General features: G+C 43.8%; 2 protein-coding genes across 2 annotated transcripts in view; both read right to left on the reverse strand.

Moving 5' to 3' along the window:
• Positions 1–65,597: 65,597 nt before the first annotated feature.
• On the reverse strand, positions 65,598–222,765 carry LOC122927500 (uncharacterized protein KIAA1958-like). Its single transcript, XM_044279393.1, has 7 exons — positions 222,491–222,765; positions 170,542–171,742; positions 102,517–103,559; positions 73,264–73,364; positions 73,007–73,062; positions 72,660–72,832; positions 65,598–70,997 (listed from the first exon to the last, which is right to left on the reverse strand). The coding sequence occupies exons 2-7, from the start codon at positions 171,716–171,718 to the stop codon at positions 70,194–70,196; spliced, it is 3,354 nt and encodes a 1,117-aa protein (XP_044135328.1). The 5' UTR covers positions 171,719–171,742; positions 222,491–222,765; the 3' UTR covers positions 65,598–70,193.
• A 53,675-nt stretch (positions 222,766–276,440) lies between these two features.
• The window catches only part of LOC122931902 (hydroxysteroid dehydrogenase-like protein 2), a 15,853-nt gene continuing 3,935 nt past the window's right edge, over positions 276,441–288,358 (reverse strand). The window contains exons 4-7 of the mRNA XM_044285974.1: positions 286,260–286,331; positions 282,513–282,656; positions 278,583–278,711; positions 276,441–276,874 (exon numbers count right to left, since the gene is read on the reverse strand). Coding sequence (XP_044141909.1) covers positions 276,762–276,874; positions 278,583–278,711; positions 282,513–282,656; positions 286,260–286,331 — 458 coding nt within the window. The 3' untranslated portion in view covers positions 276,441–276,761. The remainder of the gene's footprint in view (positions 276,875–278,582; positions 278,712–282,512; positions 282,657–286,259; positions 286,332–288,358) is intronic.

Here is a 288,358-nt window from a genome sequence, read left to right on the forward strand (position 1 = left end):
TTCGTAAAGCCGGCATATTTGAGCCAGGTTGGTCTTTGTCTGGTAGCAGATATATAAAGGGATGGAGACAAGGAGGCTGCAAGAGACGGCGGTCGTCTCGAGACCACCCTCTGGCCATCCTTGAGTAAAGTAGAGTACAGAGTCTGGTCCTCAAATAGCACCGAAATACACCTAGAGAAAATATTTTTAATCTTATTAAATTGGTTACTATAGGTGAGAACCAGTGTCGGTACATTTTTGCTCTGGAATTCATATTTTTTTTCAAATTTAGGTTTTATTGAAATTTTTTGGTACAACCAAAATAGAGACATGGGCAAATTCAAACAGTGTTAACAGTTCAAACATGATGTCCACAGAACTGTGTTGGGTATACATCCGTCATCACACAGTATAGCTCACGGGAGAATATGAGTTAGACATATCTAAATGGACATGTAAAATTGCAGTAACATATAGACAGACAAGACAATGGACAAGGAAGCAGGGGGGAGGAAAGGAAGGGGGAGGGGTACAATTTCTACTGAAGCGGTTAAACCTGCGCATCACGAAATGCGGCTGAAGAGCGAAAGACTTCCCAGGGGCCCCATATTTTCACATATCGTGCGGTGTCTGCGGGCGTAATACTAATGAGATCTTCCAGCCTCTGATACAGAGCAATTTCGTCAAACCACTCCTCAGGCGAAGGGGGAGAAGGGGATTTCCAATGCCTGGGAATCATAGAAACATACATAGAAACATAGAATGTGTCGGCAGATAAGAACCATTTGGCCCATCTAGTCTGCCCAATATATCTGAATCCTATGAATAGCCCCGGCCCTATCTTATATGAAGGATGGCCTTATGCCTATGCCATGCATGCTTAAACTCCTTCACTGTATTTGCAGCTACCACTTCTGCAGGAAGGCTATTCCATGCATCCACTACCCTCTCAGTAAAGTAATACTTCCTTATATTACTTTTAAACCTTTGCCCCTCTAATTTAAAACTGTGTCCTCTTGTGGTAGTTTTTCTTCTTTTAAATATGCTCTCCTCCTTTACCGAGTTGATTCCCTTTATGTATTTAAAAGTTTCTATCATATCCCCTCGGTCTCTTCTTTCTTCCAAGCTATACATATTAAGGTCTTTTAACCTTTCCTGGTAAGTTTTATCCTGCAATCCATGTACTAGTTTAGTAGCTCTTCTCTGAACTCTCTCTAGAGTATCTATATCCTTCTGGAGATATGGCCTCCAGTACTGCGCACAATACTCCAAGTGAGGTCTCACTAGTGATCTGTACAGCGGCATAAGCACTTCACTCTTTCTACTGCTTATACCTCTCCCTATACATCCAAGCATTCTGCTTGCATTTCGTGCTGCTTTATTATATTGTCTTCCCACCTTTAAGTCTTCTGAAATAATTACTCCTAAATCCCTTTCCTCAGATACTGAGGTCAGGACTGTGTCGAATATTCTATATTCTGCCCTTGGGTTTTTACGCCCCAGGTGCATTATCTTGCACTTATCCACATTAAATTTCAGTTGCCAGAGTTCTGACCATTCTTCTAGTTTTCCTAAGTCCTTTTCCATTTGGCGTTTCCCTCCAGGAACATCAACCCTGTTACATATCTTTGTGTCATCAGCAAAAAGACAAACCTTACCATCGAGGCCTTTTGCAATGTCACTTATGAAGATATTAAACAAAATTGGTCCCAGTACAGATCCCTGTGGAATCCCACTGGTAACATGACCTTGTTTTGAATGTTCTCCATTGACTACAACCCTCTGTTGTCTGTCACTCAGCCACTGCCTAATCCACTCAACAATATGGGAGTCCATGCTCAATGACTGCAGTTTATTGATAAGTCTTCTATGTGGGACAGTGTCAAAAGCCTTACTAAAATCTAGATATGCGATGTCTACTGCACCTCCACCGTCTATTATTTTAGTCACCCAGTCAAAAAAATCTATAAGATTTGTTTGACATGATCTCCCTGAAGTAAACCCATGCTGTTTTTCATCTTGCAATCCATGGGATTTTAGATGTTCCACAATCCTATCCTTTAATAGGGTTTCCATTAATTTGCCTACTATTGATGTCAGACTCACTGGTCTATAGTTGCTCGATTCCTCCCTACTACCTTTCTTTGCTGCCTGAACCATGTATTTTAGGAGGGATTTCTTATATGCCGGGACATTCAGGACACTGTCGAACAATAAAAGAGCTTCTGGGGAATTTTGGATAGGGACACCCGTGACTTCTTTAATTATTCTATGAACGAAGTTCCAGAAGGGCCGTAAGCCGCTACAGTTCCACCACACATGAACCATCGTGCCTTCCTCCGTAAGACATCTCCAACAACGGTCCGTTAATGGTCGGGAACCATTTGTGGAGTAGTGTTGGTACTCTGTACCATCTAGATATAATTTTGTAGCTCGTTTCCTGAGCTTTGGCCGAAACCGTTGATTTGTGTGCTAGAAGGAAGCATCTGTTCCACTGGGCTGGGGTATATTGACTCCCCAGATCCCGCTCCCAGGCTTGACAATATGGAGGAAGGCACGAGGATCGCTGGTGTATCAGTAGTTTGTATACTGAGGATATGGGGTGTAAGGTCGCTGAGGAGGAGACACACACCCGCTCAAAATCAGTGAGTTTCCTGGCCAGAGTGTGGGTTCTACTCAGAGAGGTGTAAAAGTGTTGGAGCTGCAAGTATTCAAAGGAATTGCGGGTTAGTGGAGCCTCTAAAATCTGGGACAGGGGTTTTAGTGCGGGACCAGAGAGAACCTGGCAAAACCTGATCGGTCGGGTTCTTGAGCCTTGAAGAAAATGTTTAGAAGAGCGTCCTGGAGGGAATCTAGGGTGATCCGTGACTGGTACCAGAGGGCCTTTAGGGTCAATCAGTGAAGTTGAGCGACTAATGGATGCTAAAGTTGCAAGGGTATGGTGAGCAGAGAAGGACAAATGTGACGACGTTTGGCGTGGAGAGCCCACTAGCAATGGGAGGGTTGATACCGCGCACAATTAAGTATCCCTTGTAATTTGTACCCACGACTTGGGAGAATCAGCACGCGTCAAGTCCAACAGTCGGGCATATGCTGCAGAGTGATAGTATAGTCTACAATCTGGAAGACCCACCCCTCCCGTTTCCTTGGTGCGAGTCATTATCTCCCATTTTATCCGCGGTCGGCCAGGGGCCCATACAAAGTGCGTGAAGCACCTACGGAGTTGGGACCAAAAAGTGGACGGTATGTGAAGGGGGATAGTCTGTAAAAGGTACAGTAGTTTTGGCAAAAGGGTCATCTTTACTATACTAATCCTTCCAAACCAAGAAAAGTCCCGTTTACGCCATCCGTCTAAGTCTTTTTGGAACTGTAAGAGGAGGGGCGCGAAGTTCAATTTATGAAGTCGTGAGAGGTCTGCTGTCACTTTAATCCCCAAATACGTTATGCCTTTAGGTGGCCAGGTAAAGGGAAAAGAAGCCTTAAGAGCAGGGGTCAGGTCACTTGGCAAAGTGACGTCTAAGGCCTCTGACTTGGACATATTAATCTTAAAATTGGACCAAGTACCAATAATTGAGATATTTCCCGAAGTAAGGACGGCAAAGAGATACGTGGGTTGGTTATGTAGAGAAGGAGATCGTCAGCAAACGCCGCGCATTTATACTCTTGTGATCCGATCTTTATTCCCGTTATGTCTGGATTGGCACGAATAGAAGCCAGCAGGTGTTCCATAACTAGAACGTACAATAAGGGGGACAATGGGCAGCCCTGCCGTGTCCCATTATGGATTGGAAAGGGGGGGGAGAGGGCACCATTTACTTTGACTCTAGCGGTGGGATGTTGGTACAGTGTCAGGATCTTTGACAGGAATATTGGGCCCAGACCTATATGTGAAAGAGTCTCATGGATGGCGCGCCAAGATATCCGGTCAAAGGCCTTTTCTGCGTCTAGGGAAAGCACCATAAGGGGGACCTTTTTAGATTTGGCATAGTGGATGATGTCTAGGGTTTTAAGAGTGTTGTCCCGGGCCTCCCTCCCCGGCACAAACCCAACCTGATCAGCGCAAACCAGGGAAGGCAGATAAGCGTTCAATCTGTTCGCCATTAATTTGGCGAAGATCTTGAGATCAACGTTTAAAAGGGAAATAGGACGATAGCTGGCACACAGGTGCGGGTCCTTTCCTGGTTTCGGAATGACCGTAATATGCGCCTCCGTGGTCTGTGCCGGGAAGGGGAGCCCAGGAGACACTCCATTGAAGACTTGGAGCATAATAGGGGAAAGATTGGAGGAAAAGGCATTGTAAAACCTAGCCGTGAACCCGTCAGGGCCTGGGCTCTTGCCACCCGGGAGCGACTTAAGTACCGTATGAAGTTCAGCGTCTGTGAATGGAGCCTCCATAGTGGCAGAATCAAGCGCAGAAAGCTTGAGAAGTAGGAGAGGTAGGTCGGGAGATTTGCCCACTACTTGAGGGGATGTTTGGGGCAGGTTGTAGAGCTTCGCGTAGAAGGAGTGGAAAGTAGCCGCGATATCAGCGGTTGTGTGAATCATACGATCCTGGGCATTTTTGATAGCGGGGATATGGGAGGCTGCTAGTCTTCCCTTTAGAGCCCTTGCCAACATACGGCCACTTTTATTCCCGTGTTCGTAGAATTTACTCCTGCAAATTTGTACCATACTTTTGTAGGATACATCTAGGAGGCGTTTAGCTTCAATACGCGCATTCTGGAGATCATGCAGGGTTTGCAGGGTAAGTGCTCGTTTGTGGGCAAGTTCCAGGGAAGTGACTCTTTGTAGATCAAGCTTAAGTGAATGGGCTTTCTCCTTCTTGAGACGGGAGCCGTGCTTAATGAGTACACCTCGAAGAACACACTTCAAGGCCTCCCATTGGATCGGTATTGGGGTAGAATCCTCCTTGTGATCTGATAAGAAGTTTGTTATATTGCTAGCAAGGTCAGCAGCGCACCCCGCGTCAAGAAGGAGACTTTCATTTAATCGCCATGTCCATTCCTGTCTAGAGAGGAAGGGCAAGTGCCCATTTTACCTTTTTAATGGTGGAATATGTGAGGGAGGCACGTCCAGTCGAATTGTCAATCGTCGGGTCAAGCGTCAGATTAAGGTCACCACATAAGATAACTGTCCCCCTGAGCAACGGTATGACGTTATTAATGAGGTTTACAATGAAGGGAGCTTGATTTTGGTTAGGGGCATATACGTTAAGGAAGGTTAATTCCTGGCCTCCAATAAGTAAAGCGAGGGCCAGATACCTCGCATCTGGGTCGGCAGTACATTCCAGCACTTGATGGGGTAAAGACTTGTGGATCGCTATGGCGACTCCTTTGGTCTTATTTACCTCATTATTTGCAAAGTGCCAGGTGGTGTAGTGTCGATGTCGTATGTTCGGGGCGCTACCCTCCTTAAAGTGCGTTTCTTGGAAACAGACAATATGTACCTTTTGGCGATGGCAGTGATGAAGTACCTGGGCCCTTTTTTCGGGAGTGTTGAGACCCTTCGCGTTGAATGATGCGATCTTCAGAGACCCCATTGCTGTGGGGGGAGGGGGGAAGGAAAAAAACACAAGGGAGGCACAGGGAGACAACCAACAAAAAACAAAAAGAAGAGAGAAAAAAAAAACTGTTAGAAGTAAACAGACAGGAGGAAACCCCTGAGAAAGGGAAAATAGAGTGGTTTTATGTGACCCGAAGGTCCAAAGAGGCTGTCACTTGGGGAAGACACCCCAAGGGAAAGTCTCTACTTATTTGGGGGAGAAAGTGTCAGCCGGACAAGAGCTGACCCTCCACAACACCAGTGGATGCAAATGGAAACTTATAAGCACCAGCAGATTTAGAGCATAAAGACAGATAAAGAGAATGGGCAAACAACTAAGAACCAATAAGGAACATTCAGTACGTTAAAGCTTTAGTGGTCCCAGGCAGGTTAAGCAGGGAGCCCCTCAGGTGGTAAGACGAGGTGGGGATCTGCGACTTGAGTAGCCCGGTCCTCTCTGGCGTCGTCCTCTTGAGGCCTGAGCAGAAGAACTGGACGCTCTTTCAGCAGGCGGTGGACGCTGTCGCCCCTTCGACTCAGAGGCAGGTGGGAGGAAAGAGGGCCAGGGTCCCAATTCAACCAGTGGCAAGTCCAGCTGCTGTAGAAAGTGGGGGAGATCTGTAGGGTCCTGCAGGGTGACGACTTGATCTTTAGGGCCCGGAAGTAGAGCAAAAGGAAAGCCCCAACGGTAAGAGATACTGCGCTCTTTGAGGAGGTGCAAGAGTGGGCGCAAAGCAGCACGTTGGGCTAGGGTGTAGCGGGATAAGTCCTGTAGCAAGATAAAGGGGACACCGTCGTAGGACAGAGACGACATCTGTCGGGCCTTGAGCAGAATCTGATCTTTGACGGCATAAAAGTGGACTCTGCAGATGACGTCCCTTGGCTTTGAGGGGTCAGGGTTGGGAGGTCTCAACGCCCTATGGGCTCGGTCGATTTCGATGTTGGAGCTTGGCGGACGTCCCAGGAGGTCATTGAAAATCTTTACAATGGTAGGTAAAAGAACCGCCTGTGTTATTGACTCAGGGAGGCCTCTGATCCGAATATTATTGCGACGGCTCCTATTTTCGACATCATCCAGATGATATTGCAAGGCGTGCAGCTGTGCATCGTGGGATTGCAGTTTGTCTTTCAATACCTGCACATCTGCAGACAAGGAATCATGTTCCTGTTGAACAGTGTCCACTTTTGTATCAATCAAGGCCATATCAGAGCGCACTTGCGTGAATTCTCTTTTACATTCTTGTAAAATGTTAGCTGCAAAACTGGAGAGGTCTGCCTTGGTGGGAAGTGAGCACATCAGGTTGCGTAAGTCCGCCATGGTAGGTGGCCAAGAGTCCTCGTCAGGTAGAGGAGCATGGGGCACAGCTCTCTGGGGCAAAGGTGGAGAGCCCCATGAGGCTGACGCTGCAGGGGCAACCAGGGTCTGTGTGCCTGATGAAAAGGTGCCCTCATGGCGTGGGTGGGATCCGTCCCACGACGAGCCCGTGGACCAGTGTGGGGAATTTGCCAGGGACGGCTCAGGAGAGCGAGTTGAGGGGGGCTCCCGCAGTGTGCACAGGGAAGAGGCCGCAGCCTGTGGTGAGTTTGAGGCCCTGTCATTAGCCTTTTCAGGTTGCCCCCGGTGAGAAGTGTCTCTCTGTGGCTGGGAATGTCCCATAAAGCTGGCTGGAGCACCCGACCAGGGGGACCCAGTGGGAGATCCCACCCCTGGGCTCAGTGAGGCTGCAGGCGAGGTGGGGGTTCTAGGACCCCAGGCGACAGGGTGAGGGGCCAACTGAGGAGCCCTCTGTAACGGGGGGAACTCCTCCTCACTAACCTGAACCGCCGGACAGCAGGGAGACATCGTGGCAGCTGGCAGGCCTCCTCCCTGGGCTGAAGATGAGGGATCAGCGTGCGCTCTAGGGCCCTCTTCCTCCTGGGCATGAGACACCTGGGCCCAGAGACGGCACAGATGCGGACCGGACTCTTCGTCGATCCGGTAAGTGCGACAGCTGTTTCGGGCGCTCAGCTCCAGGCTCAGCTAGTATTGCTGTGAGCGGAGTTGTGTCAGGGCCGGCGGCGCCATCTTGGAACCGCTCGGCGCGCTCGGTCATGTCGGGGCCTGGTGTTGCAGGCTGCCTGGCGAAAAGCCTGGGTATGTCCCCCTGTGAAGATGTCAGGGGGGCCACAGAGCGGGTCCTGACCTTTTTAGGAATGGCGGTGGATTAACTCCGGTGCTGTGGAGGAGCTCGCAGCACACACGTCTTCACTCCTGCATAGCTGGCCACGCCCCCCCTGGAATTCATTTTTTGATGAAGATTCCCTGTGGGTCTTTTTTTGTGCTATTGTTTGTGCTCGTCTGAGCATCCAACCAGGATAGCCTCTGACTGAGAGTCGTTCGAATATGATCTTACTTTCAGTTTGGAAAGAATTCTCATTGCTACAATTGCGTCTGGCTCTGATGTATTCGCCGACTGGTACAGCCTTCACTGTATGGATAGGGTGGTGGCTGTTTGCACGGAGAATAGTATTCCCTGCAGTGGATTTATGGTGGGTCGCAGTCTCGATGATAGTTTCCGTGATACCTTTGAGGGTAAGATCCAATAAACTGACTGAAGCCGCATCATGGGAACATACCAACCGCAAGCCGTAAGGGTTGTGGTTTAAGTAAGATTCAAATGAGGGTATGGCAGATACATTGCCGCACCAAATGAGGAGCAAGTCATTGATGTATCTGCCATACCACTCAATGTCCATCAAAAATGGGTTGTCTGTGTCATATATATAGTGCTCCTCCCAATATGACATGGTGATATTAGCAAGGGAGGGGGAGAATTTAGCTCCCATAGAGACACCTTTTATCTGCACATAATACAAGTCATCAAAGCAAAAATTATGTGACAATAAAAACGATGTCACTAACAAAATGTAATCAATAAAATCATTGCCATGTGGGCTGTATTTGTGCAGATGGTATTTCAGGGACAGCAGGGCCACTGAATGGGGTATAGATGGATACAAACTGATAACATCTGATGTGATCCAGGTAAAATTAGAACACCATTTTTTATGCTCTGTACACAAAAAAGGATTCCATATTTTTAATAAAGACCAATTAAAAAATTTTTTTAGCTCAAAATAAGTACAATGCAATAATAAGAAAATGCCCCCAAAGGTGTACATAGCCTTTAAGCAGCCAATGGCTGTTGGGGCTTTGGAAGGACAAGGGAGGAGCACTGTGGAGAGGGAAGAGATCCAACATTATTGTGCCATGCTTGCTTCATCAGCACAGTCAGAAGCACAACCAGCAGGTAATTAATTTGAATTTCATCACATGAATTTCATTAGAGTAAGGGACATTAAAACAGGTCATTTATATTTTATAAATTGGGGGCATAATTTAGCTAGTAGGGGTCAGGGAGTCCACACATGTTGTAGATGCTGCGGGTTTGTGTAGTGATCAAAACAGCGTACTACAATGCATTCAAATATATTATGGGGAAAGGGGGAGCCTGATCCAAAGTTTGCCCTGAGGCTCATTGAGCTCTAGTTACACCACTGCTGGACGCCCATAGTGGCCTCCACGGATTCTATCTTCTCACCTTTAGCTATCTACAGTCAGGTCCATAAATATTGGGACATCGATACAATTCTAACATTTTTGGCTCTATACACCACCACAATGGATTTGAAATGAAACGAACAAGATGTGCTTTAACTGCAGACTGTCAGCTTTAATTTGAGGGTATTTACATGCAAATCAGGTGAACGGTGTAGGAATTACAACAGTTTGCATATGTGCCTCCCACTTGTTAAGCAACCAAAAGTAATGGGACAGAATAATAATCATAAATCAAACTTTCACTTTTTAATACTTGGTTGCAAATCCTTTGCAGTCAATTACAGCCTGAAGTCTGGAACACATAGAAATCATCAGATGCTGGGTTTCATCCATGGTGATGCTCTGCCAGGCCTCTACTGCAACTGTCTTCGGTTCCTGCTTGTTCTTGGGGCATTTTCCCTTCAGTTTTGTCTTCAGCAAGTGAAATGCATGCTCAATCGGATTCAGGTCAGGTGATTGACTTGGCCATTGCATAACATTCCACTTCTTTCCCTTAAAAAACTCTTTGGTTGCTTTTGCAGTATGCTTTGGGTCATTGTCCATCTGCACTGTGAAGCGCCGTCCTATGAGTTCTGAAGCATTTGGCTAATTATGAGCAGATAATATTGCCCAAAACACTTCAGAATTCACCCTGCTGCTTTTGTCAGCAGACATATCATCAATAAATATAAGAGAACCAGTTCCATTGGCAGCCATACATGCTCACGCCATGACACTACCACCACCATGCTTCACTGATGAGGTGGTATGTCTAGGATCATGAGCAGTTCCTTTCCTTCTCCATACTCTTCTCTTCCCATCACTCTGGTACCAGTTGATCTTGGTCTCATCTGTCCATAGGATGCTGTTCCAGAACTGTGAAGGCTTTTTTAGATGTCGTTTGGCAAACTCTAATCTGGCCTCCCTGTTTTTGAGGCTCACCAATGGTTTACATCTTGTGGTGAACCCTCTGTTTTCACTCTGGTGAAGTCTTCTCTTGATTGTTGACTTTGACACACATACACCTACCTCCTGGAGAGTTTTCTTGTTCTGGCCAACTGTTGTGAAGGGCATTTTCTTCACTAGGGAAAGAATTATTTGGTCATCCACCACAGTTGTTTTCCGTGGTCTTCTGGTGTTGCTGAGCTCACCGTTGCGTTCCTTCTTTTTAAGAATGTTCCAAACAGTTGTTTTGGCCACGCCTAATGTTTTTGCTATCTCTCTGATGGGTTTGTTGTGTTTTTTCAGCCTAATGATGGCTTGCTTCACTGATAGTGACAGCTCTTTGAATCTAATCTTGAGAGTTGACAGCAACAGATTCCAAATGCAAATAGCACACTTGAAATTAACTCTGGACCTTTTATCTGCTCATTGCAATTGGGATAATGAGGGAATAACACACACCTGGCCATGGAACAGCTGAGAAGCCAATTGTCCCATTACTTTTGGTCCCTTAACAAGTGGGAGGCACATATGCAAACTGTTGTAATTCCTACACCGTTCACCTGATTTAGATGTAAATACCCTCAAATTAAAGCTGACAGTCTGCAGTTAAAGCACATCTTGTTGATTTCATTTTATGTTTCAATGATGTTTATTAAAGTTTTTCACAATAATAAGGCACACAGTACTTGTGCATAAAATAAAGGACGCAGCGTCCAGTCAAGTAGGTGTACACAAATAATACAAAAAACAGAAAGACAAAGAAAAAAAAAAAAAAAAAAAACAACAATCAAAAATAAAGAAGATGTCAAGAAGTCAGGGGTAGCAGTCATGCAGTTCAAAATTGCATAAGTTAAGTCTCGGATGGCGATCAACAAGAAGAAGGCCCATATTTACTTCCATCCCATAATTGCTTATGTAATATACCGTAACCTATCAAAGCTCAGAATAGAGCGAAAGGTTGGCCGAGTGAGGAGAAGATGACCAAGGTTCCCAGACATTCTCAAATAAGGGAAATGTATCGGAGCGGATAGCTGACATCCGTTCGCATTGGTAGATCCTGTTAACCCTATCAATCACCGTTTGGTAGCTCAAATTAGAGGTACGCCACTGGGAGGCAATATGTATCCTTGTAGCAAGCAAGATGAACTGGGTTAACTTGAACCTAGCATTCGGTAGTTTAGATGGCTTGTCTCCAAGCAAAAACACCGGGGGAGTAAGGGGGAGGGCGCGCCCCAACAAGGATGAGAGCAGATCACGAATGCGACCCCATAGTCTGGACACCATGAGACACGTCCACCACGTGTGGAACATCGTGCCCTCCTCCCCACAACCCCGGAAACAAGTAGAGGGGACCTCTGGGTAGAAGTAGTGCAATTTGGCAGGAACCAAATATGTCCGGTGGAGAATTTTAATAGAGGTCTCTGCCAGGGTAGTCTGCCACGACCCTTTAGAGAGCGTCTGGGAACGCTGGTGCCACCTGGATACACTGAATTCCTCCGACAGATCTGCCTCCCATTCCAACATGTAGCGGAGCTTAGAATCCTCTGGAGGTGCAGTAAGAGCCGAGTAAATCCGGGACAGTAAACCCTGCTTATATAGAGAGAAGGACATTAGTCTCTCAAAAGGAGTATAATCAATAGTATGTGGACCACTTTTTAGGGAGTGAAAAAAGGAGAACACTCTCCGGACATTGAATTGCTCACGAGCCGGAGGCGTGAATTTTTCAAGGAAGTCAGACATGGTTAGGATTTTACCCCTTACTAGGAAATCCCGGAGGGAGCACAATTTTTTTTCGGCCCACCATGAGAAAGCCCCAGATTGAAGTCCTGGGGGGAAAGCCGGATTACCCAAAAGGTATTCTAAGGGGGACGGTTGAGATTGAAGGGAGCGCTTGAACCTAATAGATCTCCATAAAAGCAAAGCATAGTATGAGAGTTGGGATTTGGTACGGAGTGAGGAGGGCAGTGAGGATGTGGTCCAAATAAGAGCTCTCCAGGAGAACATCCCCAGCAGCGATTGTTCAAGGGAAACCCATATAGGTTGAGCTTGTGCAGGGAGATGAGTCAGAAATAGCTGAGCTAATCTGGCAGCCCGGTAATACTGAGCTAAGTCCGGCACTGAAAGGCCACCCTGAGTCTTATGACGACACATAACAAGCTTAGAAATACGGGCTCGTTTATGGGCCCAGATAAATTTAAGAATGTCCGCCTGGAGAGCCCCCAAGTCTGACGCTGGGACTGGGATTGGCAAGGTGCGGAATAGGTATAGTAGCCGTGGAAGGACCACCATTCTTACTATATGGATCTTGCCCACCCAAGAGATTGGAAGAGATTCCCATGACTGCAGATCCCTCCGTACTTGAGCAAGCATGGGAAGATAATTATATTTGTACAGGGTGGAAAGTGTCTTGGTCAGCGATATGCCCAAATATGGAAGGAAGTGCGTGTTGTGTAGGAATGGAAACTCGCTCTGAAGAATCTCAGAAACCTGAGAGGTGACATTACCCAACAAAAGCTCCGACTTAGACTGGTTGACTAGTAGGCCTGATGCATCTGAGAAAATTTTTAGCAGGGACATAAGGGAGGGAAATGAGATGATAGGATTGGTGACTGTTAACAAAAGGTCGTCAGCAAAAAGGCTCAATTTATACTCCACACCCCCAACCGAGATTCCTGTTATGTCTGGGTGAGATCTAATCTGTAACGCTAATGGTTCCATGGCTAGTGCAAAAAGGGCTGGGGATAGGGGGCAACCTTGGCGCGTTCCTCTAAAAATTGGTATAGAAGACGGGCGAGAGGAAGGTAGTTTGAGACTAGCCTGAGGCGAAGAGTACAAAGCCTGAATAGCAGAGAGAAAGGGGCCTCTAATGTTAAAGTGGGAGAGAGTCCGCCAAAGATAGGACCAAGAGACTGTATCAAAGGCTTTCTCTATATCCAGCGCTAGTAAAGCTACCGGAGTTGAAGTCCTGTTCGCCTCATGAACTAATCCCAAGACCTTCCGTATATTATCTGGGGCTTCCCTGCCGGGAATGAAACCCACCTGATCTTTGTGTATCAGGCTAGGAAGAATCCTATTGAGTCTGCGCGCTAAAATCGAGGTGAACAACTTGTTGTCTATATTCAAAAGTGAGATGGGTCTATAGTTGGAGGGTAAAAGAGGGTCTTTATGGGGTTTGGGGATCACAGTAATTTTGGCAGCTAAGAACTCGGGTGGGGGTGTGGAGCCTTGCAATAAGTGGTTACAATATTTAGTTACGAAGGGGATCAACTGGTCTGCAAATTTTTTAAAATAAAGTGCTGTATAGCCATCAGGACCAGGGGCCTTTCCCAGTTTCAGGGCTCTAATTGTGTAAGTCACCTCCTCAGCCGTGATGGGGCTATTAAGTTCAGCTAGTGCCGCAGACGAAACCTTCGGGAGGGGAACAGAGGAAAGGAAGTCCTCTGCCTTAGTATTGGGGTCACCTTTCTGCTCCGAGTATAGTTGTTTATAGAAGGATTGAAAGGTATCAAATATGACGTCTGGGTGGGTGGTAGTTCTACCAGACCGTGTACGGATCTGGTAGACTTGGTTAAGTCTCTGCGTGGCTTTGAGTTGGCGTGCCAACATCTTATCTGGCTTGTTGGCATATTTGTAATAATAGGAGGACGTCCAGCGGAGCGCTTTTTCAGTATTATTGGAAAGTAGGGCATTCAGCTGGGTTTTAGTATCTTTAATTTCCTTTAACAAATAAAGGGTTGGTGTTTGTTGATGGGCTCTCACCAATTTGGCCAATTTAGACTCTAGAGTAACCTGAGCTAAGGATCTGTCTTTTTGAGCCTTGAAGCTACCTGAATGAGTTTGCCCCGTATGACAGCCTTGTGAGTCAGCCACAAGTTCATAGGGTCAGAATCCGGAGTGTTATTCAGCAAAAAGAACTGTTTAAGGTCATCCAGAATCTCATTAAACACAACCGGTCGAGTCAGCAATGACTCATTCAGGCGCCAAGTGAAAGGGACACTAGAATTGTTGACTAAAGCAAATTCAGCTAAAACCATGTCATGGTCCGACAAGGAGGACACAACGTGTCTGGAGTAGGTTAGTGAGGGGAGGAGAGAGGTGGAGGCTAGGACCAAATCAATCCGGGTGTATAGTTGGTGGGAAGGAGAATAATAGCTATATCCCCTTTGGGGGCCATTGTGCTCCCTCCAGGTATCCGCCAGGGACAGGGATTCCATCACATGCTTGATTTTAACATTGTGGGACGCAGGGCGCATTTGAGTCGGAGGGGTGGAGCGATCAAGTACATGGTTAGGTACAAAATTAAAGTCACCACACCACAATAACTTGTGATAGGTGAGAGGTGCAATAATGGAATGCATAGCAACAAAAAAAGAAATAGGATCCTCAGTAGGCGCATACACGTTAACAATACACAGAGTTTCTTCTTTGTAGGTGCCTAGGAGGATTACATATCTCCCATTAGGATCTATTATAGAGCGCAGTAGTGTAAAAGGAAAGGAGTTACGTAATAAAATGATAGCTCCTCTACTTTTAGAAACATAGGTAGACGAGTAGTAACGTGTGTAATGCGGATGAAAATATTTGGGATGAGAGGTGGGCGTGAAATGGGACTCCTGCAGGCAGATCACATCGGGCGCATGCTTAATATATGTAGAGAAGGCAGACTTACGTTTTCTGGGGGAATTAAATCCCCTTACGTTGTGTGTTAATATCTTACACATGATCGGAGAGCAAGGAGTATGCAGGAAAAGCAAAACGAACCCGTGCGATCCGCCTCAGGAGCGCCATCTCCAGCCGTCATCCATACATGAGAACAACACGAGCATATCCCCTGACATAAGTAGGAAAATAAATAAAAGAAAAAGAGAAAAAAAGAAAAGGGAATGAAAAATTGAGAACAAATAGAACAAAACATAACTAAGCCTAAATAGGCCAGAGAAAAATAGGTGGGTGCAGTAGAGCGGGATGAGGACTCTAACGGAGTCTCCCAATCCAGCCCAGAGAACCCAAACATGGAGGTAAACATGACAGTCCTTCACGCCAAATCCCTAGAAGATGGCAAGCTTCGGGAAAAATGGCAGTCAGTAATAGAGGGATTACATAATGGAGGCTAATGTCCTGCAATACTGAAAAGGGGAGTAGGGGTATGGAGCGGAACCGCAAGGAAGGATAACAACGTTCCTAAGTGCCTAGAAGATCAGGAGCAGAAGTCCCGGACTTAAGTTGAAGATGACGGAGTCGGTCTCCGTGGAGTCGAAGGCACCGTCGTCCAGACTCTGGCTGGCCGCTGTGGCTCCGGAACGGCCACTGGAGCTGGATCATGGTCACAGGGAACTCCTGCTTTCCGAAGGATCTCGATTCCCTCTCCGGGTGAGTGTATAACATGGTCCCGAGAGTTAAGACGGAAAGAGAGGGAAAAAGGGAACCCCCATTTGTACCGCACCTGGGCGTTTTGTAGGGCCGAAGTCACCGGCTTCATGTCCCTGCGTCTGCGGAGGGTGGAAGGGGCCAAGTCGGCATATAGGTGTACCGTGGAGGGGAGACCAGGGAGCTCGGTAAGATTACGGGCTGCTGCAAGGATTTGATCCCGTGTGCCCGGATGATGAAATTTAAGGATGACATCTCTCGGCAAGGCATCTGAGCGTGGTCTCCCTAGGGCTCTATGGGCCCTATCCATCAGGAGTTTCGCTGGTTCAGCTAACGGCAGCAAGGCCTGAAACAAAGCCGACAATGTGGCCGGAAGGTCAGTGAAGCTTTCAGGCAGACCTTTGATCCGGAGGTTACCCCTCCTGGTTCTATTTTCTAGGATCTTCTAGCTTGAGCTCCATCGCAGCAATTTGCGCCGCCTGAGACAGAATATCCGCCTTATCCGAGTGCAGGGCGTCCGACAGATCATCGGTGCGCGTCTCTAGGTCAGAGACCCGGGTGCCCAGGTCATGAATCTGGCGGGAAAACTCATCCACCGCTTGGGACAGTTCTGAGCGGAATAAGGAGGCTATATTTTTATAAAGTTCAGCCTGACCTGGATCTTGAATGTCCGGTGGCAGCGAGGTGTTGCTGGCTTCAGAGGACGTAGGGCTCCGAGATGCAGGGGCCTGGTCCGCCATACTGCCGCGACCTGAGTTTCTGAACAGCTCCGGTAGGGTCTGTGAAGGCACGGGTGTTCCCATCGACTTTGACTTCCCCTTGTTGCGGGTCATCATAGGAGTCCCTTGCATGTAGGTTCGAGCCCTTGGAGCTGAATAAACAGCGCTAAATGCGGGAAAAGTTCGGCGTGAGGAGCGGAGCTCAGGGGAACACGTCCGCCATGCGAGCCTCGCGCATGCGCCCTCCGTTGATTTCATTTTAAATCCATTGTGGTGGTGTATGGAGCCAAACATGTTACAATTGTGTCAATGTCCCAATATTTATGGACCTGACTGTATATGGAAAAAATCCTGACATCCTTGATATCTCAATCATTCAATATTATATACCACTGATTTTCTATCTTCAGCAACACAACATACCAGGACGTCTATTAGTTACTTTTGATGTAAATAGCCTATATACATCTATTGAACACTACAAGGGAATAGAGGCATCGTCCCGTCTACTGAACAACCACATGGATGAAAGTCATGCATATCCACATCCATTATTTCAAAAAACATGCCATCATGTGACTGTGCTATAGATGACATTTTCTGCATATGGAGGGGACCCGAACCTACTGTCCAACAATTCTTTGAATTTATGAATCAGGTACACAGTTGGGCTTTACAATACATGTGAACGACAAGGAAATTAACATTTTAGATACTCTGATCAGGATTGATGACACTGGCAGGATATCTGTTGATTTTTACTCTAAACCCACTGATCATAACTGTCTTTTACGATACAACAGTTGTCATCCACAAAGAAATATCTACCACGCTCCCAACTCACAAGGGTTAAACACATTGTGTCTGACCCACACGTTAGAACAGAAAGATATACTGACATGTCCAACAAGTTCCTACAGAGAGGCTACCCTGCTCAAAACCACCCTCTAAAATGGGGAAATCCTCTCATCACAATGAGAATAACTCCCAGAGTGTTCTTGTGTCACCACCCACCTTCCCTTGTTACCCAAAATCCACCAGATACTCAGACAATATTGGTCACTACTGACACGGGTCTACCCACAAGTTGAAGAGTTCAAACAACCTCCACTGACCTGCTATAAAATATTACCTAATATTAGGGACAAGTTAGTGAAAGCTGACATTGGCAGCCTCACTAATGTCCCTAGACAACAATTCATACGTAGTCAGCGCCACGGTATGTTCCTCTGTCTCAGTTGCGCACAATGCTCCAACATAATCAAGGGCAAGCACGTCACCCACACACAAACTAGTAAACGCTTTATGATTGATGGTTTCTACACATGTGACTCTTCTTTCATGGTATACCTTCTGAAGTGTCAATGTAGTCTCGCCTATGTAGGCCAGACTAGAAAACACATCAAAGACCAGATTTCAAACTACAAATCCACAATCAGACAGGAACATACCCATTTACTGATTCCATACCACTACGTCAAGAAGTGACATAAAGTTGCACAGCCAAGGTTTCAAGTACTGGAACAAGTGGCTCAACCATGATGTGGAGGCAACAAGATATGCTTGTTGAAACAACAGAGTCCTACTGGATGCATAAACTTGAAACACTGACACCAAAATGGTTAAACAGAGAATGTGACATTTTTATTAATTTATGACCAGCACTACTGTGATTTATGTTTGCTTTATCCAGACTCATTAAATCTCCATACATAGTGGTGAGGGTGAGATCCTCCCCCTTCCCTCCTCTTCTCACAATTCTCACCACCCCACCCCACCCCACCACACCGCACCCCACCCCTACTCCTTCTCATCCTTCCCCTCTTTCAACTTTACAAGAATTCCATTTTGGTGAAGGCCCGGGACTGTGCCACTACGAATGCCTGACCAGAAGTCTCAGTGATGGGATCAGGAAAAAGCTGCGGCTAAATATTAATTTTACAGAAGAATTCAGTTTTGTTAAAGTTGTGGAACTGCGCCACATTTACCACAACTTAGTAGTACTGTAGCAACTGCACTGCCAGCAACTTGACCAGGTGGAGGTTTAGCTTGCACACAAGCTAATTGATGATCAAGAATAGTCTTCTCATGGTCGCACATTTCGTAATGGATGTGTCTCACGATAGAACAGAGGACAAGGTGGAGGAGGAGCCTGAGCAGGAGAAAAAGCAGCTGATCAGGAGAAGGAGGACACACTTGTTCTGATTCGGAACGCTGGATGGCGCAGTTCTATTTTCCCACAGGATCTAGTGATGCCGCTTCATGTGGTGCAATACAGCCATGATACCTATGTTAGGTGTTTGAACACCCATGCCATATTTTAATCCTACAAATCTTACACAAGGCTGTGGTTTTGTGTGCCAGCTTTGTGGAGAAAAAGCTTGCACAAAGTTAGAGACAGTTTTTGAGCCTATGCCCACAGTATCAGTGGTGCCATTAGACAGTACAACTTGTCCTGCAAAACTCAAGACCTAATATGGCTATGTGAGAGGCAGGTATGGTTGTCTGTGACAACGGCAGCAACCTACTCACCTCCCTCCATGCTGGCAGTTTTACCCACGTACCCTGCATGACACATCTCCTCAACCTTGTGGTACAGAAGTTCCTACGCACATACCCAAGGTTGAGTGACATTGTTCAAAAGGTACGGAGGATTGCCAGCCACTTCTGCCGCTCCGCAACCGCGGTGGAACTCCACCCTCCACATGCTGGAGAGGTTGTGGGAGCAGCAACGGGCAGTGAGGGAGTACCTGCTGGAACAAGGCACTCCAGGGCCATCACACCCACTCCCCTACATCACTAATGCGGAGTGGGGGCAGATACAGCAGGGCTGCCATGTGTTGGCCCCATTCGAGCAGGCGACAAAGATGGTCAGCAGGGAGCATGTCGGCCTCAATGAGGTTCTCCCCCTAGTGTTCCTGCTGGACAGGACACTAGATCGCCTGCTCGAGGCTGGGGAGAGTGCCTTGGTGGAGCAAGAGGAGGCAATGCTTAACCAGGACCAGGCCCAGGACGAGGAGTAGGAGGAATTAGTGGACGTCCAGGAGTCTGGGCCTGGTCAGGAGGGAGAGCCGGTGTTGGGGCCACCGTTAGTCCGGGGGTGCCGGGGGTGGGGCAGCTCCGACCGGGAGCAACAGCAGCAGGAGGACCAAGAGGTCATGGTCCAGGACAGCCATGAAGAGTCACAGCGGGCTGTCCTCTTCCCCATGGCAGCCCATATGGTTGGCCACCCTTTTAGACCCACGCTGCAAGGGGAAACTGGAGCAGTTTATCCCAGCCAGCTGCAAGCAGGCCCGTATGGATTAATTGCGGGCCTGTCTGATCATCCTGCTGGAGCATGCAAGCCCTCGGCCTCACGCTCCAGTTTCCCTCGCCCATCTCACCCAGCAGGTGGCTGGCCCCAGCAGCACCAGCCGAGCAGGTGACCTTATGGGTTTAATTTTTTAAATGTTTGTAACATACTTATTGAGCTTTTTAATTATTTATGTATTTATTTATATTTTTATTATATTATGAATTTCTTAATTTATTCACTCATGTTTTTAATTATTTATGTATTAATTTTTATTATATTATGCATTTTTTTAATTTATTCATGTTTTTAATTATTCATGGTTTTATTTATATTTTTAATATATTATGAATTTCTTAATTTATTCACTCATGTTTTTAATTATATATGTATTTATTTATATTTTTATTATATTATGAATTTCTTAATTTTTTCATGTTTTTAATTATTCATGTTTTTATTTATATTTTTAATATACTATGAATTTCTTAATTTATTCACTCATGTTTTTAATTATTTATGTATTTATTTATATTTTAAATATATTATGAATTTCCTAATTTATTATCGCATGTTTGCAATTATTTATGTATTTTTTATATTTTCATGACATTATGAAATTGTTTATTTTCTAATATTTTAAATTATTTATGTATTTATTTATATTCATAATTACTTATGAATTTGTGTAATAATGTCTATGTAGATTTATCATTGTATACGTAAGCCATACTGTAAAATAGATATTTCATAAACCAATTGGCACACAGCACTCCACACGCCGACCGCACCTGTCTGTTCTCTTTTTACATATCGGGCAGATGGAGTATGTAGCAAAACACTAAGGTAACGCAGCATGCCTCACCGTGTGCTGTTTCCTCCAAGCCAGAGGGCAGGAGGAGCGGCAGGGTTTAGCAGCGGCTCTGTCCTCCTCCTTTTGTCTGTGAGGATGCATGTGTACCGCCACTCTCTCCACCCATTCACGATCAGCACCGCACACACGCTGTCCTCCAGCCAACAGCGGGACATATCCAGTGCACGTCTGAGCACAGAAGCCAGTGATGAGCCAGCTTCCCTCGGGCCAGGTCTGGTAGTGTCCACGGCTCTCCCGCCGGGATCATTTCCTATTCCCGACTGTGATGACTTGTGCCACGGTCCACAGTTTCTGGCCGGGTGCTCGGCGGCTGCCTCCAGTGCCCAGCCTGCATTCAGCGATCGCAGGTCAGACTGCAGAATAAGCCTTCAGCTGCTATGCGTGACTACACACGGGAGTTTGTAATACACAGCCCGGGACCGACATCCCTACAAAAGGGTTGACAGGCACCGAAGAATGCTGACACTGTCATGCAGCAGGCGGCGTTTGTAATCTGTTCTAAAGCCACCATGTATTGTACAAGACATCCAACTGGAGGTATACTTAATTCCACAAATCAATGCTGCTCTGCTTCATCTCTGTCGACCTGACATTGAAAATGAGATCCTGTAGGTTCATTAGAAACGTATAGTATTGGACCGGATTGCTGTGAGGATGCATGTGTACCGAATTTTGATTCTGCCCAGTGATGCTCATAATTGGTCATTTTTATGACCTATGGTATCACACGGATCGGGCAAAGTTTACCCGAGCCCTGGTGACAGTTACTCATTGGTGGGTCAGTAAAGTAAAGGGCTATAAATGTCCAGGCTCAGTGGGCCAGTTTGCCGCACATGCCCTTGGAGCCTGGACCAGTTTTTACCCACCCCTTTAATTTTGTCATGTCGAGGTCTGTTCAGGGTGGTTAATATAGTCATCCCATGATTTGATGGACTCTGATGTATTGATGGTTTAAACGAGTCTGAGTTTATGACTAGGCTGATGTTTTATATGGTTAATTTGGTTATATATTGAAGTTGGTTTGAGTTTAAATAAACAGGCCTCGGCTTATCTCCACTCTCTAGTCTTGTGTTTTATTTCATTAATGTTATAGTTGGAGATTTATTATGTATTTTGGTGAGCATATTCTATGTATTGCCAATATGGATGGTCGATATGTCTCACTGAGAATGTATGCCTCAGTGAGATGATTCCCGGGAATCGTTAAGCCAGTAACATTAGGTTACTGGGAGGTTTACATTTAAGATTTATTTTAGGGACGGTGTTTTAGGACTGGAGTGACCTGAGAGATTGGGTGGGACAGTTCACTCCTATACTCCATCCTGGCTTTTCATAAAGGTGTTTCTTAAAAAGGCTGGGAAGATGCAGTGTGGACAGTCAATCTGAAAGCTGAACAAGCTGACAGGGGAACCAGATCTATGAAAACCTGTAAACAGTGTAGAGAGTCTACAGTTTAGTTACCCTGCTTGGACGGAACTCAAAGTGTGTGACTTTATGTTATCCAATATGTGTGGGCTGAAGAAAGATTAAAGGTAAAGCTCGAACGTATTTATTATTGTTTGCTGCAATACAATGTGCCTGTGGTAAAGACTACACTGACACCTGTGTGTGTGTGAACACTGACTGAGTTAAAACACCCATAGCACATATTTACCCTCCTGGCTGGGGGTGGTCACAAGCTCCTCCTCGTCCTCATCCTCCTCATGAGAAGCTGGGGGAATGAAGCGGGGTGGTGTGAGGGTTTGCCCTCTTCACCTACATCCGGTGGGGTAGGGGCATTCTGCTGCCCAGAGGGTCCGGCCTGCTCTCCGTCCTCCTCTTCCTCCTCCTCCTAAGAGACCTCCACCACTGTCAGATCCTCTCTCGAGGTTCTGTGGTGAACGGACGGACGGAGGAAAGGGGCACGCCTGTAATAATTACACAATGGTTAGAAATCTTACAAAAAAACTTAACTCATAACAAATACTAATTAAGTGGTGGATTTATGTAATGTAATGATGGACGGGGCCTTTTACTATAATAAAGATTAATGATTGCAGTTTATGTATATTATGCAAATAATTATTTCATCCACTCACAAAAGATTACTTAGTAGTACCTGGTGTGGCAATTACTACATCAGACAGTTACGGTTACATCATACATCTCTAACCTCGCTGTAAGTATATATATTTATACACAGCAAAGTAGAGATATATGATGTAACCGGCTGATTTTGTACGTTTTACACACACATAAATATCTACTGTATATACGTGTGTGTGTGTGTATATATATATACATTACACAGTGTTGACAAAAGATACAAAAGTAATGTAAGCACTTTACCTCGCTGTGAGTATATATATTTATACACAGCAAGGTAGAGATATATGATGTAACCGGCTGATTTTGTACGTTTCATACACACATAAATATCTACTGTATATACGTGTGTATATATACATATATATATATATATATATACATTACACAGTGTTGACAAAAGATACAAAAGTATTGTAAGCACTTTACCTGGGCATTTTCTATCACGGATGTCTCTGATCCTCTTTATATCGGACCATCTTTTGATGATGGCCGACTTCTTGTGGCCTTTATTAAATTCCCGCTACAGCTCATAGCGGATCCCCCTGACGATCCTTTGGTTTTTTTCATGGGACCGGGTGGTATCGTAGCCCCGCTCCAACATTCGCTGCAGGATAAAGATGCAAGCATATAATCCCAAATTAGTTACATATATGGATTGTAAATAATGGCATCAACAACACAGGCAAAAATATATAAGGATTTAATGGTCACATTTTGGCTTAATGGGATCATGCAAACGAACGTGTGCCGCCCCTTCCGTCGTGCACTGGGAACACAATAGCGTTCCCCAATGCATGGGCAACATCCATGCGTCTGCTGCAGACGGATCCCAGACCCATTCACTTGAAAGGGTCTGTGATCTGTCCGTTCCGCAAAAAAAAAGATAGTGCCCTAACTACTTTTTTGTGTTTCAGAGGCACAGCCAGAAACACCACAGAAGCACTCTGAGGTGCTTTCACGGGGTTCCGCACCGCATCTCCTGGATCGCGGACCCATTGAAGTGAATGGGTACGTGATCTGTCATGCAAGTTGCACACGGCCGGTAGCCGTGTATACCGGACCCGCTGTATGCAAGCCGCAATATGGCCACAAGCGGCACACATTCATAAAGTTAACATTAAAAGATCACATTGTATTGCTTTGGTATGTGTGTGGGGTCTGAGCAATCATCTATTGCCCAGCTGAGCAGATGTACTTGTCCAGTGAAGGGACGGTACGTTATGGGGTGGTGCACCCTGGGTAATGCTAAATTAACCAGCAAATTATGGCGGTCTGACTAAGAAAGCTTCTCCTCCTGACCAACAAAAACTTTAATCTATAGACTATGTATGTGTGGGGAATATAGTGTGGGGTATATAGTGTGTGTTATTAATATACACTCACCTAAAGAATTATTAGGAACACCTGTTCTATTTCTCATTAATGAGATTATCTAGTCAACCAATCACATGGCAGTTGCTTCAATGCATGTAGGGTTGTGGTCCTGGTCAATACAATCTCCTGAACTCCAAACTGAATGTCAGAATTGGAAAGAAAGGTGATTTAAGCAATTTTGAGCGTGGCATGGTTGTTGGTGCCAGACGGGCCGGTCTGAATATTTCACAATCTGCTCAGTTACTGGGATTTTCACACACAACCATTTCTAGGGTTTACAAAGAATGGTGTGAAAAGGGAAAAACATCCAGTATGCAGCAGTCCTGTGGTCGAAAATGCCTTGTTGATGCTAGAGGTCAGAGGAGAATGGGCCGACTGATTCAAGCTGATAGAAGAGCAACGTTGACTGAAATAACCACTCGTTACAACCGAGGTATGCAGCAAAGCATTTGTGAAGCCACAACACGCACAACCTTGATGGGCTACAACAGCAGAAGACACCACTGGGTACCACTCATCTCCACTACAAATAGGAAAAAGAGGCTACAATTTGCACAAGCTCAACAAAATTGGACTGTTGAAGACTGGAAAAATGTTGCCTGGTCTGATGAGTCTCGATTTCTGTTGAGACATTCAAATGGTAGAGTCCGAATTTGGCGTAAACAGAATGAGAACATGTATCCATCATGCCTTGTTACCACTGTGCAGGCTGGTGGTGGTGGTGTAATGGTGTGGGGGATGTTTTCTGGGCACACTTTAAGCCCCTTAGTGCCAATTGGCCATTGTTTAAATGCCACGGGCTACCTGAGCATTGTTTCTGATCATGTCCATCCCTTCATGACCACCATGTACCCATCCTCTGATGGCTACTTCCAGCAAGATAATGCACCATGTCACAAAGCTAGAATCATTTCAAATTGGTTTCTTGAACATGACAGTGAGTTCACTGTACTAAAATGGCCCCCACAGTCACCAGATCTCAACCCAATAGAGCATCTTTGGGATGTGGTGGAACGGGATCTTCGTGCCCTGGATGTGCATCCCTCAAATCTCCATCAACTGCAAGATGCTATCCTATCAATATGGGCCAACATTTCTAAAGAATGCTATCAGCACCTTGTTGAATCAATGCCACGTAGAATTAAGGCAGTTCTGAAGGCAAAAGGGGCTCCAACACTGTATTAGTATGGTGTTCCTAATAATTCTTTAGGTGAGTGTATATATTTAGTGTTGCAGGGGGGAAAAAAAGTGCAATGTGCATGTCAAAGAGATTTCTCTGCTGTCCATACATACATGCAACAGACATAGTGCTATAATGTCCCCACAATACTAAGTTCAACAATCAGTATTATGTTGTCAGACCTGATTAAATTCGAATTGCAAGTAACGCGCTAAAATATTTGAATCAATCTTTAGAGGGGAATTAGCGCATAGCATAATCGTGAACATTTTAATAACCTCAATCTGCATATAAAGCTACTGCAGTGCTAAGACATGTATAGAATTTAAATTGAATACAATTCTGAAATGTCCAATTACTTACCGTGATCAGGACTTCTTCCTCAGCTTGTAAAAACTTGCTGGCAACCATTTTCAAATGTAATAATTAGCTATTGCTAAGCCTGCGTGAGTACGTACGTTCACATGCACATAATAGCGAGCGACATAGAAAAGAATTTAATGAATATCACGAAATCACGATAACTTAGTTTTTTTTGAATATTACGAATATACTAAAATACGAAGTTATAGCAATATAGAGAACATTCGTATAATACACATAGACATAGCGCCATAGCCAACAAAGTTGCCTTTATGCCTTATACGTTAAAATAAAATCGCAATACACTAATAATTAAATCGCATATTATTTGCGATAAAAAGAATAATGACGAATATTCGATTTTGACGAATAAAAAACTAATATTCAATCGAATATTCGCTAAATATTGCGACATCGAATATGGCACCTCCCGCTCATCACTATGCACCAACAGCCAATGGGAGTAGCAGGGTGCTTGGTGTCATGAATGCCGGTATATGTAAGATAAAAAAAAAAGCATTTAAGTTGGAGCTAAAAGATAGATATCCTAGCTGAAGATAAATGGCTCAATTTGATCGCAAAAATGAATACGATTTCCTGTTCCCAACATTCCCACGTACTCCTACCTTCTACTGTCTACCAGAAGTACACAAGGGTCTCTCCTCTTTGAAGGAAAGACCCATTCTATCAGGAATAAGTGGGCTTTGTGAGAATTTAGGCACATACATTGACCGCATTTTGCCACCTTTCATCATGGCACTCCCCTCATACACCCACGTCACCACGGACTTGTTAAAACAATTAGAGGGAAAACAAATAGGGGCTGACTGCCTCTTGGTCAGTGTTGACATAGAAGCCCTTTATGCATCTATTCCTCATGAATTAAGCCTAAAGGCCGTCAGCTATTTTTTACAGAGAGTGGTTGCCAATACCATGCCCACAATTTCTTTGTCCTCCAAATCCTGGACTTTGTCCTCACACAAAAATGACTTTCTATTTAACAACAAATACTACCACCAGCTCAGGGGCACTGTGATGAGGAGTTCTTGTGCCCCGTCATATACAAGCGTGTCCCTGGACTGATAGGAGGCAATAGAAAAGTCACTAGTACCATCACATTCTGAGCGCGGTATATAGATGACAATGTTATCATCTGGAATGGCACTTGGGAGGGGTTTACGTCGTTTGTAGCCAGTTTTAATCACTATGACTTTGGGTTGAGATTAATTTGTGAATCTAATATCACATCACTGGCATGAGGCGGAACTGCTCAAGTGAAAGATACCCTGATAAAATTTTGCGACCAGCCTTTAACCACTTTAAGTCCGCCCATAGGATATAAACGTCCTATGGGTGGACCTCTATTTCTGAAAGCACGTTTTAAAACGTCCTTTCAGAAATAGCAGCTGCACGCTAATCGTGCAGCTGCTGATCGTGTTGCCCGCTGTCAGTGACAGCAGGGCAACCCAGAGATAAGGCAGGGACAGTTCCCAGGTGTCCCTGCCTTCCGGATCGCTGCAGACACAGCGCTCACCGAGTATGCAGAGCAGGATGCGCTATGCGCTTCCTGTTCCGGCCCGGCGGTCATGTGACCGCCGGGACCGGAGCGTGCAGGAGCTGTGTGAGGTCTCTCACAGACCTCGATAAGCCCTGCTCTGAGGCTGTACAGCGCAGAATCACGCTGTACAGCCTCTCTGGGGGGTGCATTTCTTCTGTAACTGGGGCTACTATGTCAGCCCCAGTTACAGGAGAAATCAACAGTGTATGACCTTATGGGGGACGAAAAGTGTAAAATAAAATAAAAAAAAATAAAGGGTTGAAAAAATAAAAATAAAAAAAAAGTTTCACATGTAAAAAAAAAAAGGTCCCCAAGTAAGGAATAAAAAAAAAAATTTAAAATAGAAAAAAATTTAATAAAATAGACATATTTGGTATTGCCGCGTCCGTAAAAACCAGCTCTATAAAAATATCACATGAGCTAACCCCTCGGGTGAACACCGTAAAAAATAAATAAAAAAAATGTGTCAAAACAAGCAATTTTTGTCACCTTGCATCACAAAAGGTGCAACACCAAGTGATCAAAAACGCGTATGTCCCACAAAATGGTACCAATAAAACCGTCACCTCATCCCGCAAAAAATGAGCCCCTACATAAGAAAATCTCTCAAAAAATAAAAAAACTATAGCTCTCAGAACATGGACACATTAAAACATCATTTTTTGTTTCAAAAATGCTATTATTGTGTAAAACTTTAATAAATGAGAAAAAGTATACATATTAGGTATCGCCACATCCGTAACAATCTGCTCTATAAAAATGTCACTTGACTGAACCCCTCAGGTGAACGCTGTAAAAATAAATAAATAAAAACTGTGCTAAAACAACCAATTTTTTGGTCACCTTGCCCCATAAAGTGTTATAATGAATGATCAAAAAATCATATGTACCCAAAAATAGTACTAATAAAACTGGCACCTTATCCCCTAATTTCCAAAATGGGGTCACTTCTTGGGAGTTTCTACTGTAAGGGTGCATCAGGGGGCTTCAAATGGGACATGGCATCTAAAAACCATGTGGAGTTCCTTTTCTTCTGCGCCCTGCCGTGTGCCCATACAGCAGTTTATGACCACATGTTGGGTGTTTCTGTAAACCGCAGAATCTGGGTAATAAATATTGAGTTTTGTTTGGCTGTTAACCATCGATGTGTTAAAGAAAAAATTGGATTAAAATGGAAAATCTGCCAAAAAAGTGAAATTTAAAAATTTGATCTTCATTTTCCTTTAATTCTTGTGGAACGCATAAAGGGTTAACAAAGTTTGTAAAATCGGTTTTGAATACCTTGAGGGGTGTAGTTTCTACAATGGGGTCATTTATGGGGGTATCCACTATGTAGGCCCCACAAAGTGACTTCAGACCTGAACTGGTCCTTATAAAGTGGGTTTTGGCAATTTTCTTAAAAATTTGAAGAATTTCTTCTAAACTTCTAAGCCTTCTAACGTCCTAAAAAAATAAAATGACATTTCCAAAATGATGCCAACATAAAGTAGACATATGGGGAATGTTAAATAATAAATATTTTATGAGGTATCACTTTCTATTTTAAAAGCAGAGAAATTGAAATTTAGAAAATTGTGAATTTTTCAGATTTTTGGGTAAATTTGGGATGTTTTCATAAATAAAGGTGAAATATTTTTACTTAAATTTATGACTATCATGAAGTACAATGTGTCACGAGAAAACAATCTCTGAATGACTTGGATAAATAAAGGCGTTCCAAAGTTATTACCACATAAAGTGAGATATGTCAGTTTTGCAAAATTAGGCCTGGTCAGGAAGGGGGCAAATGGCCCAGATGGGAAGTGGTTAAGGCCGCTCTGGCAAACACTAGATCTTATCTTCTGATCCCAAAGGACAAAAGTATTATTGGAACAAAAAGAGACAAATACGTTTCATCACCACCTATGATGCTGCAGCTAATGATACCCATGCAATTCTGATGGATCCTGATATCAAAGAAGTGGTAGGGGAGTACCTACAAATCACCTATAGATGGAGCAGAATCCTCAGAGATAAACTTGTCAGCAACTAATTTGTACCACCACAAAAGCTGGGTTGTTGGCTCCAACAACAAGTGCTAGGATGCTACCAGTGTGGAGGATACATAGCCTGTGATTATATTCAGACATGCAAACCCTTCACCAGCAACGTTACCCATAAAGAATACTGCATTAATGATTTCATTAACTGTAAATCCAGAGGAGTAATCTACAAGGTCACATGTGAATGTAGACTGGAATATGTGGGCAAAACTATCTGGGAATTTAGGAGAAGGATAGTGTCACGGCCATGCCCATGACAGTGACTCCTCAACCGCATGCGGTTGCCTGCGGTTTGGTTTTAGTGTTCAATCACAGGTGAGGGCCGCTGGTGTGTGGCCTCACTTGTGGTTGCCGCGGGCAACCTGTTGTATGTGTTGGTTTCAGCAGAGCAGCCGAGCGGTGCTGGGCAGCTTGCTGTATGGCATGCGGTTGCACCTAACAACCTTTCTGTTAGGTGTGTGTGTATGTATGCACTGTTGTTTGTCTGTGTGCACTCTGTGTATTGTGTGGTGTGCACTGACACCTTTCCTGCACTGTGGTTGCCCGTGGCAACGTTTGGTTGTGTGTACATGTGGTGGCAGTGTCCCGGCCTTTGGGCTGACTCCCAGGACACGGTTGCCACCCATGTCGTTGCCAGCGGCAACAGCCACAGTGAGTTTCTTGTGTTGGACACTTTTCCTTTAAGTTGGTGTTTCCCTTCCCTGGTGTTGGAAGGGTTAACTCCCTTCCCAGTGTGTGTGAGAGTCACTGGGTGTGTCTGACTGTGGGGTGTGGTTACATGGGCTATAAAGTCTCAGTCCAGATCAGTTCTCTGGTGGGGTACTCCAGGCATGTTGCTGGAGTCGTCCTCCTGTTACCCTGTAACCGTCCTCCTTGTAAGGGCCACCCTTCCGGTCATAAAACCCTTTACCTTGATGTTCTGTTGATGTCCTTTGTCTTTGGTTTTTAGTGCAACTATGGATGTCCTGGTCCCTCTGTGTCTTTATGTGTGTGCTGTTTACCTATGTTTATGTTGACAGCGATTTCTGAGCACGGGTTCCAGTCAGCAAGGCTGTGACAGGTTAGTGTGGAACTGTTGGGTTCACCTGTCATGTCCACAGTCCTGTTTATGTTCCCCATCTTTATGCTGCTTGGCCAGTGAGACTCCTGCTCCTCCGTGCCTAGGAGGAGTGGGTTGTCTTACCCTGCTCCTGAGTCCAGGGCCATACTGAGGGCTGGCAGGGACTATTAGGTTCCAGCGTATGAGCCCTCCTACCATCAAGGTCGGCTCATACAGATAGGAGACAGGGTCAGCGTTAGGGACGCAATAGGAGGTGACCTGCTCCCTAATTCTGTGGTCCTGGCCGAGTAGCGACCGGACATCTTCTGGCATCACACGGCTGAGGATTTCCCCCATCCTCAGCCGTGACAGATAGGTGAGCACATGCATTCTCCAATGGGGAGCACGCTGGATACACCATCTAAAAACCAGTGCCCCCCCTCGGATTAAATGAACAGCTAAATTTGGGCTGTTTCATTTAATTCCCTTCCCCTCCCCCTCCCTTGAGAGGGAGGGACTGCCATTCAAATCTAAATGGATTTCATCTAAATTTTGCTATTATTTCAATCTAATCAGCTTTACATGTACCCTGATTAATACAAACTTATTTCCGTTTTTCTTGTATTGGTGGGGGGTCCTTTGTTGTGGACATAGTAATCCCTGCGGTAACTATTCCCCCCCCCCCCATGACATATATAGGTACCTTCTATCCACACTATCCTACTATCTGTAGTGTGGTTACATTTACAGTGAGTAGTATCATATTTGATACTTAAAACATTGCTCCATATTAGGAGCACTTTACACTCCCTTCCTCAATCTTGAACCTTTACCAGTTACAACTAACCTTGTGTAAAGAGAAGACATGGAAAACCCATTTTGGTTTATCATATATATATTGGTGTGCATGACACCAACCACTCCACTGGTTCCTAGGGAGCTTTCAGCATCCTAGCTACAAGTCACTGCTACTCCCATTGGCTATTGGTGTGGCAGCGGGCTTACGCCAGACGCTGTGATGTCATGCAGCATCGGGCAGAGCCTGGAGAAGGGCTAGGACCTGGGAGACCGGCATTATTTAAATACCAATGTTTATTCTGGTGAGGAGCTGCTGAGATATAGTAGACATCATCGCTATTGGTGATTTTGTACCTGGCAGGGATGACTCACTGGCACCCTGTCACTCCATTATTAGGCTACCTACTGCATTGAGTGTAGCCATTGTATTGATTTGTATTGATGGCCCAATCATCATGTACTTTACCTGCTATAGCCTATGTGAAATATTAGCACCTCTGGCAGGCAGTGAATTGTGGTCTTTTTAGGGCAGTGAATTAGGGTCTTTTTTAGGGCCACAGTGTTTCTAGGGGCAAGTTTCGGACCAGTAGCCCCTATCGGGTTGGGCGCTCTGTATAGATAGGTAGGGCATTCTAGGTCAGCTATTACCAATTTTTCATCAGGGTCTAATAGGGACAGACTCCTTTACCATCTATGAACGTCAGCACTGGCAACAAGACTTAGTTGTCAATTTACCCAACGGGACCACTCTTTTGCTTTAAAGTGGTACCTTATTTGAAACGGTTTCTTCTGGAATCCGGTAAGGCTATTTATGTTATCTAGACTCTGATTCCCAGGATTGACTTACTTGATACAATTGGCAATAACGGGTGTTTTTGTGACACTATTTTATGTGTCACATATGGAGACATGAATGCATATTAAATCAATTAGAAACATTGGTATATCAATAATTGATTCTATTAAAACTTATGTTTCAGTAATTATTTCTCACCCCACATGATGCATCCTACCAGTTGTAAATACCAGTTGACTAGACCCCGTCAGTAGGTGGAGTGTGTTTTCGGGATAATTTCCACCAAGAGGAGGGTATTTATGTCATCTCTACAGATGGATATGAACAATACGACCCTTGTGATTCAAGCCTGTGTAGTCCTATGCAACTTAACCAGGATTCATGATTAGTGATGGACGAACATCGGCCGGAACGATTCGCGAATGCGATCGCGCGATCAAATGTTTGCAAACTGCAAGTTTGCAGCGGGCCCTATTCAATTTAATGGCAGGCGAACCAGAAAACCCTTCAGGTCATATTTGCAGCCACAAAATACTTAGTAGAAGTGCACAAATAGTCCCACAACATGGACAGTGACATTCTAGAGTTGGATCAATGAAAAAAATTCCCTAAAAAAATATGTATCTTAATCAGGGGACATTTTTATGCCTCTTAAAGGGAAATTCTCAGAAATGTGCCCTACTGGAGCCTAGAAATTTTTTATTTTAGGCCACGGGAGTACGGGCCTTAAAAATTAGGCATTCACCTGACATAAAAGAAATTCTGATTATGTGGCTTGAGGTACATTATGCTGTCAATAGATAAAAATTTTACTGTAGGCCACTAGAGTACAGGTCCCAAACATTAGGCATTCACCAGACAGAAAAGAACAAGTAATTATGTGGCTGGAGGTAGATTACACGGTCATTGGATATCAATTTTACTGCAGGCCAGTGGAGTACAGGCCCCAAACATTAGGCATTCACCGGACAGAAAAGAACAAGTAATTATGTTGCTGGAGGTAGATTACATGGTCATTGGATATCAATTTTACTGCAGGCCAGTGGAGTACAGACCCCAAACTTAAGGCATTCACCGGACAGAAAAAAAACAAGTAATTATGTGGCTGAAGGTATATTAGACGGTCATTGGATATCAATTTTACTGCAGGCCAGTGTACTACAGGCCCCAAAAATTATAAATTCACCGGACAGAAAAGAACAATTGATAATGTGGCTGGAGGTACATTAGGCAGTCACCGTATAACAATTTTACTGTTGGCCAGTTAGAGTACAGGCCCCAAAAATTATGCATTCACAGTACATAAAAGATCAATTGATTATGTGGCTGGAGGTATATTAGATATAAATTTTACTGCAGGCCAGTATAAATACATGTCAAATACATATGTTTAAAATAACTAAAAATATAAAATTGGATTAAAAACATGGCTAAAAAAAAAAAAAGATAATAGTTGAAATTCGATAAACTTGTGGTCGTCACAGGTGTTGAATTCCTCCAAGGTCCCAAACATTAGGCCTTCACCGGACACAAAAGGCCTTTTATGCGGCTGTATTTAAATAAGACAGGGAACCCCAAACTCAGGTTTATGCTTGATTGGGAGACAGAATTGGGTGAAACATTTACGGGGGATCAATGGAAACGTTCTTTGCTTCTTACGCATAAGATCTCTATATCGTGTAATCTACAAGAACTCAATTATAAAATTCTCACCAGATGGTATCGGACACCGGAAAAATTGCATAGGTTCTACCCCTCGGTTTCTGACCTATGTTGGAGATGCCATAGTGATAGGGGGACCATGACCCATATATGGTGGGGTTGTCCGAGGCTTCACCCATTGTGGTTGGATGTCCTCAAACTGTATAATTTTCTATTCCGGGCCTCCATAGCATTTTCCCCTTCCATCGCTCTGCTATCTATTTTCCCGGGGCGGATCTCACATGTTAAAAAAGGTTCATTGAGGCTCTTTGTGCTGGCCATGAGACAAATTATCCCGCGTAATTGGAAGTCAACTGAGAGATTGAAAAGGGTCACCTGGGCATCGGCTCTAGATGCGCTGCTTCACACGGAAGAGATGTGTGCCTCTGATCGTAACCAGGTTCCGGCGTTTCTCCGGAGTTGGGAGCCATGGTCCAGGTTTAGATCTTCTGTTTCGTTCTCGGGTTGGGTGGCATCCGGGGTGCTCCCTGATTCCCCTCCTTAATACTACCCAGCTATTCTCTAGCTATGCCCTACAATTTCTCCTCCCCCCCCCTCCTTTTGTGTGTCGTCCTGTCTCCCCACATGTTTGTCTAGATGGTCTGGAATTATTGGCCCTTACATAATTTGCTTGAGGCCTTGTTGAGCCCTTCAGGGCCTATGTCTCCGCCGTCTTCTGTAAGCTGATTGTTTGCTTGCTTATACTAATACAGTTACTTCCGCGAGCCTTGTCCTTGATGCGGTTTTGCTGTTTACAGTTGCATGTCGCAATGTAACCTTATGTGCGGTTTGTATACTGCAATGTGTGATGTTCTTTTATGAGTACAAATGATAATTATATCAATAAAATCTTATTGAACCATAAATAAGACAGGGACCATTATTTGTTCTGGTTGGTGGCGCATATGTGTGGGCTGGCATGAGGAAATTCAATTAAATGTGGTCGTCACAGGTGTTGAATTCCTCCAAGATCCATGCCTCATTCATTTTTAGAAATGTGAGGTAGTTCACACTGTCGTGAGCTAGGCTAGTGCGCTTATCGGTCACGATCCCCCCTGCTGCGCTGAACGTCCTTTCGGACACGACACTCGACAAGGGGCAAGCCAAGAGTTCCATGGCAAATTGTGCCAGCTCTGGCCACAGGTCAAGCCTGCACACCCAGTAGTCCAGGGGTTGCTCGCTTCTCAGAGCGTCCACATCGGCCGTTAACCCGAAGTAGTCGGACACCTGTCGGTCTAGGCATTCCCTGAGGCTGGATGGGTTGGCTGAAAGAATGATCTCATATCCGAAGTGACCAACACATGTTCAAGCTGCCCTCTTCTTGCATGCGCTGTAGGATTGGTACTCGCAACTGTTTCTCTGTGGGTTGAAATTTCTCTGCCAGTGCCTGCAACAGCAGAATGCAGCATCTCCCGAAGCAAGGCCTGGAAGTGTTGCATTCTGACAGCCCTGTGTGATGCTGGTAACATGTCCGCCATTTTGTGATTGTACCGGGGGTCTATGTACATTGCCACCCAGTACTGGTCCTTGCCCTTTATGCTTTTTATATGGGGGTCCCTCTTCAAACGCTGGAGCATAAAGGCCCCCATTTGCACTAAATTGCAAGCGGTGGAGCGGCCTGGCTCCTGCTCATCGTCCAGGAGAATGTCGTCCTCGGTCTCCTTCCCCCAACCACAGACAACACCAGGGATACCAGAAAAGTTTAAAGCCTTGCTCCTCCTCCTCCCCCCAGCACTATCCTCCTCTGCCTCCTCTTTAGACTCCTGCTGACTTGTCCCAGATGGAGTAGCCCCCTTAGAAATTTATTCAGCATTGCGACTTCCTCATCTTTCTGCTCCTGCTCCTCGACAGCTTGATCAATGACACGATGCAATGCACACTACAGAAAGAAGGCGTAAGGTACGATGTCACTGATGGTGCCCTGGCTGCGACTGACCAGTTTGGTGATCTCATCAAATCGCCGCAGAAGTCTGCATGCGTCGGGCATGAGCAGCCATTGGTGAAAAAATCGGTGAAAAAAAACAAGCTCCCCAGAACCTGTCCTGCCGCAGAGTTCATACAGGTAGTCATTAACGGCATGTTTCTACTGGAGCAGCCTATCAAGCATATACAAGGTGGAGTTCCAGCGCGTCAGGCAGTCACAAATCAGACGTCTGACGGGCAAGTGGTGTCGCCACTGAACGTCAGCAAGGTGAGCCATGGCCCTGTGAGAACTTCTAAAATGGACAGAGATTTTCCTGGTCTGCCGCAAGAAGTCCTGGACCCCGGGGTATTTGGTAACTAATCGCTGCACGACTAAGTTCAGGATGCGTGCAATGCATGGCATGTGTGTCATTTTGCCCTGTTTCAACGTGCTCAGCCGATTGGCACCATTTTCAGACACCACTTTACCAATTGTCAAATTGAGCGGGGTTAGCCACTGATCGGCCTGTGACCGCAGAGCTGAAAAGAGTGCAGGACCGGTGTGGCTCTTGGCTTCCAGGCACAACAGCCGTAGCACAGCATGGTAACGTCTCAACTGGCACGTCGAATAGGTTCTAGGGGGCTGGGGGGGTGCAGCGGAAGAGGCGGTAGCAGTGGAAAAGGAGGAGTCAGCCAAGGAGGAGACGGAGGATGGGGTAGGAGGAGTAGAAGAAGAGGCAGGCCTGCATGCATTCCGTGGCAGTAACACCAAATCCACACTGGTGCCACGGGTTGCATGCTTCACAGCCGTCAAAAAGTTCACCCAGTGGGCAGTAAAAGTTATGTACCTTCCCTGCCCGTGTTTGCTAGACCACGTGTCTGTGGTCAGATGTATCTTGGCACTGACACTGTGTGCCAGAGATATATTCACTTGCCGCTGAACATGGCCATATAGCTCTGGGAAGCCCTTCTGGGAGAAATATTTACTTCTGGGGACCTTCCATTTCGGTGTGTCAATGGCCTAAAATTTTCTAAAGGCCTCTGGGTCCACCAGTTTATATGGCAGTAGTTGGCGGGCTAGCAGTTCCGACAAGCTGGCAGTCAGTCGTTGGGCAAGAGGCTTATTCGGCATCATCAACTTATGCTTAACATTTGCTTGAACATTTGGGCCACGGAAGCCTGCCTTTTGCCAGATGAACATGACGACGGCAGGGTGGAAGGTGGAGTGGAGGACAAATGGGAGAAGAAGGAGAAGAGGCAGGACGTGGAGAGCCGGGAGTGTGGCTTTGTAGGTTCTGACGGTGTTGCTCCCACTGGCTCGGTGATGGGAGGCCAGGTGCCTTCTTATGGTGGTCGTCCCTAGGTAAGTGTTGGGCTTACCGCGACTTATGCGTTGACAGCACAGGCTGCAGATGGCAACACTATTGTCAGCAGCGGACACGTTATAAAAAGCCCACATTGCGGAGCCATGTGCCCGCGACCTGGGAGCGGCAGATGTGACAGTGCATGGTGGATGGCTCGCTCCAGATACATTTGCAGTCTGCTTTTTGCCTCCTGTGCACTGCGAGTTCTGCCTGCTTCTCCTAGTTCTATCCCCTATCTGCTGCTCTGTCTCTCCCTCTGAACTCCCCTCCTCTTCCTCTCTTGTGGGCACCCACGTGACATCCATCGACACGTCATCATCGTCACCAAACCGTAACAGTGATATATGAAAACCCCAAAGCACAAGTCTTACATGTGTTCCTATTGAAGAATATCATCTTCTCCACCCCTGTCAGGCTCGAATAAGCCGACCGCCAAGGCTCGAACAAGCCCGACGCAAGGAACCAGTAAGCGCCTACCACCCACATCATGTGGGGCGCCACGTATAACGTCAGGGACACGTGGGACGCCTGTCACCACCAGACATCTGAGAAGCTCTGACAGACGTCTAGAACCTCCTCCTTGAGGTTCCTTTGTTTTGCTTTAATTTTCTCATCTCGTTAGCCTCTCTCAGCTGTCATGTAGTTGCACTGATTGCATCCCTTTAAATCCTTTTCCCATAGTGCATCACTTTGCGGTTTATACAACTTCCTGGAGTGTGTGCATGTTGTTCCTACTTCTGAGTCTTCTACAAGATAAGTTTTGTTCATTTATTTGTGTCTTTCTGTTTGCTGGATCCCAGGTGACCCTGACTCCCTCCGTACCTAGAGTAGGGAGCCGGTGGTCGTGTCCCCTCACTATTATAGGGTGTTCAGGTGTTATACAGTCGAGGTACGAGGATATGCGATCATCTACCATTGGGATTTTCGCATAGGCTGAGCAGTCAGGGAGAGAGCCAGGTCTGATGCAGGGCTCTCCCTTTTTGTTCCTTAGTTTTGGATCCAGTCAGTCGTATATTCATTTTGTGTTTTCTAGTTTCCTGCACACCTTCCGTGACATTATAAACCGTCAAAACCGTCTCAAGCATGGATCCGGTTTCACTTTTGACTGAACGCATGCAGGGTCTTTCATTGGAGGTAGCAGATCTCCGTAAGACTCTTTCTCAGTTTCAAGTGACCGGTTCAGCTTGCGTTCATGGAGCTTGTTCTGAGCCTAAGATCTCGCTCCCAGATATGTTCTCCGGGGGTAGTGAGAATTTTGTGCGTTTTAGAGAGGGTTGCAAACTCCATTTTCGCCTACTTCCCCATTCCTCTGGTGATGAGGAACGGAGGGTGGGGATCATCATGTCGCTGCTCAGGGATAACGCTCAGTCCTGGGCCTCTTCGCTGCCGGTGGGGGCACGGCCCCTCCGTTCAGTGGATGAATTATTTTTAGCCCTGGGTCAGATATATGATGATACGGATCGTGTTGCTCTGGCTGAGTCTAGACTACGTCTTTTATGTCAGGGTAAACAATCCGCAGAGATATACTGTTCAGAATTTTGGAGATGGGCAGCTGATACTGGTTGGAATGATGCTGCACTCCGAAGTCAATTTTGCCATGGTCTTTCAGAGGGATTGAAAGATGCATTTGCCTTTCATGAGAGGCCTACCTCCTTGGACTCTGCCATGTCTCGGGCCGTTCGTATTGACAGGCGTCTTAGAGAGAGAGGAGAGATAACTCCTTCCTGTCAAACTCAATCCCAGGACAGTGCGGCGGTCTCATTCTGTGCACAGGGGTCTCAGTTGCTGTCAACCCCTTCTGAGCAGGAGCCCATGCAGCTGGGTTTGATTGCCTCTAACAATAGAAGATTCAGCTCTCATGGGAAGGTTTGTTTCTGTTGTGGAGGTATAAATCATTTGGCAAATGTTTGTCCCTCTAGGAGATTCAGGCAGTTTTTTGAGAGTAATAAAGAAACAAAAAGGAAAAAATCCTTTAAAAATGTTCCATCTGTTACCATTGGCAAGGTTGATGCGGAAATTGAAGGTTTTCCGTTTGCTTGTAGTTCCCGTTTTGTCCTACCTGCCAGGGTGGCGCTAGAGAGCAAGAACATTTTTTGTGAGATTTTTGTAGATAGTGGAGCAGCTGTCAATCTCATTGATAATCAATTTGCTATAACTCATGGTTTCCAGGTATGCACTTTGGGAAAGGATATACCTGTTTTTGCTATTGATTCCGCTCCACTTTCTCAGAAATCATTAAAGGGCATAGTTCACAATATCCGTTTGATTGTGAGTGATGCTCAAGTTGAGGATGTGTCATGTTTCGTCCTTAGCGGGTTGCCTACTCCTCTAGTGTTGGGGCTACCCTGGCTCACTAAACATAACCCCACCATTGATTGGCAAGCAAGGCAAATAAATGGTTGGAGTGACTTTTGCAGAGAGAATTGCCTCACGACATCTGTTTCTGAGGTTTCTACTAAGACTGTACCATCTTTTCTCTCTGAATTTTCGGATGTCTTCTCTGAGAGTGGTGTTCAGGACTTGCCCCCGCACAGGGAGTACGATTGCCCTATTAATCTCATCCCAGGCGCCAAGCTGCCTAAATCTCATTTATACAATCTCTCCCAACCTGAAAGGGTCGCTATGCGTGCTTATATCTCTGAGAGTCTGAGAAAGGGACACATACGACCCTCGAAGTCACCTGTTGCCGCTGGTTTTTTCTTTGTTTTCTTTAAGACCATGTCTGGATTTCAGGGAGCGGAACAGTATCACAATTCGTGACCCTTATCCGCTTCCTTTGATCCCGAACCTGTTTAACCAGATTGTTGGGGCTAAAGTTTTTTCCAAGTTGGATCTAAGAGGGGCATACAACCTGGTCAGGGACAGAGAAGGAGACGAATGGAAGACGGCCTTCAATACCCCTGAGGGCCATTTTGAGAATTTGGTTATGCCTTTTGGTTTGATGAATGCTCCAGCCGTCTTTCAGCATTTTGTGAACAGCATTTTTTATCATTTAATGGGGAAATTTGTATTAGTGTATCTGGATGACATTTAGATTTTTTTCTCCTGATTTCAAAACTCATAGGGAACACTTACGTCAGGTCTTGCTCATCCTGCGGGAGAATAAATTGTACGCTAAACTGGAGAAATGTGTGTTTGCGGTTCCAGAAATTCAATTTCTGGGGTTTCTTCTCTCTGCTTCTGGTTTTCGCATGGACCCCGAGAAGGTCCGCGCTGTGCTTGAGTGGGAGCTTCCTGAGAATCAGAAGGCGCTGATGCGTTTTTTGGGCTTTGCCAATTATTACAGGAAGTTTATTTTGAATTATTCCTCTGTTGTTAAACCACTCACTGATATGACTAGAAAGGGGGTAGATTTTTCCTCCTGTTCGGTAGAGGCGCGTAAGGCCTTTTCTAATATCAAGGAGAGTTTTGCTTCCGCTCCCATCTTGGTACAACCTGATATTTCTCTACCCTTCATAGTTGAGGTTGATGCTTCTGAGGTGGGTGTGGGTGCGGTCTTGTCTCAGGGTCCCTCTCCTGCCAAATGGCGACCGTGTGCCTTTTTCTCGAAGAAACTCTCCTCCGCAGAGAGAAATTACGATGTGGGAGATAGGGAGTTGTTGGCCATCAAATTGGCTTTTGAGGAATGGCGCCATTGGCTAGAGGGAGCCAGACACCCTATTACCGTGTTTACTGACCATAAGAATCTGGCCTACTTGGAGTCAGCCAAGCGTCTGAACCCGAGACAGGCCAGATGGTCTTTGTTCTTTTCCAGGTTTAATTTTGTTGTCACGTTCCGCCCTGGGGTTAAGAATGTGAAGGCGGATGCCCTTTTACGTTGTTTTCCGGGAGGTGGGAATTTTGAAGACCCGGGTCCCATTTTGGCTGAAGGTGTGGTGGTCTCTGCTCTTTATCCTGAATTAGAGGCAGAGGTTCAGGTAGCCCAGTCAGAGGCTCCTGATCTTTGTCCTCCTGGGAGGTTGTTTGTGCCTCTCGCTTTAAGACACAAGATTTTTAAGGAACACCACGATACTGTCCTTGCTGGGCACCCGGGGGCAAGAGCCACAGTGGATCTCATCGCTCGGAGATTCTTGTGGCCAGCGTTTCGTAAGTCGGTTGAGTGTTTTGTGGCAGCCTGCGAGACCTGCGCTCGTGCCAAAGTCCCTCATTCACGGCCATCAGGTCCTCTCCTTCCCTTACCCATTCCTTCCCGTCCTTGGACACATCTGTCCATGGACTTCATTACAGACCTGCCTCGTTCCTCGGGTAAGACGGTGATTCTGGTGGTGGTGGACCGTTTTAGCAAAATGGTGCATTTCATCCCTTTTCCTGGCTTGCCCAATGCTAAGACGCTGGCGCAGGCATTTATTGATCACATTGTCAAATTGCATGGTATTCCTTCAGACATAGTCTCTGATAGGGGCACGCAGTTTGTTTCCAGATTCTGGAAGGCTTTCTGTTCTCGCTTGGGGGTTCGGTTGTCATTCTCTTCTGCTTTCCACCCGCAGTTGAATGGCCAGATGGAGCGCGTCAATCAGAATCTGGAGACATATCTGCGCTGTTTTGTGGCGGAGAATCAGGAGGATTCGTGTTCGTTTTTGTCTCTTGCTGAGTTTGCTTTAAATAACCGTCGTCAGGAGTCCTCTGATAAGTCACCATTTTTTGGTGCATATGGGTTTCATCCGCAGTTTGGGACATTCTCGGGAGAGGGGTCTTCTGGTTTACCTGATGAGGACAGATTCTCTTCGTCGTTGTGATCTATTTGGCAAAAGATTCAGGATAATCTAAAGAGCATGAGTGAGAGATATAAGCGTGTGGCGGATAAGAGACGCGTGCCTGGTCCGGACCTGAATGTTGGTGATCTGGTGTGGTTGTCTACTAAGAATATCAAATTGAAGGTTCCCTCCTGGAAGTTGGGTCCTAAGTTTATTGGGCCTTACAAAATCTTGTCCGTCATCAATCCTGTTGCCTACCGTCTTGATCTTCCTCAGACTTGGAAGATCCATAATGTTTTTCATAAGTCCTTATTAAAACCTTATGTCCAACCCATTGTACCCTCGTCTTTGCCTCCTCCTCCGATTGTGGTTGATGGTAATCTTGAATTTCAGGTCTCTAGGATTGTGGATTCTCGTGTTGTCCGCGGTTCTCTCCAGTACCTCGTTCATTGGGAGGGTTATGGTCCTGAGGAGAGGATGTGGGTCCCAGTGACGGACATTAAGGCCACTCGTCTCATAAGGGCTTTCCATAGGTCCCATCCTGAGAAGGTAGGCTCTGAGTGTCCGGAGTCCACTCGTAGAAGGAGGGGTACTGTCACCACCAGACATCTGAGAAGCTCTGACAGACGTCTAGAACCTCCTCCTTGAGGTTCCTTTGTTTTGCTTTCATTTTCTCATCTCGTTAGCCTCTCTCAGCTGTCATGTAGTTGCACTGATTGCATCCCTTTAAATCCTTTTCCCATAGTGCATCACTTTGCGGTTTATACAACTTCCTGGAGTGTGTGCATGTTGTTCCTACTTCTGAGTCTTCTACAAGATAAGTTTTGTTAATTTATTTGTGTCTTTCTGTTTGCTGGATCCCAGGTGACCCTGACTCCCTCCGTATCTAGAGTAGGGAGCCGGTGGTCATGTCCCCTTACTATTATAGGGTGTTCAGGTGTTATACAGTCGAGGTACGAGGATATGCGATCATCTACCATTGGGATTTTCGCATAGGCTGAGCAGTCAGGGAGAGAGCCAGGTCTGATGCAGGGCTCTCCCTTTTTGTTCCTTAGTTTTGGATCCAGTCAGTCGTATATTCATTTTGTGTTTTCTAGTTTCCTGCACACCTTCTGTGACAACGCCACGATCCCTGAATCCAGCTACCAAGCACCAGAGAAAACCTTCAGGAGTGGTAAAGTACTGTACTTAAACTTTGATTTTATGGCAATCTGGCCCAGCGATATGATACATGACTAACTACTTGGGGTATAAGTAACAGTGTATCAGCTTAATCAACAAGTCTTGCTTCTGTTCAATTTCTTTGATATTGGGAATGACTATTTACAAATAACACGCTGTTACCCTGCGCAGTGTACTAACTACTAACAGGGAATTATTGAACAACCTATAGACTTCACCCTTGTTCTTACCGCTTACAATAATGGCGTGACCTGTTTATCACAAACAAGCCAGTAGTTACCACTGAACGGTATCCTCTCCCTCTATATCTGAAATTTAAGAACTATTTCTTCAGTCCAGATAGGTTCTCTACAGCTTCTAACTTTGTTATTTGGGCACTACCGCATGCACTACCTCGCGTTCTAAAGATATCTCTATATCATGCCCATATCTATTGTCCATTGTATCCGACTGTGATTTTTGTTTTAACTTGTCTGCAGCCTTGAATATTTTTAGTCTGTGATATTTTTAGCCTGTGCTATCTGTTCTATGCTTTTAGTCGTACTATTTTTGTATGTGATTTAGCTAACATCTGATTGTCTACACCCACATTATATGTGCTACTTCTTTTAATAATTAATGTACCTCCTATTTTTGTACTAAATCTTGTTTTAGTAGTCCATGTAGTTTACGGATATTTGAGTGCCCCCAACCGTTTTTTCTTATTTATCCATTTTTCTAAAAGCTGTGATGGCAGACTTAGAAATTCTTGACAAACTTAACCATACCATTTTAAATATTAACCACAGGAAATGAAAGTCCTACCTAGCAAAAAATGTATCATGAGCCCCCCCCTCTTAGACACGTGGGATGCCAGTTATATCCAGATAATGGTAGGGCACTGCACAGAACAAGAAACAGAAGTCAGGTAACGGATTCAAAAAGCAAAGGTGTAGTCAACCAGCTCAGGGGCACCATGATGGGGAGCCCTTGTACTCCTACTAAGGCTAATTTGCTTCTAGGCTTGCAGGATTATGTTTTACCTTTGAAATGGATCAGTTTTCAATTCCATTCCTAGATGTCACATTAAATAGAGGTCATGATCATGAACTCAAGACCACCTAATACTGAAAATGTATTGACTACTCCCTGTGTAAAAAGAATCTCTAAGGGGCAGTTCCTGCATGTACGATGGAACTGTTCGAGGGATAACTTTTTTCTCATTTTCGCCAGAAAGGACACCCAGTTGACTTAGAACAGCTTTTGAATAAACTCAAAGATCAAAGATCAGAACGTAGAGTACGCCTAACCCCATACAGCCAGAAAAAAGATACAGGGTCGTGTTGTCCCAGCATCCTGCAATCAGATATTGCAGAGGACGTAACATCAAGGACCACATAATGCATAGCTACTTTAAACTACCAATGAAAGCCACATTAACTAACTTGGAATCAAGGGTAACATACTATTCAAGAGATTTTGCTTACTGTAGAACACAGGGTTTTGTATACATTTACTTTTATGTATGTTGGAAGTACTATGTTGGGAAAATGATCAGGGAGTTTAAGGCCCATATCCTAGAACATGTGGGAGGCATAATCAAGAAAAGGGATAAACTACTGTCGCTAAATGTAAGAAAGCACATCTTGACTAGAAATGAGCAAATTTCTGTTCGTTCTGATTGTATTGATTCGACTGTCAGATTCAATTTGGTTAGAATAAATTCAACTCAAATTGAAGGTGCCCCAATTGCCCTGAAAAGTCGCATATGACACTCTGGGGTCTCCTAGGTGGTCCTGGTGGTAACAAATAGTCTCTTTAAAAACTGTGCTTTCTAAAATTAAAAAGGGGCCACAAATTATTCCTCTTTCGGTGCAGATGCCTGCTATGTTAATATATATACACACACGCAGTAAAATCAGAAAAAGCATTGACTTGTTTTTAACAAGCGGTCCAAAAATTATCCCTTTTTAGGGGAGTAGCAACAGGCTTGATGTTATTTTGTCCTGTAAAAATAACTGTTCCATCATGTTCAGCAAACTGTATTGCGTGATGCTGAAGCTGTTATTTCTGGTATTTGTTGTTGCAGTAGCACTGGCAAAGACAGTGGAATGTTGACTAATTGGGGAGCATGTGCTGTTAAACTTTTGAGTTATGAACATCTGTTGGCTGGGAGAAGTCACGTGTTAATTCTGAGTTGTTTTGTTTCCTTATTCGGTGTGTTATTGATAAGATACCCATTTCATTAAAAATTTTATTTTATTGTGCGTATATATATATATATATACATATATATATATATTTATCATAGTAAGTGCAGTGAGATCCCTGGGCGCCGCTGTACATATTATGATACTTAGTTCAGAATTTTTTGCCAGATGAAAGGCCACAGGGTCCCCTCCTCATTGGTGGCAGCTTCTGATTGGAGCCCCAGCAGTGTAATCCTGGGGCTCCGATCAGTTACCATGGCAGCCTGGACGCTACTGAAGCCCTGGCTGCCATGGTGAGCTCCCTACTGCTGTGTGCACTATGCACAGGACAGCAGGGAGAGTGTGAAGTCCTATTCACCCTAATAGAGCTCTATTAGGGTGAATATGACAAGGGATTTAAAAAAATACCAGGTTTTAGCCCCTAAGGAGGAAAATTGTTATTAAATAAAAAGTTTTTAAAAAAAAGTAAAAAAAACATCAAAATATTAAGTATAAATTACCCCCTTTCCCAATTTTACATATAAAATATATAAACAATAAATAAATAAACATATTTCATATAGCCACGTCCGAAAGGTCCAAACTATTAAAATATAAAAAAATATCTCCTATGCGGTGAACGCCGTAAAAGAAAAGAAAAACTGCGAGATTCGCAATTTTTTTTCTAGTCACCTTGTCCCCCCAAAAAATAGGATAGGACTGTTCGATTATGGGCCGGAGATTCCATAAAATGCGGAATGCACGCAGATTTTTTTTTTTTTTTTTTTTTTTTAAAATTTGCGTGGTATTGAATGGTATCGAGTATCGCTATACTTTTTTATGGTATTGAAAACAAATCAAATTTTTTGTATCGAAACAACCCTACTCCCCTGTGTATACATTGATGGTTGTGCTTATCACACCACCTAGGAAATGAGAGAAAACTAGTGGCAGGTATTGGAATTACTTGGGCAAGTGAATTCCCAAATGTCTCAGTAGGATACAGTATTGGTGCTAAAAGTAGCCAAGTGGCAAAATTATTCGCTGTGTACAAAACTGTTCAAATTGCTCTAGAGCACAATATTACAGAATTTGTTATAGTCACAGATTCCAATTATGTATGGAACAGTTTTGTTGAGTATCAACCTACTTGAAAAAGAAATAACATGTTGCCGCCTAATAACAAAGATGTGAAACATGCCATATTGTTTTGTACCATAGATGAATTAGTGAAAAGTAATGGTTTAACCATTTATTGGAAGAAAACTAAAGGTCATTCTAAAACCCAGAACAAGGACAAGGAAGGTAATGCTCTAGCTGATAAGCTTGCCAAACAAGGGGCCGTAAATGGTAATAATATAGATATAGATCATCTACTAGGAATGATACCCATATAAGCTGTCACTAGACGCCAAGCTAGGGCACAAACTGCAAATAATGTGGCTCAATAGAGTCAAGAGTCTACAAGTGAGGTTCTAATTAACCGCTACAGGACCGCCGTACGCAGGATTGCGTCCTGCCGGCGGCCCTGCTCTTCTGGGTGGACGCATATACGCGTCCTCCCGCGAGAGCCGAGATTTCCTGTGAACGCGCGCACACAGGCGCGCGCGCTCACAGGAACGGAAGGTAAGCGAGTGGATCTCCAGCCTGCCAGCGGCGATCGTTCGCTGGCAGGCTGGAGATGTGATTTTTTTAACCCCTAACAGGTATATTAGACGCTATTTTGATAACAGCGTCTAATATACCTGCTACCTGGTCCTCTGGTGGTCCCTTTTGTTTGGATCGACCACCAGAGGACTCAGGCAGCTCACTAAAGTAGCACCAAACACCACTACACTACACTACACCCCCCCCTGTCACTTATTAACCCTTTATGAACCACTGATCACCCCTGATCACGCCATACAGACTCCCTGATCACCCCCCTGTCATTGATCACCCCCCTGTCATTGATCACCCCCCTGTCAGGCTCCATTCCGACGTCCGTATGATTTTTACGGATCCACGGATACATGGATCGGATCCGCAAAACGCATACAGACGTCTGAATGGAGCCTTACAGGGGGGTGATCAATGACAAGGGGGTGATCACCCATATAGACTTCCTGATCACCCCCCTGTCATTGATCACCCCCCTGTCATTGATCACCCCCCTGTAAGGCTCCATTCAGACGTCCGTATGATTTTTACGGATCCATGGATACATGGATCGGATCCGCAAAACACATACGGACGTCTGAATGGAGCCTTACAGGGGGGTGATCAATGACAGGGGGGTGATCACCTCATATACACTCCCTGATCACCCCCTGTCATTGATCACCCCCCTGTCATTGATCACCCCCTGTCATTGTGTTTTGCGGATCCGATCCATGGATCTGTAAAAATCATACGGACGTCTGAATGGAGCCTTACAGGGGGGTGATCAATGACAGGGGGGTGATCAATGACAGGGGGTGATCAGGGAGTGTATATGAGGTGATCACCCCCATGTCATTGATCACCCCCCTGTAAGGCTCCATTCAGACGTCCGTATGTGTTTTGCGGATCCGATCCATGTATCCGGGGATCCGTAAAAATCATACGGACGTCTGAATGGAGCCTTACAGGGGGGTGATCAATGACAGGGGGGTGATCAGGGAGTCTATATGGGTGATCACCCCCCTGTCATTGATCACCCCCCTGTAAGGCTCCATTCAGAAATTTTTTTGGCCCAAGTTAGCGGAAATTTTTTTATTTTATTTTTGTTTTTTCTTACAAAGTCTCATATTCCACTAACTTGTGTCAAAAAATAAAATCTCACATGAACTCACCATACCCCTCACGGAATCCAAATGCGTAACATTTTTTAGACATTTATATTCCAGACTTCTTCTCACGCTTTAGGGCCCCTAAAAAGCCAGGGCAGTATAAATACCCCACAAGTGACCCCATTTCGGAAAGAAGACACCCCAAGGTATTCCGTGAGGGGCATATTGAGTCCATGAAAGATTGAAATTTTTGTCCCAAGTTAGCGGAAAGTGAGACTTTGTGAGAAAAAACAACAAAAAAATCAATTTCCGCTAATATATGCAAAAAAAAAACATTTCTATGAACTCGCCATGCCCCTCATTAAATACCTTGGGGTGTCTTCTTTCCAAAGTGGGGTCACATGTGGGGTATTTATACTGCCTTGGCTTTTTAGGGGCCCTAAAGCGTGAGAAGAAGTCTGGGATCCAAATATCTAAAAATGCCCTCCTAAAAGGAATTTGGGCCGCTTTGCGCATCTAGTCTGCAAAAAAGTGTCACACATGTGGTATCGCCGTACTCAGGAGAAGTTGGGGAATGTGTTTTGGGGTGTCATTTTACATATACCCATGCTGGGTGAGAGAAATATCTCGGCAAAAGACAACTTTTCCCATTTTTTTATACAAAGTTGGCATTTGACCAAGATATTTATCTCCCCCAGCATGGGTATATGTAAAATGACACCCCAAAACACATTCCCCAACTTCTCCTGAGTACGGCGATACCACATGTGCGAGACTTTTTTGCAGCCTAGGTGGGCAAAGGGGCACACATTCCAAAGTGCACCTTTCGGATTTCACCGGTCATTTTTTACAGATTTTGATTGCAAACTTCTTCTCACACATCTGGGCCCCTAGAATGCCAGGGCAGTATAACTACCCCACAAGTGACCCCATTTTGGAAAGAAGACACCCCAAGGTATTTTGTGATGGGCATAGTGAGTTCATGCAACTTTTTATTTTTTGTCACAAGTTAGTGGAATATGAGACTTTGTAAGAAAAAAATAAAAATAAAAAATCATAATTTTCTGCTAACTTGTGACAAAAAATAAAAAATTCTAGGAACTCGCCATGCCCCTCACGGAATACCTTGGGGTGTCTTCTTTCCAAAATGGGGTCACTTGTGGCGTAGTTATACTGCCCTGGCATTCTAGGGGCCCAAATGCGTGAGAAGTACTTTGCAATCAAAATGTGTAAAAAATGGCCTGCGAAATCCGAAAGGTGCACTTTGGAATATGTGCCCCTTTGCCCACCTTGGCTGCAAAAAAGTGTCACACATCTGGTATCGCCGTACTCAGGAGAAGTTGGGGAATGTGTTTTGGGGTGTCATTTTACATATACCCATGCTGGGTGAGAGAAATATCTCGGCAAAAGACAACTTTTCCCATTTTTTTATACAAAGTTGGCATTTGACCAAGATATTTATCTCCCCCAGCATGGGTATATGTAAAATGACACCCCAAAACACATTCCCCAACTTCTCCTGAGTACGGCGATACCACATGTGCGAGACTTTTTTGCAGCCTAGGTGGGCAAAGGGGCACACATTCCAAAGTGCACCTTTCGGATTTCACCGGTCATTTTTTACAGATTTTGATTGCAAACTTCTTCTCACACATCTGGGCCCCTAGAATGCCAGGGCAGTATAACTACCCCACAAGTGACCCCATTTTGGAAAGAAGACACCCCAAGATATTTTGTGATGGGCATAGTGAGTTCATGGAAGTTTTTATTTTTTGTCACAAGTTAGTGGAATATGAGACTTTGTAAGAAAAAAATAAATAAAAATAAAATCATCATTTTCCGCTAACTTGTGACAAAAAATAAAAAGTTCTATGAACTCACTATGCCCATCAGTGAATACCTTAGGGTGTCTACTTTCCGAAATGGGGTCATTTGTGGGGTGTTTGTACTGTCTGGGCATTGTAGAACCTCAGGAAACATGACAGGTGCTCAGAAAGTCAGAGCTGCTTCAAAAAGCGGAAATTCACATTTTTGTACCATAGTTTGTAAATGCTATAACTTTTACCCAAACCATTTTTTTTTACCCAAACATGTTTTTTTTATCAAAGACATGTAGAACAATAAATTTAGCGAAAAATGTATATATGGATGTCGTTTTTTTTGCTAAATTTTACAACTGAAAGTGAAAAATGTCATTTTTTTGCAAAAAAATCGTTAAATTTTGATTAATAACAAAAAAAGTAAAAATGCAATGAAATACCACCAAATGAAAGCTCTATTAGTGAGACGAAAAGGAAGTAAAATTCATTTGGGTGGTAAGTTGCATGACCGAGCAATATAACGGTGAAAGTAGTGTAGTGCAGAAGTGTAAAAAGTGGCCTGGTCATTAAGGGGGTTTCAGCTAGTGGGGCTGAAGTTGTTAAAAGCCAAAAGGAAGATCCTATACTTGGAATCTTATATAAACACATTGAAGATCCTAGTAACAATCCCATATCGGAGGAGGATTATGCCCAAAAAGAAGACCTCCGATTACTAGTGAAAACCAAATCTCAATTCAGTATTCAAGATGGTTCATTGATGAGGACCTCAAAGAATGGTATTTAACAGTGGGTAGTTCCCACTACATTTAGAGGCCTAATGTTACAACATGCTCATGATGCCCTACAGCAGGTCACAGTGGGGAGATTACCTAGGAATCACTACGTTTATTATGCTTCATATGTTGAAAGATGTCCAAACTTACTGTCAAGGTTGTTTGGTTTGTGCTCAGTTCCAACCTCAAGATCCCACACATTGTGCCCCACTTCAGAAAAAGGGTTTCTCATTACCATGGTCCGATATACAGATTGACTTTATAGGTCCTGTTACAAGGTCATCCAGGGGAAGTAAATACATGTTAACAGTCACTTGTGTGTTTACCAAGTGGGTATAATATTTATCGGCTCGTAATAACACAGCTAAAACATGCGCCACTTTACTTATTAACCATGTATTTTCCATATTTCGGCTCCCATAAGTATTGATACGGACCGTGAACCGCATTTCATAAGTAAGGTAATGTCTAAGATGTGGAACATCTTGGGTGTCAAATGGAAATGACTCATTGCTTATCGACCAGCATCTAGTGGATCAGTAGAGCGCTATAACCAGTCAATTGTCAACATCCTTAAGAAGTACATTAAGGAATCAGGTAAAGACTGGGACATGAAATTGCCTTTAGTCCTCATGGCTATTAGAGCCACTCCAAATGCTGCTACTAAAATGTCACCCATTTTGCTGATGACCGGTAGGAGAATGGTACTTCCACATCTGTTGTATCGTACATCTGATCACAATTTGATCAATGCAGCCACGACACACCAGTATGTGGAGAACATTCGTCAGCATCTTTAACAAGCTTTTTCTTTCGCACAGAAGAATCTCGAGAAAGCAGCAGTAAGTAATAAAACGTATTATGGTCTCAAAACCACTAAGGAGTATGAGATAGGTGATAAAGTGTATCTTTACAATTTTGCTCAGGACAGGGTAAAAAAAGAAGTTTCTTCTGTCGTGGAAAGGTCCTTATAACATCATCGACAAAATCTTTTACAAAATGGTTTACAAAATAAAGATAGTTAAGAAAAATGGTTTTGTAGAAAAATGGGTTCATGTCAATCAATTGCGTGCTTGACATCCTAGGTCTCAACTGAGAATACTGAAAGGTGATGCCGAAGAAGAGAAGTAATAAGTATCTCTAGAAGATGTGATAAATGATTTGACATTGTGATATTATCTCTCAGCTTACAGATTTTCAAATCTTGTGCTTCTATGTAAAAACTGGAAATATCAATTGATAAAAACATTTATTCATACTATCGGTTTCTTTATGTTTAATAGAAAAGAGTGACAGTCTAAACCAAGTCGATTCGCAAAGACGATGATGACTACCCAAAGCCACAGCTATTGAGGGGATGGTGTTGATCCTTGATGCCGAGTTTAGGACTGAACCTGTCATCGAACCGGGTCCTTCATCAGGAATTATGTTGCAAGACGTTCCAGGATTCTTATTGATGGAGAGGAAGATTTTATCTCAGAAGATCTTTGAGTTTGGATCCAAGGATATCCATTGAAAGGAAATACAATATATCCCAATATCAGTTTGAAGAGTGCAAGATATTTTAGCAAATTACATTTCTTCTGACCTACTTCCCAGATATGTCTAAGGTTTTACACCTGAATAACATGGGGGAAGAAAGGGGGGGGGGGGGGGGATTTGTCAGAAATATTAGGCAGAAAAGAATCAATATTGTAAGGGCCTATACATCTTGCTTTACAGATTGGTATATGGACATTATGGTAGCCATTTTTTTGTCTGCTTTCTAGAAGGCCAATGCAAGTTTAATCTTCTTGGACAGAGAATTACTAGGAAAGAGTTAGAAACGTCATGCTTTTACAAAAGACAATTAACAAACGACGGAATGTTCTAAAAAATTTTTTTTTCTATCAATGATTAGAAAAGGGGCTTATTATTGTATTATGATATCATAGGCAACATTTATATGTTTATTTCATTAAAAAGTATTAGTATGTATTATTAACATGGGGGTCTTATATTTTGGAAATACATAGAATTAGGTGGGATATACTAATGTAATTTTTGTTATGTGTAAAAGGATAATGTGTGAAACTCATTAGCTCATTTTCAAAGTATGTGTTTTGGTAAGAGTGTTCTAAAGTAAACAATCTATACGCGGACTAGATGTCTGACAGTTGATATACATTAATGTCTCTTCTCCCTATATTTAGGGCTTTGTCCAGATCCTAAGTCAAAGGTTATCTTCCGGTTAGATATTTGGAAAATATAAGAATTAAATGTAATTACACAAACTTTTATATAGAACACTAGTGTCCCCTTGTGGTGTTGGTGGTGGTAAGTAAAAGATAAGTGGCCAATTGATGCACTATGATCTCATTAGTCATGTGGAAGAACAGACCAAGCCCACCTTACAGGGGGAGGGGGGGATAAAAGATAGCAGGAGACAGCAAGGGGGATGAATGCAGGGAAAATCCAGCAAAGACGAGGCAGAAAGAGAATCTGACCATCCCTCATCTCTGAACCGTGACCGCTGACTTCTTTCAGACAACTAAATTCTAATTTGCTGGTATTGTATAGATTTATGTCTTTATATACAGTACAGACCAAAAGTTTGGACACACCTTCTCATTCAAAGAGTTTTCTTTATTTTCATGACTATGAAAATTGTAGATTCACACTGAAGGCATCAAAACTATGAATTAACACATGTGGAATTATATACATAACAAAAAAGTGTGAAACAACTGAAAATATGTCATATTCTAGGTTCTTCAAAGTAGCCACCTTTTGCTTTGATTACTGCTTTGCACACTCTTGGCATTCTCTTGATGAGCTTCAAGAGGTAGTCACCTGAAATGGTTTTCACTTCACAGGTGTGCCCTGTCAGGTTTTATAAGTGGGATTTCTTGCCTTATAAATTGGGTTGGGACCATCAGTTGCGTTGTGGAGAAGTCAGGTGGATACACAGCTGATAGTCCTACTGAATAGACTGTTAGAATTTGTATTATGGCAAGAAAAAAGCAGCTAAATAAAGAAAAACTAGTGGCCATCATTACTTTAAGAAATGAAGGTCAGTCAGTCCGAAAAATTGGGAAAACTTTGAAAGTGTCCCCAAGTGCAGTCACAAAAACCATCAAGCGCTACAAAGAAACTGGCTCACATGCGGACCGCCCCAGGAAAGGAAGACCAAGAGTCACCTCTGCTGCGGAGGATAAGTTCATCCGAGTCACCAGCCTCAGAAATCGCAGGTTAACAGCAGCTCAGATTAGAGACCAGGTCAATGCCACACAGAGTTCTAGCAGCAGACACATCTCTAGAACAACATATATATATATATATATATATATATATATACATACATACTACCTGAAAGTGGTGGAAGTTTAACTTTACTTTGTATATAATATTGGCTTATAGCCAAACTTGTGCATGAGGAGACAATTCTGCCATGCGCTGTTAAACATTTGAGTTATGAACATCTGTTGGCTGGGAGAAGTCACGTGTCAATTCTGAGTTTTTTTTTTCGTTATTCGGTGTGCTATTGATAAGATACCCATTTCATTAAAAAATTTCTTTTATTAGGCGTATAAATATATATATATATAGCCAGAAAAAGGACGGCACTCCGGTCTTGTGAAGCCGAAACGTTGCACCGTATGGTTGATTAAAGAATAACTTCACCTTCACAAGACCGGAGTGCCGTCCTTTTTCTGGATATATTAATTGGGGTAAGAAGTCGATTCCCCTGGAGCGTGCACCCATTTTTTCTACTTGCAGTCAGTGCCGCCATTTTTCGTATATATATATATATATATATATATATATATATATATATTATAAGTTATCTATTTTTCCAGATGATTGAACCTAATTGATCATTATCTTTTGTTTATCACCAATTTTATACTTTATTATTTTGCACTAAGATTGTTTATAAATAAATATATATATTTTGTATACAATTGTTTCCCTCTTGTCTTCAACTCAGCACAGATAACGAATTCTTGTTAAATTTTGATTTGTGGAAATAAGTTGGAATCTCCTTCATTACAGATCCTGGCTTGTTTGCATAAATATAAATAAAACTGTTTATCAAAGCAGTATAAACATTCTGACAAATTTACAACTAAATAAATAGGCATCCTTAATAGCTGAAAAACAATCAAAATTTGAAACTGGGGAAAATGTCTCCAGAACCTCCAATTGTACTTTGGTCAGAGTAATATTGGAAAGGTTGATTACCTGTAGCTGAACTTTGCTTTCTTGTATCTGAGGTTCATACCTCAATTTTTCCATTTGATTCGACCGTTTCTTCCCTGTAATCCTTTGGACCTGGATCACGGCCTAAAAAATGATCCATTTGATATCCATCACTCCATGAAATGGATATATGCCTAGATCTTGATCATGACTGCATAAGGTGCGTAAATTGTTCTGGTAGTGCCACATACCACTTTAGAACTTCTTAGGTTTGAGTTGTCGTATGTCTTACCCCCACTACTGGAAGTTAGTTTTCAGTTCCTTCTCAAAGGCTTTAAGGACATCCTTTAATAATTCCTGTTTTAATCCCTGTAGTAATGCCTTTTCACCCTATTTCAGATTTGCCTCTCTAAGCCAATCAGGAATCCTAACATGGTCTTGGAGCATGTTTCACATTTATTAGCATTTTTTTGGTCCCAATACATACTGGTATGTTTTTCACATACCATTAAGCATAGTTACAGTGATATATATATATCTTTTTTCATTAGGGGTTGCTATTAGGGTGTAATGAATTTATACTTTTCTTGTTATATAATTAATATAATTTGTTACATAATTAACATAAAATATTTTGTGTGTATGTATATATTTTACTCTATTCACAACATTGCCCCACAGATGCACTTAATAATTGTACATGAGGATGGTGGTGGTGGGGGATTTACTTGAAATTGTTGTCAGATGTTGATCTATGTGTTCTATAGTTTTGCTGTTATCAGTTGTTTGGGATAATTTATATTTATTTATTATGTATGAATTAAGTATGTTATACATGTTTGCTGCCATATTTCTATGTCTGCGTTGTAATTTAATGCCAATATTTGTTTTTTTTACAGCAGTCACTAACAGACTTAAAACCTTCAAAATCGTCTTTGTACAGTGGTGCATATTTAGCCCAGCATTGGTGTCCTGTGCTGGGTGGAGCGAGTGTCTGGATGTTTAGTGACAGTTGGGAATCTCCTCAAACTGCCAGAAATGGAGAAAGGTCTAATCCCGGCTGCTTAACAGCTTAGATGCCGCTGTTAATAGTGACTGCATCATCTAAGTGGTTTCAGAGGAAAGGGGCTCCATTGGCAACCCATTAATGCGACTGTGGCAGCTGAAGGTCTAATGAAGGTCCCAGGTCACCCTTCTGCATATACCTAGTAGATAAGAACAAAGAGAAAATGGAGCTCAAGACGCCAGAAATAGAAATAATTATAAATATTTATTTATGTCGTAAAAAAATTCATCAAGATTACATATAACAAAATGCAATGATACAGGGACAAGAAGAGAACAGGGAAAAAATGGCTAACAGCGCCACCCTGGATGGAAGGCTCTGGTCATGAATGTAAAAAAGGCACAATCAGCGAACTGGGTACATAATATGTTGGTACATAATAATGGCATAATAGCACCGCAGATGTCAATAATTACAGTGGTGAGGGTGAGTCTACAGGTATAGATAGAAAAGATGGGTCAGAATAGAAAAACCCATATCCCAAAGGGCAGAAAGCATCCAGTTTCTAAGTCAATGCCTAATGGCACAATAGAAGTCCATATGAAAAAAACCGGAATGCACATAGTAAGGAGGGACTCACCACAATCACGAACCAAGAGAGAACCAGCCAGGATGGCGCCACCCCAACGCGCGTTTCGGCGTACCTTCGTCAGGGGGTAGCGCCATACTGAGGATCAGACATTTTAAAATCATAGTGAACCAATCACACCCCAGCATTTGCTCGTCCCCAGGTGCGCTGTCTCAGGCGCGCAATCACTCCGGGCAAACCACATCCGGACATCCCGAGCCCGGCGTCAAGTCAGTGACACGCCCCCCACGTGACAAGGCACATGATTGGGCGTGAATGACGTATAGACGCACAGGCCCGGGACGCCGGAGGCGGCCCCAGATGACGCGCGCACGCATCACACTAGGGGAGGAGCTGCAGACACCCGTCTGCTGCGATGAAGGCCCAAACCTGAGAGCGCTCCTGCGCACAAGAACAAAGGACAGAAGGAGACCAAAGGGAGGGGAAGGAAAACAGAGAGCAAGAATGCCGAGTGTTATAGGTGGGCAACCAATGTGATGCATACTTGCATGAGTATAAATAACTCAAATACATGCAGTAGTGTGCCCAATACAATAAACGGCATCCGTTGATATACACATATATAGAAGATTATAATATACTTAACAAATGCAAGTACCCACTAAGACAATATATAAAGTGCAAGTGCATGTATGTGCATATTATACATAAATTGGCCTATACATGTCAAAACATTATTGCCCATATCAATAAAATCCTATATATATAGTGTACACCCACAATTTAGTAAGTCTTGAATATTCGGACAATGATGTCACAATAAAACATGAACATGTATAAAGACATATATATAATTCTAAAAATAGACCATATAATAAATTCATAATATAGGAAAGGAGAGAAAAAGTGAGACCAGATGAATGTGGTAGAGGTGATGAACATTACGCATGAAGAGGATCATACCCTGATCCATGTAAGGGTGGAAACTGGTGAACTAAAGAAGTTAATTAAGAGGTTTACAAGAGAACCTATATGTTATTTATGTAAAGTGCAAAGTGCAATATAGCAAAGATGGTAAAAGTGTGGGGAACACCGGGTGAAGAACAGCCTGGAAAGGCATATGTCCGAAAGGTGTGGCAGAACATGAGTGCAGGAAAGTGGGGTGAGAAGAGGAAGTAAATAGAAGGGAAGTCTTGATGCGTCAAGATGTTGGTATAGCTTCAATTGTAGATATTTATAGCTTCAACCATATATTAAGAATGTTCCCAGCCCAATACAGAGGACCAATGAAAGACCCAAACAATCGAGCGTCAAACTACTAGGAGGGTATAATGTAGATGGCTAGTGCACATATAACTATGTATTCTTTATGGATCCAGGATGTATTGCAGATATTCCGAATTCATTGGGACTGGACTGGCCAAAGAAGAAATCAAAGACTGGAACAGACATCGACATCAGCAGAAGCGGTGTCCTAAAGAAGACTCAAAAAATGCTGGGAAGAAGGGAACACATAAAAAGTGAATTAATGACATATGTTCATAAAAATAACATGCTAACTGTTAAAAGAAAATGGAATCCACAGTTGTGGACCCAGCGACTACAGAAAAGCGGAGAACCCCAGATTTTCATTAAGTCCCCTGGGGCGTAACGTCCCCAGGGTCCAAATCCAGCGGCTCTCCCGTTGGGCCAGCCGTTTGGATGTATTACCCGCGCGCAGGTCTACTTGGATGCAATCAATGCCTCTCACTTTGAGGAGCCTAGGATTGCAGGAATGATGTAGTTTAAAGTGTCTTGCTATTGGTTTAGAGATCTCGGTCTCCTCCATTTCCTGTGCCTTCAGAATGTCCCTCACGTGTTCCCTCACGCGGACCCGCAGTTCCCGCGTGGTCAGCCCCACATAGATCATGGGACATGGGCACCGGGCATAGTATACCACCTGAGTGCTGGAACACGTGAGGGAATGCTTAATTCTGAAGGTACTCGTACCAGAAGAGTTCGCAAACTCCAAGGCCCGTTCCATATTTGGGCACGCAGCGCATCTCCCGCAAGATCTGAACCCAATCTTGGGGCCACCCTGTCCGGCAAAAAGTTGGGAGGGGATTGGCTGTAAATAGCCCCTCACCAAATTATCCCGCAGGGTATTAGCCCTGCGTGCCGTGACAAGTGGTCGTGGCGGTAAAATTTTATCCAAAATTGGGTCTGTGCGTAGAATGGGCCAATGTGTGGCCAGACAGGACCTCATATCATCCCAATAAGAGTGGTAGGTGCTGACAAACCGTATATTCCCATCCGGTATTCTTTCTTTTTTAGTCAGTAGCAATTGGGGCTGGCTTAGTTTTTTTGCCCGTCGGTAGGCCTTTTTGATGGATCGATGGCTATATCCTCTCCTGAGAAAACGATCCTTGAGGTCTCTCGCCTGTCTCTCAAATGTTTCATCATCAGAGCATATCCTGCGAATACGCAGGAACTGGCCTACCGGGATCGCCGAGATAGTGCTTTTGGGGTGAAGAGAGGTGGCATGGAGATATGTATTTGCGGCCGTCTCCTTTCGGAAAACATCCGTCCTGAGTTGACCACCACAACCCCTAAACACTGATACATCAAGGAAATCCACCCTTTCTCTATGATGTATATATGTTAACCTGATGTTTTTGGAATTAGTGTTCAGGAGTTTGAAGAAATCCTCAAGTTGTACCTCAGTTCCCTGCCAGATCAAGAAGACGTCGTCTATGTACCGCGCCCATAAAATGGCGCGGTCCATAGCGACGTGTCTATCTGACAGGAACAGGTCCCTTTCCCACAGCCCCAGGAACAGGTTGGCATACGCGGGCGCGCATGCTGCCCCCATAGCTGTCCCCTGGAGCTGCAGGAAAAAGGACCCGTTGAACGAGAAAAAATTCCTCGTGAGTACAAACCTGAGGAGTTGGAGTAGAAACGATGTAAAGTCTCTCGGTAGACTGCTGGTAGAGAGAAAAAACTCCACTGCCAGCAGACCATCTGTGTGTTGAATACTCGTATAGAGAGACTCTACATCGCATGTGACCATTATATGGTCCTCATCTAAGGTGATCCCCTGTATCCTCTGTAGGAAATCGGAGGTATCTCTGATGTAGGATGGTAAAGTTTCTACGATTGGTTTGAGATGGTGATCCAACAGTCTACAAATATTCTCCACCATACTATTACAGCCAGATATAATGGGCCTACCTGGGGGTACTGAGGCGTTCTTGTGTACCTTCGGTAAAAGGTACAGAGTTGGGATGGATGGATCCTGGATGATAAGAGTTTCGTACATTTGTTTTGAAATGATGTTCTTCTCAAGGCCTTTATCCAAAATTCTCATTAACTCACTTCTATAGGAGATAGAGGGATTAAAAGTAAGTTTTTTGTAACATGTTGAATTATTAAGTTGGCGGTACACCTCCGTCAAGTACATGTTACGTGGCCAGACTACCACGTTCCCTCCCTTGTCAGCTGGTTTGAAAATTACATCATCAATACTCTTGAGTTTATTGAGGCTCCGGCGTTGATTTTTTACAAAAAACTTACTTTTAATCCCTCTATCTCCTATAGAAGTGAGTTAATGAGAATTTTGGATAAAGGCCTTGAGAAGAACATCATTTCAAAACAAATGTACGAAACTCTTATCATCCAGGATCCATCCATCCCAACTCTGTACCTTTTACCGAAGGTACACAAGAACGCCTCAGTACCCCCAGGTAGGCCCATTATATCTGGCTGTAATAGTATGGTGGAGAATATTTGTAGACTGTTGGATCACCATCTCAAACCAATCGTAGAAACTTTACCATCCTACATCAGAGATACCTCCGATTTCCTACAGAGGATACAGGGGATCACCTTAGATGAGGACCATATAATGGTCACATGCGATGTAGAGTCTCTCTATACGAGTATTCAACACACAGATGGTCTGCTGGCAGTGGAGTTTTTTCTCTCTACCAGCAGTCTACCGAGAGACTTTACATCGTTTCTACTCCAACTCCTCAGGTTTGTACTCACGAGGAATTTTTTCTCGTTCAACGGGTCCTTTTTCCTGCAGCTCCAGGGGACAGCTATGGGGGCAGCATGCGCGCCCGCGTATGCCAACCTGTTCCTGGGGCTGTGGGAAAGGGACCTGTTCCTGTCAGATAGACACGTCGCTATGGACCGCGCCATTTTATGGGCGCGGTACATAGACGACGTCTTCTTGATCTGGCAGGGAACTGAGGTACAACTTGAGGATTTCTTCAAACTCCTGAACACTAATTCCAAAAACATCAGGTTAACATATATACATCATAGAGAAAGGGTGGATTTCCTTGATGTATCAGTGTTTAGGGGTTGTGGTGGTCAACTCAGGACGGATGTTTTCCGAAAGGAGACGGCCGCAAATACATATCTCCATGCCACCTCTCTTCACCCCAAAAGCACTATCTCGGCGATCCCGGTAGGCCAGTTCCTGCGTATTCGCAGGATATGCTCTGATGATGAAACATTTGAGAGACAGGCGAGAGACCTCAAGGATCGTTTTCTCAGGAGAGGATATAGCCATCGATCCATCAAAAAGGCCTACCGACGGGCAAAAAAACTAAGCCAGCCCCAATTGCTACTGACTAAAAAAGAAAGAATACCGGATGGGAATATACGGTTTGTCAGCACCTACCACTCTTATTGGGATGATATGAGGTCCTGTCTGGCCACACATTGGCCCATTCTACGCACAGACCCAATTTTGGATAAAATTTTACCGCCACGACCACTTGTCACGGCACGCAGGGCTAATACCCTGCGGGATAATTTGGTGAGGGGCTATTTACAGCCAATCCCCTCCCAACTTTTTGCCGGACAGGGTGGCCCCAAGATTGGGTTCAGATCTTGCGGGAGATGCGCTGCGTGCCCAAATATGGAACGGGCCTTGGAGTTTGCGAACTCTTCTGGTACGAGTACCTTCAGAATTAAGCATTCCCTCACGTGTTCCAGCACTCAGGTGGTATACTATGCCCGGTGCCCATGTCCCATGATCTATGTGGGGCTGACCACGCGGGAACTGCGGGTCCGCGTGAGGGAACACGTGAGGGACATTCTGAAGGCACAGGAAATGGAGGAGACCGAGATCTCTAAACCAATAGCAAGACACTTTAAACTACATCATTCCTGCAATCCTAGGCTCCTCAAAGTGAGAGGCATTGATTGCATCCAAGTAGACCTGCGCGCGGGTAATACATCCAAACGGCTGGCCCAACGGGAGAGCCGCTGGATTTGGACCCTGGGGACGTTACGCCCCAGGGGACTTAATGAAAATCTGGGGTTCTCCGCTTTTCTGTAGTCGCTGGGTCCACAACTGTGGATTCCATTTTCTTTTAACAGTTAGCATGTTATTTTTATGAACATATGTCATTAATTCACTTTTTATGTGTTCCCTTCTTCCCAGCATTTTTTGAGTCTTCTTTAGGACACCGCTTCTGCTGATGTCGATGTCTGTTCCAGTCTTTGATTTCTTCTTTGGCCAGTCCAGTCCCAATGAATTCGGAATATCTGCAATACATCCTGGATCCATAAAGAATACATAGTTATATGTGCACTAGCCATCTACATTATACCCTCCTAGTAGTTTGACGCTCGATTGTTTGGGTCTTTCATTGGTCCTCTGTATTGGGCTGGGAACATTCTTAATATATGGTTGAAGCTATAAATATCTACAATTGAAGCTATACCAACATCTTGACGCATCAAGACTTCCCTTCTATTTACTTCCTCTTCTCACCCCACTTTCCTGCACTCATGTTCTGCCACACCTTTCGGACATATGCCTTTCCAGGCTGTTCTTCACCCGGTGTTCCCCACACTTTTACCATCTTTGCTATATTGCACTTTGCACTTTACATAAATAACATATAGGTTCTCTTGTAAACCTCTTAATTAACTTCTTTAGTTCACCAGTTTCCACCCTTACATGGATCAGGGTATGATCCTCTTCATGCGTAATGTTTATCACCTCTACCACATTCATCTGGTCTCACTTTTTTTTCTCTCCTTTCCTATATTATGAATTTATTATATGGTCTATTTTTAGAATTATATATATGTCTTTATACATGTTCATGTTTTATTGTGACATCATTGTCCGAATATTCAAGACTTACTAAATTGTGGGTGTACACTATATATATAGGATTTTATTGATATGGGCAATAATGTTTTGACATGTATAGGCCAATTTATGTATAATATGCACATACATGCACTTGCACTTTATATATTGTCTTAGTGGGTACTTGCATTTGTTAAGTATATTATAATCTTCTATATATGTGTATATCAACGGATGCCGTTTATTGTATTGGGCACACTACTGCATGTATTTGAGTTATTTATACTCATGCAAGTATGCATCACATTGGTTGCCCACCTATAACACTCGGCATTCTTGCTCTCTGTTTTCCTTCCCCTCCCTTTGGTCTCCTTCTGTCCTTTGTTCTTGTGCGCAGGAGCGCTCTCAGGTTTGGGCCTTCATCGCAGCAGACGGGTGTCTGCAGCTCCTCCCCTAGTGTGATGCGTGCGCGCGTCATCTGGGGCCGCCTCCGGCGTCCCGGGCCTGTGCGTCTATACGTCATTCACGCCCAATCATGTGCCTTGTCACGTGGGGGGCGTGTCACTGACTTGACGCCGGGCTCGGGATGTCCGGATGTGGTTTGCCCGGAGTGATTGCGCGCCTGAGACAGCGCACCTGGGGACGAGCAAATGCTGGGGTGTGATTGGTTCACTATGATTTTAAAATGTCTGATCCTCAGTATGGCGCTACCCCCTGACGAAGGTACGCCGAAACGCGCGTTGGGGTGGCGCCATCCTGGCTGGTTCTCTCTTGGTTCGTGATTGTGGTGAGTCCCTCCTTATTATGTGCATTCCGGTTTTTTTCATATGGACTTCTATTGTGCCATTAGGCATTGACTTAGAAACTGGATGCTTTCTGCCCTTTGGGATATGGGTTTTTCTATTCTGACCCATCTTTTCTATCTATACCTGTAGACTCACCCTCACCACTGTAATTATTGACATCTGCGGTGCTATTATGCCATTATTATGTACCAACATATTATGTACCCAGTTCGCTGATTGTGCCTTTTTTACATTCATGACCAGAGCCTTCCATCCAGGGTGGCGCTGTTAGCCATTTTTTCCCTGTTCTCTTCTTGTCCCTGTATCATTGCATTTTGTTATATGTAATCTTGATGAATTTTTTTACGACATAAATAAATATTTATAATTATTTCTATTTCTGGCGTCTTGAGCTCCATTTTCTCTTTGTTCTCATTTATGCTCGGGAGCTTTAGCCGAGTTACTCTCATTAGGGGTGTCATTTTGGGTATATTGGGGGAGCACTGGCCCCCCTGGACCTCTTGTCCCCATTTTGGACGCCCCCAGGGTCACCCCCCATCTTTTCTACCTAGTAGATAGCCTGAACTTCTGAAGAAAAACATGGCTGTCCATGGGTTGTGTCTGGTTTTGCAGATCTCTTCTGTTGGAGTCAATGGGGCAGAGCTGGAATATGGCACACAACCTGTGAACAGGTATGATGCTATTATTGGAAGAAAGCAGCCATGTTTTTTTGTTTAAATTCTGGATAACCCTGTTAAGTGGTAAAAAAAAAAAGCTCAACTAAAAAAAAGAAAAATCCCCTCCTATTTTGCATTGCTACATGCGTAATGACTGGAACTTTACAACGATCATGTACTTATCCTGAACAGTGAAAGGTAAAAAAATAAATAAATAAAAAATTAAAGACTGCTGTTTTTAGCTTATATGCCAGCGATCCCCAACCACTAGGTCATGGACAAGTATTGAGCCATGGATCATTTGATACCAGGCCACAAGGGGTGCCGGAGTTGAACGGTGGGGACAGGAACCATTCAAAGTGCAGTGGGCAGGGAGAAGCTGGAGACGCTGACTGTACTGGAGAGCAGGGAAGCTGCTGTGTGGATTGTAGGAGAGAGAACATGTGCAGCAGAGCCACATAGTGGCCACTGTTTTATTCTTCCTGTCCACTTCTGCGGCCTGTGTGCCTGTCCCTACCTCACAAAACGCTAGGCCAGGGACAAGAAGGTGATGATGGATTTCGAGGAATGTCTGAAGGACTTGCACCGGTTTAAGTAACTCTCTTCTGTTTGTATGTGTACAGTATCATTGGGTGGGGAAAGAACTCTGAAAATGGCTGAAAGTAGCCTGTGGTCACATGAGGCTTCTCTCTGAAAGCGATACTGTGATCTCTGTGATGTTATAGGGTACGCTGTGACTTGTAGTGCTACAGGTTGCAACAGTGTGTCAGTGAGGTGCTCCAGGGTGTCATGTAGTGCTGACACGGTACAATATAAGGAAATCTTCTGCTGGCTCTGGTACAATGTGACCAGGCAGCTGACTGTTCAGTGTAACACATGGGTGTAAGCAGGAGGGGGCAGGGTACCATGGATTTGACCAGGATGCAGACAAATACCTGGTTCTGGAATCTGCTGTGATGTAGCCATAGTGGTAGAAGTTGTTACAAAGTAACATTTGTGTTTCTTGCAGTGTACCCCCCTCCTGATCTAAATGATTTTACTGAGGTTACATTCAAAAACTGCTTTGTGTGGCAGCACCCTTAGGGCTGGTATTAAACTGGCTGATGGTCAGCTACATCACCCAATGAACGAGCAGAGCAAACACTTGTTCGTCGGGCAATCAATGATCGTTTGCCAGCAACAAATTGTGTCTAATCACAATCTGCTGCTGGCAAATAATGATTCTGTATGGGGACGAGCGATGGCACTAGCGATCGCTCCTCCCCATACTGTGAAGGAGATCGCTGCATGTAATTGCAGGGTTCTCCTCAACTAACAAGCAGGCGTTTGCTGAGAAGGAACACTTCCTTCCCGACAATTGCCTTCAAAATCTTTTATGTAATACAGCCTTTAAGGTGCGGGCAGCGGCGCAGTTGTGATTGTCCCAGCAAACATGCATTCACAATGCAGTTATAGAATTGATCTAGTTTAGAACCGAGCACACAGTTTTCAACTGCGTCAGAACTGCGCCGTGTGCCAGCTTTCTGGGGGATTAGAAAAGGACCCATTCATTTTAATTGGACCTCAAAAGATGCGGACAATACACCGTGTGCTGCCTACACGACTGTTCCGCGGTCCCGTTTTGCAGACAAGAACAGGACATTTCTATTGAAGTGAAAAAGAAAACGTCAGAATGCCTAAGGCAATTTGCACACCGCAAAACACTTACAGCTTGTGTGCAGGGTGCTGGAACACAGCGCAGTTTTGACTGCATCAACAAACATGCATTCACAATGCAGTTTTTGATTGTAGCCATCTTAAATAAATGAAATCATTTAGATGATTTCTACTACGCAGAACACCAGGGTTTAATGAGGCTGCTAAGCTGGCTTAATTGAATGCATGTTTGTTGATGCAGAAACTGCATCACAACTGCGCTGTGTGTCAGCACCCTAAGGCCTCATGCACACGACCGTTGTTTTGATCTGCATACAAGCCACATTTTTTGCGGCTCGGATGCGGATCCATTCACTTAAAATCGTGCCGCAAAAGATGTGAACAGCACTCTGTGTGCTGTCTCCATCCGTTGCTCCGTTACGCAGCCCCGCAAAAGAATAGAACATGTCTTATTCTTGTCCGTTTTGTGGACAAGAATAGGCATTTCTATCATAGGGCAATTTGCGAACCGCAAAACATAGTACGGTCATATGCGTGAGACCGAAGTGAAATTTATCAGTTAATTTCCTGGTAAGCTGCCTTTAGCTAGTAGTTACGCATTTCCTACCTTTCAGTTCTATAGATCTGTGAATACCAGATCTGCAAAAAGGACCCTGTCCAGTCATATTAATTTAGAATGATTAAGTCCAGGATGGGTAAAATATGGAGCCCAGAGAACAGAGACAGAACAAATTTTATTATCTTGAACATTGTAGTTTTTGTTAAGCTTCAGCAGTGCGTGCAGATCCAGTGTACAATTCATGGAAAACAGATTCTCCTCCAGACATGAGATGACAGACAGATAACAGTTCACACCATAATATCTGGATATTTACACAAAACTGAGGCACTTCTTTGTAACCTTTTATTATCCTATAAGGTCCTGTCCAATATGTTCATATTGTCCAGACTTTCCAGTGAAAGTAAAGCTATAATGTCTACACATAGAAGATGTTCTTATCTTTTTCAGTATATCACAGTGGGTAACAAAGACAACAAAAATGCAGTATTCTGAAAAAGGAAGGAAAGTATATTTAGAGCTAAAAATTAAAAGCTGTTCAAACTGGTGCTCTACAGTGGATCTACTGTATAGTTTGGTTCCCATCAGAAGATAAATATCCTGCTCCTCTGCTCCTTCTTGTCCTACCAGGGAAATCTTTTGTGCTCCTGCATAATTTGGTAATGCAACATTTAATATTCAAGTACAAAATCTAATTCTTGCAGATGTGATTTTTTAAGGAGTTATCTGACTCTTTGTAACCAATCAGCATCTGATCGGTGGGGGTCTGATATACGGAACTCCCACTAGTCAGCTGTTTGAGAAAGTCTTTGAGCTCCTGAGAGTGCTGCGGCCTTCTTGGTGCTTATCCTAGTACAGTGACGTCATGACCAATCGGTCACGTGGCCTAGGCACAGCTCAGACCCATTCAAGTGAAGAAAGTTGCTTGGGGTCTTATAATCATAGTGTTTCAAGTGTCAGGTAAAATTTACTGTACTGTGGCATAAATTAGTGTAAGATACTTAAAGGGAATGTATCATCAGAAAATTATATAGTACACATTAGGGCCCATTCACAAGACTGTATGGTCGTCGGGCCCATGTTGTGGACCGCAAATTAACTTAGAAAGGGTCAGCGGTCCGCAAGATATGGCAAAAGACATGTCCTATCTGTTTCGGTGCAGACGCATGGAAACACTCAGAAGCCCTTTCGTGGGCTTCGGGGTCCATGCCTCCACACCACAAAAGATACGACATGTCCTATCAGGGGCTCCTCACGGCTTACCAAGCACAGCAGTGTCCATTGGATAGTGGCTGTGCTTGGTATCACAGCTCAGCCCCATTCCCATTGAATGAAACTGAGCTATGCTTAGGCCATGTGCTTAGGCTGCAGCCTCTTCATGCAGGTGATCGGCGGGGGTGCCTGGAGTTGGACCCCCGACGATCTGATATTGATGGCTTATCCTGAGGATAGACTATCAATATGAAGATCTCAGAGAACCCCTTTAAATATTAAAATTTTGAAGCTAAAGCATCTGCAATAAACTGATATTTGTGTTTGATGCTGTAGCTCCCTTTAGCTTTGCTGTATGTCGATGCAAGATGAGTGGAATCAGTTCATTATTATTAGAGGGTGGGTTATTTATTAACATCTGTTTTGTACTGCTGGATGGCTAGATGGCTGGCTAGCTCCCCTATCACACCTTTGTTCTTTGGGGGAGTAGATTATATTCTATGACTTCCTGCAGACTATAAAAAATCTATGACATTTTTCTGTCAATTAAATCCTGTTCATTTCAACTGCCATAAAGTGCACATACACTGTTGATATGTCTATACTGACAGTACTTAATGGAAGTGTATGTCTCCAATATGGCCGTCCCTAAGGTAGTCTTTATGAATAAAAAAATAATAATAATTGCAATATTTCAAATTAAAGAAACACTCCATATATTTTTTTTTTATATTACATATATTATTCATATGTAACTCACCACCAGTATTCTAGCAGTCTAATTTGCTACAACCTAACCCAGTTGCATCCATACATTTTGAACCTTCTCATTATGGGAACCTGGTCATGTGACCTCAAGTCTTACCACCAGCCCCGAGCTTGCTCTCATGTGTAGACAGCAGTGGTCAGTCTCCCAGCTGTCTCTCTGTGTGAGATACATGATGACATCATCCCCATTTAAATTGCTCCTGGCAGGTCTATTCTGCTGAAGATATAATGTCTCCTCAGACTAAAGGACCAGGGCTGCAGATATATAGTAGGTAAGTGTATACAGTGATTAGCTACAGTTATAGATGCAGTACCCCAGCAGAACAGGGTACGTGCAAACTGTTCTTGCTATTTAATGTATTAATACATTGTATAATACCAAGTATAGCTTTTGCATGGATGAGATGAGGTTAATTACCCCTGCAAGAAGTTAGGTGTAGCTCCTGGGTCCTTCACTATCTCAGTCTAGAGTCTAGTTTGTTGTCTAGAGTTAGAGGAGGAAGGGGGAGCTGTGCTATGTACTCTACTCCTCACAGGACTGGACCAAAGTTACATAGAATCACCTGAGGACAGGGGCGTAGCTATAGGGGGTGCAGAGGTAGCAGTCGCTACCGGGCCCAGGAGCCTGAGGGGGCCCAAATACCCTTGTGCTGCATAAGAAGACACACAAAGCACTGAGGGAAGGGGGGCCCAAGTCTAACTCTTGCACCAGGGCCCATGAGCCTTTAGCTACGCCCCTGCCTGAGGATTATATACAGAGGGAAAGACCTCACCATTTCTACAGTACCTCAGATAGTGATAAAGAAAAGAACCAAAAAGGTGCAGAATCTGCATGGCTAAGCACTACAATATTTGCTGATCAAAACTACTGACTTTACTGCAGTAAGAGAGGGACATAGACCCTTCATATTTAGACACGACCTGGCCAGTCATATCTTATTCCTGTATCCCTCAGTTGGAAATTACAGCCATCACTGCAAACATAATATTGCCAGCCACAGATTCTGGGCAGATACAGAGGAAAGAGTACTATAATTCCCTTCCTTACTCAAATCCATACATTACTATCTGGGAGATTTGCACTGTGAATTATTTGGAACTGTGTTTGATGCCATTGGATATACTACAATTCCCATTCTGCACTTTAGTAAAGAGTAACGTTTGTTTTATACATCTGGCCTGGTTACTGACTCAGGCACCATATGCTGGACAGTGCACCCTACACCCCTGCCTTGCAATCCCACTAAACCTATAACGTCAAGAGCACCCCAACTACCATCAGGCAGGAGCCCCAACATAAAGGTGTGCCCCGATTGAAGAAAGGGTGCACCCTCCTTTCACTGCCCTGGCCCTATGGAGCATCAGTGTGAGGGTTGTCACTGTCATTGACTGTTACAGACAGAGCCACTACCACTCCCATCCTCTGCTCCTCCTGGTCTTGTGGCATATAAAACTCCCAGCTCACACTACCTGCCTGTCTATGCCATCTGTGTGTGCTGACTCTCCAATGTAGTTCTATGATATAGCTTTACACAGTTTTTCCTGCCTCCTACATGTAAGCGCTGACAGGGGAGAGATAGATGACAGAGCAAAGAGAACAGACAGCCTGAAGCTGTATCACATAGGAAAACATGGAGACCCTGCAGTGTGAGGCGACAGCAGCTCTGTGTCATGGCTGCACTGTGCACTGTGGTAAGACTCCGTCTCCTCTGTCTTTACAAAGCCAGGCATGATGGGAAATGTGGAATTGATTAGGAAAACCATATCTAGGGGGAGAAGGAATCAAGTCGATGGACAATCGACTAATAGCACATTATATAAAACAGGTATACGCAAGGCAAACACAACAGTCTGCATCTTATTCTTTAATAAAGGCCTATCCTGAAATATATGGGGGAAAAAATCCTGGAGTGCTTCTTTAATATCAAACTCATTATTTATCACCTAATTGATGAAACTAAAATCACAACACATTCCCTTTTTAAAGTGGGTTCCAACAGGTCTGCAAATATGTGCTGGGTCTCTAAATTTACTGTAGGAACCCAGACAATATCAGAATAAGAGGCAATTTGTAGGCCCAGGTTTATTGTATAACGATGGTAAATCCTATGCAATAGAGTCTAGTCTGTCTGGATTAAAATGCAAAACAAAAGATTATGTTCATGAGCTATAGTAAAAGGCGTGTTAAATATGTTGCTATTGTATTAATCAAAGTTGTGTATTGCTGGTAAGTCTCCCAGTGGAGTGGTAGGCATGGCCTCTTTCTCTAGTACTGTTGTATATCACATTAATAGTAAAGACAAGAAAGTAAGAGACGACCTAGCCGGTAGGCTCACTAATATCAGTGTGTAAAAAGGATGCTATGGGGCTCCTCAACATTAACAGTTGTATTACTAGAGGTACCAAACAGACTTAGTAATGTCTTTCATGAATATCTGTGAAATATCACATAACAAGTATTTATTGTATTACATAGTAGCTCTGAGAAAGTTGTGCTATTGTGAAGTATTTTCACTCTCCCTATTATGTGGTCTTCTTATGTGGTTGTGAAAAGGCACTATTTTTTATTTAACATGCTTGAAAAATGATCACAGGTTATAATGTGAGATTCGTGTTAACCTAATCCAAACAATAGTGAACAGTTTACAAAAAAGAAATTGTATGACAAAGTGTAGGTCTGGCTCGAGGTCAATGACACGACTTTGACATGTTCTTTAGAATATCCTGCTGGTCATCATTGTGCAAGTAACCTATTGAGTGTGTTGTGTAATTCTTAATAATTGTTGATGGGACCAAACTTTCTGAATGTCTGTGTAAATGAAACAAAAGTGTAATTGTCACATTGGTCTAACTTAACACGTTTTGCCAGCTTTGGGACAACGCCACGTAGAGATCTAAGCCCCATTCTCTGTTCCTCATACCAGACATTTTCCATTCCACTGACCTCTTTCCGTGCAGTCAGGTAAAATGGTGTATTTGCTTCTATCTGAGATGGTGGACGATGGGTATACATGTACTTATACAGAAGACAGTAGGGACACCGTCTGGGTCCTTTTGAATGTTCATGGTAAATCTGTCCGTAGCACATCTTATTAGGGTTTGCTTGTTTGTCTCTTTTAACGCTGTCTGTTCTAGCAAAAAAAGATTGATTATTTCCATCCGTCAGCAATTCGATGTCGCCATACATTAGATCTGCATGCTCCTGCAAAGTCCTCATGTTTAGAAACTGACTATTGTATTTTACCACTGAAGACAGCAGTGGCACAGGCCCGTCATCACCTAAACACCCAATTCTCCACATTTCCTCTTCATCTGCTAGCGTGAAGTAGACAATATTGCGTGACCGGGAACCTGACATTCCAGCTTTGTTAAGCATTCTTAGTTTTTCCTTGAGTTTCTGTGAGGAGGAATTGAAGACACTGCTGGTGATAGAGAAGCCAGCTCCAGCATTCTTCAGAATGCGGTCTAAGCCTCTGCGTATTGCATGGAGAGATGTAGCCAAAAAATCAGATCCATCAGTTTTTTTCACAGTCACGTAAAAATCTTCCAGAAGCTCATTCAGCTTAACTGCGGGGACCTTAAACACAAAGCAAGAACAAATGCTGTACTGATCAAAGATGAGGATTTTTACAAAACTGATCATATTAAAACTAAAACAGAACACCAGGATAGGGGTATCCACAAGGCAGCCTAAGCAGATGAGTATGGATCTAAACACTGAAGATTACTGACAATTAATCAAAAATACAATTATATTGGTTTGCTAGGACAAAGGGCAATATATGAATCAAGGACATAGAAAGCTGAGGGTGACCACAAGAATGACAACTCTTTCTCCACCCCAGTTTATTAGCTGAAAGTGAAGTAGTCATCAAAAACCACCTCTCTTTTGCAACCACTTTACTGGTAGATTACAATAAAACACTATATAAGAAATATGAACAATATTGGTACAGACCATTTGTACTCTATATTTCAAAGGACCTAAGTTTAGCTGCACATTTTAGGATCTGCACTGGAATAAGTGTGGTATACCAGGAGTGGTATGGCTTCCAGAACTATTCTAACCAGAGCCCTGGAGATAAAAGGGAATTTAAACTTCTATATGGTAGTTTCTAACTGTCCTCAAATTAGGGGAACAAACTTCAGATATGGCCATCTGGACAACCAACATCTGCTAAAACCTTAGACCTGTGATGGCTAACCTCCGGCACGCCAGCTGTGGTACGACTCCCAAGATCTACACTTGCTTGGCTGTTCTCAAAACTCCAAATAAATAAATGAAGCATGCTGGGAGTCGTAGTTTCACCACAGCTGGAGTGCTGGATGTTAGCCATTAGTGCCCTAGACCAGTGATGGCTAACCTTGGCACTCCAGCTGTGGTAAAACTACAACTCCCAAGATGCCCCCCTTGCTTGGCTGCTCTTAGAACTCTATAGAAATAAATGGAGCATGCTGGGAGTCGTAGTTTCACCACAGCTGGAGTGCCAAGGTTAGCCATCACTGCCCTAGACCATTAGCTATTATTAGTGGGGACAGACTATTTGAAGGGAATCTGTCGCCAATATTTGGCCTATATAAGTAATGCTACGATTCTGTTGTGCAATGGAACTATAGGGGACCTGCGCACCACAGTACATAGTAAGGGCATGTACCTCACTGTATGTACTGCATATGGCATATGAGCAGCGCTATTGGCTCCGTCACTGCAAGACTGCGGCACTCCTACAGTGACGAGGCCAATGCAGTACATACAGTTGGGCCAATGCTCTTACTATGTACTGCTGTGCACAGACCCAGGGAGAGAGGCAACCTCAAAGGCAGAAGGGGAGGGCATTGGTGACATCGCAGGAAGTTAGGAGTGCACTGGTGAAGTACTAGGCTCTCTAAATAGGTGGCTTGAGCTCATTAAATAGGCAGGCTTAGGCTCTTTGGAAGTTTGGAAATTTGCATATAGGCACAAACATCATTTTCTGGTGATAGCAAATGCACAAAAGAATACCAAAACTATCTTTTAAACCATATTTCAGTGCACAACAGCACCGTAGCATTGCCTATATAGGCCAAATATTGGTGACAGATTCCCTTACAGATTCCATACTCTCACTACTCTTACAGTATAGAATCCCTGTCTATGCGACTCCAGATATAGCAGATGCCATCTTGTTATAGTTACAAATAAATATCCTGAGACAGATCTCTAGATTGACCATTGCAACCTGTCGATGTGTAAACTCACCTTGGTAAAGTCCATACAGTCTTTAAGTCCCCTGGTCATACACCAGTACCTCCAGACATTCAAAGCATACAGAGTAGCTTTGGTTGTGTTCGAGCTCACAGCGCTGATACAGAGATCTTTCATGTCATCATGAAAATGAAAGATGGGGAACCTATTGAGTTTGGTTGAGTATGCTGCAAATAGTAAACAGACATCATGTATCATGCACGTATAACAATAGTTATTCCATGTTTTTATCAGCTATAAAAATATCACCAATATCCACAAAGTGAGTAGTACATATCAGAATAAGAACATTGTATAACAATACAGAGTCAAGAAGTTACAAAATGATAAAATAACCTTACATACGTAATGCTGTTTTCCCATCTCATGAAGTGAACAGGGCTGTGCTATAGTACACCTGCAGGTAGGAAAACTGTAAAGGAGACACTGCATTAAACCACCCTGCACCCCCTTAATTCTCAGGATATGCCATCACTTTAATTTAAAGATCTGTCTAAAGATGCAGAAGGGATTTATTTGTACGTTTCCTAAGTCCTTACAGTGAAAAAGTTATAAATTATGTTAAATTAAAATTTTCTTGCTGGCTGGGAAATCTTACTGGATAACATAGTCTACTGTGGTTTTCACTGACCCATACACTTGAATGGATGTGATAGGTCTGCAACATGGCCCAAAGTAGACAATGCTTCCATTTTCTGCCTGTGTTAATGAACGAGTGTGTAAATGAACACATTAAAATCAATGGATCTGTGTACTGTCCACAGACATGAAATACTGACATGTCAGTAAGGCCTAGTTCACAATACAACCACCTATTATTATATGGCAATAAAAAGTGAAAAGTCTCTGATAATAAAGAAAAATTATAAAAATAGACTTTTAGAGTTTTTGCTATAATTGATCTACATAAACTAAAAAAATGTATCCACAAATGTTAAATGCACTATTATTTGATATATTGCATGTATTTACCAGCAATACACAAGCTTTTCTGCCAACTTCTATCTAGATAACCAATACTCCAGAACATTTAGGTGTGCCTGGTTTGTGACAAGCAATCTTATTGTGAATAAGTTAAGCAGACTTAAAGGCTATGTACACCTTTGGGGGCAGTTTGTTTTATTATTGCATTGTACTCATTTTGAGCTAAAAATAATGTTTTACATTGGCCTTTATTAAAAATATGGAGCCATTTTTTCGGTACAGGGCTGAGATGCTCTAATAGTGGTATCTAAATTTTCTCTCTGCTCTGTCAGCCAGCTATCTCTACTCTCTGACATTATAAACACTCATTATAGCATAGTTCTTATCTTACTGATAAGAATGTGTCTTAAGTAAGTGTTTATGACCTCTTAGTAAATCATAGATAAGGTTTATTAGATGACCGGCATAAAATAGCTAGATAAACAGTTAACTCTCTGTGACAGAACGGCTCAATATTTTTTTATAAAGACCAAAGACCAATTGAAAAATGCTTTTCAGCCCAAAATTAGTAAAATGCAATCATAAAAAATTTGACTCTGACGGTGTACATAGCCTTTAAGGTCTTGTTAGATGGCAATTATCTCCAAATATCCCCATTGCCGGATTGTTAAACAGAGGTGATAACTGCATTTAAATTCAGCAATCATCTCCCCTGAATGGGGATGAATGATTGTTATTGAGATCACTCGTCCCCATAAAAAGTCATAGCACATCCCTGTTCACCTGTTTATTGGCTGATTAGCAGCTGTTTTACACAGGGCAAATTTCGAGAATAAGCACTTGTATGTATACTCATCCCCGATAATTTCCCTAATCCTCTATCATATTTGCATATTGTAGTCAGTATTCTGCATCAGTGTTTATATGCCAAAACTAGGAGTAGCCATAAAGAGAAAAAAGTATTGTGGAAAGATTTGCACCTATTTTGTAATTTGGGCCCACTCCTGCTTTTGTCTTACTGAACTATACACCACCATGTGAAAGGGCTATAGGTGCAGGGTTCCAACTTTGGGGCTTACATCTATATCAACCAAGTGGTCTTGTAACTGCACATTCCTTAGCTATGGAAATATACTAATACCAGTATGATAGTACCTGTTTGTTTTGGGATGATGCAGTAAATCATAAACGAAAATGAAAGTGCAATAAAATAGTGCTAACACTGTCAATAGCAGTTTGTTATATGTTGGTCATCATCTGGAAGTAGTTCAGTAGTTAATTTGTTTTTCAGATATGTAACTCATCTTTTTTACGCTTATTGTAGTTGTTTTATATTATGTGTGTACAACCCTTTTCATATGTAAAGCGCCATGGAATAAATAGTGTTTCAATAAATAATATTAATAGAACTTTCTGCTGTGAGAGAAGGATTCTTTCCCACCGGTAGCAGTGCTGCTCGCATAACTGCTGCTACAACACAGAATACACAGGACAGCAATCATTTGAAAAAGTCTTCTGTTTATTGCCTCTGGAGACTCACTCAATAGCTGATCTGATAAAACCCAGGAACTCCTGCAGTTGCCCAGCATCAGTCATGAGCACTTACTCAAGTACACAAGCTCATTTCGCTGAGTAATAAACCATCTCTGCCTTCTCTATGAGGAGCGACATGATCTCTGTGTGGATGCAGGCTAAGCAAGGATGATCAGTAGCGTCAGAGTTACATACAGATCTACTGAATGCTTTAAGTCATCCAGCAATCGGCAAGTATTGAAAGTGAACCTGTCAGGTGTGTGTGGAGTAATCTGGACTATTACTATATCACGTAGGAGTCCTGTCATGATTTACTCTGCTTTATACTAAGAAATTGCAGGATAACAGGCCGAACTGGATGGACAGATGTATTTTTCCAGCCTTATAAACTATGTTACTAAATCCAGCTCCAAATCATATAAATCTATATATCACAGAGTTCAGCTTCTCCCTGTCATATCCTGCTATCAGACAGGGCAACAAAAATCACCTGACTGATTTGCTTAAGGGCTCGTTCACACTTCAGTGTTTGGTCAGTGATTTCCAACAGCGATGTATTAGCCAAAACCAGGTGCGGGTCAACAGTGGTGTAGCGTGGGTTGACAGCACCCGGGGCAAGCCATGTATTGCACCCCCCCCCCCCCAACCTGTAGACACGCCCCTTTAGGATGTTTAAATTAGGGAGCTGTGTACCAAATGGTTTGAACAGGAAATATGATTTGGTCCTTAAATATCGATAGAATGTCTTTAATATATAGGATCCCTTTTGGATCGCTATTTTTTCAGGTTTTGGTTAACATGTGATGGGAATTACTTAATTGTTTTTGACCCACCCCATGGGGATCTATTTTTATTTCTGTATGTCAAGATGAGGGACCAATATGTGGAGGTCCGAAACGCGTAGACTGTACTTGTAGTAAATAAAGATTTTTTTTTATGGGAAGCTGGATCTCACTACTTCTTCATAATTGGCCATTATATATCCTAATAATGAGGGGGCCATTATATATTATAATAATACTGGGAGGGGGGTCATTATATATAATAATTTTACAGAGGGGCCATTATATATATGTAATAATAAAACAGAGGGGGCCATTATATATCCTAATATTACAGGGGGGCCATTATATATAATAATTATATAGGGGGACCATTATATATTAAAATTATACAGAGGGCCCATTATTAATGTAATGTATAATTATAATGTATAATGGCCCCTCTGTATAATATATAATGGACCCCTGTATAATTATTAAATATAATGGCCCCTCTGTATAATTTATAATGGCCCCTCTGTATAATATAAATTAGTCCCCCTGTATAATTATAATATATAATGGCCGCTTTTTATAAAATATATTGGCCCCTCTGTATAATATGTAATGGCCCACATTCTTTCCCCCACTTCCATAGTGCCCCTAGTACAAACCGGATTCCAAAAAAGTTGGGACACTATACAAATCGTGAATAAAAACTGAATGCAATGATGTGGAGGTGCCAACTTCTAATATTTTATTCAGAATAGAACATAAATCACGGAACAAAAGTTTAAACTGAGAAAATGTACCATTTTAAGGGAAAAATATGTTGAATCAGAATTTCATGGTGTCAACAAATCCCCAAAAAGTTGGGACAAGGCCATTTTCACCACTGTGTGGCATCTCCCCTTCTTCTTACAACACTCAACAGACGTCTGGGGACCGAGGAGACCAGTTTCTCAAGTTTAGAAATAGGAATGCTCTCCCATTCTTGTCTAATACAGGCCTCTAACTGTTCAATCGTCTTGGGCCTTCTTTGTTGCACCTTCCTCTTTATGATGCGCCAAATGTTCTCTATAGGTGAAAGATCTGGACTGCAGACTGGCCATTTCAGTACCCGGATCCTTCTCCTACGCAGCCATGATGTTGTGATTGATGCAGAATGTGGTCTGGCATTATCTTGTTGAAAAATGCAGGGTCTTCCCTGAAAGAGATGACGTCTGGATGGGAGCATATGTTGTTCTAGAACCTGAATATATTTTTCTGCATTGATGGTGCCTTTCCAGACATGCAAGCTGCCCATGCCACACGCACTCATGCAACCCCATACCATCAGAGATGCAGGCTTCTGAACTGAGCGTTGATAACAACTTGGGTTGTCCTTGTTCTCTTTGGTCCGGATGACATGGCGTCCCAGATTTCCAAAAAGAACTTTGAATCATGACTCGTCTGACCACAGAACAGTCTTCTATTTTGCCACACTCCATTTTAAATGATCCCTGGCCCTTTGAAAACGCCTGAGCTTGTGGATCTTGCTTAGAAATGGCTTCTTCTTTGCACTGAAGAGTTTCAGCTGGCAACGGCGGATGGCACGGTGGATTGTGTTCACTGACAATGGTTTCTGGAAGTATTCCTGAGCCCATTCTGTGATTTCCTTTACAGTAGCATTCCTGTTTGTGGTGCAGTGTCGTTTAAGGGCCCGGAGATCACGGGCATCCAGTATGGTTTTACGGCCTTGACCCTTACGCACAGAGAATGTTCCAGATTCTCTGAATCTTCGGATGATGTTATGCACAGTTGATGATGATAGATGCAAAGTCTTTGCAATTTTTCGCTGGGTAGCACCTTTCTGATATTGCTCCACTATCTTTCTGCACAACATTGTGGGAATTGGTGATCCTCTACCCATCTTGGCTTCTGAGAGACACTGCCACTCTGAGAAGCTCTTTTTATACCCAATCATGTTGCCAATTGGCCTAATTAGTGTTAATTGGTCTTCCAGCTCTTCGTTATGCTCAAATTTACTTTTTCCAGCCTCTTATTGCTACTTGTCCCAACTTTTTGGGGATTTGTTGACACCGTGAAAATTTGAATCAACGTATTTTTCCTTTAAAATGATACATTTACTCGGATTAAACGTTTGATCTGTCATCTACGTTCTATTACAAATAAAATATTGACATTTGCCATCTCCACATCATTGCATTCAGTTTTTATTCACAATTTGTTTAGTGTCCCAACTTTTTTGGAATCCGGTTTGTACTTACATTTAAAAAAAAAATAATACTCACCTCTCTTCATCCTCTTGTAGCCTTCGCTCGGGCGTCCCGGCGCAGATGGTCAGGAACAAATCACCATGCCCTCCTGCGCCGCGTCATCACATCATCTCGCGAGACCCGGCGCTGGAGGTCACGGTGATGTAATAGCAATCTCCGGCGCTATTCTACTGCTTCATAGGCTTCAGGCCTGGCTTGAAGTCTATGAGGCAGAACATAGGGGATGGGAGCCATAGGCTTCCATCACCCTCATTATACTGCCTGCTGCCTGGCACCCCAACAATTTGGCGCCCGGGGCAACGGCCCCCCCACGCTACACCACTGCAGCTCCAAACCACAGCACAGGTGCAGATCTTCCCATTATACCTTATCTCGGTGTAGGTTCTGCTTCTGGTTTTGGGTCACAAATCACTAACCAAACACTGAAGTGTAAATGAGGCCTAAAACATGTTATGTCAGGTGGCCATAATGCAAATGTAGGGAGAAGAAGGTTCTGTATGTAGATGTGGATAGTATTTAGACACTAACAGCAATAATAATGCTAATAATTAATCCAAATCTATAACCTGTAAAAAGCATTAAAGTTTGGAATACGTAATGAGTATAATTGAGGTACAGATAAAAGAAAAGTTAGTCAAAAGAGACTGCTCTATTCTTATACATATTATCAGTCGTCAGCCGAAAAAAGCTTTAAGCGCCATCAAAGTTAACTTGCCACTTGTTTTACAAGCTAAAGTTACTAATGAGATGAATAATTATTTATGCAAGCATTTTTAATGCACATGGGAGCTAGATATTTCAAATATTAATCAGTTTCTTGGCAATTCACACAGTGGCATACAGATGAAATACATCAGTGAGCACAGTCTTTCCACATCAATATATCTATTTGTCAATTTAAACCAAGGTTGTTAATAACAGATGGCAAATATTTTAAGAAAATTAGAGCAGATCTTTCAGCTTTCCTATGTTGAGCTATCTGAGGGGAGCACAATATACAGGAAGGGTAATGTATTTAGAGATATATCATTTTCTAGGATTGGATGCTTTAAAAAAGCCCTGCAATGCCATCCATTCTCACGGAGTGATCCTGTCTCCCCTACCCACACAGAGTGAAACATGGTGTATAAAGGGAAATCTGTCAATCACTGGGTAGACAGGAGAAGCCAGTTTTGACAGCAATTACACTTAATTACGCATGAAATCCTTGGTAACTATATATGTCCAAGTTCATACTCCCTCCTCATTCTATACTCCACTCTAACCGAAATTCAAAGGAGTATTACCGTCTCATAAAGTCATTGCTAGTGGTTCAAATGCCAGAATTCTGACTATGAAGCAGCTTAAGGGCTACCATGCAGAGGTGTTCCCAGCATGGAACTGCAGCATGACCCCATTACATTTATGGGCCATGCTGCAGCTCCTTGCATAGTACAGAGATAAACAGTAAATTGCATGAGCCCATATTAATCAATGTATTTGTGCTACTTCTGGGTGCAAGGTGCACCAAAAATTGTTGCAAATCATTGCATGCGCAATTGCACCTAATTCAGCAAAGTTTGGCCCTATCACTGAAATAGGCGTGGTCTCTTTTTTGGGACAAATTAAGGTAAAGGCCAGAAAATAGCATATTTTTTGTGCAAATCTACTCCAGTGCAAAGCGGCATAGTAGGTACAGATTTCATTTTCTGACCTTCAGGTGGTTCAAAATGCACTCAATTTCTATAAATTTGCCCTTAGAGATATTTATTCATAGTTATTAGATCACCTGAGCTGTCTTTTTTCTAAACGAAATATAGTAAACCCATTCCATTTATTACTTTAGTTGCACGCCTTTCAATCCGTTCAAGATCTACTACGTCTTTCTTGTGTACTGGTGCCCAGAAATGAACACAATACTCCATTTACGGTGTGACTAGTGATTTGTAAAGTGGTAGAACTACACTGCCTGTCCAACAACAAAAAAGTCGTCACCTGGATTTAACTAAGCAAATAGGTCTGAGCCTCCTATTGGATAATTACTGCATGGGCGATTATCTTTCAGCTGGCAACAAGTTGTTTAACCCCAACTGCTGCAATGAGTTGCTTCTCATTTCTTAAACAACCATGTCGAAAGACACATCTCGTGGTCGTGGAAAAGATGTTAGGCTACTTTCAGACTTGCGTTCGGGGTTCCACTTGCGAGTTCCATTTGAAGGCTCTCACAAGCGGCCCCGAACGGATCCGTCCAGCCCTAATGCATTCTGAGTGGATGCGGATCCGCTCAGAATGCATCAGTCTGGCTCCGTTTGACCTCCGTTCCGCTTAGCAGGCGGACACCCGAACGCAGCTTGCAGCGTTCGGGTGTCCGCCTGGCCGTGCGGAGCCAAACAGATCCATCCAGACTTACAATGTAAGTCAATGGGGATGGATCCGTTTGAAGTTGACACAATATGGTGCAATTTCAAACGGATCCGTCCCCCATTGACTTTCAATGCAAAGTCTGGACGGATCCGTCTGACTAACTTTAAGACTTAGAATTTTTTCTGAAATATAATGCAGACGGATCCGTTCTGAACGGATCCCATTGTTTGCATTATAGGAGCGGATCCGTCTGTGCAGACACCAGACGGATCCGCCCCGAACACAAGTGGGAAAGTAGCCTAAGGCCTCCTGCACACGACAGTTTTTTTTCACGGTCCGCAAAAACGGGGTCCGTGGGTCCGTGATCCGTGACCGTTTTTTCGTCCGTGGGTCTTCCTTGATTTTTGGAGGATCCACGGACATGAAAAAAAAGTCGTTTTGGTGTCCGCCTGGCCGTGCGGAGCCAAACGGATCCGTCCTGAATTACAATGCAAGTCAATGGGGACGGATCCGTTTGATGTTGACACAATATGGTGCCATTTCAAACGGATCCGTCCCCATTGACTTTCAATGTAAAGTCTAGAGTTCTTTTATACCATCGGATTGGAGTTTTCTCCAATCCGATGGTATATTTTAACTTGAAGCGTCCCCATCACCATGGGAACGCCTCTATGTTAGAATATACTGTCGGATATGAGCTACTTCGTGAACCTCAGATCCGACAGTATATTCTAACACAGAGGCGTTCCCATGGTGATGGGGACGCTTCTAGTTAGAATACACTGCAAACTTTGTACAAGACTGCCCCCTGCTGCCTGGCAGCACCCGATCTCTTACAGGGGGATATGATAGCACAATTAACCCCTTCAGGTGTGGCACCTAAAGGGGTTAATTGTACTATCATATTCCCCTGTAAGAGATCAGGGCTGCCAGGCAGCAGGGGGCAGACCCCCCCCCCCTCCCCAGTTTGAATATCGTTGGTGGCACAGTGTGCACCCCCCATCGGGCCCCCCTTCCTCCCTCTAATGTTAGAAATCGTTGGTGGCACAGTGTGCGCCCACCATCGCCCCCCCCTCCCTTCCTCTATTGTAATAAATCGTTGGTGGCACAGTGTGCCGCCACCATCGCCCCCCCTCCCTCCCTCTATTGTAATAAATCGTTGGCCACAGTGTGCCACCACCATCGGCCCCCCCTCCCTCTATAGCAGTAACAACATTGGTGGCAGTGTGCGGCCTCCCATTCCCCCCCCCCCCATCATTGGTGGCAGCGGAGTTCCGATCGGAGTCCCAGTTTAATCGCTGGGGCTCCGATCGGTAACCATGGCAACCAGGAAGCTACTGCAGCCCTGGTTGCCATGGTTACTTAGCAATAGTACAACAGTATAAGATTCATACTTACCTGCTGGCTGCTGCGATGTATGTGACCGGCCGGGAGCTCCTCCTACTGGTAAGTGACAGTTCTTTAGCAATGCGCCGCACAGACCTTTCACTTACCAGTAGGTGGAGCTCCCGGCCGGACACAGACATCGCAGCAGCAAGCAGGTAAGTATGAATCTTCTACTGTTGTACTATTGCTAAGTAACCATGGCAACTCCAATCCGATGGTATAAAAGAACTCCAGACTTTACATTGAAAGTCAATGGGGACGGATCCGTTTGAAATGGCACCATATTGTGTCAACGTCAAACGGATCCGTCCCCATTGACTTGCATTGTAATTCAGGACGGATCCGTGCGGCACCTAAAGGGGTTAATTGTACTATCATATTCCCCTGTAAGAGATCAGGGCTGCCAGGCAGCAGGGGGCAGACCCCCCCCCCTCCCCAGTTTGAATATCGTTGGTGGCACAGTGTGCGCCCACCATCGCCCCCCCCCCCTCCCTCCCTCTATTGTATTAAATCGTTGGTGGCACAGTGTGCCAACCACCATCGCCCCCCCCCTCCCTCTATAGCAGTAACAACATTGGTGGCAGTGTGCGGCCTCCCATTCCCCCCATCATTGGTGGCAGAGGAGTTCCGATCGGAGTCCCAGTTTAATCGCTGGGGCTCCGATCGGTAACCATGGCAACCAGGACGCTACTGCCATGGTTACTTAGCAATAGTACAACAGTAGAAGATTCATACTTACCTGCTTGCTGCTGCGATGTCTGTGTCCGGCCGGGAGCTCCACCTACTGGTAAGTGAAAGGTCTGTGCGGCGCATTACCATCGGATTGGAGAAAACTCCAATCCGATGGTATAAAAGAACTCCAGACTTTACATTGAAAGTCAATGGGGACGGATCCGTTTGAAATGGCACCATATTGTGTCAACGTCAAACGGATCCGTCCCCATTGACTTGCATTGTAATTCAGGACGGATCCGTTTGGCTCCGCACGGCCAGGCGGACACCAAAACGACTTTTTTTTCATGTCCGTGGATCCTCCAAAAATCAAGGAAGACCCACGGACGAAAACACGGTCACGGATCACGGACCTACGGACCACGTTTTTGCGGACCGTGAAAAAAAACTGTTGTGTGCATGAGGCCTTAGTCTGTTTGAGAAGGGTCAAATCATTGGCATGCATCAAGCAGAGAAAACATCTAAGGAGATTGCAGAAACTACAAAAATTAGGTTAAGAACTGTCCAATGCATTATTAAAAACTGGAAGGATAGTGGGGACCCATCGTATTCGAGGAAGAAATGTGGCGGGAAAAAAATCCTGAATGATCATGACTGGCGATCACTTAAACGTTTGGTGAAATCAAATCAAAGAAAAACAACAGTAGAACTCAGGGCTATGTTTAACAGTGAAAGTAAGAGCATTTCCACATGCACAATGCGAAGGGAACTTAAGGGATTGGGACTGAACAGTTGTGTAGCTGTAAGAAAACCACTAATCAGTGAGGCAAACCAGAAAAAAAGGCTTCAATTTGCTAGGGAGCATAAAGATTGGACTCATATTGGTAAGAAGAGAGGCAGATGAAGTGATGCACTTATCATGCCTAGTGCCTACTGTACAGTGGCGTCTCTAGCTTTCAAATTTTGGGGGGGCACACTGGGGGCCAGGACAAAAGTAGGGGGGCAGCTATAACAACGATACATTTACACAAGTATGCTTAGAAATGCTGCAATACTTTACCCAATACCTAAAACCGCAATAGGGAAAAAAAAAAACAATCACTCAGATTTCAACATCTCCTAGCTGCCTGGGGATCTGTGGATGACACTTATGGAGGGGGATCTGTGGATGACACATACCGTTTATAGCATCTTATGCTATGTGTCATCCACAGATCCACCCCATATCAGTGTCATATCGGGATCCCTCTCCCTATAAGGCCCCATTCACACATCCGAAAATTTGCGTAACAGAATTGCGGACCCATTCATTTCTATAGGGTAGCACGACGTTCCCGAAAAAAAAATGCGGACCCGCACATTGCCACTGTTACGGACGTTTGAATGGAGCCTAACAGTGTCATCCACAGAGTGGCACAGATCCCCCCCCCCCATAACCGTGTCATCTACAGATCCCCCTCCCTATAACAGTGTCATCTACAGATTCCCCCCCCCCCCCGTAACAGTGTCATGACATCCAAAGACCCCCGATCCCCCTCCCTATAACACTATAAGAGTATCATCTATAGATCCCTCCCGCCCTATAACAGTGTAATGACTCATGACATCCACAGACCACAGATCACCCTCCCACCGCTCACATTTGAACATGATTTCTCTAAACGCTAAAGTAAACACTGTAATCATCCAGGCTGCACTGACAGTAACTTTAAAGGGGTTCTGCACTTTCATTTAACTAGATGATCTATACTCTGGATAGATCATCAGCTTCTGATCGGTGGGGGTCAGACACCCGGGACCCCCGCCGATCAGCTGTTTGAAAGGGCACCGGCGCTCGAGCAGCACCGCGGCCTTCTCACTGTTTACCGCCAGCCCACTGACTGTCATCACGACTAGTATCAACTAGCCTGAGCGCGGCTAAGCTCTGTTCACTTGAATGGAGCTTAGCCACTCCTACGCTAGTTGATACTAGTCGTGACGTCAGTGGGCTGGCGGTAAACAGTGAGAAGGCCGCGGCGCTACTGGAGCGCCGGTGCCTTCTCAAGCAGCTGATCGGCGGGGGTCCCGGGTGTCTGACCCCCGCCGATCAGAAGCTGCTGATCTATCCAGAGTATAGATCATCAATTAAATTAAATTAAATTAAATTAAAGTGCAGAACCCCTTTAACTTTTAAATCAGGAAGATTCTGGGGCAGCCGCCAGCCAGCTCTCCTCTCAGACTCAGTCAGAGTCAGATCTAATCTCTCTAGGTAGAATAGAAAGAGACTTAGTCAGTCCACTCAGTCACTACTTGTAAGTTGTACCTTATTATTATTAAGTTAACCTGCTACACACCGTCACCACTAGGTCAGGCTCAGTCCAGTCTGTTCGGTATCGGTAGGTTAGGGTAGGGTAGGGCCACGTCACGCCATGCCACACACTGTCTGTTCTCTAGTCTGGGCCTGGCTGGCTTAAAGGGCTTCTGTCACCCCACTAAAGTCATTTATTTTTTTTTTGCCAACTTAAATTCCTTATAATGCGATATATCAATATATAATGCTCTTACTTGCTCGGCCGCTCCTTCCTCAGTGCACCTGCGCCGGGTGTAGATGTGATGTCATCGGCGCAGGCGCATTGAGGAAGGAGCGGCCGAGCGAGCGTCCTCCTCTCAGTGCGCTTGCGCTGACTGAAGACCGGTACGGCGCAGGCGCCAGATTTTGAACGCAGACAGGGCCAGCCAGAGGACGAGCGCGTTCGCTGGCCCTGTCAATCAACATGAGGAGGGGGCATCTTTATGAAAGGAGGATGCGGCTGCTATGAGCAAGTAACCGCCCTACTTGCTGGTAGAGAGCTCATTTACATATTATAAAAGTCTGTTTTTTTAAGAAACTGCCCAACCAAAATGAGTAAGAGCATTATATATTGATAAATCGCATTATAAGGAATTTAAGTTGCCCAAAAAAATAATAATGACTTTAGTGGGGTGACAGAAGCCCTTTAAGCAGCTGCTGCCAGTAGTTGAATGAATCAGAATCAGCTAGTCTCGACTAGCGGCATGCTGATTTATGCACAGCACTGCCACTGAGTTTGACTGAGTCTGACTCAACTTGTCAGGTCCTGGGGCCGGGGGCGGAGCTGGGGGCGGGGCCGGGGACGCGGCAGCGGTGGGTGGAGACTAGAGAGTGAGACCGCAACGGCACCAAGTCCGAGACTCAGGTCAGATCATCAGATGTGAAGAAGATGTCCGGTAGGGCTGCCTAGTGCCTACACAGTGCACAGCAGCGCAGCATAGACCATCCACCACCAAAATGAATGGGGGGACATTTTAGTTGGGGGGGCACATGGGGGGGCACAGCTTGATGTAGGGGCGGCCGTGGCCCCCTCTGGCCCCCCCCCCTGGCGACGCCACTGCTACTGTACAATCCTGTGGGGGCAGTGCTATGATCTGGGGTTGCTGCAGTTGGTCAGGTCTAGGTTCAGCAACTGTATGTGCTCCAAAAATGAGCATGAGACATCGTTTTCACACATGAATTGGCCACCACAGAGTCCAAATCTTAACCCCATTGAGAATCATTTTTTTTTGGTGGCGACTTTTTTTTTGGACAGGCAGTGTATGTTCTCATCATGTGATTCCATTCTCCTTTTGATGCTCCCCATGATCTAATTAGCCTTGGTTGCAGCTGCCTGACATTGGTTGCTAGCAGGTCATTATATAAAGTCTAGGGCAGAAACCATGTGCTTTATACAAATTATGGTGTCTGATTGGCTTAGTTGCTTATCGCTCCATGACCTTCCATAAAAACACCCAATGCATAATGGTATAAAGACTGTTTGTACATGTTCCTTAGTAAAAGGGTTCTGTCTGGTGACATGCTCAGCTGCAATTCAGCTTCAGAGAAAACAAGGATTGTGTGATATAATCAGATTTATCACTGTATTCTGCCTTAGTGGCCAGCATACTGAAGCAGCATATTATGGCAGATCGCCTTCAGGAGATTACAATCACCTACTTGACTCTTTTTTGTTTCAAAATGCAAATTGTTCTCCAAATGAACAAGTGAGACAAAGACCACAGTATACAAAGTAATACTAGTTGGACAAAATAAATTACAGGGTGATTGTCTACAGTATTGTTTCAATTGTTTGCCACCATATGTTTGCATCCCCTGAGTTCTAGAAGTCTTATTCTTATCCCATTACAGAAATTTAAACTGGGTGCAACAGTCCAAAACACACAATTTTGTCCATTTCTGCCAACTATCATTTGAAAATGTTGATTGCTCGTAATGGCCAAAATGTGATTTGTCAGGTTGTAACATTTTGGCTGTAGCCAACTGAAACTGTATCTGCATGGCAAGTTCAGACAAATTCCTACAATTTCTAAGCAAGCGCACAGCACTGTGTTCATTTTTTTTTCTTTTATAAGTGTTTGATCAACCAGCTTAGTTCGGCATGTAGTTGGTGGAATCATCCTTTCATACAATCCTACGGATGAATGATTAGTATGGTTGACCAAACTGTTATGTGTAGTCCACCACTGGAGATAATAATGTGCCACTAACCCATGAATCAATTCTCTAATTCAAAATAGTTGTTTACACTCAGGATGTAGAACAAAGCTAAAGCAGTTTCCTGCATATCTGCACTTCGTCTGACCTTCTCCTGCAAACTCTGGGTGTATGGCCAACTTTAGGCTGTGTGACCTGTCAACAACATATTACTCACCCTAGTTTACTAACCACAATTATCGAAAAACTCATTTTGCCTTAGGACTTTAAACTTCTGATGTTTTGAGGAGAAATACAAGCATGGCACACTCTGAGTGTTTTGTGTAATTATGACCAAGGCTATCTAAAATATTTAGTTGGAAAAGCTTAATCTTTTTTTTAAATTGCTGACCTTATTTGACTCATTAACTCTTCACCCACACAGTCTCCTTGAAAAGGTTTTCCAAATCCAGTCACACCATTTACCATGCTGATAGGGCGTGCTATTAGAGACTGATCATAGGGGTCTGAAAGTTGCGTCTTTTCCGCACTGAATGTATAATTTATGAGAATGGGTTGGTTTCAGATTTTTCAATTGCAAAATAATGCTGAGGAGCCCACACTGAGACATCCTAAAGGCATTGCAGTAAGTCCCTAAATATTCTTCTAACTATGCAAGAGGGAAGCATTAAGGAAGACATAACATTATTATGACATCACATAAAAAAGCCAACCAAGTGGACCACTGCCCTAAAGGATAGACTGGGAGATTTGGAAAATGCAGAACCTTCAAAGAAATAAGATCTCCATAGGTATAAATAGACCATCACAACTAAACAGGATGACTTGGAAAATCGTTTACGTAGACATATGACTGGTTGGAGTAGCGGAGGAGGTGGAGGGCAATATTTCGATAAACATCTTTGAGTCTTGGCTACGCGATACCTTTGACAAAGATACACAGTTACAATAGAAAGGGCACACAGAATATTTCCAGACTACTCAATGGAAGTCCAGAAGAAGAATGTGAGATTCATAGATATCAAGCGCCTTTTTTTTTTTTTTTTTTTTTTATTTTTAAATTTTTTATTGGGAAAACTACATACCGTTTACAATAAAAAATTTATTACAATCTCTCAATTCTTAGTAACCCAAGTAATTATATGTGCGTATATTCCACTCATCTTTTCAAAATATTTAGAAAAACCCTCCCCTCCCTCCCTCCCAGTTTGTGGTGCGTCAAAGTAGGACCCCTTATAAATAAAACAACTTGATCTCAGCTAACCAGACCTCCAACCACCCCATATCCTGGTCCATTGGTATTCATTTTCCCTCCGTCTATATAAAATTTTTTCGTAGTTCTTTACCTTATCGATTAAATTTATCCATGTGTTTTTATTTGGAGTGGATCGGGCAAACCAGGTGCGGCTGATCAAAACTCTAGCCAACATGAATACTCTACTCAAGAAAATCTTTTGATAACTATGAATTTTTAATTTGGAGAGATCATTGAGAATAAATACTTGTGGTTCAAAAGGGATTAGAATTTTTAATTTACACATAATATAGTTATTGATACCGTTCCAGTAGTTTATAAGTTCTGGACAGGTCCATATTATATGGAGAAAGTCTGCTCCTACAGTGTCACATTTGGGACAATTGGACGTGTCTCTTAACCCACATTTGTTCATCCACAGTGGAGTAATATATAATCTGTGGCAGATATAAAATTGTATCAGGACATGGTTAAAGTTCTGGGATAGTGAAGATAGATTCCCAAAAATATTATCCCACCCTTCTATTTGTACATTCGGACAGTCCGCCTCCCACGCTTTTTGTCCTGGAGAGTGTATATCACTAAACCGTGCTTTAATTAATAACTTATATATATTTGAGATTTTTATTCTAGAATGTGTACCTCCTACCCAATCATTCAGAAAGGAAACATTATCTATATCCAACAGCCGCTTATCATCCAAGCTGGATAACACAGAACGCAATTGGAAATACCTAAACCATGAAAGATTTTTTAAATTTTGTGTCATTTCCATATAGGATTTAATTTCTCTATCTTTAGCTACCTGTGAAATATATAAAATTTTATTCTTCTGCCAAAATGTGTCAGCTGCAATTTCATCCAGCCTTTTTAAATACAAATTGTGCCAAAGAGGCGTAAATGTAAGTGAACCCTTAACTTTCAACCATGTCCTAGTTGTAGCCCACACCTTAAGGAGTAGTTTTATAGTCTCTCTATAGCCTTGCTCATAACTCTTCAATAGGCCAGATTCCAACAAGGAAAAAATATTATTGTGGGCATGACTAGTTACCAACTTCCCCAGAAGTGCGCTATGCTCTGATTCATAGCACCTCAAGAGCTGGGCTGCAATAAAGTATCCCTTAAAGTAGGGGAGATTTAAACCCCCACACTCCACTGATCTATACAAATACTCCAACTTAAGTCGAACTCGCTTTCTTCCCCATATTAAATCATTAATTAGACTCTCTATAAGTTTAAAATGTTTGTCTTGTATCCAAATAGGTGTATTCCTGAGCACATAGAGCAATTGTGGTAATATCACCATTTTAACTAGTGAAACTCGATCAGCTCTAGATAGGGGAAGTTTCAGCCAAATTCCTATTTTAGCTCTAATCTTTACCATGATGGGAATCAAATTAAGTTCTACAAAATTTTCGACCCGAGGCGATATCGTCAAACCCAAATATTGGAAGGTATCAACAATATCCAACTGTGTAACAGGAATCTCTTTCTGTGGTAGGGGGTCTATTGGAAGCAGACTAGTCTTGGTCCAGTTTATAAGAAGACCAGACACCTCACCAAATAATTTAACCATTTGAATAATCCTAGGGAGAGTGGTTTCCGTATGGTCTATAAAAAACAGAACATCGTCTGCATATAGTGAGATACGATCTTGTGTTCCCAGCGTACCAAATCCTTTGATCTGATCGTCCTGCCTAATGGCCATCGCAAGGGGTTCGATATATATATCAAATAGTAGGGGAGATAGTGGGCAACCCTGACGGGTGCCTCTATTTAACTCGATACTGCTACTCAAAATTCCATTAAGACTCAATTTAGCCCTTGGAGATCCATACAACAACCTAAGAGTGCGTATAAACCTCTCTCCAAAGCCCATCCTAGCAAGAACCTTCCAGAGGAAGCGCCACTCCACCCTGTCAAAGGCCTTAGAGGCATCTAATGACAGGATGGAGCGGGCGGTCCCCCCAGGGGCCTGGATATTAGAAAAGAGCCGGTGTAGATTATAATGTGTACCCTTATTTTTCATAAAACCGCTCTGATCCGGATGGACTATGGAGGAGATGACCCCAGAGAGCCTTGTAGCGAGGACCCTCGCCAAAAGTTTTACATCTGCATTAAGCAGTGAAATTGGTCTGTAAGATTCTAAATCTAGAGGGTCCTTGCCTTTTTTTGGAATTAATATCACTGTAGCCTCCATCATTGAATCCGGCAACCTCCCATCCTCCACTGATTCAGCAAAGACCTCCAGTAATCTAGGAAAAATACAGTCCCCATATTTGCTATAAAATTCATATGGAAGCCCGTCTGAACCAGGAGTAGAATTGGGTGAACATAATTTAATAGCTCCCTCAAGTTCCTTAATTGAGACCTCCAGTTCTAATGCTTTCTTTTGGTTCTCACTAATAGTTGAAAAGTTGATCCTATCTAGGTAAAGATCTATCTTATCGTCTGTAATATTAGAATCAGCCTTATACATATCAAGAAAATAATCAAAAAAGGCCTTCTCCACCGGACCCTGACCAATAGCTATTCTACCATCCCTCACTCGAACCCTCTCTATATGTTTTTTAGGTTGTTGATTGGAGATTACTCTGGAGAGTAGCCTACCGGGTCGCCCAGACTCTGTAAAATATTTTTGCCCTTTAAAGAAAAGATTCTGTTGAGCTTTATCCAGTAAAAAATTAGCATATATTTGTGTAGCTTTTTGCATATTTTCCCTATTTTTCTCCGTCTTATTTATATGAAAGGATTCTGTCGCTGTGATCACATGTTTCTCTAGATTCTTCTGTTTTTTCCCATATTCTCTTCTAAGATTCGTGATATTACTAACCATCAATCCCCTCATGTAGGCCTTAAAGGTATCCCATACCACTTGAATTTTTGCCGAGCCGTCGTTGATATCCCAGAATCGGCCTATTTCATTTCGAATTATTTCATGTGTCTTTATGACTGATAGCCAGTAGGGGTTTAATCTAAAGGGAGGTTTTGATATATATCTAACCTGAGAGAAACATAGTTCAAGTACTAACGGGGAGTGATCGGATATTGACCTTGTTTCATATTTCATTCGTTTTATCAATTTCATATATTTGCTATTTATCAGTACTAGGTCAATTCTAGACAATGATTTACCTGCTTTACTAGAACATGAAAAAACCCTTTTCCCCTGTCCCAGATATTCCCAAGCGTCCTCAAATCCAGCCTCCAGGCAGAATCGTGCGAGGGGGGACCCCTGAACCGTACTGTCCCCCTTAGCACTCATAGAGACCCTATCACGTAAAGGATCGATGACACAATTAAAATCCCCAATAATCAATGTTGGACATTCTGGCCATTTATCCATGAATACTAGAAGAGAATTAAGAACCAGCAGAGAAAATGGCGGAGGAATATAGACAAAGGCCAAAATACATAACTCTCCCCCTAACCTGCAGTATAGAAAAATAAATCTTCCCTGTTGGTCGACAGAGGATGCCTCGCAAACGAAGTCAATAAGTCTATGTATCAGCACCGTAACCCCTCTCGAGTAATTGGAGAGGGTAGAATGATACGTATGCACAGCCCATCCCCTGTCGACCACTCTAGTGGTCTCCTCAGTAAGATGGGTCTCGAGCAAACATATTATTGCTGGTAGATGGACCTGAGTCAAGTCAAAAACCGCTTGTCTCTTACCTCTTTCCCCCAAACCACGTACATTCCAGGAAAAAATTCTAATCATCGTCATCACCAGTGGTTAAATGGAAGATTAGGAGAGAGGGAAAAAGGAGAAGACAAGATGAAAAGGGAAAATAATAAACTGAAAAAAAGGGAACCACACCTACTTTGACGCACCACAACCCAACCCCCCCCCCCACCCCTCTCCCACAGGCAACCCACCACATATTGTAGTAGATTTCTTTCCTAAGACCAACCCTCGACCCTCCCCCCAGTCAAAGGCTAAAAAAAATAAAAAAAAAAAAAAAAAAAAAAAAATAAAAATAAAAAAAAAAAAAAAATAAAAAAAAAATAAAAATAGATATCAAGCGCAGACTATGCACTCTTCATCTTCCATACTCCATGATGTACTCCGCAAAGCTTCACATTATTGCCCATTGTTGATTCTAAAAAAATATCAATGCTTGATTTATTGTCTGCAAGAGACACATATGGTCCCTGAGAGCATTATACTTCTATATAAGTACTAGGTGGGTCCGAGCTTCTATTCTATTTACTCCACGTATTCTCGTCAGTATTCTTATACACTGTTATGTCAACTTTGCATGCATTTCATCTGAAATAGACAATGCTGTGCATTATGTATGTCTTTATGGCACACTATATACAATTCCCTTCATACTTGCAGGGCTTTATATTTCCCCTCCATTTATGGCGACAGTTCTCCATAAAGTGTTACTTTTTGCCAGCTGGGTCCCCTCTGTCCCCATTCTTCTCATGGTAGACTTCAATAACTTTATTGACTATGCCTTAGACAATTTTCCTGGCATAGAACAGGTGGATATTATTTAACACCTTTTGGAAAGATGTTCCAAAATGTTGCTAGACGTATGGAGACTTAAAATCAGGACAGTGAGACAATTCCATTGCCACTCTGTAACTCACAGATGTCACTTGTTTCTGTTGCTGCCAGGGGTTCAATTTGCTGGCAATTTAACCCATACTGGATTAATGTCATAAGTACCCATAGTAATATACCTAAGCTGTTTTTTCAATGAAGACTCAGGGTCTAAATTGGTTGTCTGAAGGCATACCTGATTAAGACAGTACATAGAATTAAATTTAAGTCCCCAGGGCTTTTAAAGATAATCTGATTGCAGCGGCCTAATATGCAGAAAATACCTGTATTTTAGACCCCCTCGGAGATAAATGCTCATAATTGGCATGATCCCCACAGCCAACTTAATAAACACCTACTAACTATTGCAGAAAATAGGCACAGCATTATTATGAAGGGGGAGAAAAGATGTGACACTTGTTGGCAATTGTTTAGCTAGCAGCATCTGGGTCTACTTATATACAAATGGCTACTGTTAGGCAGAAGAGGCAGTAATGTCTACGTCTCCAGAGATTTTAGATATTCAGAACTTGTATTCCTCTAAAGTTAACCCAACAGATGGAGACCTAAGTGATTTTCTAAACTAATTAAATCCACCTTAAAAGGGTTCTGTCATCAGATACATTGCAATTAAACCATTTCACTCGGAGCCATGTGTGCTTGACAGTTGAACATCATGGTCATGGTCCCATCTTGCTAGATGTCCACATTCTTGACAAAATGGATGTTTTATGATATGCAAATGAGCCCCTAAGTCACGCCACGCCCACTGACTCACAGGGCCAGGCATTAAAGATGTACTCAAGCCTGTCCCTTGTTCGGTGGACAAGCAGTACAGGGATGGAGCTGTTAGCAAACCCCATCCCTGTACAGTGCGTGCGCTGAACAAACCTCTTCAAGACTTCAGGGCCAGGCGTAAGTACGTCCTGTCACAGTTATCGGGAGCCATGCTGACTGAGGTGTATCCCACAGCTGCTGGAGGGTGCATGGGGGAGGATCCATAGAGTCAACATGACAATTAAGGTGGTCCCACAGATGCTCAATTTAGTTCAAATCTGGGGAATTCCACCTGGATGATTGGGGCCAGAAAATGCCACAAAAACATTCCCCAGACCATAATGCTGCCACCACCAGCTTGTGCTCTTCCAGTAAAGATTGCAGGTAGTTTGTTCTCTGAAGTTTCTCACCTGACAGACCAACGTATATCCCTTGGAGACAGAAAATGTAACTCATTGGAAAAAACAACCCTTTGCCAATCAGCAGAGGTCAAATTCCAATAATGCAGTGAAAATTGAAACTTTTTTTCTGACAATGCACCTTCGTTGGCTAAGGTGTAGTGACCATCTGTCTGCTTCGGAGCCCCATACGCCATAGGGTTCACTGTAATGTTGTTTTAAACACACGTCTGGTAGATACCACTGTAGCATGTCAGTCTGCCCTTGCTCACCTTCGCAATGGTGTCAGCTGTCCACTTACAATATACTTTCACCAAACTGTACATTTTCAGAAAACCTGCCACCCTGGGCATGAAAGCGAATAATCATCCCTTTTTGCAAATCTGATAAATTGTCCTTTTAACCGATAACAGTAACGAGGGATATGTGTGCAGACAGCCTATCACACACCTTATATACCCACCAAGACAGCTCACTACATGTGACTTCCTTCATGAGGAGCCAATTTAAAAAGTAGAAAGTGGACATAGGCAGTACAGGACCCATTTCATTACACTATAAGTGTTTATTAGAGGCTCATTTAAAGCAACACCTTTTGAACATTAAAGTGTACCTAAACCTATAAGTACATTTTAATAAAGACTATAGGAAATTGGCTAAAATAATATTTCCATTGTACTTTAATTGTTTATTTATATTTTTTTTACAAAATAGGTACCTGTTCACACTTTAGAATCCATACACCCATACACAGGCAGTGGAGCAATGTTTTATATCAGCTCCTGCCCTGCGCTCGAGTGCAGAGCGGAAGCTAAAATAAGACATCGCTCCTCTGCTTTTGCCTGCTGTGGTAAGCCTGACATACCGCTAGTATGCCAGGCTTTAGCTTGCATCGCAGCAGGGAGAGAGTCCGTACTCCCATAGAAAGTAGTGTACAGATTCATAAGTGCGAATAGGTACCTGAACTTCAGGTGCCTATTTCACATGAGAAAGAAAAATTAATAAAAAGTACATTGCAAATATCATATTTCCTGTACGTTTTAATAAAGTGTACTTAAAGGAGTATTCCTATCACAGACAATGGGGTCATATGGGACCCGCACCTACAACGAAAATGGAGCAGGGAAAGTTGTGCCCTTATTGTCTCTGATGGCAAAACCCCTTTAAACATTTTGGTACACTTTAAAGACAGGTACACTGTAGAAATAGCATTAATTACTTAAGACCAGTGGCCGGAAGTTTTTCTTAATATTCTTCAAGTATTGTTCAGTAAAACACATTGACTATCACGGGTTTATCTCCTGTTCATTTATTAAAATATGTGATTTGATGATCTATGTAATAGATGTCAGGCGCACGAGTAGGACCGATTCATCAAATGTGGAATTGTGTCCAATTAAGATGATAATAATTGGACAGAAATGATAGAGCTTATAAATAAAAGTCTATGCAACAAAACTACGAAGAGTTCCATTATTGTGTATTCTCGGGGTAGTGTCAGAAATCGCTGTACAGGAAAATGATTGCTTAGCTATTCTCCGGTTATTATATTTGGCCAGCAAGCTTACTGCATTTTATTGGAAATCTCAGTCAACACCCACTCTGGTAGAATATATTGCTAAAGTAAGGCCTCTTTCACACTTGCGTTGTCCGGATCCGGCGTGTACTCCACTTGCCGGAATTACACGCCGGATCCGGAAAAACGCAAGTGTACTGAAAGCATTTGAAGACGGATCCGTCTTCAAAATGCTTTCAGTGTTACTATGGCACCCAGGACGCTATTAAAGTCCTGGTTGCCATAGTAGTAGTGGGGAGCGGGGGAGCAGTATACTTACAGTCCGTGCGGCTCCCGGGGCGCTCCAGAATGACGTCAGAGCGCCCTATGCGCATGGATCATGTGATCCATGCGATCACGTCATCCATGCGCTTGGGGCGCCCTGACGTCACTCTGGAGCGCCCCGGGAGCCACACGGACGGTAAGTATGCTGCTCCCCGCTCCCCACTACACTTTACCATGGCTGCCTGGACTTTAGCGTCCCGGCAGCCATGGTAACCATTGAGAAAAAGCTAAACGTCGCATCCGGCAATGCGCCGAAACGACGTTTAGCTTAAGGCCGGATCCGGATCAATGCCTTTCAATGGGCATTCATTCCGGATCCGGCCTTGCGGCAAGTGTTCCGGATTTTTGGCCGGAGCAAAAAGCGCAGCATGCTGCGCTATTTGCTGCGGCCAAAAAACGTTCCGTTCCGGAACGGAAGACATCCTGATGCATCCTGAAGGACGGACTGTCCATTCAGAATGCATTAGGATAATCCTGATCAGTATTCTTCCGGCATAGAGCCCCGACGACGGAACTCTATGCCGGAAGAAAAGAACGCAGATGTGAAAGAGCCCTAAACCAACATCTACGCCTAGAAAAATTTGTATGTTTGAAATGTAACAGTCTACAAATATTCAATAAAATCTGGGGTCCATGGTTAAATTCACAAGGCCTTGCCCATCTAACCTTACTAACAGAATGATTTCCTGAACTTCTACAGGTCTTGACAGTTAGGATGAATAGCTATACATGATTATCATTTTTAATCCAATTGCATATGTACAGGTGCATCTCAATAAATTTGAATATCATTGAAAAGTTAATCAGCTAAAAGCTAAAAGTCTAATCAGCTAATCAACACAAAACACCTGCAATGTTTTCTTAAGCTTTTAAATGGTCCCTCAGTCTGGTTCAGTAGGCTACACAATCATGGGGAAGACTGCTGACTTGACAGTTGTCCAGAAGACAGTCATTGACACCTTTAACAAAGAGGGTAAGCAACGAAAGGTCATTGCTAAAGAGGCTGGCTGTTCACAGAGTGCTGTAACCAAGCATACTAATGGAATGTTGAGTTGAAGGAAAAAGGTGGACAAGCAACAGCGATAATCGCAGCCTTGAAATGATTGTCAAGAAAAAGCCATTCAAGAATGTGGGGAGATTCACAAAGAGTAGACTGTGGCTATAGTCAGTGCTTTAAGAGTGACCAGACACAGATGTATCCAGAACATGGGCTACAACTGTCACATTCCTTGTGTCAGGCGACTCACGACTCTGGGCTAAGGAGAAAAAAGACTGGACTGTTGCCCAGTGGTCCAAAGTCCCGTTTTCAGATGAGTAAGAGTGGAAAGGTACACAATCCAAGTTGATTTAGGTCCAGTCATGGTTACCAATTGGAATTTTGAATTTTTCTGGACAATCACAGACAGACAACATTTTTTACGGACAAATTGGAAAACCATAATGAATGATAGAGATATATGTCTATAGCTCAATACACTGATAATACCTCATTACCAATATTTACTGTGAGCTGTAAAATGATGATTATTACCACCAAAATAAACTAGGCAAGTACCACCAGTCTAAAAAAAAATCACAGACATGTCTATTTTTTTCACGGACACAGGAAAAGTTGCCTATTTTTATGCACTGTCCAAAAATTTCTGGACGGTTGGCAACCCTGGGTCCAGTGTGAAGTTTCCACAGTCAGTGATGGTTTGGTGAGCCATGTCATCTGCTGGTGTTGGTCCACTGTGTTATAACACGTCTAAAGTAAGCGCAGCCGTCTACCAGGAAATTTTAGAGCACCTCATGCTTCCCTCTGCTGATAAGCTTTATGGAGATGCTGATTTCATTTTGCAGCAGGACTTGGCACCTGCCCGCACTGCCAAAATTACCAATACCTGGTTTTATAACCACTGTATCAATGTGATTTATTGTCCAAACTCGCCTGACCTAAAGCCCATAGAGAATCTAATGGGTATTGTCAATAAAAAGTTGAGAAACACCAGACCCAAAAATGCAGACTAGCTGAAGGCCGCTATCATTGGCTTCCATAATACCTCAGCAGTGCCACAGGCTGATCGCCTCCATGTCACTACACATTGTTGCAGTAATTCATGCAAAAGGAGCCCCGACCAAGTATTGAGTACGTATACTGTACATACTTTTCAGTAGGCCAACATTTCTGTATAAAAAATATTTTTTAAATTGGTCTTATATAATATTCTAATCTTCTAAGATACTAACTTTTGGGTTTTCATTAGCTGCAATCATCAACATTAAAAGAAAAAAACGCTTGAAATAGATAACTCTGTATGTAATGAATCTATATGAATGAGTTTCACAGTTTGAATTGAATTACTGAAATAAATTCACTTTTTGATGATATTCGATGCTTCTATTACTCAGACGCACCCGTATCTCCCAGTGAAGCACTGGTTATAAAAATGTTATGTAAACTGTCTTGACATATGTAATACACTGTAATATACTGCTGCTATATAAAATGAGAGGGGGCGATGGGAGATCTGTTTGATATGCTAATGTTTTCTTAACTTCCAATCAAAATGTATCTGATAAAAAAAAGAATGGGAGCTGGAAGCTTTAAAGAACTCCTGCAAAGATTTTTATTCTCTGACCTGTTAGAAAGGTACATGATGTAAACTATAGTGAAGGTAGTTTTCTTACCAGTGTATGCATTTGTGAGCTATCCACTCCTTTCTGCTTCTCGGCTGTCTCATGTAACCAGCAATAAAACTTTCTAAATAACATAACTTCTTTATGTGTGGACAGGAAGTCAGTTTCTTTATGTATTCCTATGGGAGCCTCAATGTCAGTCTCATAGGAATGAATAGAGAAGTAACTGACCTCCTGTCCTGTGTCAGTTGGAGATGAGTGGTGGTCACATGACACAGCTGAGCATCAGAAGGGAGGTTATAACTCACAAATACAGTCACTAGTAAGAAGATTACCTTCACTTCAATTTACATCATGTACCTTTCTAACCGGTCAGAGAATAAACATTTTTCTGGGAGTTTTTTTAATAAGAATAATCAGAACCTGATTGGAAGGGGTGTGTGTACAAGGGGCTGATTTCAGTAATTTAAAAAAGATCCATGTTGCCATCTTGAAAGTGGTTCCCTATGAGTCAAGATCCGACTTTCCAACAAGCCTTGAGATTTCACAAGGGAATATAGTCGAGCCAGATATCCATCTGTCCAACTTGTTTTGGAATGCTTGCCCCTCATCAGTACAGAGTAGGATTCTGGCTGGCTCAGTGTGATGCCTTGAAAGCGGCTTAGGCAGGGTCCTGTATGGAGAATTACTACAAGTACTCCATGGTATGGAGACTTATTGGCAATGTACTTCTCATAAGTCTCCATAAAGAACTGGACTGAGGTCTCTCATGACCCCAGACCCGGGGGATTCATCCATGCTGCCCTTTCCTTCAAATTACGTGAGTGTCTGAATGACGCAAATTCAGGGTGAGCTGTGCAAAACCAGTTTTTTTCTTGTTATCAGTAACTGCTACACATATATTGAAGCAAATAAACCTCAATAAGGGACAATACTAATATTTCAATATTAATAGATATTTAAATATACTTCTGTACTTTAAACATATGCTAATACAGATGGCACATAGTTGTCTACCCATTTACTCCTTCTTTTCAACATTTTAGAAATGATTCATTGTTGAGGCCTAGATTCTTATGTTTAGCAAAGTTGTTTTCAGGATACTAGAACTTTTTTTTCAATTTGCATATTCAGTCACAATGGAACAGGATTGTTATGTAGTCAAACATTCTAGTGCCAGGCAACGTGGAGAAGGGACCCTTGCATAATACACTGTATTAAAATAATATCTAGTAGCCTACCTGTTTAACACTACTAGCATTTAGTATTGCACCACACAAAGTATACTGAAAATGAGTTCTATTCACTTGAATAAAACTTGCAGAAATCTATGTGCTTGCTGCCAAAACACCCTCATTCAGATAAATGAACCAAATTTTTAGTTGCAGATATTTCTGGAAAAAAAATCTGCTGCACGTGAAGGCGCCCTAATACTACTGTTTTCACAGCTCATTGCAAAGGGTTTAAAAAATTTTTAAGATGAGGCAATCAATGGAAAAATGTCTCTTCCAGAGCTCTGCCATATGCATCTTCCATAGAAGATAACAGATACCAAATTTAAAAATGTCGCTGTAATGCCTTTTTTATGCTGAGAATATTTATGTGGTATTCATTCCAATAAACTAGCTGGCATCACAGCTACGTTTCTGTAATCTGATATATCATCTTTTAAGGAATACATACAACAATGCTATGAAAGAGTTATTTTTCCACTGATGCTTGCATTTCATTGAGGCACTGTACCTGCGAATAAGGAGTGTGGATGTTGTCTTCTTCTGGAGCTGGTAGCTGTTCCCCTCTCAGAGTCCAGTTGACAAAATATGCCAACTATCTAGTTGTGCCAAATGTCATGGCACAACCTGGACAGTCTGCATTCCTATATGAGAGTCGGCATTTTACTTATTTTGGGCTAAAAATTATTTTTCAATTGGTGTTTATCAAACATTTTTTGACATTTTTCCTTTTACAGCTTTTAGCTTCAGTGAATTTGAAGCATAGCAGGCTTTCACACTGAATCAACCAGGGAGCTGTTCTGACAGCTTGATCTGTAGCCCTTATCCCTGAAATCCTGACAGCTCCTAAACACTCATTATAGCTAAATTCTTATCAGTCTGACATGAATTTAGCTTAAATGCATGTGTATGAGCTGGAATTTAGAGATAAGGGCTACAGATCCAGCCCACAGACCAGTTCTCTAAGGGATTCCGTGTGAAGCACAGAGCCTACTACTCTACAAATGCTTTGAAACGGAAAGATGTATGAAAAGAAAAACTGTTGAAGATATTTATTAATGACTAATTGAAAAAAACAATTTTAAGGCCAAAATGACTAAAATGTAATGATAATAAAATGTCCTCAAAGGTATCCATAGCCTTTAAGGATAGTCAGAAGTGAAGCGAGCCTGTCGTAGACTTTGATACAAATTTGAAAATTTGCAGTATGTCCACAAATCCCAGTGGATTTTTCTGATGCATGTGTTCTGTAAAACCCAGTTCATTTGCATTGTATTGTCATATATGTTACATAGTTACATGTTCTATAGTTACAGATATTCGTGCTGAAAATTGCTTCTGAAAATACTCTAACCCACATATAGCTTGTTGTAGGTATAAGTATATATAAGTAATACATAAGTATTCAAACAAAAGAGATTAGTCTGATATTGTACCTTTTTTAATAAATTATAACTTTCCCACCATTTTGTTGCATCAGGATTGTAAATACTGCAGTAATTTTAATAAGTTAAAATTAAATTTTAAGAGAAAACAGATTTCAACAGTGAATACTTTTCACAGAAGAAACTTGGTATCACACAAAAATATGCAGATTTTCATCTGTATTTTGAAGGTCAAAAACATAACATTTCAGTAGTTTCACATGCCACTGTGATAGCAGTTTCATGAATGACATACATATACAATATGTGGCTGTGGCCTTGCTCAGGCTCACAACAGTGCAGATGAATTGAGGAACAGTCTTCACGCCATAAACACCATTGCATATTGCTATAAATTATATTTTGCATTCACATCACTGTTTAGCTTTCCAGTCTTCTGATCTGTCAGAAGAAGAGAGAGAGAGGGGAAAAAAACTGGATCCAGTAAAAAAACGGATCATGTTGCATCAGTTGTCATCCGTTTGAGCCATTTCCATCTGAGATCCGTTTTCTACACAGGAAAAAACTGCATGCAGTACTTTTGTTTCCATCTAAAAAACGGATCTCAGACAAAAATGGCTCAAACGGATGACAACTGATGCAACAGGATTCGTTTTGTTACAGGATCCTGTAAAAAAAACGAATCCTATGAAATCCTATGCCTAGCTGATGCAACAGGATCCATTTTTTTCTCTCTCTTTCTTCTGATGGATGAGAAGAACGGAAAGCTAGACGGTGATGTGAATGCACCCTTAATGCTACAGTTGTACAAATTCTACATTTAAAATCCTACATTTGTCCAAAAAAATAAAAGAATATTAATTAAAAAAGTTAAAATGCATCTCAATGTTTTCAGTCCATGAAAGGCAGAGAGCTTAATTAATGTAATCAAGTGCAGAAGACAAAAGGCCGCTATACAGACTTCTAGGTCAGTACTGTCTCAGTGTTTCAGGTCACTCAGGCATTCAGGAGCTAGAGGACTGGCTGCAGCATGAGCCTACTTCTAGTAATACTTTGAGGATCATATATTCAAATTATAGCACCCTTTCTTGAAAATGTAGCCTGTTCTGTGCTCACCACTCAAGGGATAAGTATTATTTCAAAAGTAATTTTCCAGGCTACAACATGCATTTTGGTTGACCACTACAGTATAAACATTATTGTAGGTGCAATACAAAAACTAGTTCAAATAACAGACTTGTAATGAGAGAAAACACAATAAAATATATTACATAGTTTTTTGCTTCTAAGGTAGCTAACAGTAAAAGAGGGCCAGACTCAAACATTCAATCACAGCTTAATTCATAATGCTAGTCTAAAATCCTAACTAGGCCTTGTAGTGATCTTTTAACAGTTCCATGTCAAGCTGTGTCTGAGGAAGAGTCATAAGAGGCTGAAACAATAAAGTTTCCAGGCCCCGAGTGAGTTGCCATAGACTGGGCAGCTTGTTGGCTTAAATTGTTACAGATTAGGACCAGTTGATTACTTTGAGCTTCCGAAAGAGTACTACAGCTTTGATATACACTAAAGTTGGTTTTTCTTCCAGGGATGTTACCCTTCTCACACATTGTTTTCACCATTTTGGCCAGTTTGTTTTTACCAAGAGCCTGACAGTTGTACCAGTGAAGGGCAGCTAGGTTAACAACTGGCTTGATGGACAGATAGAAAGGAGCATCTTCATAACGCATTGCTGGAGGTCTTCTCTGTGCATATTCTTTGTAGTCCTGCACAGGACAAGTTTGTGGTGAGTGTGGTGTGGCATATACTCTACATTCTGTCCCAGCTCTTTTGACCTTTGCATCAGGGCTTTCCTGGCCCATCCACTCAAGAAATTCCAATCCAGTCTCTAATATTCGAAGCCTGACATCCCCCCATTTTAGTGTGGAACCATGAAAACCAGTACAGTGTCCAAAAGCTTTGGTGTTGTTCAACCAGACAAGATTCAGCAAACCTTCAGGATTGTAGCGACTCAGAAGACCTCTCTTGCGAAGAATAAGTTCATCAGCAAAGGTGAGCTTCATAGATTTATGGGGTTTGTTCCCTTTTCCTTTACATCGTAGTTCAATTTGCTTTTGTTTTAAAGCTTCCTGTGACCTCCTAAATTCCTTGTCTCTGGTAATGCTATAACCATACCTGTGCTCCTTCAGATACCGTTCTAGGCCACACTGATAATTGGCCAGACTGTTTGGCTCATACTCTGACCCATCTTTCTGCCTGGCATCTACAAAGAAAGACGCCAGGTAATCATCTAGTTCTTTGCAAGGCATCATGTAGATTTCTCTGGTCTCCATTGGGTATTTAGAGATGATGAACTCTCTAAAGTTTCGCAGAGCTGTCTGTGTGCTGCGAATTGTTTTCTCATTCTGCTCTCGGTTCAACTCAGCTGCAACATCATCTTCGTCTAAAGAGACTATAAAAGGAGTACAAAGGGGGTACAAGGAAAAAAGGAAAACAAAAAGGAAAAAGGGAAAGGAGAAAAGATTCATAAAAAGAAGCAAAAAAAAAAAAAAGGAAGCATGTAGATAGCATAAAATGAAAAGGGTATAATGCAATTAACGGAGCAAGAAGGGAAAGAGGGGGAAGAAAGAAAAGAAAACATGGTTGTGAATTTTACTGTATCTGTTTGGTTTGTAAGAAAAACAAAAATGCATTTTAGAACATTAATACATACCTGTCTGGACAGCCAACTTCAGTAGTTTCACAAATGATGTACTAGAGCATAAAAAAAAGAATTCCGTAATAGGTCTTCAGTCACTGGGCACTGATAGTGCATGTAGATTGGCAGGAAAAAAAATTGATATTGATGATAATCCACATTTTGAGAAGAAAAAAAAAGTGAGATAAAAGCTTTTACTTTTACACTTTATCCCACTGCTTCATGTGTGTCAAATGAACTGTTAAGCCCATTTGTACAGTGTATGTGCTCCATTTGTGAAACCAGAGGTTGTACTGGTTCCATTTCATACATTTCAGCTTTCAAAATCTTTTCCACATTCATAATGATTATTAGGCAAAATGTTAAAAAGCCATCCACATGCAGCTTAGACCGAAGCAGATTACATTGAAACACCAGCATGAAATCTAATGGTATTGTGTAAAGCAAATATGTTTTAATACTATTCCACATGACAAAGGGTCATCTCTAGGTAATCAATAAAAGCACTAACACCAAACATGTCAATGCTTTTACTGACTACCTGTACTACAAACATCCAAGTACCAGCAATAAATAAGGCCAAGGTTTTCCGCTGAAGACAGTGATTGGCTGCAGTGGTCACGTGTAATACACCTCTGCACATCACTGTGCGAGTTAATGTCACTGTGACAGCTGCAGTAAAATAATGCGTTTGGCAGCAGATGCTGTAAGTGTTCCATAATTTTTTTTGATCTCACACCATTTTGGGTGTCCGACACCCAGCACCCCCATGATCAGCTAGATGAAGGGAAGGCCGCGCTCCATGCGAGCATAGCCTTCTCTTGTTTGTGTACATGCTGTCTGTAGACAGCGCAGTAGCGAGCAGGTGTAACTACAAGCCGTCCCATTCTTTTCAATGGGACGGCTTGTTCCTATAAACTTGAATAGGAACAAGCTGTCCCATTGAAATGAATGGTACGGCTTGTAATTACACCTGCTTATCGCTGCAACGGCGAGCAAGTAAACAAACAAATAACAGCTGTAGCCTTCCCTTCATCCAGCTGATCGGCAGAGGAGCCGGACCCCGCTGATCTGATATTGATTACCTATCCTGAGGAAAGGTCATCAATATTAAAATCCCAGAAAACCCCTTTAAGTTTTCAAGTCTGGCTAAATCGTCATCTTTTTACATAATTGGTACCACAATTCTGTGTGGATTAATTTCTTAATATATCTGTACAGTGGTCAGAGCGCACTAGAGCGAGCTTAGTAGCTACATACCATGGCTGTAGAGTTGGAGTCGAAGCTAGTTTTGGGCGGAGTTGGAAGAAATGTACCAACTACGACATCAACTTTAAAAAAATACTCTCTCTTATTAATATAGTTAGGGCTCTTTCACACCTGCGTTCTTTTCTTCCGGCATAGAGTTCCGTCGTCGGGGCTCTATGCCGGAAGAATCCTGATCAGGATTATCCTAATGCATTCTGAATGGAGAGAAATCCGTTCAGGATGCATCAGGATGTCTTCAGTTCCGGACCGGAACGTTTTTTGGCCGGAGAAAATACCGCAGCATGCTGCGCTTTTTGCTCCGGCCAAAAATCCTGAAGACTTGCCGCAAGGCCGGATCCGGAATTAATGCCCATTGAAAGGCATTGATCCGGATCCGGCCTTAAGCTAAACGTTGTTTCGGCGCATTGCCGGATCCAACGTTTAGCTTTTTCTGAATGGTTACCATGGCTGCCGGGACGCTAAAGTCCTGGCAGCCATGGTAAAGTGTAGTGGGGAGCGGGGGAGCAGCATACTTACCGTCCGTGCGGCTCCCGGGGCGCTCCAGAGTGACGTCAGGGCGCCCCACGCGCATGGATGACGTGATCACATGGCACGTCATTCATGCGCATGCGGCGCTCTGACGTCATTCTGGAGCGCCCCGGGAGCCGCACGGACTGTAAGTATACTGCTCCCCCGCTCCCCACTACTACTATGGCAACGAGGACTTTAATAGCATCCTGGCTGCCATAGTAACACTGAAAGCATTTCAAATGCTTTCAGTTCACTTGCGTTTTTCTGGATCCGGCGTGTAATTCCGGCAAGTGGAGTACACGCCGGATCCGGACAACGCAAGTGTGAAAGAGGCCTTAATTAGTACTTTATTTGTTAACTTTCATACACATTTAGAAACGTTAAAGGAATGGCAACTTTCTGGTTACTGTTGACCAATGTGTTTTTAAGATGATTATATGACAGTTACTAATATAGTCTTTATTGAAATTCTTCACCATTTTCTATGTTTCATAAGGTATGCCCCTGTGTTGACAAAATCTTTTGTGCTGTCCATATAGAGGTCCTGTCCATAAAATGGCTGCTGATGGAGAGTCATATGACCAGACAGATCACCTCTATGTGCTGCCTCCTCCATTCAAATACACTGCACCTGCTGTCTGCACTTGTTTTGTTGGAAGTTTAGTGCAGATGCAGTGTGGCATCACATGGAGGTGATTTGTCTGGTCACATGACCCTCCATCAGAAGCCATTCTATGGACAGGTCCTCTATGTGGACATTAGGTATCTTCATGCTGCTCCAAGGCCCTCAGTTACAATGCCTGAAACTGTGCTGCACATGCTCAGTAGTGAAGACCAGGGGAGGAAGTTCACTACTGGGCATGCCTGCAGTCTGCCTGCATCTTGGAACTTTCACATTAGCGTTCGGGGCTCCGCTTGTGAGTTCCGTTTGAAGGCTCTCACAAGCGGCCCCGTCCGATCCGTCCAGCCCTAATGCATTCTGAGTGGATGCGGATCCGCTCAGAATGCATCAGTCTGGCACCGTCTGTCCTCCACTCCGCTCAGCAAGCGGACACCCTAACGCTGCTTGCAGCGTTCGGGTGTCCGCCTGGCCGCGCGGAGGCAAACGGATCTGTCCAGAGTTACAATAGAAGTCAATGGGGGCGGATCCGTTCGAAGGTGACACAATATAGTGCATTTTTCAAACGGATCCGTCCCCCATTGACTTTCAAAGTCTGGACGGATCCGTCTGAATACAAATCACACTTAGACTTTTTTTGTAAAATATAATGCAAACGGTTCCGTCTGAACAGATACCATAGTTTGCATTATAGGAGCGGATCCGTCTGTACAAATACCAGACGGATCCGCTCCAAACGCAAGTGTGAAAGTAGCCTTAGACAGGTAGACTGAATTAAAAGGGCTGTCTGGGAATAAGTAACTTTTCACAGGAGCCTGCAGCCTGCCTCTGCTATGGAAAGAAGGATATTTACCTGCTTACTGCTGCTCTGGTCCTGCGTGCCGGCACCCAAGTCTCTATTTTCTGGTCTGCAGCTTGTTTAATTCATCCCTTGCATGGGCATAATTATGTTCTCATCTGCTGTGCTGCAGCCATTAACTGGCTTTAGTGGTAATTTTTATTTTGCGGATATGTCACCGCTGAAGCCAGCCTATGCTGGACAGGAAGTAAACAAGTCGCAGACCAGAAGATAGACACACAGGAGCCAATATGCGGGACCGGAGCTGCAGATAGCAGGTAAGTATGGACATTTCCATAGTGAAAGCAGGCTGCCTGTTCCTGTAAAAAGTCATTTATTCCAACCACTTTTTTACAAGTTTATTTTATTCCCACTTGATTCTCTGAATTTCCAGGAAATATATATACAGCTTTTCTAACTTCTTCTAGGGACACACTCATAGGTTTCCTACAATTGATAAGTGTATAACAGCGTTTCCAAGTTTCCAGTAATTAAATGCATAGTGAATTACCTATTAACTGAAAGGAATATAGAAAATGTCAGGAAATTCAGAAATTGTACTTCAATAAATATAGTTTAAGTTTCATCTGAGAAGCCTGATTACTTACATAAGAGTAATAAAACATACAATATTACCATTTATTACTAGATTATTGGCCATTTGGAGTGTGATAAAATGCAGGAGTCAGAGCTATGGCTTACTGACTACCACTACCTGTTGCTGTATCCAAACATACCTATGATGAACTTCTCTTTCTGCCACAGCTCCAGCACCACCCTTTAAGTGTCAAAACTAATTTTTGTTTTCCCTTGTCACCACAGTATATTTAAAAAAAATGTATATAATTCTGCAGTTTTCACACTGAACACTAGGCCTAAAAGTTAAAGAGGTTGTCCGGTCCCAAAATCAAAATTCTTTTTATGTGCTCTTAACACGCCTCACCATGCCTACATATGCCCCCAATACCTGTTTTTCATGTCTGAGCTTTCTTTCCCCCCTGGAAGACATCACATTATCCTGGCAGATCTGTTTACTTTCTCCCCTTCTTGTTTTGTTGAATACATAACTTTATTGATACACAAGCCTGGCTACACTGCACAGTGATGAGTCACAGGCTGGACACGCCCCCCACACTGCTCTGTCTGCAGCAGCCACACCCATTACAACTGCTGTGTCCATCTTTCTGCACAGAGACATGAATCTACTTCTCACCCAGTGTCTAAATCCCATCACTGACCGTCCCCAGTGTGATAAACAGCTGGAAGCAGCAAGCACACCCAAACACATCTGTATCTAATCCTATCCTGTGTTATACAGCCTGCTGAGCTGTGTATCTAAACTCATCACCGACCGTCCACGGGCTCTTCCCTCACCATCTCCAGAGTGTGATAAACAGCTGGATGCAGCAAGCACACCCAAACACATCTGTATCTAATCCTATCCTGTGTGATACAGCCTGCTGAGCTGTGTATCTAAACTCATCAGCGACCGTCCACGGGCTCTTCCCTCTCCATCTCCAGAGTGTGATAAACAGCTGGAAGCAGCAAGCACACCCAAACACATCTGTATCTAATCCTATCCTGTGTGATACAGCCTGCTGAGCTGTGTATCTAAACTCATCAGCGACCGTCCACGGGCTCTTCCCTCTCCATCTCCAGAGTGTGATAAACAGCTGGAAGCAGCAAGCACACCCAAACACATCTGTATCTAATCCTATCCTGTGTGATACAGCCTGCTGAGCTGTGTATCTAAACTCATCACTGACCGTCCACGGGCTCTTCCCTCACCATCTCCAGAGAGTGTGATAAACAGCTGGAAGCAGCAAGAACTTCCAAACACATCTGTATCTAATCCTAACCTGTATGTGTGCCTTATACAGAGCCTGTTGCGTGCGATACTGCCTGCTGAAGTATGTATTTAATCCCATCTTCTATGATCATTTTGAGGACCAGAATCCATGTTCTGTCTTTACTAAAACTGACATATGGATGTAAAAAACACACTGATGACGTCCATGTGCTTTCCACATTTGTATATCAGTTCTGCGAAAGATAGAACATGCCCTATTCTGGTCCTCATAATGCAGATCTAAAACCCATAGAACTCAATGGGACTGTAAAAAATAAAATAAAAAATGTGAATTGCAGACGGACAGTAACCTTATTTAGTGGAACTTGCAGACCGCAAAACCTAAACCGTGCGTCCATAACAGTGACATCCACAGCGCCCCCATAACAGTGACATCCACAGCACCCCCATAACAGTGACATCCACAGCGCCCCATAACAGTGACATCCACAGCGCCCCCATAACAGTGACATCCACAGTGCCCCCATAACAGTGACGTCAACAGCGCCCTCATAACAGTGATGTCAACAGCGCCCCCATAACAGTGATGTCAACAGCGCCCCCATAACAGTGATGTCAACAGCGCCCCCATAACAGTGACATCCACAGTGCGTCCATAACAGTGATGTCCACAGTGCCCCCATAAGTGACATCCACAGTGCCCACATAACAGTGACATCTACAGTACCTCCATTCTGCCATCCATTGCCCCCCTTGTGCCATCCAGTGCCCCTGTTTGCCATCCAGTGCCCCCATTGTGCCATCCATTACCCTCTTGTGCCATCCATTGCCCCTTGTGCCATCCAGTGCCCCTATTTGCCATTCAGTGCCCCATTCTGCCATCCATTGTCCCCTTGTGCCATCCAGTGCCCTCTTGTGCCATCCAGTGCCCCATTATGCTCCCAGTGCCCATTGTGCCATCCAGTGCCCCCTGTTTGCCATCCAGTTCCCTTATTGTGTCATCCAGTGCCCCCTGTTTGCCATCCATTGCCCCTTGTGACAAGCATTGCCCCCTTGTGACATCCAGTGCTCCCATTGTGCCATCCATTTCCCCCTGTTTGCCATCCAAAGTGCCCCCTGGGACATGCACAGCATAGCGATCAGCCTCTGTGGCTGATCGCTATGCTGTCACTCCTGCACAGCGCTTACATCATGCTGTGTAGGAGTCAGTACAGGCTTCACATAGAAGTCTGTACACTGCAGAGAGCGGCCGGCAATCCCACGCATGTGTACTACGATTCAACATAGTGCGCTTGCGTTGTAAGTGAAGACGGCCAGGCAGAGCTTTCTTTTGCAGGAGGCGGTGACGTCATTCATGATGATCTGTCTCCTGCACAAGAAAGAAAGAGAAGACAGGACGAGAAGAAGAAGACGGAGACTTACCGGAAGACAAGAAGCTATAGAAAAAAAAAAAAAACTTATAGCTCTTGGAACACGACGATGAAAAAATGAAGAAAAACGCTTGGTCAGTAAGGCCCAAAACAGGCTGGTCACTTAGGGGTTAAGTAAAGGACATTGCAGTCTGAAACATCAGCACAACATTTTAAATTCAAGGTAACCACCAACACACACTTTGTGGACAAAAGTTTTATTACACATCAAGCTTCTTTGACATCCCATTCTAAATACATAGGCTTTAATATGGAGTTCCTGCTTTGCAGCTAATTCAGCTTCTGGGAAGCCTTTCACCTTTCTGTCTGTGGGAAGTTTTGCCCATTCATCTAGAAGAGCATTTGTGAGTCAGACACCAATGTTGGACAGGGAGTTGCTTGCAATCTCCCTTCTAGTTCATCCCAAAGGTATTCAATGGAGTTGATGTTAGGGCTCTGTGCGAGCCAGTCAAGTTCTTCTACACCATACTCAACCCACCATGCCTTTATGGACCTTGATTTGTTCCCACAAACTTGAATGCATACAACTGTCCAAAATGTCTTGGATATTCAATAGAACTGAAGGTGGCAATACACATTAGTCTAAAGTTGACAAAAATGAACAATTTCAACTAAAACAGTAGTTTGTTGAAATGAATGATTATTTTAGCTGACAGATGATAGTCCATTGTTGTTTGAAAAGTGGTCGTCCACATTTAATATTTTTGTTTGATAGTCGGACAAAAGATATTTAGTTCAAAGACCTTTAATCCATCGGCCAATTTCATTGAATGTGTATGGGCAATTTGAACAACTCTAACGGCAAATACAGTTGCAAGAAAAAGTATGTGAACCCTTTGGAATGATATGGATTTCTGCACAAATTGGTCATAAAATGTGATCCGATATTCATCTAAGTCACAACAATAGACAATCACAGTTTGCTTAAACTAATAACACACAAATAATTAAATGTTACCATGTTTTTATTGAACACACCTTGTAAACATTCACAGTGGAGGTGGAAAAAGTATGTGAACCCTTGGATTTAATAACTTGTTGAACCTCGTTTGGCAGCAATAACTTCAACCAAATGTTTCCTGTAGTTGCAGATCAGACGTGCACAACGATCATGAGCAATTCTTGACCATTCCTCTTTACAGAACTGTTTTAGTTCAGCAATATTCTTGGGATGTCTGGTGTGAATCACTTTCTTGAGGTCATGCCACAGCATCTCAATCGGGTTGAGGTCAGGACTCTGACTGGGCCACTCCAGAAGGCGTATTTTTTTCTGTTTAAGCCATTCTGTTATTGATTTACTTCTATGTTTTGGGTCCTTGTCCTGTTTCAACACCCATCTTCTGTTGAGCTTCAGCTGGTGGACAGATGGCCTTAAGTTCTTCTGCAAAATGTCTTGATAAACTTGGGAATTCATTTTTCCTTCGATGATAGCAATCCGTCCAGGCCCTGACGCAGCAAAGCAGCCCCAAACCATGATGCCCCCACCACCATACTTCACAGTTGGGATGAGGTTTTGATGTTGGTGTGCTGTGCCTCTTTTTCTCCACACATAGTGTTGTGTATTTCTTCCAAACAACTCAACTTTGGTTTCAACTGTCCACAGAATATTTTGCCAGTACTGCTGTGGAACATCCAGGTGCTCTTGTGCAAACTGTAAACGTGCAGCAATGTTTTTTTTTTGGACAGCAGTGGTATACTCCCATGAAATCCATTCTTGTTTAGTGTTTTACGTATCGTAGATTCGCTAACAGGGATGTTAGCATATGCCAGAGACGTTTGTAAGTCTACAGCTGACACTCTAGGATTCTTCTTCACCTCATTGAGCAATCTGCGCTGTGCGCTTGCAGTCATCTTTACAGGACGGCCACTCCTAGGGAGAGTAGCAGCAGTGCTGAACTTTCTCCATTTATAGATAATTTGTCTTACCATCTACTGATGAACAGCAAGGCATTTGGAGATACTTTTATATCCATTTCCAGCTTTATGCAAGTCAACAATTCTTAATTGTAGGTCTTCAGAGAGCTCTTTTGTGCGAGGCATTATTCACATCAGGCAATGCTTCTTGTGAAAAGCAAACCCAGAACTGGTGTGTGTTTTTTATAGGGCAGGGCAGCTGTAACCAACACCTCCAATCTCATCTCATTGATTGGACTCCAGTTGGTTGACACCTCACTCCAATTAGCTCTTGGAGATGTCATTAGTCTAGGGGTTCACATACTTTTCCCACCTGCACTGTGAATGCTTACATGGTGTGTTCAATAAAAACATGGTAACATTTAATTCTTTGTGTGTTATTAGTTTAAGCAGACTGTGATTGTCTATTGTTCTGACTTAGATGAAGATCAGATCACATTTTATGACCAATTTGTGCAGAAATCCATATAATTCTAAAGGGTTCACATACTTTTTCTTGCAACTGTATGTACTAAAATGTGTATGGCTCTGTCTGTGAAACAAACATTCAACGAGTGTTTGTTTGGTCAAATGGTTATAATCTATCAACCAACCTCTATGTATTGCCAGCTTAAGCGGCCTAGGCCAGCCCCTGAAAAACAAGCCCACAACATTATCCCTCTTCCACCAAACTTTGTTCTGTGGCATTCGCCAAACCCAGACTCCCAGATATAGAATTGTGATTTGTCATTCCACAGTATACATTTCCACTTCTCAAGAGTTCAGTGGCAAAATGCTTTACACCTCTCTGTCCAACACTTGGCATTGTGCTTGGTGATGTAAGGCTTGCATGCAGCTGATCGGTCTTGGAATCTCATGCCATGAATCTCCTAGCATAAAGTTTTTGTGCTGATGTTAATGGTAGATGAGGTTTTGAACTCTGTAGTTACTGGGTCAGTAGAGCCTGTACCTTGGCACTCGGTGAACCCGCTTTGTAACTTTACATGGTTTGCCAATTTGTGGCTGAGTTGCTGGTTCCTAAACACTTCAACGTTACAATAATACAGTGGAATATCTAGGAGGGAAGAAATTTCACAAACTTGTATGGGTATCATCTTATTAAACGCTTAAAGGGGTTTTCTCATCTGAGACAATATCACTAGGATATGCCCTCATTGTCTGATAGGTCCCCACTGGAACCTGCAACTATATTGAGTACAGAGCAGGCCAAAGTGGTGGCTGGAGGACTCCGGTCCGGCCACCACAAAGCGCTCTCCCCATAGAAGTGAATGGGAGCACACTGCGCATGACCAGCCACTGCTCCTATGCACTTCCATGTGCCCGACAGAAATAGTTGAGCTAGCACTCGGCTATCTTTGGCTGCCGCATAGAAGTGCCTAGGCATCAGAAACAGCAGGCACCCGATGGCTCTGGTGCTCACTCCGCTCTGGAGTAGATGCCATCTTTAACCCCTTCACGCATTATCACGTATGTGTACACCATAATGAGTAAGGAGATGTATGGAGCGGGCCTCTGCAGCGGGCCCGCTCCATACTTGGTGGGTACCAGCTGTATCATACAGCAGGCACCTGTCCGCACTGACAGGAGATTTAATCTCTGGTATGGACCAAAAAGGAGTGGGCATAGCGGATACTAAAAGCTGTTGGTCTGTGCCCCCTGGCATTTCCTCGTGGGCATGGCTGGCAAAATACTCACTCCTCCAGGAGCTCTGTGTTGCCAGTGGTCTGTGACAGGCGGTATCTCTGTGCTCCCTCCCAGCGGGCTTGTCTCATGCTGTAGGTCTCTTCAGGCCATCTCCGCCTTCTGCTCGCTAGTGCCTGCCCCTTTCCCCATTTCTTTAAGGGCCTGTCTCCAGCCAATTGTTGCTTTACCTGAATTATTTATGGCACCTTTTCCAGTGGATTTGTGCCTGATAAATAAGGGACTTTTCTAGAGCCTGCAAAGGAATTTCTGTCCTCTGACCTCCCATGTCTGACCTTTGCTTGTTCATCGCATAAACCCTGTGCTGCCTGCCTTGACCTACTGACCCTATACAATAGTAAAAGGGCAAAGACCAGGTGGGCCACTCAGATAACGCTTTTAGGAGTAGCCCTTAATCAAATTTGTTCAGTGATATAGTGCAGTGGTGGCGAACCTATGGCACGGGTGCCAGAGGTGGCACTCAGAGCCCTCTCTGTGAGTACCCACACCTTGGTAAAAGTCTAAGGCGTACCAGTATGCCTTAGACTTTTTCTGCCATTCATCATCGCATGGCGCACTATGAACAGCACAGGCAGCACATTGGATGTAGGCAGGCTATTATCACTAAATGATAAAGTACATGGAAGATATACTATATTGGACTGTAGTGTTCAGGTTAAATTGCCGTGTTGGCACTTTGCGATAAATAAATGGGTTTTAGGTTGTGGTTTGGGCACTCGGTCTCTAAAAGGTTCACCATCACTGATATAGTGGGTCCACGCCCGTTACATCATTGACTTTAAGGAATAGTACTCCCTCTTCACTTCTCTGGATCTATTCAGTTTTTTATCTCATAGCTCTCTTCTTTGAGCTGCTTATTATATGTAATCAAGATTGTTATAAAATGACACATTTAATCCCTTTTAAATTCCTTATTATAGCATACTGAGATAATAGGCGTCCTCTATTCTGGACCATCCTGCATCATCCAAATTAGACAGTTGCTACAAAATGTTTCTGTTAAAGTGGAGGACCTGGCACATCTGTGCATTACCCAGTTCCCCTATGGATTTAAGTATGCATTGTCTGTTGTTCCTCTGTGTATTGTTCCATGTTGAGTGCTGTCTCTGATGACCACTTCTCCAAGCAATATTAGGATGATCAAGGGTGGTCTGACCCCTTCAGGGGCGTAGCGTGAGGGGGGCCAGGGGGCCGTTGCCCCGGGCGCCAAATTGCAGGGGGCGCCCGGCAGCAGGCGTTTTTTAAAGGAGGGAAGCAGGCATTTCCATTCTGCCTCATAGGCTTCAGGACAGGTCTAGAATGTATTGGCTTCTTCGAGGGCATGACGTCATGAGATCATGTGACCGCTTCCTTCCGCCCCTTACAGACTGTGCCAGATGCAGGAAAAGGGCTGTAAGGAGAAGCAGAGCAGCGTCCAGAGCAGGGAGAGTGCAGGCACTTACAGTATGCTATGGTCAGTGATTTCTGGTGAGGGGTCTGGGGGCTGTATTTTTATGTAGTTTGTAGTGGAGTATATGAGGGGTGTGAGAGCTGCTAGAAGCTTTTATAAAGTCATCCACAGTTACAGTGCTCACCATACAGTACATCCCCTAACAAGGTATTTTAACTCCATAAGGTGGTTTTGCCTCGTCTGTGCGCTCTCCACACTGTGGGTTTTGTCTCCTCTGTGCTCCCTCCATACAGTGGTAAAGATGAGCGAATATCATATTTTGAAATTCATTTACACTTCGTTTGGTGGTAAAAGCAGAATTGCGTTATGGATTCCAACGCAATTCTATGATGGAATGCATAACGGAATGCCTTTAGAGGCATTCCGTTATTCCTTCTGTCATAATAGAAGTCTATGAGCTGCAAAACGGATCCGTCCAGTTTCCGTTATGCAGGGGAGTCCTCTCCTGCATAACGGAGACGGGACAGATCCGTTATGCAGCCCATAGACTTCTATTATGACGGAAGGAATAACTGAATGCCTCTAAAGGCATTCCCTTATGCATTCTACGTCATAGAATTGCGTTATGGTCCGTGGTAACGGAATCCATAATGCAATTCTGCTTCTACAACCAAACGAAGCACAAGCAAATTTTATAACATGAAATTCGCTCTTCCCTACACAGTGGTTTTGCCTCCTCTGTGCCCCCTCCACACGGATTAGAATATATAATGGCCGCCTCTGTATTATTAGTATATATAATAGCCCCCTCTGTATTATTAGTATATATAATAGCCCCCTCTGTATTATTATAATATATAATGGCCCCTCTGTATTATTATACTATATAATGGCCCCTCTGTATTATTATACTATATAATGGCCCCCTGTGTATTATTATAATATACACTGCTCAAAAAAATAAAGGTAACACAAAAATAACACATCCTAGATCTGAATTAATTAAATATTCTTCTGAAATACTTTGTTCTTTACATAGTTGAATGTGCTGACAACAACATCACACAAAAATAAAAAAATGGAAATTAAAAATTTTTCAACCCATGGAGGTCTGGATTTGGAGTCACACTCAAAATTAAAGTGGAAAAACACACTACAGGCTGATCCAACTTTGATGTAATGTCCTTAAAACAAGTCAAAATGAGGCTCAGTAGTGTGTGTGGCCTCCACGTGCCTGTATGACCTTCCTACAATGCCTGTGCATGCTCCTGATAAAGCATCTGCCAACTCCTGGACAGTCTGTGGTGCAACGTGACGTTGGTGGATAGAGCGAGACATGATGTCCCAGATGTGCTCAATTGGATTCAGGTCTGGGGAACAGGCGGGCCAGTCCATAGCATCAATGCCTTCGTCTTGCAGGAACTGCTGACACACTCCAGCCACATGAGGTCTAGCATTGTCTTGCATTAGGAGGAACCCAGGGCCAACCGCACCAGCATATGGTCTCACAAGGGGTCTGAGGATCTCATCTCGGTACCTAATGGCAGTCAGGCTACCTCTGGTGAGCACATGGAGGGCTGTGCGGCCCTCCAAAGAAATGCCACCCCACACCATTACTGAACCAATGCCAAACCGGTCATGCTGGAGGATGTTGCAGGCAGCAGAACGTTCTCCACAGCGTCTACAGACTCTGTCACGTCTGTCATGTGCTCAGTGTGAACCTGCTTTCATCTGTGAAAAGCACAGGGCGCCAGTGGCGAATATGCCAATCTTGGTGTTCTCTGGCAAATGCCAAACGTCCTGCACGGTGTTGGGATGTAAGCACAACCCCCACCTGTGGACGTTGGGCCCTCATATCACCCTCATGGAGTCTGTTTCTGACCGTTTGAGCAGACACATGCACATTTGTGGCCTGCTGGAGGTTATTTTGCAGGGCTCTGACAGTGCTCCTTCTGTTCCTCCTTGCACAAAGGCGGAGGTAGCGGTCCTGATGCTGGGTTGTTGCCCTCCTACGGCCTCCTCCACGTCTCCTGATGTACTGGCCTGTCTCCTGGTAGCGCCTCCATTCTCTGGACACTATGCTGACAGACACAGCAAACCTTCTTGCCACAGCTCACATTGATGTGCCATCCTGGATAAGCTGCACTACCTGAGCCACTTGTGTGGGTTCTAGACTCCATCTCATGCTACCACTAGAGTGAAAGCACCGCCAGCATTCAAAAGTGACCAAAACATCAGCCAGGAAGCATAGGAACTGAGAAGTGGTCTGTGGTCACCACCTGCAGAAGCACTCCTTTATTGGGGGTGTCTTGCTAATTGCCTATAATTTTCACCTGTTGTCTATCCCATTTGCACAACAGCATGTGAAATTGATTGTCACTCAGTGTTCCTAAGTGGACAGTTTGATTTCACAGAAGTGTGATTGACTTGGGGTTACATTGTGTTGTTTAAGTGTTCCCTTTATTTTTTTTGAGCAGTGTATAATAGCCCTGTGTATTATTATAATATATAATAGCCCCCTATGTATTATTATAATATATAATGGCCCTTCTGTATTATAATATATAATGGCCCCTCTGTAATATTAGTATATATGAGTGTGCCTCAACTCTGGTCCTCCTATCTGTCTGGCTCTACCACAGTATTGGGGGGCACACTGTGCGTGTTCTGAAATCTGGGGCCTCACACCCATCTACTACATCATCTGTACTCAGAGAGTTATCACTGTGTTATCTGTGGTGTTACATAGGACTGCAGGTGATGTCTACTACATCATCTGTACTCAGAGAGTTATCACTGTGTTATCTGTGGTGTTACATAGGACTGCAGTCGACATTTACTACATTATCTGTAAAAAGGGGCGAGTCCACAGGTTTGGGGGGGCGCAATACATGGCTTGCCCCGGGTGCTGGCAACCCACGCTACGCCACTGGACCCCTTTAATATATAACAATGGCTCAGTGTGTACTTGACATATTCTCTTTTTATTAGCTACTATACAACACATCTGATCCTCAATAATACTATTCATTGTGATTCCAGTATGATATGCCTGACTAGCTTCTGGCCTACAGAAAAAATGAACAATAACATTTTCAGAGCTATTTAGACATAGTTCTGACAATCTAATGCAAAAATAAAATTAGCAATGATTATACAGTACATACCACGCAAACCTAAGCCTATTTTAATGAAAGCCTTGAAACATAAAAGTCGCGCACGGACAAACAAGATTAATTATATCTTTTAGTTATGCAACATGCTGAAAAAGAAGCCTTTCTTTTATTGTCATTGAAACAAAATGATGAAACCTTACATTAGGAATACACACAAAATACTAAAATAAATGAATAATTCAGTGTTGTATTATTGCTTGTAGACCTATTATTTTCAGATGACTAATATTATGTGCTGCACAAATGAGACTTGCTTGCTGCAAATCCGTCAAGAACACTAGCTAATTAGGTTACTGGGTGGAAGTCATCTCTACTTTGTAACCTTATCTGCACCTTTTTACTTATGCGACAGAGCACTTATTACATTAATTACCTGTTCATTATTAGATAACCATTTATTGGGTTCATATGCCTTTTTAATGTCTACTTAAATTGCCCTTCTGGAATATTTACAATTTACATAAAAAAAGATCAAGCCTTCTACTCCAAGTCTCAAAACAAGTAACAGTAATTGGTCTCACCAATATAAGCCCTTGTATATATAAAACAGTCGGTTAAACTTGCCTAAATCTGCAGGACCAGATAACTTTCAAATGTGTAGGGGGACTTCCAACTCTTCCTCTACAGATGTCAGTGAAAGGAAGGGCGAGCCATTATGAATCTTATCATGTCTAATCCTTTGCTCCTCAAGTAGATAAGGTGCAGCCAGAGGTATTTGGCAGTGGTTTACTAGCCAAGCCTGCAGGTACATAGAGGAATCAGGGGGAAAGGGGGGATAGCTGTTGGCTAAAACAGGTAAACAGGTATCTAAGGTGTATGGGAACGTACGGTAGTAAAGCATGTACATTTTCTTCCATTCTAACCCTTCCCCTGCTAAGGATGTATTTCGTACATTCTTAGTAGTGATGGCCAGATCTCAGGCTGAGAAATCCAAGCCACATTTTGTTTTAAAACTGACAATCTCACTTTTAAAACAAGACTAGAATTATGGTGCTAGCCCCAATCAACTGCAGGTAAGAGCAGTTAGAAAAGGGTCTCAGTGAAAGCTGCATATATCTGCAACTTTCACTCCCAATTTCTAATTGCTTTATCTTGCAATTTATCGCAGCTAGCACAGAGATCTTGGTCTTATTTTACAGCGTAGATTGTCCTGGCTTGAACTTCTAACTGTTACACAACTGTAGATATGTCATGAGAAGGCAGCTCAACCCCCCCCCCCTCCCCACCCCTTCAGCTGGCTGATATATCAGCATGGAGGAGAGGGGAAGCCACTGGGGGACATACTAACAGGCTGAAGAAAAAGAGAAGAGACAGATCTTTCTCTCTCCCTGTCTAACTGTAAATGTTCCCAGGGGGAGGATAACATAGATTCTGTGCATGTAATTAATCTCTCATCCAATCAATCAGAGACTATACTCTGATTTTCACAAACAGGGATGTTTATTTCCAAAAAAGAAGTGTGAAAATGTGTGCTTGCTCATCTAATCCCCCTTCTGTGCCGAATAAGGCCGTTTTTTGGTGCCATGACCCAGGCATTTATCAGCGTCTGGCTCATGGCACGTAAGTCGTTCCAAACACACATCAGACACACAAGCATAAAAAAGTTAACATCTTACATTGTCTCTATCCTGTCCATACCTAATGTAAAGAGTAAAAAAAATACAGACTGCTTCTCCATTGATACCCATTACACACTACAGTAACAGTGATAATGATTATCACTACAGAGGAATTTGATATATTTCTCACAGATGGAACAGACTTTCAATCAGAAAATACATTTTCGCTCTGACTGTCAGCATCAACAATTGTTTTCAATTACCAAAATTAAAAGAAAAAGAAACTGTATTCAGACACTTTTGTATTCAGACAGGGGCCCATATTTGTGCCCATATTACGGATTCAATACCCAAACCTCCTCTGGTTAATCAGAACCAGTGGTTATGAGCTCTAATTCATATTCTGATGAACTACAGGAGCTTAGGTGTTGGATCCATAATACAGGAGTAATAAAGCCCTATATTATACTCGTCTGAAAGCGGCCTTAGTAAAAAAAAAAAAAGATTTCTGGGATCATCATATTGATGACCCGTCCTCAGGTTTTTACTGCTGCCTGCTTCCCTGGTCCCCCTCTGCTCTCCCCTCTTCCGCTGCACGTGGTCCGCTCTCCCTCTCAGTGCTTTTTTCCCGTCTAAAATAATGGGTCTTTGACGGAAATGGCTCAAACAGATGCCAAATGTGTTCTATACTTTATTTTCAGAGGGTATATTCACAGGGTTTTGAACTCAGCCTTAGTTGCAAATATTTAGCAAATGTTTGCTAATATTCAGTGTTTGCTGCATGATAGTGATTGTGTATATTAAAGGGGTTGTCCCGGTTCAGAGCTGAACCCGGACATACCCATAATTTCACCCCGGCAGCCCCCCTGACTTGAGCATCGGAGCAGTTCATACTCCGATGCTCTCCTTTGCCCTGCGCTAAATCGCACAGGGCAAGGGCTCTATTGCTTACAATCAAACACTGCCGGGCGGAAGCTCCGCCCGGCAGTGTGTTCGGTGATGTCACCGGCTCTGATAGGCGAGCTTTAGCGCTGCCCTAGCCATTTTACTGGCTAGGGCAGTGCTAAAGCCTACCCATCAGCGCCGGTGACGTCACCGGGCTTCCCGGCAGCCCCATGGAGAGCCGGTATGTCATCGGATCTCCAAAAAATGCCTTTGCCCTGCGCGATTTAGCGCAGGGCAAAGGAGAGCATCGAAGCATGAACTACTCCGATGATCAAGTCAGGGGGGCTGCCTGGGTGAAAAAGGAGGTATGCCCGGGTTCAGCTCTGAACCCAGACAACCCCTTTAACTATTAGGCCATATTTTTATACACGGTATCTCTTGGTTCAAAATATTCTAAAATAAGTGGCGTGCTTCCATGCCACTTTCACACGAGCTGTACAAAGCTTATAGCGCACACCTAGCAGTGTCCTGGTACTGTTGCACGCCTTGTCTGGTGCTCACCCACAGTGGCAAAGATGAGTGTACATCATGTGGCTCATGGTTACGCTGCTTATCATGGCACTGGTCTGGTACTTTTATCAAAGCCCGCCCAATGAGTGGGTAAAACACTAGCTGTTTTAGCCGTCGTTATTCATGGGGGCCGGTACTATCTTCTCTGTACTACTGCACTCTTTATAGACCAAAACAATGTTTTCATTTGTTCGTAGGGTTGTGCCACTGCACGCTGGTCGGCATTATCTTCTCTGCTTTCTCTCCAGGCAGAGAAAGCTCTACAGTGTTATTGTGACAGCACCGCTCATAACTTTATTGGAGCAGTGCTTATATTAAGGTAGGTGCTCCTCCACCACCTTACAGATCCAAAAGGAAAGTTAAAGAAGGATAGAGACTATCCGTTTATTCTGCATAGTTCTTCCTCCAGTATCTCTAATGCCCCAGCTATAGATAAGTTGTCTGCAACATACTAACCATCACTTTTTTTAAACTCTAGATAGCTACCTCACAATATATGATTATACTTACTTTAAACTGATCAAACAGAAGAGAAAAGAAAATTTACTAGACGTCTAGGCACATTACATACAGGCAAGCTTGCTGAGCAGCATACAAACTTCTAGGCTAGTTTTCTACATTGTTTTATCGTTTGTAAAAGGTTATTACTACTCCCTGTAGTCCTGAGTGCTAATAAATCTTTATTAGGAAATTAAACATATGTCTGACAGTCTCATTTCTTCTGTTATTTTCTGTTCCCAAGTAAGCCTACATGTGCAAAACTGAAGCAGCAAGTTACATGATATCTCCTACAAAACACACTTATTATCTATGCTGCTTGGTTTTAAGGGGTGCTCTCATCCTCCAAATATAGGACAAGGAGATTATCATTTGCAAGTGTAACCATTAACAATGATAAAGCTGAGTGAACATGCACAAAAAAACATAAAGGTGATTTTCAGTGGTCATACAAGGCGGTCCTCTTGAAAATACTTCATGGAAATCTGTTATAGGCCGTTCAAAAAATATCAGATCAGAAAAGTTAGGTTGTAAAGTGATCTGGTAACCATCTACACTAGAACTATTATCAGCATTTCAAGAGGTACATACATGCCTATTCAGAAAGTACATGCAACATCTATTAAAATAGTGAGGGTACCAGGAATGCAGCCCTTGATGTTACTAAAGGAAACAGACAAGGTAAGACAACCATTAATGGAGCAGTCTAAGGCTGGGTTCACACCTGAGCGTATTCGATAAGCGCTTTTTACAGGTGTTTTTATTGGGCGTTTTTGAGGCGTATTTTGGGGCGTTTTTGTATTTTGGGAACGTGCGTAGTACGCGCGTTTGTGTGATTAACCACAGAGGCATCCAATGAAAAACGGCCACAATACACGCGACAATACGCCCCAAAGAAGCTCCTGTACTTCTTGGGGCGTAGGGCAGTTTACAGAGCTTTCGTAAAACGCTCAGATGAGAACCATGCCTATAGGGAAACATTGGGTTTTGCCTGTTGAGCGTTTACAGCGCGTAGCAACGCGCTGTAAAACACTCAGGTGTGAACCTAGCCTTAAGAATCCCAGGACTCAATCCACTCAATAACCAATAACTACATGTATACATATCACTCATAGAGCTATAACAAAAATTTGTTTGGTGGTAAAATGTTAATTGCGTTATAGAGGCATTCCGTTATTCATTCCATCATAATAGAAGTCTATGGGCTGCAAAATGGGTCCGTCCCATTTCCGTTATGCAGGAGAGGACTCAGGATCAGTAGAGGAATCCCCTGCATAACGGAAATGGGACAGATCCGTTTAGCAGCCCATACACTTCTATTATGACGGAATAAATAACGGAATGCCTCTAAAGGCATTCCGTTATGCATTCCGTCATAGAATTGCGTTATGGTCTGTGGTAATGGAATCCATAATGCCATTCTGCTTTTACTACCAAACGAAGCGTGAAAGAATTTCAAAATATGGAGCAGGACAGTACATGAAGAAAATGTTATTTTTTGCCAGGCTTGTTAGAGCTACCTACAGTGCCTGACAAGACCCTGAGACAATGATAAAAGCCAGGCACTCTCATCTTCTCACATGAGGCGATACATCAAACTGTATGCTAGCTGATGGGGCAGTTTCATGAAGCTTCTACGTCTGAAGCATCAATTTATTTCAGAGCAGGATATATTGTAGCATAAGCAAAACTACAGTGCACCATTAAATACAAAGACTTGTGGGATCTCTAAGGCTAGAGTCATGAGGAAAACTTGGGCATACCTTAAATTTTACAACAGCAGTCATGGTTTACATAACCACAGTACATATAAATGTAATATAGAAATAATTTTTTTAGATGAACAATATAGCAAAAATTGCCCAAGAAAAAGAGGTTGTTTTGTCAGAACTTTTGAGTATAAAAAGAGTCCATCATATAAGGCCTATACAGGTATATGAATAGGAACATTAGGAGAAGCTATTTTGGTCTGATTTTGTCTTATTCAAAAGGGTAATATAAGTTCAAACCCTTGTGAACTTAGAATCACTAACTCGAGATTAAACTTGTGTAACGACTTTTGTTTATAAAACTTAGTCTGCTCTTAAAGAAATTTAGACAGGTCTAATAAAATGTATTTACCCAGATAAGACACTGAAGTAGAAATGTGTGAGTTTTAGGTTAGTTGAAATGGATATAAAGAGACTCTAATTTTCTTTGGGGTTTTTATATTAATCAATGTATGAGTGGATTTAGATTTTTATATCATCAATTTAAATATGTGTGTGTTTTATATAACTAAGAATGTGGTAATTATAGATATATTAATTTTAAGGTTAGAATTGAGGTAGAAATTCCTATATCATTTCAGAATGTCTCCCAGAGAACAGTGTAAGTTAATGATCTCTCTCCCTGAAGATTTCTTGAATGGAGAAATGTGGACACAGGTGATCATACACAAACCCTGTCTTTTTACCAAACAATGACCACGAGTGTTCTAGTGTTTGGAATGAATTAGGTTTAGTCAGAGATTTAGAAAGAGACTGGATGTTTGACAAAAGATAAACTTCATTGTCTCTTTCTTCAAGGTTCTGTATGAAACCTTAGTTAAAGTTTATCAGTTCTTCAAATTAATAAGAAAATATACAGGACAAGACTTTTATATGGAGCCTTAGTGCCACCTAGTGTTAGGATAAAATTAAGGCTTAAATTGTGAAATCGCTAGGGGAGGTCCTCTTAGTTATAAAGTGATGTCACTAAGTAAATGATCGAACCAGGCCAGTCCCATTTTAGATGGGATAAAAAGATCATCTTCTTGAATCAGCTTGGGATGGTCATCTTGAAGAAAACATCTTGAAACATCTTGAGACCTGAAGCCATCATAAACCATCGGATCCAGCCACTTGACCACCTTTTCAGCTATTGGAGGCAGCCATCTTAGAACAATTGAAACTGATTTCTGCTAGCTGACATTTTGATATAGTATAACCTTACCTATATTTTATAGGATAATTAATTAATTAATATAATATATATTCAATTAACCATACTTTGTGTATAGTATCTGTTTTGGAATAAGATTGGGGTGTACCTGCAGCAGTATCCTAAAACTTGATCCGATTCAGGGAGATTTATATGTACTGCTGGAAACACGGTATCATCTCCAAAGAACTGAATTCAGTTCTAGGTAGGTATGGTTAAATATGTATATACAGTACAGACCAAAAGTTTGGACACACCTTCTCATTCAAAGAGTTTTCTTTATTTTCATGACTATGAAAATTGTAGATTCACACTGAAGGCATCAAAACTATGAATTAACACTTGTGGAATTATATACATAACAAAAAAGTGTGAAACAACTGAAAATATGTCATATTCTAGGTTCTTCAAAGTAGCCACCTTTTGCTTTGATTACTGCTTTGCACACTCTTGGCATTCTCTTGATGAGCTTCAAGAGGTAGTCACCTGAAATAGTCTTCCAACAGTCTTGAAGGAGTTCCCAGAGATGCTTAGCACTTGTTGGCCCTTTTGCCTTCACTTTGCGGTCCAGCTCACCCAAAACCATCTCGACTGGGTTCAGGTCCGGTGACTGTGGAGGCCAAGTCATCTGGCACAGCACCCCATCACTCTTCTTCATGGTCAAATAGCCCTTACACAGCCTGGAGGTGTGTTTGGGGTCATTGTCCTGTTGAAAAAGAAATGATGGTCCAACTAAACGCAAATCGGATGGAATAGTATGACGCTGCAAGATGCTGTGGTAGCCATGCTGGTTCAGTATGCCTTCAATTTTGAATAAATCCCCAACAGCGTCACCAGCAAAGCACCCCCACACCATCACATCTCCTCCTCCATACTTCCGTTCACCTTTTCTGCGTCGCACAAAGACACGGTGGTTGGAACCAAAGATCTCAAATTTGGACTCATCAGACCAAAGCACAGATTTCCACTGGTCTAATGTCAATTCCTTGTGTTCTTTAGCCCAAACAAGTATCTTCTGCTTGTTGACTGTCCTTAGCAGTGGTTTCCTAGCAGATATTCTACCATGAAGGCCTGATTCACACAGTCTCCTCTTAACAGTTGTTCTAGAGATGTGTCTGCTGCTAGAACTCTGTGTGGCATTGACCTGGTCTCTAATCTGAGCTGCTGTTAACCTGCAATTTCTGAGGCTGGTGACTCGGATGAACTTATCCTCCGCAGCAGAGGTGACTCTTGGTCTTCCTTTCCTGGGGCGGTCCGCATGTGAGTCAGTTTCTTTGTAGCGCTTGATGGTTTTTGTGACTGCACTTGGGGACACTTTCAAAGTTTTCCCAATTTTTGGGACTGACTGCCTTCCTTTCTTAAAGTATTGATGGCCACTCGTTTTTTTCTTGCCATAATACAAATTCTAACAGTCTATTCAGTAGGACCATCAGCTGTGTATCCACCTGACTTCTCCACAACGCAACTGATGGTCCCAACCCCATTTATAAGGCAAGAAATCCCACTTATTAAACCTGACAGGGCACACCTGTGAAGTGAAAACCATTTTAGGTGACTACCTCTTGAAGCTCATCAACAGAATGCCAAGAGTGTGCAAAGCAGTAATCAAAGCAAAAGGTGGCTACTTTGAAGAACCTAGAATATGACATATTTTCAGTTGTTTCACACTTTTTTGTTATGTATATAATTCCACGTGTTAATTCATAGTTTTGATGCCTTCAGTGTGAATCTACAAATTTCATAGTCATGAAAATAAAGAAAACTCTTTGAATGAGGTGTGTCCAAACTTTTGGTCTGTACTGTATATATTTGTATCAATAAAAGAGGAAATCTGAAATAGACCAGATTTGGATTTAGGGTACTTTCACACTTGCGTTGTTTGATTCCGGCAGGCAGTTCCGTTGCCTGAACTGACTGCCTGATCAGGCAAACTGTATGCAAACGGATGTAATTTTTTCTGACTGATCAGGCATTTTTCTGACTGATCAGTCAGAAAAATGCATTGCAATGCATTGCAATACCGGATCCGTTTTTCCGGTGTCATCAGGCAAAACGGATCTGTTTTATTTTTTTTCCTCATTTTTAAAGGTGCGCAGACCGGAAGGACGGATCCGGCAATCCGGTATTTTGAATGCCGGATCCGGCACTAATACATTCCTATGGAAAAAAATGCCGGATCCGGCATTCAGGCAAGTCTTCAGTTTTTTTCGCCGGAGATAAAACCGTAGCATGCTACGGTTTTCTCTTTTGCCTGATCAGTCAAAATGACTGAACTGAAGACATCCTGATGCATCCTGAACGGATTGCTCTCCATTCAGAATGCATGGGGATATGCCTGATCAGTTCTTTTCCGGTTTAGAGCCCCTGTGGCGGAACTCTATGCCGGAAAAGAAAAACGCTAATGTGAAAGTAGCCTTAAACAGAGACATTTGTCGGCTGAGAGAAATCAGGTATCAAATTCATTTAAAATATAATTGAATGCTATTGTCATAATAAGGCATAGTAGTGGATATATATATATACAGTCATGTGAAAAAATTAGGACACCCTTTGAAAGCATGTGGTTTTTTGTAACATTTTTAATAAAAGGTTATTTCATCTCCGTTTCAACAATACAGAGAGATTAAAGTAATCCAACTAAACAAAGAAAACTGAAGAAAAGTCTTTTCAAGATCTTCTGTAAATGTCATTCTACAAAAATGCCTATTCTAACTGAGGAAAAAGATAGGACACCCTCACATGTATTCCCTCTTAAATTGGCTCAGATCTCACACAGGTATATCACACCAGGTGCACATAATTAGTAGATCGTTACTCTGCATGTTGAATGAGGCTTGCCCTATTTAAACCTCAGACATTTAGTTTGGTGTGCTCCTGACTGTTGAAGTGAGAGTGAGCACCATGGTGAGAGCAAAAGAGCTGTCAGAGGACTTCAGAAAAAAGATTGTAGCAGCCTATGAGTCTGGGAAGGGATTTAAAAAGATCTCAAAAGATTTTGAAATCAGCCATTCCACTGTCCGGAAGATAGTCTACAAGTGGAGGGCTTTCAAAACAACTGCCAACATGCCCAGGACTGGTCACCCCAGCAAGTTCACCCCAAGAGCAGACCGCAAGATGCTAAAAGAGGTCTCCAAAAACCCTAAAGTGTCATCTCGAGAACTACAGCAGGCTCTGGCTACTGTTGATGTAGAAGTACATGCCTCTACAATCAGAAAGAGACTGTACAAGTTTAACTTGCATGGGAGGTGTGCAAGGAGGAAACCTTTGCTTTCCAAGAGAAACATCGAGGCCAGACTGACATTTGCCAGAGATAAAGTTGACAAAGACCAGGACTTCTGGAATAATGTTCTTTGGACAGATGAGTCCAAAATTGAATTATTTGGACACAACAGCAGAGGACATGTTTGGCGTAAACCAAACACAGCATTCCAAGAAAAGAACCTCATACCAACTGTGAAGCATGGAGGTGGAAGTGTCATGGTTTGGGGCTGCTTTGCTGCAGCAGGACCTGGTCAGCTCACCATCATAGAATCCACGATGAATTCTACTGTGTATCAGAAGGTGCTTGAAGAACATGTGAGACCATCAGTTAGAAAATTAAAGCTGAAGCGGAACTGGACCATGCAACATGACAATGACCCAAAACATACTAGTAAATCAACCAAAGATTGGCTGAAAAAGAAGAAATGGAGAGTCCTGGAATGGCCAAGTCAAAGTCCAGATTTGAATCCCATTGAGATGCTGTGGGGTGACTTGAAAAGGGCTGTACGTGCAAGAAACCCCTCAAACATCTCACAGCTGAAAAAGTTCTGCATTGAGGAGTGGGGTAAAATTTCCTCAGACCGATGTCGAAGACTGGTAGATGGCTACAAGAACCGTCTCACTGCAGTTATTTCAGCCAAAGGAGGTAACACTCGCTATTAGGGGCAAGGGTGTCCTATCTTTTTCCTCAGTTAGAATAGGCATTTTTGTAGAATGACATTTACAGAAGATCTTGAAAGACTTTTCTTCAGTTTTCTTTGTTTAGTTGGATTACTTTAATCTCTCTGTATTGTTGAAACGGAGATGAAATAACCTTTTATTAAAAATGTTACAAAAAACCACATGCTTTCAAAGGGTGTCCTAATTTTTTCACATGACTGTATATATATATATATATATACACACACACACACATACATTAGACTATTTTGGCTTTCTTAAAATTTTGCATATCATTGATTGAAGTTCAATTGCCACCAATTTTCTTTAAAAAAATAAAATATATATATATATATATATATATATTTATTAGTTTGCATCGTATTATTGTTATTTAATAAATATATATTTTGATTTACCACCACCTTCTTTTTGTCGTCTAACTTAGCGCAGATCACAAGCCTCTTTTAGCTTGGTATTTGTGATAATAGATTAGAATCTCCTTCATTACAGATTCTAATTTATTTACATAAATAATATAGACTCTTAATTCGGAGACAGCATAAATATTCCGACAGTTTACGATAATCAGAGACATAGATGTAGAACATACCAAGCTGTCACTTGGTGCATGGTGTCATTTATGTAATTATGGCGATAGAGGTATCCAGATATTAAAATAATCCTATCCTATTATTTGGGGGGACAAGGTGACAAAAAAAATGATAAGCACTAATTGAAATATAGTGAAGTGTAGGCATACATACCGACCATAGGGGTCTATACTGATCTTAGAACATTGAAAGGGGATATGCTTATGTACAAGCACACTGACCCCCCTAGCGTGAGTAGAATACGTGGAGTGGTATGCATGCCCCATCCAGGAGCGATTCAATGTACCCACAGATTCCCTCGTCAGATGTGTTTCCGACAGGCAAATAATGGCTGGTTGAAATTGTCATAGCGAATTGAACACAGCATTTTTCTTGGAATGCCTCCCCAAAGCCTCTCACATTCCAGGATAATACATTAACCCCCATCATCATAACCTAGAGATAAGATCTGCTGGACCCAGATAGCATGCGTCCTACTCCATCTATCATTTCCCAGCTCTAACTTGTAGCAGATGAGCATCCCAGTATAGCAGAAAGAGAGAGTGGTGTGGTCACAGTGTGCTTCCCCAAAACTCTCTTGCATCATCACTGCTCCCCGAACTACGCACTATAGTGAACATATAATAGGCATCCTGTCACTAAACATGAAATATAGAAAATGTTAAAATTTTAAACGGAGCTATAAACATAACTGGACTTAAGTCCTCTTTACTTGACTCTCCAGGTAATACCCTTTTCCAAGCCTCCCAGTCGGGAATCATTCTTCACTGTGCCTCCTGCCTTACAGTGTATCTGAGTCTCATTAGTGTCTAGCCAAGACACTGCCTCTGCTGCTGAATCAAAGAAAGGTGTAGACCCTTTAACTGCCACTTGAAGCCTTGCTGGATAAAACATGGAATATGGCACTTGTAAAGCTCGTAAGCGTTTTTTTTTCACATCCACATATTGGGCCCTTCTGCGCTGGACCTCCGCAGAAAAATCAGGAAATATGGAAATGTTGTTACGGTTGATAGCAATCTGACCCTTCTCACGTGCCTTATGCAGAATAATGTCCCGGTCTCTGTAGTGTAGAATCTGAATCAGCACTAGTCGCGGGGGGCTCTCTGGAGGTAAATGCCTCGTGGGTACTCAGTGAGCACGTTCCACTGCAAACAGGGGGGTGAGCGATTACTTTCCAAAAGTTTCCAGCAGCCATTTTTCAAAAAACATGCTCGGGTCACCTCCTTTCACCTTCTCAGGTATCCCAATCAGTCTAATATTGTTGTGCCTCATTCTATTCTCAAAGTCGTCAGACTTTGCAGCAATCATGTCTATGTTAGTTATAACTCTTTTCATGTCCCTTTTCATAAGGGGTACACAGTCCTCCAAAGTGCTCACCCTCCCTTCTACTTCCGTCATGCGCTCAGTGACTTTTTGTAGGTCGTGTCTAATTATATTGACATCTTGATTAAGGCTCCCCGTAAGGTTGCTCAAAGAGAAAATGGCGGTATTACATTGGTTCACTGCTGCAGGAATATCTTTCAAAGTAGGGTCCGCGGGGCAAGGATCAACAGTACTGACCTCTTGTGTCGCATGAACCTGAGACCGCTCATCTCTTTCCCCAGGTTATTTCGTATGCTGTTGAGAGATTGAAGCTGTCGCGTTAGCGGCCATTTTAGGTTCGGGGCCTGTATGTTGTAGCTGCCCGTCCTGTGCAGGATCCCCTGTCACCCACCCCCCAACCAATCCTCCATAGCAGCCTCACCTCCGGGTTCTTGGCTGGTTGTTCTGGCAAAACACATCAGTTTGGATGCCACTTCCGCTGCTTTTTCCGCTCCATGCTTCCCGGGTGTCTGCACAGGCCTAGCAAGGCTCTCCTCCCTGGGCTCTCTCTCCCAAGCTCCCTTTTTGTTTTTGTGGGTCATACTAGTACCAGAAATGGCATTGAGGCACTCTAATAGATTTTAGTCTGTTAGTAGGCTGAAAAAGGGCAGGATGCCGAGGATATTATAAGGATGCTGTGCAGGAGCTCTCCTCCATGTGTCCGCTCACTTGCTTGGCTTGGCCACGCCTAACCTAGAAGCTGTTTTGCAGGCAAAGGGTGATCATACTAAATATTGAATTGATTTAGATTCTGCTTTAGTTCATTCACTTTGCTGTTTGTTAATTAAACTATTACAACTTCTATTTTTTAAAGCATTCTTACTTTATAGCATTTTTCCACACCTGCCTAACATTTTTGCATAGTTCTGTATACATCTGTATTCACCAAATTCAACACATAAATCAATGGCATAATAAAGTAATAGAATAATGACTTCTTAAAAAATACAAAATAGATCAAAGAAATAATTGATTGTAATTGCAAGGAGAACAGTGAACTTTACAATCTATAAATACCATTGTCCTTAGCTAACTTTCATCATGCTCAGGGCTGTCAGTTTAATTAGGCCAATGTCCTTCAGATTGTGAATGCAGAAAGCGAAAGTATAAGCCTAGTTCTGTACTACAGCAATATACAGCAATTAATTCCACTACATCTTTGTAATATAGCTTTGAATATAATAGTTAAAAAGTCTTATCATTTCTATACAAAGAATATAATCTTACTGTCTCAGTTGACTGGGAATAGTAAGTAAAGCTCCTTTAATACCTCCTTTCTCCTGTCAGTCTGGTGTAAATGTTTGAATACCCTAAAAACAGATCCATTCATTACAATTGACCAGTCTACTTTGGACTCTGACCTGCTCTCTGTTGATTTTTGTGTTGCAAGGTTATTTTTAGCTATTTTTTGTGGTTATTTCCTTTCAATATAGCGAGCTAGTGATGTTACTTGTTAGCTAGTGAGCAGGTATATAGCCCTATTGTAAGACCACCAGGCCGCATTCTTAAGTGGTAAACTCAGTACATGCATATTGCATACTGGAGACCTTTTAGGAGGGGTCACTAGAAGGTATAACGGATAGATACATATAACAGAGCTTTAGGCTTCAAGGAAGATGTCTTTGACTACCTCTTTATGTATTCATTATTGGATGTTGGCCATGTTGGAATTGGGAGCCGACCAACAAGGATCTTACCCATTAATTGCAAGTTAAGTCCTTTTTTATTTACTTTGTATGTGATCTGTCTGTATGTGTCTTTTATCACTATTCAGTAAACGTTTTATTCACTTAGTCTTTGTTAAGCCTATTTTATTCCCGTATGTTAGAATCCACTGTTAAACATTTGGTGTCAGAAGTGGGATCAGGCAGTAAATACACTTATTGTTTATATAAGGTGACACAAAGAGTAAAAATGTTCAGGTCCACTTCGGATGGGACTCAAAGCATCCCTTGACAAAGGAGAGGTGTCAGTCTGCTGGTAGGCTGTTACATTGATCTGATACAGCTGTGAATGTTATCTCTTAGGAAGAATATGTGAGTAAAGAAAAAGGTAAAGAAAACAGTTTTTATGTGATTTGCACTACACATTGGAGATTACTTATATAATAATTAAGTGGCAATATACTGAATTTGTTACATTATGGTGTGCATTTTTATGTTTTAATACTCTATTTTATTTTACAGTTGCTCTAAATAACTTGATCATCATCATTTTGTATATTATCCTGTTAGTAGACATGAAGACAAAAATACTTTGGTATCACTTTAGGAGAATTGAGTTAATGAGTGACAAGATGTTTCTGACTGTGATATAAGGCATAAGGGGAGGGAGGGCTGCATAAGAATGTGTTTAATGATTCAATGAGAAGATGCCATGTTGTAGGGGTCAACAGAACCCCTCAACATATAACGAGCATACAAAAACCAGGCAAAAGGATCAGAGAAGACAAAACAAGACTTTATTAAACATAACCTAACATGAAAGACATAATCGTGGACAAACAGGCTAGGTAAACAGTGGAAGATGGATAACCACTGGACCAAGTGCACCAGTTTGACTTGGGGCCAAACCCTAAGGGCGTTGTCTAACTGAATCCTCGATTTACACAGTACCCTAATGGTGGGGATAGACTTTCCCGAGGTTTCACCAGGTCACTACCTCCTGGGATGGCCCCGGTGCATTTGGCTGAACCCTGCAAGATAACCGATACTGGTGCATAACACCAGCAGTCCAAGCACACAAACCAAACAGGAACTGGAACCCAAACAATCAGAAACATTGGACACCGAATTTACAAGTAGAAGGTTGGGAGAATATTTTTGGGAATTTGGTTTCAGTATCCCAGAACTTCAACCATGTTTTAATACAATTCTGTATTTGTCACAGATTATATATTACTCCCTTATGGATGAATAAATGTGGGTTAAGAGATATGTCCAACTGCCCCAAATGTGACATTGTAGGAGCGGACTTCCTCCATATGATATGGACTTGTCCAGAACTCACAAACTACTGGAATAACATCAATAACTGTATTATCTACAAATTAAAAATTCGAATTCCTTTTGAACCACAAGTATTCGTGCTTAATGATCTTTCCAAATTAAAAAATCATAAGTATCAAAAGATCTTCCTGAGTAGAATATTGATGCTGGCTAGAGTACTGATCAGCCGGACCTGGTTTGCCCGTTCCACTCCAGACATCAACACATGGATAAACCTAACCGATAAGGTTAAAAACTACGAGAAAATTTTATATAAACGGAGGGAGGTTGAGGAACAGTGGAATAAGATATGGGATGGCTGGAAGATTGATTGATTAGTCGAGGTCAAGTTGGTTTATTTACGGGGGGCCTGCTTTGACGCACCACAGATTAGGGATTAGGGATTAGGGGGGAGGGAGGGGAGGGTTTTCTAAATGAAAGAAAAGATGAATTGAATAAATTATAATTATATATAATTAGTTGGGACACTAAGAATTGAGAGATTGTAAAAATGTCTGTAAAAAATGTTTTGTAGTGTTTTTCTAATAAATTTTTGTTGAAGAAATAAAAAAAAAAAAAAAAAAAAAAAAAAAAAAAAGAAACATTGGACACAGTTCAGACATAAACCATGCAGACAGATGCCCGGACCCTATGCGGAACAAATGCATTACGTCACAGATAGAGCTGCTCAGACATGAAACAGGCAGGTGCCTGAACCCCATGTGGAATGGATGCATGGCAGTCACAGACAGAGCTGTCAAGACATGAGACAGGCAGATAAAACATCCACACCAGAACCCATGCAGAATGGTGAGCATGGCTCTCCCAGCCAGGCAAGGTCATGGTGACAATGAAATACCAGGCGACCACACAGATCAAGGTAGAATGGCAAACACCCAGGTCAGGAGCATACACCCTGCACACAGCCAAGCTGGAGACAGACAGCCTCAGGCACAGAGCTCACTGGTCTAAATAGGTGATAAACGAGAGCACTTGACCACCTGCTAATCAAGCACACACAGACCAGGGAAACATTAACCCTACAAACACATTGCATACAGGTCAATAGGAGACAGTTCACACATGGCCACAGAACACCACAGCCAGCACACACCACGCAAACAACCAGCATACATGGGAATTGTCAACCACAGCCAGTCTAAACTGCCCTGTGATGCAAACACAGGGAGCATACAAATTTACAGGCCCACGTTCACACACAAAAGGCCACAGCCAGCACGCAGTACCCAGAGAACCAGCATACATGGGTAACAGCCCACAGCCAGTACGCATGGCTGTGTGCGCGGTGTTTATAGCCAAAGGAGAATTCTGGTGTAGGGAATAGTTAACAGCAACAGCACGGAAAATGCAGAGTTAACAAAACCAATTATATGTTTTTGTGTTTTTTTTATAATGCACACTGGTGTTATTTTTTTGTGGGACCTGCAGAATTTTTTTAAGAACTCAGTTGTGTAACTATGATGGAAATCTTTCCTATGAGTGTTTGAAGTGGGCCCTTAAGGTCTGTATTATAATATGTATGTCTTAGGGCTGGACAATTTTGCAAAAAATTGGCTTTTTTTCAGTCTAAAGACGATCATAAATTTTTCTTGATTATTTTTTTCTGGACATAACTTAATTTTTTTGCTGATCTAGCAATATGAGGGCTTGCTTTTTGCAGGATGAATTGAGGAGAATACAGCACTTCGTATGTCTCAGATTTACAGGACTGATTTGCAGGATAAAAAGGGAGATCAGATCCCCTTGTTTGCGACCTCCAATAAAGATATACTAACGCATGCAGGGCGTTAGTATACGCAAGAGTCTTTAGCTGTAGACACTACATTTCGGTTAAGGACAATGGCCTGTCTGCAAACTCACCAAATTGAAGTACTTGTAACCAATCCTTGTTTCCTGAGTGCAGTGTCTCAGCACAAGTGAGCAATTGATCCCACGCCTGAAGTCGCAATAGGAGAGGAGCCTTCAATGTCTCTCAGTGGTCCCAAAAAAAAATCGCTGGGCTCCAAAAGGGCGAATTAAACAAATTAATTTGACTAATTTACAAGCTCTAGTTTGTGTTGTTATATGCTGCTTGTTATGCTTGCCTTGTTACATGCATCTAACACCATTGATCTGTATTCACGATAAGCTAAAGAGAAAATAAAACTACGAGAGAGGAGAGCTAGTAAGCCCGACCAAAGAGGTGGACTAAGGTGGCATAGAGGAGAGTGAGGAGAAAAGGTGGGACACCAAAACAGAGCCTTCTACTCCTCCCTTAAAGGGGTTGTCTCACCTACTGATTTCAGAGTTGCATCGTTCCTGAAATACTTTCTAAGCTGAAGTGGGGGCAGTGCCTCTTGCTGAGACCGATGACACAGGCAAGCGGCTGTGCGTGCGCAGCCCCCAAAGCTGCTAATGTGTAAGAATCACTAGCAGCTTCGGATGAGTGAGCGCTGTGCAGATCGTGACAACCAATGATAAATGGTTGTCACAATCTTTTTGCTAGTTCTCCATCTTTCCATAGATGTATAAAACATCTCCAAGGCTGTGGGACATGCCCTGGAGCTATTCTATACAAGAAGCCATAGTTGAAATGAGGTGTCCGAGGACTGGAGCAACTGCCTAAGAGCGATGGTCGGGGACCGGTGTGCTCGCTCCTGCGATTCCTGGTCATCAGAAAGGCCTGCTCATGCTTGTTGTGCGCCAGCGCGGCCACTGCTGCTGCATTGCAGCGAACATCTATCAGTAAGTTACTCATATTACCTTTATACACATAATAAATTCAACTTGATGAGGCGAGACAACCCCTTCAACTACAAACCACCTCCATGAAGAAAAAAAAAAGAGAGGTTTTCCCTCATTTGATGGGTTATTAACCTTTTTATGACCAGGCATAAAAAAGGCCTGAATGTACAGGCAATTTTTCATGACTTTGTGCACGTGGTGGTTTAGCGACCCTAACTTTTTTATTTGACTACCAAAATAAATTTTGCTATGTTTTTTACTTGACACTTAGGACTTTTTATTAGCATGTTTTTTTTTAGAGATTCCCCCCCCCCTTTTTTTTAGGTTTTATTTGGGGGAAAACGCTATAGGTTTTAGTGAATGGGGCAACTATGGTAACAGTTTCCATTAGCAACAGCATAAAAAAAAAATGTAACTTGTATTTTTTACGATTTAGCAAGTTCTCCCACTTAGAAATCATGGAGGGGTCTGAAATTCACATAGCAGGTGCATTCCCACTCTGAGAGACAGGAAATCACATTGTATGATTTTTAAAGAATTTATTTGTCTTGCACTGCTGAACATAAGTATTTGAACACCTCAGAATCAGCAAGAATTCTGGCTCTGTTACTGTCCCTTTAAAAAGTCCACCTCTACACCACTCATTAAAAGACCCCTGTCCACCCCACAATCAGTCAGACGCCAACTACTACCATTGGCAAGACCAAAGAGCTGTCAAAAGACACCAAAGACAAAATCCACAAGGCTGGAAAGGGCTACGGACCCCTGAAGACGCCGATTACTTGGCAAAACATGTCGGGGGGCAGCGTTGCTCTCATGTTTTAATTCAGCTTAGCTCGTAGCAAAGCACTAGTATGATAATACAACAGAAAGTAAATGACACATTGTACCCACAGACTATACTGGCAGCGCGCAGCCAGTAAGGTAACAAATGTTACATTCCTAGCTAGAAACTATAGCAGGAAGTGCAACTTATATCTAGAAGTGCTAGCTGCAGCTAGCTGGTAATTTTAGAATTAACCCTTTGGGAAAATATATTAGTGAGACCAATTAAAAGCTAATAATAAGTAGGTGTAGGATTAAGAGGTGTAATTTAGTCCATAGGACATTAGAGGTTTTGGTCTGTGGAGGCAATATACACAGGCAGAGCTGATCAGGGTCTCTGGCCGCTCCCTGCACTACTCCACCAATCTCCTGCAGGCACTGGAGAAGGCAACAGTAGTAATAAACCGCTCCCGTCTTCTCCTCAGGGTCCCCACTATGTCTGACAGCCAGGTCCTCACCTGCGCTTGCTAGATTGCAGGAACTTTAATCCCAGTGCTGTACAGTGCTGGGATTTAAAGGCTGCCTGACTGTTTATATACATGCTATCTGCACAGTGTATGTGCAGATAGGAGATATATAGTCAGTGGGCAGCCAGGAAGAGGTTAAAATGTGTTTTTATGTCCCAGGTTTAATTGGATATGTGCTTTTATGGAGAAAGACCATTTGTTTCAATATTGGGAAAGATGGGTAACTGAGAACATCTGCAAACAATATTACCAAAGAATACTGTTACAATGGCAGCCTGTGCCCACCATTGCCCCACTCACCTGAGCAGGCATGGAAGCCGCATCTCTTTCCTGGTCATGCACTCTGCTTCATCAGCAGTCTGGACTCATACCATCTTCTGTTAATAAAAGCAGTGTTGGACTGACTGATTATTCTAATCCATTTGATTCAGGATTGGTGGGAAGTAAAGGACACATAAGCAAATTTTAAAACTTACTCCAACTCATTAACAGGACACATTAATATAGACTGATGGTGGATTAAATGGTATTCTGGACTGAGTTAATCTTGAACTGAGATATAATGGACTGATTCAAGTTTGATTTTAGTCTATATACCCTAAGTGCAGGACTTTCACACTTGCGTTGTCCGGATCCGGCGTGTACTCCACTTGCCGGAATTACACGCCGGATCCGGAAAAACGCAAGTGTACTGAAAGCATTTGAAGACAGATCCGGGCAGTGTTACTATGGCACCCAGGACGCTATTAAAGTCCTGGTTGCCATAGTGGGAGCGGGGGAGCAGTATACTTACAGTCCGTGCTGCTCCCGGGGCGCTCCAGAATGACGTCAGAGCGCCACATGCGCATGGATGACGTGCTGACGTCACTCTGGAGCGCCCCGGGAGCCGCACGGATGGTAAGTATGCTGCTCCCCCGCTCCCTGCTACACTTTACCATGACTGCCAGGACTTTAGCGTCCCGGCAGCCATGGTAACCATTCAGAAAAAGCTAAATGTCGGATCCGGCAATGCGCCGAAACGACGTTTAGCTTAAGGCCGGATCCGGATCAATGCCTTTCAATGGGCATTAATTCCGGATCCGGCCTTGCGGCAAGTCTTCAGGATTTTTGGCCGGAGCAAAAAGCACAGCATGCTGCGGTATTTTCTCCGGCCAAAAAACGTTCCGTTCCGGAACTGAAGACATCCTGATGCATCCTGAACGGATTTCTCTCCATTCAGAATGCATTAGGATAAAACTGAGCCCGACGACGGAACTCTATGCCGGAAGAAAAGAACGCAGATGTGAAAGAGCCCTAACATGGATCTGCCACACTAGAAAATATGTTGCTGCTCGTATTACTGTTGTCTGGGGGTAGACCTCAAAGGTAAAAGTCTACCCAAACATTCCTGCAGTACAGCCACCAACCAGAGGGGCTGATGACCTTATACAACTACCGCAGAACAGTGGAATTAGAAAGTTTGAGTGTTAAAGCTCCTTCCTCAGACAAACTTAGGGGCTGTTCTAAAATCAACAATACCACAGAAAAACGGCTCTGAAACCTGCACTTAGGATTGAAAATACAACTGTAATACCCTCAAACATCAACAGGGAGAAAGGAGGGGTAGAAAACTCTGCCAAAGTTGAAAAGAGCAAAAGGAAATACAGTTCCCCATGTTTAGGACACCAGAGACTGTAGGATCCAAAAAGATCAGAAGCAAAGAAGATCCCTACGAAAGAAACCACTTGTTAGTCCAACAAAAATATTTATCAATTTTTTTTTCTGCACATGTCTTTTATCACTGCTCAATACACTTTTTATTCCCTTAGCCTCTGTTAAGCCTAGTTTATTTCTGCATCCTAGAATCAACGGTAAAACAATATTCGCTTTGCTGAACAGAATTATGTAGTATACTACACTATTATGTCCAGCAAAAAGAAAAAGAACCTATATTTAAAGGGTTTCTGTCACCCCCAAAACACAATATATTTTTTTTTGGGCTTGTTAAAATCCTTATTTCACGACTATTCCATATATAGGGCTCTTACCTTTGCCTGTGGCTTCGTTTCCTTAAAAATCGATCTTTTAAAATATGCAAATCACTTCACTACCAGCAAGTAGGGCGTCTACTTGCTGGTAGCCGTCGCAAAAAAATGCCCCCTCCTCCTGTTGATTGACAGGGCCAGCGAACACTCTCCTCCTCCGGCTGGCCCTGTCAGCATTTCAAATCCCGCGCCTGTCTTCATTCGGCACAGGCGCTCTGAGAGAAGGAGGCTCGCATCCTCAGCACTCCCTCAGTGCGCCTGCGCTGATGACGTCACCGAAAGAGAAGGCGTCATCGGCGCAGGCGCACTGAGGGAGTGCTGAGGAGGCGAGCCTCCTTCTCTCAGAGCGCCTACGCCGAATGAAGACAGGCGCGGGATTTGAAATGCTGACAGGGCCAGCCGGAGGAGGAGAGTGTTCGCTGGCCCTGTCAATCAACAGGAGGAGGGGGCGGTTTTTGCGGCGGCTACCAGCAAGTAGATGCCCTACTTGCTGGTAGTGAAGTGATTTGCATATTTTAAAAGATCGATTTTTAAGGAAACAAAGCCACAGACAAAGGTAAGAGCCCTATATAGGGAATAGTCGTTAAATAAGGATTTTAACAAGCCCCCCAAAAAATATATTGTGTTTTGGGGGTAACAGAAGCCCTTTGCCTGTTTTGGGCCTTAGTGAACAAGTGTTGCAAATTCAAAGAGTGATAAAATATATTAAAAATAAATACAAACAAATCACATACACAGTAGTAAAAGTAAATAACAATCAATAACCTGGCCTGCAACAACGAGGTGAGATCCCATCGCCACTGTTCCAACATGGAACATGGCCAACATCCCATGGTAATAGAGAGGGAGATAGTAAAACAACACCATCTTACCCGACTGATGTCCTCTGTGGAGCTGAGACTTTTGTCTCGCACATTAAAGTTTTCTAACTTAATGGCCCTCCTAATCATGATGTTCAGTGTGCCTATTCAGAGCTATCTAACCACTCAGGAATGCAATATTTACAGAATAGGGGACTTGTACATATTGCACTAACTAACTACGTTAAAAGGACTCATTACATTAAAAAGTAATATAATAATTAAAGGTGAAAGAGCCAATCAGTACTTTAAGGGGTTGTCCCATAAAACATATTCTACAGTTTTCAAACCAGCACCTGGATCTGAATACTCTGTGTACAGTTCTGGGCTCCTGTGAACAAGGCAGACATAGCAGAGCTGGAGAGGATCTAGAAGAGGGCAACTAAAGTAATAACTGGAATGGGGCAACTACAGTACCCTGAAAGATTATCAAAATTAGGGTTATTCACTTTAGAAAAAAGACGACTGAGGGGAGATCTAATTACTATGTATAAATATAGCAGGGGTCAGTACAGAGATCTATCCCATCAGCTATTTATCCCCAGGACGGTGACTGTGACGAGGGGACATCCTCTGCGTCTGGAAGAAAGAAGGTTTGTACACAAACATAGAAGAGGATTCTTTACGGTAAGAGCAGTGAGACTATGGAACTCTCTGCCTGAGGAGGTGGTGATGGTGAGTACAATAAAGGAATTCAAGAGGGGCCTGGATGTCAGTGCTCCAGACTAAAAAAAATACCTAGTAGCCATTGGCTCCTGAACTGAAAAATTTAGGAGCCAAATCAAATTTTTAGTCGCCAAATCGAAACCGAATCAAAATTTTGGTATCGTGACAACGCTACGCCGATCAGATCGGCATAGGGTTGTTTTGATACCAAAATTTTGATTCGCTTTCGTCACCATAAAAAAGTATTGCGATACTCAATACCGCGCAAAAAAAACAACACCAAAAAAAGCTGCGTGCATTTCGCATTTTATGAAACATTCGGCCCATAATAGAACAGTCCTATCCTATTTTTTGGGGTGACAAGGTGACGAATGCTCACCGCATAGGAGACATTTTTTAATAATTTAATAGTTTGGACAGCGCTATGTAATATGTTTATTTATTTATTGTTTATATATTTTATTTGTGGTCATGGCTACGGCCAAGAGGTATCCGAAGAACCCTAGGGAGAAAACAAAGGGAACAAGCTAACCCAGCTAGGCGTGTCTTAGCTGACCTGACTAAATGGCTTGTTGTGTGCCCTAAGCCATGATCGTGGGTAGGCCTATAAGTGGGCATACCCTGTGGAAATGAGAAGATAAGGGAGGGAGGGTGGGGCACCTGAAAACACACACCTGTGAGTGAGGGTGTGGCTCGTATATGAAGAGCCTCCGCCCCTCCCACAAATGCAGGCTGACTAATCAGCCTTACCAACTTGTGGTCATGGCTACGGCCAAGAGGTATCCGAAGAACCCTAGGGAGAAAACAAAGGGAACAAGCTAACCCAGCTAGGCGTGTCTTAGCTGACCTGACTAAATGGCTTGTTGTGTGCCCTAAGCCATGATCGTGGGTAGGCCTATAAGTGGGCAAAAACCAAGCCAAGTAGGGTAGAAAAGGAATTTGAATGGCAACTGATCCCCAAGCCAACTGCAAGGCATCCAGGATCTAGAGCGAAAGTTCAGGGTGTGTGAGGCAAGACCAGTAGGAAACCTACAACCCACCTTGTGGATGACAAGGCCAGAGACATGATGCTCAATATTGCGGATACTGCACCAAATCGGAATGGAGGACCGAGAATACGTTGTGAAATGGATCATAAAAACCAACTGAAACTTGTAAAGTTTGGTTCTAGTGCGAGTACTGGCAATGCCCTAGCGTCAGGAGATCGTGGGACCAAAGCCTAACTGCCTAGACTATGCAGGAATGAGGGCCAAAAAGAACCATGTAGATAGGAAGAGAATCCTTGAATAGTTACCCAGACAACAGCTATCCACGCGTTGTTCTACTGTGCGCCCCTGAGAATTGTTTTTACGCTTGAGACGTGAAGACCGACCTACTATCTGAATCTTCTACCGTGAGAAAATGCTGGACCTTGTCCAAAATCAGATTCAACGTGGTTGTAGGGAGTCGGAGGTTAGTGGGGCAAGAAGCTATGAAGCCATAATATACAAGATTCTGTCTATGCCCTCCCATGCGTGAGGGAATGCAATGCAATGAAGCTACTGGCGAAAATGAATTCCTGGTCGTGGTAAAAAGGCACCTGAAAACACACACCTGTGAGTGAGGGTGTGGCTCGTATATGAAGAGCCTCCGCCCCTCCCACAAATGCAGGCTGACTAATCAGCCTTACCAACATGTAAAATTGGGAAAGGGGGATTTAAACTTAATATTTTAGGGTACTTTCACACTAGTGTTTTTCTTTTCCGGCATAGAGTTCCGTCACAGGGGCTCTATACCGGAAAAGAACTGATCAGGCATATCCCCATGCATTCTGAATAGAGAGTAATCCGTTCAGGATGCATCAGGACGTCTTCAGTTCAGTCATTTTGACTGATCAGGCAAAAGATAAAACCGCAGCATGCTATGGTTTTATCTCAGACGTAAAAAACTGAAGATTTGCCTGAATGCCGGATCCAGCATTTTTAGTGCCGGATCCGGCATTCAAAATACCGGAATGCACCCGCACTAAATCCGGACCCATTCACTTCTATGGGGCTGTGCAGATGAGCGGTGATTTTCACACATCACTTGTGCGTTGCGTGAAAATCGCAGCATGCTCTATGTTGTGCGTTTTTCACGCAACGCAGGCCCCATAGAAGTGAATGGGGCTGCGTGAAAATCGCAAGCATCCGCAAGCAAGTACGGATGCGGTGCGATTTTCACTCATGGTTGCTAGGTGACAGTCTATTCACTGTATTATTTTCCCTTATAACATGGTTATAAGGGAAAATAATAGCATTCTTTAATACAGAATGCAGAGTAGAAGGTCAATATAATAAACATTGGTGGCGCAGTGCGCCCCCCCAACACCCCAGTATGATAAACATTGGTGGCGCAGTGTGCCTTCGTAATATAATAAACATTGGTGGCGCAGTGTGCCCCCCTCAATATAATAAACATTGGTGGCGCAGTGCGCACCCCCCCAACACCCTAGTATAGTAAACATTGGTGGCGCAGTGTGCCCCCCTCAATATAATAAACATTACCCCCCCAACACCCCAGTATAATAAACATTGGTGGCGCAGTGTGCCCCCCCCTCAATATAATGAACATTGGTGGCGCAGTGTGCCCCCCCCCTCAATATAATGAACATTGGTGGCGCAGTGGGGAGTGCCAATGAGGGTTAAAAAATAAAAATTAACTCACCTCCTTCAGTTGATCATCTCCTGTTCTTTCTTCAGGACCTGTCAAAGGACCTGTGGTGACATCACTGTGCTCATCACATGATACATCACATGATTCATCACCATGGTAATGGACCATGTGATGAGCTCAGTGACATCACCACAGGTCCTGAAGACAGAACAGGAGACCGACAGCTACGCGATCAACTGGAGGAGGTGAGTTAATTTTTTTAAGTTATTTTTTAACCCTCATTAGCACTTCCCACTGAGCCACCAATGTTTCTTATACTGGGGAGGGGGCACACTGTGCCAGCAATGTTTCTTATACTGGGGTGTTGGGGGGGGGGGGCACACTGTGCCACCAATGTTTCTTATACTGGGGTGTTGGGGGGCACACTGTGCCACCAATGTTTCTTATACTGGGGTGTTGGGGGGGCACACTGCCACCAATGTTTCTTATACTGGGGTGTTGGGGGGGCACACTATGCCACCAATGTTTCTTTTTACTGGGGTGTTGGGGGGGGCACACTGTACAGGGAGTCTAAGAAAGAATCGAATGAGTCACAAGTCGGATCTTTAGTTCTTTTCACCTGAGACTCATTCGATTCTTTCTCCCTGTACTTGTCAGTGACTCAGAGCTGCTACTGCTTGCCTTGCCTCGCCTCAGCTCTGATTGGTTGGTGGGCGGGGAGGGGAGGGGCTGGCAGAAGCAGCTTCCACTCTAGGATCAGATTACGCTCCTCCCAGCCCCTCCCCTCCCTGCTGCCAGCGTCTCTGCTGTTGTCTGTGTGCTGTGACTCACTGACTGAGACTGAGGAGAACATCAGCGGCGGGGCAGAGAACTATCATCTCCTGTGCCCGCCGCTGTTCTACTGCAGAGCTGCCGCGGAGGGTCTAGTCGCAAATGGCGACAAGACTAAAAAGTCTTGTCGCCATTTGTAAATTCTTAGTCGCATTGGCGACCATTTTGGTCGCCATCTGGAGCCCTGGATGTATTTCTGGAGTGTAATAATATTACAGGCTATAGCTACTAGAGAGGGGTCGTTGATCCAGTTGATCTACCTCAGTTTTTTTTTTGCCTTCCTCTGGATCAACTTGCAGGATGACAGGCCGAACTGGATGGACAAATGTCTTTTTTCAGCCTTATGTACTATGTTACTTTTGTAATTGCATGTAATGAAAAATTTAGCATAGCCATTGAGTCATTCAATAAAATGTATCTGTATAGCGCCACCTGTTTTTTGTTTTTTTTTTTTCTTTGTCCTGCTCACTGATAAGGCCGCACATGCTCATTTTCATCATTCATCTGCCTCCTGAGCTGTGATAGGGAGACCATGGACACATCCCCTTAGCTGCAGCAGAAAAGACACGTCCCCTTGAGCTGTCAGCTTGATATAAATCTAGCAGAGCAATGAATGGGGGGAGATCTCTGGATCCATGTGAGGTACAGGGCTGGTTCTAGCTTTGTTAGGAAGAGATTGTCATCTACTATATGATGTCTGCTTTTCATTTTTTACATTAATCAAGGAATAACCCTTTTAACTAAAAATACCCTTACAACACACCAAGCTATTTATTTTTTTATTGTCACATTCCAAGAGCTATAACTTTTTAACTTTTTTTCCGTCAATGTAGTTGTGTGAAGGCTTGTTTTTTTCAGGGCAAGTTGAGGTTTTTAATGGCACTATTTTGAGTACGCATAACTTATTGATTTACTTTTATTAACTCTTTTGGATGTGTTTTATAAAAAATTATATATATATATACAGTCATGTGAAAAAATTAGGACACCCTTTGAAAGCATGTGGTTTTTTGTAACATTTTTAATAAAAGGTTATTTCATCTCCGTTTCAACAATACAGAGAGATTAAAGTAATCCGACTAAACAAAGAAAACTGAAGAAAAGTCTTTTCAAGATCTTCTGTAAATGTCATTCTACAAAAATGCCTATTCTAACTGAGGAAAAAGATAGGACACCCTTGCCCCTAATAGCGAGTGTTACCTCCTTTGGCTGAAATAACTGCAGTGAGACGGTTCTTGTAGCCATCTACCAGTCTTCGACATCGGTCTGAGGAAATTTTACCCCACTCCTCAATGCAGAACTTTTTCAGCTGTGAGATGTTTGAGGGGTTTCTTGCACGTACAGCCCTTTTCAAGTCACCCCACAGCATCTCAATGGGATTCAAATCTGGACTTTGACTTGGCCATTCCAGGACTCTCCATTTCTTCTTTTTCAGCCAATCTTTGGTTGATTTACTAGTATGTTTTGGGTCATTGTCATGTTGCATGGTCCAGTTCCGCTTCAGCTTTAATTTTCTAACTGATGGTCTCACATGTTCTTCAAGCACCTTCTGATACACAGTAGAATTCATCGTGGATTCTATGATGGTGAGCTGACCAGGTCCTGCTGCAGCAAAGCAGCCCCAAACCATGACACTTCCACCTCCATGCTTCACAGTTGGTATGAGGTTCTTTTCTTGGAATGCTGTGTTTGGTTTACGCCAAACATGTCCTCTGCTGTTGTGTCCAAATAATTCAATTTTGGACTCATCTGTCCAAAGAACATTATTCCAGAAGTCCTGGTCTTTGTCAACTTTATCTCTGGCCTATGTCAGTCTGGCCTCGATGTTTCTCTTGGAAAGCAAAGGTTTCCTCCTTGCACACCTCCCATGCAAGTTAAACTTGTACAGTCTCTTTCTGATTGTAGAGGCATGTACTTCTACATCAACAGTAGCCAGAGCCTGCTGTAGTTCTCGAGATGACACTTTAGGGTTTTTGGAGACCTCTTTTAGCATCTTGCGGTCTGCTCTTGGGGTGAACTTGCTGGGGCGACCAGTCCTGGGCATGTTGGCAGTTGTTTTGAAAGCCCTCCACTTGTAGACTATCTTCCGGACAGTGGAATGGCTGATTTCAAAATCTTTTGAGATCTTTTTAAATCCCTTCCCAGACTCATAGGCTGCTACAATCTTTTTTCTGAAGTCCTCTGACAGCTCTTTTGCTCTCACCATGGTGCTCACTCTCACTTCAACAGTCAGGAGCACACCAAACTAAATGTCTGAGGTTTAAATAGGGCAAGCCTCATTCAACCTGCAGAGTAACGATCTACTAATTATGTGCACCTGGTGTGATATACCTGTGTGAGATCTGAGCCAATTTAAGAGGGAATACATGTGAGGGTGTCCTATCTTTTTCCTCAGTTAGAATAGGCATTTTTGTAGAATGACATTTACAGAAGATCTTGAAAAGACTTTTCTTCAGTTTTCTTTGTTTAGTTGGATTACTTTAATCTCTCTGTATTGTTGAAACGGAGATGAAATAACCTTTTATTAAAAATGTTACAAAAAACCACATGCTTTCAAAGGGTGTCCTAATTTTTTCACATGACTGTATATACACACACACACACATACACATCGAGATAAGAAGTGTCAGATTGCTCCAAAACTCAGCATGTAGTTATGTCTCAAGCAGATATGTAAGGGATTACAGGTGTGGGTCTTGCCACTAGTGGGCGTAAAAGTAGAAAAAAAGCGATCCTAGATGGTGTAGGGAGCAATGATTACATGAGGGAACACACACAAGGCAAACAGGCTGTGGAAAGCCTATACAGAACACTAGTAGAGAGCATTTTTTGATCGGCCAAGAAGTACAAGCAAGCATCCTCAGTTTCATTATACACCATCAAGAGACAGATGTCACCTTCATTACACACCCCCTGTCTCTGCCCAGACCATTTCCAGGTGCTTACCAGAAGGAAATTTGGTGTTATAATGCCCATTAGGTGTCCTACCATTGACAGCCAGTCATCTTCACATTCATCTTTAGCGATGAATCCACGTTCTGTCGAGTGTGGAGGCCTCGTAGTAAGTGCTTCAATTCTGTTTTTGCTGTGGAGTAACAAGCTGTCCCTGGCGCAGTGTTCTCGGGACCTATCGCATATGACAATCCTTTACCCCTAGTAATGGTTTGAGGAACACTAACAGCTCAGCAATATGTGTAGGACACCCTCCAGCCACATGTGTGGCCTCTCATGGCAGGGCTTCCAATTGGCATTTTTCAGGATAATGCGTACGGGCAGCACGGTGGCTCGGTGGTTAGCACTGGTGCCTTGCAGTGCTGGGGTCCTAGGTTCGAATCTGACCAAGGGCAACATCTGCATGGAGTTTGTATGTTCTCCCCGTGTTTGCGTGGGTTTCCTCCCACACTCCAAGACATGCTCATAGGGACCTTAGATTGTGAGCCCCATTGGGGACAGTTGGATGATAATGTCTGTAAAGCGCTGTGGAATATAGTAGCGCTATATAAAATGCATAGAATAAATAATCACACACAGCAAGGGCTTCTCAGGAAGGTTGCTTCCAGATTGCAAAACTTTGTTGGCCTGTCCAGTTGCCACATTTATCGCCAGCTCAAGCATGGGACCTGTTGGGACACCAGCTTCACAACCTATGAGGGGCAGGATCTACAGACCCAGCGGCAAAATCTGTGGGCAAATGTTCTGCAATTACACCATATGGAACCTGTATACCTCCATGACCAACCATGTCATCTTGTATCCAGGATAGAGGCGGCCCAACAAGGCACCAGAGCCTCCTTTCAATTGTACAGTTTTCCCTAATAAAAGTTCTAATATTGTAAACACTTACATTTGTCATCTTTACATTCAAATATACAGTATAAAGTTTAATTTGATACCAACAACTCTTTCTTGGTGCATTATTTCTTTTTTGTCAATGTGTGCCATATTTTTCACCCTGTAAGACAACTTTTTCCCCCCCAAAGTGGGGGGAAATGTCAGTGCATCTTAGGAGGCGAATACTAATGAGCACTTCGATTATGGAAGAACTCATTAGTACAGGAGGAGGACTGGTCTTCGTCGGCGGCACGCTGTGCTGTAACCTGCATACAGCGTGAGGACATTGGCGTGCTCTGTGACCTCATACTGTGCAACGTCGGGCCAAAGTACAGCGCGGCAAGAAAAGGAGCTGAATCTTAGGAATGGCAGCAGCATCTGGAGCAGGAGAATTAAGTTTATATATTTTTTTCTCTCTGATCTTAGGTCTGATTTACATGGGAATCTGATCACAGGTCTGAGTCAAAGTCATAAACATTGGGGGTCTGATATGAGGTCTGGTGATATTAACATTAGGGGTTTGATCTGAGCTGTGATTGGGGGGGATCTTATTAACATCAGGGGTCTGATCTGAGGTCTGACTGGGGCCTGTTCTGAGAGCTGATTAATACTAGGCATCTGATTCGGGCTCTGAGCTGAGGTCTGATTAACATTAGGTGGGGGTTTGATATAAAAAACCTAGGTGTGCCTTATGGGCAGGTCTTATAGGGTGAAAAATATGGTATCTATATATATATATATATATATATATATATATATATATATATATATACACAGTACAGACCAAATGTTTGGACACACCTTCTCATTCAAAGAGTTTTCTTTATTTTCATGACTATGAAAATAGTAGATTCACACTGAAGGCATCAAAACTATGAATTAACACATGTGGAATTATATACATAACAAAAAAGTGTGAAACAACTGAAAATATGTCATATTCTAGGTTCTTCACAGTAGCCACCTTTTGCTTTGATTACTGCTTTGCACACTCTTGGCATTCTCTTGATGACCTTCAAGAGGTAGTCACCTGAAATGGTCTTCCAACAGCCTTGAAGGAGTTCCCAGAGATGCTTAGCACTTGTTGGCCCCTTTTGCCTTTACTCTGCGGTCCAGCTCACCCCAAACCATCTCGATTGGGTTCAGGTCCGGTGACTGTGGAGCCAAGGTCATCTGGCGCAGCACCCCATCACTTTCCCTTATAGTCAGATAGCCCTTACACAGCATGGAGGTGTGTTTGGGGTCATTGTCCTGTTGAAAAATAAATGATGGTCCAACTAAACGCAAATCGGATGGAATAGCATGCCGCTGCAAGAGGCTGTGGTAGCCATACTGGTTCAGTATGCCTTCAATTTTGAATAAATCCCCAACAGTGTCACCAGCAGAGCACCCCCACACCATCACACCTCCTCCTCCATGCTTCACAGTGGGAACCAGGCATGTAGAGTCCATCCATTCACCTTTTCTGCGTCGCACAAAGACACAGTGGTTGGAACCAAAGATCTCAAATTTGGACTCATCAGGTCTAATGTCCATTCCTTGTGTTCTTTAGCCCAAACAAGTCTCTTCTGCTTGTTGCCTGTCCTTAGCAGTGGTTACCTAGCAGATATTCTAACATGAAGGCCTGATTCACACAGTCTCCTCTTAACAGTTGTTCTAGAGATGTGTCTGCTGCTAGAACTCTGTGTGGCATTGACCTGCTCTCTAATCTGAGCCGCTGTTAACCTGCGATTTCTGAGGCTGGTGACTCGGATGAACTTATCCACCGCAGCAGAGGTGACTCTTGGTCTTCCTTTCCCGGAGGCGGTCCGCATGTGGGCCAGTGTCTTTGTAGCGCTTGATGGTTTTTGTGACTGCACTTGGGGACACTTTCAAAGTTTTCCCAATTTTTCGGACTGACTGATCTTCATTTCTTAAAGTAATGATGGCCACTCGTTTTTCTTTACTTAGAATTTGTATTATGGCAAGAAAAAAGCAGCTAACAGTCTATTCAGTAGGACTATCAGCTGTGTATCCACTTGACTTCTCCACAACGCAACTGATGGTCCCAACCCCATTTATAAGGCAAGAAATCCCACTTATTAAACCTGACAGGGCACACCTGTGAAGTGAAAACCATTTCAGGTGACTACTTCTTGAAGCTCATCAAGAGAATACCAAGAGTGTGCAAAGCAGTAATCAAAGCAAAAGGTGGCTACTTTGAAGAACCTAGAATATGACATATTCTCAGTTGTTTCACACTTGTTTGTTATGTATATAGTTCCACATGTGTTAATTCATAGTTTTGATGCCTTCAGTGTGAATCTACAATTTTCATAGTCATGAAAATAAAGAAAACTCTTTGAATGAGAAGGTGTGTCCAAACTTTTGGTCTGTACTGTATATATATACACAAACACACACACAACATTTTTTTGATCTGAAGGAATTCCATAGTAAAGTTTTAGGACAAACACTGTGGCGCACATGCCAGCCTTTACGGTACATTCTCAGGAGAGTCTCCATCTGCTTTTGATAAATACAGTAAGTATTAAGGTTTCAGGGCCTGAAGGAACTTGCAGTGATCTCATTCAGCATGTAATTCAAGCTCTGAAATTGTTTAACAGGTTCTATAGGATGAACGATTATATCATTTACAGAGGTCATGTTTAGAAGCTATGTGGAGAAATCCTGGCAACACAAGAGTACTTCACTATATACAGTCTGATACCACACTTAATTGGAACCTCAAGCGACCCGCTGATATGCAGAACATAATAAAAAGAAACCTGGATTCATTAAATTATTATAATCTGAATCTAACTATAATCTTAATTTTTTCCAGAATTCACTAATAAAACCGGTATCCATAGAAACAGAGAAGTCAGCAATAATGGATAAAATTCATGGTGCTATTACAGGTTTGCGGTGGAGCTGAGATAATCGTGTGTGGGCTACAGCTAATTCCTGAGACTTGAAGGAGTCATGCACAAAGCAGGGCCCTGTGCACAGAGACACTGGGGGAGATTTATCAAGACCGCAGGGAATGCAGTGGCGCTGGGATATCAAAAGTCTTGATATCCCTGCACCACTGGAGGATGCACCTAATTTATGACAAGGCGCACAGCTCATCATAATTTAGGCACATCCTCCTGCAGAACAGAAACCTACAATAGCTCAGAGCTGCTGTACATTTCTGGCTTCATTTGGGCCAGAAAACTGGTTTAAATTAAGCTAAATTTGTCAGGGTGACTGACCTCGTCTCCTTTCCGCCCTTTGCATGCCCCCATTATGGAAAGTGGCGAGGGCAGCAAAAAATCCAATAGATGCAATAATTTTTTTTAAGTCGCAATTAAAAAGTTGCAAGCACATAGATTGTGACTTTTTAATGCCACTTTTCAGGCACAAGGGAGATGATAAATCTCCCCCATTTAGTATATCCAATTTAGGGTTATATCACATACTGCATTGTAACACACTACATATTTAAAGAGGACCTTCCACTTTTCCTTACCCGCGCGGATGGATCACAGACCCATTGACGTGGAATGGGTCTCGATCCCTCCCAGACATTGCCCGTGCATTGGGGACTGAAAATTGCAGTCCACAATGCACGGAACTGCCTAACAGCGGCCAAGTGCATGAGGCCTAAGACTGTGCAAGATCATGCAATCAACTGACTCACACGTGTGGTGTGACACGCGAATCACGAAAAATCCAGTAGTGTTGGATTATTGACGTTTGTGTGCTGCGATAGTAACAAATGTGCGAGTCTCGCTACAACCTTATTCATTCCTATGGCAGTTGTGCTACACTGGGATATTTGGGCGTGCCCTTAAAGCGGTTGTCTCATCTCAGACAATGGGGGCATATCACTAGGATATGCATCCATTGTTTGATAGGTGCGGGTCCCACCGCTGAGACCTGCACCTATATCGAGAACAGATCCCCGAAAGTGGTGGAGAAAGCACTTTGCATGTGCAGCCGCCCTCAATTCATTTTCTATGGGGCTGCCGAAAATATCAGAGCGCTGGCTTGGCTATTTCCGTCGGGTCCATATACGTGAAATGGAGTGGTGGCCGGTCATGTGCGGTGCGCTCCCCTTCAGTTCTATGGGGAGAGCGTTTGGTGGTGGTCGGACCAGAGTCCTCCAGACACCACTTTGCAGGACTCCATTTAGGAGATAGATACAGGTCCCAGCGGTGAGACCCACACCTATAAGACAATTGGGGCATATCCTAGCAATATACCCCCATTCTCGGAGATGAGACAACACCTTTAAGAAGCAACATCAAATTAGGTATAAAAATCTAACTTTAACACAAAGGTTGAAACCAATGAAGGATCCGGCAAGTAGTTCAGAGTGCACAGCACATAAAACATAGATGGTAAACCAATAACTATGCTACAGTAATATAACAGGTGCAGTCACACAGATACATTATTTATTATCACCTGTCAGCCCGATTCAATGCCGTCACAGCGATTTAGTTACAGGATTGGTTTTCTGTCTCATGTCTCCTGCAAGCTCTCAGTAATGTATCATCACACGGTTCTTTGGGACTACAATGAAATAATTTGCAGTAACAGGAACAAGCAATGATTCTCTATTCCACGTAAACTAGGAACATATATCTAAGGACTCATGCACACGAACGTGTTTTGTTTTCTTGTCCAATCCATTTTTATGGCAAAACCATTCACTTCAATAGGGAAATGACGCCGTGTGCATTCCGTTCCACAAAAAAATAGAACATGTCCTATTATTGTCCGCATTACGGACAAAGGATAGGACTGTTCGATTAGGGGATAGCTGTTCCGTAAGATACGGAATGCACACAGATGTCATACGGATTTTTGGCGGATCAGTATTTTGCAGACCGCAAAATACATGCGGTCGTGTGCATGAGCCTTAAGAGGTATAAACAAGAAAACTTGCAATCCTTTGTGCATTACCTAAACTGAACAAACCAAGCAATGATATTTGTCAGCAAATAATGGATTACATCAGATTTAGAGACTAATGGGCGTGACCCTTTAAGAACAGAGCCTGATAAATCAAACTGGAACGTTTGTTTCTGTTCTTCCAAAGACTATCATAGTATATTTTATGAGTCTAACCACTAGGGGGCACCTAAGCAATGTCACAGAAGAAATTCAGCTTTGGTCCTGAATACGGCTATGCAGGTGCATTTCAATAAATCAGAATATCATCAAAAAGTTATTTTTTTCAGTAATTCAACTCAAAAACTGAAACTTATATTATATAGATTCATTACATACAGGGTTTATTTCTTTTAATGTTGATGATTACAGCTAATGAAAACCCAAAAGTCAGTATCTCAGAAAATCTGAATCTTAGATTAGACCAATTTAAAAAACTATTTTTAATACAGCACTTTTGGCCTACTGAAAAGTATGTACAGTATACATACTCAATACTTGGTCGGGGATCCTTTTGCATGAATTACTGCATTAATGTGGCGTGTCATGGAGGTGATCAGCTTGTGGCACTGATGAGGTGTTATGGAAGACCAGGTTGCTTTGATAGTGGCCTTCACCTCATCTGCATTGTTGGGTCTGGTGTCTCTTATCTTCCCCATAGATTCTCTATGGGCTTTAGGTCAGGGGAGTTCTTTGTACAAGCAAGTACAGTTATACTGTGGTTATTAACCACCTCAGCCCCCCTAGCTTAAACCCCCTTAATGACCAGACTACTTTTTACACTTCTGCACTACACTACTTTTTACGGTTTATTGCTCGGTTATACAACTTACCACCCAAATGAATTTTACCTCCTTTTCTTCTCACTAATAGAGCTTTCATTTGGTGGTATTTCATTGCTGCTGACATTTTAACATTTTTTTTATATTAATCGAAATTGACCAAAATTTTTGCAAAAAAAATGACATTTTTAACTTTCTGTTGTAACATTTTTCAAATAAAACTACATTTCTATATAAATTTTCTCTAAATGTATTGTTCTACATGTCTTTGATAAAATAGTTATAGCGTTTACAAACTATGGTGCAAAAAAATTAATTTACGCACTTTGACATGCACCTGTCATGTTTCCTGAGGTTCTACAATGCCCAGACGGTAGAAAAACCCCACAAATGACCCCATTTCGGAAAGTAGACACCCTAAGGTATTCGCTGATGGGCATAGTGAGTTCATGGAAGTTTTTATTTTCTGTCACAAGTTAGCGGAAAATGATTTATTTTGTTCTTGCAAAGTCTCATATTCCACTAACTTGTGACAAAAAAGAAAATTTTACATGAACTCACCATACCCCTCACGGAATACCTTGGGGTGTCTTCTTTCAAAAATGGGGTCACATGTGGGTTATTTATACTGCCCTTTCATTTTAGGGTCCCTAAAGCGTGAGAAGTAGTTTGGAATCCAAATGCGTAAAAATGCCCTGTGAAATCCTAAAAGCACTCATTGGAATTTGGGCCCCTTTGCGCACCTAGGCTGCAAAAAAGTGTCACACATGTGGTATCGCCGTACTCAGAAGAAGTAGGGCAATGTGTTTTGGGGTGTATTTTTACATATACCCATGCTGGGTGACATAACTATCTCTGTAAAAGACAACTTTTCCCATTTTTTTATACAAAGTTGTCATTTCACAGAGATATTTCTCTCACCCAGCATGGGTATATGTAAAAAGACGCCCCAAAACACATTGCCCTACTTCTCCTCAGTACGGCGATACCACATGTGTGACACTTTTTTGCAACCTGGGTGCACAAAGGGGACCAAATTCCAATTAGTATCTTTAGGATTTCACAGGGCATTTTTACGCATTTGGATTCCAAACTACTTCTCACGCTTTAGGGCCCCTAAAATGCCAGGGCAGTATAAATAGTGTGAGAAGTAGTTTGGAATCCAAATGCGTAAAAATGCCCTGTGAAATCCTAAAAGTACTCATTGGAATTTGGGCCCCTTTGTGCACCTAGGCGGCAAAAAAGTGTCACACATGTGGTATCGCCGTACTCAGAAGAAGTAGGGCAATGTGTTTTGGGTGTATTTTTACATATACCCATACTGTGTGTGAGAAATATCTCTGTAAATGACAACTTTTTCAATTTTTTTATACTAAGTTGTCAATTTACAGAGATATTTCTCTCACCCAGCATGGGTATATGTAAAGATACACCCCAAAACACATTGCCCTACTTCTCCTGAGTACGGCGATACCACATGTGTGACACTTTTTTGCAGCCTAGGTGCGCAAAGGGGCCCAAATTCCAATGAGTACCTTTTAGGAGGGCATTTTTAGGCATCTGTATTCCAGACTTCTTCTCACGCTTTAGGGCCCCTAAAATGCCATGGCAGTATAAATACCCCACATGTGACCCCATTTTGGAAAGAAGACACCCCAAGGAATTCCGTGAGGGGCATGGCGAGTTCGTAGAAGTTGTTTTTTTTGGCGCAAGTTAGCGGAAATTTTTTTTTCCTCACAAAGTCTCCCTTTCCGCTAACTTGTGACAAAACGTTCAATCTTTCATGGACTCAATAGGCCCCTCAGCAAATACCTTGGGGTGTCTACTTTCCAAAATAGGGTCATTTGTGGGGTGTATTTACTGTTCTGGCATTTTGGGTGGGGCTAAATTGTGAGCAACCCTGTAAGGCCTAAAGGTACTCGTTGGACTTTCGGCCCCTAGGCTGCAAAAAAGTGTCACACATGTGGTATCGCCGTACTCAGGAGAAGTAGGGCAATGTGTTTTGGGGTGTATTTTTACATGCTGGGTGAGAGAAATATTCTCTGTAAATTGACAACTTTGTATAACATTTTTTTTTAAGTTGTCATTTACAGAGATATTTCTCACACACAGTATGGGTATATGTAAAAATACACCCCAAAACACATTGCCCTACTTCTCCTGAGTACGGCAATACCACATATGTGACACTTTTTTGCAGCCTAGGTGCGCAAAGGGGCCCAAATTCCAATGAGTACTTTTAGGATTTCACAGGGCATTTTTTACGCAGTTGGATTCCAAACTACTTCTCACGCTTTAGGGCCCCTAAAATACCAGGGCAGTATAAATACCACACGAGTGACCCCATTTTGGAAAGAAGAATTCCACATGGCGAGTTCCTAGAATATTTTTTTTTTGGCACAAGTTAGCGGAAAATTATATATATATATTTTTTCTCTTACAAAGTCTCATATTCCACTAACTTGTGACAAAAAATAAAATTTTACATGAACTCGCCATGCCCCTCATGAAATACCTTGGGGTGTCTTCTTTCCAAAATGGGGTCACATGTGGGGTATTTATACTGCCCTGGCATTTTAGGGCCCTAAAGCGTGAGAAGAAGTCTGGAATATAAATGTCTAAAAAATTTTACGCATTTGGATTTCGTGAAGGGTATGGTGAGTTCATGGGAGATTTTATTTTTTGTCACAAGTTAGTGGAATATGAGACTTTGTAAAAAATAACAAAAAATAAATAAAAAATTCCGCTAACTTGTGCCAAAAATAAATAAATCTTCTATGAACTCGTCATGCCCCTCAAAAGTGATCTTTATAGCGCTGCAGCGATTTTACTGTGTTTTTGCATTGATCAGAAGAAAAAAAAATCTGCCACTGCGGTGGGGTGGACTGAACGCAAGTGTGCGCACAAGATTAGGCTTTATCGGGCGAACACTGCGTTTTTTGTAGAGCCTATAGAACATGTCCTATTCATGTCCGCAATTGCGGACAAGAAAAGGCATTTTCTATATAGTTCTGGCAATGTGCGGATCCACAAAATGCGGAAAGCACATTGCCGGTGTCCGTTTTTTGCGGATCCACAAAACACATACGGACGTCTGAATGGAGCCTTACAGGGGGGTTATCAATGAAAGGGGGGTGATCAGGGAGTCTATATGGGGTGATCAGGGGTTAATAAGTGACAGGGGGGGTGTAGTGTAGTGTGGTGATTGGTGCTACTTACAGAGCTGCCTGTGTCCTCTGGTGGTCGATCCAAGCAAAAGAGACCACCAGAGGACCAGGTAGCAGGTATATTAGACGCTGTTAACAAAACAGCGTCTAATATACCTTTTTGGGGTTAAAAAAAAAAAAATCGCATCTACAGCCTGCCAGCGAATGATCAACTCGTTTACCTTGCGATCCTGTGAACGCGGGCTCCTGTGAGCGCACGTTCACAGGAAATCTTGCGTCTCGCGAGATGACGCGCCGATGCGTCTACGAGGAACAAACCAACCGCCCGCAGGACGCATCCCTGCGTTAGGCGGTTGGGAGGCGGTTAAACCAGGTATTAGCACTATTAGCAGTGTGGATAGGTGCCAAGTCCTGCTGGAAAATGAAATCAGCATCTCCATAAAGATTGTCAGCAGAGGGAAGCACGAAGTGGTCTAAAATTTCTCGGTAGAAATGGAAATTGCATAGAAGTAGAAATGTCATACTAGACCTCAAGAAACTTGTATTGTCCATCTCCACGCTCTCCCTCCAGACTCTGGGACCTTGATTTCCAAATGAAATGCAAAATTTACTTTTATCTGAAAACAGGTGCTAGGTCCTTCAGAAAGAGGGTGTTTTCTGTTCTGGGAGCTCCTTGTATCAACTCAAAATGTCCATATAGGGTATTTTAAAAAGTCTAAAAATAAATTTAAAAAAGATTGCCCAAAGTGGGGGAAAATTGCCCCTGCGTCCTATGGGGTGAATACTAATGAAGCACTTCCATTATGGAAGCGCTCATTAGTACCGGAGGACTGGGAAGCGGTGAAGGCTCTGTACTCACCTCTTCCTGGTCCTTCGGCTGTCGGATGTGCAGGGCTGCGCACAGCGTGAGGGACCTCTGTGACCTCACGCTGTGTGCGCCAGTTCACAGAGCACAGCCGACAGCAGGATGAAGAGGATCGCGATGGTGAGGAGCAGTGGCGTCCAGGAGCAGTGGAGGTGTTTTTATTTTATTTTATTTGCGCCGATGGCTGGGGGCTGACATGAGGGCTGATGGGTGGCTGACATGAGGGCTGATGGATGGCTGACATGAAGGCTGACATGAGGGCTGACATGAGGGCTGATAGATGGCTGACATGAGGGCTGATAGATGGCTGACATGAGGGCTGATAGATGGCTGACATGAGGGCTGATAGATGGCTGACATGAGGGCTGATAGAAGGCTGAAGGTTGGGTGGTTGATCTGAGGCATTGTGGGTCTGATCTGAGGTCTGACATTGGGGTCTGATTGGGGCTGTAAGCTGACGTCTGATTAACATTGGGGGTTTGATTGCTGGTCTGACCTGAGGTGTAATGGAAAATATTTTTTTCTTATTGCCCTCCTCTAAAACCTGCGTCTTATGGGCCAGTGCGTCTTATAGGGCAAAAAATACGGGTAATTGTTAATACGGTAATACGGGTAAGAATTCTACCATATCTGTACTTTACACTGGGAGTGCACCATGGTATCACTGTGCTTGATTGGCCAGCAAACTCGTCTAACCTAAACCTCATAGAGAATCCATGGAGTATAGTCAAGAGGAAGAAGAGAGAGACCAGACCCAACAATGCAGATGAGCTGAAAGCCGCTATGAAAGTGTGTAATCAATCTACAGTATATAATATATTAGTTTCACTGTCTGAATTGAATTACTGAAATAAATAAACTTTTCAATGATATTCGATTTTTTTTAGATGGACCTGCATGTGTTACTACGTCTATTAGGACATCCTACAGCTAAGATGAGTACTGTAATTGCATAGCCTAGAGTCTAGTAACTCATCTGAGACCCACCACCTGTCTTAAATGTGGCTCAGGCAACTGTTTTTTCTGCCACTATGCTTTATAATGCACATGTTTGTTCAAACTGGATTATATAAAGATTATAAACGTAAAACAAGTCAACCACAAGTCAAAAAAGGATTATCATGCATTTGGCAAAAGCCACGTCCACCTCCAAACATTTTTGTATCTAAAATAGAAGAGTAACCACTATTAAATGTTTTCCTGCTTTTGTTTTTTCAATTATAAAGCTGTACTTTGTGGCACTCTGCTTGGCTGATGCTTGGAATCGAGTTACCACCCCGTTCACAGTAAAAAGAGAATACTCCAGCAAATGAACTGCTGGAGTATTCTCTTTTTACTGTGAACAGGGTGGGACCCCGACTCCAAGCATCAACCAAGCAGAGTGCCACGAAGTTCAGCTTTATAATTGATCTTCCCAGACCGAGTGGAGCACCTGCCACGACCATGGCCAGTGGAACCCTGTCATTCCAACAGGAAGAAATCTCACTGATGCTATCCCAGGTCAACATCTCTGGTGAACTTCTACAGACATCAGCGTCTGAGTTCAAATCAAGGGACCTAGAACGTGAAGCCCAGAGACTTTTGAACTATGAGCTACATTGTGTTACATTAGCGGAATACTTGAAGGTACAACGCACCCCCCGAGGGCTACGCATCCGTACGAGACCAACCTTCTTCAAGGATAACAGAATTCTGCAGAAAATTTGAGCAGATTCTCAACAAGTGTTCTTTTGACTTAATGGCACTAACCTTCTCTTCTCTGCAAGATGCCATCAACAAAACAAAGACCGAAATCAACATGATTGAGGAACAACTGAAAGCCATTCTTTCACCGGATGATTACCACCAATTGAAATAAAAGATCAACTAGTCCCTCCTGCAACACCGAAAAGAGGTGGAGGTGACCAAGAGGAGTAAATTCCTCTGCAACACTGAAGACCACAGACAAAACCGTGTCTCAGGTGGCCAGATCCCTCCATTACCCGTTTGGGCGAATCCAGAAGACGTTAACTATCCAGGGACTCATCCCAATCTAGATCAAACAGTGATACTTACCCCCAACCCAGACCAGATGAACACATTTCAGCTAGACCTGGATGCACTAAGACTTTTAAGAAACATTCGCCTTAAGGTACATTTCTCTGAGGGTCCTGACACCCCAGGTAAGAACACCGGTCGACCAAAGTCGCAGCTCTTCTTCGGTGACTTTGGTCTATGCAACAAGAGCCATTTTATGCCCCCCAAAAACCAACCAGCAATTGAAACATTCATCTCTCTGGTACAACGGGATATTACACAATTTAAGAAAAACATAACAAAGGGTAAATACAAGGTCAAACACAATCTCTCCTCTCTTCTCAAAAATAAAGAACTCATATTCAAACCAGCAGATAAGGCTGGAGCCCTTGTCCTAATGGACAAACTACCATACCCTTAATGTAATTGATGAAGCCACATTAACCTTTTTATCCAATGCTCATCCAACAATACCTGTATTCTACACATTGCCCAAAATACACAAGAATCTCCATAATAATCCGGCCAATTCTGTCATATCTCCATTATCCATCCTCCTGACCCCTATTATTAAAAGGGACAAGGTCCTTCTTGTTGGACACTTTCTCCTTTCTTGACATGAAAAACAATTTACCGCCACTAACACCTGATGCATTATTGGTCACCTGGGACGTGACAAGCTTGTACACGTCCATTCAACACTAAAAGAGTTTTTGGCTGCAGTACGAAAACTGCTCCACCATTACCGAACCAATCACTGTAGGTTTCTACATGGATATGTTAGAATTGGTTCTGACGAATAATTTCTTTTTATTCGAAGATGATTTCTATTTACAGCAACAGGGTACCGCGATGGGGTCCAATGTGGCGCCTCCTTATGCAAACTGCTACATGGCAGACTTTGAGGACACTTTTGTCTACCCAGATACATGTTTTAACTTGCAGGTGGTAATATGGAAACGCTATATATATTTTTGCATATGGGAGGGCCCATTGGATTCCCTGTTACAGTTCCACACTTTCCTCAAATCAATCTACCCGGAACTGCAGTTTGCCATTCACTATGACCCCTATTCCATATAACTTTTTGGACACCATAGTCACAAAGGAAACAACAAGGACCCTCTCTACAGATCTTTATAGAAAGCCAACCCGACCACAAAAAAACTTACTTCACTATTCAAGTTTTCATTCAGAAAATACAAAAAAGTCTCTTTCACATTGCCAATTTGCACGAGTACGACGCATAGTCAAATCATAACCCGTACGCCAACTAAGATTATCCGAAATGAAACATTTTCAGGAAAGAGGGTACCCACAACGTCTGCTCCTTAACTTAGAGAAACCAAAAACTACCAACCCCACGTTACAAACCGCACATATTCCTTTTGTGCATACATTTCAGTATACATAACAGTGCATACATAACAGTATTAGAAATCACTGGCCCATCTTACAGAAAGCCTACCTTCAAATAGCTGAATTTAAGAACCCTGTTCTGGACTGTACACATCGTCCCAAGAGTTTACGGGACCTACTGGTAAAAGCCGATATTGGGTCCTCCATAAGAGTCCTAGGCAAACATTCCTTGCTACTCAAAGGACAGGCACATTTCTGTGTGTGCATTTTTTACAATGCTCAAACATCCTAAAAGGGTCCCACCACCCACAATCCGGGAGGAGAATTCCTATTAAAGGTTTTTAAACGTGTGATTCTACCTTTGTGGTTTATTTATTAAAATGCCCCTGTGGTAAAGTATATGTTGGCGAAATCACACAAAAAGTTTGTGACCGTATATATGTCAGCATAAATCCAACATCAGGCGAAAAAACCTTTTGTTACCGGTCCCGTTACATTTTGATACGGCAGTTCATAATCTTTCACAATTAAAATACCAGATAATCGAAGAGGTGACTCCTTGCAGAAGAGGGGGTGATTGGGTCAAACAGTTAAAAAGAAGAGAGGCTTATTGTATACACAAATTGGACAGCCTGAAACTAAAAGGGGTTAAATGGGGAGTATGAGGTACAGCATTTGATTTAACATGGTTTGTGGAGACTTCTGTAGATCCTCCATACTGATTATTGTACACGATTATTACTTTACATTGTATACTATATCATATAATGGTTCTCATTTCCCTTTCTCTTACAGATATTTCCTGGGGCCTTCTGGAGTATCCTTTCTAACTTATATTCTCACTTTGCAGTTTACATATTATCCATCACATTCCTGGATACCCCGTCTCCCTTGTTCTGCCTCTTTTATCTCTCTCTATCCCTTCTCTCTACAACAGCGCTCGTGCCTGTAGTCCATCCACACAATTTACATATGACTGGCAAAACACAGGAGAGCTCGAGCCTCAGTTTGCTACAAAACAAGGCTTGACACACTCCCTCGTCTATCGCGCATGCGCAGCGTCACCTGGTGGCCGGTGCGCTCTTTTTAAAGGCAAGCTTCCCAATACTTCACGGCCCACATCTCATAGTGAAGATGCACATTTCCTTAGCGCACAACTTCTACTATTTACCTCCTGATCTTCTGTCCGAGCGGCACCAGGTAATTTTTGCTCCATAAGCCTCTTTACCTCTGGCTGTGTACAGGTCACTGTGTAACTCCAATTAATGTTGTATTTTCTACTTATTTCCACACTTGTATTTATACTTATATTTTCTGCATTTACATTTTCAGTATATCATTATAATTATTATATATGATAACTGTGGCATCCTCCTTAACATCCTGATATGATCGGCATCCAGGGATTACACATCGGGACCCTGTCAAACCTGAATTCATATAACTTTCCTATATATATACTTTCCTTTGTACTTATATATTTAGTTTATTTATGTTGTTGCTGTAGTTTGAAAAAAGGCCGGATGTGGCCGAAACGTCACACTTAAGGCTTCGTTCACATCACCGTTCAGCCTTTCCGTTCTCCTGCCCCGTTTAGGAGCATAACTGAGCCGAACGGAGCCTACGGGCCCCAGAGACTATAATGGGGTCCGTTAGGTATCCGCTCAGAAGATTTTTGAGCGGAGACAAAAGTTGTGCATGCAGGACTTTTGTCTCCGCTTCAAAAATCTTCTTCTGAGCGGAAACTTAACGGACCCCATTATAGTCTACGGGGCCCGTAGGCTCCGTTCGGCTCAGTTATGTGCCGAATCCGTCCTTTCTGTTTTCCTGCCCCTAAATGGGGCAGGAGAACGGAGAGGCTGAATGGTGATTTGAACAAAGCCTTATTTGTACAGCTGTGAGTACAATTGAACTGCTGGAGTATTCTCTTTTTACTTAGTTTTTTCAATGTCAGAATTGCAATATTTGGTACACACAAGAACGCCACTGTAGATGGATATTTACAGAAAGCTAGAAATGCATAAAGATGCCATCTCCCTCTTACAAATTTGCATCAGGCTGTATTCATTGGATTTTTTTATTGTAAGACATACATTATATTGTTTCTAGAGGTTTTGTATTGACAGGTTCACTTTACATAATTCTTTCCTGAGTATTTTCGGTCAGCGTGTGGGAACCTTACAGGAGGGGTTTCCTTACCTTTGGCTGCATTGCACTAATCCAAATATATATATTTATTTACAGATGTAAAAGAGACTTAAAGTGTACCTAAACTTTGGAGTGACTTATTTAAAACGACTCTAAATTACATAAAATGAATTTTTATAATGTACTTACATTTTTTTCAGCTTTTCCATATGAAATACCGTAGACACCTGAAGTTTGTATTTGCGGATTCCACCGGTGCCCCAGGAGCGCTGTACTGGCAGGAGCACACATTGCTATTCCTGTCTGTGCCAGCTCCGCTCTGCTAGAGCCTGGATATTGAAAGCTCTGCTATGCAGAGCTCCTGGTAAAGCCTTGCATCGCTGTACCTGTCTGTGCCCGCTCCTCTGAAGCCTAGCATAGCACACATGTGCCAAGCTTTAGAATAGAGGAACTTGCACAGACAGTAGCAGCGATGTGTCCTACGGTATCTGCATAAGGCTGACATGTCAGTGGTGTACAAGTGTACGGATTCCAAAGCACTAAAGGCACCCTGAACTTCAGGAGTCAAATTTCTTCAGGCTTTCCATATGAAGTAAAGTCTATTAGAAAATTCATTTTATGACATTTAGAGTAGTTTTCAATAAAGTCTTTTCACAGTTTAGGTTTTTCACACTTTAATTTCAAATAACAGTAAACTATATGATATGAAATCAAAATAAATGAATTAAATATATATGCAAATTGGTCACTTCACACAGCATTGCAATATGACTCAATATGAAGACTGGGTACAGAGCTCATACTGGAGCTGCCTGGTTAGCACTACTAAGCTATACCTATCTGTAGGTTGCCAGTCGTTTGTGTTTTATACAGCAAGATTATTTCTCTAGGAATATTTCATACTGACAATAAAAATAAATGCTTCATTTTACAAGTGAAAAGCAGCATTCACATCATAAACACTATACTTTCATCATCACAATGGAAGAGCAGCTTCTGGAGAGCAGAAACACTGACTATATGCTTGTTATTCATGAACTGTGACCTACTTATGCATGTGCTTTACTGAAATCTACCTGTCATCTGACTGTGGTCTGACTATAATAATGCTAGCTGGCAGAGAAACAGCTTGCCAGAGTACACAGTATCCGGCACAGCGGGATAATGCTATAAACTGCCGCATCCCATTGACTATAAAGCCAGCATTTCTGCCAGAAAGTGGCTGGATCCCATTGCAGTCAATGGGGGTTTGGCAGTTAACAGCATTATCCGGCTAAGCCGGATACTGTGTACTGTGGCAAACCTGCTGGATTTCGGAATGCAGATCTGAACTTCGCATTATTATACACAGTCAGACGGCAGGTAGAACTCAGTAAATCTGTTCTGCCGAAACACCCTGCCGTGTATTGGAACGCAGATGTGAACTTCTCATTATTATAGTCAATACACAGTCAGACGGCAGGTAGAACTCAGTAAATCTGTTCTGCCGAAACACCCTGCCGTGTATTGGAACGCAGATGTGAACTTCTCATTATTATAGTCAATACACAGTCAGGCGGCAGGTAGAACTCAGTAAATCTGTTCTGCCGAAACACCCTGCCGGGTATTGGAACGCAGATGTGAACTTCGCATTATTATAGTCAATACACAGTCAGACGGCAGGTAGAACTCAGTAAATCTGTTCTGCCGAAACACCCTGCCGTGTATTGGAACGCAGATGTGAACTTCTCATTATTATAGTCAATACACAGTCAGGCGGCAGGTAGAACTCAGTAAATCTGTTCTGCCGAAACACCCTGCCGGGTATTGGAACGCAGATGTGAACTTCGCATTATTATAGTCAATACACAGTCAGGCGGCAGGTAGATCTCAGTAAATCTGTTCTGCTAGAACAGCCTGTCGGGTATTGGAACGCAGATGTGAACTTCGCATTATTATAGTCAATACACAGTCAGGCGGCAGGTAGATCTCAGTAAATCTGTTCTGCCGAAACACCCTGCCGGGTATTGGAACGCATATGTGAACTTCGCATTATTATAGTCAATACACAGTCAGGCGGCAGGTAGATCTCAGTAAATCTGTTCTGCTAGAACAGCCTGTCGGGTATTGGAACGCAGATGTGAACTTCGCATTATTATAGTCAATACACAGTCAGACGCAGGTAGATCTCAGTAAATCTGTTCTGCCGAAACACCCTGCCGGGTATTGGAACGCATATGTGAACTTCGCATTATTATAGTCAATACACAGTCAGGCGGCAGGTAGATCTCAGTAAATCTGTTTTGCTAGAACAGCCTGTCGGGTATTGGAACGTAGATGTGAACTTTGCATTATTATAGTCGATACACAGTCAGGCGGCAGGTAGATCTCAGTAAATCTGTTTTGCTAGAACAGCCTGTCGGGTATTGGAACGCAGATGTGAACTTCGCATTATTATAGTCAATACACAGTCAGACGGCAGGTAGATCTCAGTAAATCTGTTCTGCCGAAACACCCTGCCGGGTATTGGAACGCAGATGTGAACTTTGCATTATTATAGTCAATACACAGTCAGACGGCAGGTAGATCTCAGTAAATCTGTTCTGCCGAAACACCCTGCCGGGTATTGGAACGCAGATGTGAACTTTGCATTATTATAGTCAATACACAGTCAGACGGCAGGTAGATCTCAGTAAATCTGTTTTGCTAGAACAGCCTGTCGGGTATTGGAACGCAGATGTGAACTTCGCATTATTATAGTCAATACACAGTCAGACAGCAGGTAGATCTCAGTAAATCTGTTCTGCCGAAACACCCTGTCGGGTATTGGAACGCAGATGTGAACTTTGCATTATTATAGCCAATACACAGTCAGACGGCAGGTAGATCTCAGTAAATCTGTTTTGCTAGAACAGCCTGCCGGGTATTGGAACGCAGATGTGAACTTCGCATTATTATAGTCAATACACAGTCAGACGGCAGGTAGATCTCAGTAAATCTGTTCTGCCGGAACAGCCTGCCGGATATTGGAACATAGATGTGAGCTTCTCATTATTATAGTCAATACACAGTCAGACAGCAGGTAGATCTCAGTAAATCAGTTTTGCTAGAACAGCCTGGCGCATTTCGAAGCCCAGATGTGAATGTAAACTAATCAGAATATAAACATATAGATAAAGGTATATAGTCGAAAACTGGCACTCTACATCTATCAGTAATGCTAAGGAGGCAATATACACGTAGGATAGTAAAATATGTATTTATTTTTATAAGGGTACGTTTTAGGCTACTTTCACACTAGCGTTCGTCGGTCCGCTCGTGAGCTCCGTTTGAAGGGGCTCACGAGCGGACCCGAACGCAGCCGTCCAGCCCTGATGCAGTCTGAATGGAGCGGATCCGCTCAGACTGCATCAGTCTGGCGGCGTTCAGCCTCCGCTCCGCTCGCCTTCTTCATCAGTGGAGAAGGCAGCTAAGTCCTTCGAAACGCGTCTGGTGACCTCCCTCTAAAACCTGCTAAGAACCTTATCCTGGAAGCGCTTCCGAATAACGAATTCCATCTGAATCCTCCGGATCGAAAAAGACCACCAACGAAAATCTCAAAACCAAGTCCGGCAAAGACACGTGAGACGCCGAAGAAGTGACGTCATATCCACGTGGCACGCCGAAAAGACCGGGAAAACAAACACTGCAGAGCGCAGCAAAGCTGCTCCAACAGCCAGGACACCTCCCAAAGAAGGTAAACAGTCAGGGTGCAGTCTTCTTTAATGTGTGGGACGCCACACTAAGTACAGCACCCGACTGACATACCACCTATATATATTTTTGTATTTTATATTTTTATCCTTTTTACCTTTTCATCGCTCTATCCATATACTATATACTTTCTATGTGACCAACACCGGTGGTACAGACAGACAATTTTTATAGACTGTACACAAATGGACACAGCCATTTACTGTACCCACTGAAGGTGGAAACTGCTACCAGACAATCACTGCATTGTCACATCTCCACTCTGCATATTTTTGTTATTTTTGTTATTGTGCACCTTCAATGCTGTATATTGCAAAACATCATTTTTATTTTTGAGAACCTAATTTTTTGGGACTTCCACATTTTTAGAACCTCTACCTTTTTATTCTCCACTCTTAAAACGTACCCTTATAAAAATAAATACATATTTTACTATCCTACGTGTATATTGCCTCCTTAGCATTACTGATAGATGTAGAGTGCCGGTTTTCCACTATATAAACCGCCTTTCTGATTGGGTGAATCAGTCCAGAACCAGAGCACCTACACATTGTATTGATCAGGTGAGCCACCAATAACCTACCTTCTCTCCATAAAAATATAGATGTTAAAAAATATTCTACATCTATCCACTGTGATAAAGCTGACATTGTTTCTAAAGGGATTTGACTATCCCCTTTTTATATAGCACAGACTTACCTCTCACTTGGTCATCTCCAGAAGTTGAGTCTAAGGCTACTTTCACATATACGATTTTATATGTCAGTGGTGCCGGATCTGTTTTTTTGGACAGGAAAAAAAATTTGATCCGACAACCATTGACTTACAATAGTGTTAGTGCCGGATGCGGTTTGTTTACTTTCATTTTAATACAACCGCATCTGAACGGCTGCAGCCGGTTGTACTAAATCAAACTGAAGAGTTTTCCTCCAGTTTTGAGATCCAGCAGAGGATAGAAAAGGAAAGGAAATTACATAGATCAGACAGTCTTATCAAGCATGCCTTGATCTGAGTAAAATATTCTAATATGTACATGTAACTGTATATAGTGTTTACAGGGGTTGTCTCACCACAGCTAATTGGTGCAAGGTCCCTGAAACCCCCGGCAAACATCTTGTATTACAACAGCCACACATTTCTGCTACATTTCTAATGTAGTATTGACGCTGATTCACATGATGATAATGTTCATAGTCGGACTGAGTCTGCCAGAACCTAGCTCTTGTTATCAGCTCTCTACACTTTGGCTCGTAGGTCAAATGCCGCAATATGGCACAAGAAATGGTTCTCTTCATGAGACCACCCCTTTACTCATTTTGTTAACTGTTCTGTCAAATGGAATTCAGTTTTAGTCACTTAAGATCACTTGGCCCATCATTTCATTTGCATGAGAATTCAATATTGCAGAAGACAATCTAATGCTGTTAAAGGAGTTTTTTGGGAGTTCAATATTGATGGCCTGCTCTCAGGATAGGTCATCAATATCTGACTGGTTGGGGTCAAACTCCTGGCAACCCTGTAAATCAGATGTTTTAGGAGGCAGTGGCCTGCTCACAGCGCCATATATTGTATAGTGACTGTGCAGGTACTGCAGCCCAGGCCCATTCATTTGAATGGGTCTAAGCTGAGCCTAGGTCATGTTACCAACAAAAGTGACATCTCTGGCCTAAGAAGATGCCGCAATGCTCACCGGAGAGCTGTGGATTCTTCAAACAGCTAATCAGCAGGGGTGCTGGTCAGACACTGATGACCTAGCTGAGTATAGGCCATCAATACTGAACCCCCCTGGAAACCTGTTTTGACTTTTCAGATGAATATCAAACTATTTACTGGGAAATGGATCCTCAATGCCCTATTTACCACCCATTTTACCAAACTGCAGAAAATTATTCAAATAAAAAAATAAATAAATAACAGTCACCTCTTTCCAATCCCACGCCAATCTAGAGCAGATGCTCCATTAGTATCCCTTGTCTGTTTACAAGCAGCCAGCATGTGACCACTGCTGACAATGAGTGGCCTCAGTGATCATACAACTAGCATCTTGGCTACAGCACACTTTAAGCAGACCTCCAAGTATAAAACAACTTTTGATGAATGAATAGTGCATATGAATATAAGAAACTTTGTAATACATCTTATTACAGAAAAGTCTTTTTTAATCTGCTTTATTCAGGATGCTTTACTCTTTCCTGCTTTTAATATTGACATCTAAGCAAGGTAAAGGCAATGTGTCATCAGAAAATGACATACTGTTTAAATCACGTTTTTATGTTAGGTTATTAAAATATATTTCAGAAGTTTTAGTGAGAAAGCATAATTTTTTTAGTATAACCTATTACACAGTTTCTTATGCTCACCTCCACTATTCACGTATAAAAACGTTTGTGGAGGTATACTTTAAGATAGCTGTCAGACAGCTATTTCTCCTTACTCCATTATCAACATGCACACTTGGCATTTGCATATTTGCTGTGGGAACAAATAATTTGGTGACTTGATATCCTACATGACCAATCCTTTCTCCCGACATCCGAATTTTGAAGAGATATGGGAGACCCCCATAGACATTAGACGATTGAAGAGTTCGGAAAACACTTATCTAACTTATATGCTCTGGGATCTCTGCATCACAAGACAAAAGTAATAATTTGAAGTTTGGCTTAACTTGGTCATGAACTGCATTGTAATTTATTTGCCCAGAGTTTTATTTACTATAGACTTAAGATCTCTACGAGTATGTTTAAAAAAAAAATTATACCACTCCTGTCAAGCATCGTAGTATTCATATTGCAGGAGTTACACCCTGCCCACATGCCTTCACATCATATGCATACACTTACATACCTGGAATAGATTGTGCAGTTCCCTCACAGTTGATGTTGGGGATGGTAGTTGGCTGCTGTTGACTGGAGCTAACTTCAGGCTCAGTGCTAACTGATGGTGAGAGCGCCATGTCAGAGGGCAATGCAGGTTTCAGTATAGGTGGAATAATTTCTTCGGAAACCTCTTTCTTTTCCTGTCCTGGCAACTGAAGTGCAGATAAAGGGATGCTGATAGGTTGACCAGGGTTTCCTGTGGAGGTGCTGACAGGCATCTGAATTCCAATTTGTTGACTCACAAGTGGAGTATTAGATGGTACCTTGCTTTGTGATGGCAAGAGTGGCCTCACTGGTTTCTGGAGTTGGGGTCTTTGTAGGACCAATGGGGAAGGTGTAATAGTTTGCATGTCTAAGTCACTGCTTAAAGATGGAGGCAAAACGCTAGGTGGTTTAGTTGGTCCCATAAAAGGATTTGTGGAAGGGGTCTGATTCTTCGGCTTGGTCATTTGAGTTAAAGATAACGAAGGACCATCAATACCACCAGTGAGTTCTGCATTAGCAACAATGTAATAGTCTTCAGGATTCTCCTGTTTGATCTTCTTCACAATGACATCGTTACTATCCTCATCAACAATCTGTGACTGAGACCCAGAAACAGAAGAGTTAAGACCACCACTGGGCCTCTTGCGAGAAACATTAGGAGATTGCTGAGTTCTGTTCTCAAAATCACTGTCTTCATCTGTTGCAGAAGATTCACATACCATATCAAACAATGTGGTTTCATCTTCATATTCTTCTACAGGCTCATCCAGCTCTGATGGCTCACTACAGTAGGAAAAATCGCACGAGTCTCTTGTTCTATTGCAGTCGAGCTTAGACTTTCCTGGCCTCCCAGGGTACCTTTCCAATGGACTAGTTTGAGTCTCTGATGGCACACCAATTATACTTGGACTGTCTGAGTTGAAGCTTCTATTGTCCTGAAAGCATACTCTCTCCTGAGGGCCTGCCCTACAAGTTGTAGTCAATGGCCAGTGGTATGCATGTCCGGCACTGCATCCCCACATAGCAGTAAGAGTGCCATGGGAGCCCTCAGAGAGTAAGTGCTTTAGATTTGGAATAAGGCTACAAATGGTACCATGACTATGGGCCCAACTTACTAACTTGGAGAGGTTTTCTGAGGAGGTATGAAGACAGTCTTCCATCGTGTATGATCAGGAGGCCTCTTCCTACAATTTAAAATAGAGAAGAATGAAACATATTTTCCTTCTAAACTCAAACATGGAATTCAGAAAAACCATTAAGGCTACTTTCACACTAGCGTTTACATTTTCCGGAATTGAGATCCGGCAGAGGATCTCAATACCGGAGAAAAACGCTTCAGTTTTGTCCCCATTCATTGTCAATGGGGACAAACCTGAATGCTCTAAAATGCATTCTGTTCTGTTTGGTTGCGTTCCCATATTATATTTCTAGTTTCAAACCATATTTATTCATATGCGGGAACAGCCCCTCACCGGTGAAGATGCCCTGCTGATGAGACTAAGCCATTCTTCAGAATCCAATTATGTATCCCTAATCAGGAGCTGCTATACAGCACAAATGCAGGTTTGATACTGCACCAATTGTCAGGTTCTCATTAGTTTTCAATCCGAGGTCTATTAAAAGGGGTTGTCTCACTTCAGCAAATGACTAATGTATTGTTATTATCCATATTGCTTCCTCTACTGGCTGGATTAATTTTCACGACCACCCCGCAATTCATCAGTGGTGGTCGTGCTTGCACACTATAGGAAAAAACACCAGCCTACGTGCACTCCCATAGTTCCACCCACCAGATAGGCCAATGCTTTTTTCTATAGTGTACAAGCACGGCTACCGCTGCTGGATAACAGGGTGTTTGTAACCATGGAAATGAGCAGTGTATAATGTGATAGAAAAAATTAATCCAGCCAGTAAAGGAGACAATATGGACAATAACAATACATTAGTAAGTGCCTTGTAGTAACTTTCTCTATATGATAAGTGTCACTTGCTGAAGTGAGACAACCCATTTAATTCTGCCCTGAGATGAAATGGAAATCGCTACGTACTGTTCTTAACAATTAATAGTACCCAGGAGAAGCAGACATCAATATACCAGTACAAATTAATATTCTGCTTTACCTAATGCTTGGCTGATCGTTAAGTATTACATCCCTATAGTTTACTGTGGATGCAATTCACAATGATTTACTCAGCAAACTGATATATTGCCTTTATTCTTTGTAGAACCTTTAAAAATCTATAAAAATAGGCAACACAAGCACACACCTATTCAGACCTAGTAGCTTTGACCATCTATTGACCAGAGAGGATGTCACACCAGGTTCCACTGACCTAATTTTTTTTCTTAGGCCTCTTTCACACAAACGTATTTGTTCCGTGGGCATATTGCAGGCCACATACAGTGGTTCCGCAATACACGGGTCACCAGCCGTATGCATTCTGCATCACGGATGCGGTCCCATTCACTTGAATAGGTCCGCAAATCTGTAGATGCAGTGCTGAAGCACAGAACAGAACCCCACGGAAGCACTACGGAGTGCTTCCATGGTGTTCCGTTCCATACTTCCGCTGCTCAAAAATATAGAACTTGTTCTATCTTTGTGTGGAACGGACGGATAGCAGACCCCGTTCAAGTGAATAGGTCTGCGATCCGCATGCGGCTGCCCCACGCTTTCACATCTGCGTTTTTTATTCAGGTTTTGAGATCCGGCAGAGGATCCGTTTCATTTAATACAACACTATCTATCCGTTCAATTTGTATTAAATCAAAACTACTCGTTTTTTATGGGTAATGAAAAAAACAGACCCGGCACTATTGACTTAAATAGATTTTCATGCCAGATCCGGTTTGTTCCGTTTCGCAGACCGGACACAAAACGCAACAAAATAGAACTGATGCATACTGATCCGTTTTGTCCCCACTGACAATGAATGGGGACAAATATGAACCGGTTTAGCCCTGGTTTTAAGATCCTCTGCCGAATCTCAAAACCGGAAAAAGCCAAGACACTGATGTGAAAGTAGCCCAACAAAATTGTCTCAAAATGCTACTACTGTCATGTTCCTGTAATGTGAATTATACTGCTGTCGCAATGGGCAAATGCACTACCTTGAGAAGTAAGGCTACTTTCACACTCGCGTTTTGGCTTTCCATTTCTGAGATCTGTCATGGGCTCTCACAAGCGGTCCAAAACGGATCAGTTTTGCCCTAATGCATTCTGAATAGAAAAGGATCCGCTCAGAATGCATCAGTTTGCCTCCGATCAGTCTCCATTCCGCTCTGGAGGCGGACACCAAAACGCTGCTTGCAGCGAAACTGAGCCAAATGGATCCGTTCTGGCACACAATGTAAGTCAATGGGGACAGATCAGTTTTCAATGGCACAATAGAAAACACATCCGTCCTCCGTTGACTTTTAATGGTGTTCAAGATGAATACGTCTTGGCTATGTTACAGATAATACAAACAGATCCGTTCTGAACAGATGTATTATCTGAACGGATCCGTCTGTGCAGATCCATGACGGCTTCGCACCAAACACGATTGTGAAAGTAGCCTAAAATGTATTGGTGCACACTAGGCATTTTTACAATATGTGTGGCAGAAGAAAAATAAATAATGACATTCCTAAGGCTACTTTCACACTTGCGTTCAGAGCGGATCCGTCTGAGACGGATCCGCTCATATAATGCAGACGGTGGCTCCATTCAGAACGGATCCGTCTGCATTATATTGTTAAAAAAAATTTGAAGTGTGAAAGTAGCCTGAACGGATCCGTCCAGACTTTACATTGAAAGTCAATGGGGGACGGATCCGTTTGAAGATTGAGCCATATTGTGTCATCTTCAAACGGATCCGTCCCCATTGACTTACATTGTAAGTCTGGACGGATCCGCTTGCCTCCGCACGGCCAGGCGGACACCCGAACGCTGCAAGCAGCGTTCAGGTGTCCGCCTGCTGAGCGGAGCGGAGGCTGAACGCTGCCAGACTGATGCATTCTGAGCGGATCCGCATCCACTCAGAATGCATTAGGGCTGGACGGATGCGTTCGGGGCCGCTTGTGAGCCCCTTCAAACGGAGCTCACAAGCGGACACCCGAACGCTAGTGTGAAAGTAGCCTAACCTACAGCTCACCTAAAGCTGAAATACCACTACATGTCTATTTTCTGATGATCTAACAGTACATCTGTGTGCCTTCTGTTAATACCGTCCTATATCTTTCCAGCATTCCTCTGTATTTAGCAATGTTTCATGTACAAAGTCAGCCTTTCAGTATTTATCTGCAAAACATGGTGATCTAATAAGAAAATGTGCTCAACTTGTCCTTCAAATTGTGCCTGCTCTCCAAGCAATGTTTACTCAGCCCAGGATATCAAGGGTAATCAGACAGGGCTGACATCTCCATGTTTCTCCTATGTGGATTATGCCCCGCTCCCGCTCTCTGCTGACCTTTGCAAGTAGGCCAAATAAACAGTATCAGCAGTGTTTAGATCTCAGGCTGCTCTGCCTAGCAACTAATATACTGTGCGACTACTGGTGTAAATAATGTGGCAGGAAAGCAGGCACTGGCTGCAGCACAAGGATGCTTTTAGACAAGCAGATTTCTACGTGGTACCAATATAGCACATTGATCAGCTATCATTTAACCCCTTAAGGCTAAAGGACATAGCTGTATGTCATTTGCGTGTAAGGGTTTTATGAAGTGGGCTCACAAGACAACCCTGCTCCATACATGGCAGCGTGTAATACAGCTGGGATCAGAGAGGACTACAATCCTGGTAATTTAATGTCTCAGATGCCAGGCTCCCAGGTCTGTCATAGAAAACTGCCTGTTAACCCCTGGCTGCAACAGAGCTTAAAGGGGTTTTCCGAGATGTTCATACTGATTAACTATGCTGAGATAATCAGTATCTGATCGGTGGGGGTCCGACACCAGAGTTTGAGAAGGGGCACATCATTGGAATGAGAGAAGCAGTCAGTAATATTGCAATCACTTCTATATATCATCATTACATGTATCATCATTCACACAAAGTTTCATTTGATTCAACAACTCCTTCTTAGTGCGTTATTTTTTTCTCAATGAGTGTATTTTACGTTGTAAGCAGCACATCCCCTGTTTAGACAAAGATATGCAGCCGAGAAACCATAGTTTTTTATGGTGTCAGTAAAGATCTAATCAGCTGGGGCTCAGCAGTCTGGCAGACTACCTTTGACCCTTCCAGGGGGTTGTCTCATCTCAGACAATGGGGTATATCGCTAGGATATGCCCCCATTGTCTTATAGGTGGGGGTATATCGGGAATGGAGCCCCGCAAAGTGGTGGCTGGAGGACTCCGGTCCAGCCACCACCAAGCCCTTTCCCCATAGAAGTGAATGTGAGCACACAGGGCATGACCAGCCACTGCTACCATTTACTTCCATGGGTCCGAAAGGAATATATTAGGCGGCCCCATAGAAAATGAATAGAGGGTGGCTGCACATGCATCCCCCGCCACTTTCGGGGCTCTGTTCTCAATATATAGGTGCGAGTCCCAGCGGTGGGACCTGCACCTATAAGACAATGGGGACATATCCTAGCGATATGCCCCCATTGTCTCAGATGAGACAACCCCTTTTAGGCCAGGCTAATTTTCAGCCTGGCATTTTTTTTTCTTTATCAAAGTTTGTATTGGAAAAATATATATATTCATGGGGTGAAACTGAAAAACAAAATGCAATTCTGAAAGGTTTTGTCTAATTTGTTTTCATGGTGTTTACTATGTGCTAAAAATTACACAGTGACTAGAATTACAGAGCTATCAATTATATACAGTTTCTTTTTTTTTACCATTTTTAACAAATCTTTAAAAAAATCTATGAATCACCAGGTTCTGACAGCATATATACATATATATATATATATATATATATATATATATATATATATAATTTCTGCAGAGCAAGCTGTATTTTTTGCTTTTCTTTACAACAATCACTGCACACAAGACATTTTTTTTTTTGTAAATTCTTTATTTAGAATTTTTCCATTTTTCAATTCAATACTAGACTTGAATCAGATATTGAACAGGATACATTAAGTAAAGCGAACAACCTCGCCATGGCAATTTGTTAAGTCAAATAAGCTCAATATCCAATGAAATAACACATAGGCATATGTAGGATAGCATGAAACAACTGGAGAGACGCCAGCCGTATAAAGAAAAGGAGAGAAAGAGAGGGAAGGGGCATATTAAGGAAGAAGGGAAGAGGGAAGGGAGGAAGGGAAAGGAGGAAAGGGAATAATCAACAACAAACCTCTCTCTTACGACCGGGATAAAAGAGACCTACATTCAGCGGAGTCATAGAATTCCAACCAATGATTCCAAGTTTTAGTAAACACCTTCTCAGTATGTCTTATCACAAGAAATATTTTTATATTTTAATAGCGATCAAATTTTTTTAGACACATCAATACGAATTAACTAAAAAAAATAGTTAGATCGTATTGATGTGTCTAAAAAATCCAAGTCCAGACCTAAATCCCATTGAGAATCTGTGGCAAGACTTGAATATTGCTGCTCACAGACGCTCTCCATCCAGTCTGACTCAGCCTGAGGTATTGTGCACAGAAGAATGGGAAAAAATGTCAACCTCTAAAAGTGTAAAGCTGGTAGAGACATTCCCCAAAAGTCTTGTAGCTGTATAAAAAATTAATGTCATCCCCTAAAAAAATATTGTTCACTTTTACATGTAAAACTGGGAAAGGGAATGACTTGAATTTTGTATACAGCTAGAGGTCTTTTGGGGTATGTCTCTACCAGCTTTGCACTTCTAGAGGCGGAAATGTTTGCCCGTTCTTCTGTGCACAATACCTCAGGACTGGATGGAGAGCGTCTGTGAGCAGCAATATTCAAGTCTTGCCACAGATTCTCAATGGGATTTAGGTCTGGACTTTAACTGGGCCATTCTAACACAGGAATATGCTTTGATCTAAACCATTACACTGTAGCTCTGGCTGTATGGTTAGGGTTGTTGTCCTGCTGGAAGGGGAACTTCTGCCCCAGTTTCAAGTCGTTTTCAGCCTCAAACAGGTTTTCCTCCAGCATTGCCCTGTATTCAGCTACATCCATCTTCCCATTTAGGCTACATGCACACGACCGTTATGCCATCCGTTTTTTATTAAAATGCCTAAAACGGACAAGAATAGGACATGTTCTATTTATTTTTGCGGGGCTACGGAACGGACATACTGACAGCACGCAGTGTGCTGTCCGCATTTTTTTGCGGACCCACTTAAAAGAAAGGGTCCACATCCTATCCACCAAAAAAACGGAACGGACACGCAAACAAAATACGTTCGTGTGCATGTAGTCTAACACTGACCGGCTTCACTGTCCCTGCTGAAGAAAGCATCCCCTAAGCTTGATTCTGCCACCACCATGTTTCACAGTTGGGATGGTGTGTTTGGGAGATGTGCAGTGTTAGTTTTCTACCCCACATAGCATTTGGCATTTAGGCAACAAAGTTCAACCTTGGTCTCATGTGACCATAGCACCTTCTTCCACATGTTTGCTGTGTCCCCTACATGACTTGTGGCAAACTGCAAACGGGACTTCTTAAGGCTTGCTTTCAAAAATGGCTTTCTTCTGGCCACTTTTCCTTAAAGGCCAGATTTGTTAAAGGAAATCTGTCACATGGATTATCACTAATAAAGTAAAACTATTCCCATGTAGAACAGAACACCTCCTTCCCTGATGTACCTTCCATTTGGCGTTTCTTGTTTTCTATCTTGTGAAAATCATCTTTGAATGATATGCAAATTAGGCAGTAAGGTGCCCAGAGGGGCATTATTTTCTTTCCATCCAGTGCCCAGGCCCGTCCTCCATCAGAGCCTAAGCACGCCTCTCCTGGGTTGAGACTCCACATCCTCATCAGCGCCGTTGCCGCCCTCCCCCCCGCTACATCACTGATGGGAGGTAAAGCCACCCACACTTGCCTTCAGGTTTGCAGAGAAATCTGTCATCCTCAATCATGTCAGCCTCAAATGTGTCACTGGGCATGTGCCTGTTTATCTGGGAACCTGAAGGCAAGTGTGGGCAGCATTACCTTGCGTCAGTGACCTAGCGGGTAGAGGGGCAGCAACTGCTCAGGTGGGGATGTGGAGTCTCAACCAAGGAGAGGCGTGCTTGGGCTCTGCTGGAGGACGGGCCTGGGCACTGGATGGGGCGTTCCTGGGCACCATTGAAAGAAAATAACGCCCCTCTGGGCACCTTAGTGCTTAATTTGCATATCATACAAAGATGATTTTCACAAGAAACGCCAAATGGAAGGTACATCAGGGAAGGAGGTGTTATGTTCTACATGGGAATAGTTTTACTTTATTAGTGATAATCCATGTGACAGATTTCCTTTTCGTACACTACTAATAGTTGTCCTGTGGACAGATTCTCCCACCTGAGCTGTGGGCGACCATGGGCCTTTTGGCTCTTTCTCTAATTAGTGCTCTCCTTGCCTGGGCTGTCAGTTTAGGTGGACGGCCATGTCTTGGTAGGTTTGCAGTTGTGCATACACCTTCCATTTTATAAGTCACATTTTTACTTATTTATTAAAATGTTTGAAAACCATGTATCATTTTCTTTTCACTATACACATACTTGCTGCTTTGTGTTGGTCTATCACATAAAATCCTAATAGAATACATTTAAGTTTGTGGGTGTAATGTGAAAAAATTTAGAAAAGTTAGAGCGGTATGAATACTCGTGCTCTTACACGATATGGTCCAGCAGCGGGATCCAAAAGTGCATGACGGCTAATCACCGGGCCACACCTGTGCATGCCAGACCATGCCTGATTGTTATAAATAGAATGTTTGTAGGCCCAAACCTACAAAGAACTGATTAAGAGCAGTGATGGTCCTAAATCTACAGAGACAACCACCAGAGACCCCCTAACCCCTACAGAGAAAACCACCAGAGACCCCCCTTCAGCCCCATGCCCTAATTCCTCACACCCCTCCCTAGAGATCCTCAGAGACTGCTTATCTCAGCTAGAAAGAGACTTTATACACTTTAAAAAGAAGCTTCAAAGAAATTCTGGTGACAAAAATGCAAAGGACCAAGTAGCTGAAGAGATAACCAGACTGAAGTGTGAACAGGCCTCAGCCCTGCAGGAAATAAGAGGTAAATTACAAGAACTGCAGCAAGAAAACACAGAGCTGAGACGAGAGATAGAAATACTGAAATCCCAGACTTATCCCCTAATCAAGGAGAGGAACCCAGGGAAAGAAGGGGGTGAGAACCAAATGAAAGCCAGCAGCCATGACACCAATACATCAATGAACTGCCAAATGGAATTAACAGAAGATGAGAGCAAAGCAAAGAACAGCAGAGTAATACAAGAGGGGCCAGAGCTGACAACCCCCAAAACACAACCACAACAGACCCCAACAACAGAGCATACCATTACCAGAATCCTAACACAGCAGCTTCCTACAAGAAGCCCGAGCAGCAGGCCGGACACGGACATGAGCAGTAAGCCACAGTGCCCTGATACTGTTCTGATTATAGACTCCAATGGTAAATACTTGAACACAAAGCGACTTTTCCCAGGAAAAAGAGTCCGTAAAATTCGCTGCTATACTATCGAACAAGCAGCAGCCATCATCAATAATCAATATTTCATCAAACCCAACCACATTATCATACACACGGGCACCAATAACCTCCAGGACCAGCACCAGCAGATAGCAGGACAACTGAGCCAGCTAGCAGGGACCGCACAGCAGAAGTTCCCCAGCTGTAAAATCATCTTGTCATCTCTGCTCCCAAGAAAGGACATCCCTGAACACATCATCCAGAGCATCAACACAGAGCTGGCAGCTAAAATCAGCGCCATGCCAGACATCACCCTGGCACAACACCCCTCCATAAACCACCATCACCTATATGACAATAAACACCTCAATAACCAAGGAGTCAGCCTTCTAGCCAAAGAATTCAAAGACAAAGTGCTCAACAGAGACCCCCGGCCCAGACCCCACGCAAGACAAAAGCCTATGGAAAAGTCACCAACAACAAATAGACCTGAAACCTCATACCCTCCTCAACAAACTGGAAATGGTGACCTTTACCCAAAATATGGCCATCAGAGGCACAAACCATGGAGGAATCCACCTGCCTCACATAAAGTAATGCAGAGCAAAGACATTGAGGAGATGAAGACCCTGCTCAGCACTCTGTACAGAACACTGACTGGACCAAACTGCTAGAATATGGCCACCAGTCTATAATCCAGCTTGTCCTACACAGCTTGTCTGTTATTGTCAGCAGCTGGAACATTCAGGGCCTGAACGCTTCAGCCTTCGGATGTAAGACACACGATCCAGACTTTACCCAAAGACTAAAAAACATTGACATACAGATCCTCCTAGAAACGTGGACTAAAACTAGGGCTGCAGCTAACGATTATTTGAATAATCGATTAGTTGCCGATTAATTTCTTCGATTAATCGGGAAAAACGACAAAATTACAAAACAGAGGTTTATATGATCTTACTTGAAAAATTATGTTCAAAGGCCATATTAAAACAAATTGTGGACGACACTATTATGGGGGATCTGTGGGCGACACTATTATGGGGGATCTGTGGGCGACACTATTATGGGGGATCTGTGGGCGACACTATTATGGGGGATCTGTGGGCGACACTATTATGGGGGATCTGTGGGCGGCGCAGTTATGGAGAGGGGGATCTGTGGGCGGCGCAGTTATGGAGAGGGGGATCTGTGGGCGGCGCAGTTATGGAGAGGGGGATCTGTGGGCGGCGCAGTTATGGAGAGGGGGATCTGTGGGCGGCGCAGTTATGGAGAGGGGGATCTGTGGGCGGCGCAGTTATGGAGAGGGGGATCTGTGGGTGGCGCTGTTATGGAGAGGGGGATCTGTGGATGGCGCTGTTATGGAGAGGGGAACGGTGGGTGGCGCAGTTATGGAGAGGGGGATCTGTGGGTGGCGCAGTTATGGAGAGGGGGATCTGTGGGTGGCGCAGTTATGGAGAGGGGGATCTGTGGGTGGCGCAGTTATGGAGAGGGGGATCTGTGGGTGGCGCTGTTATGGAGAGGGGGATCTGTGGGTGGCGCTGTTATGGAGAGGGGGATATGTGCACTGTTATGGGCATAACAGTGCACAGATCCCTTTCCCCATAACAGTGCACAGATCCCCCTCCCCATAGCAGTGCTATACACAGACCCCCCTCCCCATAGCAGTGCCATAGACAGATCCTCCCCCCTCCCCATAGCAGTGATATACACAGACCCCCCTCCCCATAGCAGTGCCATAGACAGATCCTCCCCCCTCCCCATAGCAGTGATATACACAGACCCCCCTCCCCACAGCAGTGCCATAGACAGATCCTCCCCCCTCCCCATAACAGCCCCGGCCCCGATGCTTATAAGTCGGACTAATCACTGCATCTTTATTTTACCTTTTTACAATGACGCTCCTGTAACAGCCAGGCAGAGCGGACGGCGGCGCAACGTCACTCACTCACGTGACGCACCTGCTCCGCCCACCTCATGAATGAAGGAGGCGGAGCAGGCGTGTCACGTGAGTGAGTGACGTTGCGCCGCCGTCCGCTCTGCCTGGCTGTTACAGGAGCGTCATTGTAAAAAGGTAAAATAAAGATGCAGCGACCGCCCGCATAGCAACGAATCGGCGATTATTCGATAACTGGATTCGTCGACAACGAATCCAGTTATCGAATATAATCGATTACATCGATTAATCGTTGCAGCCCTAACTAAAACAGAGACTAAATCCATGGTGCCCACCGGATACAGGGAGATCTCTGTCCCTGCTCTAAAAAACAAAAATGTCAAGCTGGGCCGGAGCTCAGGAGGAATATTAGTCTGGTATAAAGAGGAGCTCCATGAGCAGATCAGACCAGTAAAGAGAGGAGACAGCCACATCTGGGTAAGGATAGCCCGCTCCATCCTCACCTCTCCGGCTGACGTCTACCTCTGTGCAGCATACATAGCTCCACCAGAGTCTCCATACTTCAATCCCGACAGCTTTGAGATCCTACAGAGGGAAGCTGCCCATTTCCAGGCCCTGGGCAATGTTCTGATCTTTGGAGACCTCAATGCAAGAACAGGGAGGGAGAGAGACTACCTGACAACTGACGGAAATGTCTATATATTCGGAGCAGACACTGACTGTGACAGCTCAGTACACACCGAGAGGAACAGCTATGACAGCACCGTAAACAAAAGTGGAAGAACATTGCTGAACTTATGTCGAAGCCTCAGACTTCATATTCTCAATGGCCGCACCAAGGGAGACTCTCTTGGTAGATATACCCTAAACTCCCATGTAGGCAACAGTGTGGTAGACTATGCCATCACAGATATGGACCCCAAAAATGTTAGTAGCTTCATAGTCACCCCACAGACACACCTGTCAGACCACAACCAACTGCTCCTATACATAAAATCCACAAGTAAACTACCAGCACAAACATCTCAGCAGACCGGCCTCTTCAGCCTACCTCCATCTTTTAAATGGTCCAAGATGTCAGCCCCAAAGTATATGGAGACCATAAACAGCACAGAGATCCAGGAGATGCTCCATAACTTCCATAGGAAAGTGTATGAGCTGAATCCAGAAGGAGTAAATCTCGCGGTAAGGGACTTTAATAATATACTTTGCAGCATGGCGGAAATGTCTGACCTCAAAAGATGCAACAGAAGGCCAAAAAAGCAACAACCCAACAGCTGGTTTGACCGGGAGTGTAAAGATATAAGGAAGGCGCTAAGAATGGCCTCAAATAGGAAACACCAAGATCCGAACAACCCCAGTCTGAGGGAAGCCTACAACAACATACAAAGGCAATACAAAAATACCCTCAGAAAGAAAAAGCAAGGCAACATCTCAACCAAGCTCCTCCAACTCCAAGACGCTCTCCAGGACAACTGCTTCTGGGAACTATGGAAGCAGATGGACAAAACCAGCAAGAACACCAACCTCCACATCCAAAACGGCAACATCTGGCTCCAGTACTTCAAGGACCTGTACAAAGCCATTTCGAGGGAGGATCAAAGCCCAGAACAAAAAGAAATCACGAAAAAGCTGAAGGATATGGAGGAAAAGATCAAAGATTTCCAAAACCCTCTAGACACACCGATCACGCCGCAGGAGATAACAGAGAGGATCTCAATGATAAAGAGTAAAAAAGCCAGCGGCCCAGATGGGATTCTTCCAGAAATGATCAAATACAGCCCGCCAGGTATCCAGGTCGCATTAGTAAAACTCTACAATGTTGTGCTGAGTGCCGGCTACTTCCCCCAGAGCTGGAACCAGGGCATCATCACCCCCATACACAAGGGCGGAGACAGGTATGACCCAGCCAACTATAGAGGGATATGTGTCAGCAGCAACCTGGGAAAACTCCTCAGCAGTATCCTGAATAAGAGGATCCTCAGCTTCCTCACCCAGCACAACATCCTCAGCAGAAGCCAAGCAGGCTTCATACCAAACCACCGCACCACGGACCACATCTACACCCTGCAGAGCCTCATCAAGAGCCATGTCCACAATACAAAGCAGGGAAAGATCTATGCCTGCTTTGTGGACTTTAAGAAGGCCTTTGACTCAGTGTGGCATCCGGGCCTATTCCTGAAACTTCTTGAAAGCGGAATAGGAGGAAAAACATATGATGTCATCAGAAGCTCCTACACTGAGAACAGATGCAGCGTGAAGGTAAATGGGAGGAGAACGGCTTATTTCCAGCAGAACCGAGGAGTCAGACAGGGCTGCAGCCTCAGTCCAACCCTGTTTAACATCTACATCAATGAGCTGGCGGCGGCTCTGGAGTCCTCCACAGCACCTGGTCTCACCCTCCATGACACTGAGGTGAAATTTCTCCTTTATGCAGATGATCTTCTGCTACTATCGCCAACTGAGAAAGGTCTCCAAGATAACCTGAAAATCCTGGAGAAGTTCAGCAACACATGGGCACTGCCCATCAATCCAAAGAAAACCAACATCATGGTGTTCCAGAAAAGAAATCGAAAAGCAGCCGGGCGTCCTCCCTTCCTGCTTAACAACTGTCCAATTTCAGAAACAGACAGCTACACCTACCTGGGCCTAGAAATCAGCCAATCAGGGAGTTTTAAGAAAGCCATGGAAATACTGAAAGACAAGGCGAGCAAAACCTTCTATGCCATCAGAAGGCGTCTGTATCACCTTAAAGCACCAGTGACCGTCTGGCTTAAAATCCTTGACACCATCATCGCCCCAATCCTCCTGTATGGCAGCGAAGTCTGGGGCCCAGACACATACCCAGACCGGGCAAAGTGGGACTCTGGGCAAACAGAACTATTCCACCTAGAACTCTGCAAACACTTTCTCCAGGTCCACAGGGGCACCTCAAACAGCGCCTGTCGAGCAGAACTGGGCAGATTCCCACTCTACTTTGCTGTACAGAAGAGGGCGCTATCATTCAGATCCCATCTTCATAGCAGCAGTCCCAGCTCCTACCATCACAAAGCCTTGCTACACCAAGAAGCCCCAGAAAAACAAAGCACCCTGCAACAAGTCCCCCAAACCCAGCCTGCCCAAGCCACCAACCAATATAGCCTGACAAAGGGCGGAATCCAGAGGACGATACACAAGTACAAAGAGGAGTATATTAGCGTCTGGAAAAACGACATAAGAACATCCCAGAAGCTGACAGTATACCAGAGCCTGCAGAGGGAGTACAAACTGGCCCCATATCTGGAGAAACTCCCCAATCCAAAAGACAGACAGATCCTGAGCCGGTACAGACTGAGCGCCCACAGCCTGCTCATTGAATCCGGGCGTCATCGCCCAGGGAGAGCAGACTGTGCCAGCAGTGCGACCAGGAGACCGTGGAGGATGAGGCTCATTTCCTGCTGCGGTGCCCCAAATACTCAGCAGTGAGAGAGACTCACTTCAGGAGACTGTCTGATCTCTGCCCAGACTTCACCTCCATGGAGGAGGAAGAGAGACTCTCCATACTGCTGGGGGAAGAGGAGAACACAACGGCCATAGCAGCACAATATATTACTGCCTGCCATAGACTGAGAGGAGCCTGATATACCATGGACTCCTATACCCCCACCCTGGACCTGTCCCCACCCCCAACCCTACCCAATTATTTCCCACTTGCTTTGGCAATGCTAAAATGTATTTAGTCCTGCCAATAAAGCTGATTTGATTTGATTTGAATGTACAGGTGTGGCCTGGCAAGTACATATGTGAGCCGTCACTTAATGGTGATCTGCATGTGGAAACAGCTGCTGACTACATTGTGTATATGCAGCTTATGACCACTTCCCCACAGTCAGTGTTTGATCAGTGATTTCCATCAGTGGCTGTGAGCCAAAACCAGGAGTGCAGGTTATACAGAAATAAGGTAGAATGTTAGCATTTGCACCTGTTCTGTGTTTTTGACTTGCACCTGGTTTTGGCTCACAATAAGGGTCGATTCCCACATCCATGTGTGTTTTGCAGATCCACAAAACACGGACACCGGTAATGTGTGTTTCGCATTTTGCGGACCGCACATCGCCGGCACTTAATAGAAAATTCCTATTCTGGTCCGCAATTGCGGAAAAGAATAGGACATGTTCTATTTTTTTCAGGATCGGAATTGCGGACCCGGAAGTTTGGGTCCGCAATTGTGTTCTGCAAAATGCGGAACGGAATTGCGGACGTGTGAATGGAGCCTAACTTATGTGAAACATGGCACTCAAAGGGCCCTATGTATACAGATCAGGTAGTGGCGTGATGCTTCCTTCACTCCCTGCATCGTCCTCACGGCACTGCTAATTAATTTCATAATATATCTATAATTCAGGCTGCATTACTGAATACAGGAACCCTAAATGCAGTGAGGCGGTTTTCAAAGCACGTAGAGAAAACAGTTTAGCGCCAGATCCCTTCTGCTGACAGACCACAAAGCCTCTATAGTAGGCGTGCCCCTAGTTACAAGGGGTTCTAGGCAGGGTGGCTAAAAATCAATGATTTTTTAAACAAATAAAAAAAAAATTATTTAAATCGGATTTTTTTTTATTTAAATTGGATTTTTTTTATATAAAATGCTTTTTGAGGAAAATATATTACCATCCAAAGGTTATTCCATCATGAAATAAAGATTTGTTTTTTAATTATGTAGAATAAGGCTGTATATGTTTAATTTTTTTGGTAAATAAATTCCATTAAGCCATTCACAATGTCATGCTCTTCCAGAGGTTTTTGTAAGTTTATTGGGCAGTTTCTCTGCCTACAAGATATTATCACAGATGCTTGGTTTACTTTTGCAGTTCTCAAAACTGAATTTGACTCAGCAGAGATCACATGCCTCTTCACAGCAAAAATGTTATAACATGAACAGAGTTGAGAAAAATACCTTAATCCTACCTTCTAGAAACCTATGAAAGCAGAATCAACCTAATCAAACTAATATGAAAAGTTGTTATTCTAAAAATCTTCATCCACTTGCATATTATAAGTTAAACCAGCAATAGAAAACTATGATTTAAATCAAGCCTTACTGACTAGTGATTTAAATCAGTTTGATTAAAATCAAATCCACCCTAGTTCTAGGTGACATGATAATTACCCTAATAAGTATTCAGGATGTGATCAGTGGGGGTCTGACTCCCAGCACTCCCGCCAATCAGCTGTTTTTGTCTGCCACCTCCTCACAGCTTACCAAGCACAGCACTGTCCAAAAAGTACAACTTGTTCTGCTGAAAGCAAGATCTCGGAACAGTTATGACAGCGTAAAAATGCTGAGACATATCTGTGGGTCCTTAAAGGGAATCCGTCACCACATACCTTGAAATAAATCTGACATGAGATGTGCACTTTAAAGGGGTTATCCTGGAAAAGATAATGAAGACTTATCCTCAGGATAGGTCATCATTATCACATCAGCGGGGGTTCAAGTCCCAGCATCCCTGACGATCAGCTGCTTGAGGGTCCGCTGCGGTCACCGGAGCTCTAGTGAGCGATTCTGGCTCCCAGCAGCTTTACAAGGACCGCGCCATACATCATATAGTGGCAGTGCTTGGTATTGCAACTCAGCCCCATTGATTTGAATAGGGCTGAGCTGCAACTAGGCCATGTGACCGATGTACAGTAATGACACTGACCTAGGAATAGGCCGCAGTGCTCAATGCCTCTTCTAACAGCACTAACAGGAGTCCCAGGTGTTGGATCCCCGCAGATCTGATACTGATGACCTATCCTGAGGATAAATATCTTTTCCTGGATAACGCCTTTAATGATATATCTTGATTTGTGGCCCAAATACAGACAAATAAGGGCTCTTTCACACTTGCGTTCTTTTCTTCCGGCATAGAGTTCCGTTGTCGGGGCTCTATGCCGGAAGAATCCTGATCAGGATTATCCCAAATGCATTCTGAATGGAGAGAAATCCGTTCAGGATGTCTTCAGTTCAGGACCAGAACGTTTTTTGGCCGGAGAAAATACCGCAGCATGCTGCGCTTTTTGCTCCGGCCAACAATCCTGAACACTTGCCGCAAGGCCGGATCCGGAATTTATGCCCATTGAAAGGCATTGATCCGGATCCGGCCTTAAGCTAAACGTCGTTTCGGCGCATTGCCGGATCCGACGTTTAGCTTTTTCTGAATAGTTACCATGGCTGCTGGGACGCTAAAGTCCTAGCAGCCATGGTAAAGTGTAGTGGGGAGCGGGGGGAGCAGTATACTTACCGTCCGTGCGGCTCCCGGCGCGCTCCAGTGACGTCAGGGCGCCCCACGCGCATGGATGACGTGATTGCATGGCACGTCATCCATGCGCATAGGGCGCTCTGACGTCATTCTGGAGCGCCCCGGGAGCCGCACGGACTGTAAGTATACTGCTCCCCCGCTCCCCACTACTACTATGGCAACCAGGACTTTAATAGCGTCCTGGCTGCCATAGTAACACTGAACGCATTTTGAAGACGGATCCGTCTTCAAATGCTTTCAGTTCACTTGCGTTTTCCCGGATCCGGCGTGTAATTCCGGCACATGGAGTACACGCCGGATCCGGACAACGCAAGTGTGAAAAAGCCCTAAGCCTTTTAATTGTATGCAAATTAGCCCCTTGGTGCAACAAGGGCTTTGCCGTTGCAACTCGTTGCAATCAAGGCTTTGTCCATCTTTTTTACTGGCCGCGCCCCCACCACTTTGAATGATAAGGCAAGGCAGTGTAGACGTAATCACGCCTGGCTCTGAAGTCTCACGGCTGTGCGTCCACCTCTGTGATCAGCGCATGCGCAGTATATTACTGATGATCGCTGGGCAAATGGAACCTGTACTGTCCATGTGATTATAACAGATGCGCACACTTTCATGGCCAGGTGTGATTATGTCTACATTACATTGCCTGGCCCTGTCAGTCAAAGCAGTGTTTGATTGGCGGGGTCTAATCTTGCAACTCACGACGGTCTGCACAATGTTTAAGGTGCCCATACACGTTCAATAGCTGTTGGCAGAACACTTCCCCCATACAAATAAATGCTCGTTTAGCCAAGACTGTATAGCCTTATGCACACATCTGTGGAACACGGACTGTGTGATACCGGCCTGGATTTCTTCTGAGTGCAGGAGCGCGCAGCGTCATTGGTTGCTATGACGCCGTGCGCTTACTGCTGGCGCTGCAGTATAGTAATACACTGGTATAGATCATACGAGTGTATCCTGTAGTGCAGCGGCGGCATTAAAGAGGACCTTTCACCAGAATAAAACTTCAAAAGTAACTATACAGGCATGTAGAGCGGCGCCCAGGGACCCCCCTGCACTTACTGTTATACCTGGGTGCCGCTCCGTTCTCCCGTTATTGCCTCCGGTATCTTCACAGTTAGCCTCCACCCAGGGGAACCTGCCGGCGCCTCCTTCTCCCATGCTGCAGCACTGGCCAATCACAGCGCTCAGCTCATAGCCTGAGAGGCTTTTTTCTCTCTCAGGCTATGAGCTGACCGCTGTGATTGGCCAGTGCTACAGCATGGGAGAATGAGCCGACGGCAGGTTTCCCTGGGTGGAGCCTAACTGTAAAGATACCGGAGGCAATTACGGGAGAACAGGGCGGCGCCCAGGTATAACAGTAAGTGCAGGGGGGTCCCTGGGCGCTGCTCTACATGCCTGTATAGTTACTTTAGAAGTTTAATTCTGGTGAAAGGTCCTCTTTAAGAGGGGCATACAACCTAGTCAGGGTGAGGGAAGGGGACGAATGGAAGACTGCCTTCAATACCCCTGAGGGTCATTTCGAGAATTTGGTTATGCCCTTTGGATTGATGAATGCTCCGGCCGTCTTCCAACATTTTGTGAACAGCATTTTTTATAATTTAATGGGGAAATTTGTACTGGTGTATCTAGATGACATTTAGATTTTTTCTCTTGATTTAAAGACTCATCGGGACCACCTATGTCAGGTCTTGCTGATTCTGCAGGAGAATAAATTGTATGCTAAACTGGAAAAATGTGTGTTTGCAGTTCCGGAGATTCAATTTCTTGGTTTTCTTCCCTCCGCTTCTGGTTTTCGGATGGACCCTGAGAAGGGTGTTTTCCGGGAGGGGCGAACTTTGAAGACCCGGGTCCCATTTTGGCTGAAGGGGTGGTTGTCTCTGCTCTTTATCCTGATTTGGAGGAAGAGGCTCCTGATCTTTGTCCTCCTGGGAGGTTATTTGTGCCTCTCGCTTTACGACACAAGGTTTTTAAGGAACACCATGATACTGTCCTTGCTGGGCACCCGGGGAGTAGAGCCACAGTGGATCTCATTGCTCGGAGATTCTGGTGGCCGGCTCTTCGTAAGACGGTTGAGGGTTTTGTGGCAGCCTGTGTGTCACGGCTGTTTAAGGGTAACAAGAGCATACACAGTAAAAAGAGCTACTGACCGGACCCAAACTAGGGAAGAGAAAGGGTGACCCCTGTCAGACCCTCAACACTCTCCCTATGCTGCTAAAGCACATGCCCGGATCCATGTGGTGGAACGAGGCATGCCCGCGTGCCTAAGACTGATGAGCCCTGTAACCCCTACAATAGTGGAAGGGGCACGGCCACCGATGCCCTGCTCAGAATATGGAGGGAACCGTGGCCACCTCAGATCCAGTCAGAAAATCACCAGGTACACAACAATGTCTGCACACTTAGCTGATGGAGCTGCAGCCGCAGAGAAGACGGATCCAAGGGCCGCTGGCAATATCTGGAGTGCTTGCAGCAACAGAACACAGGTCCAGAGAACTAATAGCTTAACAAGTGAAGATACTCAAGGCAGAGCTACAACTGAAAAGAGAAATATAATCCACACCCTGCAATAGGAGGAGGGGTGATTTAAAGGCAGGGAAATCAAATGCAGGAGGAACAGCTGGGAGTAAAGACCTCATCACAGGGGCGGAGAAACAGAACAGTGAGAACACCTCCAAACTCTAAGTGACATCATCACAGGGGTGGAGACACAGAGCTGTGAGAACGTCTCAAAGCTCTGGTAGTGACACTGTGAGACCTGCGCTCGTGCCAAGGTCCCTCATTCACGGCCGTCGGGTTCTCTCCTACCGTTACCCATTCCTTCCCGTCCTTGGAGGCATCTGTCCATGGACTTCATTACGGACCTGCCTCGCTCCTCGGGGAAGACTGTGATTCAGGGGTGGAGACACAGAGCTGTGAGAACGTCTCAAAGCTCTGGTAGTGACAGTACCCCCCCTCTACGGGTGGACTCCGGACACCCAGGACCCACCTTCCCAGGATGAGCCCTATGAAATGCCCTGATAAGGCGAGTGGCTTTAATGTCCGACATCGGAACCCACATCCTCTCCTCAGGACCATAACCCTTCCAATGAACGAGGTACTGAAGAGAACCGCGGACAATGCGAGAGTCCACAATTCTGGAAACCTCAAACTCCAGATTGCCATCAACCAAAATCGGAGGAGGAGGCAAAGAGGAGGGTACCGTGGGCTGGACATATGGTTTTAAGAGAGATCTGTGAAATACATTATGTATCTTCCAAACCCGTGGAAGATCAAGGCGGAAGGCAACAGGATTGATGACTGACAAAATTTTATAAGGCCCAATAAACTTGGGACCCAATTTCCAGGAGGGAACCTTCAGTTTAATATTTCTTGTAGACAACCACACCAGATCACCCACATTCAGGTCCGGACCAGGCACACGTCTCTTATCAGCCACACGCTTATACTTCTCACTCATCTTTCTGAGATTACTCTGAATCTTTTGCCAAATGGTAGACAAAGACGAGGAAAATCTCTCCTCCTCAGGTAAACCAGAAAGAGCCCCTCCCGAGAATGTCCCAAACTGCGGATGGAACACATATGCACCAAAAAATGGTGACTTATCAGAAGATTCCTGACGACGGTTGTTCAAAGCAAACTCAGCAAGAGGGAGAAATGAACACCAATCCTCCTGGTTCTCTGCCACAAAACAGCGCAAATATGTCTCCAGATTCTGATTGAGGCGCTCAGTCTGACCATTCGACTGCGGGTGAAAAGCAGAAGAGAAGGACAGCCAAACCCCCAGGCGAGAACAGAAAGCCTTCCAGAACCTGGACACAAACTGCGTGCTTCTATCGGAAACAATATCAGAGGGAATGCCGTGCAATTTAACAATATGGTCGACAAAAGCTTGCGCCAACGTTTTAGCATTGGGTAAACCAGGGAAAGGAACGAAATGAGCCATCTTGCTAAAACGGTCCACGACCACCAGGATCACCGACTTCCCGAGGAACGAGGAAGATCCGTGATAAAGTCCATGGACAGGTGTGTCCAAGGACGGGAAGGTATGGGTAACGGGAGAAGGGAACCTGAAGGTCGTGAACGAGGGACCTTAGCGCGAGCGCACGTCTCACAAGCCGCCACAAAACCCTCCACAGACTTACGAAGAGCCGGCCACCAAAATCTCCGAGCAATGAGATCTACCGTGGCTCTACTCCCGGGGTGACCAGCAAGAACCGTATCATGATGTTCCTTAAAGAGTTTGTGACGTAGCTCAGGAGGCACGAACAACTTCCCGGAGGGACAACGTGCAGGTGCCTCAGACTGGGCAGCCTGGACCTCGGCCTCCAAATCGGAATATAGAGCAGAAACAACTACCCCCTCCGCCAAAATGGGACCCGGGTCCTCGGAGTTTCCTCCTCCCGGAAAACAGCGAGAGAGAGCATCAGCCTTCACATTCTTGATCCCAGGGCGGAAAGTAACAACAAAATTGAATCTGGAGAAGAACAGAGACCATCTGGCCTGTCTCGGATTCATACGCCTGGCCGACTCCAAGTACGCCAGATTCTTATGGTCGGTAAAAACGGTGATAGGGTGCCTGGCCCCCTCCAACCAATGGCGCCATTCCTCGAAAGCCAACAACTCCCTATCTCCCACATCATAGTTTCTCTCTGCCGGGGAGAGTTTTCTAGAGAAAAAGGCACAAGGTCGCCATTTGGCAGGAGAGGGGCCCTGGGACAAAACTGCACCCACACCCACCTCGGAAGCATCCACCTCAACAATAAAAGGTAAGGAAACATCGGGATGCACCAAGATGGGAGCAGACGCAAAACTCTCTTTAATCTTAGAAAAGGCTGCAAGCGCCTCCTCCGACCAAGAGGAAAAATCCGTCCCCTTTTTTGTCATGTCAGTAAGGGGTTTGACAATAGAGGAATAATTCAAAATGAACTTTCTGTAGTAGTTAGCAAAACCCAGAAAGCGCATCAATGCCTTCTGATTTTCAGGAAGCTCCCACTCCAGCACGGCACGGACCTTCTCCGGATCCATGCGAAAACCAGAAGCAGAGAGGAGAAAACCCAGAAATTGAATCTCCGATACCATAAAAAGACATTTCTCCAGCTTGGCATACAGTTTATTTTCCCGCAGTATCTGCAGGACCTGAAAAAGATGATCCTGATGGGTCTGAACATCAGGGGAAAAAATCAAAATATCATCAAGATACACCAATTCAAATTTCCCCATTAAATGATAGAAAATACTATTAACAAAATGCTGAAAGACGGCCGGAGCATTCATCAGGCCGAAAGGCATAACGAGATTCTCGAAATGCCCGTTAGGGGTATTAAAGGCCGTTTTCCATTCATCCCCCTCTCTGACCCTGACCAGGTTGTACGCGCCTCTCAGATCCAATTTGGAAAACACCTTGGCCCCAACAATTTGGTTGAAGAGGTCCGGGATCAGAGGAAGGGGATAGGGATCGCGAATCGTGATACGGTTCAGCTCCCTAAAATCTAAGCAAGGTCTCAGAGAGCCATCTTTTTTTTTAACAAAAAAAACCCCGCGGCAACAGGTGACTTTGAGGGATGAATATGCCCCTTCTCGAGACTCTCGGAGATATAGGTTCGCATTGCGAGTCTTTCCGGTTGTGAGAGATTGTAGAGGCGTGCTTTTGGCAGCTTGGCGCCGGGAATGAGGTTAATGGGACAGTCAAACTCCCGGTGAGGAGGTAGCTCCTGAACACCGCTCTCGGAAAACACATCCGAGAAATCAGAGAAATTATGGCACAGTTTTAGTAGATACCTCTGCAAAAGTCGCTGTGAGACAATTCTCTCTACAAAAGTCACTCCACTCATTTATTTGCCTTCCTTTTTTTTTTAAATTAATAACTTTTTGTCTTTATTAAATAATTTATCAAAACATTACAGAGTAAGAAAAGAAAGAAAAAATGTATTTGCCTTCCTTGCCAATCAATAGTGGGGTTATGTCTAGTGAGCCAGGGTAGCCCCAAAACTAGAGGAGAAGGCAATCCGTTAAGGACAAAACAAGATATCTCCTCCACATGAGTGTCACCTACAGCTAGCCGGATATTGTGAATAATGCCTTTCAGAGATCTCTGCGAGAGTGGGCAGAGTCAATAGCAAAAACAGGTATATCCTTTTCTAATGTACAAACCTGAAAACCATGCAAGGCTACAAATTGAGTGTCAATAAGATTGATGGCAGCTCCACTATCGACAAAAATCTCACAAGGAATGACTTTGCTCTCTAGCGCCACCCTGGCAGACAGGAGAAAACGGGAACTGCAGGTCAGAGGAATAGCATCAATTCCCACATCAACTTTGCCCAAAGTAGCAGATGAAGCAGAACTTGATGATCTACCTCTTGAGGTTTTTCTCTTATTATCACTCTTAGTACAGTTCAGGAATCTCCTAGACGGACAAACATTTGCCAAATGACCTATGCCCCCACAACAAAAACACACCATATTCTGAGGACTAAATCCTCTTTTATCAGGGGCAAGTCGGCCTAGCTGCATGGGCTCCTCCTCAGAGGGGAGCGAGACAGGATGAGACCCCTGCATACTGAATGAGTCCGCACCATTGCCCCTAGACTGACAATGGCTGGACGGAGAGGTCTTGTTTCTTTCCCTTAGACGCCTGTCAAGGCGTACCGCCAATGACATGGCAGACTCTAAGGACGTTGGTCTCTCATGGAAAGCAAAGGCATCTTTCAAACCCTCTGAGAGACCATGACAGAACTGACTTCGGAGTGCAGCATCATTCCAGCCTGAATCAGCTGCCCATCTCCGAAATTCAGAACAATAAAGCTCCGCAGACAGTTTGTTCTGGCATAAAACACGTAAGTTCGATTCTGCCAGAGCAACACGATCCGGGTCATCATATATCTGCCCCAGGGCCACAAAAAATCTTTCCACGGATCGAAGGGAAGGATCCCCTGATGGCAGCGAAAAAGCCCAAGTCTGAGCATTACCCCTGAGCAGGGAGATGACAATCCTCACCCTCTGTTCCTCATTACCAGAGGAGTGGGGACACAAACAAAAATGGAGTTTACATGCCTCTCTGAAGCGAACAAAATTCTCACTGCCCCCGGAGAACGTTTCCGGAAGTGAGACCTTTGGCTCGCAACAGACTCCATGAGCCGGAGCAGAGCCCAATGCTTGTAGCTGAGTCACAGATTGACGGAGATCCGCTACTTCCAAAGAAAGACCCTGCATGCGGTCAACCAAGCCAGAAAGCGGATCCATGTCAACAAGGACGGTTTTGGTGGATTATAATGTCACGGCTGTTTAAGGGTAACAAGAGCATACACAGTAAAAAGAGCTACTGACCGGACCCAAACTAGGGAAGAGAAAGGGTGACCCCTGTCAGACCCTCAACACTCTCCCTATGCTGCTAAAGCACATGCCCGGATCCATGTGGTGGAACGAGGCATGCCCGCGTGCCTAAGACTGATGAGCCCTGTAACCCCTACAATAGTGGAAGGGGCACGGCCACCGATGCCCTGCTCAGAATATGGAGGGAACCGTGGCCACCTCAGATCCAGTCAGAAAATCACCAGGTACACAACAATGTCTGCACACTTAGCTGATGGAGCTGCAGCCGCAGAGAAGACGGATCCAAGGGCCGCTGGCAATATCCGGAGTGCTTGCAGCAACAGAACACAGGTCCAGAGAACTAATAGCTTAACAAGTGAAGATACTCAAGGCAGAGCTACAACTGAAAAGAGAAATATAATCCACACCCTGCAATAGGAGGAGGGGTGATTTAAAGGCAGGGAAATCAAATGCAGGAGGAACAGCTGGGAGTAAAGACCTCATCACAGGGGCGGAGAAACAGAACAGTGAGAACACCTCCAAACTCTAAGTGACATCATCACAGGGGTGGAGACACAGAGCTGTGAGAACGTCTCAAAGCTCTGGTAGTGACACTGTGAGACCTGCGCTCGTGCCAAGGTCCCTCATTCACGGCCGTCGGGTTCTCTCCTACCGTTACCCATTCCTTCCCGTCCTTGGAGGCATCTGTCCATGGACTTCATTACGGACCTGCCTCGTTCCTCGGGGAAGACTGTGATTCTGGTGGTAGTTGACCGTTTAAGCAAAATGGCACATTTCATTCCCTTTCCTGGGTTACCCAATGCTAAGACGCTGCGCAAGTGTTTGTTGATCATATTGTTAAATTGCATGGCATTCCTTCAGACATCGTTTCTGATAGGGGCACGTAATTTGTTTCCAGATTCTGGAAGGCCTTCTGTTCTCGCTTGGAGGTTTGGTTGTCGTTCTCTTCTGCTTTTCACCTGCAGTCGAATGGTCAGACCGAACGCGTCAATCAGACTCTGGAGACATATCTGCGCTGTTTTGTGGCGGAGAATCAGGAGGATTGGTATTCTTTTTTGTCCCTTGCTGAGTTTGCTTTAAATAACCGTCGCCAGGAGTCCTCTGATAAGTAACCATTTTTTGGTGCATATGGGTTTCATCTGCAGTTTGGGACATTCTCTGGAGAGGGGTTTCCTGGTTTACCTGATGAGGAGAGATTTTCCTCGTCTTTGTCATTTGGCAAAAGATTCAGGGTAGTCTGAAGAGGATGAGTGAGAGATATAAGCGTGTGGCGGATAAGAGACATGTGCCTGGTCCAGGCCTGAATGTTGGTGATCTGGTGTGGTTGTCTACAAAGAATATCAAACTGAAGGTTCCCTTCTGGAAGTTGGGTCCTAAGTTTATCGGGCCTTACAAGATCTTGTCCATCATCAATCCCGTTGCCCTCCGCCTTGATCTTCATTAGACTTGGAAGATCCATAATGTTTTTCACAAGTCCCTATTAAAACCTTATGCCCAACCCACTGTACCCTCTTTGCCTACTCCTCCGATTATTGTTGATGGTAATCTTGAATTTCAGATCTCTAGGATTGTGGATTCTCGCATTATCCGCGGTTCTCTTCAGTACCTCGTTCATTGGGAGGGTTATGGTCCTGAGGAGAGGATGAGGGTCCCAGTGGCGGACATTAAGGCCACTCGTCTCATCAGGGCTTTATATAGGTCTCATCCTGAGAAGGTGGGCTCTGAGTGCCCGGAGTCCACCCGTAGAGGGAGGGGTACTGTCACCGCCAGTTCTGTGAGAAGGTCTGGCAGACGTTCTTCTCTACCTCTTGTATGATGTTCTTTGTTTTGGTTTCACTTTCTCATCTCCTTTCCTTCTGCCAGGTGTCACTTATTTCGAATAATCGTCTTCCTTTATATTCCCTCCCACACTGCCTCACTTTGCGTTTATACTACTTCCTGGATGAAGTGTTCACTGCTGGAGGCTGCTTCTGCTGTTTGTTCAGATAAGTCTTTTACTTTATTGTGTTTCCTTGCTGGCTTGATTCTAGGTAACCCTGACTCCGTCTATATTAAGTGCAGGGAGCCGGTAGTCGTGTCCCCTCACTATTATAGGGTTTTCAGGTGTCACACAGTCTTAGGTACGTGGGCATGCAATCGTCTACCATACAGACCCTTGCATGTGCATAGGAGTCAGGGAGAGCTCTTAGGGTTTTATAGGGCTCACCTATAAGCTCCTTAGTTTGGGATCAAGCCAGTCGCTCGTTTATTTATATGTTCCAGCTATCTGCTAACTTCCTCCGTGACATTTAGGCACAAATGGCGACAAGACTACAAACCATTTTGGTCGCCATTTTGCAATTCTAATTCTGGAGCCCTGATGGAGGGGCCCCGAATCCACTATCCATGAATTTGTCCAGGATCTCAACCAGGTACACACCAAGTTAAGTTTCACCAGTCACACCAGCCAGGACCAAATTAGTTTCCTAGAAACTATGGTCAAGATTAACCAAAGGGGAAACATCACAATATACCTTTATAACAAACCCACTGACCGCAATAGACTGCTCTATTACAAAAGCTGCCACCCTAGAGCAATTAAAAAATCTTTACCCAGATCACAATACTCACGAGTCAACCGGATTGTATCAGACCATGACGCAAAGAGAGACTTAATGACATGACACAAAATTCCTTACAAGGGGCTAGACACAATCCCTTCTTGACATGGTAGTAACTAACTTGGGAGGAGCTGCATCACAGCAAAATCATAACCAAAAGAGAGTAGCATGCGTTACCACATACCATCCGATGATACCTAAGATCCATCAGGCATTAAGGAAACACTGGCCATTACTTACTTACTAAAGTATACCCAAATATTGACTAATCCCATCAACCTCCACTAACATGTTATAAAACATCCCAGAACATCAGAGACAAACTCGTAAAAGCAGATGTAGGTAGCTTTGTCAAAGCGCCGAGACAATTGTTTCTACGTAGCCAGCGACGGAGAACATTCCCCTGCCTAAACTGTGCTCAGTGCTCAAGTGTCATTAAAGGTGAATACGTCACTCACCTACGCACAGGAAAACATTTTCCTGTCAAAGGATTTTTTACATGCAATTCCAGCTTCGTAGTGTACCTGTTGAAATGCCCCTGTGGCCTTGCTTATGTTGGAGAGACCACACAACACATTCGAGATCGTGTAAAGCTACTTTCACACTAGCAGCAGGACGGATCTGACAGGCTGTTCACCCTTGGATCTGTTCTGCCGGTATTTCTCCGTGCCGCCGCTGGGGACGCGGGCGGAGCTCCGGCGCAGCACGGCAGTGCATGGCGAAAGGCCGCCGGACTAAAAGTACTGCATGTCCGACTTTTTAGTCCAGCGGTCTCTCACCGCGAACTGCCGTGCTGAGCTGGAGCTCTGCCCTCGTCCCCATTATAGTCAATGGGGACGGAGCGGCGGTCCGGCAAAATAGCGGCAGGAAGGATCTGACAGGGTGAACAGCCTGTTGGATCCGCCCTGCCGCTAGTGTGAAAGTAGCCTTAGTAAACACAAATCTACCATTAGACTCGGACACACCATGTTGCCATCCCCCATCACTTCTCTGAGAAGAAACATCAAGCGTTTCAGTTACTTTTCAAATACTGGAACAAACGGATCTGCCCAGACGTGGCGGTAATCAGACACTGATTTTGAAACAGAGAGAAGCCCAGTGGATTCATTAACTTGGAACCTTGTCGCCTAATGGTCTGAACATTGAATGCAACTTCTTTATAAATATGAACTGAATGTGTATATTGGTTGTTATTTCCATAATGTTGGGATTCTAACACAAACGCCATTTCTCTTTCTGACCTGATATTGTCATGTCCTGCTCTGACTATGTGCGGAGGTCGGCCAGAATAGCAGCACTTGTTTAGTATTTTGTTTTGGAGCCGTGCTGGATCCGCCTCCCATCAGGTGCACTGGGTGGGGTCATTAGTTTAAATAGCACTCCACCCCAGTGCTCTGAGCGGGTTATAGACATCACTTTGGTCTTGGAAGCAAGGAAGGTTGGTTGTCAGTTCCAGCTCAGAAAAGATAAGTGTGGTTTCAAGTTTAGTTGTTTGCTGTCTTGGTTGTTTTTTGTGTCATCTTTCCCATCCAGGTTCTGTGCGAGCAGGCTGCTCCTATTTCCCCTCTTCACCTTCTCAGGGAATCTAGGGTGTTTCAACCCAGGCACGGGGACACATCATTCCTACCACCAAGGTCTGAATGTGGGCTGAGCAGTGCAGGGAGAGAGGTCAGGGATTAGCTAGGAGGTGACCCTTCCCCTGCTTCTCGCCTAGAGCCTGGTTGTTGGTTTTTCTGTGAGTCTGAGTGCATGTCCGTCGTGACAGATATCTGGCTCATTGCGAACCTTCAAAGCTCGCACAAGGAGAAGGGGACACCGGCTGGATTGAGGTAATATCAACACAGTTGCGTTAATAGGTGGGACGCCACCTTGGTACAATACCGCACTGTGCCTCTTTGTCCTCTCTGCCTTTTCAAGGACTTGTGACATTTATTTATGCGCTGCTGAAAGTCAGCAGTAATATTGTATGGAATTACGATTATCGAAGAAGCCGTTCATTTAAAAGTGTCCTTTAGACACACGATTATCCAAGAGGATTATTTACTAAAAATCAAATACATGGATTGCGGTTATATAGAGTTTGGATCCTGATTATCAACTGATTGTTGACTGATACGTTATAACTGAGTACACGTTGCTTCCATTGCTGCTATTTTACATTGTATCCATTGCTGCTATTATACAAATACTGCGGTTTCTCATACTTTTACATTTTGATGAGTACCTTTGCTGCTATTCATGTGATTTTATTTGTATGTAATTTTATGCTGCTGATTATATATTGATTTTATTTATTTGTCACGATCCTTGGTCATGGTCGTGACTCTTGTGGCCACATGCAGTTGCCTGCGGTCTTGGTGTTGTTGTCAATCACAGGTGAGGGCTGTAGTATGTTGCCTCACGTGTGGTTGCCGCTGGCAACATTGGGTATGTGGCAGCAGTGCAGCCTGAGCGGTGTTAGGCAGCTTGCTGCAGTAGGCATGCGGTTGCACCTGGCAACCTCTTTATAGGTGTGCCTTTTATCAGTGTGCACGGGGTGTTATATGTGTTGTGTGCACTTCCCCTTTAAGTTGATGTCTTCCCTTCCCTGGTGTTGGAAGGGTTAACTTCCTTCCTAGTGTGTGTGTGCACTGGGTGTGTCTGACTGTGGGTGTGGCTACTTGGCCCTATAAAGCCTCAGTGGAAGGCAGTAGTCAGAGAGGGTGCTTCAGCCATGCTTGCTGGAGACATCCTCCTGGGTATTTACCATCTGCCTGTGAGGGCCACCCTGGTGGTCATAAACGTTATGTCTGGTGTTAGTTTATGGTTTGTCTGTTATTGCAGCATATGGTTTACTGGGTTCCCGTGTGATGTCTGTTGTGTGCTGTGTCCTTGGGGTTGGTTGTGGATAGCAGAACTTGCACGTGGGTTCCAGGTTGTGTGTCTGTGGCAGGTAAGTGTGGTACTAGTCTCACTTACCTGTCATTGCCATATGTCTGTTTATGTTTCCCCTTTCTATGTAGCTTGGCCAGTGAGACTCCTGTTCCTCCGTGTCTAGGAGGAACGGGTCGTCTTATCCTGCTCCCAGTCCAGGGCCACCGTGAGGGCGAGCAGGAATATCAGGTTCCGGAGTATGAGCCCTCCTACCTTCAGGGTTGGCTCATAAGGATAGGAGACAGGGTCAGAATTAGGGATGTGTAGGAGGTGACCAGCTCCCTAATTCTCTGTCCTGGCCTTGCAGCGACTCCATCTGCTGATACCGCACGGCTGAGGGTTTTCCCCATCCGCAGCTGTGACATTATTATTGCCATCTTAGGGAGCACAACCTCCAATAAATTAGTTCTCATTTGACTACATATTTGAGTGCCTGGTCTTATTGTTTTGTTTTTTGAATCCCTTTTTGTGACTGGGTGGGTCACAAAGACCAAGAGCACCTTATCTTAATTACCCAGCTGTAGTGATCCACAGACACTTTGTTTGAATTTCTCTTTCTGACCTGTTTTGAATTTCTTGTCGCATCTGGTGATGGTGAGACACCCCCCTTTCCTCCACCCCCTCTTTCCCTTTTTCCCCTCCCCTCCCTATACTTACCGCCCCTTTTCCTCCCCCCTTCCCCCTATAACCAGGTGCCTTTGATGATTACAATGGTTTATCTATAATAATAATGTTGGTGTTAGTAAAATGCTCTAGAGAAAATTCTTATTTACCCTACATCCCCCCCCCCTTTTTTTTTATTAATTCTTCATCCTTTATTTTCCGATTTTTCTTTAATTTCTTCTCTTCCTCGCTTTTAAAGGGATTCTGTCACCAGATTTAACCCTATTAAGCTAGCTGACATTAGCAATGTGCTAATGTCAGCTAAACCTAACTAGTGTCACATACACCGGGGGTGGGGAAGTGACCACTGAACTCCACCCGCACTACTGTCCCTGCCTAATTGCTTAGCAAGTCCTAGCGACAAGGGACAACTGGTCGACAAACCCTTAGCTAGAATAGTGCAGGGAAGACAAACACCACATGTAACAGGAAAGTCAAACAAGCCATGTCAATAACCAAGAGAGCAGAAAGGTAACGGAGGAGCAGGCAGAGAATAATCAGGACAAGCCAAAGTCAAAACCAGGAGGGAACGCCAAGACCAAAGGATGAGACGGACGGGAAAATCGGAGCCAAGCAGGAACAACAACCAGGTGAGTATATCGCAGGAAGGACATCAATAACAGGCAATCTGTGGCCAGCAGATTGCCTGCTTAAATAGGGCGCTAGTGGAGTTATGTGACGTGGCCAGCGTCACATGACTCTTGAGTTCCTATACAGCCGAGCGCCGAATGATCAGCTCGGCGCTCAGCCTCAGTGTGGTTACCACAATGGCGCGCTGATGACGTGAGCGCGCCTTGGCCGTCCCCGCCTCCTGGAAGCACGCACAATGCGCATCATGACAACTAGCCTATTCCTACTTTTATCTATGCCACAGTTACTCAAGAAATCTAACTTTTATAATATGCTAATTCGCCTCTAGCAGCAGGAGGGGGGGGCGTTGTTCCTGCTCATAGAAGTTCCGTTCTCCCACCTTTGTCACCTCCCTCCAAGTCCTGAATGACAGGGCCAGGCAGCGCTCGCATCTATCTGTCAGCCCTGTGCTCTGGAGAAATCTAGCGCCGTTCAGCATTCGGCGCATATTGCATAAACTACTGCTAACATATACGACATTAGTATACACACAGTACATATATTGCCCCCTTTCAATACCATTATCCACCTCAAGGAATGGTTCCACCACGGCACATACCACAGTATTATAACTAGTACTGTGTTACAGTCTCTCCTCCCCCTTTAAACTTTAGGCAATCCCTGTGGAACGCAGATCGCGACTTCTGGGGTCACGTGACGTGGCGGTGGAACGCTTGCCGATACCTCCCATGTCACCTGACGATCCGATCACGTTATCGGAACGCCAAGCAGCCCATACAGTTTAAAACCAATGCACTCACAGGCTAGCGTCCTGTGATCCAGCGCGCCATACCTCCAAGCCACTAAAACCAGGTAATACTTTAGGAACACTATCCACTTTTGGATATATATCCTTATATATTTCTATATTTACATCTATGCCTGCTGACTCTCCCGAGCAATCCTGTTCTCCCTTTGATCGACTTACTATTTACCTTCTCACCCCTTACTCCCCATTCCTTAATATTGGGGCCTTCACACTCTTTTTACTCTATGCATCTCTTACCACTATTAGTATTATTATTATTATTAAAGCGCCATTCATTCCATTGTGCTCTACATATGAAAAGGGGTATACATACATAATACAGACAATTGCACTAAGCATGAACAAGACGAGTTACAAACTGGTACAGAAGGAGAGATGGCCCTGCCCGTGAGGGCTTACAATCTACATGGTATAGGAGAAGGACACAGAAGGTGTGGGTGAAGTTGGTCATGGCGGTATAAAGGGAGCAGGGTCACTAGTTGTAGCCTTAAAGAGGTGGGTTTCCAGGTTTCTTTTTTCACTGATTAACATGGTTTACCTCTAGATGAAAGTTCCTTTAAGTGTTTATTTCTATGTTATTCCACATCATATATGTGTAATTTCTAATTGGATCTATATTATCTTTACACCATAGATAACTAGACCGCTGAAGAAGGTCCATTTGGGATCGAAACGTCCGGTCAGCAAGATTATGAAAAGTGGCTATGATGTTTGCAGTCTTGGTGTTAATTCACATACAATATAACGCAAGTCACCTTTGCCTCCAGTAGTCCACAGTAGTAGTCCAGCGTGCGGCTCTCAGTCCTCCAGCACGGCACAAAGCCTCAGATCCCAAAAATAGACACCTCTCTGGTGAGCTCAGCAGCCTATTTAGGGACAGCCAGGTGCTGCCAAAACCCGGACCGGCATTTAAACTCCAGTCCGGTAATTTACCTCACCTGGCTGGAAACCAGACCAGCTGCACATGCTGGGAGGAAAATACCTGCCTTGCCAGACACAACCCCTCACTGTGTCACAACACTTACACAGAGAAGGATATCAATCACTGTAAAACACCTCCCCTGTGTTTAACTATCAGTGACTGACAGCTATCTATTATAGACACTTACACAGAGAATGCTATCAATCACTGATAACACCTCCCCGTGTACAAATATCAGTGACTGACAGCTATCTATGTATACACACTTACATAGAGAATGCTATCAATCACTGATAACACCTCCCCGTGTACAGATATCAGTGACTGACAGATATCTATATACAGGTCCTTCTAAAAAAATTAGCATATTGTGATAAAGTTCATTATTTTCTGTAATGTACTGATAAACATTAGACTTTCATATATTTTAGATTCATTACACACCAACTGAAGTAGTTCAAGCCTTTTATTGTTTTAATATTGATGATTTTGGCATACAGCTCATGAAAACCCCAAATTCCTATCTAAAAAATTTTGCATATCATGAAAAGGTTCTCTAAACGAGCTATTAACCTAATCATCTGAATCAACTAATTAACTCTAAACACCTGCAAAAGATTCCTGAGGCTTTTAAAAACTCCCAGCCTGGTTCATTACTCAAAACCGCAATCATGGGTAAGACTGCCGACCTGACTGCTGTCCAGAAGGCCATCATTGACACCCTCAAGCAAGAGGGTAAGACACAGAAAGAAATTTCTGAACGAATAGGCTGTTCCCAGAGTGCTGTATCAAGGCACCTCAGTGGGAAGTCTGTGGGAAGGAAAAAGTGTGTCAGAAAACGCTGCACAACGAGAAGAGGTGACCGGACCCTGAGGAAGATTGTGGAGAAGGACCGATTCCAGACCTTGGGGGACCTGCGGAAGCAGTGGACTGAGTCTGGAGTAGAAACATCCAGAGCCACCGTGTACAGGCGTGTGCAGGAAATGGGCTACAGGTGCCGCATTCCCCAGGTCAAGCCACTTTTGAACCAGAAACAGCGGCAGAAGCGCCTGACCTGGGCTACAGAGAAGCAGCACTGGACTGTTGCTCAGTGGTCCAAAGTACTTTTTTCGGATGAAAGCAAATTTTGCATGTCATTCGGAAATCAAGGTGCCAGAGTCTGGAGGAAGACTGGGGAGAGGGAAATGCCAAAATGCCTGAAGTCCAGTGTCAAGTACCCACAGTCAGTGATGGTCTGGGGTGCCATGTCAGCTGCTGGTGTTGGTCCACTGTGTTTTATCAAGGGCAGGGTCAATGCAGCTAGCTATCAGGAGATTTTGGAGCACTTCATGCTTCCATCTGCTGAAAAGCTTTATGGAGATGAGGATTTCATTTTTCAGCACGACCTGGCACCTGCTCACAGTGCCAAAACCACTGGTAAATGGTTTACTGACCATGGTATTACTGGGCTCAATTGGCCTGCTAACTCTCCTGACCTGAACCCCATAGAGAATCTGTGGGATATTGGGAAGAGAATGTTGAGAGACGCAAGACCCAACACTCTGGATGAGCTTAAGGCCGCTATCGAAGGATCCTGGGCCTCCATAACACCTCAGCAGTGCCACAGGCTGATTGCCTCCATGCCACGCCGCATTGAAGCAGTAATTTCTGCAAAAGGATTCCCGACCAAGTATTGAGTGCATAACTGAACATAATTATTTGAAGGTTGACTTTTTTTGTATTAAAAACACTTTTCTTTTATTGGTCGGATGAAATATGCTAAATTTTTTTGATAGGAAATTTGGGTTTTCATGAGCTGTATGCCAAAATCATCAATATTAAAACAATAAAAGGCTTGAACTACTTCAGTTGGTGTGTAATGAATCTAAACTTTATGAAAGTCTAATGTTTATCAGTACATTACAGAAAATAATGAACTTTATCACAATATGCTAATTTTTTGAGAAGGACCTGTATACACACTTAAGCTACTTTCACATGAACGTTGTGTTTTGCAGATCCGCAAAACACGGATACCGGCCCATGTGCGGTCCACAAATTGTGGACCACACATGCCGTGGCTATCATAGAAAATGCCTATTCTTGTCCGCAATTGCGGACAATAGCACATGTTATATTTTTTTTTTGTTGGGCTAAGGCATGGAGCAACGGATGCGGACAGCACAAGGTGTGCTGTCAGCATCTTTTGCAGCCCCATAGAAATGAATGGGTCCGCACCCGCGGACTCATTCATACGGTCATGTGAATGTAGCCTTACACAGAGAATGCTATCAATCACTGATAACACCTCCGCGTGTACAACTATCAGTGACTGACAGCTATGTATACACACTTACACAGAGAATGCTGTAAATCACTGATAACACCTCCCTGTGTACAACTGTAGCCAGAAAGAGCAGAGCTTTAAGGCTGACAGATGATAGTCCATTGTTGTTTGAAAAGTGGTTGTCCACATTTAATATTTTTGTTTGATAGTTGGACAAAAGATATTTCGTTCAAAGACCTTTCATCCATCGGCCAATTTTATTGAACGTGTATGGGCAGTTTGAACAATTCTAATGGCCAATATGTACTAAAATGTGTATGGCTCTGTCTGTGAAACAAACGTTCAACTAGGGTTGTTGCGGGTATCGAGATTTCGATACCCAATCGATATCGATACCAGGATTTCCATTATTTCAATACTGGGCTGCGCAGTCTAGTATCTCTGAAAATGAGCGTGCTGCTCTCAGCACGCTCATGTTCTCTCAGCAACGCAGGGGAGAAGGAAGCAGTCTCTCCCTCCCCCCTGTGCTGCCGCTGCCACCAATGAGAAGAGAGGGGCTGGCGCACTGCGCCACCAATGATACGACTTTTCCTACACAGAGCGGCGCCCAGCGATTTCTCAGCACTTACCATTATTCCTGGGCGCAGCTCCGTTCACCCGCTGTGCCCCATTACTGTCTCCTCTCCTGCTCCATATGCTAATTATTATCGGAGCAATGGGGAGGAGACATCAGCTTCTCTAGTGGGCGTTCCTTCTCGCTGCGCTGCGATTGGACAGCGCAGCGTAGCCTAATACTTAAAGTCTGGACCCAGGAAAAGTAGTCTTAAACACATAATACAGGAGGCAGGTGTCGGCAGCAGAATCGCATAGCAGTCACCCTGCCCCTGACAGGGAGCTGCAATCAGTGGCACCTGAGGGGTTAACTGCCGCTGATCTGCCAGTACCCGCCTCCTGTATTAAGGGGTAATTATCATTGGTGGCACAGTGCGCCCCCCCCCCCCATTAAAATCATTGGTGGCACAGTGTGCCGGCCCTCTCAACCCCCCCCCCCAGTATTAAAATCATTGGTGGCAGTGGCCACAGGGTCCCCTCCCCTTCCCCTCATTGGTGGTGCAGTGGCAGCTTCTGATTGGAGCCCCAGCTGTGTAATCCAGGGGCTCCGATCGGTTACCATGGCAGCCAGGACGCTACTGAAGCCCTGGCTGCCATGGTAACATCCCTGATGCTGTGTGCACAAAGCACAGAGCAGCAGGGACAGTGTGAAGTCCTAATCACCCTGATAGAGATCTATCAGGCTGAATAGGACAAGGGATGAAAAAAATCCCAGGTTCTAGTCCCTAAGGGAGGAAATAGTTATTAAATAAAAAGTGTAAAAAAAAGTGAAAAAAAAAAAAAAACACCACCAAAATATTAAGTATTTCACATATTTCACATATAAAATGTATAAATAATAAACATATTACATATCGCCAAATCAGAAAAGTCCAAACTATTCAAATATTTAAAAAATCTATGCGGTGAACGGCGTAACAAAAAATAAAAATAAAAAAAGTGTGTGATTCGCCATTTTTAAAAAAAAAGAATGCATGTGGCTTTTTTGGTTTATTTTATTCGCGTGGTATCGAATGGTATCGAGCATCGCAATACTTTTTCATGGTATCGAAACCGACTAAAAAATTGGTATCGCAACAACTCTAGATAGGAGGACCTTTTTTATGGGTTCAGACTTAGTTAAGTTAGCAGGACATGTAGAGCGGCACCCAGGGATCTCCCTGCACCTACTATTATTCCTGGGCGCCGCTCTGTTCGCCTGCTGTGCCCCAGTTACAGTCTCCTGCCCGTATGCTAATTACTACTATCGAGGCGATGGGGAGGAGACATCAGCTCCTCTCCTGGGCGTTCCGAGAATGAGCCAAACGGATCCGTCCTGGCACACAATGTAAGTCAATGGGTACGAATCCGTTTTCTCTGACACAATCTGGCACAATAGACAACAGAAATAGATCCGTCTCCCATTGACTTTCAATGGAGTTCATGACGGATCTGTCTTGGCGATGTTACAGATAATACAAACAGATCTGTTTATGACGGATGCATGCTATTGTATTATTATAACGGATCCGTTTTTGCAGATCCATGATGGATCCGCCCATAACACGAGTGTGAAAGTAGCCTAAAATGTATAAATTACAAGTTTTACTGAATCTTCTCCCACAGAACTATATATCAAGCTGCTCAGCTCCTGCTGCTTTATAACCTGCTGCCTGCAGATTGCATTGCATCTTTTGGTGACAGATTGTCTTTAATTTGTCTTTTAGTTCCTAAGACAGAGTATTACAACGGAAATAAACATTTAATTTCACCAGACAATGTAGTTATTTATTTGGGAAGCTTTAACAAAACGAATTCAAAGAAATAAATTATTTGCCTATATCAAGTCAGCTCTAAAAGGAACCCATCATGCACACATAATGTTGGTCCCTGTGGATTGCACACAGACCCATTCATTTCTATGGGCCTGCAAAAAGAAAAAAAACGGATACAACACAGATCTCATGTGTGTACTGTCCACATCCATATGTCCATCTCGCAAATTATAAAACATGTCCTATTATAGTCAGTTTTTTGGACAAGAATAGCCATTTCTATGAAAAAGAATTTGAAAAATGCACGATACTGTTGTGTACAGGTATAAGGCTGAATAAAGGTACATTCACATGACCATATGTATTTTGCAGTCCACAAAACACAAATCCGCAAAATAGGGATGACGTCTGTGTTGCTTTTTTGCGAACCCATTGACTTCAATGGGTCCATGGACCACAGTTTGTGGCCAAATATAGGGCATGTTTTATGCTTAAAAAGATAGAACATGTCATATACTTGCTGCAAAATGCGGTTCATGGACCCATCAGAAGTCAATGGGTCCAGAGAAAAAAAACTAATGTGGACCACATACAGTCATGTAAATGTATCCTATGAAACACAAAAACAGAATTTTTCCCACAGCATTAAAAACCCAATGTCACGCTCGTGTGTGGGAGGAAAACACCACACCGAGCATAGGAGGGAAAGGGGATACCGGAATAAGGCCTGGAAACTCAGGAAGGAAGATGGACACCACCTAGAGAAAACCCTAACTCCAGTTCTGACAGACTACCAGTATAAACAGACCCCAAAGGTAGGCAAGTTCATACACCAGATACCTAGAATCCTATGTCACCCTATAGCAGTGGTGGCGAACCTATGGCACGGGTGCCAGAAGCGGCACTCAGAGCCCTCTCTGTGGGCACCCGCCCCGGAAAGAGTCTACAGTGTACCAATATGCCTTAGATCTTTCCCACCAGTCATCAGTGCAGGGCGCACTATGAACAGCACAGGCAGCTCACTGAATGTAGGCAGGCTATTATAGCTAAATGATAAAGTACATGGAAGATATACTGTATTGGACTGTTGTATTCAAGGTAAATTGCTGTGTTGGCACTTTGCGGTAAATAAGTGGGTTTTGGGGTGCAGTTTGGGCACTCTGTCTCTAAAAGGTTCACCATCACTGCCCTATAGGACCCTGGAACTAATGTCAGGACTGTGTCTACCTGTTCCTCCAAAGGGAAGGGCGAACAGGAGTCTCCCTCAGGCCTAATGGCAAACAGGGAAAGGCAACACACACATATAATAAACATAATACAAAAGGGAAAGGAAACACTTAACTTCAATGAAGCACAAGGAACTCAGCCAAGAACCAAACACAAGCTAACTACAAGTCCAACAGAAGCTATAAACCGCATAGCATAGTGGGAGAAACAACAATAAATAGAGAAGGTTAAATGACCATAATAGCCACACCTGGGAATAGAAGGTGTGGCAAGCACCAGAAACAACACAGACACAGAGGAAAACAAGTCAGATCAAACCATGTGTTGCCAGTCTCACAGATCTCCTGCCACCTGGCGCAGGAACGTCCGTATGTCTCGGTACGTCTATGACACCCAAGAACAGGAGAAGAGAATCCAATGTGCGGCTTCTTCTCATCGAGTTTGTCAGAACGGACAGGTTTCTACTTATTTCTCCTTATAATAGGAAAATTCTCGTTCAGGCAGCATGAAACCAATGACAGGTTCCATTTAATATTTCAGAGGTCCTTCAGTGAAAAACTATATATAACCTTTTACTTTGTTATTTAGTTTTTTTTAGAAAACAACCCTATTTTGACTGTTTTCTTGGGAGCAAAACACATTGCAGCCAGATTTTACATGCTGACCAATAGGAAGTTATAAAATGCCAGACATACACAGGAACTTTTGTAGTGGTGATTTAAAGGGGTATTCCCATCTCAGACAATGGGGGCATAGGATATGCCTCCATGGTCTGATAGGTGCAGGTCCCACTGCTGGGACCCGCACCTATAAAGAGAACGGAGCGGGGAGAGCTGTGGCTGGAGGACCCCAGATTTCCCAGGGTACGTCCACCACCAAGCGCTGCTCCCATAGAAGTGAATGGGAGCGTACCGTGCATGCGCGGCCCAGTCTCCTAATTATTTCTATAGGGCCGACGGAAATAGGGGTATTTTCGCCGGCCCCATAGAAATGAATGGAGGGCATGCGCAGTGCACCCTCCTTCACTTGCGGAGCCCTATTCTCGATATAGGTGCGGGTCTCAGCGGTGGGACCCGCACCTATCAGACAATGGGGGCATATCCTAGCGATTTGCCCCCATTGTCTGAGATGGGACAACCCCTTTAAGGCAGCTTTCTAGCTCCCTTTCTGTTCTTTTTTCTAATCGCAGAACGCTCTGGGTATGTTGATTTTCAGATATTTTCTCATATATGGTACTTCTCCATAGGAAAAAAAAAAGTCAGGAAAAAAAGTGACTAAAAAATAATTTCAAGGTTTTTTACTATAAAAAATATCAATAAAAAGATGTTGTGTTGCAGCACCCTTAGGCCTGCTTTACATATATCAGTTGTTTACATATCCCAGCTATTTCAGGCCGGGAGCCGGACACAACATATACATGTGCACAGTACTTCAGTGCACTGATCCAGCATCTGTACACCGATAGTGCCAGACAGAAAAACGGAGCATGCAGCGTTTTCTGTCCGGCGCTATTTGGCACCACAACTGATGCTCCAGATGTATGAGATAGCTTCAGTTCTCCTCTGGCGTTTTCTACTTCACCCAGAGGGGGACTGAGACAGATCACGGACATTACTTTTGCACAAGTTTCTACACACAAGGGGATATGACTTCTGAAACTTTGTTGCCTATAGCAGCCACAAGAGCAGAATATGAAATGCAGACTGTGCTGAGATTGGGCGCTATGGGCCATAAATCCAGTTTATTTTACACCATTTCCGTCCCCATATTTCAGTAAACACATGGATGATTCTTTTAATAACCGAGTCATTTAATAGAACTGTCAAGGATGTCATGAACCTGGAGTCTTTTGGAGGCATGCCACTCATACCTTCTAGACCGGTTATTCAGACAATTTCATAGATGAGGTCATGTTCTGAGTCATATTGGTTTCTAACTACCCGTGAGGACCATATATATGTTGAATACATTCTTAACAGCTAAGGCTACTTTCACACTAGCGTTCTGCTCGTGAGCTCCGTTTGAAGGGGCTCACGAGCGGAGCAGAACGCTTCCGTCCAGCCCTGATGCAGTCTGAATGGATGCGGATCCGCTCAGACTGCATCAGTCTGGCGGCGTTCAGCCTCCGCTCCGCTCGCCTCCGCACGGCCAGGCGGACAGCTGAACGCTGCTTGCAGCGTTCAGCTGTCCGCCTGGCCGTGCGGAGGCGTGCGGATCCGTCCAGACTTACAATGTAAGTCAATGGGAACGGATCCGCTTGAAGATGACACCATATGGCTCAATCTTCAAGCGGATCCGTCCCCCATTGACTTTACATTGAAAGTCTGAACGGATCCGCTCAGGCTACTTGCGCACTTAGAAATTTTTCTAAGTTATTAATGCAGACGGATCCGTTCAGCTGTCCGCCTGGCCGTGCGGAGGCGAGCGGAGCGGAGGCTGAAAGCCGCCAGACTGATGCAGTATGAGCGGATCCGCATTCATTCAGACTGCATCAGGGCTGGACGGAAGCGTTCTGCTCCGCTCGTGAGCCCCTTCAAACGGAGCTCACGAGTGGACAGCAGAACGCTAGTGTGAAAGTAGCCTAAATTTGGTGCAGAAGCTGCACCAAAAATCTTGCGACCACTAAAATGAGCTGCCAAAAATGACAGCGTGAACAACTGCTTAAAGAATGTGTTGTTGATACATAACTGACCAGTGGGACTGCCACCAAATGTAAAGACTGGGGAGGGGGATCCTGTTCCCTGATCTGATGGAGCAGCACGTTGAACGTTCAACATGTGCCCTGCTGCTCCATTAATTTAATATGGGACTACCAGAGATAACCATGTGCAGGGCTCCCCTATTTCCAGCGGTCCCATAGAGAATGAATAGAGCAGCAGGGGACATGGGACCCCTGTTCTTGGGATTGGTAGGGTCCCAGTGGTTGGACCCCCCACCAATCAGTTTGTTATCCGCTACCCTGTGGATAAGTGATAGCTTCAAAATGTGGCATAACCCCTTTAAGCATGCTACCCTGACAGTTTCTAGTCCAAACTAACGTGATATACAATTGCTGAGTTACTACCAATGTTAAAACAACATTACAAGAATATAAAACTATTAAATTGCTATGACATTTTTCCTAAATAATAAAACAAAAAAAAGTTAAAAAGGATAGGTCATCAATATCGGATTGGTTACGTTCCGAACCCTGGCACTTTACTAGCAAGGCCTCATGCACACGACCGTTGTGTGCATCCGTGGCCATTGTTCCGTTTTCTGTGATTTTCTGCGGACCCATTGACTTTCAATGGGCCAGTTGAAAACTCAGAAAATGCACCGTTGTTCATCAGCGGCCGTGATCCGTGTTTCCTGTCCGTCAAAAAAATATGACCTGTTCAATGGGTCCGTGAAAAAACACGGATGCACACAAGATTGGCATCCGCTTCCGTGATCCGTGGCCGTAGGTTTAAACTCAGATCCAACAGTATATTCTAACACAGAGGCGTTCCTATAGTGATGGGGAAGCTTCAAGTTAAAATATACTACGAACTGTGTACATGACTGCCCCCTGCTGCCCGGCAGCACCCGATCTCTTACAGGGGGCTGTGATCCGCACAATTAACCCCTCAGGTGCCGCACCTGAGGGGTTAATTATGCTTATCATAGCCCCCTGTAAGAGATCAGGGGCTGCCAGGCAGCAGACCCCCCTCCCTCCCCAGTTTTAATTTAATTGGTGGCCAGTGCGGCCCCCCTCCCTCCCTCTATTGTATTAATTTCATTGGTGGCCAGTGTGCGGCCCCCCTCCCTCCCACTATTGTATTCATTTCATTGGTGGCCAGTGTGCGGCCCCCCTCCCTCCCTCTATTGTATTAATTTCATTGGTGGCCAGTTTGCGGCTTCCCCCTTCCCCCCGATCATTGGTGGCAGCGGAGAGTTCCGATCAGAGTCCCAGTTTAATCGCTGAGGCTCCGATCGGTAACCATGGCAATGGTTGCCATGGTTACTCAGCAATATTAGAAGCATCATACTTACCTGCTGCGCTGTCTGTGACCGGCCGGGCGCTCTTCCTACGTGACAGATCATTAAGCAATGCGCCGCACAGACCTGTCACTTACCAGTAGGAGGAGCTCCCGGCCGGTCACAGGCAGTGCAGCAGGTAAGTATGATGCTTCTAATATTGCTAAGTAACCATGGCAACCAGGACTGCAGTAGCGTCCTGGTTGCCATGGTTACCGATTGGAGCCCCGGCGATTAAACTGGGACTCCGATCGGAACTCTCGACTGCCACCAATGATTGGGGGGGGGGGGGCGCACACTGGCCACCAATGAAATTAATACAATAGAGGGGGGGGGAGGGGGGACTGCACTGGCCACCAATGAAATTAATACAGTAGAGGGAGGGGGGGGGGGCCGCACTGGCCACTAATTAAATTAAAACTGGGGAGCGAGGGGGTCTGCCCCACCTGAGGGGTTAATTGTGCGGATCACAGACCCCTGTAAGAGATCGGGTGCTGCCAGGCAGCAGGAGGCAGTTATGTACACAGTTCGTAGTATATTCTAACTTGAAGCATCCCCATCACTATGGGAACGCCTCTGTCTTAGAATATACTGTCGGATATGAGTTTCCACGATCTATACTATGGTATATTCTAACATAGAGGCGTTTCCATGGTGATAGGGACGCTTCAAGTTAAAATATACCATCGGATTGGAGAAAACTCCGATCCGATGGTATAATAGGGACTCCTGACTTTACATTGAAAGTCAATGGGGGACGGATCCGTTTGCAACTGCACCATATTGTGTCAACATCAAACTGATCCGTCCCTATTGACTTGCATTGTAAGTCAGGATTGATCCGTTTGGCTCCGCACGGCCAGGCGGACACCAAAACGATTTTTTTTTTTACTTTCCTTCATGTCCGTGGATCCTCCAAAAATCAAGGAAGACCCACGGAACAAAAAACGGACACGGATCACGGAACTACGGGACCCGTTTTTGCGGACCGCATGAGGCCTAATACTGGAACTACATAGCTCTGTACACTGTGTAGAGAGAGGCCAGGCCTGGTCACTGTAGTCCTGCTTCCATTCAAGCTTGATACTGTATGAAGACGCCGCAGCACTTAGTTTTCCTTTTAGACATGTTAGCGAGCATGCATGGATGATTTGTGTGATAATATAATCATTTCAGGTTACTTTCACATCCGCGCTTTTCCTTTTTGCTATTGAGATCCGTCATATGATCTCAATAGCAGGGGAAAACGCTTCAGTTTTGTCCCCATTCATTGTCAATGGGGACAAAACTGAACTGAAGGGAACGGAGTACACCAAAATGCATTCTGTTCAGTTTCATTGTGTTCCCATGACGCAGACAAAAGCGCAGTAAGCAATGTTTTTTTCAGTGCGTCCTGGAATGCGGAGCAAGACGTATCTGACACAAAAGAAAACGGATCCGTCCCCCATTGACTTACAATGGTTTTAGTACCAGATCCGTCATGGCTATTTTACAAATACAACCGGATCTTTTCATAACGGATGCAGGCGGTTGTATCATTGTGACGGAAGCACTTCCATGACAGATCCAGCAAAAACACAGATGTGAAAGTAGCCTTAGGCCTCTTTCACACTTGCGTTGTCCGGATCCGGCGTGTACTTCACTTGCCGGAATTACACGCCGGATCCGGAAAAACGCAAGTGTACTGAAAGCATTTGAAGACGTCTTCAAAATGCTTTCAGTGTTACTATGGCAGCCAGGACGCTATTAAAGTCCTGGTTGCCATAGTAGTAGCAGGGAGCGGCATACTTACCGTCCGTGCGGCTCACGACGTGCGTGCGGCTCACGTCCGTGCGGCTCATGACGTTTAGCTTAAGGCCGGATCCGGATCAATGCCTTTCAATGGTCATTAATTCCGGATCCGGCCTTGCGGCAAGTCTTCAGGATTTTTGGCCGGAGCAAAAAGCGCAGCATGCTGCGGTATTTTCTCCGGCCAAAAAACGTTCCGTTCCGGAACTGAAGACGTCCTGATGCATCCTGAACGGATTTCTCTCCATTCAGAATGCATTAGGATAAAACTGATCAGGATTCTTCCGGCATAGAGCCCCGACGACGGAACTCTATGCCGGAAGAAAAGAACGCAAGTGTGAAAGAGCCCTTAACTGTCAATAATGTCATGAAACTAGAGTCTGGATGGACAGCCATCACATTTTAGCTCTCTGTTAAGCTTTCTACTGGTTGGACACATCGGAATACCTTAAAGGGGTTCTCTGGGAATTCATAAAATAAAATCACAGAAAATAGTTAAATTACTTTATTATGAATATATTCCCAAATACCTGGCTTGTTTTGTCTAGGGAGCAATTATTAGGGGAAATAAAAAGGCTGCAGTTTTGTGTGTATTAATTGGACGGCGGCCATTTTATTTTCCATGATGGTTGCTTCCCAGGCCAAAATATTAATCTCTGGACTATGTTTGACCTGCTTTCTGTTTGTGTACATCTATTTGATGGACATATAGTCATAATGGCCTATTCAATGGGTTTTCCGAGACTTAAATACTGATGACCTTTCTGACACCCGAGAACCCCGCCAATCAGCTGTAGTAGTGCTGCCGTCCTCTCACTGCTTTCCTTAGACCAGTGAGGTCAAGTTCATCGGGCACATGGCCTAGGAGCAGCTCAGCCCCATTGAAGTGAATGAGGCTGAGCTGTGATACCGCTATGCACAGCCGCTATACAATTTATAGCGCTGTCCTTGGTAAGCTGTGAGAAGTCCACGGCACTCACAGGAGAGCCGGTGCCTTCTTAAACAGCTGATCGGTGGGGGTCCTGGGTGTCAGACCCTCACTGACCAGAGGATAGGTCATCAGTATTTAAGTCTTGAAAAACCCCTTTGAATTATGGTATTCTGTCCTCAAAAACTGTAGAGACAGAAAGCAGATAAAACACAGGCCAAAGTTTAATCTTTTGGACTCCTTCGTCTCAACGAATTGAATGGATCCTCTGAATGATACATTTGTTGGGTGATTCAAAAGTATCCCCCAACGAAAAGCTTAGCAGATAGCTACAAGATAATGTGAACAGTCCCTAAACCTTCTGTCATTTACAGTAGGTGATACAAAACCCTATAGACAAATCAGTGTGCTGAAATATCTTTTTACAATACACTAGTCAGAAATAGCAGCAATGACAGAAATATTTAAGAGAGAAGACACAATGTGAACTGAGAAAGATGATGGAGATAGATGTTGAGGGCTTCAGTAATAATAATCCAGGAGAACCACAGTATGACAGCCACCAGTGTAATGTGAGCCATTTGTCTTTCAGAATTGCATTGAAAACGTATTGTTTAGATGCATATTCAAAGAAAAGCCCGGCATATTTTATACTGAGATTTCAAAGAAATCAGCATAACTCCATTTTCCACACCATGCATCTGATTAATTCATTTGTTCTACTGCCAACAGTAGCGGAGTCGAAAATATCAGCTTTTTACAGATAAAATAGACATGACATTTAAGGGGGGGATGTCACTAACTAATGCAAGAAATAAACATTCACTACCTGTATAGAATAAATAGTGTGTGTGGGGGGGGGGGGGGGGGGGTATTCTCAATGCCCTCCTATGCTGCAATTGGAACGGTCAGTGAGATCATGTGGCTGCTACAGTTGTTTGGCGGCCATTATAGGTATTGTTCAGTCCTTTTATAATGATGGCCTCACCTAACCTCAGGATACGCCATCAATATCAGATACGTAGCGGTCTGACAGTCTACCAATCGGCTGGCACCAGAACTACACAGCTGGTTACTACAGCACTGGTTAAATGGCCGGAAATGGAGTTATAAGCTTCCAGTATATGGAGCAGGCTCAGCTCATACTTCCCTTACCTGAACATGACGTACAGTTACGTCATTTTGAGATAAGAGGCTGGGAACAAGAAGCTCCTATGCGCCGACCACTGACTTTTATTATCCACATACCTGGCAGCAGCAGTATTAGGGTACGACCACACGGAGTGGGCACACATGTGGTTACCGCATGCATAATCACCTGAGATTTTGACATCCCCTTCTAAATCCATAGGCGTTAATATGGAGTTGGTCCTGCATATGCAGGTAAAAAATCTTCCGGGAAGGCCTCATGCACACGACCGTTGTTTTTTAAGGTCCGCAAAAACGGGGTCCGTAGGTCCGTGATCCGTGACCGTTTTTTCGTCCGTGGGTCTTCCTTGTTTTTTGGAGGATCCACGGACATGAAAAATGAAAAAAAAATCTAAGTCAAGTTTGCCATTGAAATGATAGGAAAAAACGGACACGGATCACGGACGCGGATGACAATCTTATGTGCATCCGTGATTTTTCACGGACCCATTGACTTGAATGGGTCCGTCAACCGTTGGCCGTGAAAAAAATACGACAGGTCATATTTTTTTCACGGCCAGGAAACACGGATCACGGATGCGGCTGCCAAACGGTGCATTTTCTGATTTTTCCACGGACCCATTGAAAGTCAATGGGTCTGCGAAAAAAAACGGAAAACGGCACAACGGCCACGGATGCACACAACGGTCGTGTGCATGAGGCCGAAGGCTTTCTACAAGATTATGAAGTGTCTGGTGAAATTTCTGCTCATTCATCCAGGAGGGCATCTGTGAGGTCAGACACTGATGTTGGCTCACAATCTGTGTTCTGTTTATTGAGTTGAGGTCAGGGCTCTGTGCAGGCCAGTGAAGTTCTTTCACACTGAACTCCCTAACCATGTCTTTATGGATCTTGTTTGTTCCCATAAAGTTGGAAACATAAAATTGTTCAAAATGTCTTGGTATGGTGAAGCAGTAAAGGGGTTGTCCACCTTTAAGGCCCCCAACGTTGCTGATCCTGCGGAGGGAAGTATACTTAGGCTACTTTCATACAAGCGTTTTTACTGGATCCGGCAGGGTTCTGCAAAAACGCTTCCGTTACTGATAATACAACCGTCTGCATCCATTATGAACAGATCCGGTTGTATTATCTTTCACATACCCAAGACGGATCCGTCATGAACTCCATTGAAAGTCAATGGAGGACGGATCAGTTTTCTATTGTGACTTGCATTGTGGGTCATAACGGATCCGTCTTGCTCCGCATCCCAGGATGGAAAGCAAACTACAACATTTGGAGCATTCCGTTCTGTTCAGTTTTGTCCCCATTGACAATGAATGGGGACAAAACTGAAGCGTTTTTTTCCAGTATTGAGCCCCTATGACGGAACTCAATACCGGAAAACTAAAACGCTAGTGTGAAAGTAGCCTTACCGTCTCCCAATTGGCAGGTTCCGGCTCGTAATCATCCAGGGTTATGGGGTCATGTGTACTGCTGCAGCTAAAGACTGGTCTCAGCGGTGATGTTTTCCATGTGTGTCACGTTAATGGGCCACATGACGCATGGGGTACAAACTATTAAAAAGCCAGTCACTAGCTGCAATGGCACACGTGACCCCCATCAAACTGGATATTGACCAGCAGGACCAAAGTGCAGTAGTGGTGGACCAAAGAAGCTGGAGTCTGGCAACAGGTAAATATGCTATCCTCCACAGGCCTGGTAACTTGGGGAGAGGGGGGTCTAGCTGAAATCCGTTTAAGATTTCCCTTCACTGGAACTGGAGTTTATTATGGAATATCTAGGAGGGAATAGATTTCATAAACTGTCTTGTTACAACAGTGACATCCTATTACAGTGCTACGCTGGAATTCAGTGAGCCAGTCTATCACAAATGTTAGTAAAGGCAGACGGCATGGCTAGGAGGTGGATTTTATACACCTGTGGCAATGGGACTGAATGAAACACAACTGAGTTCATTCATTAGGAAGTGTGTCCCAATACTTTTGTCCTACATGTCCATATTCTTGAGTGCAGCAGTGATGAACTCAGTCCACTATAAAGTAGACAGAGCTGTCTGCTTCTGGTGGGAAATTATAACCAAACAGCTGATTGGTGGGGGTGCGGTGTGTCACACCCTCACTGATCGGCTAGTGATGGGCTATCCTGAGGATAGGCCAACACTTAAAGGGAACCTGTCATCGGGATTTTGTGTATAGAGCTGAGGACATGGGCTGCTAGATGGCCGCTAGCACATCTGCAATACCCAGTCCCCATAGCTCTGTGTGCTTTTATTGTGTAAAAAAAAATATTTGATATATATGCAAATTAACCTGAGATGAGTCCTGTCCGTGACTCATCTCAGGGACAGGACTCATCTCAGGGACAGGACTCATCTCAGGTTAATTTGCATATGTACATGTAGATCGTAAGCCCTCACAGGCAGGGGCCTCTCCTTCTGTACCAGTTTGCAACCAGTCTTCTTCATGATTAGTGCAATTATCTGTATTATGTATTTATACCTTTTCTCATATGTACAGCTGTTCTATGGAATGAATGGCGCTTTAATAATAATAATTAATAATATTAATAATAATAATAAGTATCAAATCGTTTTTTTACACAATAAAAGCACACAGAGCTATGGGGAATGGGTATTGCGGATGTGATAGCGGCCATCTAGCAACCCATGTCCTCAGCTCTATACACAAAATCCTGGTGACAGGTTCCATTTAAAGGGGTTGTCTGCTTTTTACTATTGATGACCTATCCTAAAGATAGATCAATATCAGATTGGTGAGGGTCTGACTACCGGCACTCCTTCTAATCAGCAGTTTGAAGAGAGGGTAGCGCCCATACAAGTGCTCACCACAGCAATTTCCGCAGTGAACAGGCGTAATTGCAAGTATGGCGCTACCATTCACTTTTATGGGACGCTCTGTCTGTTCATGTGAATACTACAGAGCCGTCCCATTGAAGTGAATGGTGACGCCACACTTGTAATTACACCTGTTCACTGCTGCAATTGCTGTGGTGAGCAGGTAAACAGAACAGAGAAGGCAGCGCTCATACGAGCGCTGCCTTCTCTTCAAACAGCTGACAGGAGTCGGACCCTCGCTGATCTGATATTAATGATCTATCCTGAGAATAGGTCATCAATAGTAAAAAGCGGACAAACCCTTTAAAGGGAACCTGTCACATTGAACATGGTGTCTGAGCTGCAGGCATCATGTTATAGAGCAGGAGGAGCTGAGCAGACTGATCTATAGTTTTATGGGAAAAGATTCAGTAAAACTTGTATTTTATACATTAACATTCCTGCTCATTCTGGGCTTTGAAGTCAAGCAGACGGTCCTACCAGTGACTGACAGCTATATCTGTATACACAGTCATAGAGGGTGGGTTGTCAGTCACTGATAGGAGCAACTCCTGGTCTTCAAAGCCCAGAATGAGCAGGAATGTAAATTACTAAAATACAAGTTATACTGAATATTTTCCCATAAAACAATATACCAATCTGCTCAGCTCCTCCTGCTCTATAACATGCTGCACGTAGATTAGGTCACATTTTCATGGGGACAGGTTCCCTTTAATAAAAGATCCTATAAATAATGTGCAGGATAACGTGCATAAAAAAAAAACTTTAGGAGCGAGACAAGAAATTTACTAATGTATATCTATTGAACATATGCAAAAGTGGAACCTTTTGGGAGCAAAACTGGACAAAGTTTGGATGAAAATGAGTGACTTGCCTCTCCGAGCGAAGGACACGTGAGAGATGTATTTTCTTATATATAATATGACCAAAAGACTAAGAACACAGGCATTTTATATGTCGCTGAAAGAGAACGGCAAAGCTCTGAAGTGAACCCAGATGTCCTGAGCTCCTATTAAATAGATATGGTGCTGCCGCCGCCACCTGTATAATAGGAGATGCCACCCGCTAAGTATTACCACAGTACTGTGTTTTCTCACGGGTGGCGAGCTGCTCTGAAATATACTGCATGACTGATACACATGAAAAAGTCCAAGCCTATTATTCCTAGAATTGGCATTTTACAGGCAATTCCTACTTTACTGTAACCCTATCCACGCTGCAATCCACGCACTGTCATCTCCTCCTGCAATATATTAAGACCTTGTCCTTCAAATTCCCCACTCTGTACCTTTCAGCATTGACACCGGTCCTATCATTAAGCAGGTCCTACTAAAAAGAAGTGTTCTGCATTCTCGGTCTGCCCCTTTAACAGGACTGGAGGAATAAGTATTAGTACCCCGGGACAGCCTTTGTTACAGACAGTCTGGGGAGACATAAAGGGAGATAATGGACGATAGGGAATGCTAAGTAGCACACTTGGCTGGGCTAAGTTCGGACCCTTGTGGTTTGGGATAAATCACTTTTAATATCATATTCTAATGCATTTCTCCTTGACATCCTTCATTATAGAGTCTCTGAGGAGGGCACACAGGCAGGATTATCAGCAATAAATAATGACGTCACATCCCCACAGCTGATGTCATAGGAGATTCCTTCGGCCATGTAATAAGAGGCTCCAGCCGATCAATACAGCTCCAGACAGGAGAGTCTCCTCACGTGATGGTGACCTCTCTGCATACAAAAGCCTCCCCTCCATGGAATTGCTTACCTGCAGGTGGATCCCCATAGACATTGCCTGAAGTGTATGATAAGTTGTGCTGTTATTAAATGGCCCTCCCACAGTCCTCTCCTGCCGTTCTCTTTTAGGGGGACTCCTCTCCCCCATCCACCGCTGTGTGTGTCTGTAAGGAGGGGTATAATAACCTAGACAGTATCCCCTTTCACGGCAGCTCCGCCCAGTCGATGATCTTATAGCGGCCAGTCACAGGAGGAGATACGAGGGGAGATACAAATACAGAAAGTAAGGAGGAGCTGCTACCGGAAATCGAAATCCCTCTCATAAATATACCACAGGAAGTATGTAATAATACATACAGTCGGGCTTCGCCGTCGCCACCTCCCATTCACTATGAGGGGAGGCGGGAAATACAGTGTGGAGGCCCCGCCCCCCGCCTGACTGGGACAGTTCTGTCAGGCGTTCTAGAAGGCGCGCTCACGGCGAGCTTGTCCCATTGTTGTGAGGAGAACGCTCGAGCGTGTGCGCGCCTCCATCACAGCAGAGTTGGGGTAGCCGCCTGCTCCATTATAGTGCTAACCTTGTGTCTCACTTTTGGGATACGGATAATTTTTTTTTTTTTTTTAAGGAGAGTTCTCACATACAGTAGGTGTTTAGTGGCATCTACTTTACTCACTTATATTTTATTTGCCATTTTTGGATACACTGGAGTTTAAGGACGTCTTCACACACTGCAGGTTTTGTTGCAGAAATTTCCACAACTAAAAATCAGTTCCATTCCTTTGAATGCGGCGGCAAGCACATGGATTGGTGCAAGTCCCATTCAGTTGAATGGAACAGATTTTTCAGTCCTGGAAAACTCTGCAGCAAAATCCGCAGGTGCACTAACTGTGGTTTCTGCCCATCCCACAGAAAATAAAGCCCCCACACAATAAATGCTATGGATGTTAGTAGTATATGACGATGCAAAATACAACTGATTTTTTAAGGGAACCTGTCACCTCAAAAATGCATCTACACCCGTCAGCAGTACCTCGTAGTAGCCCGCAGCCTGTTAATAATCATATATTTCATCCTGTTGTCCGATGCTGCGCAAGTTAAAAAAATGCAGTTTTATTCTCCATCAGCGCTATAGTGCCGGCCAGCTTGAAGTCAAGGGGGCAACGACCTCCTTGCTTCAAGTAAAGGTAACAGCTCCCCCTAACCGTCCCCTCTTGCCTGAGTGTGACAGCCTGCAGTGCGGCCGCGATTCCCCAAGTCTGCACAGACTGACAGCTGCACAATGCGCCAGTGAAGAGAAGTCTTGGGGGAAGAAGCTGAGGTGATGTCTGCTACAGAAGGAGAGTTTAGTGAAGGGAAAGGCAGAGCAATGCTAGGAGTTGTGGTTATTTAACTAGGACTGTATGTTCGGGCTGAAGGGAGGGATGTTATTTAGGCTACTTTCACAAGCGTTTTGGCTTTCTGTTTGTGAGATCCGTTCAGGGCTCTCACAAGCGGTCCAAAACGGATCAGTTTTGCCCTAATGCATTCTGAATGGAAAAGGATTAGTTCGGTCTCCATTCCGCTTTGGAGGCGGACACCAAAACGCTGCTTGCAATGGGGATGGATCCCTTTTCTATGACACAATCTGGATCCGTCCTCTATTGACTTTTAATGGTGTTCAAGACGGATCTGTCTTGGCTATGTTAAAGATAATACAAACTGATCCGTTCTGAATGGATGCAGACGGTTGTATTATCTGAACGGATCCGTATATGCAGATCCATGATGGATCCGCACCAAACACGAGTGTGAAAGTAGCCTTACATGGGACTGTGTGTTAGAGGTGGCTGGGGAGGGGGTCATGTTATTTACATGGGACTGTATGTTGATGGTGGCTGTAGGAGAAAGTTATGTTATTTACACGGGACTGTGTGTTGCAGAGGGCTGGGGGAAGGTGGGATGTTATTTACATGGGACTGTCTGTTGATGGCAGCTGTGGGAGGAATGTTATTTACATGGGACTGTATGACGGAGGGGGCTGGCGGAGGGAGTGACGTTATTTACATGGGACTGAATGTTACAGGAGTCTGAGGGAGGGGGTGATGTTATTAACATGGGACTGTATTGTAACAGTCACGTCCACACACACACACAGGGGGAAGGATAGTGACCACTACGCTTCACCCTGGCCCTGCCTACTTGTCCTGATGACAGTGGACAACTGGACGGCAGTCCCTTACTTAGGATATGTGCAGGGAAGACAGACAAGACAAAATACGAAAGGTGAACTAGGGCTGCAACGATTAATCAACGTTATCGATAATAATTGGCCTATTCGTTGCTATGTGGGCGGGAGCGGGCGGTCAGGTGCTATGCCTGCGGGTCTTTGAACTTTAGATCACCGCATCTTTATTACCTTACAATTAAGCTCCAGTAACAGGCAGAGCGGGCAGCGGTGTAACGTCACTTACTCACATGACGCGCATGCTCTGCCTGCTTTATTCATAAAGTGGGCGGAGCAGGCACGTCACGTGAGTAAGTGACGTTACGCCGCCGCCCGCTCTGCCGGTTACTGGAGCTTCATTGTAAGGTAAAAGAAGATGCGGTGATATAAAGTAAAAGTTACTGCCGGTTAAGGAATACTGCTGTGAGCGGCGGGGCCAGGGCTGTTATGGGGAGGGGGATCTGTGTATGGCACTGTTATGGGAGGGGGATCTGTGGAAGACACTGCTATGGGGGAGATCTGTGGATGACACATATGGCATAAGATGCTATATAGTGTCATCCATAGATCCCCCATAGCATAGTCATCCACAGATCCACCTCCCCATAACAGTGCCATCCACAGATCCCCCTCCCCATAACAGTGCCATCCACAGATCCCCCTCCCCATAACAGTGCCATCCACAGATCCCCCTCCCCATAACAGTGCCATCCACAGATCCCCCATAACAGTGTCATCCACATTTCCCCCCCATAACAGTGCCATCCACAGATCCCCTCCATAAGTGCCATCCACAGAACCCCTCCATAACAGTGACATCCACAGATACCCCATAACAGTGACATTCACAATTTGTTTTAATATGACCTTTGGACATAATTTTTCAAGTAAAATCATATAAACCCCTTTTTTTTGTCATTTTGGTGTTTTTTCCTGATTAATCAATGAAATTATCGACAACTAATCGATTATTCAAATAATCGTTAGCTGCAGCCCTAACGTGAACGGACCGGGTCAGAACCAAGAGAGCTACGCAGTACAAAGGGTTAAGCAAAGAATGGTTAGGAGAAGCCGTGGTCAAATACCAGGAGAGTAAAGAAGTACCAGAGGAGTCCGCAAAGAGTAGTCAGGTGGGAGCCGAGGTCACAATACCAGGAGGGATGCGCAGTACAGGAGGAGCAGGCAAAGGATCGTCAGGGAACAGGAGCAGGTGAGTATTCAGTAGTCCAACAAATAGCCAGGAACCTAAAATTAACAGGCAACCTATGGCCAGCAGGCTGCCTGTATTTATAGTGGAGTCTGAGGGTTATGTGACGTGGCCAGCATCACATGACCGACAGACAGACAAGTCGAGCACCGAGTGATCAGCTCGGCGCTCAAGGCAGACCTAGGAGCAGGGAGCCTCCCAGCTAGTAAAGCCGCCCTGGGAACGAGGCCAAACAGATCCTCGCTCCCAAAGCTAAGCAGCAGGGGGACAGTACCCCCCCCCCCTTTTACGAGGGGCCACCGGACCCAAGACTTCAGGCGATGGCATTTCAGGGTGTTCTAAATTCTGAAATTTTCAAACAAGTCTAGGAGCATGAACCTCCCTGGCGGGTACCCAAGATCTCTCTTCGGGTCCATACTGTAAGGAATTACGCACTCTCCTGACATTCACTATCTTAGACACCACATACTCGACAGCATCACTAACAAGAATCGGCGGAGGCAAGGCTTTCAACGGTACAACAGGTTCAAAATACTTTTTAAGTAGAGATTTATGAAATACATTATGAATGTGGCACGACTCGGGCAGCTCCAACTTAAACTATACTGGATTAATCACCGCCGTTATCTTATACGGTCCAATAAAACGAGGAGCAAATTTTCTAGAAGCTACCTTGAGAGATAGATTCTTGGAGGACAACCATACTTTATCCCCTGTGATGAAAAAGACTTGTTTTTATGACTGAGATTTTAGACTTTTTTGTAAGTAGAATAAAACCTGCTGGTGTACATGAGTGCACCTAGCCTCTGGTAACCGTTTGTGTGGCTACAAAGTGAAACAACCTGAGCATTGGAGAAAAAAATAGGGTCTGGGATTGGAACTTTTGCACTCAGAAGGCAGCGCGATCAACAAACTTGTGGACATTTTAACTGTGAAGCGACCTATACTCACGTCGCTTGGTGGATCTGCAGCGCCGATAAGTACACCAAAAATTGGAGATTGTTTTTATATTGTTTATCATACTTTATCCCCAACCTGAAAGTTCACCCCCTTGGAACCTCTCTTATCGGCCTTGAGTTTTTGAGACCTTTGAGCCTTTTCTAGGTTCGATTGAACCCGGGCCCAAACTGCGCACAGTTCGGAGGAGAGTTTATCAGCTTCAGAGTTAGAGGAGGAGACGGACGACCCAGAATAAAAATGGGGATGAAAACCATGGTTACAAAAGAAAGGGGAGACCCCAGCAGAAGAATTGACACGGTTATTTAAAGCAAATTCAGCCAACGGAAGGAATTTGACCCATAATTGCTGGTCATCAGCAACATACAACCTCAAGAATTGTTCCACAGACTGATTAAGTCTGCCATTCAGTCTGCCCATTACTCTCAGGATGGTAGGCGGAAGAAAAAAAATATGAAATTTTACATCTTTCACAGAAGGCCCTCCAGAATTTGGACACAAACTGCACACCCCTGTCAGAAACAATATTTTCCGGGATGCCATGTAAACGAACAATCTCTCTCACAAAAAGCCGGAATTAGACTTACCGGTAATTCAATTTCCACGAGATCACCACGACGGCTACAAGGAGATTGACCCCTGACCTCTGTAGGGGCAGGAACAGAGAGAGGGTTTAAATCCCCCCCTCCCACCACCAACACCAGTGTGTCCAAAATTACAGAGACAGAAAAAAAAAAAAGTGGTGAGAACAAAACATACTAAACCGAGGGTATTACTTCATAACCTCCCAGGTAAGGCTTAAGGAAGGGTAGGGAATATATGTGCCGTCGTGGTGATCTCGTGGAAATTGAATTACCGGTAAGTCTAATTCCGGCTTTCCACTTCATCACCACGACGGCTACAAGGAGATATAAAAAATTATAGCTTAGGGGGGGACGACCGCCTGAAGGACTTTCCGTCCAAAAGACAAGTCTGAGCTGGATAGGTCTAACCTATAGTGTTTTGTAAAGGTGTGGATGTTAGACCACGTAGCGGCTTTACAAATGTCTTCAAGGGAAGCTCCGGCCCGTTCTGCCTGGGAGGAGGACATGGCCCGGGTAGAGTGAGCTCTCAAATTTGAGGGGCAAGACAGGTCTTGGGACCCGTAAGAAATGGAAATGGAGTCTTTTATCCACCGTGCTAGAGAGGATCTGGAGGCTTTCAGACCCTTATTCTTCCCCGAGAAGAGGACAAACAGGTTATTAGATCTACGGAAACCCTTTGACACTTCAAGATACCGTAAGACAGAGCGTCTTACGTCTAGAGAGTGGAAGTTCGATTCCCTATCGTTAGAGGGATTATTGCAAAAGGAGGGTAAGACTATCTCCTGGTTTCGGTGGAAATCCGATACAACTTTAGGCAGGAACCCCGGATCCAATTTAAGAATAATCCTATCATCGGTGATACGGAGATAGGGTTCCTGTATCGATAATGCTTGGATCTCGCCTATCCTTCTTGCGGACGTGATGGCCACCAAGAAAGCGGTTTTAAATGATAGATGTTTGATGGAACAATCAGATAGGGGTTCGAATGGAGCGAGAGTTAGGCCGGTGAGTACCACGTTAAGGTCCCAGTTGGGGATCCTAGATTTTAGAGAGGGACGTAGACGGGAGGCAGCTTTCATGAATCTCCTGATCCAGTGATGACTGGCTATATCGCGATCAAAGAAGCAGGCTAGTGCCGAGACCTGTACCTTTAGGGTAGAGGGTCTGAGACCTAGTTCAAGTCCCTGCTGGAGGAAGTCCAAGATCTTCAAGAAATTGGGCGGCTCTAAGTTTGGGGCTGGGTTCCCCATCCATGTACAGAATCTCTTCCAAATTTTTAGATAGATTGAGAAGGTAACCTTCTTCCTACTAGCTTTAAGGGTAGTTATCACTTGGTCCGAGAGCCCCTGTGACCTCAACTTCTGGACCTCAGGATCCAAGCTGACAATTTGAGGAAGCTTGGGTCTGGATGTAGTATTGGGCCTTGGTGAAGCAGGTCCCTCCTGGCAGGAAGAGGCCATGGGTCCTCTACTGACAGATTCCTTAGAGCAGGAAACCAGCTCCTCTTCGGCCAATAGGGAGCTATCAGGATTAGTGTCGTATCCTCTAGGTAGAGTTTCTGGATTACTCTGGGAAGTAGAGGCAATGGTGGGAACGCATAACTGAGATCCCAGTCCCAACGAATTGTGAGCGCATCCAACGCCCAGGGATTGTCCCGTGGGTTTAATGAACAGAACGTCGGTACCTTTGCGTTTCTTTTGGATGCGAATAGATCCACCTGTGGAGTGCCCCATCTTCCTGCCAGCAGCTGGAACACTTCTGGATTCAAGGACCACTCTGTCTGGTCTATCGACTGGCGACTGAGATAGTCCGCTTCTACGTTCAGTATCCCTTTTAAGTGGATTGCGGAGATGGAATTCACGTGGGATTCTGCCCAGTTGAAAATCTTCTTTGTAATAGACATCAGTTTCTCCGATCTCGTGCCTCCCTGGTGAGATAGGTACGCCACCGTCGTCGTGTTGTCTGAGAGAATCTTTACGTGTTGACCCCTCAGAAGTATCTCTGCGGTTTTCAGGGCTTTCCAGACCGCTTCTAGTTCCCTGAAGTTGGAGGACTGAGAGCGGATAGTTGGGGTCCAGGAACCTTGAAACCAACGGTCTCCCACTGTCGCTCCCCATCCTTTCTCGCTTGCGTCTGTAAGCACCTGAATGTAGGGGATTTTCTCCCAAACGACCCCCAAGGACAGATTGCTTGTGTTCTTCCACCAATCTAGGGAGGTTTTTACTGCCGGAGGGATCATGACCTTCTGATCCAAGGAGGCCTGCTGTCTGTTCCAAGCTCTCAGGATCCACGACTGGAGGGATCTGAAGTGGGACTGGCTCCATGGGACGGACGTGATGCAGGACGAGAGGAGACCCAGGAGACTCATAGCTTCTCTTATAGGACAGGACCTCCTGTGCTGGAATCGTCGGACCTTTAATTGAAGGTTTCTGACCTTGTCTGGCGGAAGGAAGGTACGTTGTGTTTGAGAATCCAGGATAACGCCCAGGAACTGGATAGTGCTGGAGGGCACCAGGTTTGATTTCTTCAAGTTCACCAACCAACCCAGATCCTGGACAAGGGACAGAAAGGACTGCAGGTCTGTTCTGAGTTCTTCCTCTGAGTTGCCGACTAGGAGGAAATCGTCCAGGTACGGTATGATCACCAGTCCCTTGTGTCTCAAGAAGGCCATCATCTCCACTACCAGCTTTGTAAACACTCTGGGTGCAGATGATATCCCAAAGGGAAGGGCCGTAAACTGGTAGTGACGGATTACCCTCTTGTGGTCCTGGATGGCGAACCTCAAGAACCTTTGTGACTCTGGATGAATTGGGACGTGATAGTATGCGTCCTGGAGGTCTACTGAGCACATCAGGGCATTCCTTTTTATCAATGGAATCAGGGATTTCAGGGATTCCATCCTGAACTTCCGATAGATGACAAATTTGTTCAGGGCTTTCAGATTTATGATCGTACGGAACGAGCCTTCTTTTTTCTCTACCAAAAACAGGTTTGAGTAGAAACCTTGTTTTTGCTGTGTTGGCGGGACCTGTATTATTACGTCCGTTGCCAGAAGGCTTTGGATTCCTTCCAATATCTTTCCGCGTACTTTGGGGGAATGTAGGTTGGTAACAATGAAGCGGTTTGGGGGAGATGAAGAGAGTTCGATCCGGTACCCGGATCTTATGATGTCCCGGACCCAAGGGTTCGGAGTAATGAACTCCCAAGGAGTCAGGAAGTTCTTCAATCTCCCCCCCACTCTGACGTCATTGTTTATCCGAGGGTTTACTCTGGGAGGAGGAGGGGGTATTCCTACCCCTGCCCCCTTTAGGGTAACTCCAGCGTCCTGACTTCCCTTTACCCTTAAAGGGATTGTTCTGGCTAGTGGGGGCCCGAAAGGGATATTTCCTTTTGTAGGGTCTCTCTTCTGGGAATCCCTTTTTCTTGTCCGCTGCTTTCTCCAGGATACGGTCTAGGACGGGCCCAAAGACGTATTCCCCTGAGAACGGGATGGAGCAAAGCTTCATCTTTGATGTGTTGTCGCCCGACCAGCTTTTCATCCATAGGGCGCGACGGGCCGCATTGGAGAGTCCCGCGTCCTTTGCGGCGAATCTGACCGATTCCGCTGAGGCGTCAGCCATAAATGCTGTGGCGGATTTTAACAGGGGGAGGGATCTCAAGATCTCATCCCTAGGAGTATTATCTGTGATACGAGATTCCAGTTCCTCTAGCCACAGTTTCATGGATCTTGCCACTGAGGTAGCAGCGATGTTTGTTTTTAAGACAAGCATCGCTGCTTCCCATGATTTTTTTAAGAGGCTATCTGCTTTCCTGTCCATGGGATCACGCAGTTGAGAGGTGTCTTCAAAGGGCAAGGCAGTCTTTTTATTGACCTTTGCGACCTGAATATCAATTTTTGGTGTTTCGCTGAAGATTTTAACTTCGTCCGTGTCAAACAACAGCCGGTTTCTAAAGGACCTGGATACCCCCAACCTTTTTTCTGGGTTGGACCACTCGTCCAGTACCATATCCCGTATGTTCTCATTGATTGGGAACACCCGGGTTTTTTTAACCCTGAGCCTCCCAAACATCTCATCCTGGACTGAGTGTGCTTTAGGGGTTTCTTCGACCCCCATAGTGGCCCGGACTGCCCTTAATAGGTCAGGCATCTCGTCCAAGGAGAAGCAGAATCTTTGTTCTGATTCTGGAGTCTCAAGATCAGAGAAGACCACCTCGTCCTCCCGTGTTCTGGAGGACGAGGCCTCCTCCTCTATAATCTCTGGATCAGATAGTGAGGGGGATGGGCCCCTATGTCTTTTTGAAGGGGGTTCATCCCTGGGTAAAGGTATCTGAGATAAGGAGGTTTTGACTTCCTCATGGATCATGGATCTTAGATCTTTAAGGAAAGAAGGCTGTTCCTCGGCAATCACATTAGATATGCAGTCCTTACAGAGTTTTTTACGATAGTCGTCCGGTAGCCGTTTGAGGCAGGACACACATTTGGACTGTTTTTTGATCTTTCTCTGAGCCTCCTTAGTGACCTGGGGAGAACAACCCTAATTAGCTATGGTAAGTACACATGCTAACAGCAGGATATAGCCCCAAGCCAGAGATGTGGAGGAGGAGGAACAAGTAACCTGGTACAGTGTATAGACAAGTACAGGGTAAGAAAAAAAGCGCTTCCCCACAGGGGACTTACTACAGGCGGCACAGAAGGGTCTCCAGGGGAGCGGGGTTCAGCCGACATGACTGCACACTGGCTCCGGTACACTGACAATCGGCGCTGCTGCGCGCGAAAATTTGAACTCGGAGACGCCTCTGAATGTCGTCACTTCCTTTCGGCACCCGGAAGTGACGACGGCCGTTATCCTGAAGCGCTTAGGCGCGCACCCGGCGATAGCCAAACAGGCCCGGCGGGAGATCGCGACCGGGAGCAGGCTCACATATAATAATGGAGCGAGGCCTCCCTCCTTCGCCCCTGCCCAGCGTTAGTACGGAGACCGCAGGAGGGCAGGGGGAACACCCGGTAGGTGTCAGGAAGTTCTGCTTACATCTTCATCTCCCCGCAGGGAGACTCTCTCTGCCCCTGTCCTCTGTAGGGACAGGAAACACTGGTGTTGGTGGTGGGAGGGGGGGATTTAAACCCTCTCTCTGTTCCTGCCCCTACAGAGGTCAGGGGTCAATCTCCTTGTAGCCGTCGTGGTGATGAAGTGGAAATAGACGCCAGGGTTTTTGCATTCAGAAGTTTAGACAGGGGAATTAAATTAACCATCTTGCTAAACCTATCGACCACTACCCAAACCACATTCTTACCCTCCGTCAGCGGTAGGTCAGTTATAAAGTCCATCGAGATATGGGACCAGGGTCTACTGGGAATGGGTAGGGGTCGAAGGTTACCAGCAGGGTGAGACCTAGGTGTCTTTGACCTGGCACAAACCTCACAGGCTGACACGTAGGACTTGACATCCTTGGTCAGAGTGGGCCACCAATAAGATCTAGAAACCAGATCCTTAGTGCCCTCAAAACCCGGATGTCTACAAAAGGCAGAATCGTGACACTCACCCAACAACTGGAGATGAAATTGTACGGGAACAAACAACTTATCTGTTGGGGTGGATGCCGGTGCCAGATGTTGTTCAGCCTTAATGCGAGCTGAGATATCCTGGGTTAGAGCTGCTAAGAAGATGTTTGCTGGTAGGATGGATTCAGGCAGTGCCTCAGAGGGTTGGAAGCTCCGAGATAATGCATCTGTCTTCACATTTTTACTTCCCGGCCTGAACGTAATTGAGAAATCAAAACGGGTAAAAAACAGAGGCCATCGGGCTTGCCGGGGATTCAACCTCTTAGCAGACTCGAGAAACATTAGGTTTTTATGGTCAGTGACAACAGTTACCCGATGCCTTGCCCCCTCCAAAAAATGCCTCTACTCCTCAAATGCCTATTTAATAGCCAGCAGCTCCCTAGTCCCTATGTCGTAGTTTCTCTCCGTGGGAGAGAATTTCCTGGAGAAGAAGGCACACGGTCTCAGGTTAGTGAGGCTAGCAAGACCTTGTGAAAGGACTGCCCCTGCGCCGTCCTCGGACGCATCCACCTCTACAATAAAGGGTCTCTCCTGATCAGGCTGGATCAGAATAGGAGCGCTACTAGAAGCCTTTTTTAATGTTTCAAATGAAGAACTGGCTTTGGTAGACCAATTCTCCAAATCCGCCCCTTTCTTAGTAAGGTCGGTCAATGGTTTAGCAATTACAGAACAATTCATGATAAATTTACGATAGTAATTAGCGAAACCCAAAAACCGTTGTAAGGCCTTTAAGGATGAAGGCCTTTACCATTCCTTAATTGCCAAAACCTTACCAGGGTCCATCCTAAAGGCGTGAGGAGTCAAAACATGCCCTAGAAACAGTATCTCCTGTACACCAAAGACACATTTCTCTTGCTTAGCGGATAGCTGATTCTTTCTCAACACCTCTAATACTTGTTTGACATGAGACACATGAAATTCGAAATCAGGAGAAAAAAATCAAAATGTCGTCAAGATAGACAATAATAAATTTACCTAAGAACTCCCTAAGAATATCATTCATTAAGTTTTGGAACACAGCTGGGGCATTGCTGAGTCCAAAAGGCATCACCTGATATTCAAAGTGTCCTATCAGAGTATTGAACGCTGTCTTCCATTCGTCTCCCTCCTTGATTCGGATTAGATGCCCCTTTCAGGTCAATCTTGGAAAACCAGGTTGCCCCCCAGAACCTGATTGAATAAATACGGAATCAATGGGAGAGTGTATCTATTTTGGACAGTGATTTTATTTAATCTCCGGTAATCAATACACGGCCTAAGACCACCATCCTTCTTAACAAAGAAAAACCCTGCTCCCATAGGAGAGACTGAAGGTCTAATATGCCCTTTAGCAGGCTTTCCTTAATATAATCTTCCATAGCCTTGCGTTCGGGCTTAGAAAGATTATAAATTCTCCCTTTAGGAAATTTGGCACCCTCTATTAGCTCTATGGCGCAATCATAAGGTCTATGGGGGGTAGAACCTTAATAACTGAGGGTAATGTATTAGCCTTACTGAAACCCCAGCCTGGACCACGGACAAGCATGAGTCACACTTAGGTCCCCATTTCACCAACTCTCCTTTGGACCAATCTATTGTGGGGTTATGTAAACGAAGCCAAGGCAACCCTAGTACCACCTCAACCGGTAGGTTCTCCAGGACAAAAAGAGAACATCTCTGAGTGGCACACACCCACGGTTAGAGAAATTTCAGAGGTACATGACCTCACCGTACCACCAATCAGGTGTCACGAGGGTGTCAAGAGCCACGTCTGACTCCGTTATACCCGGGGTCAGGAAGTCGCAGCGGGTGGCTGCGCGCTCTATGTCTAAAGATCACGTTGTTTCTTAGTGATTGTTTTCTGTGTTTGCCTTGCAATCCTTTTTGTCTCACTCAGGGATCCGTAGCTTCTCCTCCTCAGCTGTTTCTTGTCTGCCACTCCCAACCTCCTTATATTCTCCTCTCACACTTCTCCAGTTGCCAGTTATAGAGCTTCCTGCCTGGACATCTATACTGACCCACTGGAGCTGTGAATCCTGGTTGTTGTTCCAGAGTGCTACCCTCCGGATCCCTGTTGGGCTTTTTGTTGTCTCCTGTTTTCGCCCACCTGGGATTATATGTTTAGTCTGTATTGTCTGTCCTCCCCTTGGTGTTTTCCTTTAGAGCTAGTTGTGCGGACTAGTGTTCCCACCGCCCTGTTCACTATCTAGGGCTCATCTTAGGGAAAGCCAGGGTTTTAGGCACGTGATCGGCGTACGGGTGAGGAACCCGTCTAGGGACGTCAGGGCAGCCAGGTGCCAGCCGCAAGGTGAGTCAGGGGTCACCACCTTCCCTCTCACTTGGGCAGGGCCTTCCTCTTTCCCTCCCTCTGTGTCACGTATGTGATAGTCACGCCGATCGTGATATCAGGGAAGTAGCATCAATAGCCATGACATGGATAGGTGTAGGTAAAGCAAACATTGGAATACCCAATTTACTAGCATATATTCAAAGTCAATAAAGCTGGCCGCTGAATCGTAATCAATAAAGGCCTTACCCGGCCACTTATTAACCCCCAGAGAACTTGTTATGGGTACCAAAAGCTTACATTTAGAAAAATCAGTGTGTACCTGGTCTTTAGGTTGTCTTGCTTTACAAGACTTGTCAGAGAGGACCCTCTTAGGACACTTGTTGATCCAATCATCAGGATCTCCACAGTAGAAGCACTCTCTGCATCTGCAACGAAGATTACCCCGGGTCATGCCAACCTGCATGGGTTCCTCGGTGGAGACCTCAGTGAGAAAAAAAGGCCTCTGGCTGGACCACCATCTGAGAACAGAACAGTCGTTCTTGTCGTCTCTCTCTAACTCGTCGGTCAAGTAGGACAACTAGGGTCATCATCTTCTCTAAGGTCTCTGGAATTTGATAACTGACTAATAGATCTTTTAAATTATCAGACAGACCGGACCTAAACTGACTCTTCAGGACTGGTTCATTCCATCCTGAGGGGACACACCACCGTCTGAATTAGGTGCAAAACTCCTCCGCAGGGAGATGGCCCTGAACCAGTGCCCTAAGAGCCATCTCGGCTACCAGGGCCATGTCTAGTTCGTCATAGAGGGTACCCAGGGCCTGAAAAAAAACCTCCACAGAAGTTAGACAACTGGCCCCAGGAGGTAACAAGAATGCCCAGTACTGGGGATCACCCTGTAGTAGAGAAATGATAATACCCACGCGTTGGCTCTCGGGACCGGAGGACACGGGGCGCAAACAGAAGTAGAGTTTGCAACTCACCTTAAAAGAGAGAAACCTCTTCCGGTCTCCAGAAAAGGGTTCTGGGAGCTTGATCTGGGGCTCAAAATGTGGACTGGAGGGCTGAGGAGTGGAAGAACCTTGCCCTAACTCAAAAGAACGGAGTTTCTCTCCTAGCTCCTGCACCATCTGTGTCAGGTTAGGCTACTTTCACACTAGCGTTCGGGGCTCCGCTTGTGAGTTCCGTTTAAAGGCTCTCACAAGCGGCCCCGAACGGATCCGTCCAGCCCTAATGCATTCTGAGTGGATGCGGATCCGCTCAGAATGCATCAGTATGGCTCCGTCTGTCCTCCGCTCCGCTCAGCAGGCGGACACCTGAACGCTGCTTGCAGCGTTCGGGTGTCCACCTGGCTGTGCGGAGGCAAACGGATCCGTCCAGACTTACAATGGAAGTCAATGGGGACGGATCCGTTTAAATTTGACACTATATGGCTCAATTTTCAAACGGATCCGTCCCCCATTGACTTTCAATGTAAAGTCAAAACGGATCCGTTTGCATTACCATGAAGAAAAAAAAAAAAATATTATTTTTTTTTTGTTCATGGTAATGCAAACGGATCCGTTCTGAACGGATCTAAGCGTTTGCATTATAGGTGCGGATCCGTCTGTGCAGATACCAGACGGATCCGCTCCGAACGCAAGTGTGAAAGTAGCCTTAGAGACATGGTCAGTCAGGGTCACAAGAGGATTCATGATACAGTGGTTATTGGGCCTGTTAATCTGTAACGGTCTCATCCACACACACAGGGGTAAGGATAGTGACCACTGCGCTCCACCCTCACGCCTGGCCCTGCCTACTTGCCTCACGAGTCCTGATGACAGGGGACAACTGGACGGCAGTCCCTTACTTAGGATATGTGCAGGAAAAACAGACAAGACAAAATACGGAACGTGAAAGGACCAGGTCAAAACCAAGAGAGCTACGCAGTACAAAGGGTTAAGCAAAGAATGGTCAGGAGAAGCCAGGGTCCAATACCAGGAGAGTAGAGAAGTACCAGAGGAGTCTGGAAAAGAGTAGTCAGGTGGGAGCCGAGGTCACAATACCAGGAGGGATGCACAGTACAGGAGGAGCAGGCAAAGGATCGTCAGGGAACAGGAGCAGGTGAGTATTCAGTAGTCCAACAAATAGCCAGGAACCTAGAATTAACAGGCAACCTGTGGCCAGGAGGCTGCCTGTATTTATAGTGGAGTCTGAGGGTCATGTGACGTGGCCAGCGTCACATGACCGACAGACAGACAAGTCGAGCACCGAGTAGTCAGCTCGGCGCTCAAGGCAGACCTAGGAGCAGGGAGGCTCCCAGCTAGTAAAGCCGCCCTGGGAACGAGGCCAAACACAGATCCTTGCTCGCGAAGCTAAGCAGCAGGTCTGTGGCTGATGGGAGACCGAGTCCGCCTTTGACATGTATGTTGAAGGTGGCTGGTGGGGGGATTGATGTTATTTACATGGGACTGAATGTTGAGGGGGTGATGTTTACATGGAATTGCATGTTGGAGGCAGCTGGGGAGGGGGTGATATTATTTACTTGGGACTGTATGTTGAAGGCGGCTGAGGAGGAGGTGATGTTGTTTACATGGGGCTGTATTTGGGAGGGGGATGTACATAGAGAGGGATGTTATTTACATGGGACTGTAAATTGGAGAGGGCTGGGGAGATGGTGTGATGTTATTTACATGGGACTCTATGGCGGAGGAAGGGAAATAGTGTTATTTACATGGGACAGTATGTTGGAGGGGCTGAAGGGAGGGTAGTGATGTTCTCTACATAGGACTGTATTTTGGAGGGGGCAGGAGAGATGGTGTGATGTTATTTACATGGGACTCAGGGCCATTTCTATGGCCGGGCGAGGGGTGCCACCGCACGGGGCACAAGTCAAAGGGGGGCGCTGGTCACACTGGTGATGCAGGGAGCCTATTAGAGGCCGGTGACGTCATCGCGCCGCCTGAGCCATACAGCGCGGGACACAGGCTGGAAGAGGCCTGCATCGCATCGCTGACATGGAGGTAAGTATAACAGTTTATTTTTTTTATATGGGACAATACTTGTGGCACATGATTGGGAAGGGTGCATGGAGAGGCACTTCTAACTGGCACATGATTGGGGGCATCTATGAGGGCACGTGTAGCAAGTCTATGGGGGCACTTACTGGCACATTATTGGGGGGCATCTATGGGGGCACTTACTGGCACATTATTGGGGGGCATCTATGGGGGCACTTACTGGCACATTATTGGGGGGCATCTATGGGGGCACTTCTTACTGGCACATTATTGGGGGCTTCTACTGAGGCCACAAAGAAGGGGTATTTTATATGGGGGGTTCTGCATGGTACTACAATTATCAGGGGGTTTATCTGTTTCTGCAGTATAGTATTGGGGAGCACAGCGGCACAGTATTGGGGGTAGTAGGGTGATTTGTCCAGGAAGATGGGGTGGGAGGATGATGGAAAAGTAGTAAACTAAGATTTTTTGTGTCAAGTTGCAGAGACAAAAAATGGCTGTAGGCTGGGCCACCCAGTCTAAGCGCTGCACAGGTCCCCCGGGGAGTGGGGGCCATCACTCACATGAGAGACGCGGCCCTGCTCTAACAGCCCGGACCGGCAGGAGTGCCGATCCGGGCTGTTTAACACATTACATACCGCAGGCAATGGCGCCCGCCGCATGTAAAGTGGGATCGCGGGGTGCCGATGTGTGTGAATGCTGGAAGGGGTCTGATGTAGGCCGCAGACCAGCCTTGAGTAATTTCCAGCAGGCTGCGCCTCTCTGGCACAGCCTGCTGATCAGTGTCAAAATAGCACTGACATTAAAATGCAATGCACTATGGGAATAATGCATTGTATTTTAAAATCAATCAAAAAGCTGTCTATTATAGTCCTCTTGTGGGACTATTATGTGATTAAAAAAAATAAAAATAAACATTTATTCAATAAAAAATCCCATTAAAAAATTACGCTTTTTTTCATTGAAAATATGCTTTTCAATGAAAAAAAATTGCAAACAAAAATCTCCCCCATATGTTTGGTATTGCCGCGTCCGTAACGACCCGGACTACATAAATATCATGTAAATTATCCCCTAAGATAAAGCCCTATTCACTTTGATGAGGCCAGGACTGCGTGAAAAACGCAGAATATAGAACATGCTGCGTTTTTCATGCAACGCAAAACTGATGCAGGAAAAAAAACGCTCATGTATACAGACCCATTGAAATAAATGGGTCAGAATTTAGTGCAGGTGCTATGCTTTCACGTCACGCATTGCACCCGCGCGGAAGACTCGCTTGTGTGAAAGGCCTTAATCAGAAAGTTATGTGTACCCCAAAATGGCGCCATTAAAAACTACAACTTGTCCGCATAAAACAAGCCCTCATAAAGCTATATAGACGGAAAAATAAAAAAGTTATAGCTCTTGGAACGCGACGATGAAAAAAGGAAGAAAAATGCTTAGTCAGTAAGGCCCAAAACAGGCTGGTCACTAATGGGTTAAGAGCCATGGAGAGTGTGTGTGCCCTAAGGGAGCGAGCAGCTGGAAGCAGGCAGTGACAGCCTGTAGCAAAAGACAGCGTGGAGCAGCGGGAACGGAAAATACTCCGGAGGCCATGCCTTCCAGGAGAGTGGAGATGCTGGTGGGCACAGACCAAACATGGAATTTTCTGAGAAGACATGGTGCATTGATGCTCTCAGCAGCCTCCGGAAATCTCTCTTCAGGACCAGATCTCCTCCAATCCATCAGATAGAAAGTTTTCTTCCCAATCTTATATAAACTATTAGTGCTTATAGAAAAAAGGGCCCTTTAAAACATGATACTTTATTTCTAATATAGATAAACGGAACAGCCCCAGTAGACGGCGTTCTAACCATGTACCTGGTCCCGAAGGGGCATGTAGTAGCTATGTACTAGCCGATCCATTAGGCTCCTTCCCCATCGATATGTGATACTCGGGTAAGGTGAAATAGCTTGAGTGAGATCCGGGTCCATCAACAAGATAGGCCAGTATTTTCTCAGGATCGTTTTTACCTCTATGCTGGCAGTGTCATGTGGTAGGATGTATATTTTTTCCTTTGTTTGACTATGCCTTGTAGAATCTTTTGTATTTTTGTATATCCTTTATATCTCATGTTTTTGGACCGTTTTTTACCCCTACATACCCCCTGATGAACCCACTTCGGGGGAAACGCATCGGGGTTAACTGGTAATAGGTCCGACAACGCAGGGCCATCTAGGGGATAAATAGAACAGGTACGGGGAGACTCCACCTTCAGGGGTTGTCACCGGGCTGAGGATAGACCAGGGCTTCCTTAGGGAGAGTTCCCCCCTCCCCTTTAGACATACCACATACCTTCCCTTTATAGTCTATGTCCACACTCCCCTGATTTTTCCTGTGATAGGGGTCTGGTTTGTTGATATTTTTTTGTATATTTATCTTTATCCTGTACCTACTAGAGCCAGCCTTAGTTTTAGGTATTGGATATTCTTTTGTCACGGTAGATGAGGGAACGGAAGTAAACCAAATATAACCAAAGCAACAAAACACCAGGCTAGGCCCCAAAGCTAGGGAACAGGAAAAGGTCACCACCTGACAATCCCTGAGTCTTTCCCTGACTGCTGACAACATGAGCAAATCCTAAAGGTGGAAGTGCTCATGTGCTGGAACCTAAACCTAGCTGAAACTGCAACAAACCCTCAGCTAGGGAGCTGGAGATAATACAACCGGTTCCTAGCATTTGGTGCAGGAACCAGCGTCTTCCTGAGGCCTAGCCAGAACACACAACAAAAGGGAAGCAATAGGACTTAGCTTAAGACGGACGGGGAGCAGGAGATCCACCAAACACCAGCTGAGAACTCCAGAAGCAAATATAAACCGCAAGGACAATAGTGAGAGGCGGGTATAAATAGCACCACTAAATAGCCAATGAGCAGAACCTGTGGGGAGGTGGGATCCTGCCCAAAACCACAACAAAGAGAAACAGAACAATCTGTCAGAAAGACTCACGTGTAGCAAGTCTGTCAGATTTTCTCAGGCCACTCACAGGGCAGGGCGTGACAGTACCCCCCACTTCTATGGGTGACCTCCGGGCACCCAGGACCAACCTTATCCGGGTTTGCCCTGTGAAAGGCCTTCACAAGGCGACTAGCATTGACATCAGTCGCTGGAACCCACATTCTTTCCTCAGGGCCGTATCCCCTCCAATGCACAAGGTACTGAAGGGAGCCACGAAGAACACGCAAGTTGAGTATTCTGGAGATCTGAAACTCCAGATTACCATCTACCAAGACAGTAGGAGGTGGCAAAGGAGATGGTTCAGCAGGTTCAACATACTTCTTCAACAAAGACCTGTGAAAGACATTATGGATCTTCCAGGCCTGCGGAAGTTCCAGACTGAAACGCAACCGGATTAACAATGGCCGAGATTTTGTAAGGACCAATAAATCTTGGGCCCAACTTCCAAGAAGGTACTTTCAACTTAATGTTCTTAGTGGACAACCACACCAAATCACCCACACACAGGTCCGGACCAGTCATACGTCTCTTGTCAGCCATCCGTTTATATCTTTCACCCATTTTTTTCTAATTAGTTTGAATCTTCCGCCAGATAGAAGACAGCGAAGAAGAGAATCTCTCCTCTTCAGGTATACCAAACGAATCAGTCCCAGAAAAAGTACCAAACTGAGGGTGAAAACCATATGCGCCAAAAAATGGTGACTTATCAGTGGACTCCTGTCTACGGTTATTCAAGGCAAACTCAGCCAAGGACAAAAACTAAGGCCACTCATCCTGATTCTCGGCAACAAAACACCTCAAATAAGTCTCCAGGTTCAGGTTAGTGCGCTCAGTTTGTACATTCGACTGAGGATGGAAAGCCGAAGAGAAAGACAACTGAATACCCAGACAAGTACAAAACGCCTTCCAAAACCTGGAAACAAATTGCGTCCACCTATCAGACACAACATCTGAGGGGATGCCGTGTAATTTCACAATGTTATCAACAAACACCTGAGCGAGAGTTTTAGCATTGGGCAGCCCCGATAATGGTACAAAGTGAGCCATCTTACTGAAGCAGTCCACCACCACCAAAATCACAGTTTTCCCAGAGGAACTCAGTAAATCAGTTATGAAGTCCATGCACAAATGCATCCAAGGACGAGACGGGATGGACAAAGGAAGAAGAGATCCCTGAAGGCCGAGTGTGAGCCACCTTAGCACGTGCACAGGTCTCACAAGCTGATACATAGCCCTCAACACATTTACGCAAAGCTGGCCACCAGAATCTCCGAGAAATAAGATCCACAGTGGATCTACTCCCAGGGTGTCCCGTAAAGAACAGTATAATGATGTTCCTTAAACACCTTGTGTCGACGTTCAGAAGGAACAAACAACTTCCCTGAAGGACAGGAATCAGGTGCCTCACCTTGAACCCCCAACACTTCCGCCTCCAGTTCCGGATAAAGAGCGGATACAACCACCCCATCAGCCAAAATCGGAGCGGGATCTCACGAATTTCCACCGCCTAGGAAAGCTACGTGACAAAGCCATCCGCTTTGACGTTTTTGACCCCAGGGCGATAGGTGACCATAAATAATCTGGTAAAAAACAATGACCATCTGGCCTGCCTAGGGTTCAGACGCTTTGCTGATTGCAGGTAAGCCAGATTCTTATGGTCAGTAATTACCGTAATCGGATGAATCGCTCCTTCTAGCCAATGACGCCACTCCTCAAAGGTCAATTTAATGGCCAGCAACTCTCTATTCCCAACATCATAATTTCTTTTAGCAGCAGAAAGTTTCTTTGAAAAAAAAAAGCACATGGGTGCCATTTGCTAGGAGAGGGACCCTGCGACAAAACTGCTCCGACTCCCACTTCTGACGCGTCAACCTCCACAATGAAGGGTTGACACACCTTGGCTTGCATCAGAATGGGAGCAGAAGCAAAACATTCTTTTATAGCAGAAAAAGCCTGTAATGCTTCTTCCGACCAGACTGAGAAGTCCACACCCTTCCTAGTCATATCAGTCAAAGGCTTGACAATATTGGAATAATTCAGGGTAAATTTCAGGATCCATGCGAAAACCTAAGGCAGAAAGTAAGTAACCCAGAAACTGCAGCTCCTGGACAGCAAACACACATTTCTCCAACTTAGCATACAATTTATTCTCCCGAAGGATCGATAATACTTGTCTTAAATTATCCTGATGAGACTCCATATTGGGTGAGTAAATTAATATGTCATCGAGGTCAACAAACCTCCCCACCAAATGATGAAAAATGTCATTGATAAAGTGCTGGAAGACTGCCGGGGCATTAGTCAAACCAAAAGGCATGACCAGGTTCTCGAAGTGGTCCTCAGGGGTATTGAAGGCTGTCTTCCATTCATCCCCTTCTCTGATTCTTATCAGATTATAAGCCCCTCTTAAATCCAACTTAGAAAACACCTTGGCTCCGACAATCTGATCAAATAAATCCAGGATCAAGGGAAGAGGATAAGGATCACGGACAGTAATGAGTTTCAGTTCCCGGAAATCTAGACATGGTCTAAGGGTCCCGTCTTTTTTTTAAACAAAAAAAAAAGCCAGCTGCCATAGGTGACTTAGATGGCCTAAAATGCCCTTTTGTCAAACTCTCGGTAATATACTCCCACATAGCTACTCTTTCAGGTTGGGAAAGATTATATAGCCAAGATTTTGACAATTTAGCTCTGGGAATAAGCTTAATCAGACAATCATACTCTCGGTGAGGAGGTAACACCTGATGTCCACCCTCAGAGAATACGTCAGCAAAATCAGAAAGAAACAAAGGTAACAACTTAGTGGATACCACAGAAATAGATGCGCCGAGACAGTTGTCCATACAAAAATCACTTCAATTACTGATTTGTCTAGTTTGCCAGTCAATGGTAGGATTGTGTTTGATCAACCATGGTAAACCCAGTAGCAGAGGAGCTGGGAAACCTTTCAGTACAAAACAAGAAATGGACTAAACATGAGAATCACCCACCCTCAAATGAATATCCTGCACAATATGAGTTAGATAATTTTACGAGAGAGGAGCGGAATCAATAGCAAACACTAATATCCCTTTGCTTAACCCTTTCAGGGCCCTGCCATTTTTCACCTTAAGGACCAGGCCATTTTTTGCAAATCTGACATGTGTCACTTAATGTGGTGATAACTTTTAAACGCTTTTACTTATGCAGGCCATTCTGAGATTGTTTTCTCGTCACATATTGTACTTCATGACAGTGGCAAAATTAAGTTAAAAAAAATATTTATATTTTTTTATTCTAAGTTTACATACATTTTTGAAAAATTTGCACATTTCCAAATTTCAATTTCTCTACTTTTATAATAGATAGTAATACCTCCAAAAAATTTTATTACTTTACATTTCCCATATGTCTACTTCATGTTTGTGATCATTTTATTTTTTGGGGATGTTGGCATAGTAGTCTAGAAGCAAATCTTTCTAAAACCAACTTTTTCAGGACCAGTTCAGGTCTGAAGTCACATTGTGAGGCTTATATAATAGAAACCACCCAAAAATGACCCCATTTTACAAACTACACCCCTCAAGGTATTCAAAACTGATTTTACAAACTTTGTTAACCCTTTAGGTGTTCCACAAGAATTCATGGAAAATAGAAATAAAATTTAACTTTTTGGGCAGATTTTCCATTTGAATCAATTTTTTCCAGTTACAAAGCAAGGGTTAACAGCCAAACAAAACTCAATATTTATGGCCCTGATTCTGTAGTTTACAGAAACACCCCATATGTGGTCGTAAACTGCTGTACGGGCACACAGCATTTCGCAGAAGTAAAGGAACGCCATATGTTTTTTTGGAAAGCAGATTTCACTGGGATAATTTTAAGCTGCCATTTCACATTTGAAGACCCCCTGATTTTTAGAGTAGAGTACACCCCTCAAGGTATACAAAACTGATTTTTACAAACTTTGTTAACGCTTTAGGTGTTCCACAAGAATTAATGGAAATTAGAGATGAAATTTCTGAATTTCACTTTTTTGGCAGATTTTCCATTTTAATCCATTTTTTCCAGTTACACAGCAAGGATTAACAGCCAAACAAAACTCAATATTTATGGCCCTGATTCTGTAGTTTACAGAAACACCCCATATGTCGTTGTAAACTGCTGTACGGGCACACGGCATTGCGCAGAAGGAAAGGAACGCCATACGGTTTTTGGAAGGCAGATTTTGCTAGACTGTTTTTTTTATACCATGTCCCATTTGAAGCCCCCCTGATGCACCCCTAGAGTAGAAACTCCCAAAAAGTGACCCCATTTTGGAAACTACAGGATAAGGTGTCAGTTTAGTTGGTACTATTTTAAGGTACAAATGATTTTTGTTTGCTCTATATTACACTTTTTGTGAGGCAAGATAACAAAAAATAGCTGTTTTGGCACCGTTTTTATTTTTTAACAAAGCATTTTTGAAAAAAAATGTTTTTTTTAGTGTCTCCACATTCTGAAAGCCATAGTCTTATTTATTTTTTGGGGCGACTGTCTTGTGTAGGGGCAAATTTTTTTCGAGATGAGATGACGGTTTGATTGGTACTATTATATGGTGCATATGACTTTTTGATCGCTTGCTATTGCACTTTGTGTGATATAAGGTGACAAAAAAAGGCTTTTTTTACACAGTTTTTATTTGAATTTTTTTACGGTGTTCACCTGAGGGGTTAGGTCATGTGGTATTTTTATCGTTTTGGACTGGCAATACCTAATATGTATACTTTTTTATATTTATTTAAGTTTTACACAATAATATCATTTTTGAAACAAAAAAACATCATGTTTTAGTGTCTCCATATTCTGAGAGCCATAGTTTTTTCAGTTTTTGGCCGATTATCTTAAGTAGGGTACCATTTTTGCAGGATGAGATTATGGTTTGATTGGCACTATTTTGGAGCGCATATGACTTTTTGATCGCTTGCTATTACACTTTTTGTGATGTAAGGTGACAAAAAATTGCTTTTTTTACACCCTTTTTATTATTTTTTTTATGGTGTTCACCTGAGGGGTTAGGTCATGTGATATTTTTATAGAGCAGGTTCTTAGGGACGAGGCGATACCTAATATGTATACTTTTTCTATTTTACACAATAACAGCATTTTTAAAACAAAAAAAAACTGCTTTAGTGTCTCCATATTCTGAGCCATAGTTTTTTTATATTTTGTGGGCGATTGTCTTAGGTAGGGGCTCATTTTTTGCAGGATGAGGTGTTGGTTTGATTGGTACTATTTTGGCAGGCATACGTCTTTTTGATCGCTTGGTGTTGTACTTTTAGTGATGTAAGGTGACAAAAAAATGGTTTATTTAGCACAGTTGTCACGAGGGTGTCAAGAGCCACTCCTGACTCCATTGTACCCGGGGTCAGGAGGTCGCAGCGGTTGGCTGCACGCTCTATGTAAGATAGGGATGTTTCCTTATTGTAGCTTTCTGGGTTTGCTTTGCAAACCCTTTTGGCTCACTCAGGGATCCGTAGCTCCTTCTCTCAGCTGTTCCTTGTCCAGCACTCCCAATCCTCCTTATATTCCCCTCTCACACTTCTCTGGTTGCCAGATATAGAGCTTCCTGCCTGGACATCTATTCTGACCCACTGGAGCTGTGTTGCTGCGTTCTCTGATTGTTGCTTTAGAACGCTACCCTCCGGATCCCTGTAGTACCTTTGTGGACAGTTGTTGTCGTCCACCTGGGTGTTTGTCTATGTTTGTCTGTCCTCTCCCTGGTGTTTCCCTCTTAGTGCAGTGGTGAGGACTAGCAATCCCACCGGCCCGTTCATTATCTAGGGTTCATTTCAGGGAAAGCCAGGGTTTAGGCACGTGATCGCCGCACGGGAGAGGAACCCGTCTAGGGACGTCAGGGCAGTCAGGTGCCAGCCGCAAGGAGAGTTAGGGGTCACCACCTTTCCCTCTCCCTTGGGCAGGACTTTCCCTTTTTCCTCCCTGTGCGTGTTGCCGGTCACAACAGTTTTAATTTTTTTTCTTTTTACGGTGTTCATCTGAGGGGTTAGGTCATGTGATATGTTTATAGAGCCGGTCGATATGGACGCGGCGATACCTAATATGTCTAAGTTTATTTTTTCCCTATTATTTACAATGTTTTTTACTTTATTTGGGGAAAATGATGTTTGTTTTTTTTACTTGAAACTTAACTTTTTGGGGGGAAACTTTATTTTTTCAACTTTTTTTCACTTAATTTTTTTCCTCACTTTGGGACTTCAACTTTTGGGGGTCTGATCCCCTTTACAATGCATTCCAATACTTCTGTATTGGAATGCATAGGCTGTATGAGTAATACAGTGTGTATTACTCATACAGCTTCCTGCCTGTGAGATCCAGGGGACTCAATATTTCAGAGTCTAGCGCCACCATGGCAGGCAGGAGAAATAGGGTACTGCAGGTAGAATATAAATATACTTTTTCTGACTCCGCATTCACGCTACCAAGGGTAATGGAACTCGTTTTATTGTAAAGAAACCCCCTTTTTTTTCCACTTTGAGGCTTCCTAAAAGGACACACATTAATGAAATGTCCTTCTTTACCACAGAAGAAACAGAATCTTCTCTAGAGCTCCTATTACCAGGACAAGAAGAGACCCGACCTAACTGCATAGGCTCATCCCCAGGAACAGGTTCAAGTGTCACTGTGCCCCGAGGGACAGTTTCCCCACATGATAGTGCATCCTGGTTGAGGGGAACCTTGCACCTCTCCCTCAGGCTTTATCGCCTACAAAGCTCAAAGAGCAGCCACACAGAGAACAATTTTAATTAATTATTTCCTTTATTGGATATCCAAAAACATTGAATGGTATATCAGTTAAAACATATACAAAAACAGCACATAATGGGAACACTACGGTGTTACAAATAATTTGTATAAAAACAGAGTAAGCTCCAAACCAATAAGGGACTAGTATCCCCCCATACACAATTGTAGAGCAGTATCAGCCCAGTGGGGCACCTATAATGGTGATAGCATCCAGGACATAAATGCATAAACACTCCAAACATTAAAGGAGTGTGAGCCTGGGTGCAGCCAACACTGGGCAGGGACTGCAAAAGGGAACGGGGGAAGAAAAAGATCACAGTTTAAAGTGCAAGTGCAATTATTACCTACTGACCCTGGTCTGAAGCAGCCGCCCGACGATCGTTTCGCTGAATTGCTTCCTCTTGGGGCAACTATTCCCTCAGGCGTCTATTAATCCGTACGGCTAGGGACATGGCCGCCTCCAAAGAATCAGGGTTTTCATGAAATGCAAGGGCGTCTTTTAGTCTCTCAGACAGCCCATGACAGAACTGACTACGGAGTGCTGGGTCATTCCACTCCGAGTCAGTCGCCCACCTTCTAAATTCAGCACAATCAGCAGAACGTTCTCCCTGACTCAAGCTACGCAGCTTAGATTCGGCCAGAGAGACCTGGTCTGGATCATCATAAATCAGGCCCAGGGCTCTGAAAAACTCATCCACCGATCGGAGGGACTGAGAACCGATCAGCAGAGAAAAGGCCCAAGACTGAGCATCACCTTTTAGCAGAGAAATGACAATCCCCACTCTTTGATTTTCGTCTCCAGATTAGATCGGACATAGACGAAAATACAATCTACAAGATTCCCTGAACCAAACAAAGTTATCACTTCCCCCAGAAAACCTATCTGGGAGAGTGACATTATGTTCAAGACTGACCTGGTTCCCACCAGCGACACCAGGGATCTCTGACACAGTGCAACTGAATTGCGGAGCTCAGCAACCTCCAAAGATAATCTCTGCATGCGATCCACCAGTGCATCAACAGCTTCCATTTTGCACAGAGCAAGAAAAAAAAAAATGACGGTATGGGCGGTTTATAATGTCACGGTAGGTGAGGGAAGGGAAGTAAACAAAATACAACCGAAGCAACAAAACACCAGGCTAGGCCCTAAAGCTAGGGAACAGGAAAAGGTCACCACCTGACAATCCCTGAGTCTTTCCCTGACTGCTGACAACATGCGCAAATCCTAAAGGTGGAAGTGCTCATGCGCTGGAACCTAAACCTAGCTAAAACTGCAACACACCCTCAGCTAGGGAGCTGGAGATAAGACAACTGGTTCCTAGCGCTTGGTGCAGGAACCAGCCTCTTCCTGAGGCCTAGCCAGAACACACAACAAAAGGGAAGGAATAGGACTTAGCTTAAAGGGAACCTTTCATGTGGATATTTGATTATAATCTAACTAATTATATACAATCATTAACTACTAAAAAGTACCTTAGATGTATTCACTAACTGGTGTGACAAATGGTTACCTCATAATATACACACAAAGATGCCGCATGCCGCATGCTAATGAGCTGATTCGAGTCCGGCGTGAGGTCATCGAGTCCAGCGTATATTTAATTCAGAGATATAGCCACTCTTCTGCCCACCTGCTGCTGGTTCATATGGAAACAAACTGTCACTCAGCAGTAGGTGGGCGGGAAAAGTCAGGAGCTCATAAATATTCATGACTCATCATTATTAGCTGGAGCTTTTCAATACAAGATGTTGGCAGATTGACTGGGTCAATTAAAGAAAGTGACCCAGCATTTTGCTAAAAGAATCAGTCACTTATTTATGTTGCCCTTAGTTAGGACACCATAAAACTGGTGACAGGTTCCCTTTAAGACAGACGGGGAGCAGGACATCCACCAGACACCAGCTGAGAATTCCAGAAGCAAATATAATCCGCAATGACAAGAGTGAGAGGCGGGTGTAAATAGCACAACTAAATCGCTAATGTGCAGAACCTGTGGTGAGGTGAAAACAGAACAATCTGTCAGACAGACTCACGTGTAGCAAGTCTGTCAGATTTTCTCAGGCCTCTCACAGGGCAGGGCGTGACATCTTTTTATCTATATTAGAAATAAAGTATCATGTTTTAAAGGGTCCTTTTTTCTTTAGTGAGTGATTTATATTTTTGGGACACCACATCATCTTGTCTATATCACTTAATACACCTCCTTTTTGTTGTTTTCACTTCTTAATATGGCAAGTTTTCTAAGTAGTACTGTTTTTACAGTTTTCACAGAGGCTTTGATCAAGGAGGCACAGGACTTTTTTTCTGAAAAAGAGATCCCTGGACTTACATCGTCCGTTACTTGTAAACTGGTATGTAAGGAATTATATACAGGGTTTAAAGAAAACATCAAATCGTGGTGACTAAATGTTGGGAGGAAGAACTGACCCGGAGCTCTTTAAACCTTATGGGTATATTACTGGAGGAAGAAAATAACCTGTTTGAAAGGACTTCTGAGAAATTGAGTGCATTGAAAGAATCGGTGTTGAGGTTTAACATCGATCTAGACTTTGCAAAAAGAGAGGCCTCCTTACAAACATCTGTGGAGAGGTTTCAAAATTTGATTAAATAGAGGAAGCACAGACAATGTGCAGGGACAAACTCCGTACCAGTTGCGCGACAGGAACAAATTAAACGATCGACGGACATAAATGAGAATTTACAGGTGATCAACCTCTCCTGACGGGACCTTAGTGACACTGATTTGATGGTTCTGAGGCGGGGTTTATCATTTGTTCTCACTACAGACTTTAAGTCCTTTACTTGGGTGAAGGATCTTCACCTACTCTGTAGGAAGCTGAAATGGAGGAAGTTTTTCAACAATAATAGCAAACAAATATATGAAAAACTAGGCATCACAGAAAGTGAGCTACCGTATTTGGCCTTGTTCATAGAACTCTATGAGGAGGGATCACGTAGCCCGGTTGAGGGTCCTTTTACTAAGCTTTGTTCTAAGAGTACTAAGACACCCCCTCCGTTTAATTATGAGCACATTGAGATTTTTTTACAACTGGTAATGGCGGACTTGGAACAACTAGAGACCAGACATTTACACCATATGAACATGTCTGGGGAGGAATTAAGAGCTTTGAGGACATTGGAGAAGGACAAAACGATCATTGTTAAACCTTCTGAAAAGGGATGAAATGTGGTCGTAATGGACCATGATAAATACCGAAAGATGTGTATGGACTTATTGAAAGATTACGAGGGATATCGGGTTCTATCAAGTTCTATCAAGTTACCCTTCTACTGTTTTCCTCGCTGAACTTAAATCCATCCTAGACTTAGGTCTAAAAAATAGGGTGATCAGCGAGGTAGAATACAACTTTATGCTACCTGATACCCCACAGATCGCTATATTTTATGGTCTCCCCAAGGTCCATAAAGGGACTAATCCATTGAGGGGTCGACCGATAGTTTCAGGGGTAAACTCCATTACACAAAATTGTGATATATATCTTGTTCTTAGGACTTTTGTTCTGTCCCTTCCATCATACACTAGGGACATGGACTTTTTAAATAAGATTGAGTCCTTTGTCATTGATCCCGCTTACCTCCTGGCCAGCATATCCTCACACACAACTTTTTTATCATTAATATGCTCTTCTACCACAGGCTCAGAGGGACGGCGATGGGTAGCCCGTGCACGCCCACGTATGCCAATCTCTTCCTGGGCTGGTGGGAGGATGACACCGTATTCCTTGACCGCGACATATGGTGGAGTGAGAAAATAGCCTTCTGGATGCAATACATCGATGATGTATTCATACTCTGGAATGGCACTAAAGAGGAGTTTGCCAACTTTGTAGATGCCCTCAATGTTTGCCTTAGGTTTACCTATGAGACGCAAACAGAGAGTATCACCTTTCTGGATGTGAAGGTCTCTAAGGTGGGGGACAGACTAATGACCACGATCTTTAGGAAGCCCACGGCAACCAATGCCATTTTGCATTGGAATAGCCACCATCCCCCTCCCCTTAAGAGGGGTACAGACTCAGAGAAAGGGGTTATCCTCATGGCAATCTCAGGCAAGCTTTTCAACACGCACAAGCGAGAGAAAGAACAGATCTCCTGGTGCCCAAACAATCAACGGAGGAGGGGGGTGAGACACTAATCTGCCTTATCTCCACTTATGACACTGCCAACATCGAGGTAAAATACGATCCTGAGAAAATACTGGCCTATCTTGTTGATGGACCCAGACCTCACTCAAGCTATTTCCACCTACCCGAGTATCACCTATCAAAGGGGAAGGAACCTAAGGCATTGGCTAGTACATAGCCACTACATGGCCCCTTCGGGACAAGGTACATGGTTAGAACGCCATCCACTGGGGCTGTTCTGTTGCGGCACATGTACGGCGTGTGAGTTCATCAATGTGGCTAAAACTATCACGTGCTCTACGACAAATGAGACGTTCCCTATCCGTGACCATATCAATTGCAGGAGTAAGGGGCTGGTATATATCTGCCAGTGCCCATGCCCCAAGGACTATCCAAGACATATAGGGAACTTAGAAGAGTCTGTGAGCATGTGAACGACATACGCAAAAAGAATATCACACCAGTTGCCAGCCATGTCATTGATAGACATGCAGGGGATCTCAAATTTTCTGTTCTGGAGTTAATCCCCCCCTCACGTAGAGGGGGTGACTGGGACAGAAAAATCCTCCAGAAAGAGACTGAATGGATCTATAGGTGTAGATCACAATCACCCATTGGTTTGAATGAAAGATAGATTTTTAACTGTTTCATTGAAGGGTTCTTTCTTTTTTCAGTACTACCCTACGTCTCCGCCTCATCATAACAGTAGTATACTTCTTGTCATGGATGCAGGAAGCATTCCTTTGGTTTCCGTGGCCTACTTATCGCCACCTATATCTGTTTATTGTGCTAACCATTATCCTCGGTTGAACCATTCTATCTTGTTTCTTTAGTAGGACAAGTTTAATTTTGTCTTGTCTGGCAACATGTGGTACCCTCTAAGTTGTGTTTATGTGATGTGCCTTTAGCTATTTGTAGCGAACCTGGGTCTCTACGGGCCCCTTTATGGTTTGCAGAGATTGTTTTATCGGCGGCTCTCTGTATATCTATGTGGGATCGCCTGGGATGGTGTTTACCTTCTGATTGTTGCCAACTATTGGCGGTTTTATACTGTATTTAGCATCATTACATCCTATTCTGCATTCCACCGACCGTAAGTCAACGTTAGTAGGACCTTGTTTGGTCACACTATTTAAATACAGCTCCTTTCTCCCACATGTTGCTGCATCATCGGCACTCCCTGGGCGTTATGAGTGACAAGGGATCCCTCCATGTAGTATCTCCTGCTGTCCTTTGATGGTGAACTGTGATGTGGTAGGATGTATTTTTTTTTCCTTTCGTTTGACTACGCTTTGTGGAATCTTTAGTATTTTTGTATATCCTTTATTATCTCATGTTTTTGGACCGTTTTTACCCTTACATACCCCCTGATGAACCCACTTCGGGGGAAACGCATCTGGGTTAACGGTCCGACCACGCAGGGCCACCTAAGGGGATAAATAGGACAGGTATGGGGAAGGGGAGACTCCACCTTCAGACGTTGTCCCCGGGCTGAGGATAGACCAGGGCTTTCTTAGGGAGAGTTCCCCCTACCCTTTAGACATACTGGATACCTCCCCTTTATAGTCTATGTCCACACTCCCCTGATTTTGTCCCCTGTGATAGTGGTCTGGTTTGTTGATTTTTTTTGTACATTTATCTTTATCTTGTACCTACTAGAGCCAGCCTTAGTTTTAGGTATTGGATATTCTTTTTATCTAAATTAGAAATAAATTATCACATTTTAGAGGGTCCTTATTTCTTTAGTGAGTGATTTATATTTTTGGGACACCACGTCATCTTGTCTATATCACGGCATACCCCCCTTTTTATTAGTGCTTATAGGCATCACCACTAATGGAATAAAACTAGATACTCCTGGCTAGGACTGCACTAACCACTGGATAACCACTGGGCTAAGACTACACTATAACAAGTTGAAACTGCTATGAGATGTTGAGCAGCACAAACTGGACACTAACCTGTAAAACCTGTATTGTCGTGCCCTCAGAGCTCTTCTACAACAGAGTATAGTTTTATAATCAGTAATTATTATTGCTTCAGTCCAGCTCCCCATGGTGTCCTTTATCCAGGTATCTCTTAAAGGCATTGTCTGACTTCAGCAAGTGGCATTTATCTTGTAAATAAAGTTATTATAAGGCACTTAATAATGTATTGTTATTATACATATTGCCTCCTTTGCTGGCTTCATTAGTTTTTCCATCACATTGTACACTGCTCATTTCCAGGGGCTACGATTACCTTGTAGTCCAGCAGCAGTGACCCTGCTTGCCCACTATAGGAAAAAACTCCAAAGGTCTGGCCACCAGATAGGCCAGGGTTTTTTCCTATAGTGTGCATGCTCGGTCACCACTAGTGGATTGTAGGGTAGTCGTAACCCCTGGAAACGAGCAGTGTATAATGGTATGGAGAAATTTATCAAGCCAACAAAGGAGGCAATATGGACAATCACAATACATTAGTAATTCCCTTGTGTTAACTTTCTCTACATGATAAATGCCATTTGCTAAAGTGAGACAACTCTTTTAGTGGAGTTTTACTGGTGGTTTTGTAATCTTTGGAGAGCGAGTGAGCCCCCGTCAGTGGAATGTCTCTGCTCATTTGTGAAAGTGTTCAGGACCTGACCTCTCCCTAGTGAAATCACTACTATGGTGCATGGGCACCGCTCTGCTCCCTCTGTGTCTGTCGCAGTTCCAGTGCTCTGGTAGCGGGCCTGGGCACTTGTGTGTACTGGAGGTATTCTTCGTTGTACCTCACCTCATTCTGCATACTTTGGTTCTGTGTGCAGCTGCTTCTAATGTGTTAGTCAGCTCTGCTATATATGCTGTGCTGTAGCAATAGGTTTACTAGCCTGCTAGATCCTGCAAAGTTGCTATAATGTGCTTGCCTGTTCGTGTCCCAACTTATGTTTGATTCCCGGATTCTGACCCATGCCTGATGATACTGACCCTGAGCTTCTTGCCCTGACCTTGGCCTGTTACTGACTAAAAATTTTGCCTGATCCCTCGGTGATCCGCACCAGTGTCTCTGACCTCCATGGGTCAATTGTCACCTACACCAGGACTACTCCAGGAGGTAGTGGCCTGGTTGCTGCCCTGCAGCAAAGTCCAGATACCTGTATAGAATTCAAAGGATGAATACCAGGGGAGTGCCAGGATGATGCCCTTAGGTTTAGCCAAAATTCAAATTGATTGGGTGACACAGTGGTTTCACACCCGCTGAACATTACACTAACTGTATGAGTTTCTCCTGTGAGGCAGGTGAGGAGGGGATTCTGGAATGAAGGTGCCTGCTGTGTAGTTTCTTTTTCCCCAAGTAAACTCACCAAGGCCACGACTAGCCAAAGTGATTAACACATTGACAGGCCAGACCCTCCCAGAAAGCTGCTGCCAGGGCTTTGTTCCAGGACAGCTCCAAGGACAGGGTGTGGGACTGGATGACATACTGACCCACAGTCAAATTGCTTTGGTGAAGGTGTAGTAAACATGATGCAGCTGAAGCCGTCCAGCCAAGCTCTTCACTCTACAGAAGGTAGTCAGGAATTCAGGCAGATTAGTTGTCAGGGAATCCACACATTCCCAGACAGATGTGACCCATGCCAGTGCTTCAATGGGCACAAGGGACTCTATGAAGGTCACTGTGGCATGATCTGTAAAGGTACTTTCACACTAGCATTATTCTTTTCCGGCATTGAGTTCCGTCCTAGGGGCTCAATACCGGAAAAGAACTGATCAGTTTTATCCTAATGCATTCTGAATGGAGAGCAATCCATTCAGGATGCATCAGAATGTCTTCAGTTTAGTCTTTTTACCTTTTCAGGATGGAGATAATACCGCAGCAAGCTGCGGTTTTATCTCCGTCCAAAATTCTGGAACACTTGCCGGAATGCCGGATACGGCATTTTTTCCCATTGAACTGCATTAATGCCGGATCCGGCCCGAGTGTTCCGGCAAAACGGATCCGGCATTGCGGTTTGCGCATGCTCAGACTGCAAAAAATGTAAATAAAAATGAATGCCGGATCCGGCATTTCAATGCATTTGTCATACGGATCAGGATCCTAATCCGTCTGACAAATGCCATCAATTTGCATAGGTTTTGACGGATCCGGCAGGCAGTTCCGGCGACGGAACTGCCTGACGGAATCCTCTGCCGCAAGTGTGAAAGTACCCTAAGGAACTGGTGGGCAAAAGGTTTAAAATGTATGGTGCACTGGTTTAGGAAGCCAAGATAAGTCTTGAGATTAACATATTGTGACAGCAGTGGTAGGTGCAATCTGGTAGCACTGGAATGAGAAACAAACTGTGGCTGAGGTCCTGGAACTGCAGCTCAAGGAGGTGGAGCAGGAAAAGAGACAGTTATGGTGCCGAGACTTGCTGAGATTGTGTTCATGTTCTATAACAATTTATTGTTCCTGGTGTCCGTATAGATCCTGTACTCCCAATTTAGGTGTGCCAGAGAGGTCCATTGCCTGAGATCATTGTAACGTAGCAGGTGGGGACCCACTGTGACTACTAAACAGATGTGGCTTGAGGCCACTACTTAGGACATTAGAATTTCTCTAGCCCCATCGGCACTACTGGACAATTGGAGCACAGATGTCCTTTTTGCCTACAGCAGAACTAAAGTAGCTGAGACAGACATTGATCTTTTTCTGTCAAAATACAAGGGTGGGCAAGCCAAATGCAAGGGCTCCACAGGTAAAGCAGCATGAGTAGTACTCAAGATTGGTATGTGGGTAAGTAACAATGAGTTTTTTACTTCCCTAGAATCACCCCCTCAGAAGCAAAGATCCACTCTTATGAGGTCAGGTCTTTGATCTCAACCAATCATTTAGAGCAGGCCAGGGCTTTTCCTGTGAGCAAAGCTACTATGTAGGCCACCTTGGCTACTTGCACAGGACATATTTTGTATAGTGTGGTTGATACACCTGTGGCAGGCATTAGGAGCCCTACTGTGCCATGGATAGTAGCAGGAAAATTAAGTGTAGGAACAGAATGAACTTAGGTGACTGTAGGCCAATAAGATATCTAGAGACCCTGGAGAGCCTATAAAATCTCTTGCTGGCAGGAGTCTTGCTCGGCCACTTATTCAGCAATTTCATAATTGTTCATTCAGGAAAGCTGATGCTGTTCCACTTTTGGAATCGATGATGTGGAAACTGTTACGCCCCATCCACATGACTATACCCGTTTTGTGGTCCCCAAATTATGGATCTGCAAAATATGGATGCGGCCCATGTTGCATCAGCATTGACTTCAATGCGTTGCCATTCCACCTTTATGACACTTTTTTTCTGTTCCTTTTCCAGCTCCCAACCTGTCCTGCCCCATTAATTAGAGAATTTTTCAGATGTCTTCTCTGTTTCAGGATATGACAAGTTGCCTCCTCATAGGGAATATGACTGTCCTATTGAGTTTATACCTGATTCCCATCTGCAAATTTTGAATCTGTCAGTTCCTAGGCACAAGGCTTTAAAAGTATATTGCTGACAGTCTGCGCAAGGGATTAATTAGACCTTCCTCATTCTCTGTGGGGCAGGGTTCTTTTTTGTAGAGAAAAAAACAGAGGTCTAAGACCATACATTGATTATAGGAACAGAACAAGATTCCAGTGAAAAATCTGTATCCTTTGGAGCTTACAACTTCATCAGGATAAGGTCTGTGGGATGAATAGAAGACAGCATTTAATACCCCAAAAGGTCATTACAAAAACCTAAGTATGTATTTTGGTCTTTGTAATACTCCAATTGTATTCCAAGGGTTAGTATATTGTATTTTCATGGACTTTATAAGCTTCTTCGTGGTTGTTTGCTTAAAAGACATACTCATTTTCTCTCCTGACTTGGTTTCTCTTGTCTCTCATGTCTGTGCTGTGATGAAAAAATTATGTGAAAACTTTTGCCAAACGAGAAAGCTATGTGTTTGAGGCTTAGGAGGTGAGTTTTTTTTTTTTAGTAATATCCTCTTAGCGAAGGGTTTTAGTATGGTTCCTGCTAAGATGTAGGCCATTGCTGACTGGGCACAGCCGACAACCCTTAAAGGTTTTAAGCTTCCTGACATTTTATCACATATAGAAAAGTATCACTAGATTTTCTAAACTGTTAAGCCTCTGACAGACCTAGAAGTGGGCTGATGTACGGTAGTCCAGAAGCTGTTCAAGCATTTGAGTCTCTGAAGAAACGCTTCATTACTGCCCCAATCTGGTTCAGCTGGATCTCCAAAAGCCCTTCACAGTTGAAGTGGACACTTCCGAGATTCTGTCCTATTTCAGGGTCCATGAAGTCTCACTAACTTACAACCCCATCCCTTCTTCTCCTATAAATTTCTTCCAGCAGAAGGCAGAAGCCAAGTATGATATTTGCAAACAAGAGCTGTTGGCAATTAAATGGGTGTTCGAGAAGTGGTGATACTTCCTCAAGGGCAACTCATTGTGTTACTCTAATTATGGATCATAAAGAGTCTTATGTATTTGGATTCTGCTAAAATGTTGAATCCCAGGTCAGCTACTGTACACGGGCCCTTTTTTTTTTGCTAGATTTAATTTTGGGGTAACTTTTTGGACTGGGTCTAACAACTTCAGGGGCAGACTAGCCATAGACCCTACAGGGAAACATACTGGTGGGCAGATGCTCAAAGTGCCACCTGGGCCCCACTTGCGGCTGCCACCCAGAATGAATTATCTGATGCTCCCTGAGTTAATTGTTCACACTCCCAGTTTTAATCTGTTTACCTGTCCAGCTGGCGCAGGTGCCCTCCTGCCTTCTGCCTTCAACTGTATTGCCTTCCTGAGGCAACTGGAGTAGAGGGATGGAACATGAGAGCTGGTGCTGGCTACCACAGAGGGGTAGCTTCTGAGAAAGGTATTTTGTGCTGATGGGTCATTATTTTGTGCTGCACTGTGGTATTTGGTTCTGCAGGGGTAGTGCTTTGTGCCACAATATGGTATTGCTGGCCCCATCTAATTGTTTTGCCCCTCATTCTGCCCTTCTGTCGATTTAGACGTGTCTACAACAGGGGGCTACTTTAAGTTTCTTCCAGGGTCACTTTGAATTCCCATTCCGTCCCTGAATAACATCAAGGCAGATGCACTGTCAAGATGTTTTAGTTCTGTACAGTTGAGCAATTATGTTCCCAAACCAATACTCTCTCCTGGTATTTTCATTTCCATGGTCTCCTCAGACCTGGCAGAAGAAATAAGAGGTGTACAACCCTCATACCTGAAGGTCCTGCCTTCTGGGAAGTCATTTGTACCACTTCAATCTAAGGTCAAGGTTGTAAAAGAGGTTACTGATTCTGGCGGGACATCCTGTTATTGCTAATACCGGACATTTGGTGTTCCCGTAACTACTGGTGGCCCTCTTACATGCGGAACGTGAGGGTTTATGTACTAGCCTGTGGGGTGTGTGCCTGAGCCAAATTGCCTAGTTTTTGGGAAACATCGCCGTTCTTGTACTCATCCATCCCTGGACACTCATGAGAACAAAACAGTCTTTTGGGTGGGGGTGAACCAGTTCCCAAACAGTGTCATCCAATCCCACTGACTAAGTTACTCATTTACTGTTGTTTATCCAACATGTAGTGTGACTACATAGTATTCCTGACAATACTGTCTCTGATAGAGTTACTGTATTTTTTGCCCTATAAGACGCACCGGTCCATAAGACACACATATGTTTTAGAGGAGGATAATAAGAAAAAAATATTTTCCATTACAGCTTAGGTCAGACCAGCAATAAGCCCCCCAATGTTAATCAGACCTCAGCTCACAGCCCCAATCAAATCCCCAATGTTAATCAGACCTCAAATCAGACCCCCCAATGCCTCAGATCAGCCCCCCATGTCAGCCATCACCACAAAAAAAAATAACTTACCTCTCCTGGACGCCGCCGCTCCTCACCACCAGCACTTTCTCTCTTCTTCCTGGTTCTCGTCTGTCAGCTGTGAAGGCTGCGCACAGTGAGGTCACATGGTGCGCAGCCCTGCACAGCAGACAGCCGAGCAGAGGACCAGGAAGCGGTGAGTACAGATCCTTCACCGCTTCCCGGTCCTCCGGTGCTAATGAAGTGCTTCCAAAACGGAAGCACTTCATTAGTATTAGGCCTATAAGACGCACTTTGGGGGGGGTGGAAACTGCGTCTTATGGGTCGAAAAATACGGTATGCTGTTTGTGTCCAGATTTTGGAGGGCATTCTGTGCCAAGCTTAAGGCACACTTGGCATTTTCATCTGCCTACCACTAGTGAGGAGCGAATTGAAGTTAAATTTTGAAATTCGATCCGAATTTCAAGATAAATTACATTTGCGAATCGATTTAACCTGAAATTGGGTAAAAAACAAAACAATTATCCAAAGTTTAGCAAAATCCGATTCGGCTGCTTTGCCGAATTTTACAGAAAAATCTGCTTTGTGGCATCTGATAGAAATAATATATTATAAATAAAAAAAATATACTTACCTGATCCATTTGCTCGCAATGGGACAGCCACCGCCATCTTGCTTGAATATCTCGACGGTGGCTGGCCCATGCGATGACGTATGATGGCCCATGTGTTATGACATAATCTCGGGCCGCACAAAATTTCTTGCGAGACCTTCAAGCAGCCAGCCCTTCGCGAGCAAATGGATCAGGTAAATATTTTTTTTATTATCTTACAATGTATTATTCCTATCAGATACCGCTATAAGCTATGAACATGGCATCTGAGTTGTACAATGACAGGGAGCGGCACTATCGCCGCTCCCTGTCATTGTACCCACTGCTTGCAAAGAAATACACAAAAAGATCCACTTTGTGACAAATTACTTTCTTTTTTTTGTAAAATTTGGTGAAGCAACTGAGTCGAATTTTACAAAACTTTGCTCATCTCTGCCTACCACCCAGAGCCTAATGGACAAACTAAACGTGTTGACAAGATGTGTCATTCCTTCCTTTAGTCAAATTTTCACTAAACAGCTGGGTCAGTGAATACACCCATTCACGTTTTAAATACACCCATTCACGTTTGGATTCTTGTTCTTCTATTGATTTCAACACTACTGAAGTAGTGATACATTGAATAGCTGAAGCAGGTTTGGGCCCAGGTTCAATGGAATGTTGAGGGCTCAGTCAGCAGGCAGAAGAGGGCCACAGATAGGAAGCGCTCTTCTGGGCTAATATTCACACTTGGCGATAAAGTTAGGCTCTTATGCTCCTTCCAGGTATCATAACTCTCTTTTGAAGCAATACCATACTCCATTCCATATTAATAAGTCTCCACCATCACCTGTCTTCGTTAGAGATAATCTTGATTTTGAGATGAAAGGTAATGTGGACTCCAGATGTGCTAGGTGGTCCATCAAAGTTAGTACACTGTAAGTGTACAGTCTCTGCCCGCTGGAGTCCTTCTGCTGTTGGTTGGCATGGCCACCAGATCACTTACTGTGTACCTGCATCATCTCCAGCGGTTCATGCCTGACAGGGACCTCCTGTGCTAATGCTTTGCGGCCTGTACTTCCTGCCCGAGCAATAGGTTCCAGTTGCTATTTTTTTTGTAAAGGTGCACCATTCTTCTGTTTGCTTGCCTGTTAGCCACCACCTGTCTGTTTACTGTATTTGACCTGTTGCTGCTTGACTTCTCTGCCTGTTCCTCATATTGACCCTGTACTGCCCACTCAGACCTTTGGGCTGTCACTGACTACGGTCTTGCTTGATCCTTTGGTGCTCTAAGAGGTAGCTGCCTGGTGGTTCCTATACAGCAGAGTCCAGATCCCTATATAGAGATTAAAGGATAAAGACCAGGGAGGTCACTTAGATAACGTCCTTCAGAGTAGCCTTAAGCCAAACCTATTCATTGGTATAGCGGATTCACATCTGCTTCTGTAACAGGATATTGTCCCATGGAAAGATTGTGGGTTGCTGGCAGCTCTGTTAATGCCCCGAATTTGGTAAAATTTTTTTGCAGTGTTCATCCTCTTAATCCTTGTTCTGAGGGTCCAGTGGCCCTTCATAAAGGCAGGGTACTGTAACAGTCTCTGCTCAAAAATACAGGCAAACAGGTAGAAAAGAATGTAGCCTGACCAGTTTACATGTTTTAAAGCAAAGAAACAGAAGGATGCTTGGCTTTAAGCCGGTCATCGAGACTTGTGCTGTATTTAAATCCTGCTCTGGGACTGCTTATTGCCAGTTATTGCACATTCTACCAGCAGAATGAGGTCCTCTACGCCTGCGTGAGATTTCGCACTGCCAGACGATTACATCAGGAAGCCAGGGGAGGTCTGTGAGAGCAAGTTGGACAGCTTATAGGACACGACTCGGTGAGTCATCTCATCCAGTGATAGGCCCCACTGATCTACCTGAACTACCTTTTGATGACACCCTTATTGTGAATTTCAACAAAGCCAATTTCCAAAAGCTGGCAGCTTGAAGAGTGGGAACATGTAAATAGTTCAATAAGCCAGTTCTGATAACAGGTTCCCTTTAAGATATTCTCTGTCTAAAATCTACAAAGCTCTCTTCGCAATTGATAAAATAATTGCATTACTTTAACAATAATTTTGATTTGCATTTATTCTTTTATTAATCTTTGTTCTGCATTATATGAAAATTCCCATGGGGAAATTTTAGTTTTTAAGTAATGAATAATTTTACTCAGATCTAATTGTTTCTCACTGGTAAATTGGCCATTACACATTAAATGTTAGAATTATTTCTCTATATGGAATCCAGTTTATTGCTGAACATACAGTATAAAGTGAGCAATTTCATTCATGTCTTTGTTGGATTTCTTTACAGTTCAGCCAACACAAGAACTGAAGATATATGTTTATGGCTGGAGACTGTAGATAAAGAGAACACCAACACTTAATAGTAATTTATCCTTAAGACCTTGAAACAGAACACAGTATAAATGTAAGGTGTATGTTTAATGGGAAAATACTGGCTACTCTTCAAATGATTGTGATGAATTTGTAAGTGTGTGAAAGATCGCTTTTCCTGATAAAATACAATGGAAATGCCCTGCCGCCTACAGGTTACTTGAATTATTACACTAAAGCAGATATGTGATATAATACAGACAAGCCTTCTTAAAACTAGGTATTTACATGCTTTATTCACAGTCATACAACCCAAAAATTAACCCCTTCACTACCGAGCCACTTGTCACCTTAAATCCCAGGCCGATTTATGCAAATCTGACATGTGTCCCTTTATTTTTTTATAACTTTGGAATGCTTTTACTTATCCAAGCCATTCTGAGATTGTTTTCTCGTGACACATTGTACTTCACGATAGTGGTAAATTTCATTCAATAGTTTTCATTTTTATTCCCAAAAATACCAAATAAAAAAAAAAAAGGAAAAATTTGCAACTTTCCAAATTTCAATTTCTCTGCTTTTAAAACAGATAGTGATACCTTATATAATAGTTATTACTTTACAATTCCCATAATGTTTGGATCATTTTGTGAATGGCATTTAATTTTTTGGGGATGTTAGAAGGCTTAGAAATTTATAAGCAAATCTTGAAATTTTTTGAGAAAATTTCAAAAACCCACTTTTTAAGGACCAGTTCAGGTCTGAAGTCACTTTGTGAGGCTTACATAATAGAAACCACCCAAAAATTTCTGAATTTCGCTTTTTTGGAAGATTTTACATTTGAATTCATTTTTTCTAGTAACAAAGCAAGGGTTAACAGCCAAACAAAACTCAATATTTATTACCCTTATTCTGTAGTTTATGGTAACACCCCATATGTGGTCATAAACTGCTGTATGGGCACATGGCAGGGCGCAGAATGAAAGGAATGCCATATGGTTTTTGGAGGGCAGATTTCACTGGGATAATTTTAAGTTGCCATGTCACATTTGAGGACCTCCTGATGCACCCCTAGAGTAGAAACTTCAAAAAGTGACCGCATGTTGGAAAATATACCCCTTAAGGTATTCAAAACTGATTTTTTAAACTTTGGTAACCCTTTAGTTTTCCACAAAAATTAAAGGAAAATGTAGATGAAATTTCAGAATTAATTTTTTTTGGGCAGATTTTCCATTTTATTCATTTTTTTTCCAGTAACAAAGCAAGGGATAACAGCCAAACAAAACTCAATATTTATTAGCCTGATTCTGTGGTTTACAGAAACACCCAATTTGTGATCGTAAACGTCTGTACGGGCACACGGCAGGGCGCAGAATGAAAGGAACGCCGTATTGGTTTTTGGAGGGCAGATTTTACTGAGATGACATGTCACATTTGAAGACCCCTGATGCACCCCTAGAGTAGAAACTCCCAAAAAATTACCTTATTTTGGAAACTACGGGATAAGTTGTCAGTTTTGTTGGTACTATTTTTGGGTACATATGATTTTTGGTTGCTCTATATTATACTTTTTGTTTCAGTTTTACATAATAAAGCATTTTTTAAAAAAAATGTTTTTTTTGTGTCTCCATATTCTGAAATTTATAGTTTATTTTTATTTTTTGGGCAACTGTCATATGTAGGGGCTCTTTTTTTTCGGTATGAGATGATGGTTTGATTGGTACTATTTTAGGGTGCATATGACTTTTTGATCGCTTGGTATTACACTTTTTGTGATGTATGGTGACCAAAAATGGCTTTTTTGACATACTTTTTATTTTATTATTTTTACTTATACAGCAAGTTCTTACAGATGCGGCGATACCTAATATTTACACTTTATTTTTAAGTTTTACACAATAAGAGCGTTTTTGAAAGAAAAAAAATCATGTTTTAGTGTCTCCATATTCTGAGAGCCATAGTTTTTTTTATTTTTTAGGCGATTCTCTTAGGTAAGGTCTAATTTTTTGCGGGATGAGATGACGGTTTGATTGGTTTTATTTTGGGATGTGTATGGCTTTTTGATCGCTTGGTATTAGACTTTTTGTGATGTAAGCTGAGAAAAAATGGCTTTTTTAAAACCGTTTTTATATTTGTTTTTACGGTGTTCACCTGAAAGGTTAGGTCATGTGATATATTTATAGAGCAGGTCGTTACGGACGTGAAAATACCTAATATGTATACTTTTTTTAATTTAAGTTTTACACAATAATATCATTTTTGAAACAAAAAAAATATATTATGTTTTAGTGTCTCCATAGTCTGAGAGCCATAGTTTTATTTTTATTTTTTGGGCGATTGTCTTAGGTAGGCTATCATTTTTGCAGGATGAGATGACGGTTTTAATGGCACTATTTTGGGGTGCATATGACTTTTTGATCGCTTGCTATTACACTTTTTTTGTGATGTAAGGTGACAAAATGGCTTTTTTGACACAGTTTTTTTTTAAGGTGTTCATCTGAGGGGGTTAGGTCATGTGATATTTTTATAGAGCAGGTCGTTACTGACGTAGCAATACCTAATATGTATACTTGTTTTATTTAAGTTTTACACAATAATATCATTTTTGAAACAAAAAAAAATCATGTTATAATGTCTCCATAGTCTGAGAGCCATAGTTTATTTTATTTTTTTGGGCGATTGTCTTTGGTAGAGTATCATTTTTTTGGGGATGCAATGACGGTTTGATTGGCACTATTTTGGGGTACATATGACTTTTTGATAGTTTGCCATTACACTTTTTGTGATGTAAGGTGACAAAATTTCTTTTTCGACACCGTATATATATTTTTTCTACGGTGTTCACCTGAGGGGTTAGGTCATGTGCTATTTTTATAGAGCAGGTTGTTACAGATGCGGCGATACCTAATATGTCTACTTTTTTACAATTAACACAATAAAAGCATTTTTGAAACAAAAAAAATATCATGTTTTAGTGTCTCCATAGTCTGAGCCATAGTTTTTTTATTTTTAGGGTGATTGTCTTAGGTAGGAGCTTATTATTTGCAGGATGAGGTGACGGTTAGATTGGTACCATTTTGGAGGGGCATACGCCTTTTTAATCGCTTGGTGTTGCACTTTGGAAGGTGACAAAAAAATTTTTTTTTTAGCACCGTTTTTATTTTATTTCTTTGACGGTGTTCATCTGAGGCATTAGTTCATTTGATATTTTTATAGAGCCGGTCAATACGGATGCAGCAATACCTAATATGTCAACTTTTCTTTTTTTCCCAATTAAATTTTTTTTTTTTTTACTTTTTAACTTCTTTTTTCACTTTATTTTTTTGTCCCACTCTGGGGCTTCAACTTTTGAGGGTCTGATTCCCTTTACAATACATTACAATACTTCTGTATTGTAATGCATTGGTTGTAAGTGCATTACAGACTGTAATACACTTACAGCTTCCTGCCTGTGAGATTCAGGGGGGATGGATCTCACAGGCTCTCTCGGAAGGCAGCTATGATGCCTAAGGAGGTCATCGGGCTGCCTTCCCTGCCATCGGGTCCTCGTGACAGCAGCGCAGGAACCCGATGGCCACCCTGCACCCGACAGAATACTGCATGTGCTGCGGTCACCGATGCTGGCGCATACAGCAGGGTTCCGGCTATGAGCGATTTTATTTCAGTAATTCAATTAAAAAAGTGATATTCATATAATATATAGATTCTCTACACACAGAGTGATCTCATTCAAGTTTATTTATTTTTATGTTGATAATTATGGCTTACAGATAATGAAAACCCAAAAATGAGTATCTTAGAAAATTTTAATATTATACAGTGGCATGCAAAAGTTTGGGCACCCCTGGTCAAAATTACTGTTAATGTGAACACTTAAGTAAGTTGAAGATGAAATGATCCCCAATAGGTGTAAAGTTAAAGGGGTTGTCCGAGTTATGAAAAAATATATAAATCTGATGGTCAGCAATATATAACTAATGTAAGTTTTAGGCAAAACAAATTATATTTCCTCAATTCCCTAGTTCTCTTCTGGCCCTTTGTACCTTCAATAAGAACAATCTCTGAGGATTTCCTCATCAATAATTGTGGGCATCAAAAAAGACTGCCCCTCCTCCTGCTCTAGCACAAAAGTGCTGCCCTGAGTGAAATGTCTGGGACAGCTGGGACACTCAGCAGCATGTTGTATGTGTAGGACTACAAGTCCCAGCTGTACAATGACACTTCTGATACACACAGGATCTTCCCCCTACCTGTTCTTGTGTAATGCTCTCCAGAACTCCTCCAGTCTGTCAGTTCTGTGTCTCTAGGATGAGAAGGGAAGATCATGTTCCCAACATTTGTCTCTTCACTGCCTGAAACTGCTCAGTAAAGCCTCCAGCCCTGAGTCTGTGCTTCTGATAGTAGAAGGGGTTAACTTTCCTGAAGAATCCAGGGAGAGGGCAGACAGCAGCAGCTGCCAGTGCAGGGGGGGGGCGTAGCCAACACAGTGATGTGTGCACAGACACAGATCTGTTCCCTCAGGTTTGTACACAAAACATCATTAGAGCAGGGAGAGAAGCTGACATCACAGGCCATGTGACCCTCAGTGAAATCTGAGAAAGGAACCACTGAAGATGAATTGTAAACCCCTTATATTTGATTAGTTAGAAACATACAAAGAACAAAAAAAAAAAACTCGGACAACACCTTTAACCACCTCCCGACCGCTGTACGCAGATATGCGTCCAGGAGGTGGTTGCTTTACTCCTCCTGGACGCATATACGCGTCATCTCGCGAGACGCGAGATTTCCTGTGAACGCGCGCACACAGGCGCGCGCGCTCACAGGAACGGAAGGTAAGCGAGTGGATCTCCAGCATGCCAGCGGCGATCGCTCGCTGGCAGGCTGGAGATCCGAATTTTTTAACCCCTAACAGGTATATTAGACGCTGTTTTCATAACAGCGTCTAATATACCTCCTACCTGGTCCTCTGGTGGTCCCTTTTGTTAGGATCGACCACCAGAGGACTCAGGTAGGTCAGTACAGTCGCACCAAACACCACACTACACTACACTACACCCCCCCCCCCCCCCGTCACTTATTAACCCCTTATAAACCCCTGATCACCCATGATCACCCCATATAAACTCCCTGATCACCCCCCTGTCATTGATCACCGCCCTGTCATTGATCACCCCCCTGTCAGGCTCCGTTCAGACGTCCGTATGATTTTTACGGATCCACGGATACATGGATCGGATCCGCAAAAAGCATACGGACGTCTGAATGGAGCCTTGCAGGGGGGTGATCAATGACAGGCGGGTGATCACCCATATACACTCCCTGATCACCCCCTGTCATTGATCACCGCCCTGTCACTGATCACCCCCCCTGTAAGGCTCCATTCAGACGTCCGCATGATTTTTACGGATCCATGGATACATGGATCGGATCCGCAAAACACATGCGGACGTCTGAATGGAGCCTTACAGGGGGTGATCAATGACAGGCGGGTGATCACCCATATACACTCCCTGATCACCCCCTGTCATTGATCACCGCCCTGTCATTGATCACCGCCCTGTCAGGCTCCGTTCAGACGTCCGTATGATTTTTACGGATACATGGATCGGATCCGCAAAAAGCATACGGACGTCTGAATGGAGCCTTGCAGGGGGGTGATCAATGACAGGCGGGTGATCACCCATATACACTCCCTGATCACCCCCCTGTCATTGATAACCCCCCTGTAAGGCTCCATTCAGACGTCCGCATGTGTTTTGTGGATCCGATCCATGTATCCATGGATCCGTAAAAATCATGCGGACGTCTGAATGGAGCCTTACAGGGGGGTGATCAATGACAGGCGGGTGATCACCCATATACACTCCCTGATCACCCCCTGTCATTGATCACCGCCCTGTCACTGATCACCCCCCCCCTGTAAGGCTCCGTTCAGACGTCCGTATGATTTTTACGGATCCATGGATCGGATCCGCAAAACACATGCGGACGTCTGAATGGAGCCTTACAGGGGGTGATCAATGACAGGCGGGTGATCACCCATATACACTCCCTGATCACCCCCCTGTCATTGATCACCCCCCTGTAAGGCTCCATTCAGACGTCCGCATGTGTTTTGTGGATCCGATCCATGTATCCGTAAAAAATCATGCGGATGTCTGAATGGAACCTTACAGGGGGGGTGATCATTGACAGGGGGGTGATCACCCTGATCACCCCCTGTCATTGATAACCCCCCTGTAAGGCTCCATTCAGACGTCCGCATGTGTTTTGTGGATCCGATCCATGTATCCATGTATCCGTAAAAAATCATGCGGATGTCTGAATGGAACCTTACAGGGGGGTGATCATTGACAGGGGGGTGATCACCCCCTGTCATTGATAACCCCCCTGTAAGGCTTCATTCAGACGTCCGCATGTGTTTTGCGGATCCGATCCATGGATCCGTAAAAATTATACGGACGTCTGAATGGAGCCTTACAGGGGGGTGATCAATGACAGGGGGGTGACCAGGGAGTCTATATGGGTGATCACCCCCCTGTCATTGATCACCCCCCTGTCATTGATCACCCCCCCCCCCCCCCCTGGTAAGGCTCCATTCAGACATTTTTTTTGGCACACGTTAGCGGAAATTTTTTGTTTGTTTTTGTTTTTTCTTACAAAGTCTCATATTCTACTAACTTGTGTCAAAAAATAAAATCTCACATGGACGCACCATACCCCTCACGGAATCCAAATGCGTAAACATTTTTAGACATTTATATTCCAGACTTCTTCTCACGCTTTAGGGCCCCTAAAAAGCCAAGGCAGTATAAATACCCCACATGTGACCCCATTTCGGAAAGAAGACACCCCAAGGTATTCCGTGAGGGGCATATTGAGTCCATGAAAGATTGAAATTTTTGTCCTAAGTTAGCGGAAAGTGAGACTTTGTGAGAAAAAAACAAAAAAAAAAATCAATATCCGCTAACTTATGCAAAAAAAATAAAAATTCTAGGAACTCGCCATGCCCCTCATTGAATACCTTGGGGTGTCTTCTTTCCAAAGTGGGGTCACATGTGGGGTATTTATACTGCCCTGGCTTTTTAGGGGCCCGAAAGTGTGAGAAGAAGTCTGGGATCCAAATGTCTAAAAATGCCTTCCTAAAAGGAATTTGGGCCCCTTTGCGCATCTAGGCTGCAAAAAAGTGTCACACATGTGGTATCGCCGTACTCAGGAGAAGTTGGGGAATGTGTTTTGGGGTGTCATTTTACATATACCCATGCTGGGTGAGAAAAATATCTTGGTCAAATGCCAACTTGCTATAAAAAAATTGGAAAAGTTGTCTTTTGCCAAGATATTTCTCTCACCCAGCATGGGTATATGTAAAATGACCCCCCAAAACACATTGCCCAACTTCTCCTGAGTACGGCGATACCACATGTGTGACACTTTTTTGCAGCCAAGGTGGGCAAAGGGGCACATATTCCAAAGTGCACCTTTTGGATTTCACCGGTCATTTTTTACACATTTTGATTGCAAAGTTCTTCTCACACATTTGGGCCCCTAAATTGCCAGGGCAGTATAACTACCCCACAAGTGACCCCATTTTGGAAGGAAGACACCCCAAGGTATTCTGTGAGGGGCATGGCGAGTTCCTAGAATTTTTTATTTTTTGTCGCAAGTTAGTGGAATATGAGACTTTGTAAGGAAAAAATAAAAAAAATAAAAATCATCATTTTCCGCTAACTTGTGACAAAAAATAAAAAATTCTAGGAACTCGCCGTGCCCCTCACGGAATACCTTGGGGTGTCTTCTTTCCAAAATGGGGTCACTTGTGGCGTAGTTATACTGCCCTGGCAATTTAGGGGCCCAAATGTGTAAGAAGTACCTTGCAATCAAAATGTGTAAAAAATGACCGGTGAAATCCAAAAGGTGCACTTTGGAATATGTGCCCCTTTGCCCACCTTGGCTGCAAAAAAGTGTCATACATCTGGTATCGCCGTACTCAGGAGAAGTTGGGGAATGTGTTTTGGGGTGTAATTTTCCATATACCCATGCTGGGTGAGAGAAATATCTTGGCAAAAGACAACTTTTCCCATTTTTTTATACAAAGTTGGCATTTGACCAAGATATTTTTCTCACCCAGCATGGGTATATGTAAAATGACACCCCAAAACACATTGCCCAACTTCTCCTGAGTACGGCGATACCAGATGTGTCACACTTTTTTGCTGCCAAGGTGGGCAAAGGGGCACATATTCCAAAGTGCGCCTTTCGGATTTCGCAGGCCATTTTTTACACATTTTGATTGCAAAGTTCTTCTCACACATTTGGGCCCCTAAATTGCCAGGGCAGTATAACTACGCCACAAGTGACCCCATTTTGGAAAGAAGACACCCCAAGGTATTCCATGAGGGGCATGGCGAGTTCCTAGAATTTTTTATTTTTTGTCGCAAGTTAGTGGAATATGAGACTTTGTAAGAAAAAATAAAAAAAATAAAATCATCATCATTTTCCGCTAACTTGTGACAGAAAATAAAAAGTTCTATGAACTCACTATGCCCATCAGCGAATACCTTAGGGTGTCTACTTTCCGAAATGGGGTCATTTGTGGGGGTTTTCTATTGTTTGGGCATTGTAGAACCTCAGGAATCATGACAGGTGCTCAGAAAGTCAGAGCTGTTTCAAAAAGCGGAAATTCACATTTTTGTACCATAGTTTGTAAATGCTAGAACTTTTACCCAAACCATTTTTTTTTTGCCCAAACATTTTTTTTTTATCAAAGACATGTAGAACAATAAATTTGGCAAAAAATTTATATATGGATGTCGTTTTTTTTGCAAAATTTTACAGCTGAAAGTGAAAAATGTCATTTTTTTGCAAAAAAATCGTTACATTTTGATTAATAACAAAAAAAGTAAAAATGCCAGCAGCAATGAAATACCACCAAATGAAAGCTCTATTAGTGAGAACAAAAGGAGGTAAAATTCATTTGTATGGTAAGTTGCATGACCGAGCAATAAACGGTGAAAGGAGTGTAGTGCCGAAGTGTAAAAAGTGCTCTGGTCATGAAGGGGGTTTCACCTAGCGGGGCTGAAGTGGTTAAAGATGACACATTCCCTTTGTATTTGAAGCAAAAACTACCGTATTTTTCGCTTTATAAGATGCACTCTTCCCCCCCCCCCCCAAAGTGAGGAGAAAAAGTCAGTGCGTCTTATAAAGCGAATGTGCCTCAAATCAAGATGGCCGGCCCTAACTAATGCTGAATGCTGCCAGCCTGCACGTACTTTCCACAGATCTGCCGGCCGAGTCCGCTCCATACCAGAGGAGGAGGAGGAGAAGAGAGGAAAGCAGTTCTTTCCCTCTGCATTGCTGCCCACATGCATGTAACGTTGATTGGTGGTGTGCGCCGGCGGGAACTACTGCTGCTCTCTGCCTCCCTCAATCAGCTTACTCCCTCCCACGAGCGCCGCTGTTGCAGAGCTGTGCAATTCCTGCTGTTAGAGAGAAAGCAACAGAGTTTTACTGGCCCTCTGTCACCCTGTGCTATTCCCTAGCCCAGGCATGTCCAAACTGCGGCCCTCCAGCTGTTCCAAAACTACAACTCCCAGCATGCCTGGATAGCTGACAGCTATTAGAGCATGCTGGGAGTTGTAGTTTTGCAACAGCTGGAGGGCCGCAGTTTGGACATGCCTGCCCTAGCCTGTCACCTAAAGTCCTGGGTGAGTGACAGCTCAGGGGCCGGTTTAAAAATTAAATGTGTGTTAAATAGGACTATAACTCCCCTCATCTATAGGAATGCACCGATGTACTGCAGTAAATGGGTGCATTCCTATGGTTGAGGGAGGTTATAGTCATATTTAATATAAACACAGCCAATAATGGTACAGTCCCTGGACAGTGTTTATATTTAATGTGACTATAATCCCCCTCATCCTTAACAAAACACCAATATACTGCAGTACATGTGTAAATTATTTAGGATGATGGGGGTTATAGTCACATAACAGTGCATCATCCACAGATTCCCCCATAACAGTGTGTCATCCACAGATCCCCCATAACAGTGTGTCATCCACAGATCCCCCATAACAGTGTGTCATCCACAGATCCCCCATAACAGTGTGTCATCCACAAATCCCCCATAACAGTGTGTCATCCACAGATCCCCCATAACAGTGTGTCATCCACAAATCCCCCATAACAGTGTGTCATCCACAGATCCCCCATAACAGTGTGTCATCCACAGATCCCCCATAAGTGTGTCATCCACAGATCCCCCATAAGTGTGTCATCCACAGATCCCCCATAACAGTGTGTCATCCACGAATCCCCCATAACAGTGTGTCATCCACAAATCCCCCATAACAGTGCGTCATCCACAAATCCCCCATAACAGTGCGTCATCCACAAATCCCCCATAACAGTGCGTCATCCACAAATCCCCCATAACTGTTTCATTCAAACATCCCCCCATAGCAGTGCATTATCCACAGTATGGTATTTTTTTCTCCGTTTTTACATGTTTAAAAATAACAAAAAAGGAAAAGGACTTGAAGCAAAACTTTGGGCACCCTGCATGGTTAGTACCTAGTAGAACCCCTCTGGCAGGGGTGCAACTAGCCTTTCTGCTGCCTGAGGCAAAAACTAAAATGATGACACCCCCAATGCCAATTTCTTAACCTAACCCCTTTGCCACAATGAAAGCGCTCATTGCCCATGACCCTTTTGCTGACCCCCTCTTGCCTCTACCTGGTGCTGCCTGAGGCGATCGCCTCACCTGGCCTCATTGGTGGTGCACCCCTGCCCTTTGGCAAGAATCACAGCTTTTGAACACTTTTTGTAGCTAACCAAGAGTCTTTCAGTTCTTGTTTGAGGGTTTTTCATCCATTCTTCCTAGCAAAAGTCCTCAGGTTCGGTGAGATTTCTGGGCAATCTTACATGCACTGCTCTTTTGAGGTCTAGCCACATATTTTCAATTATCAGATTAGGGAGGGCCTTAGTAAACCCTTCAGCTTGCACCTTTTGATGTAGTCTATTGTGTATTTTTAGGTGTGTTTAGGGTCATTTGTAGAAGCCATCTTCTTTTCTACTTCAGATTTTTTACTATGGGTGTTATATTTGCTTCAGAATTTGCTGGACATTCATTGAATCCATTCTTCACTCTACTTGTGAAATGTTCCCCGTTGCATTGGTGGCAACACAACACTAAAGCATGATTGATCCACTCCCGTGCTTAATGGTTGGAGTGGTGTTCTTTTAATGAAATTCTGTGCCCTTTTTTCTCCAAACATACCTTTGCTCATTGTGGCCAAAGAGTTCTATTTTAACATCTATTCCAAAATCCATAGGCTTGTTTAGATGTTCTTTTGCAAACTTCTAAACACTGAATTTTGTGGTGAGGATGAATGATACATTGGGCTCTGTGGCTCAATGGTTAGAGTCTTTGCCTTCAATACAGAAGGTTGTTGGTTCAGAACAGACAATAAAAATAAATAAAAATAATTCTGAAAAAAAGCTCTGAACCCGGCAGTGTGTTCAGTGAAGTCACCGGCTCTGATGGGCGAGATTTTACTGGCTAGGGCAGTGCTAAAGCACGCCCATCAGTGCTGGTGACATCACCGGACTTGCTGGCAGTTCCATGGAGAGCCCGGTACGTCACCGGATCTCCAAAAAAATGCCTTTGCCCTGCGCTCCGATGCTCAAGTCAGGGGGGCTGCCTGAGTGAAAATGGAGGTATGTCCAGGTTCAGCTCTGAACCCGGACAACCCCTTTAATTACACAGGGGTATCCTCAAGCAAACTGACAGTATTTTCAAAGCACTGACTCCATATATGGAGTCAGCAGAGCAGGGACTCCTAAGTGCAGAAACCAATTTCTTCTGTTAATTCTACAGAACAAAGCAGGGTAAACTGGGCTTTTGCATAGGGCCGAACAGTTCAGCAGTGAAATAGATGGAGAGGAGGGATTTTTCCTGGCTGTGTGGATACTTGCTGTTCAATAAAATCTCATTCATTACACCGGTTCACACGAGGCTAGAGCATCATTTTAGTCACAAATGTGTAAAAAAAAAAAAAAAAAAAAGCCGCAAAACTTACATTATGATCAAACCATTGGTGTCAAATAACAACCCATGTTTAGCCATACCTACTTTTACCAGTGTAAATTTAGCCGGTATTTTTTTTTGTTGGGAAATGTGGCAACCCTACTCCGACTCCTCCCAGTGTGATCCAAGCAGCCTAAAATTGCTGTCAGCTAGACACCCTTCTGCTCAGTCACATAGTGAAACTTGCTTCATCAACCATCACCCAAAATGATAATAAAGTTTCCTTGTCACCCATATGTCCATCCCAATACATCTCATTATGCATTATATTGTTCTTTTATTGTCCCCTCTCTATATGCGTATGCACCTCACTATGGATGTATTTTTATTTTTTTTACATTTACCCTTTATAGTTAGTTTATACAGTATGTGTATATGTATATAAGGATTTGTGGGCATTCCACAATATGTATAGAAATACCTATTATGTAATACAGATTTATAAAAAAATTGTATATAATACTGTATATACAAAGGACATGCTTGTTTCCGATCATACTCCCCTGCAGTCACATGCAGACTAGACCCCCCCCCCCCCCAAAGTCACCTGTATGCTCTCGATTCCCCTTATTCATAATCCTGAGTTGCTGTGGATTCTAAATGCTTCCACTTTGCAGTTATACCACTACAAGTTGATCATGGAATATCTAGGAGGGAGGAAAGTTCATAAACTGACTTGTTACAATGGCGACATCCTATTACAATACTACGCTGGAATTCAGTGCGCTCTTTTGAACGAGCCATTCTTTCCCAAAATTTTGTAAAAGGCAGACTGCATGGCCGGGGAGTGGATTTTATACACCTGTGGCAATGGGACTGAATGAAACACCTGATTCAATGATGACAGAATGAAAGATCAGGATAAGTAGATGTTGTAGGTATTGTTAAAAGATGTTTCAAGTTTCAAAGCACTGGTGATTAGCCTGACATAAAAGGATTTAGCACTATTTACTTAGTTCTCGCAGTAGGGTTCTGTATACTTGTCACATGACTGCTGCAGCACATCTCATGTTGTTGACATGATGTCACTGCTGCAGCCAGGTAAAACAGAGCCTGGCCAGAAGTCCCAGTCTCTGCTATGCTCTGCATCTGCTAAGTAACTACAGCTCACTGCTTTACTACAGCCTACTCCTCAGTGTTGTATGGTTTCTTAGTAAAACAGGACAACCCCTTAAATGTCCCCCCCCCCCCCCCCGGATTTATCTGGGATACACCTGTTAAAGGCATGGTAATTACAAATAAACATATACAACTGTTTTTCATCTCATTGCTTACATACTAATGGATGGATAGTGTTTTGTTCTACCATGATTATCTAGATTGTCCATATCCAGCTACCTAAAAACCTCACCACACTGACAAAAACAGTCAAAGAGAAAACAGATCTGCAGATCTCGTTCTTTAATAGCTGGAAAAAAAAAAGTTGTTTTACCATGTTGTTAATTGAATGAAGTATTGATAAGTGTACAGTATTCTATATTGGTATAGTGAGTCAATAAATCTGTTCAATGTATTCATGCCCTCCTTGCAAAACTATTAATACAAGAAGGTCATGTACAAATTTCTATTTTGGTTAACTCTGTATTGGATAGTCTAGAATTTTCAGTTTCTCTTTCACAGCATATTCTTCTGTAGTGAAGCCCGTAGTCAAGTAATTTCATCCCTTTTCTGAAATTTCCATATAAAAACCAACTTGACGTAACAAAATCACAACTTTGAGTTCATCCGGCCCATAAGTGCTTCTAGTTTCATTGCCAGACCCATATTTCCTTTAATCTTCAGCTTTCCCGACATGAATGCCATTGTAGGCTTCAGTTTACCTGTAATGAAGAAATCCCATAGTTACTACTACTAGAAAACAACAGTGGCATTTTTTCTGCATAGATTTCCATTGTTAAAAAAAAAGTATACTTTATAGTCTTGTAAGACTTGCTACTGTGGGTAAGATAACATGAAAAAAAATATAACTTGATAACGCTTTTATTGCTTATGATAAAATGACCAATTACTTTAAATAACATCTACAAGTTTGCTGGAAACTATGATCAACTAATGATTATACTGTTATTTGCTCAATGGGAGACAGCAGCTCTGATGGGCAGTGCCGTCCCCTTGCGTAGTACAATAGATTCCCTAGTTTACACACCAATCCATTCCAAACAGGACCACTGATGTATGGCCACATGCTGGCCAATCGCAGCGCATAGCTCATAGCCTGGCTATGAGCTGTGCGCTGCGATTGGCCAGCACTGCAGCAAGGGACACGCCTCCTACAAAAAAATCAATCCAATACAACAGACTGAGCTGAGACACCGGAGCCTATACCGGGCGAACGGAGCGGCGCCCAGGCATACTAGTAAGTGCACGGGGACCCCTAGGCGCCGCTCTGCCCACAGGTATAGTTAGTTTTTAGTTTGTATATTAGTGAAAGGCCCTCTTTAATCCTCCTTTGAATAATACTGCACATGGCATGCGTAAATAACACACAAACCATTTGCAGTATTATCCAATGCAGATAGACAGGACTGGTCTCCTGTCCGTCCATCAATGGTCATCTTAGGTCCACACGGCTGTGTAATGGGGTGAGGGTTTGATTGTAGTACATAAGTGGGTGGCACTGTTCAGCTGGGGACAACAATGCTGATGGGCTTAGAACTGTAGATTATCAAACTAATAATAGTACTGCTTCCAGCACATTTGTAAAAGTTAAAATTAAGTGACTAACCCCTTTTAATATAAGCAAAGGTAACAACAATAGCACAGTTCTTTATGTCTTTGTTCTTTTACAGCAGGGATGCTCAACCTGCGGTCCTCCAGCTGTTGTAAAACTACAACTCCCAACATGCCCGGCTGTAGGCTGATAGCTGTAGGCTCTCCGGGCATGCTAGGAGTTGGTTTTGCAACAGCTGGAGGGCCGCAGGTTGGGCATCCCCGTTTTACAGATATTCATCTTGTTTTAACTTAAAGTAGTTCTACCGTTTTTTCTTTATCATGATCTCTCCTCTGGCTAGATAATCAGCATCTGATCAGCGGGGGTCTGAAACCCAGGAACCCCGCCGATCAACTCTTTGAGAAGACAGCGGCGCTCCAGTAGTGCAGCGGCGTTTTCTCTGTTTACCGCAGGCCCAGTGACGTCACCACTAGTATAACTGGCCTGGGCACGGCAAAGCCCTCTTCACTTGAACGGAGCTTAGCCGCGCCCAGGCCAGTGATAATAGTCATGACGTCACTGGGCCTGCGGTAATCAGAGAAAAGGCTGCTGCGCTTACTGGAGCGCCGCTGCCTTCTCAAACATCTGATCGGCAGAGGTCCCGGGTGTCGAACCCCCACCGATCAGATGCTGATGATCTATCCAGAGGATAGGTCATCAGAAAGAACTAACTGCAGACCCCCTTTAACTATATGTGTAACACTATTCTGAACAATTATTTCTTAACACTAATGAATCATGAAGACTTCTGCAATAATTTATTCTATTTCTAGAAGGTATCCAATGCCCACATCTCAAAAGAAATACCATAAACTAACCTGTAAACATCTTTACAAAGTCCTCACTATCCATACTCATCACCACATCTGCTTTGATAGGTGGTTCACCTTTTCCAACGGCACCCTTGTCATTTTTCAGATCCATATACCATGTGCCTTCATCTGAACCTAAATAAAGAAGCAAAACAACCACGATCAGTGAATCAATGCTGGCAGGTCCTTCTCCCCTCATAATCACTAGTGGTGGCAAGTCCTGTTAGAACTTTAAATATATTCATTCCGTCTCAGATCTTATCTAATATTACTTGTTGTTCCCATTTTGTTTAGTAAGGGGTTGCAGTTACAGACAATGAGAATTGGCCAACTATAGTACTTCTTTATTACTGCGGAAATTATAATAAAAGCTGTAGTCTTTAAGATATAACATCATTTGCAGTTGGACATTGGCGTCCATGCCCTGTATTAGTAGGTGTGTACATATTAGATCTCCAGTAATTACACTCCTTGGAATCAGTAAGTAGGTTGTACTAATTATACAGCTGATACTTCTGTTATAATCTGGTTTCCCTTTAGAAGTCACTGGGGCAGATATACTAAGACCGGTGTTAGTATAAAGTCGATTGGCACAGAATTAGCTAAATTCATTAAGTGGCCTGTATCTCCCTGCCCTAGAAATTCAAATCAAAGCCACTAAATCTGTCAGAGGCCATGCCCCTCTGGCTAATATGTGCCCACTTTTCAAAAGAGAAGTGAAGAGTCGCAAACTGTGGCACAAACATGGCATGCACCATAATTTGCAACCTTTTTACGCTCCAATAGCAGTATAAAACACTTGATAAATGTCCCTCATTGTCTCCCGCTTTCAGCCACAGTTACAATGTCTGCAGCTTCTCCCTTCACACTGCTCAGTGTTTGGGGAGGTTATTGCCAACAAGTGTTCATACGAATGCCAGTAATCGTGATCTGCTGGTGTAAATTTCATGCCCATGACCCAATGAATGAGCAAAACGCTCCATTTATCGGATAATAGGATTGTTCCTGCAGACAACTAAATCATCAAGACAAAGCCTTTCTCGGTGAAACGCGTGTCGAGGTACAGCTCTGGTCACCGACCTTGGGATCCGGCATACCATGGGTAATTTGTGTTTTTGCTTCATGCATGGCTAGTTTGTTACTTTAGTGTTATATATTGCTTACACATAGCATCCTTGCTTCACCCCTGTCTATGGTGATATCATTTGTATTATCTGATGGCCATCTATGTTACCGTAAGTGGGCAAGTTTGCTATGTGTGACCACATTGACTGTTATTTTTTGCATGCAGCACACATGTTCATAGGTTACTTTGGGCGAACTTAGTTTTCCCATTAGTATACGGTTTTATACCCAGTGTCTGTGACCCTCTTTCCCTGTTAGTCTGGTATATGTGAGGGTAGCTGGTCTTGGTCCCGCACACGGGGCGCGCCCCCCCCCCCCCCCCCCCCCTTTACCTTGTGCCTTTGTGTTATATTTATTGTTATTGAATTGTGTATTTAATAAACTACATGTATTTTATATGTGGGCTCTTATTCCTTATGGGGTTATTGGTCTTTTTTCGTTTGTTGGCTCAGTATATTATACTAGAACCCAGTGTATCTATACACCCAATTTGAGTTTTTTTTTCTTATAGGTTGGAATCACTTTCTTTAATTGACTTTTTACAAAAATCTTGTGCTGAACAGCTCCAGCACATGCCGAACAATTCCTATATTAATGAGTTCATGGCTTTCCCAGTCTATCTGCTGCCAATTCATATGAGAGGGGGGAAAAAAAACCTAAAAAAACTAAACAAAAACACACCTGTCAGAGGCAGGCGAGTGGGGAGAGCCGTGAGCTCATGAATATTGAACTCATTGGAGCTTTTAGAACCTAGCAGCATACAACTGGGTGACAGACTTCCTTTAAAGGAAAGTGCAGTGTACTCTGACCACAGTGGACGGAACTTGCTGCCACCCTTGCTCTGGTAACCCCTCTAAGTATATTCATCGGGATGATTTAGCAAAACAATCTTAATAGTAAAACTGTTCAACCAGTCAGAGCACAGCTTAAAAAATGGAGGAGAAAAGATCACTAATAAAATATTGGATGGACAGAGCATTAAAGGGAGTTGAACATGGTGTTATAGAGCAGGAGGAGCTGAGCAGATTGATGCATAGTTTTATGGGGAGATATTCTGTATAACATGTATTTTAGTCATTTACATCCCTGCTCATTCTGGGTTTTGAATACAAGGAGTTGCTCCTATCAGTGACTGACAGCTTTCAATCTATGACTGTGTATACAGATATAGCTGTCAATCATCGATAGGACCGTCTACTTGACTTGAAAGCCCAGAATGAGCAGGAATTTAAATGTATAAATTACAGTTTATGCTAACTCTTTTATAAAACTTTATATCCATCTTCTAAGATCCTCCTGCTCTGTAACATGTTGTCTGCAGCTAAAATACCAAGTTTAACTTGACAGGTTCCCTTTGTTAAACAAAAATATTGGATCACCAGCCAAATTGTCTCCCTGTATTTTACATTTACACTGTACATCATGATAAATAGTATACATTTGTTTTTTAAGCATTTGGCATGCACTGATAAAACAAATATTATAAAATCCAAAAATCACATACCCCCTTACAATATATTTTCTGAAAATGTAGACACCTGGCATATTGAGACATTGCTACTTAGATTTATTCAAGCAATATTTCATAAAAATTAAATATTTGTAGTTAAAAGTTTGATGCAATATATGGTCACTGGCTGTACACTGGCTAGTCAGTGGATCCCATCATCTTCTTCGCCTGCTGCGCAGACTCATTCCCTTCATCCCTGAAGGAGACGCAGCAGTAGTTGGAATAACCATCAATTCCCGACTGGACTACGCAAACTCCCTCTATCTAGGGCTTCCCAAATATCAAATTTGACGTTTACAAGTTGTCCAGAACACAGCCGCCAGACTGATAACTGGAAAAAAAAAACAACTGGGAATCTATTACTTCGTCCTTGAAGACCCTCCATTGGCTACCCGTCAAGGATCGGATCAAATTCAAGACCCTCTGCCTCACCCATAAATGTACACAAGGGAAAGCACCCCAATACCTCTGCGAAAAATAAAGCACTACACCCCTGGTCGCCCCCTCCAGTCAGCTAACCAGAACCTCCTCCATATCCCCAAGACCCGCTACAAATCAAAAGGCGAACGAAGATTCGCAGTCCAAGGACCCCGGCTATGGAACACTCTACCTGCAGAGATCCGCTCAGAAGAAAACCATCTAGCCTTCAGGAAGAAGCTCAAGACCCACCTCTTCTGAAAGCACAGGCGGTCAAGGGCTGCAAAAGCGCCTTGAGGCGATTTAGTTCGCAATTGTAGCGCTATATAAGTTATTCATTCATTCACAATGGTATAGATGACTGGATCAGGCTAGGAGTTTAAAGGGGTTGTTATTGATGACTTATCCTCAGGATAGGTCATCAATATCAGGTTGGCGAGCGTCTGACACCCAGCGATCAGCTGCATGAGGAGATGGCGTGCGCACGTGCCGCCGCCCTTCTCTGTTCCTGTCCGCTGCTGCAGTCTATGGCAAAAACTATAGACAGCAGCGGGCAAGAAGAGAGAAGGGAGATGGCAGTGCGTGCGTAGTCTACTCATGCAGCTGATCGGTGGGGGTGCCGGGTATCAGACCCTCGCCAATGTGATAGTGACCAATAGGAAAAGCCAGGACAACCCCCTTAATTTGTCCTAAAACTTTGCAGTCTACCCCCTTATACACCTCAAATCAGATATTCAGAGAACCAGGAAGTAAAAAAAACAAAAAAAACTTTTCATCCCCCAGCTGTCTTTAAATGAGTGCTGCGACCCAACTATTACACCTAGAAATCTTAGCTCTAGTCCTTATACTTGAAGATAATAACATTGGATTACATAAACCCCTACCTGCAAGCACAAACTGGTAAACTCCATTTACAGACTTGACAGCCTCCTCATTGATAGATTTTCCAATAACAGCAAACGTTTCCTCCACAGGACTACTGGGACTTGAGGCCACTTGTTTACCCTCCTTGAAAGCTGCAGACCCTCCTTGAAAATATAAAGAACGATAGAATCAAAAAAAAGTTAATGTATTTTCAGTAAGCGACAATCCAAGCAAATGAACATTTGTAACATTTTACATCCACATCTGCGGTATTGTATTCCGGTAGTAGACTATCAAAATAACTGGATGTGGCATAGTCGGACACAGCAGATCCCTATTCATTATAAGGGGATCATTTGAGTTTGCCAGCTTTTTGGAAGGAAAAAAAATATAAATAAAAAATAATAAATAAAAAAAAAAATTTAAAACTGCATTCCTCAGTTGTCTGCTATGCCAGATAACGTAATTCTTTTGTTCTTTGTCTCTGCCAGAACGGACTACCAGAATACAGTCACGCAAATGTGAATATAGAAATATACAGAAAGTCTGTTAGAGTGAATTCACGCATATTTTTAATGGTGTTTTTCTTGCATATACGGTTTTCAGAGTTGTTTTCGCAGGAAAAGTGACAATTCCTAATGTTAGCATAAAGGGAATGTGTCATCAGAAAATGACCTGTTTAAAGAATTTTGGGGTTGTTAATTTTAATTTTTCATGTCACCATATTAATAAAAATAAAAAAAATCCTAAAAGCCTGAAATTTTCACACTGACAATAAAGACTAATAATAGGCACCACTTAGATCACTTTTCAGCAGTCATCTCATTATCACAGGCAAGATTAGAATGACATATCACCTATATATAGATAACACAGGATCAACCATTCACAAACATCACAGCTTATCTACTTCCTCCTGACCTCTGCACAGGTCACAGAGCATGCTGCCTAGAAAACTCTCCCATAGAAGTCAGTGATGTCCTCTCCAATCCTTGTGTCTACGGCCCATGTGGCTGCTGTAAAACATCTCTATAATGCCTCATTCACACGTCAGTGTTTGGTCAGTGATATCCATCCAGGGGCGGACTTGGTCTGAGGGCCCGGCTGAAAGGGGGGCCCACCGGCCGGCCTTTTGGGGTGTGCGAAAAAAATAAAATAAAAAATGAATGACTTTTTTGCACCTGTGACCTACTTGAACCCGCCGCCCGCCCTGCGTGTGCCGGCCGGCGGCCGCGGCGCTCATCGTAGACGTAGTCAGGGCAACAGTCACAGATACCTCCCGCCGTCTTGTTTAGTGAGCAGAAGATTCCGGCCCACTGCGCATGCGCGAAAAAAAAAGACTGCTTGGCGCAGTAGCGCCGAGCCAGTTAACAATAAAGGTTAACAAAATGCAAATATCTAGACCTCTTCACCTCTGTGACGTTTACTTGACAGTATTATGTCTATATTGTGGAAGATAGTTGTAAGGAAATGAAATAAAGATTTATAATTTTATATTAGTCAGCACTTCAAGCTAGACGTAATGTGGTCTGAATGACCAATTAATTAAAATACTGTCAAGTAAACGTCACAGGTGCTGAAGAGGTCTAGATATTAGCATTTTGTTAACCTTTATTGTTAACCGACTCGGCACTACTGCGCCAAGCCTTCTTTTTTCGCGCATGCGCAGTGGGCCGGAATCTTCTGCTAACTTCGGCTCGCTAAACAAGACGGCTCGGCGCAGTAGGAGCCAAAGGTAGCAGAAAATTCCGTCCCACTGCGCATGCGCGAAGCCGGAATTTTCTGCTACCTTCGCGCATGCGCAGTGGCCCGGAATTATATGCTACCTTCGGCGTGTTCACGCTACGGGTGAATCCTCCGCGCCTGCGCCAACAAACCCCCGGCAGAGCCAATGAGAAGCCGAGGCGAGAGACACACCTCCCACGTCACTACAGGAAGTGACGCGGGTAGCAAAAAATTCCGGAACACCGGCCGTCGTAGTCAGGGCAACATAGCTAGGAAGAGTCTGAGATTCATTCATTGGCTCAGCGCACCACTCAGGCTGCCTCTGCACAGGGGGCGTAAGTAGACACAGCCAGCAGCCGCGGCCCACGCCCGCCAAGAAATTGAATCAGAATTATCAGATTAGATGATCAAAATCAGTCAGTCAGTCAGTCAGTCAGTCAGTCAGTCAGTCAGTCAGTCAGTCAATCAGATGATTCATTCAGTCAGTCATATATAAATTCAGCAGAGTCAGACCGTCTGACAGGTCACAGACGCACACTGGCAGGCGGCAGCCAGCAGCAGCGCAGGAGACGGCACTCGGCAGACTTGGTCAGGACTTGTTAGGGTAGGTCCCAATAGAATTTTTATTTTTGAATGTTATTTTATAATAATTAATATGATCATCTGATTTAAATTAATTCAAAATGATGAGATGAGCGCCCAGGGGCCAGGGCCATCTGAGCGCAAAGCGCTAGGCTAGCTAGCCTAGCGCACACACTGACTAGCGCCAGAGCAGAGGCGCTCAGGATTAGCACAGCATCAATGATGTGTTTAAAATTATGGGCGGGGTGATGCGATGCCGTGCTATTGCTAATCCTGAGCGCCTCTGCTCTGGCGCTAGTTTGTGTGACCAGGACACTGACATGATGGAGCCTGGAGGGAGGGCCGGGTGGACAATGTAAATGTCTGCACTTAGAGTATGTCACATGGGAATGGGGCCGGGCCGTGAGGGGGGATTGATGTGCCATGGGGATTGGGGGGGGGGGGGGGGGGGGGGGGTAAAATATGACACAATAGGGGGTAATGATGTGATCATGGATGGGGCCAGGGCCATCCGGGCGGGGGCGCCAAAATGTAGCTTCGCTTGTGTTGGCAAAAATCCTTGCACCGGCCCTGCCTGCAGCTTCCCGAGTCCCGCCCATCCCCAGCCTGCTGCTTGTGATAGGTGGGACATGGGCGTGGCTGAAGGTGGAACATGGGTGGGGCCTGGAAGGGGGCCCTTGATTTATTTTGCCCGGGGGCCCTGAGGGTTCTCAGTCCGCCCCTGTATCCATCATTGATTTTGAGCCAAAACCAGGTGCGGCTCTGAACACAGAACAGGTGCAGATCCCTCCTTTATACCTTATGTCTGTGGAGGCTCCACTCCTGGCTTTGGCTCACAATCACTGATGGACTGACCAAAACATTGATGTGTGAACGAGGCTTAAGGGTGGGTTCACATCTGTGCTTTTAATTCCGGCAGTATGTTCCGGCGGAAGAACAGAGTGCCAAAATTCTTTGTATCCAGTGTATATGCCGGCTTTCTGACGGACAAAAAAAGCCTAAATGCAGCATTTTCATATATACCAGAAAGTAGCCGGATCCCATTAAAGAGGTACTGTATACTCTGGCAGTCTGTTCCTCTGCCGGAACAAACTACTGGAGTTAAAAGCGTAGATGTGAACCCAGCCTAAATGTTTTTCACAAACGCTCAGGTAAGATGGCAGCCCCATAATCATGTTCATGAAATAGAATAAAAAAAAAAAATCTGCCATCAGAAAATAAAAAATGGGAGTTTTTTTTTTCCTAACCACAGCATGTTGATACTGGCATTTTTCAGACATTGTCTATTCTACTGGAAAAAAATAAAAAAAATAAAATAAAAATAAAATAGATCAGTTTGTTTTTGAAAAAACAAAAACATAAAAACATGCAGTGGGACTTTTTAGTGGTAAAATAAAACTCCAGACATAATTTGTGTGTGAAGGAAACCTAAATGAAAGTTAAAGGATGTAGTCACATACCAAACTTCTCAATTTTACTGGTGAGCTCATCTGGAGCGTCATCTAAAAAGAAATCTGGAAGCAATGGATGTCCTATAAAATAAACATACCACATGTTAATTTAATCTTAAAGATCAAGTTCAAACATGAGCACCACTTTACAGATACAACTGATCTACATGACAAAAATGGACTTATGATCTATAGTCTATTGCTGGCTTTACTTCTCAACTTCATGTCTTCTTGGATTTTTCCTGTCACACCACTTTTCTTGGATCTTAAAGGAAACCTGTTACATTGAAAATGCATTGCGATCTACAGACAGTATGTTATAGAGCAGGAGGAACTGAGCAGATCGATGTATAGTTTTGTAGAAAAATATTCAGTAAAACTTGTAATTTAATAAAAATGTATACTCATTCTAGGCTTTGAAGTCAAGGATGTGGTCCTATATCTGTATACAGTCATAGAAGGAAGGTGGTCAATCACTGATATTATGATTTTTTTATGTCAAGTAGTCGGTTATGAGCAGGAATTTAAATGAACAAAATACAAGTTTGCTCTAGATCCTGCACACTCAGGCATCTCCGCAGATCCCATAAATGCTCAATTGGCGATAAATTTGGCAACTGGGCAGGCCAAGGAAGTGCTGCAATATAGCAGAGACATTTCTGGGTAGCCTTTACTGTGTGTGGCTGATGACAAAATGCCGGTTGGAAGCCATGCCATGAGAGACCGCCTACAACACAGGGACGACTTTTAGTTTTTTTTCCCAAGGGCCAATTTAAATTCCCAATCCACTCCTGAGGACGGAAACAGTTGGTACAGTGCTAGTTTTTTTCTGTGAGCTCCATAGATGCTGAGGGAATAGGTGTGGAAAAGTGATACATGTACATTGAGGGAAAACCCCATTAACCCATATACAGCCGAGGACGCAGTCTAGTTTGGTACTTAAGGTTACAAGATTTTTTTCCCCCTTTTTATCTATTCTAGAAGCCAACCCCCCCCCCCCTCATCAACATAGCTGTATGTAGGCTTGTTTTATGCGGTAAAAGTTGTTACGTAATAATACCACAAAGGGGTTATTAATAGTAATTTCAAGACTCTACTATATAGTTATGATATATATTACACAACTAGTTAGCATATTCTAGTCAAAGTCAGATATCCACTTAAGGCCTCATACACATGGCCGTTGTTTTGGTCCGCATCCGAGCCGCAGTTTTGGCAGCTCGGATACGGACCCATTCACTTCAATGGGGCCGCAAAAGATGCGGACAGCACTCTGTGTGCTGTCCGCATCCGAGAGTGCTGTCCGCATCCATTGCTTCGTTCCGTGGTCCGCCCCCAAAATATAACATGTCCTATTCTTGTCTGCGCTTTGCAGACAAGATTAGGCAGTTATATTAAAGGCTGTCCGTGCCACTCCGCAAATTGCGGAACACACACGGACGCCATCCGTGTTTTGCGGATCCGCGATTTGAGGACTGCAAAACACACAACGGTCGTATGCATGTAGCCTAAAAGTGGTAACAAATTCATAAAATTTTAAAGGAACGTTAATTAAAGGGAATCTGTCACCATGGAAATGCAGTACAGTCTGAAGGCAGCATGCTATAGAGCAGAGTCGAGTAGATATATAGGGAAAATATTTATTTTAAAGGGGTTGTTCCATGAATAATATTCTACAGTTTTGAAACCAACAAAGGATCTGAATACTTTTGTAATTGCATGTAATTAAAAATGTTGTATCGCCAGTGAGTTATTCAATAAAATGTATCTGTATAGCGCCACTTAATTTCTTATTTCTTTGTCCGCCTCACTGAGCTGGCCGCACATGCTCAGTTTCATTCTTCATCTGCCTCCTGAGCTGTGATAGGGAGAGCATGGACACGCCCCCTTAGCTACAGCAGAAAAGACACTCCCCTTGAGCTTTCAGCTTGATATAAATCTAGCAGAGCAATGAATGGGGAGATCTCTGGATCCGTGTGAGGTACAGGGCTGGTTCTAGCTTTGTTAGGAAGAGATTGTCATGTACTGTACGATGTCTGATTTTCATTTTTTACATTAATCATGGGATAACCCTTTTAACTTGTCATTTTTTCATTTAAATCTCTGCT

This window comes from Bufo gargarizans, chromosome 1 (genome assembly GCF_014858855.1).
Source record: "Bufo gargarizans isolate SCDJY-AF-19 chromosome 1, ASM1485885v1, whole genome shotgun sequence".
NCBI classification, from domain to species: domain Eukaryota; kingdom Metazoa; phylum Chordata; class Amphibia; order Anura; family Bufonidae; genus Bufo; species Bufo gargarizans.

Bases quoted from the DNA above. Each gene is read 5' to 3' on its own strand.
- LOC122927500 (XM_044279393.1), bottom strand. From the start codon at position 171,718: ATGGAAGACTGTCTTCATACCTCCTCAGAAAACCTCTCCAAGTTAGTA. The intron at 73,365-102,516 runs GCTTGACATGGA...TCATTAACACAG, and splicing joins ATGACTCTTCCTCAGACACA to GCAGAAAATGGAAGCATTGT. The intron at 72,833-73,006 runs GTAAGGTTATTT...TACTATTTGCAG, and splicing joins GGGAAAACAGCATTACGTAT to CATACTCAACCAAACTCAAT.